General features: G+C 50.6%; 6 protein-coding genes across 10 annotated transcripts; 2 read left to right on the top strand and 4 right to left on the bottom strand.

The window, feature by feature from the left end:
• Positions 1–50,439: 50,439 nt before the first annotated feature.
• Positions 50,440–80,767, top strand: FIBCD1 (fibrinogen C domain containing 1). The gene is made up of 7 exons (XM_012754510.3): positions 50,440–50,511; positions 58,829–59,308; positions 62,961–63,120; positions 63,537–63,673; positions 72,650–72,746; positions 76,456–76,635; positions 77,176–80,767. The coding sequence occupies exons 1-7, from the start codon at positions 50,440–50,442 to the stop codon at positions 77,433–77,435; spliced, it is 1,386 nt and encodes a 461-aa protein (XP_012609964.1). The 3' UTR covers positions 77,436–80,767.
• A 6,140-nt stretch (positions 80,768–86,907) lies between these two features.
• QRFP (pyroglutamylated RFamide peptide) lies at positions 86,908–88,975 on the top strand. The gene is given in 4 exon segments (XM_076008439.1): positions 86,908–87,058; positions 87,061–87,111; positions 87,114–87,287; positions 88,833–88,975. Coding segments are annotated over 4 exon segments (519 nt in total).
• Positions 88,976–91,544: 2,569 nt separating this feature from the next.
• Positions 91,545–222,940, bottom strand: ABL1 (ABL proto-oncogene 1, non-receptor tyrosine kinase). 5 transcript variants are annotated; one of them, XM_076009130.1, is made up of 12 exons: positions 222,803–222,940; positions 121,479–121,652; positions 120,614–120,909; positions 114,168–114,440; positions 106,045–106,129; positions 105,239–105,416; positions 103,235–103,419; positions 101,004–101,156; positions 99,370–99,459; positions 98,845–99,009; positions 93,055–93,145; positions 91,545–91,942 (listed from the first exon to the last, which is right to left on the bottom strand). In XM_076009130.1, exons 1-11 carry the CDS (start codon positions 222,936–222,938, stop codon positions 93,078–93,080), a joined length of 1,803 nt encoding a protein of 600 aa, XP_075865245.1. In that variant the 5' UTR covers positions 222,939–222,940; the 3' UTR covers positions 91,545–91,942; positions 93,055–93,077. The 5 variants fall into 5 exon arrangements, with proteins under 5 accessions (XP_075865245.1, XP_012609965.1, XP_075865244.1 ...); XM_012754511.2 differs by lacking the exon at positions 91,545–91,942 and having other exon boundaries at positions 92,803–96,423; XM_076009129.1 differs by lacking the exon at positions 91,545–91,942 and having other exon boundaries at positions 92,803–93,145.
• A 591-nt stretch (positions 222,941–223,531) lies between these two features.
• On the bottom strand, positions 223,532–223,630 carry LOC142874326 (uncharacterized). The gene has a single exon (XM_076009131.1). It carries the CDS (start codon positions 223,628–223,630, stop codon positions 223,532–223,534), a length of 99 nt encoding a protein of 32 aa, XP_075865246.1.
• A 4,650-nt stretch (positions 223,631–228,280) lies between these two features.
• On the bottom strand, positions 228,281–236,841 carry EXOSC2 (exosome component 2). The gene is made up of 9 exons (XM_012754514.3): positions 236,691–236,841; positions 235,295–235,396; positions 233,272–233,317; positions 232,952–233,041; positions 231,856–231,921; positions 231,298–231,366; positions 229,954–230,130; positions 229,406–229,534; positions 228,281–228,887 (listed from the first exon to the last, which is right to left on the bottom strand). Exons 1-9 carry the CDS (start codon positions 236,810–236,812, stop codon positions 228,807–228,809), a joined length of 882 nt encoding a protein of 293 aa, XP_012609968.1. The 5' UTR covers positions 236,813–236,841; the 3' UTR covers positions 228,281–228,806.
• Positions 236,842–246,148: 9,307 nt separating this feature from the next.
• On the bottom strand, positions 246,149–259,233 carry PRDM12 (PR/SET domain 12). The gene is made up of 5 exons (XM_012754509.3): positions 259,011–259,233; positions 257,187–257,377; positions 255,526–255,681; positions 247,832–247,943; positions 246,149–246,555 (listed from the first exon to the last, which is right to left on the bottom strand). Exons 1-5 carry the CDS (start codon positions 259,231–259,233, stop codon positions 246,149–246,151), a joined length of 1,089 nt encoding a protein of 362 aa, XP_012609963.2.
• Between the last annotated feature and the right edge of the window lie 4,954 nt (positions 259,234–264,187).

Here is a 264,187-nt window from a genome sequence, read left to right as displayed (position 1 = left end):
AGATCCATGGAGCAGCGTTCCAGAAATGGACCCAAGTACAGTTAGTTAGTCCATGATATAACCACTGGTGTTTAATATTATTTTGGAAGTTCTAGCTAATGTAATAAAAGATTTAAATACTTCTAGTTATCTGAAGATACATCTAGAAATATCTAAAAGATTCTACTGAAGACTATTAGAATTAATAAGAGCTTCGGTAAGATGGCTGACTGTAGGGTGAAGTACAAAAACTAATGCCGGCAATAATTCAGAAAACGTAGTAGAGAAAAGGTTCCCATTCACAAGGGTGATACAAATGATACCTCATAATAGATCTAGCATGAAATATGCAACATATAAATGAAGGAAATTATGAAACTCTGCTGACAGACATAAAACGTGAAGAAAGAGACCAGCATCTGTATTCATGGGTTTCCAACTATTTAACTATATAAATGCTCCCCAAGTTAAAATATCAATTTAATGTAATTCCAAATTGTTTGTTTTTTTTCTAATTTTCATTTTTTAGAAACAAGAGTCTCACTCTGTCCCCCAGGCTGGAGTGCAGTGGTGCGGTGACAGCTCACTGTAATCCAGCTCCTGGCCTCCGGTGATCCTCTGCCTCTGCCTCTCAAAGCCCTGGGATCACAGCGAGCCACTGCACCTGGCCCCACATTGTGTTTTGATGATGTTGCAGAGGATTATTCAGTAACGTTTCCTTTTATGGTCAGGACTGTGATTGCAGCGGACTGTTGGTGCCCCACCCAGGTGCCCTGTGCTGGGCTGTGCACCCACCCAAAGCCAATTCATCCACTAGGCACAGGAGACGTGGTGGCCCACAATACTTTTAGGAGCCCACAAAAATATTCTAATTTCTTTTCAAAGTCATAAGGGAAAAAAATGAACTTTTAGGTTGAAGAAAATGTTTTAATATATGATTTTAATACATTTGTCTTTATATCAATGCAGTTGTCAAATGTAACTTTTAAAATATTTCATTGTTCAATACACGTAACATAAAATTTACCATCTTAACCACTTTTAAGTTACAGTTCAGTAATATTAAGTACATTCACGATGTCGTGCAACCATCACCACCATCCATCTCCAGAACATTTTTATCTTGCAAAACCAAAACTCTATACCCATTAAATGATAATTCTCCATACCCTCTTCCCTCTAGTAAAATATAATTTTTAAATATTTTTTAATGAATAAAGGAATTCACTAAGGCAAAAATGCCTAGGGTCCAGGAAGTCATAATGCTACCGTGACACCAGCCAGCTGGTATCACTGAAGCTGGGTGGGGTACTGATAGTCTCCAGCATGCGGTGACAGTGCAGTGGATAAGACTGTCACCTACGGTGAACGTGGCCGGGTACAGGTGGGAGGCAGTGACTGGTTCATGTGATCTCTGGTGTTTGAGAACAGGGACTAGAGGTTACGGGACTGTGGAATTGGGTGGCTCTTGCTGGGCATCACTGGTGCTTTGAAGAGAGAAAATGGCCAGCTCCGGTAATCAGTCACCAGTGCAAAGCAAAGTTGGAAATGCAGAGGCCCTTTTGGCAACAGTTAAAGGAACCATCGACCCTAGCCCCAGGGAGGAACCTGCTGAAAACTAGGCTCAGGATCTGATGGTAAGATTAGCAGGACTTCAGAGATGATTGCTCTCTCACCCCTGAAAGGTGTCCTAAACCACAGGGTCGGGAAGGAGTGGGGGCTTGAGACTCAGGGTGTGGTGTCTGGGTACATATGCTGAGAACCTTGAATCTCCAGATTCCAGAAAATGCTCTGGGCCTGCAAAAGGGGTCTCCCATCCCCAGCGGCTAGTGCTCACCGGGCCTCCACCATCGTTTGGAGAGTACGCAGGAGCCTCACATGCGGCAGGTTCCCTAAGACATGATTCCCGCCCTCCTCGGGAATCTGCCCCACCTCCCCTCCCGGCCAGAATCCAGGGACTAGGGTTAAAGCCAGCACGGCCTGATGGAGCAGCTTCTGGGCCTGCTAAGGAAGGAGTTTGCAGGGATTGGCTAATGGTGCTAACTTTAAACACACAGTCCTATGCCACATCATGATGTTTTGGTCAACGACCTACTGCCTGTACAAGAGTGGTCCCATTAAAATCATAATTCAGAGCTGAAAAATTCCTATTCCCCACTGACAGCATAGCTGTTTTAACTTTGTAGTGCAATTATTTTTAAAATAAATATTTTTAAAATAAAAGTGTACAGTGTTGATAAAGTCTAATGTACAGCAATGTCCTAGGCCTTCACAGTCACTCCCCGCTCACTCCCTGACTCACCCGGAGCAACTTCCAGTCCTGCAAGCTCCATTCATACCCTGTACATGTATACCATTTTTTTAATCTTTTATACCATATTTTTTTCTGTGTTTAGATACACAAATACCAGTGTGTTATACTTGCCTAGAGTATTCAGTACAGTAATGTGCTGTGCAGGTCTGTTGCCTGGAGCAACAGGCTGTCCCATATAGCCTAGGTGTGCAGTAGGCTATACCACCTAGGTGTGTAAGTACACTTGGTGATGTTCGCGTGATGACAAAATCACCTAACCATGCATTTCTCAGAATGTATCCCTGCAAGATCACACAGAGAGAGAGAGAGAGAGAGAGAAAATAATCAATTAAAATAGAGAGGTTTAATAAATTGGCTCACCTGGTTATGGGGGCTGCAAGTCCAAACTCTGCAGGACAGGCTGGCAGGCTGGAGACCCAAGGAAGAGTTAAAGTTCAGGTCCAAAGGCAGTCTGCTGGCAGAATTCTCTTTTCTTCAAGATCAGTCTTTTTTTCTATAAATACCTTCAACTGATTAGGTGAGGCCCACCCACATTGTATATCTGCTTCGTTAAAAAAGTACTTCTTTAAATTAATATCATCTAAAAAATACCTCCACGGAAACATCTTGAATAGTGTTAGGCCAAATACCTGGGTACCGTGGCCTACCAAGCAACCACATAACGTGAGCCATCACACCCTCCAAAAAAAAAGGACAAGTTGTCTCTCTGTCACTAAGAAGCACAATGCTTGGTGGGCCTCTTTAGGTTCTAGAAGCAGCATGTTCTGCACTTAGGAACACTTCTCTGGCCCACTTAGTGGGGGCGGGAAAGGCTGCTGGCTCTGAGCAGTGCCCAGAGTAGGAAAGGACCAAGCGGCAGCTCCAGGCTTCAAATGGGCAGCGCCGCCTCCTAGGCCATGTGGCCCAGCGGATCCCACGGGGCTGGGGGTGTCTGTGGTGGGAAAAGAGCCATGTTATGATGCTCCCCTAAAAAAATATCATGATGTCGACCTCCAGGGTTCTGGAGCAAGGCATGCCAGCCCAGCAGAGAGCTCTACACCGTGCAAAGGGCAGATCCCGGTCTGATACTGGGCTCTTGCAGAGACTGAGTGATGGGGGGAATCCAATGACCATGTGGTCAGACCCACTAAGTCACAGGGTGGAGCAGGGCCCAGCAGCCACCATACACGGACTGGGCATGGTACATCCGGGTTGGGCACAGGCAGTCCAGGGCACAAGTGAGCTGGGTGAGCCAGTGAAACAGACCCCTCGTCACACCTACTCTGATGCTTCCTCCTCAGCTCCCACCTATAGCCTGGGGGGGGTCCCTATGACCAGGTGGTGGAGGGGGAAAAGTCCAAGGTCGCTCCCAGGTGCGTCAGCTCAGTGTGCTGCTATCCATTTGCTTGCAGTGAGCAGACGGAACTTGTGCTGTGGGAGCAAAGCCCCGCAGAAGACCTCAGTCACATCACATGCTGGCCCATGTCAGGCCTGAGCCGTCTCCACCCCCTGCGTGACAGTGGAGTGACAGCCTCTGTCCCACCCTCCTTCTCTGGGGCCACCCTGTTCCCCCAAGGCTGGCGTGCTAAGAGCTCCTTTTCCAGGCTGCTTTTGAAGCTGCGGTTCTGGAAGCGAATGAGTCCTGCCGGTCGCTTGTCCTCGCTTGAGACTTAGGAGGTGGACCAGAGCAGAGGCCGTCTTCTGCCCCTCTGGTGGGTTTTTCTGGTGGCAAGTGAGGCCCCGGAGAAGGGAGGTTCCCTGCGCCGGCACGCTTCCCCTTCTCCAGCCCTGCGGGTGCTGAGACGCCTCTGGGCGGTGCCTGGCAGCAGCCCTGGGGGGACCCCCTTCAAGGTCTGCGGGGGTAGGGGGACAGGGGTCCCCTCCCAGGCTCCCGGCCCTCCTACCTTCCCGGTTTCTCCTCCTGGGGCTCCGCGTCCAGCGGCTCCTGCTCACCATGGCCAGCCGCCAGGTGGCGACATTGGCCACGACACCGGGACGCCCCTCTCGCCCCCTGGTGGCCGAGGCCGCGCCGCTGTGGGAGCCGCCCCGCGCCGGGCAGGTGGGGCCGCGCTGCCCTCGCACCTGCGACAGCGACAGCGCAGGGCCGGCTCTGTCCCCACTGCCCCCAGCCGTGCCCGCGCCGCTGGGGCGAGTGCTGGGCGCAGAGCGGCCAGGCTGATGGGGAGCCCCGGGGGGACTCTGAGCCGGGGTGCCTCCCAGGCGCAGGGGGGCCCAGGCCACACTGCCCAGCCTCAGACCTCTCCACCTCCACTGAGAGGCCAAAGGGCCCTGGCCTCTCAGACTCTTTGTTATTATTATTTGATTTTTACATAAAATTTTCGAGACACGGTTTCACTCTGTGGCTCAGACTAGAGTGCAGTGGCACGATCAAAGCCCACTGCAGCCTCCAACTCCTGGGTTCGGGTGATTCTCCTGCCTCAGCCTCCTGAGTAGCTGGGACTACAAGTGCCACCATGCCTGGCTAATTTTTTTCATGGTTTAAGGGATGAGGTCTCGCTACATTGCCCAGGCTGGTTTTGGACTCCTGGCCTCAGGTGATCCTCCCACTTCGGCCTCCCAAAGTGCTGGTATTACAGGCGCGAGCCTGTCTTAGTGACTGCTGTGTTCTGACAGCCTAAACAGAAGGGATGGCCCTGGGTGGAGGGGGCGCTGGGGCAGCTCTTATCCTTGCCCCCATGTCCCTGTGGCTTGGGATATGAGAAGACGGGCCTAGAAAGGTCACGGGGTCCAGGGTGGAGGTCATACCAATGGGGACATAGGCCTAGAGGGGGGAAGCCCTTTTCTGGGCACATGTTCAGGGCAGGATGTGACCGAGTCTTCTCCCATCCTTGTGGTTGGTCCAGGGAGGGGCTGGGGCCACAGATTCCAGGAAGCAAAGTGTGCCACAAAGCCCCCGGGTAGCTCCCCAAATCTGGGTGACAAAGGGCCAACGAACACTTCTGTAGCTGCTGGAAAGCGCTCGAGCAGGCGAGCGGAAGAGCTGCGCAGCCGGCAGTAGGCATGCCAGCTCTCCATCAAGAGAAGGCCCGGGGTGGCACCTTGCAGTAGGCCCACCACCTGGCAAGGCATCTGTCCCCTGACGCTGGGGGCCCCTCTACACACATGACCTGAAACCCACAGAGGCCACGGCCACCACCGTCCAGCCCCTCCGACCTGGGTGGCAGTCCCTGTAACCGTACCCCTGGGCAGATCACATGCCCATCGATGGCCCGGCTGGTACTGGTTCACGTGGGCCTTGGCCCACTGGCGGGAGTTCCTGGACCTACAGCCTTGGTCCTGTGCCCCCCCCCCAGGAGACCTCTGTCTGGGATCAGAGGTCCCTGAATATTCCCTTCAGGGCTCAGTGAGCTGCACAGGACGGGGGTCTGCCCATTGTCCTAGTGGTGGCAGGGAGCCAGGGAAGGCTCTTGAGCAGCGGAGTGCCGGGCCTGTTTCCTCCTTAGGAAGATGAGTGGAGGTGGAGCCCAGGGGGCCAGCATGGAGGTGGTGTGTGGGGAGGAGCCAGTCTGTGTGGCCATGAGGGAGGTGCCTGCGCTGGGGCCCTGGGGAGCCCCCGCAGAGGCCTGGCCGTCTGCTCCTGCTGGCAGCATAGGTAGCGGGCTCCCTCCCGAAGCCCACCTACCAAGGGTTAAAACCTTCCAGGGCAAGAAAGGAGGGAGAAAAACCCTGTTGTTCTGATTTGCTTAATGAGCGTTAATTAAGAAGACAGAAGATAGCTGATCCCTCCAGGACAGAGATGAAAGGCCTGTTAATTAAATCCGGGGAGACAGGCCTGATCCCTCCTGACAGCTCTGCAACCTCGCTGGAGCCCAGAGTTGGGGGCACGCAGGAGGGAAAAAGCGGGTCCCTGCCCAGCTTTGGGGCCCAGCCTCGCTGTGGTGTCTGGGGCACCTCAGTTTCCCCATACGGACAGCGAGAATGCCAGTCTGGGCAGTTTCTGCGGACGCCCCGTCTGGCTCTGAGGCTCTGTAGGTCTGTGCTGTCTGGCCTGGGCCTGGGCCTCAGCCTTCCTTCTGTCTGGAGGGGAGATGTCACCCACTCTGCAGATGGGCTTCAAGCGCAGTAAGTGAAACCCAGTTCTGCCAAGGGTGCGTGGGAGACCATGGAAGAGAGAAGTTAGTTGCAGGCCACAGCCAGCCCCCCCACCCCCACCCGGACCCTGCGGCCAGGCCCGAGCCCGCTTGTCTGCATTGTGGTCACCCTCTGGGTTGCTGTCCCGTGCCTCTGAACAAGGGCAAGGCCGCCACCAGAGAGCCTTCGTGGGGGCCAGACCTGGGCTGAGCACACCACCTGTTTAGGTAAGTAGTGGTATTTCCCCATATTGCAGACAGGGAAACTGAGGCTCAGCCAGAGGCGGCCCTTGCCCAGGACCACTCTGCTAGTCAGCAAGAGCCTGGATTCAAACCCCTGTGCCTGGCCCCAGAGCTTCTTTCAGGGGGCATTTGCTATGTGCCACCCTGGGCTGGAGACTAGGGCTGCCATGGTGCGGGGGGTGGTCTGTGACCTCATGGGGCTCCCCAGAGAATCAGGGAGACAGGCAGTGACCCAGGAAACAAACTGATGAACTAGACAGTGACAGATCGCAGTGAGAGCCACAGAAGGAACAGACGGGGGCCAGGATGAACTGCAGGAGGGAGTGGGCAAGCAGGGAGGCTTCTCGGAGGAGGTGACAGCTCATGGAGACCTGCACGTTTAGATGGAAGGCAGGCGGGAGAGGGAGCTGATGGGAGCTGACAAGGGGCTCCTCAGCTGTCGCCCTGACATAGCATCTCCTCCCCAGGAGTTAACAAGCTTAGACAGGCCAAGGGACACGGCACGGCTGGCCTCAGGCACATGGCCACTCAGCCCAGCAACTGTCCCAGCCTCCCTGCTGTGCTCAGCCCGGGCTGGCCTTGGGCCCTGGGGTGGGTAAGCCCTGGGTGGCCCTCCAAATTGAGGGGGTCCCAAAGAATAAAGAATGTCCCCCGTCTGGGTGGTGCAGGGGCCCAGTCTGGACTGGGAAGGAGGCAATCCAGGGGCCCAGCCCAGGCTGGATGTTCATTCATTCATTCATTCATTCAGCCACTGGACATTTACGAGCCTACACTTTGGGCCCTGGGCTGGGCACAGGGGACAAGAGTGATGAGTGAAGATGAAATTGTCCCTTCACTAGGGAGCCCAGTGAATAAACCAATGATTAAGGCACAGTCTGACACGGGGTGATCAGAGTAGGCACCGGGCAGAGAGAGTGGGGCGGGGTGCCTAGCCCGGCCTGGAGAGGTCAGGGAAGGCTTCCTGGAGGAGGCGGGTCTCAGCTGAGCCCTGCAGGAGGATGGGGTAGCGGGGACAAGTGGGTGGGGAAGAGCATCCCTGGCAGAGAGCTGCAGGAGAACAACTCAGAGGCAAAAGCGTGAAGGACCGAGGGAAGCCTCGTGGCTGCCGACGGCAGTGTGAGGGGTGGGGGTGAGGGCTGCTGGCAGGTAGGCAGGGGCCAACCGAGGCAGGCCCGGCGTGTCCTGCCGAAGAGGCTGGACTCACCAGGGGCCATGGGAGCTGCAGGAAGGCCTAGCAGAGGCGGGCTGGGAGCAGGCTCTGTTTGGGGAAGGCCTCCCAGGAGACAGGGTGCTGGGGATGTCATGGAAGCCACTGCAGGAGCCTGGGGAGAGGGCGGGGCCTGCATGGGAACAGGGAGGGGCTGGGGCCCCCAGGGCCCCTGGGGGGGCAGAGCATGGCCCTCTGCGCAGGGGTGGCTGTGCCCAGTTGTTGGGCGGGCACATCTCCAGTCTGACTGCAAGGACTAAGCTGAGGGTGGCTTCTGGGACTGTGGCCGGCCATCTGGGCCGGGAGCCGTCCTGAGATGGGGCCCAGGGTGAGGAGCAGGCCCGGGAAGACAGCAACATCCGTTCCGGGTTCTGGGAAGGTGTGTCCAGAGGTCACTGGGAGAAGTGGCCGGGAGGCCAGACTCTCCTCCTGGCTTGGCTGTGTGTCCTGGGGCAAGTCCCCTCCCCTCTCTGGGCCTCAGAATTCCCATCTGTACGAGAAAGGGGTGCAAGGATGCCTCTGCCACTGTCTAGAGCAGCTTCTTTCCCAAACCTCTCCCAGGGGTCGGGTGGCCCCCTGCCCAGCCCCAGCTTGTGCCTGCTGGTCCCCACGCCACTTCCTCCCAGCACCCGGGGCCCCGAGTGGCTCCCTGGGCCCGGCACTTCCTGAGAAAACGCTGGGGGCCGGGTCCACACGGACACAGCCCCACTCTGCGCAGACATGGTGCCACAGGCTGCCACGGACAGACCCAGCCACCGAACCCACCTCAGCTCCCCACGGTGGCCTTCCTCGTCTCTCTGACCCCACCCGGACTCGGGGCCCCGCGGGGCAGGCAGAGAGGGGGCGCTCACAAAGCGCAGAGTGAACGACGAAGGCAAAACGGCGACTCGGAACAAATGTGACAGTGATGAATGAACGCACGCCTAGGGTGGGCCTTTCCTTACTGGGCTCTCCCCTGCCCCAGCTCTGTGGCCCTCACCTCCTGTCCCCATTTCTCCGCCACACCTGCCACCTCTCTGCTCGTGCTCCCAGACTCTCAGAGCACCTCCAGGCCTTTGCACTTGCCGTTCCTGGAGCCTGGGGCGCTCCTGCCACACCCAGTCTGCCCGGTCGTCCCTGCAGGGAGAGGGCACTCACCCCGGCTGTCCCCACCATGTCGTTTTGCTCCCTGACCTCGTAATTCTGCTTGTTTGTCCATCGGGCTGAGAGCTCCGTGGGGGGCCGGTCAGCTTCATTGGCAGCTTGGAGGGGACTCGGGTCTGCACCAGGAGTTCCCACCGCAGGGAAGCGAGCCTGAAACGGTAATTTCGTTTCTGAGCTCTTTCTGCTGAGGACAAGGAAATGGCAATTATAAGTCACCAGCAGAAAGCGGCGAAGGAAGGCCACCACCGCGTACCTGCTGCCCAAGCATTTTGCCATCCGAGCACCTTGAGCACCTGGGGGACTGTGTTGGGACCCCAAGCCTGCACCTGGGGCCGGGCATGACCCTGCAGGGGCCCATTGCCCTCGGGCAAAGGCAACCTCTTGCTCCTGGACTCCAGAACTCCTGCCGCACTGGCCTCTTCCGGCCCTTCAGGCCCCACCTACCCCAGGACCTTTGCACGGGCTGGTCCCTTGGTCTAAAATGCTCTTTGCCTCTGCTCATAGGGCCACTCCTGCTCCTCCTCCAGGCCTCAGGGTAATGTCACCTCCTCAGGGAAGCTCTCCCTGAGAACCCACTCCCTGTGACACCCCCCCTGACTCCACCTTTGTGACACTTCTAATCCTTATCATTAAGTGCTCATTTCCTGTTCCTCTTTCCCACCAGACTGTCAGTTCCAGGGAACAAGAGTCCTGGGACTTCCTGCCGTGTCCTTGTCACACATCCCAGGAAGCATATGCACCAGGTGCTTAATAGTGGGGGAAGAGGGACCGAGTGAATGAATGCTCACGGGGAGGCAGGGAGGAGGGAGGACGGGGAGCAGCAGGAGGCTGGGAGAAGGGCCCTAGGGGGCTTCCAGGACTTCTGCCCTTTGAGGGGGGCGGGCCAAGGTCAGGGAAGGAGCTGGCACCCGGTGACAGGGAAGTGATCTACGAGTGCCAGTGCGCCTTGCACGTGGCTTTGTTTTGAAAACGTGAACTTTACAAATGTCAGGGAGAGGCGGGATTCTCGGCCTGGGACCAGGAGGAGCCTATTATCGTCCCCCCCACCCCCTCCAGCCGCACTCATGGGGCCCTGCAGAGGCCTCGGGAAATTTATGCCACCGCTGGGGCCCATGCCGGGCCAGGCGCGGTGCCTGCCTGGGAGGGGCAGCCAAGGAGGCACCTGGAGGACGGGCTGGACCGTGCAGCCCTGCAGGTGGCAGTGGAAGTGGGGGCCCCAGGGACACCCCCTTGGCAGCACAGACTCCCACAACAGACTTGGGGAGGGGACCCCCTTCCGGCTCCCTTGGGCTAGGCCGTGTCCCCAGCCACCTGATGTGTGAAATCACCCCGATTCAAGAGGACAGTATTAGTATTAGGGAGAGAGCGCCATGCTACAGATGAGGAAACTGAGGCTCAGGGAAGCAGAATGACTCGCCCAAAGTCACCGACCCCAAGAGGGTCGGGCAGGTCTTAAATCCAGGTCTCCGACTCTCTTAGCAGCCTCCGTGGCCTGTTCTCCCCCACCTGGCCAGTTTCCAGGACAAACCAGCCGGGACAGTCCACCGCGCCCGGCTAGAACTCCCTGGGCTCGGGGAGCCTCTGCACACGCTGTTCCCTGTGCCTGGAACGCTGTCCTCACTGTGACCCCGCCTTCCTGCCTGGTCTCCGCTGAGACCAGCCCTCTCCCTAGTTAATTGTCTGTCCCCAGCCCCCGGGGGGATTCTGTCTCTACTATGAGGACAGTCCCTGCAAATCACTTTCTGTGCAGGATGTGCCTTCAGGCCGTGTTGGGAGCTGTCAGGCTCCATGTGGACCTGTGGGGGGAGGGGTGGGGGACACAGGCATGTCATGTATGTGTCTATGTGGTGATGTGTGTGCATGTGGCAGAACCGGGGCTGGGGTGGATGCAGAGCTGGCCCGAAGGCTGCGGAGCCCTGAGAGGGACCAGCCTGGCAGCAGGAGGCCTCCGAGTAAGCCAGAGGACAAGGTGGCTGCGACTGGTGGCAGAGTGGGGCCACGATGGACCCTGTGAGCTGGCCGTAGGCCCCATGCGTGGCCCGGCCTGGGCTGGGGACAGGCAAGGTCAGGGTCTGTTCTGAGATGGGGGACACACGGGGTGAGCATGCCTGGGCAGGGGGCACTCCAGGCCAGAGGCTGGCATCTCTGGGACAGTGCCCAGGGGGCACAGGAGCGTCTCTGCAGGCCACTCAAATTTCGGGGCCAGGAGTCCCCATGAGATGGGGGATGGGGAGTGGCTGTGGAGGGTGGCCTGGCAGCCAAAGGGCTATCCAGCCCCATCCTCCCACAGGCTGGAGTCCTGGAGTTCAGGGATGACCCTAGGCACAGCCACTGACTCTTTCTGTCACCCCAGGACAGGGCCCTGCTAAGGGCTGGGACACAGTCTGCAGGAACTATCCTGCGGCCCCAGCGCCTGGCACAGTAAGTGCCGGTCATTGTCCATGTGCAGTGGGTGTCCTGTGCCCGAGCTTCGTCCTCCCAGCAGCCCCAGGTGATGAGCAAGCAAGGCTTGGGGACGGGTGACTTACCCAGGGTCCTGGGGCTCAGAGGCGCTTGCTTTTGAAGACGTGGTTGGACTCCAGAGCAGAACTGCTGGCCTGGCTGCTCGGCCTGGAAGCAGGGAGGTGCCAGCTGGTTCCCACGGGAGAGCCGGGCAGGGGGCAGATGCTGTGAGTCCGCGGGGCTCGGCGCCCACAGTAGAGCTGGGACAAGCCCCTCCCGAGCCTCGGGCGGAGGGAGGCCACAGGGATTCTGCGAGCGAGTGGCAGAGTGGCGCAGGCTTGGGTCCCAAGTAGGGACGGCACGGCCCAGTGGCAGGCAGAGGGCAGGCGGGGCAGCCAGCCAGCAGAGGCTCCTAAATAATGGGGGGTGACTGGCACGTCTGCTGCTCATCCCAGCCGGGGGACCGGCTCCGGCTTCATAACGTGTGATCGATGGGCCTAATATGGGACTGGAGACGGCCGGCTGGCAGCCCCGGCCTGGCCTGCCGGCTGCCGTTTGCCCACATATTTATTTATTTATGCATTCTCCTCCATGGCAAAAGCCCAAAAACAATAAAAGAAATTGAATTGCATATCAGATGGGACATCAGAGGGAGATACGGCCATAAATCGCACCATATTCATTCCATAAATATCACACCTCCCGAATAGCCAGCGCCCGTTACGAAGTTATAATCAGGAATCTGGTCCCGTGATGCTCGCCGCCAGCCCCTCCCTCTAGACAAGCAGCCGGGTCCCCAAAGTGCACAGCCACTTCCTCAGGCCACCTGCCCTCACCGAGGCATCTGCTCACCCCAGCTGCCCCACCCAGACTGAGGGACGGGCCCCGGGAAGGGCAGAAGGTGGCTGCTGTTACAGGTGTCTTAGGCTGGACAGCAAGCCCAGGGACGGCGTGGGGTCCTCCAGACCCGTCCCCTCCTGCCCACCACCCCCCTGCGACCTGGTTGGAGCCACCATGCTCTCTCTGCACCACTGTTGTGGTGGGGGGAGGGTACAATTTACATTCGGAAAAGTGCATAGATTATAACTATATAGCTCGATGAGTTTTTACACGCTTGCACACGTAAAAACCCCACAGAGAACACGTCCACCCCAGGAAGGTCCCTTTTGCAGCCCCCGCCCAGGACCTCTGTCTTCCACCACCAGAACTCACTCAGCAGGTTCTAGAGCCTTAGATAATCGGAATCCAATGGCGTGCACCGTTTTGTGTCAGTTTTCCTGTTTGTTCGTCATTAATATGTGAGGTCCATTCATGTCATTGCGAGTGTCTGGTTCGTGCTTTTTCATTGCTGCATAGTATTCCACAGTGTGACCACAGCACAGCTGTCCACTCATTCTCCTGCAGATGGACAATGGATTGTTTCTCATTTGGGGCTGTTATGAATAAAGGTGCTCCATGCCTCCTGGGAGTCTTTTTTTTGTGAACATTAGCACTCGTTGTACGCCTGGGGGTGGCACTGTTGGGTCACCGGGGAGATGTATGTTTGTCAGAAACTGCCACGTTCTTCTCCCTCAGCATGGCCGGGCCGTTTCATGCCCCACGGCAGCTCAGCAGGGTTCTGCCTGCGTCCTCCCCTAGGCCCTGCTTGCTGTCACCTTGTCCAGCCTCCGACCCTGCTTCCCCTTTCTGCCACATGCATTGTTTATTGTCATCTGCGTCCGGCTCTGATGTCACTCCCCGAGGGCAGGCGTCTTTGTTGTGGTCACTGCTACATCCCAGGGGCCGCTCTATGCCTGGCGAGGAAGAGGCTCGATCAATATTGGTGGAACCATTGAAGTCAGCCGGTGGCAGGTAACAGCATTTTAACAAGAGCCGCTTTTTCCTAAATGGAGGTGAAATTCACATAACATGAAATTAACCATTTTAAAGTGTGCAATTTGTCGCCATCTGATCCTTCCCCACTGTTATGCAACTGCCACCCCGATCACTGCAAATGACAGGGCCATTTTGCCATGGCCTTACCCACCTCCGATGTGACCTTAATATTCTCTCCACTCTCCTTTTTTTTTTAACAACTACATATCTCCCCACCCCGAATCCTGCCGTATCCACGAGCTTCTCTCCCACCGTGTGGCGATGACAGTCACGACGTCCCACCTGGAGGCTGGCGATGGGGGCGTGCTGGCCGGGGGCTCCCGCCAGCCTGGGGCCCAGACCCCGTCCCCACATGGCTGTCCCGGGCCTGACTGGGAGACTGGGGGATGGGCAGTGTCGGGGGACTCTCTCCCCACCGCCCCCGCCCCCATTCCGCTTCCACCCACGAGAATCTTCCCTTCCCTTGGGCTACAGGCTGGGGGAGGGGAGGACAACCCAATTTATTTGGCAACAAATAAAGAGCGGGCCGTGATTAAGAGAGGGGGAGAAAGTTTAAAGGAGGAAAAATACCTTGGGTAATGCCATCTCCTGCGTCTTTATATTCTGAAACGGATCGTTCTGGACGCGGGCAGAAGGCCTGATTTAATATCCTCATGGAAAATACTGCACCTGATCCAATTACCACGGGAATTTTGATACAGTCAGCAGTCAAGATGAAAGATTCAGAGGCGCTCACCGCGGGAGTAAACACAGAGACCGAATTACCCGGACTCCTCGGGGAGGAGTTAAGCGGTTCAGGTCGCTGGGAGGGCACCTCGGGCCAGGCCGGGGGGTGCCGGGGGCCAGCCAGCCCCGTCAGCCGCATTCCCCACTCCACGCAGCCGCACCCAAGGGTGGGGGGAGGCCCTGGGGCTGGGCTGCGGGGTGCAGGCTGGGCTGCGGGGTGCAGGCTGGGCTGTGCGCAGAGAGGTGTCCCTGCTCATGGCCCCGCACGGCCCTGGGGTCCTCCTGGGCGCCCAGTCCCTCCCCTGCCCCCACACCCACTCTGTCCATGTCGCCTCCCAAACCACCCTCCACGTGCCCACCTTGCTCAGGCCCTGTGCCGCCAGGCCGGCCCAGGCTCCAGCCACTCACCTGGTGCCTGTCCTAATCCTCTGTGTCATCCTGCAGCCCTCCTGGGACGGGGGGCTGACAAACACGCAGCTGACCAGGCCCTTCCCACACCCAAAGCCCTTCGGTCACCTCCAGCTGTTCTTAGGAGAATGTCCACAGTCAGGATAGACCTTCCAGGTGCCACCCAGCCTGGCCCTCTCCAGCCTGCCACCCTCTCCCCAGCACCCACCAGTGCTGCCTGGACACCCTCAGCCAGGTGCGGGCACACACGTGCCTGCTTCCCCGGGCATGCCTCCCTGTCCCCAGGCCAGGCCAGGCCTTCTCCCGCTACAGCACGCTGAGCCCCTGCCCCGAGCCTGCAGAACATCGGCCGTGACTATAATTTAAAAACCACCGAGCACTAGCTCTTGAAACTCCATCTCTCCCACTGGATTTGGGCTGCACAGAAGCTGTGCGTGCTGGCTGTGAGGCCTTGGGTGAGGTTCCAGACTCCCAGAGCCTCAGTTGACGGGTCTGAAGAATGGGACAATAAGGTCTAGCTTGCAGAGGTCGCGGGAGGATGGAGCAAGATGCCGAAGGGCAGGAGCATGAGGAGGAGCTTCGGTTCTGCAGCCGGACTCCCTGGAGCCAAGTCTGGGCTCTGCCACTCACCTGCTGTGTCTCAGTTTCCTCATCTGTGAAATGGGTGGCGACAACGAGAGTTAGTATCTAGGAAGCTTCATCATCAGTCCTGGCATGTGACAAGCACCAAGGAATCGTCCCCCCCTCGAATGGGAGGCTAACTAAAGGCCTCCAGGAAGCCCCTCCATTCCCTCCATTAGACACCTGTGGCCAAGGTCAAAGACACAGGTATGTCCTGTAGACGCCAGACATTAGCCCATTAACCTAAAACCTGTGACTGTGACTGCGGCCGGGACTGTCACCTGGGGGAAGGGATGCGGCAGGTGTGGAACACAGGAGGGGTGAGTTTGAATGGGGACAGGGACGCATGTCTGTCAGTGGTGTGCCGTTCCTTGGGGTAGCTCTTGTGCACAGAAAAGATTGTTCAGACAATGACTTTGATTTTACACACCAACATTTGATTCATGAATGTTACACATTCAAATGCTGTTCTTTTTTTTTCTTTTTGAGACATAGTCTCACTTTATTACCCAAACTAGAGTGCCGTGGCATCAGCCTAGCTCACAGCAACCTCAAACTCCTGGGCTCAAGGAATCCTCCTGCCTCGGCCTCCCGGGTAGCTGGGACTATAGGCATGCGCCACCAGGCCCAGCTAATTTTTTCTATTTTTGATAGAGACAGGGTCTCTCTCTTGCTCAGGCTGGTCTCGAACTCCTGAGCTCAAACGATCCACCTGCCTTGGCCTCCCAGAATAAAAATGCTGTCCTCTCTTAAGCTTTTAAGTTCCCTTTACCCATGTTATCATTCTATTTACAAATCCAGCACATTTGAACAATCCCTTCTAAGGGCCATTTGATTACTGTTTGGTCTCATTTACAAAACCAGTCAATCAAGCTCCTTTAAAAATTTAAAACTGCATAAATAAACGTCATATGCTCCGTTTTCATTTTAAGTACTTCCATGGCCTGGCTGAGAAAGCAGCTCTCTCCAGATTTACGTGCATCTTTTATGCGTCTGACACACTGAATTTACAAACGTGGTGAACTCCAGCCCTGTTTACAAACTTCCTAAGAGCGCGACTTAACATCCCCAGTCTAGACCCTGTGCTCAGTTTCACGGGTTAGGTCAGAATCACAAGGCTGACCTTGTCCTTTCACCAGCAAAATTCTCCCAAACCGAAGCTGAAACCACCCAACATGCACCTGCTGAGACAGAAATATTGATATTATTGTTTCCATTCTCCTATGCACGTCTGTACTTATTCTGAACTTCCGGCTGAACGAGGGCCGCTGTGGAGACGGTTCTGCCATGCATACCTGGCCGTCAGGGCTCCCTCTTTGGGGGGCCGAGGGCCTTGCCGGCCAGGATGCCCATACTCCGACCAGCCACCTTGCAGGGCGTGGAGCCCCGTCTGCAGGAGACTCGGGGCCCCTCATTCTCCTCCTGCTCACGCCGGTCTGAAGCCCCCAGCCAGGGCCGCCCCGCCTGATTGGATTCAGCTAATCAGTTTACTGCCTCCTCCTGCTCCTGGTTAGGGCGCACGCTGCCGGGGACACTTAATGACCGGTGATTGGATTCTGTGTGTGTCCCAGGGCTGCTGTGACGGGTCCGAGGTCATCCCAAGGACAGGACTGGGTAGGAAACCATGGCCACCGGCCAGGAAGAGGCCCAGAGAGGAGGGCCGAGGGGCAGCGGGGATGCCCCAGGCTTCCTGCCCGTGCCAGTCTTGGGCCGTGCACCCAGCCACCACCAGAAACCAAGCAAAGTCCCAAAGAAGGCGGCTACTCAGAGACCTTGGCCTTCAGGACCACGTGGGCCCACGGGGGACACAGCCGCCTCACTGCACTTGCCGAGCGCTGTTGGCGGAGGTCATGCCTCCCTCCCAGCCTCACCTGCTAAATGAGCCAGCCGGGAGCTGGCCTCCCGGGCAGCGCAGGTGTGAGCGCTGGGCAGCGCCTGGGCCCAGCGAGCGCTGCTTAAATGTCGGCCCCTTCTCCGTGGCAGCCTCCCGCTGAGCCCGCGCAGGGGAGGCTGGGGACCCTGGCAGTCACAGCACCACCTTTGCCTGACGGAGCGCTGAGCAGGTGCCAGCCTCATGAGGGGCTGCCGCGCACTCTCTTATCTGATTGTCCAAACCCACCCACCCATTCAGTACTGGGACTCAGAGGGGTTAAGCAACTTGCCCAAAGTCACACAGCTCACAAACAGTGGAGCTGGGATTGGTACCAGGCTGATCTGACGCCTCAGCCCCCTTGTCTTGGCCCCTGTGCTGCCCTTCTGCAGGCCCTGGCCCACCTGCGCGGCGGGCGGGAGGCGGCGGCAGGGTGGAGCCTTCTGCACAGCGGAGCGATTCCGTTCCATGCCTCGTCTCTCCCTCCTCAATAGTCTTGCCGCCCGGAACCTCAGAGACCCGAATCTCCTTGGAGGGCAGCATCTCCCAGATGAAAGCCCCAGCCTGCCGCCCAGGCAGACCGACAGCCCCCTGGCCCTCGGCCCCCCCAGCCTGGGCCTCTCCCCAGGAGGGTGGGGGTGGGGGGGAGCGGGGGAGGGCGGCAGGAGAAGTTGTCTTGGCAACTCGGGCAGCGCTGACGTTGGGCCTCCTGGGATTGTCTTCCCTGCGATGAAAGGTGCTGCGAGGCGCGGAGGGCGGGAGCCCACCCAGCCCCTGCTCCGCGGGCTGCTGGCTGGACAGGGACCAACGGCAGCTTCGAGGGTCCTTTTCTGCAGGAAACCTCAGCCCCAGGCTTGAGACTCGGCTGGGGCGGTGGGGGCGTCCCTCACACCTGTACCCTGCGGGGAAGGTCCTCAGGTCCGGACCTCACCGCAGCCGTGGACAGAGGCTGGCAGGGACCCCGTGTGCGTCAGTGTCTCGGGGGGAAGGGCCCAGTGGCCCCGTGGTTAGAGCCCAGCCCGGGCAGGGCCTTGAGTCGCTGCCTACCGGGCGGTCACCGCACTTTCCTCATCAGAAACCGGCTGACGGCCACCTGGCGGGCTGGTCAAATGAGATGTTGCTGCGAAGCCCTTAGCTCTGGAGGACGGGCTGGTGTCGTCCATACCGTGGAGGGGCGGTGGCCTTGTCCCTGCCTAACCGAGACACCCACCCAGGGAGCTGTGGGCGGGGGCTGGAGGAGGGGCAGACCAGCTTCCTTTTTTTTTTTTTTTTCCTTTTTCCTTTTCTTACCCAGCTCACAGAATTGCAAAATCATCTCCCTTGGACTCAGAAGGATACAGAAGAGAAGCTCACCCTGCCCCGCTCCCAGGCAAGAGCACGTTCCTGCATTGATCCATTATTCATTCCAGTTGCTTCTCTTTCAAGGATGTGGCTGCAGAGGGCCACGGAGGCGGGTGGCCCAGGGTGGGCTCGTGGATCCGGGCGCCTCTGCCCCTCGCTGTTTCCTCTGTCGCCCGTCGGTTCTGCCTTCCCTGTGAAGAGACCCCCTCTGCGCACCCCACATGAGGGCGTGGCTTCGCAGGGAAACGTCCACGCCCTCTAACCTGAGCCCCCGTGACCTAGGCCACGGCACCAGGAAGTGACCACGTGAGGGGCCAACCCTGGTCTCGTAACTGACCCCGAAGACACCAACCCATGGTCTGACCATCAAAGGAATGTGCTGGAAGCCCAAAGCCAAGGACGAGAACTTCTCTGATGATAGGGGCGACAGAGGTTTTCCGAGCTGCTGCTTCCTTCCTTACCCCTGGGCAGGAGACCCGGCCGCCCCCGCTACCCCGGGGCAGTGCTTCAGTCCTCAGCGCTGTGTGCTCCACACTGATCAGAGGAGGTTCATTCCCTGAGCACTCAGCGAGTGCCAGGCCCATGCCGAGGCCCCCTTGTGCCAACCGAGTGCTGGAGGGGAATGTTGTGCCCACTTTACAGATGATGTAAGCGAGGCCCCGAGAGGCAAAGTCACTTGCTATCTTAGGGGTGCGTTTCCAGGGGCAGACCCGAGTCTAGGATGTCAGGACAAGTGATTCCAGGAAGGAGGAGCTTGCAGGAGAAGCCGGTAAGGAAAGGGTGGGTTTCGGGTGAAGGCCCAGCCCAGCCCAATCCACGAGGAGCTCTGGAGCAGAGATCACACCCTCAGCTTGTCCCTTCCCAGGGCTGGACGCTTGCACCCGCATGCTGTATACTGCTAGCAGCAAAGCTTGAGACTCGGGCCGAGGGATGGCAGTGCTCGTACAGGTGCTCAGGGGGACCTGGCCGGGACGCCTAGGGTCCCCCCCATTTGCTGTGAGTCACAGCCCCACAAGTGCTGGAGCCAGCGCCCGTACCCACCCTGCCCACCGCTCTGTCCTCACGCCCAGTCCACCCCTCTCCCCTCCTGCTCTCTGCCTGGAGGCCAGGAGGCATGCTGCAGGCACCAAGTGACACACGTGTGTATCGCCCGCGTTTATTATACCCTGTGTCGTATCATGCTCTAATACACGGTCTCGCCATAGAAAATAAAGCACAGAGCGCCTCATGCATTATTTACGCAATGGGACTCTGGGCTGGAGCAGCGTGGGGACAGCCTTAGATATACACACTCGTGGCTCTGCAAACTCTGAGACGGCCCCGCCAGCAGAGGAACAGCGAGACTCTCCTGAGTTAGGGCTCCGCTCCTTGGGTGGTACAACAAACAAACAGAGAGAGCGTTGATTTAAAGAAAACAGCGCTGTAACTGGTACTGCGGTTGGCGGTGGATCTGGCAGGTGACAGAGGTTCAGATCAAACCCCCCTTTTGAGGGATGAGGGGCCAGGGGACCAGGAGGGGCCAGGGGACCAGGAGGGGCCCTGGGATGACCTTCCCTGTCCTTTATTGAGCGGCGGCCACACCATCAGCTGCACCCCAGCACCCTGGGCACTGCACCCCCAGCAGCCTGTGACCTGGGGTCATGGAACCTCCCGTGACAGGTGCTTGGAAGTGAGCGTGGCCCTGAGACCTGCTCTGGCCAATGGAACGGAGGGGGAGGACCGTGGCCACATGTAAGCGTAGGACCCTCGGCTCTGCGTCCCTCTGCGCGGTGGGGCCCCTGGTAGTGGCTCCCAGGCCCGGGGGTGGCCGCGAGGCTGAGTGAAGAACAGACCTCTGTGCTGTTGGGCGCCTGCGAGTCTGTCTGGGTTGGTACCTGTCCCGCCCCCCGTGCTGATGGGGCGTTTGGGAGATGAGCAAGCCGTGAGCGCTGGAGCGAGCAAGTTCGCTAAGGCCACGCTGCTTGGGAGTGGGGCCCCCGACTCAGAGCCAGTCTCTTAACTGCAGCCCCACTCGGCCCTGGACTGGATCCAGTCCCTTCTCCCCTCCCCATACCACTCCCTCCCACCCCTGGGGCCAATCTGTCAACACCCTCAGCCTCTCCCAACCCCTGCCCTTCCCTCTGCTCAGCCTGGCACCTCCACCTGGGGGTGGTGGCCCTCAACTCTCCCAGGCCTCCTCCTTCCTCCCTTGCTCCCTGCAAATCCACCCGGAGCCAGGCCATCCTCCCAGCACTCGAGTCTGCTTGTGCCACCCACCGTCCAGCCCCAGGGACGGAGCCCTTACTCGGTGACCCGGCCCACCTGCTCTGGCCCCCCGGCCTTTCCGCCCCACTCCGTCACGTTCCGTTTGGGGCAGATGCTCCGGCCAGGCTGGCTTCTTCCAGTCCTCACACACACCACGCTCGTGCTACTGCAGGCCTTGCACAGGCTGTTCCTGCCGCCTGGAAGGCTTTTCCCTGCGATTTTGGTCTGGCTCATTTCCCGCACCTCCTGCAGGCCTCGGCTCGGACACTGAGAGGCCACTGCAGTCGGGCCCACAACAAACCGTGTGCGTGCACATGTGTGCCCGGGCGTGGGCCGTGCCTCCCCTCACACCTGCCCCGATGATGCTCTGGCCTCCGCCCAGCCTCCCTCGGGGCCCAGCCTCCCTCAGGGCCCAGCCTCGCTGCTGCGGGTGCTTGTTCAGGGTCCACCCCTCCAGCAGGGCGAGCTCTGCGCAGGGGGGACTGTGCCTCATTACTGGGTGTCCCTGGGGTCTAGCCCCGGGCCTGGCACAAAGGAGTGCTTAGTGACGACGGGTGGCTCTCAGTATCTGCGGGCTCCGCGTTTGTGGGCTCAACCCATCCCAGATCAAAAACATTGAAAGAAGAAAAAGGATGATTGCATCTGCACTGAACATGTACAGACTTTCTTCCTTGTCGTTATTCCCTAAACAACACCCTGCGACAGCTACGCTCATAGCATTTACACGGTGTTAGGTGTTAGAAGTAATCTAGAGATAATTTAAAGTATATGGGGAGATTTGCATAGGTTATATGCAAATACTACACCATCTCATACAAAGGACTTGAGCATCTGAAGATTTTGGTATCTGTAGGGGGTCCCGGAACCGATTCCCTACGGATTCTGAGTGACAATGATGTGGAAGGAAGGAAGGAAGGAAGGAAGGAAGGAAGGAAGGAAGGAAGGAAGGAAGGAAGGAAGGAAGGAAGGAAGGAAGGAAGGAAGGAAGGAAGGAAGGCAGGCTGGCTGGCTTTGCACTGGTTGGCACCATGGATGGCCATGAATTGGAATTTCTCTGTACAGCCAGGACACAGACCAGCCCCCCAGGGTCCACACTCATCATACCTGTCATGGCTGAGCCGCTGCCCTTTGTAGGGCGACACCATGTGTGGACTCGTTGCCCTCCCTATGCCAGCCGTCTGCCCCTGGGTGCCCTGTGCTCAGGGTCGGGGCTCTCTGGGGTCCCCTTTCCAGGAGTCAGGCCTTGCGCCTTTAAGCACGTGCCCCACACTGGTGCCTGTTGCCCGTGGCAAAGACCTTGGGCTTTGGAGCCAGAGAGACCCCAGCTTCAGTCCCTCTTGCCAGGTGTGTGACCTTGAAGAGTCACTGGACATCTTGGTGGAAACCTCAGTTTTCTCTTCTGCAAAATGGGTATAAAACAGTACCCACCTCCAAGAGCCGTCATGAGGATCTGGAAGGCAATGTCCAGAGCCTCCAGCTGTTACAGTTGTGATCTTGGCCGATATTCCACTGACGGGAGAGAAGAGGAGAGAGAGACCCCGAGGAACCTAGGAAGACCCAGAGAAATCCAGAGACAAACAGAGATAAAAATGGAGGGAGATGGAAGGACTCTCCTACACATGGGGACGCAGCACTAGAGACAGCACCGAGCCGGAGGGGCAGAGATGCAGGCAGGGGAAGCGGAGAGACAGTCCCAGGGACCAGTGGTCATAGCTCAGCAATGCAGAGACGCAGAGCTCGCCCCACACAGAGACAGAGACAGAGAGACAGGGAGACACAGGGGCCGCCCAGAGCATGGGACAGCACCAGGCGTCAGGGGAGGGGACCGAGGGGCCCCGAGCTCCTGCTCGGAGCAGCTGCTACAGAGCTCGGCCCACCTCCCCTCCAGCTCACCGCGGTCTCGTCCTTGGTCCTCAGGCCCCTCGGGAGCATGAGGGGCCCAGGCACAGCAGCCACCCTTTCCGGAAGCTTCCGACGTGCCACGTCCATCCGACAACCCCGTGATCTCAGTGCGTCAGGGAAAGAGAATCCCACCTCGGGACTAGAGAGCGGGTGACACAGGCGAAGGGACTTTCCCGAGGTCACGCAGTGTCCTGCCCTGGGGAGGGTTGGATGCTGGCCTTTTTTGCTTTTTCAGCTTTTAAGCGCGCATTGCTACCACCCAAACCAACGCTCTTTACACTCACAGGCAGCCCGAGCCTTTCGTGAGGGATGGCAAATGTCCACACCGAGAGAGAGCACCCCTCCCGCCCGCCCTCTCTCCCTCCCCCTTCCCTCCTGGACCTTGTGTAAATTGTCTGGTACAGCGTCTGGCTAGCCCAGATTATTAGTAAACAAAATTTTAAAGATTAGGCATCTCCAGCTCCTTCTGCGGTTCTTTCCAGACCCGTTCTGCGTGTTCTCGGCCACCGGCGGGTGGCCGGACCTCAGGTATCCTTCTCCGAGCTCAGGACGCGCACGCCGTCTGTGCTGGGCGCCAGCTCCCGGGCTGAGGGGCCTCGAAGTGGGTGCCCAAGGCTGGGCCCGGAGGCTTGGGTGCTCACCCTGCCACCCCCCCCCCAAACGGGGACCTGCCTGGCCCAGCAGGTCAGCCCGTGCCCGGACACTACCTGGGCTGGCCGCTCTTCCTGCCACACCGGGCAGCAGTCACCGGACACCCCCTGCAGGCTGGGCCCATGTGCCATCTATCTTCTTCCGCCATCACCGCCCGGGAGGAAGAGCCTCTTACGGGCTCAGGAGAACAGAGGGCTCTAGATAGCGGGCCCCTCTCTGTCCAGCTCGGCCCCCACGAGCCTCCCGTCAGGAGGTGCCTCCCTGAGGTTGGCTCCCTCCGGGGGGCTGCCACCAGCCTGGCGGGGTGTCCAACACTGGCCGTCCCCCAGAGGCACGGAGGAAGATTTGCAAGTCCAGGTTCTTAGGTCTCTCACAACGGATTCTGATTCCATGAGCCTGGGCACGGTATTTTATTACTTTATCTTATGAAATAATATCTTATGTTATATAGAATTTTATGTCTAGAGTATTTTATTTGTATTATTGTGAAAAAAATACACAGGACATAACCTTTACGACTTTAATCATTTTAAAGTACAGTTGAGCAGCGTTTAGAATATTCGCAATGTTGCACAACCATCACCCTGTCTAGTTCCAGAACTTTTCCATCACCCCGAATGGAGACCAATTAAGCAGTCCGTCCCCCTTCCTCCCTTGCCCCCAGCAGAAACCCCTAATCTCATTTTTGTCTGTGGCTTTGCCGATTCTGGACATTTCATATAAACAGGGCTCTGCAGCATGTGGCCTTTTGTGTCTGGCTGCTCTCGTTGTAGTGTGCACCGATACCCCATTCTTTCTTCTTGCTGAGCAACATTCCACTGTGTGGATGTACCCCATTTCTTCATTCATCTGTGGGCGGGCCTTGGGTTTTCCCCACATTTCGGGGCTTGGGAGCCACGCGGCCATCATCATCCTGCACACGCGCCCCTGGGAGAAGTTGCAGGCTCGGATCCAGACCATGGCAATAAAGCGACTGTCACAGTAAAGACAGCCACACAAGCTTTTTATTTTCCCAGTGTATACACAGAAGCTATGCTTACACTATATGTCGTCTATTAAGTGTACAATAGCGTTACATCTTAAAATCAAAGTACCTGCCTTTGTTAAGAAGTACTTTATAGGCCGGGCGCGGTGGCTCACGCCTGTAATCCTAGCACTCTGGGAGGCCGAGGCGGGCGGATTGCTCAAGGTCAGGAGTTCGAAACCAGCCTGAACAAGATTGAGACCCCGTCTCTACTATAAATAGAAAGAAATTAATTGGCCAACTAATATATAGAAAAAATTAGCCGAGCATGGTGGCGCGTGCCTATAGTCCCAGCTACTCGGGAGGCTGAGGCAGGAGGATCGCTTGAGCCCAGGAGTTTGAGGTTGCTGTGAGCTAGGCTGACGCCACGGCACTCTAGCCCGGGCAACAGAGTGAGACTCTGTCTCAAAAAATATATATACTTTATTGCTAAAAAATGCTAACAATCATCTCAGCCTGCAGCGAGCTGTAATCCTTTTGCTGGTGGAGGGTCTTGTCTCAATGCTAATACCGCTGACGGGTCATGGCGGTGGTTGCTGAAGGTTAGGGTGGCCGTGGTGACTTCTTAAAATAAGACAATGGTGCAGTTCGCCACATCAACTGACTCTTCCTTTCATGACGGATTTCTCTGTAGCATGTGATACTGTTTGATTGACAGGGTTTTACCCACGGTAGAATTTCTTTCAAAATTGAAGTCAATCCTCTCAAACCATGATGCTGCTTTATCAACTAAGATGATGGAATATTCTAAATCCTTTGCTGTCATTTCAACACTGTTCACAGCATCGTCACCAGGAGTGGATTCCATCTCAAGCAAACGCTTTCTTCGCTCGTCCATGGAGGCAACTGCTCACCTGTTCACGTGTGATCATGAGACTGTAGCAGTGCAGCGCCATCTTGGAGCCTCACCTCTGTTAATCATTCTAGTTCTCTTGCAGTTTCCACGCCATCCCCAGTGACTTCCTCCACTGAAGTCTTGCGCTCCTCAAAGTCATCCGTGAGAGTTGGAATCAACGTCTTCCAGACTCCTGTTCATGTTGATATTTTGACCTCCTCCCATGAATCACAAATGTTCACATAGTGGCATGCAGAATGGTGGGTCCTTCCCAGAAGGTTTTCAATTTCCTTTGCCCAGATCCATCAGAAGAATCGCTATCTACGGCAGTGATAGCCTCACAAAATGTGTTTCTTAAATAATAAGACTTGAAGACCAAAATTACTCCTTGATCCATGGGCTGCAGAGTGGATGTGTGTTAGCAGGCAAGAAGACAGTATTAATCTTGTACTTCTCCATCAGAGCTCCTGGGAGACTAGGTGCATTGTCAGTGAGCAGCGGTATTTGGAAAGCTTATTTTCCTGAGCAGTAGGACTCAACAGTGAGCTTAAAATGTCCAGTAAATCACTCCATAAACAGATGTGCTGTCACCCAGCTTTGTTGTTCCATTTATAGAGCACAGGCAGAGTAGACTCAGCATCATTCTTAAAGGCCCCGGGGTTTTCAGACTGGTGAGTGAGCAACGGCTTCAACTTAAAGTCACCAGCTGCATTAACCCCAAGTAAGAGAGTCAGCCTGTCCTTTGAAGATGCGAGCTTTGAAGTCCAGGCATTGACTTCTCCTCTCTAGCTATGGAAGTCCTAGATGGCATCTTCTTCCAACAGAGCCTGTTTTGTCCATACGGAAAATCTGTTACCCAGTGTAGGCACCTTCATCAAAGATCTCAGCTAGGTCTTCTGGGTGACTTGCTGCACTTCCCCGTCAGCACTTGCCGCTTCACCTCACACTCTCATGCATGGAGACGGCTTCTTTCCTGTAACCTCATGAACCAACCTCTGCTGGCCTCCAACTTTCCTTCCGCAGCTCTCTGTTCTCCTGTGGCCTTCACAGAATCCAGGAGAGCTGGGGCCGTGCATGGATTGGGCTTTGGCTTAGGGGAACGTTGTGGCTGGTTTGATCTTCTATCCAGATCGCTACAGCTTTGTCCATATCAGCACCAAGGCTGTTTCACTTTCTTACTATTCATGTGTTCGCTGGAGTAGCACTTTTAATTTCCTTCAGAAATCTTTCCTTTGCATTCACAATCTGCCTTTTTGGAGCGAGAGGTCCAGCTTTCGGCCCATCTCAGCTTTTGATGTGCCTCCTTCACTAAACCTGAGCATTCCTAGCTTTCAATTTAAAGCGAGAGACATATGACTCTTCCTTTCACTTGAACACCCAGAGGCCGTTGTGGGGTTATTAACTGGCCTAATGTCAATACTGTTGTGCTCAGGGATTAGGGAGGCCGGAGGAGAGGGAGGGAGATGGGGGAACGGCCAGTCTGTGGCGTGGTCAGAACACACACACCTATCAATTCAGTCTGCAGCTCCCCAAAAACAATTACAGTTAATCTCAAAGATCACTGATCACAGATCCCCACAACAGATACAATGAGAAGGATAACTTTGTCTGCAATGTTTGCAAGAATTACCAAGGTGTGACGCAGAGTGAGCACCTGTCACTGGGAAAATGGAGCCCGTGGTCTCGTGGACGCAGGGTCGCCACAGACCTTCCATTTGTGGGAAACGCAGTGTCTGTACAGCACGAGAAGTGACGTGCAATAAAACGAGCGCGCTTGTGTACGGGTTCAGGCGGATCATGCTCTCCTTCCTCCTGGACCGATACCCAGGAGTGTGCTTGCTGAGTCTAATGGAGACTCTGTCCGACGCTTTGAGGAGCCACCGGGCCGGTTTTCCCAGGGAATGCGCAGTACTAGCTTGCGTTCCCACCGGCAATGCACGCGGGCTCCAATTTCTCCACATCCCTGCCAACACGTGTTATTTTCCTTTTTAAAAAAAAAAAAAAAATGCTGGCCACTGTAACTGGTGGGAGCTCACTGGTTTTGGCTACGGTATTGTTAAGGCGCTGGGAAGACGGCAGCTCAAGGCCTGGACCCGGGGCCTGCTCTGCCAGGTGTCACGAGTCATCTCGTTTCACGCTCACAACTGTGTTCCGAGGCCCCGTGTGTGTTTCTCTGTTGCAGAGCGAAAACGAAACGGATGCCCGCAGAGGCGAGGTTCCCCACGTGACTGCCACAAGCAGCAAAGCCAGGAGGGCCGGCAGGGTCAGAGCTCTGTGGTCCTGCTGACACCCGACACCTGTTCCCAACAAGTGGAAGCCAGAGGTACACAGCTGCGGACATCCTAGAGGCACCTCTCCCGGCCCAGGTCTGCTGGACCCCAAAGCCCCGCTTGGCCACACTGTACTCAGGCTTCTGAACCTTCTCCTAGAACCTTCTGTGCACATCCTTGCAAAATCCAGTTTGGGCAAAGAACCTGCTAGGTCAGTTTAGCCGGAAGCCCCCACTCTGCCCATGTGCTCACCCTCCCCGTCTGGTCAGACCCCTCGCCCCCCACCTTCCCCAGGTGATCTGGCCACCCTGGCCCGTCCTCAGCGAGAGAGAATCCTGCTTGGTTGCTTTAGGCAGAATGTCCCCCACCCTGATGTGCCCTCTTCGTCATTTTACACCCCCTGCCCCCACCCTGCGCCCCGCTGTGGAGTCCCGCTGCTGCCTGTGCTGTGTTCGGACTGCGCCAACCTCTCTGTCCCCAGCTGTGGTCCTTCCTTATGTGCGTCTGACGTCCCGACTGAAGTCTTCTTGCCGCGCTTTAACAGGTGTCACTGAATAATATTTTCCTTAATACGGAGAGCTGAGAATGGCGTTCGCATTGTAAAGGGTTGTAAGAAGCACTGAGAGACGCAGACGCGGAGTCCAGACCTCTGCAGCCGGCTCCCGACCGTTGCAGGGCCCAGAGCAGCAGCCCTGACGGCCAGAGCCCCCAGCCCCGGCTGGCTGGGTCCCCAGTGCCAGGCATCAGCTCTCCAGGCTTAACTCTCCCTGCTCCCGGGAGGAGGTGAAAAATGTGACACCTCAAAGTGGGACATTAAAGTTTAAAGGAGGCCATGCATATTTAATGGGGCTTAACAAAGCATCCTTAAAGATGTCCCAGACAGCCCCCCAGAGGCGGGGGCGGGGCAGGCTGCGGAGAACCGCCCCCCTCCCCTGTCTGCCAGGCTCCCCGGGAAAACTTGGCATTCCCAGCTCCTGCCAGAGCCAAGCGCGGCCTGCGGTCTCCCAGAGAGCTGCCCTTTCATTATTAATATTATGAGGACGTCTGACGAGTGACGTGAGTCCTAGCAAGGCGCTCGGGCTGCCTGGCCCTGCTCCAAGAAGCCCTGGCACTGCAGGACAGAGCGGGAAGTCCTGCCTGGGTCCTCCCTTTTCCTTCCATCCCTCTGATCCCTGACCTTGTCAGGGACCACAGTTGGGGGTGGAAGGTCAGCTAGAGACCTCCAAGGTGGGGAGGGGCACAAGGACGGTCCCCCAGAGGCTTTGCAATAAGATGGGTCCCCATCCTTGACTTGAGATCACTGTCTGACAATCAGAGATTGTAAATTCTTAGACTCCTGGCCTCCTGGAAGGGCTGTCACTGCCCCTCTTGAGCCCCGAGAGCCCAGGCCTGCCAGCTGCGAGCTCTGACAAGGTCACTGTAGCCACGGGACCATCATTCCACTGCCCCCCACCCCCATCGACACAACTCTGGGCCCACGCCCAGACTTGTGCCTACGCTCAAACTCTCCTGGATAGTGCTGGGGTCTCCCGGGGTTTCTCACACGCTGTGCGCCAGCCTCAGTGATGTCCTCTTGGCAGGTGAGGCTGCTTCCTGCTGCACTGCACCCGGGATAGCCACCTGGGATTCTCAGGTGGCAGGTCCCTGAGACTCAGCCCCCAGCCCTGCCCTGGTCTCAGCACCAATTCATCATGCTCAGTGACCCAGTGGGTGTGTGGAGATGACGCCCCACCTGTACCTGCAGCGCCACCTGCACCTGCCACACCACCTGTACCTGCCGCACCACCTGCACCTGCGGCACCACCTGCACCTGCGGCACCACATGCACCTGCCGCACCACCTGTACCTGCAGGCCAGCTGTGCCATATCCCACACCAGACCTCTCACTGCCTCCTCACTCCCCACATGGGGTGTTTCAAGGCTCCCCCACCCAGCCCACTGTGTGCGATCTGCAGCTTCGATTCTACCCCCCAAGTCTGGTCCTCCCCGAGGGTGCCCACCGAGGTAAGGAGCACCCCACTGCCAAGATGCCAGAGCAGACACAGCGGAGGGGTCATCCTCGATGCTCGCCTCTCCCAAACCTGCTTCCAGCGCTGTGCCCCTTGGGCCCTGCTGACTCCATCGTCCTCCTCCGCACCCTGCTCCAAGCTGCCATCACCACTCCTGGCCCCTGTGCAGCCCCGCACACCCCGCAGGCCACCTCCCTTCACAGTCAGGGTGACCTTCCAAGTGCCATCGGACCACATGGAGCCCCTGTTTAAAACATGCCCGTGGGTTCCCGGTTCCCTCTGAAGGGAGACCTCCCCCACAACCCAACCCGGATGTGAGTCCAGCTGACACTCCAGAGCCCAGGGACGCCGGCACGCCCCCAACCCACCCTGACCTCGGGACTCCCTGCACCACCCAGGGGTGCGGGTCCAGGGACAGACACACGAGACTGGCCACCCCAACTTAGTGCCGTTTATCTGATTGCTTTTTTTTATCTTTAAATACAGAGTCTTGTTCTGTCACCTGGGCTGGAGTGCAGTGGTGTCATCATAGCTCACAGCTGCCTCAAACTCCCGGGCTCAAGTGATCCTCCTGCCTCAGCCTCCCGAGTAGCTGGGACTACAGGTGTGTACCACCGAGCCTGGCTAATTTTTCTACTTTTTGTAGAGACGGGGTCTCGCTCTTGCTCAGGCTGGTCTCAAACTCCTGACCTCAAGCAATCCTCCTGCCTCGTGCTAGGACTGCAGGCGTGAGCCACGTCACCCGGCTATCTAATTGCTCTTGATTGTGTACCTTCTCTGGGTCAGGGCCTGGACCCCTGGCCCCTGGAATGGCACTGTGTAGCCCCAGGTGGCCCAAGGGCCACCCTCAGAAGAGCCCCTTCCTCTGAGCAGACATACACCCCCTCCCCTAGCTGCCTCCACCCACTCACGTCTGGGGCCCCGCCCAGCCGTCCTAGACACAGGTGGAGTCACCCTCCAGGCTGGCCGGGAGCCCCGGGCCAGTCCATTGTGTTAGAACTGATGCTTCTCCCATGTGCGGAAGTTGGGGCCCTCCCACGTGCGGAAGTTGGGGCCGTCGCATCCAGAGCACTTCCATCTGGGCCTGGGATTCAAAGATGTGTCCTGACATCTCGGGTCCTGTGGACCGACTCTGCGGGGGGAAGAAGGCAGGAGGGGCTGGGGGAGGGGACTGGGAGGCCCGCAGGGGAGGGGGGGGCCCTGTGGCCCTCAATAATCACCCCCACCCCAGAACCCCTCTGATATTAGCCTGGGGGGTTCGGCAGGAGATCTCCTTTGAACAGCGCCCGCAGCTGACATGGAATCCAGGCACCTCATTGGACAGATGGGGGGAGTGTAGCTGGGGGGTTCCCCCGTCCCAGCAGAGCCCCAGGCTAGCGGGGACCCAGCACGGGATGGGAGTTGGCGGGAGAAGGCGGAGGAGGGCGGAGGGAGCTTGGCGACATCTGGAGTAGCAAGTCACGTCTCTGGGTTCTTGCTCAAGAAGGAGCAGGTGTCCTGGCAGCCTCCCGAAGTCTCTCCCCTTCGCTTTCCACCCCTACCAGACACCCCACACCCACCCTCCAACACAGCAGAAAGGAATCCGCGTCCTCACATTTGGGAAGCGTTTTCTAATCTTTTGCCATTTGTTATCTCTCTTCTTTAAAAAAAAGAAAACAAAAAAGCGTCCTCCCAAACATCCTGGGAGATTTGTGATTTCACGACTCTCAGATTCCCTGGTCCTGAGATTCTGTGGTTCGAAGATTCTAGGGGTTGGAGATTCCCACTCAGTGTCGGGAGGGACAGGCGGGGGTCGGGTCCAAGGGCACCTGTGAGCCATCCTGCCCTCGGGCCACCTGCTCCTCCCGCTCCAGCATGGGTCCCTCCCCCCAGTCATGGGAGCTGACAGAAAGTTCCAGGGCAAGATGCCGGCTTGTCAGGGGAGGAGTTCAAAGACCCTCCACTGTCACCTCCACTGTCACCATCAAGGGCTGGGAGGAGGCCTGACCAGCAGGTCTGGACGGATCCCAGGCCCTGGGTGGGGCCCCCTCGACTGAGGGCAGAGCCACCGTGCACTGAACTGCCAGAGCCCTCGCCACCGCTTGCACTCTCTGCCTTCCAGGTGCGGGAGTGCCCTACCCCCATCAAGGCCTGGGGCCGCCCAGGGGCTGGCCTCAAGCAGGAGGGCAAAGCTGACCTACCTGGGCATCTCAGACCCCCTTCCTGTGGGCCTGTGGGGCCCGTGGGGAGAAGTGACTCCATTTCCCAGTGGAGACACAGAGGGGGCACCAAGGAGATCAGATGAGCCACCTCATGGGCCGCGTTAGTCGGGGCGGTTCAGATGTGAGTTGTTCAGGACTAGACAGAACTCTACCTGGAACCTTCCAGAATTGGACACAGTCAAGCCCTACTTCACTTCCCATTTGCTGTCATCATCCCTGGAACCAGTGTCCCTTGGGGACCTCAAGGGGTGGGGTGCCAAGGTCCTGGGGCAGGATCCAGGTCCTTGGCCAAGTGTAGCCAGCAGCCCCCAGTCTCAGCCCCTTTGCTTTGGCTCCACCTTGGCACCGTTGGGGCTGAGCTGACCACAGCCAGCTCCTTTGTAAGCCCTTTTGCTTCTGATGTCAATAATTTATGGGGAAAGTATCGGGAACGGAGTGGCAGGAGGGGGGTACCAGCGGCAAATCTGAACCCCAAATAGGCTTCATAATCAGGCCCCACAGCGTGGGCCTGAGGCAGATGGCTTTGGAGCCTGGTAATCAAGGAATTAATGCTGGCCTGGCGATCGGGTGGGGAGTTTGGGGAGTTCTGAGTGATGGTGGTGGTGATGGTGATGGTAATGATGGTGGTGGTGGTGGTAATGATGATGGTGGTAGTGGTGCTGGTGGTGGTGGTGATGGTAATAATGGTGGTAGTGGTGGTGGTATTGATGGTGATGATAGTGGCAGTGGTGATGGTGGTGGTGATGGTGGTGGTGATGGTGGTGGTGGTGATGGTGATGGTGGTGGTGATGGTGATGGTGGTGGTGGTGGTGGTGGTGGTGATGGTGGTGGTGGTGATGATGATAGTGGTGGTGGTGGTGGTGGTGATGATAGTGGTGGTGGTTATGGTGCTGGTGGTATTGATGGTGGTGATAGTGGTGATGGTGGTGGTGGTGGCAGTGATGGTGGTGATGGTAGTTGTGGTGATAGTGATAGTGGTGGTGATGGTGGTCATGGTGGTAATGATGGTGGTAGTAGTGGTCATGATGATGGTGGTGGTGCTGGTGGTATTCATGGTGATGATAGTGGTGGTGGTGGTGGTGATGGTGGTGGTGATGGTGGTAGTGATAGTGGTGGTGGTTGTGGTGGTGGTGATATTGATGGTGATGATAGTGGTGATGGTGGTGGTGGTGATGATGGTGGTGATGGTGGTGGTGGTTGTGGTGGTGGTTGTGGTGCTGGTAGTGGTGATGGTAGCGGTGGTGGTGATGGTGGTGGTGGTGGTGGTTGTGGTGATGGTGGTATTGATGGTGATGGTAGTGGTGATGGTAATGGTAGTAGTAATGGTAGTGGTGGTGGTGGTGATAGTGGTGGTGGTGGTGATTGTGGTGGTGGTGGTATTGATGGTGATGGTAGTGGTGATGGTGATGGTAGTAGTAATGGTAGTGATGGTGGTGGTGGTGGTGATAGTGGTGGTGGTGGTGGTGGTGGTGGTGGTGGTGGTGGTGGTGGTGGTGGTGATATTGATAGTGATGATAGTGGTGATGGTGGTGGTGGTGATGATGGTGGTGATGGTGGTGGTGATGGTGGTGGTGGTTGTGGTGGTGGTTGTGGTGCTGGTAGTGGTGATGGTAGCAGTGGTGGTGATGGTGATGGTGGTGGTGGTGGTGATTGTGGTGGTGGTGGTATTGATGGTGATGGTAGTGGTGGTGGTGATGGTAGTAGTGATGGTAGTGATGGTGGTGGTGGTGGTGGTGGTGGTGGTTGTGGTGGTAGTGGTTGTGGTGGTGGTGGTGGTTGTGGTGGTGGTGGTTGTGGTGGTGGTGGTAGTTGTGGTGGTGGTGGTTGTGGTGGTGGTGGTGGTGGTTGTGGTGGTGGTGGTTGTGGTGGTGGTGGTGGTTGTGGTGGTGGTGGTTGTGGTGGTGGTGGTGGTTGTGGTGGTGGTGGTTGTGGTGGTGGTGGTGGTTGTGGTGGTGGTGGTGGTTGTGGTGGTGGTGGTTGTGGTGGTGGTGGTAGTTGTGGTGGTGGTGGTTGTGGTGGTGGTGGTGGTTGTGGTGGTGGTGGTTGTGGTGGTGGTGGTATTGATGGTGATGGTAGTGGTGATGGTGATGGTAGTAGTAATGGTAGTGATGGTGGTGGTGGTGGTGATAGTGGTGGTGGTGGTGGTGGTGGTTGTGGTGGTGGTGATATTGATGGTGATGATAGTGGTGATGGTGGTGGTGGTGGTGATGATGGTGGTGATGGTGGTGGTGATGGTGGTGGTGGTGGTGGTTGTGGTGGTGGTGGTATTGATGGTGATGGTAGTGGTGGTGGTGATAGTAGTAGTGATGGTAGTGATGGTGGTGGTGGTGGTGGTGGTGGTGGTGGTGGTATTGATGGTGATGGTAGTGGTGGTGGTGATGGTAGTAGTGATGGTAGTGATGGTGGTGGTGGTGGTGGTGGTTGTGGTGGTGGTGGTATTGATGGTGATGGTAGTGGTGGTGGTGATGGTAGTAGTGATGGTAGTGATGGTGGTGGTGGTGGTGGTGGTGGTTGTGGTGGTGGTGGTGGTTGTGGTGGTGGTGGTAGTTGTGGTGGTGATGGTATTGATGGTGATGGTAGTGGTGATGGTGCTGTGGGGGTGGTGACGGTGGTAGTGATGGTAACAATGATAACAACAACAGCAGTCAACGTTGACTGAGCCACTGCTAGGTGCCGAGCCCTGTGCTATGGAGTTGCTGTGCCTTATCTCATTGCATCTTCATGGCCACCCAAGGAGGTTTGCCTTATTGCATTATTATTATCATCCCCATTTACAGATGAAGAAACTGAGGCTGAGAGAGGTGAAATCACTTGCCCAAGGTTAATTAGTAAGTGGCAAGGCCGGGATCAGAGCCCATGTCTGCTTGCATGGCACTGTGCTAAGCCCTCGCATCGGCCCTGCTGCAGGGACTCAGAGTGGCCAGAGGGACCTGGTGCACCCCGTGGCCTCAGCTGTCTCACACACCCGCCTGCCCCATCATCATCTGAGCCTGGGGCTCTTCGCTGACCCTCTGCAGTGACCCTCATGTCACTATCTTCTTGACCTCACAAGGGCTCTGAGAGGTAGACTGGATTAGCAGATGGGGAAACGGAGGCCAGAGAGGGGACATGACTTGACAGAGGTCATGGAGTGCAATTGAGGAAGCGATTGGCCAAGAACCCAGGTTCTACCCACCAGCCTCCCAGGGCCATCAGAGCTGCAGACTGGACCCAGTGAGGGCCACAATGGGGGCAGCACGAGGCAGTGATGAGGACAGCTCCAGGCTGTGCAACCTTAGGTGAGCATCTCAACCTCTCTGAGCCTCAGTCAGGACCCAGTGCAGGGCTGGCACATGAGAAAATTTTAGTCCATGGGAGTTGAGGAGAGGCCATGCTGGACACAGGTGTGGCAGCCCAGAGCTTTAGCATCCGTGGAGGAGACCTCCCGTGCTGCTCCTGTCTCTCCAGGGTGACAGTTCTAACATCCCTCGCCCTGGAGGCGGGGATCCCATTAATGCACCCCACTGGGCTGGGGACCGCTTGGAGACCACACAGACCTCCCTTCCTGCCAGTCTAGGACTCGTCTCTCGGAGGTGAGGCTACTTTCCCGAGCCTCATCGGTGACCTGCAGCCATGCCACCGGGACCTGGCATCACAGGGCTTTGCCTAGGGGAGGAGGAGGGGATTCCCATCCCCACCCACTGTCACTGTGGTGGCAAGGCCTCCTGGCAGGGGGACAGCTGGGCTGGGCTGTGCCCCCATCCACAGCACAGGCGGTTGGATAATGAGAGAAATTTTTGAAAAACAAAACCAGATGCTTTTTTGAACATTTCTGGGACTTAAAAGGCTAGGGGTTTCATCCCAATGCAGCTAACTTCCTCTCCTCCGTCACCTCCCGGCCACTGCCCGAGGCTTCTGTGCCCTTCAGGCCCAGCCCCGGATGACAGGGCTCCACGCCTGCCTGTGGGGCTCTGCCAAGGCCGACGCTGCAGCCCTCGCCCCACCCTGGATCCAGGCCTCGGCCTCCCCCGGGGACCCATGCTCTTGGCCATGGGATCCGACCACCTCCCACCTGCCCTCCTCCTCTCCTGAGAGGCCATGGCCTTTGCCAGCCCCTGGGGACAGAGGAAATGAGCCACGCTGTGCTCTGGAGCAAGGTGACTCATGACAGGGGCCAGCAGAGCAGCAGGGAAGGCGCTGGCTCTTGGGGCTGCAGCTGGCCTGACACCAGCTTGGAGGAAAGTTGTGCCACCTGCCCACTAGCCGGGGACAAAGACCGGGCTCCAGGCCCCCAAGGCCCCCTCCACCGCCCCCATAGGCCTCAGCTGGACACCTGCTCTGCTCCAGGGTTGAGTCGGGGAAGGAGCGCAGGAAGGGGGCGATGCTGGGCACCCTGAGGGCCCCTGTGGGCCTCAGTTTCCCATCTGGACATCAAGAGGGTGGAACTGGATGGCCTCTAGCAGCTCAGCCAGTTCCCATCTTGCAGGATTCTAGAATAGCCCACCCCCCACAACCCCATCTCCATCACTAAGGGAAAATAAAAGGAAAAAAATAACACCCACCCCATCTAATCCTTTCCCGGCTTATACCACGCAGCTCAGCTCTCTCGCCGGCTCCTCTGGGGGATGATGGAAATGTGAATTTAAATAGAGTTATGTTGAAAGAACATTACCCAGCACGGTCCCAGCAGGGAGAAGTCCTGCCGAGGCGCAGAGGCAGGGCCGCAGTCGGCATGTTTACGAGAGAGGCCAGCACCTTCGGACAATTACAATCAGGACAGCTTGATTAGCCTTCCTCCCGCCTGGCCCCTTCCCATGAATCTCCGTAATAGCTAGCTGCCTTCTTTCGGGGAGCCGGGGTCGGTCGCTGGGGACTATCCGCGTGTGGATAATCTCCCCGTGCCACCACGCCGCCCTCCACAGCAGACAGGGACTCCAAACCAGCTTTCTGGGCGGCTCGCTCCCCCTCCCCAGCGGGGGCGGCCACCAGCCCGGGACAGGATTAGCATGGCTGTCTGCTCCAAGCCAAGGGCTCAGACACGGGGCTCCAGGCAGAACAGAGCTGGTGCCATGAGCTGGGGACATCCAGGAGACCCCTGGCTCCCCCCGGCTCCTCCTGGCTCCCCCTGCACAGCCCTGAGCCAGCCCTCACGCCCCCACATGCACTCTTTCTCATTCGCATGAGCACCCTTGAGGGGAGTGCCAGTCTGCTGTGGTCGCCGCTGGGCACGGAGTGGGTGCCAGGCAGGGCTGTCTGTAACACATAACTCAGCAGGGGTGCTGCCAGAGGTGGGCGGGCTGGCAGGGTGGGGGGTTCTTAGCAGTACACTCCCTGGGGGCTCCTGACACCCCTCAGCTCAGGCCAGGGGCCATGGCGAGTCCTCAAGGGGAAAGCCAGGAGCTGGGCCCTCGTCAAGTTGTGCCCCAGGTAGACAGGACGATTGTCGCTGGGCCTCGGGTGGCTACAGAAACGGGCACAGGAAGAGACCAGATGAGCCAAGAGGGCAAAGGTCCTAGTGTCAGGGCAAGGGGTCCTCTGACCCATGCGGGTGGAGACCAGCAGGGTTCTCTTGGGTGAAGGCCAGGACCTCCCGTGGGCCTACCAGGCACTGCAGGGCCTGATGGGAATGAATGGAGCCTGCTCTGGGGTACAGTTCCAGAAGCTGATATAGCCCCCCAGAATGGCACTGAAGATGGTGGTGGTGATGATGGTAGTGCTGGTGATGATGATGGTGATTATGGTGGTGATGGTGATGATGATGATGATGGTGATGGTGATGATGATGGTGGTGATGGTGATGATGATAGTGGTGATGGTGATGATGATGGTGGTGATGGTGACAATTGTGATGATGGCAGTGATGGTGATGGTGTTGGTGATGGTGATGCTGATAACAGTTGTGATGATGATGATGGTGATGTGATGGTGATGACAGTTGTGGTGATGGTGATGATGATGGTGGTGATGGTGACAGTTGTGATGGTGGTGATGATGATGGTGATGATGGTGATGGTGATGATGATGGTGATGACAGTTGTGATGATGGTGGTGGTGATGGTGACAGTTATGATGATGGTGGTGGTGATGATGGTAGTGATGATGATGGTGGTGATGGTGACAGTTGTGATGATGGTGGTGATGATGATGGTGGTGGTGATGATGGTGGTGATGGTGACAGTTGTGATGATGGTGGTGATGGGGGTGTTAGCCTTGGCCACAGACACTCACTTCTGCAAGGGTTTCCTGTACACCCACTGAGAACTCCATGCCACACCAGGACTCCCAGAAATACCAAAAATGACGCTGGTCTTTGAGGGACACGACTGTCAGCTCCTTGAAGACAGGCCGAGGTGTCTTCCGCATTCCTCCCTGGGCTCAGACACAGCGGCTCAGAGCATCAGACAAGAAAGAGGTGCAGTCTTGGGCAGGAGGCAGGATGACAGGGTGAGCCAGTGAGTGACAGAGGAGCCCAGACCGTGACGGCTGTGGAAATGGCGTAGCGCTGTGAGAATCCAGGGATGGGGGGATACTGAGGAAAGGGGGCTGACGGGCTTCACAGTGAAGGTGGGGCCCGCCATGGGGCAGTTCTTGGTGGGTAACATCCTGGCTGAGAGTGGGGGAGGGAGCAGCCGGCACAGAGGAACAGCAGAGAACGGAACGATTGGTTTGGATGGGGTGGGGGTGGGGGGCCTGAGCTTGAAGGTCTTAATTGCCAAGCAAACAGGTCTGGGCTTTCTCCTGTTGGAAGTGGGGACCTGCTGGCTGCCTGAGAGCAAGGGCTGAAATGAGGGAGGGAGGACTTGGTGGTGCCATTGGGGTAGACTGGGTGCTGGGTGCTTGGTGCTGGGGAATGGTGATAACACAACAAAACCTACCAGTGACGGGGCGCCTGCGGGTGCCCAGCACTGGGCTCAGCACTTGGCACACCCGTCCCTGTGAGTCCTCGTTGTACCCCTGGGAGGCAGCTGTGGTGGTTTTTAAAAACTATCTTGGCCGGGCGTGGTGGCTCACGCCTATAATCCTAGCATCCTGGGAGGCTGAGGCAGGAGGATTTCTTGAGCTCAGGAGTTTGAGACCAGCCTGAGCAAGAACAAGAAAAATGAGCTGAGCTTGGTGGCACATGCCTGTAGTCCCAGCTACTGGGGAGGCTGAGGCAGGAGGATGGCTTGAGCCCAGGAGTTGGAGGCTGCAATGAGCTATGATGATGCCACTGCACTCTGCCCAGGGTGACAGAGCGAGACTCTGTCTCAAACAAACAAACCAAACAAACAAAAATGACCCACCCCTTAGGACAAGCCTAGATCCCCTCCCCGAGTGTGGCTGTAGGTGGAGCTCACTTCCGATGAACAGAATGTGGCGGAAACATGGAGCGTGACTCCCAAGGGCAAGTCATACAGACTGTGGCTTCCACCTTGCTTTCTCCTGGGTTGCGTGCTCTGGGGGACGCCAGCGGCCGTGTTGTGAGGACACGCAAGCCACTCCATGGAGGAGTCCACGGGGCAGGAGAGAGAGGCCTCCAGCCAAGTGGCCCTGGGAGGATGCGGCTTGAGCGTGGACCCTCCCGGCCCAGTCAAGCCGTCAGATGGTGCAGCCCCGCCGACTGCTGACTGCTGACTGCCGCCCGGCGGGGGCCGGAGCGAGAACCGCCCAGCCAAGCTGCCCGATTCCCCGACTCCCATCACCTGGCTGGGATAATAAACGTCTGTTGTTTGAGCTGCTCAGTTTGGGCTAATTTGTTCTGCAGCCATCGATAGCCAACACAGTGGGTATTTTTTTTCTTTTTTTTTTTTGAGACAGAGTCTCGCTCTGTTGCCCAGGCTAGAGTGAGTGCCGTGGCGTCAGCCTAGCTCACAGCAACCTCAAACTCCTGGGCTCAAGCGATCCTCCTGCCTCAGCCTCCCGAGTAGCTGGGACTACAGGCATACGCCACCATGCCCGGCTAATTTTTTCTATATATATTAGTTGGCCAATTAATTTCTTTCTATTTATAGTAGAGACGGGTCTCACTCTTGCTCAGGCTGGTCTCGAACTCCTGAGCTCAAACGATCAGCCTGGCTCGGCCTCCCAGAGAGCTAGGATTACAGGTGTGAGCCACCCGCCCAGCCCAGTGGGTATTTTTGTTCTGCTCTTTGTTCAGACTAGAAACCCACGCAGGGGGGCATTCCGGGCGCGGTGCCTGGCCTGCGCAAAGCTGCCTTGGCTGGAGCTGTTGTCTGGGCAAGGACGGCATTGTCAGGACCAAACGGGCTTTGGTGGCAGACTGAGGGGTCACAGTCTGTGTCCCGCCTCCCCTTCTGCCCCCAGCACTGAGGAGCCACCCTCTCAGCTTGGGGGCTGCCCCTGTGGGCCCTGCAGTGGCCAGGCTGCTCCGCAAAGCTGCTCTGCCGTGGGAAGCCGAGCCAGGCGGCCGGGAGGCTCATTCCTGCACGCGCTCATTCCTTCACTCACAACCGAGCCCCCGCTGCCGGCCAGGAGCAACCGCAGCCCCCTCCTTAAGAACCTCCCTGCTGGGACACAGGACAGGACCCAGCGGGCGTTGGGCTGGAGATCACCCCTGCAGCCCCAAGCAGGCAGGGCAGGGCAGAGGGAGACCAAGGCCGCGCACTTCCTGTCGGCGCCTGGCTTGAGGCAGCACGGGGAGGAAGCAGGAGGGAGCAAGGCCGGAGCCGGCAAAGGGGACGGGAGTCTTAGAGAGGAGCCTGCCCTCTGCCCTCCCTCTGCCCTCCGTAATTCTCTGCCTGGGAATCTGCCCCAGGGAAACAATTAGCAAGGCCTGAGTAATTAAGGGCAATACTGTTCACTCTGCATTGTTCACAACGGCTGGAAATCAGAAATAAATGTCCAAAAATAGAGGAGGTTTACACACCATGCCCCTCCACTTCCCACCCTGGAGTCAGACCACCTTGGTGTCTACAGTCTACAGCTGTGTGGCCTTTCTGTGCCTCAGTTTCCTCATGGGGATAATCGTGGGACTTGGCTATGGGTCTCTGTAAGGATTGGATGAGTTAGTGGCCGTAGCACGCTAAGCTCAGCTCCTGGCACGTGGAACATCTTCTGTACATATTAGCTAATGTCATTATTACATAGGCTTAAGTTTAAAAATGAGCACCTTTTTTTTTTTTTTAGAGACAAGGTCTCCCTCTGTCACCCAGGCTAGAGTCCAGTGACACGGTTATAGCTCACTTTGACCTCAAACTGCTGGGTTCAAACTGCTGGGTTCAAGCGATCCTCCTGCCTCAACCTCCTGAGTAGCTGGGACTTCAGGCACCACCACGCCTGGCTAATTTTTTACATTTTTAAAATAGAGATGGGGTCGTGCTCTGTTGCCCAGGCTGGTCTTGAACTCTTAGGCTCAAGCAATCCTCCCACCTCGGCCTCCCGAAAAGCACTGGGAATACAGGTGTGAGGCACTGTATCCAGCCTAAAAGTGAGCTTTTGGATTTTTTAGGAACATGGGGAAATTCTCACACTCACACGACGCAATGGCGGTGTGTATCGTATACCTCAATCTGGCAAACCCCAGCGTGCTCCAGAAACGGCCATCTCTGCTTTAGCCCGGGGCCCTTCCCTGGGTCTAGGGCAAGGCCCGGTCTCGGAGGCACAGGCACTCACACCTGCCCAGGTCGGGGTGTGGCACGCGGCAGCAGCAGGTGCCGCAGAAGCACGGGTCGGCTCGGGACTTGCCGACTGGTGGTGGGGAGGGCTGGGAGGGACCCCGAGCCTGCACACAGCGCACGGGTGCCTCACGGCAGCTCCCCCGGAAGCAGCAGCGTGAATACCAGAGGTTTATTTGGAAGTGACCCAGGGAGCGGGAAGGGGCGTGGGGGCGAGGGCAGGCCGCGGCGACTGGGTGTGGCGGGTGGCGGGTGTCAGAGCGCAGCGTTGGTCACCTGGGGCCGGAGCACCTGGGACTCCGGGAAGCTCATGGAACGCGCCCGTCGCCAAGGGCCGGGGAGCTGGGCGTTGATCCTCCGGCTCCTCCGACTTCCCTCTGTCGCTGGCCAAGGGCCGTCCTGGGGGCAGAGCGTGCGATTGCTGGTCTTGGAATGTTCTGGAAGGTTGACTACCGCGGGCCCATGTGTGCAGAGATCTGACAGCTGGAGCTGCGCTGGCACGGGGCGAACGTTGAGCAAGTGCCGCTGCTGTTGTCCCATCCCAACGCCGCGCGCCGTGCACAGAAACGCCGCGAGGACTTCCCCTGCCCACGCTGCCCAGCCATCCAGGCTCCCGAGGAGCGACCGGTGCTGCCGGCCCGGCGTGTGCGCTGTCTCTGGCAGCTACCGAGAACGCAGGCTAGACGGGAGGACCCAAAACGGTAACCAGCTTGTCTCTGGGTGGTGACGATAGGTGATTTTTATAATTGGGAAAAAAAATTGTGAAATTTAAAAAAGAAGCACAGATGGAAGCAGAGGCATGTGGCAGGGGCCACCGTGAGGGGGACACAGAGGGAGCGTCTCTGTGCGGGGCTCACAATTAATGCACGTTAGTGAGCCTGATTCGTGTCTTCTGAGCACGTGCTGTGGGCGAGACCCCTGTCAAACCCTCCAGGGCACAATTTCACTTCCTCCTACCCCTGCCCTGAGTGGGCGGAGAGGGCCTGGCCTCTGCCGGTGTATCAGCCAGCTTTGGCTGCAGGCACGCTGTGTAACAGCCACACCCAACGCCCAGTGGCTTCCAGCAACGGCTGTTTCTCTGGCTCATGGCTTTGCTGGGGTCAGGCTTGTGCCACATGTCACTCAAGCTTCTGGGACCAGTGGCTTCCCTGGGAGTGTTCTTCTCACGGCCACGAGAGAAGCCTGGAAGGGCACCTCTTAGGGTCTGTGCTCAGAACGCCACCCTGTGCTTCTGCCCACGTGCCATCAGCCAAAGCAGGTCACACGGCCAAGCCCAAAGCCACCAGAGGCACAGCAGAGGCTGCGGCCCAGCGGGCAGAGGGCAAGGTGTGTAACTCCCTAGCAGGGAGGAGGATCAGAAGCAAGAGTTTCATCTGCCCTAGACCCCCACCCCAACCTCTTAGAGGACTTGACGGGACTGGCGTCACCACCTCACGGTGGATGACTCCAGCCTGGGTCTCTCTCCCAGCTCCAGACTTTGAGCCCCATGCCCACTCCACGCACTTCCTGGAGTCTAACAGGCATCTCAGACATAACGAGGCCGGGACAGAGCTCAGTGGCAGCCCCGTTCCTCCTCCGGGTTTCCCCGCCTCAGCAGGAGGTGCCACCACCCACCTGCATCTGGGGCCAGACCTCGGCCCTCTCCCGAGCTCCCACCTCTGCTCCATCCATCGAGCTCCTGGCCTGGTCTCCACAACTTCCTGGTCTGACACTTTGGCTTCTGACACAGTTACACATAGTCCCCCCTGTGGTCCACCAATGCCACTCCCAGGCACATGTCCAGAGCACGGGTACGTACGTGCACCAGGACACACGTGCAAATGATCACGGCAACACCGCCCGCCACAGCCCCCGCAGAAACAGGCGCATGTCCCTCCACGGGGAAAGGGTCAAACGCCCGGTGGCAGAGCTGTAGATGAAATGCTACCGGCAACGGGAAGGGGCGAGAGGCCGACAGACCAGCGTAAGGGCCAAGCTCGTCCCCTGGCCTGCGTCCTGCGTCCCTCCTTCCCCCTCCAACCTCCTCTCCCCAGCACCCGTCACTGTGCTCCAAGCATGGGCTCTGTCAGGTCTGACACACGCCGGGCCTGCTGCTGTCCCAGGGCCTTTGCCCCACTCCCTGTGCCTGACAGTGCTCCCACGGAGCCTCCCAGGTGGGCCGCTCCTCGTCCGTCAAGTGCCACCTCCTCTGCAGCCCCCTCCCACCCACTCCGTGTGGCAGCGCCCTGCTTTACTTTCTGACGGCATGTTTCACCGGTCGAACGTGTCTTATGTGTTTGTGAGACCTAGACTCCAGGAGCAGTGCTCGGCGGGCACTTGCCGAGAGAACTGGACTGGACGTGGGAGGGGAGGGGAGGGGCGAGAGCTCCCCTGGGTGCTCAGGTGGCCGGGAGGCTTTCAGGTGGGTGTCCAGAGGGGGCCTGGATTCCGTGGGAGCGGCAGCTCTGGAGCCCTGGGCCCGCCGGGGGGGGGGGCAGTCAACCCCCACTGCGGCTCGGAGGTTGCCCCGCCCCAGGAGCAGCACAGCAGGGTGCTGACCGAGGCCTGTCTCCCCCCCTTCTCTGGGCCCGGCACCTGCTTCTCCAGGCGGGGGGCTCTGAGTGAGCCCCAGGGTATGAGATTCGGGGCACTGGAACCCCAACCCCCACGTTCCCCCACCCCAAGAGCCCGGACTGGACCAGCGCAAGGCAGGATGGGCCGGGCCTGCAGAGGAGGTGCTGGGTGAATGTTTGTGGAATGACTGAGTGAACGAACGCGCAGACTGGGCGAGCTCAAGGGCAGACACGCCACAATCGCCCCGTCCCACCGCAGCACTCAGAGGGACGCTGGCATAAAGTCGGGCACCAGCCCCCCACACACTGCTAGTGGGGGTGTCAAGCAGCACAGCCACGTTGCAAAGCAGTGTGGGGGCTTCTGACACAGTTACACAAAGTCTCCCCTGTGGTCCAGCAATGCCACTCCCAGGCACGTGTCCAAAGCACGAGTACGTACGTGCACCAGGACACACGTGCAAATGCTACCGGCAACGGGAAGGGGCGAGCGGCCGACAGACACACGACGTCACAGGGGGCTAACGTGGGGTGAAAGGAGCCAGAAAGAGGACACGCCGAGTGACGCCATTTACACGATGTTTGAGAAAAGGCAGAGCGAAGCTGCCACTCTAGAAACCAGGACACTGGTTCCCGCTGTGGGTCGGGTCGGGGGTGACTGGGAAGGGGCCCAGGGAATTTTCCAGGGTGACAGAAATGTCCTATGTCTGATTGGCATGGTAGTCAAAACTTCCCACCTGTGCCCTCAAGATTTGTCCATTTTGCTATGTGTAAGTTTGACTTTAAAGTCTAAAAAAAAAAAGGAAAAACAGGGATTTGCAAAGAAGGGACTTTCGTTTTCTATGATATGGAAGACCAGACACCTGCAACGAGAGCAGATACAATATGACAAACACCCTTCAAATGCACGGCCAAACTGCCCCAAAATGAGGGGACTCGGGTGCCGGCTGGGGCTGTGTCGCCTACAGTCGGTGCCAACTAGGGGAACCGTGTCCTTGGGTTTCATGGCCCAGCACGCATGCCTGGGCTCCAGGGAGGCAGGGAGCTGGGCCCAACGTGAAGCCAGGCCACACCCTCCGTGGATGGGCAGACTCAGGAAGATTCCCTCTGCAGGGAAAAAGGAATATGGCAAGGAAAACTTTCCCTTATAAATTAATAACCACAGGCCTGTTCTCACGAATATTGTGGATCTGAATGTATTCTACTTGCAAGATGGGAACTTAAAGTGGTCCTGGGTTTGGAGTGTCCTCAGGTGCCCAGTGGAAACAAAAGGCACCTCCTCCAGGGAGGGACAGACTCTTGGCCCCGAACACGAACACGCTGGATTCCCACAGATAAACCTTTGACAAAGATGGAACTCACAATCCACAATTACAAAACACACAAGAAAAACAAGAGAACAAGCCACCCTGAGTGAGAGCTGGAAGCAATGCCAACCAACAGGATCCGCACCCCAGGGCTTCCTATGGTGCAATCACGGTATATGGAATACAAAAGAAGGGTGAAAAGAGGCCACTTGTGGGTTGGGATGTGGCCACCGGCTGCATTCAGATGTCCAAGTAAGAGTTTCCTACGCCCAGTTCCTTTCAACACCAAGCATTTGAAAGCCAAGTGTCAGCTGCCCAGGGGTCTCCTAATTCTCTGCAGCTGTGTGTTTAGAATGTGCCTCGACAATGCAAATGAAAGCGACTCAAGCTTTCTTGAGTGCTCCTTCCTCAACTCCTGGTTGGATTTCCTGCCCAGTCTGAATTCTGGACCTTTCTAGTACCCCTCCCCTCTTATAGCTGGACCATTGGTTCTGCCCTTCCCTGACTTTGGTGGGGGCAGGGCCTGCCCTTTTCATTTCCCCAAACCGTCAGGAACTCAAGGCCATTGCCCAGGGCAGACTCTGTACCGAGTTTGGGTTGGGGTGGCGGAGGGACGGGACCCTGCAGCACAACACTGCAGATCACTTCGAATGCAGGAGCAAACATCCCCTGTGCCCGCAAACTTACCTGAGCTATGGTTCTCCCGGCCCAGCCTTCTCCCAGACCGCCTGCCTGGATCCGGCCCCTCCTACTCCTTCCCTGGCCCGCGCTTCCTCCCCCAACCTGCGCCAGCTGTGGGCTCCTGCCGGGCTCCCTGCCTGTGTCTCTTGCCTTCCGCCCTCCCCTCCCTGCTCAGCCTTGAGCCTCCAATTTTCACGGCCATCTAGGACACTCTGCTGGGAAAAGCCAGTTTTCCCCCTAAGAAGAATCCCATTTAAAATAGCATTTCCCCTTCCTGCTCTGCATTTACGGGGCACTGACTGTTGGGGTGCCGACCGGTAGGAAGGGCTCAGGACGCACAGACGAACAGGCAGGCAGCCTGCTGGCCTGCAGTGCCCACGTCGCCCAGCTCCTGGGCTCCGGACTCAGCCTCGACAGCCGGGACTCAGTGCGGGGTTCTCCGGTTACATCTGACGGACGCACTGCAAGATGCCACACATGGCGTCTGTCCCTGGGCTCGGGCAGGGACCCACTGCCCCGGCCCCGCGCGTGCACGCGAAGGCCCGCATACTCGCACACGCGTTCCCTCCTCGCTAATCCTTGCCTTTGATCACGGCCTCTCGTCTGTCATCTCCACTCGGTGTTGACAAAGCAAAATTTAGCAAAAGGAAAGAAAGAAAGAAATCCACCCTGTCACTTGGACCACCCCCCCCCGCTCCCCCCCGCCCCCGCCTTTGTATTATGGGTTTGTGTCAAGGTATGTTGGATTCTAAATTAAATGTCAGCCCACTGTACGTTTCTGGCTCCAGCTGCAGAAAATGAGGAGCCGGCGTTGGAGACCATCCAGTTGTTCAGCTCCGCACGCCCAACCGTGAGGGGTGACAAGCCCATTGAATCACCGCACGGTGGCTTTCCATGCCACGGGAAGCCAAGACACATTTATTTTTAATGATAAATGTGACTGTCAGAGTTAAGTTGAAACAGCTTTATGGTGAGAGCTGAGTGCCCTTGGCAGTGCGGGGCAGAGGTGGGGGGGACAAGGGCCAGAGGTCCCGACCCTCCGGCCGGCCCGGCCCGCGGGCCCCGAGCAGCGAGCACGTTTGGTATTCTGCCCACGTCCACTGAGCCTCTGCTGCCAGCTCAGCAGTGCTCGCCGGGCGTCTCAGGCCCGGCTCCGGCAGACCCACAGGGCCGAGGCATTTGAGAAAGAGCGACGGGCTCCGGCAGGGCACTGCCCAGGGCTCCAACTCCAGCCCCACCGAGTGCTGTGTGATCTTGGTCAACTTCCTTAACTTCTCTGAGTTCCAGTCGCCTCAGCTACAAAATGGAGATATTAAAAACACCCACAGGTCTTGGGTGAGGATTACATGAAATTAGATGCTACTGCTGATGGACCGTATCCAGCACATGGGAAATGGCAATTCACTGTATATCATATCCTTTTACTAATAGCACGATTACCCAAGCTGTGTAACTTACCCTTCTGAATCAGTTTCTTCATCCATAAAATGGGCACCATAGCTCCCATGTATTAAGGTGGCTGGGAGGATGTTCGGTGCCCGGCACAGGGCTGAGCAGCTGGGCAGGGACTGGCACCCTGCATGATGTCACCCTCCATCCCCGCTGCTCCTTGTCCTCTCATTGGCTGTCTTCCTTTCCGAGCCTCCGGTGTTGGCGTGCCCTGCGGCCCGCCTTACACCTGCTCCCCGCTAAGCGAGCTGCCCTTCACCTGGATGCGGCAGCCATGCCCCCAGTGGACCACGGTGGGCACCGAGCTGATGCCTGTGACTAGTGTGTCCTGGTGCGATCCCAGGCAGGGGATGTCCGTCAGTGGGGCCATAATACAAGGTGGCTTCGGAAAGGCAAAGTGGGAACATGCAGAATTGGCGAGCCAGAGAGGAGGGTGGGTGGATACACAGGGAGTGAACACGGGCACCAGGTGGCCTGGGGTCAAATCCCCTGCAGCCTGCAGGTCCTGGGTTCTGGCGCCCCTGTGTCCTAGCTGGTCCCTGACATGGAATGCCCAGTCTTAGGCTGGTCCTGCCCTGGTGCTCTGTGACCATCAGCCTTGTCAAAGGGAAATCAGAGGGTGGGGGGGACTGCCTGCTCTGCAGGGTCAGCTGCTCTTTCTCCTGCACAGATGTCAGGGTGGGGGTTGGGGCCACACCCTGAAGGGCCAATGAACAGGTGGCGGCCATCTCCTCTCCCAGGACAATGCCCTCGGTGAGCCTGGAATGCGAAGTGTGGAGAAGACGCCTGTGGGCTCGTGCCACACCTGCATCATGGCTGGCGCTTCTTCTGGGGTGCGAGCAGAGGCATCATCACAGAGGGGGTGATAGGGGAGGCCCGCCCCCCAAGACACACACTGGCCGGAAATTGGGGAACCAGTTGCTGAGCAGGTGAGGTGACTCCACAGCAAACACTGCCAGGAGGAGCCGCTAGGTGGCCCCCACTCACCTGTCTAATCGCCCTTCTGCAGGCTGGGAACAGGTCGCCCAAAGTGTTCTCTGTTTGCACCTGCCTGGGAACACTGTGGTCACCCGGCTCTCTGCCATTGCTTCTGCAGCCCCAGCCCTGGATTCCAGCCTTTCCCCCCCGCACCCAGCCATGTGGTCACTGCCCTCATGTGCCTTCGAGGTCCAGGGCACATCTCTCCTTCTCAGGGTGCCTCCCCCAACCACCGGGAGCACACACCCAGGACCCCCTCCGTCGGCCCCTGGCACCCCTCCCTCCGAGTCTCAGTCCAGGGCCTCCCTGTGCACGGGCGAGCTTCGTCTGTGCCCGGACGAATTTACATCTTCTCCCCAGACTGTAGGGTCAAGGCTTACCGTCCCCACCACGTGCCTGCTTCCTGCCAGGTACGGTGCAGGGGCCTGCAAACCTCACAACTCCCCACCAAGGGGAGAGTCCTTGTTCATGAGGAAACTGAGGCTCGGGGAGGACAGCCAGTGTGCCCAAGGCCACAGCAGGAAAGTTTGAGCCTGTGCCCTGCTCAGAGCTTTAATGCACTGTCCCCCAGAGCCCTTCTCAGGAGGGTGCTCTTAACCCTTTGGTATACACGGGGCTCAGAGAGGTGCAGTTGCTTGCCCTAGGCCACACAGCCAGGGCTCTCTGGGTCACCTGCTGGCACCCCTAATCAATAGAAAAGAAGCCCTCCTGTCCAGGGGGACAGGTGCCATCCAGGAAGGGCCAGGGGCCAGAGCCGGACCCCAGTCTCCTGACTCCCTCCACTACTGCACCATCAGTTGGGGTGGGGCTGCAGGTGACCCCGAGATCCTGGAAGGAAAAAGAGGCTGTAAACAACTGGCGGGTTGTGAACTCAGCTTCTGGTGGGTGACGGTCTCCTCAGCTGGCATGGGGCCACGGGTCCCCTGCTCCAGCTCTGGAGCCCAAGGAGCGCCCCTGCCCAGGCTGGACACGGCCCCCACCCCCAGCCGGCCTGCCCCGCCCGTCCGGTCGCGCAGAGGGATCGGGAGAGGGACGAGGATGGGGCGACAGACGGCAGCCAGTGGGGAGAGACGGAGACGGTGCCAGGGAACAGCGCGGCGGGCCAAGGCGCCCCAGGAGCCGGAAAACAGCTTTGGGGAGAAGCGAGGGCGGAGAGCGGGGGTGTCTATCTGGAGCTGGGGGACCAGGAGAAGGTGGGGCCGCAGAAAGCGGAGGGGCCGGCGGGCAGGGAGGGGTTGGGCCGGCGGGGAGCTCCGCGGGCCGCGTGGGCGCCTCGGTCGGAAGCCACAATAGCAGCTCGTTCCGGCGCAGATTAAGGACTTTGTCAATTACCTCCGAAGGCCGCTCCGCGCGGATTAAATGCTTTAAAAAGTGCTGCCGGTGGGAAGGGGCGACTAAGAAGCCCCCTCCCGGCACAAAGCCCTCCTCTCACGCGGCGGAGGAGGCGGCGGGGGCTGAGCCTGCGCGGGGCGCGCCTGGGGAGCGCGGGCGACCGGCCGGGAGCGCGGGCTGAGCGCGGAGCGGCTCGTCCTCGCGACCGCGGCGCCGGCGGCTGTCGCGGCGGCGGGGACCCCATTCCGCCCGCGGGCCGCCCGAGCAGGCCGGCGTCGGGGCGGCTCTCTGCCCGCGAGCGCCGGGCACGTGTCTGCGCACCAGGGCCGGGGAGCCCCCAGGACCAGGCTCGCGGGTCGGGGTCCAGAGCGGGGAGGTCCCAGGGGTTGGAGACGCCGGGCTGGGCGCTCTGGTCGGAGATCTCGGAGATCGCAGGCGCACCCCCGCCGGCCCCCACCCCTGCCCGGCCTGGGTCAGGGGCAAGCCCAGTGCCCCGAGCCGGGAGGGAGCCGAGAGGAGCGCGGCGCCGCTCCCCGGAGACGCCCGACGGCCCGGTGGGGGCGCCCACGCTGCCCGCCCGGCGCCGCGCCCCCCGCGCACGGTGAGTTGGTGTGAGTCGCGCCGGGGAGGAAGTTTGTGCAGAGGCGCCACCGGGGGCTCCCGGCCCCTCCGGGTGCGGGCGGCTGTTGGCTGCCCTCCGGCCGGCCCGCAGTGTTGGGCCGGGTCTGCCTCCTTTAGCTTGGCCTCTCTGGAGGTGGCGTTAGCTATGGAAGTCCGCGGGCGTGTGCGTGTGTGCGTGCGTGTGTGTGTCGGGGGAGGCCGAGGGGAGCAATAAAAGGCAAAGAGAGTCCGAGACAAAAAAGACGCGGAGATTGAGGAGGGAGGAGGCATAGGGGAGGAGGGAGCGGAGCGCGCGGGGAGCGCGGGAGCGGGAGCCGGGCGGCGCGCGGCGGGCGGCGGGCAGGCGGCTCTCGCGCTCCCGCTCCTGCCCTCTCCGCTCTCGCCCGCACACGCCCGCACACCCCGGCGCGCACACACCGCACACGCCCGCCCGCCCGCTCGCACCGAGGCGGGGACCGGCGGGCAGAGCGCGCCCCGCGCCCGCGCCCACCTCGCCGCCTTTGCGCTCCGCAGCGGCGCGCCTCGCCCGGCGCCCCCGCCGGTCCTGCCGGAAGATGGTCAACGACCGCTGGAAGACCATGGGCGGCGCTTCCCAACTTGAGGACCGGCCGCGCGACAAGCCGCAGGTACGCGCGGGCGCGGGGACGGGGGCTCGGGCGGCTGGCGAGGCGGTGGCCTCTCGGCCCGGCAGGGTGGGCACCCAGTGCGGGGGCTGGAGTTTGGAGCGCACCGAGGCGGGGGGCGGGCGGGCACCCTCCTCTCCTCTTGCCCCAGCGCGGCTCCAACTCGGGGTTCGATGGGGGCGGCACCCCTGCAGGAGCCGCACGCGTCGCCGGCAGAGCCCCCGGTGCGCGCGGGTGCAGAGCAAGCGGGGACCTGTAGTTCGCTGTGTGACCACAGACAGGTCGCTCCCCCGCTGGGTCTCCATTTCCTCACCTGTGCAAATGGGCATCCGGCCACTTGCAAGTCCCGCTCTGGGCGCCACCCTGTGCCAGGCACTTGGCACACTAACCTGAGCTTTGGGACCGGGACCTGAGCCCCTGGGTCTCCTCTGCATCCTCCCCCTTTAGCCAGGGCCCTGCATTCAGTAGGGGATCAATAAATACTCATCTGCTGTCAGAACGCTGGGCTGGGATTCTCTGACTGAGAGACAAGGAGAGCAAGACTCTGAGAGGGCCGCTCCTGCCTGAGGCCATGGGCTCCAGGGGACTTGAACCCGCCTGTGTCTGTGCGCCCCAGGGCTGGCTCATTCCTCCCCCCCCTTCAGGGGCAGGGAGGTGGGGCGGGGAGGGTGCCCAGGGCTGTGCGCTGGAAGGGGTGAGGACAGAGCCCGGCTGGCCAGCGCGGGGCTGGAGTCGCAGCCCTGGCGGAGGGGCTGCCCGGGGGCTGCCCGGGGCTGGGCTGCCAAGGGACCGGGGCAGGCAGGCTGGAGCGAGGCCCGCTCACTGAGGAGAAGAAATAATGGGGCTGCGCGTTTTAAATTTTAAATTTCTCCCAGACAGATGTCATTAGGGAAGGAACAGTTTGAGTTTGCAGCTGCAGGAGGGGGTGGCAGGGGCGGGCCTGGGCCGCCCCTCACTCTCAGGAGCTGCAACCTGCTCATTCCTGCCCGAGTGACATTGGCACGGCACAGGGGCCCAGCCCTCTGCAGTTTGCAAAGCCCTCGCCATTCACCCCACAACCTCACTTCCTGAAGCAAGTCAGGGTTGCTCATTCCAGTGTCACAGACCAGAGATCAGAGAGGTTCAGGAACATGCCTGTGTCACACAGCGTGTTAACAGCAGAGGGAGGATGCAAAGCCTGGTCTAGTCTCACTCCTCTTCCATTGCCTTCCAGGGGTGGTCTTGTCCCCCTTTTGGGTCAGGTCTTCACCCAAGCCAGGCTGCCCATTTCCAGACCTTTGCTGTCCATCTCGTTGGCTTCCCAGGCTCCCCAGTGCACGTGTGTGCGCGCGCACGCACACGCACGTACACACACACACCTTCATTCAGAGAGACCCTCCGTGTACTCCACAACCCAGCTCAAGTGCTGCCACCTCCTCCGGGAAGCCTTCCCGGATGCCTAGTGGCTGTCTCTCTAAGTGCTAGCAGTATCAGCCTATACCTCTCAGCCGCCCTTATCTCACTGCCTTGTCCCCTTGTCCTGAGTCCTCCTGCACCAGGAGATCCCTGGGGACACACACTTCTTCTGGACCCCAGCTCTGGGTCTCCCCTGGGCACGGGCTCCAGCCCTTCCCGGCGCTCCGGTTGGGAGCCAGGAGTGTTTGATGAATTGAACTGCGGGCGGCTTCGGCCAGGAGGGGCCTCAGGAGAGCAGCCAGCAGGCCTGCTCCGGCTCCGGGGAGAAGGCTTCTGGGGAATCTGTTTGAAACTGGCTTCGAGGCCTCCCAGGCCAGGCCCAGCCTCCCTCACTGCTCCCTGGGGCCAGAGCCCAGCTGTCTGCCCCTTGGCTACCGGAGGCATCTGAGGGCTGTGGCTTTAGGGCCTGGGCCGAGAGCAAACACCTGCCTCCCCTTTGGTGACCCGGCACGTGGCCGAGTGGTCCCCTGTGCCAGCTCCAGGCTGGTTTGAAGCTTCAGACAAGAGGCAAGGCCTTTCCTGCACCTGCTGTCAGGAGAGAGCGAGCCTGGCCCGGCCTGGCTCCTGGGGCCGGCCTTCTCTCCTCCCTGGCTCCTCGGCTCGGCTTGCCCACGGGCGTGCGGTGAGACTCCGGGGAGTCACTCCTCCTCTCTGGGCCTGGGTTTTACCATCTGTAAAATGGGAACAGCAATCCCTGCTTCCTCCTCCTTCACAGGGCTGTGAGGAGGGTCAAGTGAAGTGCTGGTATGTCTTGCAAACCGTAAAGCACTGTGCACCGTGAGAAGGACGGCTCGCAAAGCAGCTTCGTCCCCTTTCACGGGCCGCCGGTGTCCTGACGTCCCCTCCACGCAGCAGGGAAAGCCGTCCCAACAGCCAGCTCCTACCGCAGGGGCCTGGCCAGGGTCCTTTGATGGGTCACTTCCGCCAGGAGGACACAGCCAGCGCCACACTCCCGACACCAGCTGGGCTGGTGCCACGTCGCTCGTTTCGTAGCCACGACCACCCTGGGAGGCTGGCGGCAGGCATGATTAGCCCATCTGACAGATGAGAAAACTGAGGCTAAGAGAGCCGGGGCTGGGACCAAACCTGAGTTTGGGCGGCGGGTGGGGGCCTCTGCAGGAGATGAAGGGGACAGGGGCTGGCCGTCCCTTCGTGGCTCGGCTCGCTCAGCCGGGGCAGGGCTGCCAGCTGGGCTGGGTGGTTCCACAGCACGGCCGTCAGTGAAGGCCTGTGTCCACCTGTTGCCCTTTCTGGGGACCCCCTGGGCCCCGCTCTCTCCCAGCTCCGTCCAGCCTCAGCGCATCTGCTGGGCGAGCCTGGACAACTGCAGACTTGGACTCCTTAGCGCACCCCTGCTCCCCAGGGAGGGAAGGGGGCTCTCACGCCCTTGGGGCAGGGTGACTGGCACGTGCCAGGAGTTTGGAGTTGCTCAGATGAGAGGGTCTAGACATAGATATTCTCCTAGTCCTGGCGTGTGGGGCAGGAAGTCACACTGTACCCACCTCTATTTGGGGGGGGGGCTTATTCTTGAGCAGTCCCCAAGCCACCCTACAGGGAGGTCCACCTCCAACCCATCCCGGGCAGTATCTCTTGATGCTCTCAAAATGTCTGCAAACATTCCAGAAAGAAAAAAAAAAGAAAGGAAGAACTTTGGGAAGTTCTTCCTGATGTCTAACCTAAATCCCTGCTGCATTAAATTTACTCGGGGACTATGGAGTCCCTACTTCATGTTAGAGATACAGCCTGGTGGGTACGGCCTGTGCCTCACGGTGCTTAGAGTCTCTCTGGGGCACGAGCTCACAAGGCAGGCAAGGATCGCAAAGCACCTCTCTCTTCCCGTTCCCGGGGCTCAGGTTGAGGTTCCTGTGCTGGGCTTGGGGTTCCCGAGCCCCTCCTCCACTGAGCTCTCTGTGCAGCCCGGTGGCGTGGCTGTGACCTGGGAGGACAGGGGCCGGGAGGACAGAGGAGGCTGCTGGCCCAGCCCGAGGCAGGTGGCGATGCTCCGGGCAGAGGTGCCGTGGGAGCTGAGTCAGTGGGGTGGCAGGTGCCTGCGGGGGGAACAGCGTGTGCTGAGTCTGTGCTCCTGGCCCTGGCAGGGGTCGGGAGGGCCCCGCTCCTGAGGCCTGGGTGCCCCTGGGAGTCCAAGTGGGACAGTGTCCTGGTCTGCCTGGCTGCCGAGTGGGGGGTGCGAGCAGGGCTGGGAGCCCAGCGGGAGGTGGCTGTGGTGACTAGAGGCAGGTGCTGGGCCATTGCCCAGGGCAGGAGCTGGAGGTGGGGACAGGGTGAAGGGCGTGAGAGGTGGAGTACACAGAGCGGGGGCTGGCTGGTGTGGGGCTAGGGAGGGGAGCCAGCCAGGCACCAGCCTTGCAGGGGCCAGCTGGTGGGGCTGGTGCCACACCCAGGGTGGGACACTCGGGAGGGCTCAGGTTTGGGTCCGAGGCCTGGGCGGGCCATCTGGGAGGCCAGGAGCTGCGGCGGGGGAGGGTGGGCAGACAGGAAACATCTGGGGACCCCGCCATGCACCCAGAGCTGAGCGCTGCCCGGGCAGTGGGGGAGCTTGGGGGTTCCAGGAAGGGTGGGGGCTGGCAGCGTCCCTGGCCCCCTTGTCCCCCTGGACCCCTTTAGCTCCTCTTCCCCAGGCCCTCCCTGAGGCCCAGGTGGCCCTCGCCTGGGCTTCGTTGACAAGGCCGCAGCAGGACAGGGGCTCTTGCTCAGATCTCATAGAACTAGCCTGCAGCCCCTCTTCTAGGTCTCTGGGACCCCAGAATTGTGAGCAGAGCCACCAGCCCCTCACGCCCAGGGGGCTCCAGGACCCTCCCTCTGCCAGGGCCGGGGGCTCGGGGCCAGGACCCTCCCTCTGCCAGGGCCGGGGGCTCGGGGCTCAGCCCAGGCGGAGCCAGTCAGGTGCAGACGGGAGGGACTCCCTGGGGGTCTGGGCTGGGCAGCGCCTGGGCTCCCCCTCTTTAGAGCCTGCCAGCCCCCCACCCACAGGGCCCAGCGCTCTGAGGGGGCCGCTGCCGGCCCAGAGCGCACGTCACCCACCCTTGGTTTTCCGGACGCAAAGCCCCACGGCGGGTTTCTGTCGTGGTGAGCAGCCGCCCTGCCTCTGTCTGGGGTGCTCCCAGGAGCCGGGGCAGGGCACCGGAGGGGCTCACATCTGGACCTGACCTCGCCTGGCCTCCCGCTGGGGGGAGACTTTCTTCTTCCTGCTTTCATCCAGGGAGCGCGGGCTCAGGGGACCCAGGGGACCACTGCCGGCCAGCTCCCTCAGAACACGGGGCGGGGGGGCATCGCTGGGCAGGACGGCTCAGCCAGCACCTTGGCGTTGAACCCCTCCCTGCTGAGCCCCCTTCCCCCTGCAGCCCGCCTGAGGCTGGGGCCCCAGGGGAGGAGCCTGGACAGAGGTCACCCCACCTCTGGGGGCTTCGTGCCTCCCCCTGGCAGGAGCCCACCTTGTCCTCCCCTTGCCCAGGCCTCGCGAGGCAGCCACCAACCCTGGGCCGGCGTGGGGGGTGGTGGGGTCATGCGGGGGAGGAAGCCGCGTCCCTCCAGCTGGAAGCTCGCACAGGTGGTTGGTGGCAGAAGTGGGCCTCGAACCCGGGCCCCCCAGCTCAGGCTCCGAGCTCCGGTGCCTCCTGCCTGGGACGCCTTGCTTGCCCGGGGAGCTGGGGGCTGTGTGCGTCCTCCCCGAGGCCCCTCGTCGTCCGGCGGATTTCTTTGCGAGGCACGTAAACGGCAGCCCATAAAAGCGAGCAGTCCTTCGTCTTTAAGGTGATCTCTGCAGACTGATTCTCCTCTGCCAAGCGCCCGTTTCATTATCCCGCTGCCTCCCGGGGACCCCTGCCGCTTCCCCAGCCCCTCCCCGTGTGCCCTCTGCCTTCCCACCGGGGAGGGGCTCGGTGGGAGGAGGGCCCCACGGGCAGGGATGCCAGAGACGCAGGGGAGACGCTGGCCTCGGCCAAGCCGCCCGGCCCCGCCAGCTGGGGACCTGGACGCACACAGTCTGACGTGGCCACTCGGTCTGACGCGGCTGCTCGGGGCAAGGTGCCTCCCGATGGGCTCCGGAGCGGCGTGACAGGGACTTTCTTGCTGACACAGGGCTCTGCGTGTCAGGCCCCAGCCATGCTGTAGGCAGAGGAAAGGAACCGCAGGCTGGGGCAGGCAGGCCTGGTGTGGCTGCGGTTCCTGACACCCCAGCCCCGGGCCGGGGGCGGCCGCTCTGCCGCTTGCCGGGGACCCTGGCTGGGGTCTCCGTGCTCTGCACCCAGCTTTCCTGGCCGCACGACGAGTTTGGCTGTAGCACCCACCGCCTGGGCTTGTCTGGAGATTTCGGTGGTGGACCGTGGTAGGGGCCCGAGGAGTGGCGGTGACATGCCATGCTCACCTGTCCAAGCTGCCGGCCGGCAGGTGGCCGGGCCTTGGCGTGGCCTGGGGTCGCCCTCGCTCTGAGCCACACTGTCATGGCGGCCACAGACTCAGAGGCTGCTGTGCCTTGGGTGTAGCTGGGAGGTCAGGGCCTCGGCCCGGCCGCGCTTTGTCGGTCCCAGGAACGCCTTCGCCTCTGCCCGTGCCGCCGCCTCCTTCCCCTCCTCCTCCGTCTCTACCCCCAGCTGTCTGCCCATGTCCATCCAGCCCCAGGGCTGCTCCGTGCGGGCGCTGAGCGGGCCCCTGCCCCGGAAGGGCTCACGGTCCAGGGCAAGGTTGCTGGGCCTGGGACTCGCCAGCCCCGGAGTCCCCAGAAATTGAGTCTGCAGCTTTCATGAGATTCCCAGAGGTGTCAGTGCCCCAGACAAAGCTGGCAACGCCAGTCCTTGGGACAGGAGCTCCCCCAGGGCAGGGCTGGGGGATACACTGATGCCTCCTCGGGACTGGCCCACAGCCTGGCTCGTGGGGAGCTTTAGCGAATAGATGTTGGAATGACTGAGTGAATGAGTGAATGAATGAAGTCAAAGGCGATGACTGTCTTGATAAGCACCCTCGTGAGGGAGGAGAGGAGGAGGCCCTCCAAGCCAGGGGTGAAGAAACAGTCAAGGAGGGCTTCCTGGAGGAGGTGACAGCTAGCCGAGCCCTGGAGGAAGCGAATCAGGCCGTGGGAGGGCAGCAGGGAAGCGGATGCTCCCAGCTGAGGGTGCGTCCCTGCACGGCCAGGGCGGGAGGGTCTGGCTGGAGCCTGGACTGGGTGTGTCCCCCAGGGGCCCGGGCAGGTGTGGAGCATGAGTGCCGGCAGCGTCACGATGACGGGGACAGGCCAGGAGCTGTCTCCCTGATCGTGACAACAGGACAGATCCCTTCCCAGGGCCTGCTTCCCTCCCACACGTCACCCCCACCGCCCTCCCCGGGCGCCGAGCGGGACATTCGGGACTTACCTGTAGAGTGTGGGTTTCCGGAAAGGACTCGCCTGCGTTTCCTCAGTGGGGACATGCGGAGACGGAAGAGGCGTCACTGCCTAGCGTGTCCCCACGCCAGCGAGGTGGCAGTTACGGGTGCAAGGCGCCCTCCGACGTCAGCCATTAGCGCGTGGGGACACGACGGGTGGCCCAGCAGCGACGGCACACCGCAGACACTCTGGGTGGAGACTTGCCGCCCCAGACGGCGTGCGCACACCGGCCGCGGACAGCAAGGCCGCTGACGCTGGCCGCACAAGCTCCGCGCCGTGCACGCGTCCGGGTGCCTCAACACGCCATTCAGTCGCAGGAGCACCTCAGGTCCAGAAGGCTGAGGACGTGGGGAGGATGCGGGTCTTAGAGTTGAGGAAACTCGGTCGCCGGCAGTGCCTGGCCCCAGGAGAAAGGCAGTCGGCTCCGGGCCCTGTCCACACTCTGCTGTGTGACTCTGGGCAAGGCTCTTGCCCTCTCTGGGCCTCAGTTTCCCCATGTATGAGGTGCTCAGTGGCTGTGAGTGGTCCGTCCAGTGGATCTGGCCCCAGAGCACCGGCCCCCACTGTGCTGCCCAGGCCCCGGACACGGTGTTTATGGCGCCTGCCCGGTGTTGGGATGTCGCTGTCGCCCCGGCCCTGGCCGCCTTAGAGGGCAGCACTCCGTCTCCGCTGGTCGGCGTCTGTTCCGCCGGGGGCTGCCCTGCGAAGAGAGAGGAGGCGTGAGGGCCGGGGAGGGGGTGTTCAGAGCCCCCGTGTGCCCTGGGGACCAGAGACCAGCACGAGCAGAGGGCGGGCGCGGCGCTCCACGTGGGGGGACCGTCGGTGGCCTTCGGTGACAACCAGCTTGGAGCACTGGTTCCCCTGACAGCACGGCTGTTCCAGCGCCAGAGCTGTCACCGGCTTTCTCCTCCCGAGTCTGCGCAGTTACCCGCCTGTAGGGACAGGGGTGGCGCCAGCCCATTTTACAGGTGAGGAGACCGAGGCTTAGAGAGGTGCGGGCCATCGCCCAAGGCCACACCGTGGGGGTGGCAGCGCAGGGACCCGAGCCCATCTGGCCACAGAGGGGGCGTCTCTACCTCCAGCCCCCGAGGGACAGGGAGGCTCCGCAGGTGACGGGCGCTCTCCGCAGGGCATGCGGGCAGGGCAGGGGCAGCGGACGAAAGGCACGGTGCTCTCTTCCATCTCCCTGCCTCAGTTTCCCTTTTCTGTGGTCTCCGTCTCTGTCTCTGGCATCTCCTCTGGGCCTCTGTCTCTCCCCACCTTCCTCCCAGAGTCTCTCGATGTATCTCTGTGTGTCCGTCTCTCTGTCTCCCCTCTGGGACTGTCTCTCGTGTCCGTCTCTGTGTGACACCCTCCCCCGGTCCCCAAGAAGGGGGTCCCCGAGCCTTGTCCCAACCTCCCAAGTGCTCACTGGGCCACGCGGGAGCCGGGGTCTAACCCCCGCCCTTCTCTCTCCGTTCCTGCGCCCGCGTGTCCGGCGGCCCACAGCGGCCGAGCTGCGGCTACGTGCTGTGCTCCGTGCTGCTGTCCCTGGCCGTGCTGCTGGCCGTGGCCGTCACCGGTGCCGTGCTCTTCCTGAACCACGCCCACGCGCCGGGCACGGCGCCCCCGCCGGTCGTCAGCACCGGGCCGGCTGGCGCCAACAGCGCCCTGGTCACCGTGGAGAGGGCCGACAGCTCGCGCCTCAGCATCCTCATCGACCCGCGCTGCCCGGACCCGGCCGACGGCTTCGCCCGCCTGGAGGCCGCCCAGGCCTCCGTGCTGCAGGCGCTGGCCGCGCACCAGGCCCAGGCGCGGCGGCCGGGCGAGCAGGAGCAGGAGCTGCTGGACACGCTGGCCGACCAGCTGCCCCAGCTGCTGGCCCGGGCCTCGGAGCTGCAGGCGGAGTGCGCCGGGCTGCGGAAGGGACACAGCTCGCTGGGCCAGGGGCTGAGCGCCCTGCAGAGTGAGCAGGGCCGCCTCCTCCAGGTAGGCGGGTCTTGCTGGGGGTGTGGGGCTGCTGCCACTGCATGCGGCCCGGTGCTGGCACCTGACGTCCACGGCCTCACTCACCCCCAGGTGCCCCGGACCATGGCCTATTGCTATCCCCATCTGCAGACGAGCCCACGAGGCTCAGAGAGGGGCAGTCGCTTTCTCATAGCCACACAGCTACGGGGAGCCAGGATTCACACCCAGCTTCTCCCCTGGGTCGGGTCAAATCTGGGGCTTGAGGGGTGTCCCCAGGTGCTCCACGATGCAGGTGAGGCAGGACACTGTGACTTGCTCAGGGTCATGTGGTCACTGCTCTAGGCCAGAGGGAGCTGCACCCGTCCCCAGTCCCCCTCCCAGTTCACTGCCATGTGACGCCCGCAGCTCTCCGGGGATGGACAGGCCCTTCCAGGGAGCCCAGCCAGACCCTGGCCTGTCCCAAGCCACCTCCGCCCGACCCCCAGACCCCTAGCCACGCCAGGTTCCGCCAGCCCCAGGTGGGCCTGGGTGGAAGGTTTCCAACCCTGGCCGAGACCGAGCCTGAAGGGCCAGCACAACGCTCCCCTGCGCAGGGTCTGGGACCAGAGTCTCCCCCCTCTGCCTCCACCGTTTTCCGGAACAGAACATTGATGCCGGGATGGGGCGGTGATTTGTCCTGGGTGCCATGGCCAGGTCAGGCCTGGAATCCAGCCCCCTGGTCCCCTGCCCGGCCTCCAGCCTGTGCCACACGGCCTTGTGACTCAGATCCTTAGGGCTGGCGCCAAGCCACGGCCCTGCCCCTCCCGCCCACCCTGTCCGGACGCGGGGTCACCCGGCGTATGCTCACCCGACAGCTCGTGAGGCCTTTTCCCGCCCTCTGAAGCTGCAGCTGTGGCAGCCTCAGCCCTCATCACCCTGTCCGGGCGCCTGGCGGGAGGGTGGCTTCCTCCTCCTGGGCGTGTCCAGTCCTCCCCCGCACCCCCTTCTCAGGCATCCCAGGCAGGGCGCGGGGAGAGCTCCTGACCTTTGAGTGACCCGGGCCCCACCTCGCTCTCCAAATCGCTTGGCCCCGGCCCCAGCTCGGGCTCCCAAAGGCCCAGCGTGTAGGAGGCGGGGCCGTGGGTCCCACCACCCACTCCGCACCAGCGCGGCCCGGCTGCTCCTGCGGACCGATAGCTGGGGCCAGGAGGGGTGGCTCACCTGACATATTTACTTCTCAAAAAATGCTTGGTTTGACTCATTTCCCGCAGACTGGGGTGATTCCAGAGACCTCGTGTCTCACTCTTGGTCGGAGGCGGCCGCCGCGGCCCCATCTCCTCTCCCAGCCCCTCAGCCCAGGCCCCGGTTTCCCAAAGCCGCGCCCGTGGGCACCTGGGTGGGAATCGCCAGAGGTGCTTACTGAAAGGCAGGTTCCTGGGCCTCACCCCAGTCCCCCAGATCCCCAGGGGGGCGTGTGGGAACCCGCAGCTCAGCAAGTGCCCTGTGACTCTGCACCGTCCCCTGCGGCTGCACGTCAGGCCTGAGCCACGCAGCTCTGCCCTGAGGGTTTGGGTCGGCGGAGCCAGGATCCGGCCCGGGCCCCACCTGCCCGGCCCTGGGACCTCGGGCAGCTCCTATCTGTGCTGGGGCTGCGCACCTGGCAAGTGGGGCCACCACAGCCCATGCCCAGGGGACGCGGGGGTGGCCAGTGTCTGGCACGTGGGGGACACCCACCGTCTGCGCATCAGTATCCCCTAAGTGCTGTGGTAGAAACTGTGAAAACCTGGGCGAGCCACCACTGAAAATCCCTTTCCCAGTAGGAACTAGGGCCCCGCCGGGTGCCTGGCTCTGTGCGGATAAGCCCCTGCCAGCCGGAGCGGGTACCTTTGTCACCCCACTCTCCGGAGGGGCAGACTGAGGCGCAGGGTGGCGGAGTGCCCTGCGGGGCTTGGCCACGCCACTGAGAAGCGCCAGGAACGGGAACCCTGATGTCACCGCCTCTAAGACCTGCCAAGTCCCCCTGACGCCTCCGTGCGGCTCGGCGAGCAGGGACCGGCTTCCCCGCTAACTCGGCGTGTCTGTGTGTGCACGCTCCACGTCAGTCCTCCGCGGGGTCGAGCGCGGTCTTCCCTGCCCGTTTGCAAGAGGGAGGGGCCGCGCCTGAGTCCTCCAGTGTGTCCTGGACTCAGAAAGGTGGCCGTGCCTGCGTGGCTTAACCAAGTGTTCTCTGCCGCCCCACCCCTGTCCCTCCTGGGGCTGCCTGTGGCCCCACCCGGTGGGGCCAGTGGATGGGACGCCGCAGTGAGGCCCAGACGCTCTGCCCGCCCGGCCGCAGCCCTCCCCGCATCCCTGCTCAGCAGAGGGGAAACTAACTGACAGGGAGACTAAAAAGCCTGGCAGGGCCCGGCCTCCGGAGCAGCCGGGAATTGTATTTTGTAAACTGCCGGCGGGCGCCGTGTATTTCTATTTTCCTTCCACGAATGGGCTATTACCTGGCAAGTGACAGGTTCCTGTGTGAAGACCTGGCTGGCTCCCCGCCCGCTGCCTGCCTGCCGGCTGCAGTCTGTCCATGAGCCCCTCCCGCCACGTGGGCCTGCCGCCTCCTGAAGGCCGCAGAGAGGCCCGGGCTGCCCCTGAGGTCCAGCCCCGGGGACAGGTGAGAGTCGTAAAAGCAGATGCCACCGTCTGGGCTCCCAAACACAGGTTGTCCTGAAGCCCTGGCCCTGGAAAGCAGGTCTCATCCCCTGTTTGTGGAGGAAGCTGAGCTGTCACCTCCCAGGGTCGCACACATAGTGAGTGGGGGAGGGGAGAGGAGTCAAGACGCCAGACCACGGCCTGCCCCGCCCTGGTCTCACTGCAGCCCTGGGCTCCCTTCCTGCCAGCCAGCCCTGGGAGAGTGGCCTGAGTCCTGGTCCCCACGCTGTCGTTTGCTCTTAGGGACCTCTCCTTCTGAGCCTCAGTTTCTCCATTTGTAACAAATAGATGAGAACTTCACCTCCCGCTTTGCAGCACCGTGGGGGGCCTGGTGAGGTCGTGGATGTCAGAAAGCCACAGAGACTCAAAGCGATGCTCACGGCGGGATGAGGGGTGGGATGGGGGTATCCTTGCTCCTGTGCAGATCACCCCTACCTAGGCAACATCACCTGGGGGTCGGCAGAGGCAGCCGTGGGCACGTTAGTAGCCTGGGAGGTGCCGCATGGGTTCAGTGGGCTGAGTTCCCCACCGGGCCCCACACTGAGGGGCTCCCTGGGTGGTTTCTCTGGTCCCCCAGCAGTTTGGGCATCGCGGTGATGTGGAAGGGGAGGCTCAGGGCGCTCACCCTCGGTCCTGCAGCTGGCATGTGGGCGAGCTGGGGTGAAGCCAGGTCTGCCTGGCACCAGGGGCTGCCTCTGCCTGCACAGCACCCCCTACCCCAAGTTCCCCCTGCCCTGGGCTGAGCACCCAGAGGCAGCCTGAGAACAGGGCCCGGGGAAGGCAGGTGCCTCTGGAGCCGCCCCGCCCCTCCACCTGCACCCAGCCCTCTGAGCCCTGGACGTCCCAGAGCACAGGCTGCGCCATGGTGCGGCTGACCCCTCAGACCACACTAGACAGGGACCCGGGGCCAGAGCAGGGTGAGGGCTGCCACCGAGCCGGGAGCCCAGCTTGGGGAAGGCACGCCAGGGCCCGGCCCTCTGCTCACCCCTGTGTTCCGCAGCTTCTCTCCGAGAGCCAAGGCCACATGGCTCACCTGGTGAACTCCGTCAGTGACGTCCTGGACGCCCTGCAGAGGGACCGGGGGCTGGGCCGGCCCCGAGTCAAGGCTGACCTCCAGAGGGCACCTGCCCGGGGAGCCCGGCCCCGGGGCTGTGCCAGCGGTGAGTGGGGCAGGGGCGGGAGCGGGGAAGCTTGGGAGAGGGTCGCCTGCCAGGAGTCGCCCAGGGCCCAGCGCTGCTTCCACACGGCCTGGCTTTGTCCCTTCACTGCCCTCCCCACGCCCTCCCGACCCTCCAGCTCAGGAGGGAGTCCCGGCTGGCTGCCCTTAGGGGAGGCTTCCTGCAGGCCAGTGACACCTTCCCCGCACCCTCCACGGAGCCCTCCCTCAGCCCATTTTCCAGATGGGGAAGTGAGGCTCGGAGCGGAGGCTTCACTCACCCAAACTCACCCGGGGAGGGGCAGAGCCAAGGCCTGACTCTTGACCCCGGGACCACACACGTGGACAGGCCAGCGGGGGGTCTTGGGGCAGTGGGGGGGTCTGCAGGAACACAGGGCTGACGGGCCTCGCCTGTCTCAGGCGCGCGGCCCCGGGACTGCCTGGACGTCCTCCTGAGCGGACAGCAAGAGGACGGCGTGTACTCCGTCTTCCCCACCCACTACCCCGCCGGCTTCCAGGTCTACTGTGACATGCGCACGGACGGTGGCGGCTGGACGGTGAGTGCCCCGGGCTGTGTGGCCCGGCAAGGCAGGCCTGCGGTGACCCAGGACGCCTCCCGTCTCCCGCTGAGCCTGTGGCCCGGCCCTGGTTCTGCCCGGCCTGACCCCGCCCCTACAGAAACCCGACCTGGGAACGACCCATTGGGGCCCACTCGGACGGACGGACGGACGGACGGACGGATGGACAGGGAGCCACCTTGTGCGCCCTGATTCTCTGGGGGAGGGGTGCTGGGCACGTTGGGGTTGGGTCCGATGGGGGTTGGCTGAGATGACAGGCGGCACTGGGAACCTGTTGCCAGCAGGAGTTCTAGGGCCCGCTTGTCGAGTAATCCAACACCCGGCGCGTGCGCAGAACACAGAGGGCAGCTGCCGGGGGCAGAGACCCCCACGGCCTCCCACCTCCTGGCTCCTGCCTGGTGGGAACAGGCAGCGGTGAGAAGTCCCAGCTGCCAATCACAGGCAGGGGCCATGGCTGCAGGTGCGGGGGAGGGGACTGAAGACCCCAAGGCACCTCCAGATCCTGTTCTGCGGACCAGGGTCTGCTGACTTCTCTGCAGAGCGCCTCCTGGGAAGTGTTTTAGGCTTGTGGTCCCCTGGTCTGCTGTCCCCAGCAGGCTCAGTGGCAGCAACTCAACTCTGCAGGGGAACGGCCACCGAGAACGGCCACCGAGAAAGCGAGAAGGCACGGTGTGGCCTTGCTCCAGTCACGCCTTACTTGTAGACTCCGGAATTTGAATTTCATACAGCGTTCCCGATTCCTCCTTAAATATTATTCAAAGGATATTTACATTTTTTTTTCTTTTGATTTTTTTTTTTTTTTTTAGCCATTCGAGAAAGCAGGAATTTTCTTTTGATTTTTAAAAACCACTTAAAACGCTCACACCATTCTTAGCTCACACGCCGCGTTGAAACAGGCAGCAGGCAGGTTCGCTGACCCCATCCCGGGGCTGGGGATTCCTGACTTTTCTGACGGTGGGACCTGAGCTTGCTGCCCCCGTCCCCAAATTGCTGGGCTTCTGACCCGCTCCTAAGGCTCAGGCTCGGCCCCGGGCTTTTAGCAGGGCCACCACTGGCCTGTGGGTGATTTTGTGTGAATTTAACAAATGCACGTCCGTTCCTTTGTGCTTACTGGGGTGCTGGGCTTGGCGAGGGCAGATGTGAGCCCTGCCTTGTTGGCCAGGTGCCCTTGAGCAGTGAACAACCTGCACCACTGTCCCTGGAGGTCTGTGTGCCACCCCGAAAGCAGCACAGCCTGGCTGTGGTGGGGACACAGAGTGACAGTGGAAAGCAGGACAGCAGAACTGGCTCTGTAAGGACTCTCAGCTTCCCATTTAATTTCAGTGGGACAGACATTTGGTCCTACTGAACACGGGTCCTGGGGAAGGACCGAGATGGGAAGCCCCGTCCCAGTCCTCCCGGGGAACTTAGTAGAGTCTTTGGGGACTGGGGTGGCAGAGCTGAGGGAGGCCCTCCTGCGAGCCGCACGGGGTGGGGAGGACTCGGGAGCCTGTGCGGGACAGAAGGTACCCCGGGAAGGGGCAGCAACCTGACAAGGGGCCCGCGGCACGTTCAGGGGACAGTCGGCAGGACGTGTGGCACGTGACGCGATGGGGCTAGCGTGGCCAGAATGCCGGGCTGCGGGTTCGAGACGGGCACGGGGGAGCTGTGGAGGGCGAGGAAGAGGGGAAGCCCGGATAAGGGCTGTGCTTCAGGAGCCGTAAGTCCTGCCGGGAGCCTCGTCTTTGTGCACTCGGTGACAGGTGTGGGGGGCCCTCTGCCAGACAGGCCGGGGAGCCTGGGCTTGGGCGCCGTCATCCCAAGCCAGCCCTGGGCGTGGCTCTCAATCCTGCTGTGTGACCTTGGGCAAGTTACTTAGGTTCTCTGAGCCCATTTCCTCAGCTGTGACATGGGGGCACCACCTTTATGGCTCAGAGCTCTTGACCACAAGCAACAGAAAGGGGGCAACTGAAGCAGAGAAGGAAGGGACCGGGGGACGCTGGGAGGCCCAAGAAACTCGCTCAGGGCCACTCACCAGGCGCAGAGCCCCCAGACCAGGCCGGGGCTCCCTGGTGAAAACCTGCCCCCAGGGCTGCCACCACCGAACTTCTGTCCTGCCACTGGGCCCCCAGCTACTGATTCCGGCTCAGCGTGAGCCTCTGACCCGTGGTGTCTGGGTCATGCACCTACAGTCGTCCCTGCAAGCAGCTGGCATCTTTAGCAGCTATGGTGAGAGTCGTCCGTGCCTCTCCCCAACCGCAGAAGATGAGGAAGGACAGAAAATAGACACGTGCCCACTGCAGCACTTCCGGGCCCGCCTGGCTTCTGTGACCACACACATGCACGGAGCATTTGCTCGCTCTGCGTGACAACGAGCCCTGCCCCATGCAAGGCACTGGCCACCCCACAGCGACCCACTCCTCACTGAGACCCACCAGGAGGGACTCCACAGTGGCCCAGGGGCCAGGAGCCTGAAGCCGCAGGAGGTGGGAGTCCAGCTGCTGGGAGGGGGGGTCCAGGTAGAAGCTGCCCTGGCCTCTGACCTAGGACTCGGGGCACAAGGAGAGGCTGGCGGGATCCTTGGTCCTTGCCAACGAGCTGGGTCTTGACCATTCTCAGTGCATCGATGTCCAGGCTGACAAACGTGGGGGGGGGCAGGGGAGTTTGACATCAGATAAAGCCAGTGACTGAGAGACGGGGTGAGGGCGAGGGCAGCCCAGGAGGGGAGTGGGGGAAGTGAGGGTGCAGCAACCTGGTGCTTTGGAAAGGGGTCGGCGCCTGCAGCGGGGGGGGGGGGGTGGCAGAGCCAGGGAGCAGCCCCATCCGGCCAGTGCGGAGACTGGCATCCCTAGCCCTGCAAAGACCTGCCCCCAGCTCGGAGGAGAGCTTTTAAATGCACCGGACCCGCGTCTGGGGGCTAAAAGCACTTTTGTTTTCCTAACTGCCAGCGCCTGAGTTATGGCGCGCGCCTCTGGGAAGCCCCGGCGCGGGATAGTGCGAGGCGCCGGCCGGACGCAGAAATCAGAGTTAAGGGTTTGGACGGGGGTAATGAAAGACCCAGACGCCCCCCACTCGGGCCGACCGGAAGCCCGTCTCCCGGGCGACTGCAGGGGTGCAGGAGGGACAGCACCCGCGCAGCCCTGGCGCTCAGACACCGTCCGGGGCTCCGGGAGGGAGGCCGGTCTGCCCGAGAAGTGCTTGCGTGACCCGTGAACGTTCGCATCCATTTGGGCTTTCAGCAAAAGCATCTTCTCCCGTGCACCGCCAGACATCTGTCAGGATCACCTCCCTGCCACGCGGAATCTCTCCGGAACTCCATTTTTGTCTGGGTGGGAGCCGCCGCCGCCTCTCCAGAGCCGGATGCCATCCATCCTCGTCAGGCCCCATGTCCAACGAGCCAGCCTCACGCACGAGCGCCGGCAGCCCCCGCGGGGACGGGGCACCCGGGCTGCTCCCCAGAGAGACCAGAGTGTGCAGGACGGGGCTCAGCAGCCCTGCCCGTCCCAGCGCACTTTACAGTTTACGTGCCCCTGCCCCACATGGCACCGCACTGGGCCCTTCAACCTCCAGAGGCCACCGGGCAGCCTCAGAGAGGGCCAGAGATTTGTGTCAGGGCTGGGAGGCCACAGGGGCCCAGAGGAGAGGCCCCTAACCCGTTCTGAGGCCACCAAGAGCCAGATGGGAGATCTAAGGGCTGGGGGTTGGAGCAAGTGACAGGCAGGGAGATGGCAGGGCTTGTTCTGGGGCCAGGGTGGCTCCCTGCTTCTGGCATATCTGGTATGGGGGGTCTGGGTGAAGGACAGGCAGGGGGAGATGGCAGGGCTGGGTCGTGTGGGGTGATCCTCCTGCCCTTCCGTGACACCTGTCACAGGTCCATCCTTTGGCAGTGTAACTTCACCTCTCTAAGCCTCACTTTTCTCATCTGCTAAGTGGGTATAATGTAGAGCTACCTTACAGACGTGGGGGTCCTTCATAGACTGTTGGCCTACAAGGAGGGAGGCAGGGGTGGGGTAGGGTGAGCCTGGGGGCTCCCTGTGAACAGAGGAACTGGGCCCCTCCTCTCTGGCCAGTGGGACAGCCCCCTGCCCCGTTGCAGGGCCCGGGGAGTGTGGTGGCCATGCCCAGAGCCTGTGCAGGTTTTCGGTTCTCTGAAGGAGGCTCTTCCCTCTGCCGCCCAGCCTCCCCGCCCTGCAGTGCAGCCTCGCCCCTCCCCGAGGTCTGTGGAGGGGTGGGGAAGGTGGGGTGCTGCCACCCAGCTAATTGTCAACCCTCCGTCTCTGCATAATCACTGGCCGAGGTCACACACATTGGGCCCCGCCAAGCACCTCCTACAGCAGGGACCTGGACTAGACTCAGCGTGGCTCCGTGCCACCTACTCTGATCCACGGCACTGCCAGCATCCCTCAATACCAGGAGCGCCAAGGGGCCCAAACCCTGTTCTGCCAGCAGCCCACGGCCAGGCGCTCTCCTGCCTGCAGGGGCAGCAGGTTCACAGGTGCCTCTAATTGGCCCCGCGGGGGCGGCCCTCCCTCCCCAGCCCTTCCTGGGCCTGGGCTCTGGTGGGCAGGAAAGCCCGCCCTGCCCTGCCTGAGAACATCGAAGCCCTGCGGGGGTGGGGGGACCAGGCTCAGGGAGGGGTGAGGAGCTCGGCAGGGGATTCAGGGGGTGCCCCTGGGATGGGGGCTGCAGCCCCGCCGGGGAGGGCCCGTCTCGGGGACGTTGGCTCCTTCCTGCCCCTCTGTGGCCAGCTCTCCCTGCCCCCGGGCCCGCTGTGATGTCAGTGTGCCGGTGTCCCCACACCGCCCGGGCCACGCCCTGCCCTGGGGAGCGGCCCCCCAAGCACACACGCAGATAATGGGCAGGTGACCGGCCACCGTGCCCAACCTGCGCGCTGAGGCTTGTAACGTTCGCGGCCCGTGCACGTGGATCGTCCGCGGACGCCGCGCCGGTAAATGGCAGCCCCGGCAGCGTTCTGCCAGGAGCCCGGCGCCGACTGCCAAGCCTGGGAGCTGAGGCAGGGCGCCAAGCCCGGGGGTACCATTTTCAGTCAAAAACAAGGAGTGGGCCCGATTTCCGTCTGGGCCCAGCAGCTGGTTCTGCAGGGAGGGGCGGGGACGCCGGGCAGACCTACCGGGGCCGCCTGGTTTACGACGTTTGCGCGCCGTGTCTTTGCCGGGGCACTGCAGGGCCTTACGGAGAGGGAAACTGAGGCTCAGAAAGGTTCCATGACTTTTCCGAGGTCACGTGGCCTGCGAGAGGCAGAGGCAGAATTTGAACTCAGCTCTGCCTCCTTCTAGAACCTGTGCTCTTGCCAGCAAGCCCAGAGGCCTCCCTGGGGACGCCGCCAGAGGTGCGCAGGAAGGGTTTGAGGACGCACGGCCTCCTGGGAGTCGGCGGGGGCTCCCCGGGGCTGCTTTGAAGCGCTGCTTTCGCTCACACGGCCCCGGGTTCTTTGTTCCTCAAAAACAAGAATCTGCCTCTGCTACGGCCCCTCCGCCTCCCTCCCCGAATCACCTGCTCGGGAGGCCTGGGAGGCTGGTGGGTGCCACGGCTACGCAACCGCCACGGTCCTGCCGCAACCGGTTCCTGCAGCGGCTTCATGCTAGTCTGCGAAAACCCCAGGTGCTGCCTCCTGAGGACCCGTCAAAGGCACCCCCCGATCTTACAGGGTTTGGACGCACCTGTGTCCCCCGTCCCTTTGGTCTCAGCTCCTCTGGCCACCCAGCCAGGCCCTGCTCAATCTGTAGCTCAGCCAAACATCCCCCCTCCAGGAAGCCCCCCAGACTACCTCTAGCCGCCCCCGCAGAGGGGCTCACTCCTTCCCTGCGCTCCCAGCAGGCCCTTTTGTTACGGTTAGTGAACACTGTGCACCGGCTCCTTCAGTCTTCCTCAAAGCCTGTGGGCTGAGGCTGTTACGATCCTCGGTTTACTGATGAGGAAACTGAGGCATGGGATTTGGAAGAATGTGCCAGGTTGGGGGCTGCTCTGCCCTTTGTCGGCTTGTGTGTCCCTCTCTCCTGGGGCCGTGAGCTTTGAGGGCGGAGTCGTCCCTGTGCACCCGAGCACACGCCGGGCCCCCGCAGTAGGCTCGCTTTGCAGGCCAGAAGCCACACAGCCTGTGGCCAGAGTCTGGGTGGAACTCGGGTCTCCTGGGCGCCAGCCAAGAGGGACAGATGGCTTGTGGGTACGGAGGATCAATGTCACCATCAAGCCATGGGCGCCCCCCAGCCTTTGCACTGCGCACTGCCATCCCTCTCTCTGGCCTGGGGGCAGCTGGGCGCTACAGAGGTTGCCCAGGCCTCCAAGCCTTAGTCTTCTCATCTGCCAAGTGGGAGCACAAATGCCCCCTCCAGGGGTGTGGGGAGGGCTGGGGCCACCCCCTACGGCACTGGCCGGGTGCTGGGGTGACACCACAAGACACCAGCTCGGTTGTTCGGGACGCCCACTCCATGCTCTTGGCACCCCGGCAAATGAGAAGCAGGTGGGACAGGGTCTGGGGGCCCCGGCTGGGCCAGGACCTGCGGAGCAATGGGCCCAGGAAGCCGGGGGCACCTCTGCATCCTGCGGCCCCCGCGGCGGCGGCTGCTCTCTCCCTTCCGCCGCCCTGAGTGCCGACTCCTTCCTTTGAACCCACCCAGCTCCATCTGCAGGGCCGTGTGGGCCGAGCGCTCCCTTGGCAGAGCCCCGAGCGGCACTTCCAAGATGTGCCGGCGGCTGGCGGCCGGCTCTTGAGACTGCACCAAGAAAACACGCTCCGACTGTCTCCCACTCGTGGCGCCCGCCCAAGGGGCCGCGGCGGCGCTGAGCGCTTCCACATCAATCACTTCCCGGCCAGGGCCCAAGAGAGATGCCCCGGGAGCCGGACCGATTCATATTTGAGCCTCAAAATTAACAGGCAATTAATTTGTTCCCCGCCCTTTTGCCTAAGGGGGGATTCAGGGTAGGTGGGCCGGAGCGGGACGTGGCCACATCGACCCTCTACTCGCTTCCCTCCCGGTACCCTCCTGCCCGGCCGGCCCTTGCTCTGTAATTAAAGGCCTCTTTGCCTGGTGACATCCAGGCGTCCAGCTGGCTCCCAGAAACACGAAGCCACAGCTGCAGGTCTCGCGGGGTCTCGGGGCCAGACAAAACACAGCACCGCACCCGGCCCCGGGAGAGCCTGCCGCCGGGCTGAGGCCACTCTTGGCACGTGGAACAACAGCCATTGCGCTGTCATCGGCTCGAGGACGGGCACAGGGTTTCCCAGATGGCAGCACGGTGCCGGTGCGCTTGGTCACCCGTTTGAGCCGGTGGACAAGGACAGCCACAGCGAAGGCCGGCGTCAGGCAGGTGTCTCCAACCGCAGACTGTGGTCCTCGGCCGGCGGCGACGTCCCCTGGATGGGCTGTGATCGGCTGTGATCGGCATTATCTTTTAAATCGGTTGGGCTGGCCTAGAACACAGGAGAAATTAGAGCTCATCTTTCTTCAGGAGGGCGAGTGTCACTTCGGGGAGCCTTAGTTCCAGATAAACGTGTGTGTGACGGCGCAGACTGCATTTCCCCGGTCGGGTCTAAAAGCCTCAAAGTGTCTTGGCCCCTCGGGGGTGGGGCACAACCCGTCACCTCTCAAGTGAGGGTGCCCGCATTGGCCAGCGACTGCTGCGGTTTCTAAGCTGGTGTCGACTCACAATCTCCATGTCCCTTCCCGGGAGGAGGAGACAGGCAGGGGCCAGGGGCTCCCCCCAAACGCGGTCAGTGGCAGCGCTGGGGCTCCAGCACCCAGATCTGTGACCGCCGGGCTCCCCGCCTGGCATGGAGCCTCCTTCAGCGCCGGTGTGCTCAGGGCGCGGTCCCCAGGCCAGACTCCCGGCCGGGCTGGGCCTGCTGCGGGCAGACCTCGCGGTCACGCGAGTGTCTAAGCTCCTCCCGCCCCAGCTCCTGCCGGATAGGCCCTTCTCAGGCGCGTGCTCGGGTCCCAATCTGCAGCCGCCAATACCGCCTCCCCCCAGCCGGGAACTTCCTTGCACGCCTGGTTCCACGACGCTGAGGTGGAGGAGCAGGGAAAGACAGGTGTCATCTCCCTGCAGCCCCTGACGTCAGAGCCGCCCAGGCGCCGCGACTGACACGTCCCCACGGGCTCCCCGAGCAGAGCAGACGCCGCCGGCCAGGCCGCCACGCGGCAGTTCCCAGCCACTGGACCGGCTGCTTAGTAATGAAGCTGCGAGCCAGCCGCGTCCCCGTCCCCGGCAGGGCAGAGGCTGGCAGGAGCAGGTGGCGGCCGGGAGCTGCTCTTGAGTGAGCCGGGAAAGGCTTGTTAGACAGAAAGGGCCGGGCGGCCGGGCCGGCGCGTCAGCGGATCCTGTAAACGCTCAGGGCAGCTCCGCCTGGGCCGGCGGGCACTGATTTCAAAGCAATTTAACCGCTGGGACTCCCGACTCCCAGACCGAGAGTGTTATTAGAACGAGGGACGGAGGCAGCGCCGCGGCTCGTTGGCACCCGGGTCACACCCAGCCTGGCCGTGGACTCCCGTCCTCCCCGCTGGGGCTCGGCGCTGCCTTCCCAAGGCCCCCTGCCCGGGCGGGAGCTTGCCGAGCGCCGGGCTGCCGGGCCACGCCTAAGGGGGCCGTTCTTGGCCCGTAAGGCACTGGAGAATGCGGTCTTGTTTTGACCTGGACACAGGTGTCAGGACCCTTGCCCACCCCTTATGTGGCCAGTGGGGGACCAGGCCAGAGCAGAGACCGGCCCAGGGTCCCGAAGTGAGGGGCACAGGTGGCCTGGAAGCTGGGTTTCCTCCCCCACCCGGGCCACGAGAGAACTTGAGGGGCATTTCGGGGACGGTGGCATCCAGCCAGCCTCCTCACAAAGCTGCACGAGGCTCCTGTGTTGAGGGCCGGAAACGGCCAGGTGGGGAGCAGGGAGGGGAGTACCTGTGGACACGCGGGGGCCGGGGGTCCTGGGGTGGCTGCCCCGCTCTCCACCCTCTCTTCCCGTTGCAGGTGTTCCAGCGCCGGGAGGACGGCTCCGTGAACTTCTTCCGGGGCTGGGAGGCGTACCGCGACGGCTTCGGCAAGCTCACGGGGGAGCACTGGCTAGGTGAGAGCCACGACCGCCGCCCGGCAGCCTTCTCCCCGTGCCTTCCAGATGCTGCGGGCTCCCAGCCCTCCCCGGGCGGATCTGGCCTGGGTCCCGGCCTCAGCACACCTGCGCCAGCGCACAGGTGCTGCCCGGCACGGCGGCCCAGCCATTCAGGACGCACGAGGCCAATGAGGACGGGGCCGAGGGAGGGGTGGCGGTGGGGGTGGGGAGGGCTCTGCAGAACTGGGATCATAAAGGCCGAGGGTCCCACAGCCCCCGGAATCAGGTGGGGAGCCGTGGGGTGACCGGGGGGCCCTTCCCGTCGCCCTGGGACCTGCTCGCCGTCCTGCAGGCGGGAGCCGGGGCAGGGGCAGGTGCAGGGCTCGCTCCCAGGCACCAGGAGGACCAAGGACGACCCCGGCACTGGCCTGCCCCACGGTCGGCCGTGCCCCGTGGCTGTGCTGGGGTCACCAGGCCTGTGACCCCCATCGAGCGGCTGGCCGGGGCTCCCAGCCGTGGTCCTGCCTCAGTCCCAAGGTGCCCGCAGGCTGCCCACAGCTGGGACGCAGACTGTGCCTGGCACGAAATAAGGGCTCAAAAAGGTTCTGTTGATATTGTTATTATTAGGTATTTACTGTTTACCTTTAAAATCACTCAGTATTTAAAAATTTTTGAATATCTAATTTTGTTCTACACAGTAATACCCTCAAAACCCTCAAGTTTGAGGTCACATATACATATTTGGGAAGTGGTTGTGGCTCAAGGTAAGGTTTTTATTGGGTTTTCTTTTTTTAGATACAATTTCCATACAACAAAACCCGCCACTGTAAAGTGTGGGTTCCAGTGGTTTGGGCATGTCCACAGAGCGGTACAGTACTCACTGCTCGCTCCAGGACATTTCTTCACCCCAGAAAGGAACCTGTGCCCCATGAGCGCCCGTCCCGTGGTTCTTAGATGCGCGTGGGCGGCGGGCTGTGTGCACCTGAGCCGCCCCGGCTGCTCCTCTGGCACCTTAATGTCCCGGCGTGGCTGCCAGCCAAGTCCCCAGGGCCAAGTCCCCAGCGTGGCCCAGAGCAGGCGGGCGGGCAGGGCCACAAAGGACACCAAAGGTGTGGGTGGGCGGCTGAGGGCTGGGAGCCCAGGCCTGGGCACCAGGGGGCCGGAGGGTCCCCGGTCTGCAAGGAGACAGTGGAGCTGCTGGCAGGCGGGGGTGGTGGCCGCAAGGCAGGCTCCAGGCGGCGGGGTGGTGCCCACCCGCTGTGCGCACAGAGGCACCGGGTGACAGTCACCATGTCCATCTCCCCGGCCTGGGGCCCGGATGGTCCCTGACCACAGGGGCGGCCACACGTCCTGGTGGACGTCACAGCCACAGTCCTGCATGCTGCACACCTCCTGTGCGCCCGACACCTCGCCCTCACCTAGGAGGGGGCACTGCTGTCGCCCCCCTTAGAGATGAGGAAACTGAGGCTCAGAAACGTAAGGTCCCTTGTCACAGTGAGTGAGTGTGGGGGGCCGCCCCAGCCCCAGCCCCTGAGCTGTGTGGTGGGAAGGAGGGCAGGACGGGGAGACCCTCGGTCCCTCCCCACCCAGGTGGGCGCAGCGATAAGCAGCCGGCGGCGGGCGGGGGCTGCCCCCGCGTGGCCACGCATCCCCGAGGAGGCGCGGCGGTGCGCCGTATCTTAATTGAAATCTATCACAGCCGCGCAAGGTGCAGGAAGAAGCGTGTAATCCGGCCTTGATTAGCGCGTCCTGCAGACACCAGCCCTGACGGGAATGTCAACGCGGGGCGCCCCAGCCCTGCGCGGCCCCTCCCCTGCCCCTCCACACTCCCGGCCACCTCCTCACTGCGCGTTTTGTCTTTTCCTATTGAGTTATGGGAGCTCTTTATATATTAAGGTTATTGATCCTTTGTCCAGTACACATGACGGATACTCACTCCCAGCCATTTGTCTTTCGGCTTGCTTTTGCTTTTGCTTTTTTTTCTTTTTTGCTTGTTATTGCTTATTTCCTAGAAATTTAAAATTTTTATGTAGTCTATTCTTCCAGTCTTTTCCTTCACATCTCCTGGGTTTTAGGCCCTGCTTTTCCCTCTGGTTGTATTAAAAATGTCTCCGGTATTGTTTTCTGGGGTTTTTCAGTGTTGTAGGTTCAGATCTTTAATCCATCGGGAAGTCCGAGGGGGTGACCATGTGAGGTGTGCGTTTCCCCTAAGCCTCCCGTGCTCTGGTCTGAACGTGGGGGCGGCGGGGTTGGATTGGGCTCAGCACGCAGGGGCCAGGGCATCCGGGAGCTGTGAAGGTCCGGGAGCGATCCTGGAAGGAGGAGGGGGCAGGAAAGGTAGGAGGAACCAGGCCCCAGGTCCCCCGCCCTCAGGGCACCCCTTAGGAGCATGGCTTAGCCCAAAGGAATGGGTGCCGGCGCCCATTTAGTGGTGGGACAGAAATCTCTCAACACCCCCCGTGCCACGTGGTCTCCCTCTTGCCCTGTTCCCGGGCCGCGTGACTTGTCCTGGGTAAGACCTGAACAAGAGCAAGGGGCTCAATCCCAGCTGTGCCGCTCACCAGCTGTGTGACGGGGCCAGACACCTAACCTCCCTGGGCCTCATGTTCCTCAGCCGTGGGGCGGGGACAGTCACAGCCTCCTCTGCTGGTCTCCTGGGAGCAGAGCACACACCTGGATAAGGCGTGCGGCTGGCCAGGCCCCGCGTGCAGAGCTGCGCGGGGATTCTGTAATCAAACTGGGCTCATTCTGATGCATTTGATTCGTGGATCTGTGTGAAGCGCTCAGAACAATGCCTGGCCCTCGTGAGTGCGTCCAGGTGGTGGCTGTTGTCACACTGACCCGCGGGGGGCTCGGAGCCCGGGAGAGGCAGGCAGGAGGGACAGGCTGATGAAATGTCACTCGCTGCTGCTAACTTGTAAGGCGTCTAATTAAATGCCCTGTTAATCAAGAGTAATCACACGGGCAGGAGGCGCCTGAGTGTGCGAGTGGGGGCTGGCGTGGACCTCAGGATGGCGCGGGAGAGCCGAGGACGGGCGGAGAAAGTGGGGCAGGCCGTGGCAGGGGCACAGAGCCAGGCCCTGGGCACGGGTGGGGGCGCCGCCTCCCCCCCCCCCCCGCGGAGCCGCGCCTAGCGAGCGGCCTCCACGCTGGTGGGGAGACCGACAGGGAAACAGCAGCCGCGACCCCCAGTGATAAACCCTGGTGGCAGGGCACAGGCGTTGGCAGGAGGCCAGGCAGCCTTCCCGAGGTGAGGCCTGAGAATGAACAGAAGGTGACCAGGTGAGGAGCAGGGACCATTGTCCCAGGCAGAGGAACAGCCTGTGCAGAGGCTCAGAGGCCAGGAGCAGGGAAGTGCAGGTACCAGATCCCGTCTGGCTCTGGCTGGAGCCCACAGCCTGAGGGAGGCTAAGGGTGCTGTCACCCCCAGACCCCGCCTCCCGCAATCTTTCTCCCAGCCGTCAGCTCAGAACCCCTCGTCTGGAAAGCAGAGCCCGACTTGAAACAAACAGAGAAAACCACACGTGAAAACTGTCAGTGCTCAATTTCTTGCCAGATACAGGCCCGCAGGAAGAAGGAAGTAGCCCAGGGCTGATAGCACGTACTTGGTGGTAGTTGTCCCTTTCTGTCACCAATCATAGGAACTCAGCTGTCATTTCTCCTCAGTTCTTTCTGGGGGTCACTCCTAAGCCCCTCAGCTTCTCCCACCACTTTCTCCCCACTTCAGGACTGAAGAGGATCCACGCGCTGACCACGCAGGCCGCCTACGAGCTACATGTGGACCTGGAGGACTTTGACAACGGCACGGCCTATGCCCGCTACGGGAGCTTTGGCGTGGGCTTGTTCTCCGTGGACCCGGAGGAAGACGGGTACCCGCTCACAGTGGCTGACTACTCGGGCACTGCAGGTAAGGCCCCAGGCTGCGGGGGTGGGGTGGGGAAGGGGGCCATGGTCAAGGCCACTCCCCTCCACCTCCAAGTCCCCCCAGGCCTCACTCCTGCAATGCGAAGCCAGCATAACCCGCTTCGCTTGCCCATTTTGCAGATGAGTAAGCTGAGCCCAGAGCCAGAAATTGAGAGACCTGGGGTTTGGGTCTGCTCTAAAGCGTGCTGGCCGAACCCCCCAGGGCTGGGTTCTCCTCTCAGGCCGAGGCAGGGAAGGGGGGAGAAGGAAGGAAAAGCTGAGAGGAGGCACAGAGACTGCCTAGACCAGGGGCAGCCCTGGGGACCACCAGGGAGGCATCACGTATGTGTGCGCTGCATGGACACCTCCTGGTGTGGACCGGCAGGTGCGTGTGCAAGCGTGCACACCAGTGCGTAAGAGCGGGGAGCATCCGTGTCCATGTGTGTGCACACTCACATCCCGGTCTGTGCGCAGCGTGTCAGTGCCTGTGCTCACACATGCGACACACATGGGTGTACCTGTGCCCCGTGTCCACACCGCACAGGTGACTCCCTCCTGAAGCACAGTGGCATGAGGTTCACCACCAAGGACCGTGACAGCGACCACTCGGAGAACAACTGCGCCGCCTTCTACCGTGGAGCCTGGTGGTACCGCAACTGCCACACGTCAAACCTCAACGGGCAATACCTGCGAGGTGCACACGCCTCCTATGCCGACGGCGTGGAGTGGTCCTCCTGGACCGGCTGGCAGTACTCACTCAAGTTCTCTGAGATGAAGATCCGGCCGGTCCGGGAGGACCACTAGGCCGGCGCCTCGCCCAGCTGCTTGCTGTCTGGCCCCGCCCCTGCCCCATGCCTCCATGCCCGTCCCCAGCCCCTCCCGAGAGAACAGTCTCTGCCCCCTGTGCCTGGCAGACTGCTCTCCGGTGGGGATGGGCCAGGACGGCCCAGACACCAGTGTCGCTGGGCAAGTGAGGTCACACACCACCTTCTCATTGTCCCCACCCCTCCATTTGGCAGCGAACGTCTCCTCCTGCCTCTGCTGATGGCGTCTGGCAAATTCTGGGACCCCAAATTCTACCTGCCCAGACTGGCTCCTCTGCTAAGCGTCTGCCGCCTCCTGGCCAGGACGGTGGGGTCTGCCCCGCCCTGGCTCTGGAAGGTGCCAAAGGTCGCCCCTCTGCTTTGCCAGCCCAGGCACCTGCCATCACGGGGACGCCGAGAGCCGGGTTCAGGGGGACGCTCTCGCGTTCCTGATGCCAGGTCTGAGGCCAGTGCCCTCCAGCCCTGCTGCTGCCAGCCCCCACCGCGAGTCCTGGGTGCCCGGAGGACGCACCTCTCCCCAAAGGGCCTCACCGTGCTGCTCTCCACCCGTGGCGGTGGCCTGGGGGTCCCCAGCCCCCTTTGCTGCTGTGCCCACCCGCTGTCTCCAATAAGGTCTCGCTCTGCTCCTGCCCAGCCTCCTGCCTTCCGCCTCCGGGGAGCCGGAGCCCCGCACCATGCCCCCCGCCATGCCCCCCGCCTCTGGGAGGTGGCGGCAGACCCTGCACCGCTGGGCCGGGCCAGGCCAACGAGGACCTCTTGGTTTTCTGGGATCCTGGGTGGAGGCGGCTGGGGGTTTGGTGGCTGTCACCGGATCCTCCCAGAGGCTGCTGTGTCCGCGAGGAGCCCGCCCCCTGCTGGCGGGTGTGGGCACCACCACCTGGACCGATTTCGCCCGGTGGGGCACTGAGGCACCAGGCCAAGCACCCCCCAGACAGACCGCCTAACACGCGGTTATCCCACCCCCCACCCCTACCCCCTTGCACACACAGCTGGGAACCGCAGGCGCCAGAACCTGGAACCCCAGCCCTCAGTGACCTGTCCGGCAGCCTTGGGCCCTCGTGCGCTCTTGGGACCAGGGCAGGCCTGTTTTCCCAAGTTCCCGCCTGTGGGGGCCTCTGAGAGGCCGGGAGTCAGCCTGGGGAGCTGTGGACGGGACAGGTTGGCCCCCACCTGCCTCCAGGCAGTAGGGCGGGCACGTCTTGATGGGGGTTCAGTCCTCTCTTCCCATCCCACCAAAGTTTGTGCTTAAAAAATAATAAATCAGAGTTGCCAGGGGCGGTAGGAAGGGCCAAGTGCCTCTGGCTGGCCGTGTGACCTGGCTGTCCCCGCTGGCGTCACCTGCTCCTCGGCATCCAGCAGGTGTTTGCAGCACTCCGGTCTGCCAAGGCCAAGTCGGCCCTGGGCGCTGGACAAGACGGCCGCTGCCGCTTAGTAGCCAGCCACAAGCAGAGCCGGCCAAGAAACGGCGATTACAGCCCAGCGTGACCAGGGCGGTGACAGGGAGCAGTCCAGGTGCAGGCAGGGCGGGAGGTGTGGATGCCATGAGCCCACGAGATTTGAGGGGAGTCCCCTCCCCTGGCCCCTCTTCCCACCCCCCGCAGCCCAGGGAGCTGGCCCAGGGGCGCCCCGAGCTTGTCCCAGGGAGGCCCGCTGGCCCCAGGCTGGAGCTGCCAGCCTGGCGTGCCAGCCGCTGTTTAGAAAGTGCCAGGCGCCTTCTGATGTGTCATCAAACAGACTCCGGTGAGTGTGATGTTAATGGGTTCGCAGATGTGCGCGTGCGGCAGGAAGTGGAGCCCTGGTGCCAGGGCCTGGCTGCCGCCCAACGCGGAGCAGCTTGGGCTGGCGCGGGGCCGGGGACAGGTGAGGGCGGCCCCAGGAGCCTCTGGTCCAGGTCCAGGCAGCACGTGTCCCCAGCAGCTGGCCCCGTGGGAGACACTGTCCCTTATAGAGCCCCAGTTACTGCCCTCGAGCCTCTTGCAGGCCCTGCCAGGCGCTGGCCCAGTGGGCACCACGCCGACACAGGGACAGCCCGGCCAGTGCGCCCGCCCCGCCGTCCGGATGGACGTGCTTTGAGGGCTGGCACTGAGCAGGAACGGTCCCTGCACACCCCCTCACAGCCCATGGTCTGACGTCACCGAGATGGGAGTGACCACAGGAAGAGGAGCAGAGGGCTGAGCCCGTGTGGGGGAGGGGCGGCTCCACTGAGGCTTGAGGGAAGAGTGACCAGGCCGAGGGTCACTCGTGTGACAGGGTCACACAGGACCCACAGTCACTGCACTCAGACCCTGCCCCGCCGGGCCTGCCTGTGGCCCTGTCCCACGTGTCACCTGCCCAACCCCCTCTCCCTGTTCCCTTGACGAGGACAGCGGGGTGGGGAGGGGTCTGCGGGTGGCGTCCTCCAGCAGCCGCCTGGCCACACGCACAGGCGGGCAGGTTCCGTGTCAGCCGTGGCCGCGTTTCCCGCCCCTCGCACCATGCATATGTCTCCCCATTAAACCAGAGGCCACCAGCCGGTTTCCTGAGCCCCGAGTCCAGAAGGTGGAGGGACCCTCGGTTTCTCCCCTAGTGGCCTCAGCACACTCGGCCGGGGGCCGGGAGCCGAGCGCAGCTCGCAGAGGGCGTTTCCCTGCGGCCGCGTGTTACAGGTTTTATAGCGTTTGTCTTCGGGGCAGAAGTGACATCGCCGGTGCCCACCTACTCCTGGTCTCCAACCCTTGCTGCCACCTGCCCAAGGCCAGAGCCGCAGAGGCCCTGTCACCCAAGAGCGCAGATGTGGGGGGTCGGTGGGATGTGTCAGCACGAACTGCACCTGCTAAACCAAGGGCGCTGGCCCCACGCAGGGGAGGGGCAGGGGGAGCCGTATGTGTGACATGGGACGTGAGCAAGGCCCTGGGCCAGCTGCAGGTCCCTGTCCTGTGGCTTCAGGAACAACACACCAGCAGGAGGACCCAGCAGGGGACTTGCAGAGCCCAGAACAAGGAGACAAGTGACCGGGCCTTCCCAGGGCTCTGTTTCTTCTGCTTGCAAGAGCAGCTTGTCCTTAAACTCTGACTGGCCCGGGCAGCTGGCAGGACTCGGCAAACCCAGAGGGCTGCGTCGTTGCCAGGGGCGTCCTCGGGATCTGGGGGGACGTGGGGAGGGAGCTGTATGGGCCAGCACAGCTGCCACGGGTGAGGCGTGGCGTAGGACAGTCGCTAGGCAAGGTGTGTGCACTTGGCGTCATGTGTGTTCTGTCTCCAATAAAGTCTCGTGGTGACCCAGCTCCGCCTCTGCCTCTAACCTAGCTGCGTGCCCCCCCCAGCCCCCGTCTCAGGGCACGAGTGGGTCGGACCCCCGACGTGCCAGGACCACATCTCACCATCTCCCCGGAACTGCCCCATCCTTTTAGTCAGAGCAGCCGAATTCCTAGGCAGCCTGGGAGCCCTGGAGACGGCACGGCCCCAGCCGTCGAGAAGAGGGGGGGCCTGGCCGGGGCCTGGCCGGGGCCTGGCCGGCAGCCGGGGGATCCTCTCGGCCTTGGGTTCGGGATGGATCTGGGGTTCCCCAGCCGTGCTGCCCCCAGGACCCCGATGATAAACCGCCCGTGCCGGGCTCTCTTGCGGCTGCGGCTGGAGTGCCGAGGAATCGAGACTCTTTATTAAGAACTAACAGTCCCCAACGGCTATTTATTCTTAAAACCAATTTGAGGCTTACGGATAAAACAATCCCTTGAGTTTATTTAATAAAATCCAGTATTTATCTAGTGTCTGCGGGCTGGTGGAAGAGCCCGCGGTGGCTGTGCTCTGCACTTGGCCTGTCCCGCAGCCGCGGGGGCGGCTGGAGAGGGGCTCGCACTCGCGTGGGGCAGAGGCCGCCGAGTCGGCCGGGAGTCGGCCGGCGGAGCACGGAGCCCACTGTCCCGCCCCCTCGCCCGGGCACGGAGCCCTGCCCACCCGCACAGCTTGTGTGAGACCACAGGGTTGGAGGGGCAGATGGCTGGGATGGGACCTCAGGCACGATAGTCACCAAGGTGATCTCGGCCACCTGCCTCTCCAGGTGGGGCCTTGCCCAATTAACCTCCCCACCCCACTACCCCTCCCCCCCACCGTCGGTCCCCTCAGCAGCAAGTGGCTCTGGCTGCAGCTCGAAGGGTCAGCTGGACCAGAGGTCCTTACAGATGACCAGGGCTGCTCAAGTTTAGCCACAGACAGGGCCCAGGGCGCCCTGGCAGGGCCAGGTCTGGGCGTCGGGAAGGTGGACGGGCCTGGCCGGGACCCCGGGAACAGTTTCCCACCGCAGGGCCTCAGCTCACAGCTGGGCTCCGAGAGGGACGGCAGGTGCCAGCAGACCCGGGAAGCCTGTGCTGAGGGTGCCGAGGGCTCCACCGTCTGGGCTCTCCCTGACAGCTGTTGCCAACACGATGGCGGCTACTGTGCTGACCCCCGACAGCCCCCACCCCAGGATGTGGGCACTGTTGTCCCCAGCCAGTGACGAAATGGGGGCTCAGACAGGCACGGGACTGACTACCAAGGTCGCAACTGGCCCGTGGCCGAGCTGGGCATGGAACCCAGTTCTGAGGGCTCACGTGTGGCTGAAGTGGGTGGCAGGGGAGGGTCCATGCCCCGAGTCAGGGGCCTGGGCTCAGCACGGCCAGGCTGCCACCCAAATCCCGCCCTTCCCGAGCCTCAGCTTCCCCATCTTGAGAACCAAGGGCAGGGGTTGCTGGTCATCTGGGACACCGCCCACCACGGGCAGCTTCCCAGGGAAGCTCACAGCCCGTGCGACTGCTGCCCGCCAGCCCCGCCCCAAAGCCGCTTGGGCTCTGCGGTGCCCCCGGCCTCTGTGTGGGCAGCAGACCCTGGTGGGCCCCGCCGCCCTGACGCACCTGCACCTCCAGGCAGCCCGGACCCTGCCCGACAGCTGCCGGCGGAGCCCCCTCACCCCAGCTCAGCTGGTGGCAGCAGGTATCGTAGCACCGTTGTCCCCCTAACTGCTCAAGAGTTAGGGGGACCCAGAAACTTAGAGGCACACAGGAAGTGCATCTGAAAGCGACCTCTCAGTCCCGGTGGCAGTCAGGGCACCCGGCCAAGCCTTGGAGTCAGGACAGTTGGCGCCAAGTCCAACACCTGACTCGGCTCCAGGCACCCCTGGCCTGAGGGGTGGAATGGGGTAGGGGGGGACCTGGAGCTGGGCTGGGGGACAGGTGGGCCACATGGAGCCTCCTCATACTCAGCCCTGCCCCAAACCAGCACCCAACACTCAGGACCTTATGTGGCCACTTCCCAGAGCCACGGGTCTCAGTCCTGAAAGGCGACCCCGGCGGTTTTCACGGCAGAACCTTTTCTTGGAGCCCAGTATGTCAAACCCAGCAAAGTGGAGCTTTTCTCATGGGGGAAGGGGGTGGCCTATACGGCTGGACCCCATACTGCTCTCTCCCCACCCCCACGGCTGTCCCTAAGCAGTTCTGCAGAGCACAGCCCAGGAACCAGACCTCTCGCTTTATACCCAAGGGGCCCTGCGAGGGCAAGCTCTGCAGCCAGGCCTCCAGCGTGACAAGGACCCGCTGTGGGCTGCCTGCGCCTCAGTAGCCAGCACCCAGTGCCACAATCAGCCAGCACTGACTAGGGACACAGAGGACACCACGCCTCTCAGCTCACGTGTGCACACACACATACGCATGCAGACACGGGGTGGAGGGCACCCAGGCCCCTCAGGGCCAGCCCCGGCCTTGGGGACGGAAGCTGTTCTGGCTAGTGCACCTCTGGTCAGAAGACCTCTGCCACGAGGCGCTCTCTGCCCTGCGGGGTGACTTCTGGGCCCCACACTGCACAGATGCAGGTGACAGGTCAGCCGGGCGAGGGCCCTGGAGACTGGGGAAGCAGCCTGTGCTCAGTTCCGGCCTGGCTGGCGCAGCCTCACCCAGCACCTGGCTGTCGGTGGTGGGAGAATCTGGGCCAGGTGAGGGGCAGAGGCTGGGGTCCCTGCTGGGGCACGGGAGAGGGGGCCTGGGGGCCGCTGGCAAATGCTTCACCCCTGTGCTGGGCAGCCGCCTTCCCCCCACGCTCAGTTCCTGGGGAGCAGGCCGCCGGGGCTCCACCCGGCTGAGCCGCGCGGCCCGTGTCTACGGCAGTCCTGAGAGCGCTGTCACGGTCACGCACAGGGCAGCAGAGGGCCACGCCCACTCCGCGTTGAGTGATCACGGGGTGAGTGCCCTGCAGTGTCGCTGGCCGTGCTCTGGCCAGAGCCGGTCCCACAGGCAGCTTCCTGAGCTGGTCCCCAGCGAAGGGGCCATGTGGGGCCCACCACGCAGACCCCCACCCACAGTCACCGTGCAGATGCGGAGTGGGGAGAACAGCTTCCTCCCCGCCCTGGCTCGTGAACTCACCTGGAGAGAAGCCACCTGGGGCGAGAGGGCAGGGAGTGGCAGGTGCTGGCGTCTTCTGCCGTGGGCGCCGGCGTGGGAAGAGCCTGGATCGAGGAGCCCTTGCCAAGGTCCGCACTGGGGCGGTGACTGCCTCACCTCGGGGACCCACCACCGCAGCCCAGGGGTGGTGTGATCACCCACCAACGTTCAGAAACACGAGGCATCCACGCCAGCGGAGCTTGGGAAGCATTGCCCGGGGGCATGCGGCGCTGAGCCAAGCGGGCTGCCAGGCTGGGAAAGACGGAGCCTGCCTCGCAAGGAACAAACGGGCCGTGGCGCCGGGGCCAGGGCTTGAGAAGGCTTGCCCGGCCGTGTGGCTCCGTGCCCCTCCTGGGCACCCCCCAGGAAGGCGCGGGTCCCACTGCCTGGCTCGCCTCTCGCAGGCTCCAGAGCAGAACTTCTCAGCTCTCCAGGAAGGGCGAGAGAGAGTAAGTGCTGGCTTCACAGGCACCTGCGGCTCCTGCCCGCGACGGCGTCCCGCTAGCCCGGCAGGTGTGCACAGTGTGGACATCACCCCCCTCATCCTCTCCAGAAGCCGGCGCCGCAAAGCAGGGCCGTCAGGGCAGTGAGGGTGGGCAGCGACACCTCCGCCAAGGGACTCTCGAGTCCAGGCCCACAGTTCCCAGTTAACGACGCTGCCACTCTCCCCGAAGGGCAGCCTGGCTGTCCTCTTACCAGGCCACATCCGGCTCGTGTTGGCTCCTTCATCACTGCAGTAAGCGCCACCCCTTCTTCACCACCAGCCTCCCCAATGGAATCCCAGGGTCAGGGGTGTGTGGCCATCAGGCGCGAGGGGGCAAGGACATGGGCGGGGCTATATGAAGCAGGGAGAACCCACCGGCCACACCTCCTGGACGAGGGCCCACAGAGGCTCGCCCAGCCCCGGAGCCCAGGGACCCAGCAGCCCTCCTGGGAGCAGCCCCAGCCACACGGTGAGCACAGCCGCCCTGTCCCCGGTAGGAGCCCCAGCTCAGGCCCTTGTCTGGTCAAGCTGGGCACAGGCAGGCAGAGGGTACCTGGAACTATGGGCAGGGAGGGCCCAGAGAGGTGGAGACAAACACTTTGTCTTGCCGACAGCCCTAGCAGCAGAGATCGGCCACGGGTGCCCTGCCAGGGCCACTGCCTTCTGCCCTGGCGTGTCCTGCTGTTTCCTGGACATTGGGGCCTGAAGCCCTGACTGGTGCTGCAGCCCCATTTTCAGTGGCAAATGCTCCCAGTTTCTACCAGATTCTTGAAGGGGTCCACGGCCCCCCAAAAGAGAAGGGCCACTACCTGCTCTGCACCAAGATGTCACCTTTCTAGAGACCCAGAGGCGCCCCCAGGCGGACTTAGCCCCCAAATGGGAAGGTCCCTGTCCACACTCACTCTGGGGATAAGTGGAGGGGCTCACTCCTGGAGAAAACTGCCTCGTGGAAGCCCCCACTCGGCCCAGGTCCTGATGGACAGGCTTCCCTGGCAGCAGGTGGGAGGCACTGCAGCCCCTGAGGACCTAGAGAAGCTTAGGAGAATTGGATTTGGGTAGAATGGGGGTATTTTCCTTTTTTTTTTTTTTTTTTTGAGACAGAGTCTTGCTGTTGCCTGGGCTAGAGTGCAGTGGCATCATCATAGCTCACTGCAAACTCAAATTCCTGGGCTCAAGGGACCCTCCTGCCTCAGACTCCCAAGCAGCTGGGACTATAGGCACGTGCCACCACGCTTGGCTAATTTTTACATTTTTTGTACAGATGGAGTCTCACTCTTGCTCAGGCTGGTCCCAAATTCCTGGGCTCAAGCAATCCTCCTGCCTCAGCCTCCCAGAGTGCTGGGATTACATGCGTGAGCCACGGCGCACAGCCTCATTATTTTTTTTTTAAAGCTTTCTGGCTAAGCTCACTTCTTTGAAATGTTTTCGAAGGAGCCTTTTCTGGAAAGGGCTCTGGGGACTTCTGTACTGTCTTGTGCAGAGCTGGCGCTCCCCAATCTATCCTCAGTTCAGAACGAGCCAGCTCCAACTCATCACTGGTCATTACCAAAAAGGCTTCCTTTGCGAGGGAAGGGAGCAACGGCTGCTAGGGCAGGGCATTCCGGGAAGTCGTTTCAGACCTCCCCGACTGTCGCGTGTGGTATAGGGCGGCAGGTCAGGGCTTGCGTTCCACCTGGGCTTGACCCCCAGCTCTGTCACCGTAAGCCATGCGATCTTGGGCAAGTCGCCCCACCTGTTGTGATGCTGCCTCTTGGAAATGGGGCTGAACGCCCTCCCGTGGGGGGCTGAGAGGCCCGCCTCATACGCGTGAAAGGCATGTCCCCCGGGCTTGGCGCATCAGGAAGCCATCTGGCTATCAGAATGGTGAACCCATCCGCTTTCTAGCTGTGTGGCCTGGGCACAATCTCAGCTTTTCCAACAGTTTTTTTGCCTGAAAAAGTGGGACTAACAGTACCTACGAAGCAGGTTTACTGTGAAGATGAAATACAACCGTGTGTGCGTAAAGCTCTTAACTCAGAGCCTGGCACATCGCCAGCACTCCCCAGGCTCCCCGACATTTCCACGCTCCTCCCCAGGTTGGGGTCCAAGTGGGGCCAGGACCACCAAATCCGTTTCCTGCCTTCAGGAGCAATTAACTTCCATGTTAGAGACAGTAGCAGGGTGTCCCAGCTAAACAGCTTAGCTAAACCATTTATTATCAAGTTGAAAACCAAGGGAGATTGATGCTTTTACTTTTCTACCCTATGGCTGAGATGATACGGCCCAAGGAGCAATAATTATAAATGAACACTGAACCCCAAATCGCTTGGCTCTCCCGGGGCCACCTGGGCACGGCCCTGCCATCCAGCAGTGGTGGCATCGCAGTGCTCAGCTGCCTTGGCATCAGATCCAGGGAACTGCAGGACAGTGAGAACCAGCCTAATTGGTTCAATCAGCTCCTGAGTCTGCTAATAAAATACAGGCCTGGTCCCTGCCACCGTGTGGAAGCCGGGCTCACGACTGCCGCGCAGGCCTGGGGAGTCCTGCTGACGAGCTGTCCTGCGTGCCGTGTGCAGACTTTAACTTCTTCCTCTTTCCTTGGGTCAGATGCTGAGCCCTCACTCCCTGGCCTACCTCCTTCTCCTGCCGCTGGGCCCCTGCTTTCCTCCGCGGGACACAGGAGGACCCTCAGACGCCCTGGGTATGATCGGAGCCAGAGCGAGCTGGGCCAGCCTGGCCGAGGGGCCCCGACCCGCTTCATGTGGGGCTCCTCTCGGTGGTCGAGAGCTCCACGGCCACAGGCCCTGCTTGTCGAGCCCAAGGGGCTGCGGCTTCGGGCAGAGAGCATGCTGGCTTCAGGTTCCGCTTTGGGAGGCAGGACGAAGGCAGAGAGGCCACCAGCTTCTGGGCCAGCGTCCTGTTAGGGAACCTGGCTGAGGAGCTCAATGGCTACAGCAGGAAGAAAGCGGCTTCCGCTTCGGCCGGCGGTAGGGCCAGGGCGTCTTGGAAGTGTTTCTTTGTGGACTCTCCCTCCGTCTGTCTTCATTCCCATCTTCGCCTCCAGCCTCAAAGACCAAGACACCGAGAAGATGCAGGCATCATAATGCACAACCAGCGGGAGCACTGGTTAGGTGTTTGCTTACTTTTGATTTCCAACTTTGCCAAAGCAAAAAACTACGTGGTGTCAAAAAGGAGGTGGCCAAAGGCAAGCTGCGTCGTGCTTATGAAGGCAACGCTGTAGTTGTTCCAGCTCACCCAGACCCGTCGTCTCAGCCTGCCCCCTCCCCTGGACGTCAGGTTCTGAGCAGCCCCGTGACCCCAGTGGCGTGGACACCAGGCTGCAGTTGGGCCGTGAATATGAACAGGCAGAGAGCAAGGCAGCAGACTCACTACAGTGGTCATCAAAGCTTGGCAGCCTCCACAGGGACGTCAGTAGCTGACATCCAAAGTACATCTGTGAATATTCCCTGAGTGCAGAGTATGGTTCTGAAAGTTAAAAAGAAAAAAATAGCTCGTTCTCCATCCTATTAACACACGACCCCTCTGGCAAGAGCCCTCTGCTGTGGCCCGGAGAGCCCCTTCCGACAGCTGTCCTTCTCTGTGGTGCAGTGTCTGTCACCCCAGGAGTCTCCAGACAGATGAACCAGGAAGGAATACACTGTTGCTGTAGCAAGGTTGCAATTCAAATGTTCAAATATCGATGTGCTATGCCTCTTTTGAAATAAAACTTGTAACAACTGCAAAACCATAATGGAATGCTGGCCTCGTCCCTACAGGTTCTCTGTGCCCTGGAACTGGGTTTCCGGAGCTCTGAGCGCCTTCCCTTTGGGGAGGCACAAGTCCTACCGCACGTCCACACACACCTCTCTCCGAGAGCCCCTCGACTGACAGTGTCAGGGTACAGGGAGACGCAGCACGGGGTGCTTTCCTCCACTCCACTGCTCCTTCCCTGGTTTTCTCAGAACAAGGGGCATTCAGGAAACAACCTCTCCGCCCCAGGAAGAGCCCATGCTCAGCCGGAGCGGCCGCGGCCCCGGGTCCAGGCAGAGCGTCATTTCAAAGGCCGCCTCGGTGTCTCCGCATCACCCCGTGTCGGGCGCGGCGGCGGGCGCTGCTCACTGCCAGGCTGCTCCCACCGCTGCGATGGGAGCGCACGTTGACGTTGCTATGGCGACCGCTCCCCTCCTCCTTCCGAGCTGCAGCTTGCCCCTGTTCACAATTGAATAATTTTCCATTGAGCTGTCACAATTAATTGGTGGATTTTTATTAGCCTTTTAGAACCACACTGGGCTGGGCCCAGCTTGGCACCTTGGAGCATTTCACAGTGTTTCCCTTCTATTAGCGACTCACATTCCCCAGAAGCAGCTCTCAATCCTCCGTAGCCAGAAAGCCACTTCATTAGGGGGTGACAGAACTAAGCCACAAAAGAACCAGCCTGACTGGGGAGCAGAGACGGTGGCGTGACGGGAAAGGAGCCTGGGTGTCGGAGCGGCACCCGGGGTCCCCACACTGCCTTCTCCGGGCTCTCGCAGGTGCCCTGCATCTTGGCTGCTGTGGCAGGGAGAAGATGACAGCACCTGAGCGTGGGCCACGCCACTCTTCCTGGCTCCACCGCTGTCCAGTGAAGAGGAGAGTCACGGTGCCTCCTGCACAGGATGTTGTCACCAGCAGCTAACGTGACACTGACAGGAAGGGACACATCCCCAGGGTCCTTGCTGTAAGGACGGCGCTGGCAGTCACAGGATGGACACACAGATCCTCTTGGGGGCGGGGGTGCCCGTTCCGCGTGGCTGTTAAAGGTGGGAGGTGGTAACCTGGGTCCCTCCCTCCCCCAGCTCAGCCACGAACATAAAGCAGCCAGAAAACATGCCCAGCCAAGACCAGGTGACACACAACAGACCGAGGGCCAAGGGCAGAGCAACCCCCTGGAGCAAGGTCCCAATTTCTACCTGCTCTGATAAAGGACCCCACAGAGACAGCTTGAGATCCTGGAGGACAGCAGGGCTGAGCTATCCTGAGTGTCTTTACACACGCCTCAGGTACGCACCAGCCGGTTTTTGATTCAGCAGGATTGGATTAACCTTGATGGAGAAACATGGGATAATGGAAACGGGTGAGGACTCCACATGAGTGGGTGTACTGTCATCATGCTTTTACCATTGAAAAAAAATCAACAAGCTACTCTTTCCAGTTTGCTTGTACATTCGCACTCAATAACCCTGAAAACCACAACCACCCAGCAGCTAAGGGCACTGACCTGTCCACTCGACTCCCACTGGACCCAGCCAACTTCCTCTGTCACCCCTGCCCTGCTGCCACCCCACAGCTGCAGCCAAGGTCTTTGGGTCCTCTCATGCCACCCAGCATCCCCTTGGCCCGGCTCTCTTCTCAATTGGCAAGAGTACTCCTCTCCAGGTGAGACTCCAGAAACATCCGTCATGGAAGCACAGAGACCGAGCTCCCTGAGTGCTGGCAGTGGCTCCACCTGGCCCAGAGCACCCAAGCCGTTTGCATCTATTTGTTGTATTTATTGAAGATAAAAGTTTTCATCTTGGTGTGTAGATGTAAAGGTATTTGGGGCCGGGTGCGGTGGCTCACGCCTGTAATCCTAGCACTCCGGGAGGCCGAGGCGGGCGGATAGCTCGAGGTCAGAGTTCGAAACCAGCCTGAGCAAGAGCGAGACCCCGTCTCTACTATAAATAGAAAGAAATTAATTGGCCAACTAATATATAGAGAGAAAAAATGAGCTGGGCATGGTGGCGCATGTCTGTAGTCACAGCTACTCAGGAGGCTGAGGCAGGAGGATTGCTTGAGTCCAGGAGTTTGAGGTTGCTGTGAGCTAGGCTGACGCCACGGCACTCACTCTAGCCTGGGCAACAAAGTGAGACTCTGTCTCAAAAAAAAAAAAGGTATTTGGCATCAAAATGGATGGGAAATATTTGTAATTTCCCGTATGTTGGAAATATTAATACAAATCTTCAAGGAAAACACCAGTACAGGATCCTGGGAGCAGCCAGCTATAAAGCAGCTGCTGTAGTGAACAAGAGGGACATCACCTCGTCCTAGCTTTGCTCCAGTGCCAAACATGCTGCATGACAGATTTCATTAAAGACCCCAAACTCAGCACGGTACTTTTTACCCCCCTGGGTAAGGAGCTGCTGCAATCCACAGTGCCCCCGGCCCTCGGGGATGCCTGCCGGACCATGCCTCGGAGCCTTCCCCGATTGCAGGAGTGACTTCAGCTGGAGCTGGGGGACCTGCCCAAGATGTCAAGTGACCACCAGTGCTGACAGGGGGACACTGTGGACAGTCTGATCCTGCCCCATGTCTTCTGTACGAGACATTTAGGAATCGGTTCCCCAGAGCGCTCAATGGAGGAATGCTGCCCATAGATTTACCTCTGACACCTGAGAAGCTGGGCCAGTGTGCAGGAGCAGCCCGGCCCTGGGGCACAGCTCTCTGCTGGTTGCGCTGCGGCCACCTATACAAAGGCATCAGCTGGCACGTACTGCGTGACCTTGGCCAAGCTGAGCCTCCACTTCTTTACCTGACAAAGGAAGACAGTGACAGAAACTCCCTCATAAAAAAAAAAATAAAAGTATGAGGGTTTCAGGTGGTGCCTCGGAGAGCATCTGCAGAACAGCCGAGACGCTGTAATTTTAGGGAAACTTTCACTGAAGTATTAATACAACATGCGCCAGAACGCGCATCGGTTCTGAGCATAGTTTGAAGCAGCTTCATGGAGAGACACACCCACCAGTCCGCATCACCCGGACCAAGACATGGACCAGCCCCCGGCCCCGCCTCCCCCGCCAACATCTCCCTCGGCCGGACGGCCCGACGGCCAACGCCCACGCCCTGGCAGCAGCTCGGGCCCTGCTGCTGTCTGGCCTCTTTGGTCCACGCACACCGTGCTGTTTGGCAATTCTCATTGTGCTGTTGTGTGATCCTTTTTTTCTGTTGACGGACATCTGGATTGTTTTCAGTTTTTTTGTTTGATTTGAAAGGAAATTTACGATACATTAGGCTTGTGTTTTGTGATGGTAACAATGGTAGCTGCCTGTCCCTTTGTTGGGCTCGGCCCCTGGGTACTCCTTGGTTCAGGACAAGGGCAGGACTCAAGATTATTTGAAAATGGTTCTGTGTGTGCAAACATGTGCATTTTCTGGGCCTGGGATCCATGGTTTCCATTAGAATTTCAAGAGTTTCTGTGACCTAAAAAAAGATTAAGAAACCACTGTCTTCGAATGGCTAAACCAAATTAAGTTTTATAAGCTTGAGTGACATACACAAAAGACCCTTCTTTAGGAGACAAGCAGTGTCGTACTCCACACGGCCACGTCTGCTGGGTGACTGGTCACGTGACCTCGCTGCTCAGCACCGGGACACGGGATGATGACATGCCTGCCCGAGAGGCTGCTGCAGGGCTCGCAGGAACCCATGAATGGCCCGTACCTGACACATGGGTGCAGTGCCAGTTGTGGCTGTCACCAGAATCGTTCTACATCTTCTTTCAGACTTGGGAACAGTTACCCAAGGATGACGCTGTTGGCCACCGAAAAGCCCCAGACTCAGGACATCTGGTGTCCAGTTATGGTCCAACTGGTAAGCACTTCTGTGGACCCAGCCTCAGTTTCTGTCTCTGTGAAATGGGAGGAGGAGAAGCTGGTGCCCTGCACTGCTGCAGCCACTTGCTGCGAGCACGCTACAGTGGGTGTCACCAGCCTTGGACCCTGCCGCCTGCCGCTCAGCACGTCTCGCTGCTGAGGTCTCCCTAGAAGAGCTCCACGGAGCCGTGCGCTTCAGCACGCTCTGCTGAGCAGGACACGCAGCCCCTGACAAGCCTGCTGGCTTAATAAGTATCATTAGCAGAGGGCGCTGCTCACTTCCCCACTTCCCCTTCCAAGCCGTCAGCGCGGCAGAGACAGTCAGCACTCCCCACCTGACCGTCCCCTGGGGGGGCCGCTGCACGACCTCGAAGGCCAGCATACCTCCCCTCCTCGTCCACGAGAAGGAGTAAGACACCAGGATGTGGAACACAAGGAAGTGAGGAGTGCCTTGGGGCTGAGGGCAGTGGTTCAAAGGTAAAGAGAGAAAAGGCGCACTGCCAGGGGACAGGGATGCAGCCAGCAAGGAACTCAGGACGTCACCTCCTCACCACTCTCCAGGGATGCTGTGACGGCCTGACGCCGCCAGTGAGACGTGGCCTGTGTGGTGGCACAGCCCACTCTCAGTGATGCGGCAAGAGCTGGGCTGCTGCCAAACAAGTGCCAAGGGCACAGGAAGGGCCCGAGCAGAGCAGGGAAAGCCCTGCAAAACGGCGCGTGAGCACATCAGCCGCAGGAGCCCTGGCCCCGGGGTGGCAGCCCTGCCACTGTTCTGTAGGGCCCGGCTGGGGGGGGGGGGTGTCCATTCAGGGAATCAGAGCCCACCGCATCCCTGTCCACACATACAGCGGCTCACAACAGGGAAGGGTTGCAGACCAAAGCCATCTGCCAAGGATTCTAAAGTTGTAAACACTGATTTATTTAAAAAATACTACAGAGATTTGGATTCAAAAAACAGAGTCATATACAGAAACAAAATGTACTGGACCCAGAAAAAAAAGGAGGGACCCCATAGGCATTCCAGAAGAGAGTGGAAAACTATTTACATGTCATTTATAAAAGAGCGAGTCTATAAAAGAGTGTAATACCAAGGTATAAATGTAAAATATAGTGGCACATCATGTTAACAAAAAGAAGAGACCAGTACCTCGTGGAAACAGGCAGTCGGGGCTACCCGGTGGGTCTGCAAGGCCGCTGTCGGTGTCTAGCGCCTCCCGCAGGCTGCACGACACAGCCATCTGGGGGCAAAGAGGTGATGCACTGTGAGAACCGCGTAAAATGATCCAGAGGAAACCATTTCTACCAGAAAAATAAAATATAAGTTTAGGTGACGAGTGTAAAAATAGGGGCTGTGAGGTCACGGCCTGAGGCGGCACAGGAGTGGGCAGGTAGTCTCCCCTGGGCCCAGCTGAGGCCGGGCGGGTGCCTGCCTGCTCCTCCTAGAGTTAGCTGCTCTAGGTCAAGGTCCGGTAGACTGGGGCCCCTGCCCCGAGAGTCACAGTCTCTGTCCCTCAGCTCTGCTCCTGGGCAACCTGGGGGAAGAGACACCAAGGCCTGCTCTTTAAATACTTCCTGGGGCTTCATTTGTGGTTTTCATAACACTCCCTGATGACCCTACAGAAACATGAGGCCAAGTGTTGCGCATTAAATAAAAGACATTAGCCCGATTCAAGAGTGCAGCCAACAGTGGTCAGGCCTTTGGTGCCAACAGTCCTTTTCCTGTGTGCTGGCGCCCCGTGGCAGTGTCCTTCTGTATCCAAATGGCTGTGCAGAGGGTAGAGCTTTGAAATGCTTCAAGAACTCCAGAAAACTGAAGACTGTCTTGTCACAAAGGGAAGGGCCAGGGAGGGAAGGAGATGGGTCAGAAATAAAGATCTTTTCAGGACACCTGGATGTGTGAAAGGGAAGTTCACTCTGGGCCACCGCGTCCTACCTAGGTGCAGTCCAGGGCTAGCCTGGCACAGGCCATCCACTCAACTAACCGCTGCCACCCCTGCCCTGCCTCTGCTCGGGGGTCGGCAGTGACAGTGACCTGCTACTCTTAAGACTCGAGCTTCCTTGTTGGGACTTGGCAGTGCATGTCAAAGACAGCAAGAACAGGGCTGGGGGATGTGGACAGGACAGATGACAACTCTCACCTGTCCAGGACACAAAGGCTAGTTGGCTTCAGCACCCTGTTTCCCACCCAAATCAGAAGCTGTCCTGAACATGAGGGAATGGCAAGCGCACCGGCCCTGGGCAGCAGAGGAGGGCAGAGTGACCAGCTGGTGGCACTGGTTGGGCCTGTCACTCCCAGAATGTGGTTCTTGAGACACATCTTCAACGCAGGAGGTGTAGGGACGAGTAGTGGGGAGGGGACAAGGCTCATGGCCTTGGTTCAGGCTTCCGTTCTTGGGACAAATGGAAGGAGAAGGCACAGCCAGAGGAGGGTCTCCAGTGAGAAAAATGAAAAGGACACTCCTTTTTGGCCGTTCCCACCTGACCTGGAGAGCTCAGGCCAAAGCACTGGGTGGCAACCGGCCTGATGGGCCCTGGTGTGCCAACCGCAGTCCACAGAGCGAGCGGGGACTCCACAGATAAAACTTGAGGACAGAGCTGGCTCAGGGAGCCCAGGCTGGGGAGGGCGACGGTGCAGGAGGACAGTTGGTGCACACATAGGTAGTAGGGCTGGACTTCGCGGGGGTCCTCGGCTGTGCCTGGCGCGGAGCTCCTGGGCCAAGGTGCCGACTCACCGGTCCTTTGTCAGACGCTGTCATGGCACAGGCAAGCCCTCCTCACGTGCTGCAGGCAGCTCTAGCTGGCTTGACTCCTGGCTTCTGCTACCTCTGTACGATGTCACTGATTTCCTTCACGGAACTGAGGAGCTTGCTGAAGTCCTGAGTGGCTGCTGGGCCACTGCCTGCTGTTGCCGGGCAGATCTGGAGCTCCCGGAGGTTGTTCTCCAGTTTGTTGATGGCCTCCCGGAAGGCAAACTTGTTCCTCATTTGCTGGATGGAATCCACGTAGCTCACGCAGAACGTGTAGAGGTTTTTGCCGGCTTCTAGCACCGCACTGTGGCTGGCCATCTGTTCAGAGTTCCTAGAGATGGCGAGGCACAGGGCCTCGGTGCTGTCCAGAACCACACCCTTGGTGATGGCGCCACTGGCAATCCGCTCAGGAGGCTGGCGGGTTTTCCGAAGAGACACGCGGGTCGATATGAGAGGGATGAAGGCGGTGGAAGATGGCTGGTCCCCTGCCAGGCCTGATGGCAACATGGAGGGAGCAGGGGCTGGGCTGGTAGGAGTCCCCGATGGCTTGGTGGACGACTGTGGCTTTGGTACGGACGGGAGCACAGGCTTTTTGACGCCCTCTCCTAGCTGGCTGGGTTTGGCAGCATCACTGTTCACAGCATCAACAGCCAGACTCGTGGATTTTGTTTTCACGCCGGTGCCTGCCTCCCCGGCTGCCTCCTGGCTCGGGCTCTGCGCGGGCTTTCCAGCCTTCCCTGCGGAAGCTGGTGGGGGTGGCGGGGCAGGTTTGAGCTTGGACAGTTTCCCCTTGTCTCTTCCAGGAGACTCAGAGGAGTGCTTGTGCCGCCTCACTCTGGGTTCCTCCGCAGGGGCCTTGCCGGTGCCTGCGGGCGCGCCAGACCCCGCTCTGCTGGTGGGGGGCACGGGCTCAGATGCAACTGAGGTCCCTATGGCACCTCCCTTCCCAGCCTCTTCCTTGTGGGGGAGGCCCGAGGAAGGAGCCACCATGACGTGCCGACGGAGGGGTTTTGGAGTCAGACTGGGAGGGCTGGAGCCAGGGCTAGACTCCGTGGCGTCTCTGAAGACCTCATCAGCAGCTTCCTCGTTCTTTTTCACCAGCCTGGGTGGGGGAGTCACAGTGCCTCTGGTCACCTGGTTCTCACTTGCCCGCTTCCGAGGCAGAGCCGGCTTTTCACTTTTGTGCCCTCCAAACGTGGAAGAGTCAAACTGCCTTCCGGTGGACTGCAAGTCCCGAGGCAGTGTGACTGACCTCCACTCTGTGTCCTTGGCCCCGTGGGGCACGCAGGAGGCAGAGCAGGAGCGCAGGAAGCGCTTGCTGGAGCCGCCACCGCCCTCTTCCTCGCCTGCTGCCACGCGGCTGCTGGTCAGGGTGCTGGACTTTTTCCACAGGTGGGGAGACCGGAAGCCTGCGCTCCCTGACTCCCGGAGGGCTCCATTGGGGACACCAGCCCCATTGCTGGGCTTTGGGGACTTAGCTGGCTCGGCTGCATCCAGAGGGGTGCAAGTCAGTGCCCCGTTGCTGATGTCCCGGCCCTCTTCCTCGCCGGCCACCCTGCGCTCCGGCTGGCCGTCCATCTCGCGGAAGGAGCTGCTGCGCTTGGGAGGGGCTGGGGCTGTTTTCTTCTTCTTCTTGATCAAGGCGCTGAACAGGTTGGTCTTTTTGTCTTTGGGGAGAAGGCGCTCATCTTCATTCAGGCCGCCATCTGGGGGACCTCGCTCTTTTCGAGGGAGCAATGGAGACACAGTAGGCTCCTGGTCCAGAGGATCTGAAACACATTGGGAAGAGTTGAACTCCAGACCAACGGCTCTTGCATGGCGAGCTTGGGGCTGGCCACCCCACGCTCTCCAGAGGAGCGGCAGGGAGTCTGGGCTCTGACAGGCCTGGGTCTGATGACAGCTCTGCCACCCACTCTCCACGAGGCCCAGACAAATGACCTCTCTGCTCATCATTGGCTTTCTCACTCACGAAATAGACTACAGTGTGGTGAGAATGTCAACGGCATGATGAATGTGGAGCACACGTCCCAGCTCCCGCACATCGACTCTCAATAAACGCCATTGTTGCTGTCAGTGTTATCATTAGGAAAGGCTTAGGTCTCTCTCCTTGAAGACGGGGGAGCAAAGCGCTGGATGGCCCTGGCCTCTTCATCCCAGCACTGGCTTACTTTGAAGCAGCGAGGTCCCCCCAACGTCATTCTCTGGTAAGTCAGAACGACAGGGCTGAGCAAGGGTCAGAACCTGCGGCTCTCACACCAGCCGGCCAGTCAAGGTGCCTGCGAGGTATGACCTGGAGGGAAGGGGCTGCGCGCTACAGCGGGGAAGGGACAAGGGGCCACTCTGTGTGGGAAATAAGAAGAAATGAATTTTGACAATTTTTAAATGGGCGTTCTTTAAATACGAATACTAGTTTATAAGAAATCTTTTTGGTGTTGCCAAGCTCCTGTGTGTGACAGAATTCTCCCTCAGAGGTCAGCTGCAAGAGAGGTTTCTGTCAGCACCCGTAACTCAGAACAGAGGTACAGGTGTGCGTTTATCAGAACCCAAGGCCACATGCAGGACATCTGAATCCAGGAACACCAAGGACTCACAAGACTCTAACCCAGCGGCAGAAGGCTGAGGGAGTGGAATGCTGAAACCACACTCAGCTCTACTTCAGTGATGGGCAGCTCACTCATCCTCGGCTCGCCGCGAGATCGCGTATCAAAAGACCCCTCAGCTGAGGCCTGACGGCACAGACAGACACGAGTGCTTATCACTGGGCTGCACCAAGCACAGCATTCCCACGGTGGCCTGTCCTCCACCTTCAGACAGTTGAGTGCTCAACTCTCTGAAATCGTGAAAGCTAACGGAAGGGTGAAGGGTCAAAGGTTCTGGAGAGTCTAGGTGCCGCAATCTCCCAACTAGGTGAACAGATGATCAAGTGCGATGCAGAAAGAAAGTACCATAATTAGAATTTATGTCAACCTTTTAAGTGTATGTTTTTGGTATATTTTATAGTATATATATCATTTTCCTACAGTAGCGTGCGTGTGTATATATACATACTTTACTTACTATATACATAGGCTGTACGTTCAACTTTTTTTTTATTTACCAATTTTTAAAAATATGGGTACACGATAAACAAAACTGGGGTCTATAGATTCTGCTGTAAGTAGACGTCCCATCATAAATCTCCATCAAAACATGGTTTTGGGCTGGGTGTGGTGGCTCATGCCTGTAATCCTCGCACTCTGGGAAGCCAAGGTGGGAGGATTGCTCAGGAGTTCAAGACCAGCCCGAGCAAGAGTGAGACCCTGTCTCTACTAAAAATAGAAAAATTAGCCAGGTGTCATGGCATGTGCCTGTAGTTCCAGCTACTCGGGAGGCTGAGGCAGGAGGATCCCTTGAGCTCAGGAAATGAAGGCTGCAGTGAGCTACGATGACACCACTGCACTCTAGCTGGGCCAATGAAGCAAGACTCTGTCTCCAAAAAACAAAAACAAAAACAAAACAAAACAAAAAAATCTTGGCTTTGTCCTGTCCCTTCCCACAGGCACATTCAGTGGTCCACTAGAGTCCAGGCCACTGTCAACGAGTCCCGGAAGCCTGGACAAACCCAGAGCTTGGCACACAGGAACCACTAGATAAATGTTGCTAATATTTTTGATAATATCTTGAGACCCCCCTCTTGAACCGACCCCATCTCTTTTCACTCCCTCACTTGCCTAGGCAACAGTACCAGAAAGACATTCCTCCCAGAAACCATGAGGACACTAGCTCTGCACATGGTGTCTCCTGGTTCCACTTAACTCCTGAGAGCTTTTCGTGTCAGTGCTTTCACAGCAAGCTGCCCTGTCACTTGGCTCAACGCTTACTGCTGTTGCCACTGCCCTGAGAGTGCAGCTGCAAATGCCGCAACAGCAGGCAAGAGGCAGGCGTGCTGCTCGGCAGGCTCTGTAAGCACCTCTGCTCAACTGCACTGAACTGACTGAAGCCAACAGCTCCTAAGTGACTCCCAGAGGTAGGAGATGGGGCGCTGTGGGGAGAGGACCTTCCTCTGTCCGAAGCTTGTCCACTGAGGAAGGATATGCCTGTGTGGGCTCCATGCCCAGCTTCCCATTCACCTATGTGGGCCCAAAGGCTGGTGACTCCCCCTCGGCACTATTCTGGCAGAGTGGAGAATAGTGACAGGGGTGGGGACATACCGCTCTCTCCCTGGCCCTTGGGGTGGGGCGCCTCAGGCACATCGGTGGCATCTTTGTGCTCCACAGCTCTCCTGGAGGTCCTGGTCTTGGTGGGCAGCTCTGGGGCCTGAAGCAAGGCGCTCGTGGCCCCTCGGACGCCTTGTTTCCCCAGCTCCTTTTCCACTTCTAAGAATCGCACATGCACACAAACAAAAACCCAGCACCATCAGTTTCAGAGTTGGCTTAGCATGAGGGTTCTCTTTCTTTTTAAGATAACAATGGGCATCTATACATGGCTAGAGAAAAGGGACACAGATGCTGGAGAAACAGCACTTAGTATTTCTCAGAAATCTCTACAGGGCTGCAGAAGGCAGAGTGTCCAACACTCAACACCTCTGCCCAGCTTTCTGGTCTCAGATGCTTTGTTGGCCTGTGTGCTCTTCCCTCAGGCAGTGAACTGAAGGACCCAGGCTGGAGTCCCACATGGTCAGCCCCAATGCAACCTTTCACCCCTCTTTGCAGACACCCTGGGGACAGATACTTTACCATCTGAGATACTGGATTCCTGGAACATTGTTTCAAAGGCTTGGTGGATTTCAGCAAAGGAGGGCCGGTCAGAGGGATTCCACTGCCAACCTGGACAGATGAGACCCAAGTCAGACCACCCATGAGGCCTTGCTAACAATGTGGAGCTAGTAGTTCTCAAAGAAAAGTCTGGAAATGAAAGAAGTGTGTCAATCCTGCTAACCATCTTTTGCTGTGACAAGTTAAAATGACAAGTGCCACTGTGTCCTATTACAGATATTAAGAATTCGAAAAGACAGTAGATGCTGGCAGGAATATGGATTGTAGACGTTGACAGCAAGAACTGCATTTATAAATATATTTCCTCAGCCCCACTCCAGCAGGTATAGGAAATTACTAACCCAAAGAGCTCGATTCTATCTCATCCTCACTTCATGGTTACCAAAGTCTGAAATCATCAATAAAAAAAACGCTAATGAAAATAAGACTAAAATGAGGATTAAACAGACTGATAAAACCCAGCTCTGGGGAGCATGTGCAGTCACTCTCATACACTTCTGACAAGAGTATAAATTGGCACAACCATTTAGGAAGACAATTTGGTAAAATTTATCAAAATTTAAAATCCACATAGTCCTTTGAACTCACAGTTCAATGTTTAGAAATACTAGCATAAGTGCCCAGAGACATGCATGTACAAGGATGTTCATTCCTGCCTTGTTATAATAGCAAAACCCAAACAAACATATAAAACAACCAAATGCTCATCAAAAGAAGGCTGGATAAATGAATGCATTAAATCATTTAATGGAATGCTGGGTGGCTATATAAAAATAAAAGGTGGAGAAAAGGAGAGAGAGATCTGAACATACGGACACAGAAAGGCGTGCCTGTCATACTGCTGAGGGGGAAAAACACGGAGGAAATAATCATATAAATATCTTATAAAACATACGATAAAAAAGCAGATAAGGACACAGCATAAATAGATATATGTAAATAATATAAGACTAACAGGATAAATACCATCTCGAGTGTTTAGCAATTATAGCAGAATGTCTGAAGGCAGGGCCCAGGAATCTGTATTTACTAATATGAAACTCAAGTTTGGTATCCATCAATTCCATTTTTGCTTAAAAAAATGTAAACAAGGCCAGGTGTGGTGGCTCACACCTGTAATCCTAGCACTCTGGGAGGCTAAGGCAGGAGGATTGCTTGAGCTCAGGAGTTTGAGACCAGCCTGAGCAAGACCGAGACCCCATCTTTACAAAAATAGAAAAATTAGCCAGGTGTGGTAGTATGCCTGCTGTCCCAGCTACTCAGGAGGCTGAGGCAGGAGGATTGCTTAAGCCCAGGAGTGTGAAGTTGAAGTGAGCTATGATGATGCCACTGTACTCTATCCGGGGTGACAGAGCAAGATTGTCTCAAAACCAACCAACCAACCAACCGAAAAAAACCTCACAAAACCAACTCACATATACTACCTGTAAAGTCTGAAAAAATTTGTATCAAACTGCTACATTAGTTGCTTCCAAAGAATTGAAACAGAGAGAACAAATGGAAAGACTTTAATTTTTCACTTTATATACTCCTGCATTGGTAGAACTTCTTACAGTGCCCACATATACTTTTAGAACAGGCTGAGGAAGGCTCACATGCTCGCATGAGTTCGTAGACCTTCTCTGGACAGCCTTCTGGGCGCTCCATGCGGTAGTCTTTCTCCAGCAGCTCATATACCTGGGACAGGTCAATTCCCGGGTATGGTGACATGCCATAAGTAGCAATTTCCCAAAGCAATACTCCAAATGCTAAAAGAAAAAAGAAAGAGAAAAGCTGTTCAAGATGTGTAGATTTAACCACATTGCATTTAAAATTGGTCACCTGTGCAGCAGACATCAGAAGTTACGACCTCAGACACAGCCCAGGCACTGACATTTTACCAGGCTCTTAGTCATAAACAGCCCAAGACAACACAGGACAGAATGAGACTTTCAGTTTACTCGCAACACAGACTGAAACATGCTAAAGGAGAGGAAACAACTGGGTTATAAGCCCCTTGGGGTCTTTTAAGTAATGTGGCCATCTTGATGGGATATGTGGTAGAAGGAACCTAGGGCTGGAAATCAGGTGACCAACTAGCTATGTGCCTGAGACTGGCCACCACTCCTTTTCAGGTGTGTGAGATTATCTCCAAGGCTTCTTCCAACTAAAAAGCTCATAAAAATCTTAGGAGGTCTTTGAAAATTCTGAAATCTCAGATTATGGCCTTGAAATTCCATTTCCCATTAAAGGAACCAGGACTTCTTAGAGAAACTGTCTGGGGCAGGGAATGAACCTAAACTATATTGTCATTTCAGAGAGCTTGGATGTCATGGAAGACTGTAAGGATAATGTCAAAAGGCCTAAGAGGAGCTAATTTGAAGTTTCCACTGGAAGATGAGACAATCTGATATCAAAAGGGAAAATAACTGCAGTGGAAGGAAACACATGAAATATATTTAAATCCAAGAGTTCATAATAATACTACAAAAGACAAACAAAAACAAAAAAACCTAATTGGTCACCATTCAAAAGTATTAAGAAACCAACTTGTTATTTCAAAAACTGGTAAATAAAGGCAAAGGAGCAGAAATTTAACCTGCTTTTCCTGTATGAACTGACCATTGTATAACCAAACAGATGAAGGGCAGTTTCTTCTTGCAGAAGTATTCCACTAATAAATGAATCAGGAATGACAGAATTAGAGAATTACCCCTAGTAAACTATCAGATCTAGGTTCTGGGTATCAATAACTGCTAAAAAATTACAAAAAGGGAGAAGATCAAGTATTATGTAACTACTGATGGAAGAGCACGCCACTTCCTATGAGATACTCTTACTAAAAGAAAAAAAAAGTCAAACCTGAATGTGATCAAACTGTCGTGATCTAACTACCCATTTAACTAGGAGTACTGAAGCCAGAGGAGCAGATTAAATCGCACTGTGGATATCGTGAGCAAAACCCAGATGTGGGAAACTCTCAGGGACACGTGATGGGCTTTCTTCAATAAACACATGGCAAGGGAGATAAAGACACGGAGAGGGAGCTCACAGATTAGAAAAGACTGAAGGGACAGAACAACTAATGCACTGTTAACCGTAATTGGATCTCAGTTCAAACACTATAAAAACAAAAAAGTGTGATTTTTATGGTTCAGTTGAAAATGTGAACACTGACTGGATAATTTCAAAATATCAGAAGTAACCGCCAATGTTGGGGGCAGCAATGTTACCATGCTAATAAAAATGTCATCTTTAAGAGATGCATATTGAAATACTTCTGTGCAAAATAATATGATATCTGAAATTTGCTTCAAAGTAGTAAGGGTGGGGCCCAGAGGAAGCAAGCGAACCATGAGGGGTCACCAGAGTGGGGTGATGGGCTTGGGGTTGGCAGGTGTCACTGTACAACTCTATGATCTTCAGTGTAGGCTTACAATTTGTCATAATAAAAAATTTTTTAAAAAATTGTCACATGAGACTTCTAAACAGCATACCCTACATTGGGGATGATCCTAGGTGCCTGCAAGGTCAGCTAGCTGCCCAAGCAAATCCAAAATCCAAGCAGCAAACTTGGAATGAATACATAAAGATGGTAAGGGGGGAAAAAAGGGAAAGAAAAATATTCTAGATTATTTAGGAAAAAAAAGTTCACTTTTACTCCATTTTGAAAAGAAAACAAGAGAACGGATTTTAAATTGAGAGAAGAACACACAAAATAAGGAGAATTAAGTAAGGAAGAGAAGAAAAAGAAAGGGAAGAGCCAGAAAAAGGCAGTAAAAACACCAGGAGAAAGGAAAGCACGCCTCCCGCAGCAGGCGCGGACGCCCCGTGCAGCAGCCCTTACCCCAGACGTCAGACTTGATAGAGAACTTGTTGTAGGCCAGGCTTTCAGGCGCCGTCCATTTGATCGGGAACTTGGCTCCAGCGTGGGCTGTGTAAGTATCCCCTGTCATTAACCTGCTTAGGCCGAAATCAGCCACCTTCACCAAGTGGTTCTCACCTACCAGGCAGTTTCGGGCAGCAAGATCTCTGAGAAAGAAAAAAGTTCACCCATGAGAGCTCCTGGCCAATTTGCTAACTTCACAAATCTAGTACTGCTGAACAAAGGTGCTACACTGACAATGGCAAGATACAGTCTGGTCCCCTAGAAGCTTGTGCTAACACCCCACTGGGACGCAGCGCCAGTCCCTCAGCAAACACACCATGATCTGCCACCACGGGGAGAGGCAGCAGAGGCACTGGGAGTGGGCTCCCGGGCCCGTGACCTGCAGCAAGTTAATTACCTTGGGACTCTGTTACCTCATCCGTAAAATGAAGATGATAATAACAGTGCCTACCTCTTTGGGTTGCTGTGAGGGTAATGAATTAATATGCAAAGTGTTTAGACCCAGGCCTGGAGAACAGTAAGCGTTACTGCTACTCTATGCCAGGCATGGGGAACAAACACTTAGCCTAGTCCTTGATCTTGGGAAGCTTGTCTAAGAGTGAGTTCCCACATGTCCTATCCACACTTGACAGGAAAAAATAAAATAAAGCCCATGGCATTCTCTACCCGAATTGTGTTTCCCACTCTTCTTTCTTCCTGATGCTTACCCAAATGTATCCTAAAAACTCTCCTGCATGATCTGCCTCCTCTCACAACTCCTGATTCTCCCAGGGAGGCAGGAGCCTAATCTTTGCTTTGTGAATGTTAACCACAAAACCACAAGGGCAAACTGGAAGAGAGGAACGGGAAGAGGCAGCAGCTTATGGTGATGGCTGCGTGAGATAGCTTGATCGGCAGCAGTGAGAGAGAAATTAAATACAGAAGAGTTGTGCTCATAGGATTTTGGTAAAGCATCTTAAGCTTGCCTGAGTGAGGAAGGAACCGACCTAGCCATGCAAGGCAAACCAGAAGTCAAGGCATCTCAATTTGCAGCATCAGAGGGTTCACTTTCCTGACTGCCAGGAGCATCCGGATCAGGCTATCGTGGAGCATAGAAAATCTGTCTTGCTAGGAGCCGCCAGCATTTCACACATGCTACTCTTATTCCTCGCTATGAAATTTCATGTAGAGGTTTCATACTTGAGTTAATTGGGTAGGAAAGGTCACAATGGTGGCGTGGAGAACATCTTGTATGAAAGACTCCGGCAAAGCCCATCAGGCTCTGTCTTGCATAGGCTGTCATTTCGCTAGGAAGCCATTTCCACCAGCAAAGAATGTGAAGACCAAGATAATTGTGGCACACTTGAAGGTCAAAACACTCCAGGGTTTACAACAGCAAAGACACTTAATTCCGGCCTACATATATACAATTCTGACAATCATGGAAACATCCCTGAACCAGATGACAGCAAGTTAAGTGGAGAATGAAATGATAATAAAGAGAAAGGAGGAAAAAACCCACACACTAAAAAACAAAATCCATGCACTGGCCATTATCACGAGTTTGTGTAAAAGCAACGCCAGCTGCTCCCAGGAAGAGGTCATTACTGATGAACACTGGCCTCGCAGAACAATGAGCGCTCCATTTCAGAGGTAGCTGTGATTATTAGGAAGGACACCTTCTATGAACTTCATTTAATATTCTACTTAGCCCGAAATGGTTCACAAATGAAATATTTTTATCCCGGGGATGAACTGCTCCGTTAGCCCAGGGTCTAGGCCTGGCTGAATGTAGTCCTGCATGCGGGCCTGAAGCTGGCTGTGTCAGGGACATGGCGTTTGCCTTTGTTCCAAGGCGCACAGTGTTGCCAGCACTGAGGCCAGAAGCTGAGCCCTAGGACCTTGCAGGCTGGGCCTTCGTACAGGCTGCCTGACTCCACACTCCGCAGCTCTGCAGCTTGGGCTGCTTTGCCAGGCCCCTACCTGTGGATGAAGTTTTTCTTCTCCAGGTACTCCATGGCTGACGAGATCTGAGTAGCCATGTACAGCAGCACCACGGCATTCACCTCCTGCCGGTTACACTCTCTCAGATAATCCAGCAGGTTCCCATAGGTCATGAATTCGGTGATTATATAGAATGGGGGCTCCCGGGTGCAGACCCCTGCCAAGGAGACACTGAGGACTTTAGCATGCAGCTCTACTCCTCACTGAACAAACATCTTTCTAAAGAAAAAGGCTTCTGAAATGGATTCCAACTCTGCCCCTAAGCCCTGGGCCCAACTTCTACTGTGGTTTCAACCACCTGTGCGTTGAGACTGTGCTTCTATGGGAGGGACATGGCCATGCTCTTTTTTTCCTCTCAAGCCAATGAACTTGAATTTACACAGGGAGAGGCTGCCATGAGTTCGGAAGCAAAGACCAGACCCCACACTAAATGACCTAAACCATTGTGAGTTTACCCCCAAATCGCTATGTCTGATGACCATGTCTACTTCCAGAATCACTTCAGTGAAAAAACTCTTGAAATTCTTAAGTTTCAGAAGCCAATTTCAGATTTGCATTTGACTGCTTTTAGGTATCCATTTAAAGTAATCACATATTCACAAACACACACACATCATTCCACAAAGGGGATGCTCTTTTAGCAGCAGCTAAATGTTGGCAGAGCACAGACGTCCGCATCAGAACTGGTAATGCAGGGAGCTGCCCCTCACTTCTTTCTCAGCACCTGTGTCGCCCCAGAGCATTTGAGCATAAGCCCCTCTCTGCAGAGTGCCACGCTTACTCACCCAGTAGCTGCACTAGGTTAGGGTGCTTGATCTCTTTCATTACTGCAGCTTCTTTCAAGAACTCTTCCACCTCCATGGTGTCCTCCTACAGAAGAAAAAAAATCAGTGGTGAAATAATTTCAGCAAATTAAGCGGAAAGTACAACTTGAATGGTTAATATAAACTGGAGTTTCAACGTACTTGTCCTCAGCCACCTTTTGTGGCTCCCACATTGCTCCAGACAGGTTCCATGACAGCTGATCATCACCCCAATGGCACAAAGAATTTTCCCCTTGGTGCCGAACTTCTGAATTCTCACCCAAGGCAACAGGTCAAAGTTGGCTTGCACGTGCCAACGGCTTGCTTCTGCTGGATGCTGTGCAGACCATGTTTGTTTCCCCACCTTTTGGAGTTTGGTGGCGGGGCAGGGAGGAGGTGTGCAGAGGCAAACACTACAAACATGGGTCTACTTTCCTAAGGAACATCTGGTTTCCAAGGGGTCCAAACACTACATAAGAAAACATCACTTGAAGGATCTGAAATGTACTTGATTTAAGGGAAGAGACGCTGATGACAGAAAGCGAAAGTACATCACCAAAGAAGAGCGATGCTTCAAAACATGGCAGCAACAGAGGATACAGAACTGCTTAAGCATGTGGTGTCATGGGGCTCTTAATGAAGCAATCACCACTATCTGTCAGGCCAATTACTCAGATCCTAAAATAATCCTCACCAGCAGCTCCCTTAACAGCGAATTCACGAGTATCACCAGTACACATCACATTTCAACAAGTCCACAGTATCTAAATGCCAAGAGGGAGAAACCGATATTAGCAAGTGCCCAGCACAAATGGAATGCTATTTCTACATTTCCTCCCGTACTTTTGGTCAAGGGTCACGTCCAAAGTGCTGCGGTGCCTGCCCCGTGAGAGGCCCCATCACACAGAGCCTTGGCCTATGTCGGTAAGCCTCTTTCTGACTTCAAGCCACTGTCTTCTGAACCCATCATTGAAACAAGAAACAGGTCGATGTTAAATAATATGATCTGTTCTGCTGTAAGAACTTGGCTATGAAGGCCAAGGAAGGAAGTGAGACACCTCCAAGTGGAGGTCTGAGTGTGGAGTCTGAGTGTGCCTGAAGACAAAGATTGGGGGGGGGGGCAGCGCAAGCGAGTGGATGTCTTGAAAATTGGGCTCCCCAAAGAGGAAAGCTTTATCAGCTTTCTGTTAAATGTGGATCCTTATACATTGTTCTTGCCCCTTCGGGAGACAAACACCAAAGTATCCTTGCTGTACTCCATTTCTCCTCCTGACGTGGGGAGGCGTCCAGAGGACAGGTCAGCCTTTACTTAGAGGCTTCTTGCTTTGGTTAATCCTGCTATGAGCACAGCACGACCAACGAGGCTGAATGTCAGCCATCACCTCTCAGCTTGGGGCTCACGGAGACTGAAACTTAGAAACAATTTATTGCTCTTTAAAAATGGTGAGCTGGTCCTAATGTCAATTAAACATTGTTGGTAGTCACTGTATCAAGCCATACTGGGGGAGTGGGGGGCGGTGAGGGGGACTCGTCCCTGCTGTTGCCCATTGGCTGTTTGATTCTTTCGAGTCCTTTCTGCTCCTTAACATGTTCAGCAGACCATGCTGCTCTTGGCATGGAGTAATCTGATGTACCAGGGTGACACGCTAATGTCAAAGGCTGGAGCGAGAACGCCTGCCAGAATCGGCCCTTTGATGCTGCTCACGTAGAGGACTGGGGCGTTAAGAATCTTGCTTGGCCAACAATATGTTCAAAAAGTAGCTCTCAAATAAAGCTTTCTAGACGAGTGGAGTTTTTCTTTTGTAAAGCACCCCATAATAAACCATGCACAGTGAAATCATTTCGGAAATATCATTTGCTTTTATAGCCACTGACCCTTTTCTCAAAGACCCATGTTATAGATCTTGAGAAGCATCAACATGCAAAAGGGACAGCACGGATTTCAGAGGCAACCCTCTCTCAACTGTCTCCTTTCTCTCTCTCTCTCTCTCTCTCTCTCTCACGTGAGTAAAGTATAATTCCTTATTTTTCTTTCAGAAAAATCAGTGTGGATTTGTCTCCCCCTGCTGGAATCAGACCTAGGTCAATTTATAATTTATTAATATTAACAGCAAACTACATTTGTAGTTGTGTTAAACTGGAAATATTCCAGATGAAATCCTGCGACACTCCTTTACTTTTATTTTAAAATTTCCTAACATTCTTTTGAAAAGAATTCATTTATATAGTAAACTAATACTAACTCAGATGAATTGGGGTGAAGGAAACGCTTTGAAAAAAAGCTATGAATTTCCAGCCTTGTCTGTTCTGTGCCCGTTAGGGAGAGAGATGGGACAACTGGGCTCTCTTCACCAGGACTGACTGGCCCAGCCCAGACGCAAATGAACATTTTGGATGGTACGGTGGAGTGGTCAAGAGGATGTTATACCAACCTAGCTCTGCTGCTGTGGGACCATGGTACGTGGTCCTATTATCCTCTCTGAGCCTGTTTTCTCATCTGCACAACAGAAGCAGTATCGGGATCTACCTCACACACACACAGTGCCTAGAGCAATGCCTAGAACGTACCTGGCGCTCGATCAGTGGTACTCACTTTTGTTACTACGAAGACAGTTGATCTCTATTCCTGAGAAGTAGACTAAACATACTGCTTGTGTGCAGGAAAGGCACAAGTTTGGTAGTGATTTGGTAGTGAATACTTTTGTCTTCTCACAGATACTTTCTCCCAGACTTGACATCTCACAGATATTTTCTAATCAGCTTCCTCCTTTTTGCTCACCCCCACGTGTAGGTTTTCTACAGCATGACGAGGAGCACTGTTTCAGAAATGGCTGGGCCTTCTGGAAGTTTCTGCACAGCTTTAAGTTCGCTATGCCTCCATCTCAGCAGGAAGGCAAACAGCTCTTATCTACAGATAGATCAGTTTCCACACCTGTTCCTGGTTTAACTAATGCTGGTGAGCAAGGTTACAAGCACAGGGAAGTGCTGTCCTTCACCTGGCAGACGGACCAGACGCAACACGATTAAAAGCACAGCGGAGAGATGGCGCAGAGCTTCCCTGCCAGACTGAGGAAGGCAGATCAGACACCAGATGTGGGACCTGAAGGTCAGGTGAAACGCCCAAGAGAAAGCCCAGAGGAAGCCCCGGAACTCTCATCCCCGATAGCGTGACTGCATCCAGCCCCACGGCCAGAGGAGACCCCACTGTGAGAAGTGATTCTCTTGCGAGAGCAAGTACAACACGGCAACAGCGGGCTCCGAGTCGTGCGGCCTCTCTCCCTGACACGTGGCCCTCCTCATAGAGGTGGAGAGCCACTGCATGTACGACTGCCAGGCAAGAATGCTGTCATAGAGCCCTTCCTTCTCTGATTGTTTCTGGAGCTCCCCAATAAAACCAATTTCTTAGGAGAAAAGAAAAAACCAAACACACTGTGCTGAGTGAAGTAAACAGGCGCTTTCTCAACCTCATTCATGGAGTGAAAACGGTCAGGGCTCCTTGGAAGGCACTTTGGCAGTACAATCAAAATCATACGTGCACATGGCCCTGATCCAGTAGTTCGGAGGAGCTGACCCAGCAGGACAGTTTCACATATGTGTAAACGAGGACAATCCTTGTGGCACTGTTCACAATACCAAAATACTGGGAATAACACAAAGGCCCACTGAGAACTGGTACACACTGAAAATACATCCACATAGAGACAAGACAACTTTCCATGTCCTGCTAAGGACAACTGCCAAGATACGTCACGTGGATGACAGAAGGTACAGAGCAGTGTCTACAGGATACTGCCAAATGGTTAAAAAAGGATTCACACATGTGGACTCAGGAAAGACATAAAATCAAGAGTGGGAGTGTACTATGTGCACATATTACCTATCTGAAAGATATATGCTGTGTTATTTTCCACTGTTTTAACAGTAAATCTGATACCTAGCTCATGAGTCAATCTGAGTGCCACAGCTAGATCAATAGTAGTCTTTTCCAAATTCTGTTGCTTAGAGAACTGTTTCATAGGAAGAAAAAAAAAAGACAAACTTTTGGAATATAGCTCATTTTAAGATTGGGACTTCTTGGCTGGGAGCAGTGGCACATGCCTATTGTCTCAGCTACTTGGGAGGCTGAGGCAGGAGGATCACGTGAGTCCAGCAATTTGAGACCAACCTGGGCAACACAGTGAGACCCCGACTCAAAAAAAAAATTAGAGCTTCTTGTACTTGATGGTTGGTTCTCTTAAGCACATTCTGCCTTTAACACAGATCACAAGCACAAAGGTACAGCAAAGCATTATGTCCTGCCAAATACTATCCGCATTCAAAGGAGCAGTGGGGTCAGCCCGGTGCTCTCCTCTTTTCAGATGCTCTCTGCTAGGGAGGGGACCGCTGTCAGAAGCAGGGCCTTGCTCCCCCTGCTGATCACAAAGGATTCTTCTGGCTCTGCCCTCAGAGGGGCCGACTACTGGATACTAAGAGACGTGTTACGGGAATGAAGATTCGGCTAGAGTTGCAAGTGTTTTTCAAGGTGCTTTGAAGAGAAGATAGATTTTAGCCATAGCCCGTGAGGGAAATAAATGTGAGAGATGAGAAAAAGTGATTTTTTAAAAAAGGTATAACTGTGGTTAATGTTTATTTTTCATGGTGTTTGAGGAATAAGAACCCGAGTTACAATTTAAAAAAAAAAGAATTAGGCTTTAGAGTTGGCTGCCTGGGTTCGAATCCTGGCTCTGCCATTCCTAGTTGTGTGAGGCCAAGCCAGTCACATAACTTCTCTCTGCTTCAGTTTCCTCAACCTTAAAATATTGACACAGGGTGAATGTCCCTTAGGCGAAATGCTTGGGACCAGAAGTCTTCTGGAATTTGAATTTGTTTTGGATTTTTTTCATATTTGCATTATTTGAAATCTGAAATGTTCCTATGTGCATTTCCTTTGAGCATCATGTCAGTGCTCAAAAACCTTTGGATTGGCCGAGTGCGGTAGCTCACGCCTGTAATCCTAGCACTCTGGGAGGCCGGCGGGTGGATTGCTCGAGGTCAGGAGTTCGAAACCAGCCTGAGCAAGAGCAAGATCCCGTCTCTACTATAAATAGAAATTAATTGGCCAACAAATATATGTAGAAAAAATGTGCTGGGCATGGTGGCGCATGCCTGTAGTCCCAGCTACTCGGGAGGCTGAGGCAGAAGGATTGCTTGAGCCCAGGAGTTTGAGGTTACTGTGAGCTAGGCTGATGCCATGGCACTCACTCTAGGCTGGGCAAGACTCTGTCTCAAAAAAAACAAAAACAAAAAAAAAAAAAAACCTTCGGATCCTGGACCATTTCAGGTTTTGGATTTTCAAATTTGGGTTGCTCAACATGTAACATTAACACCCTTCTCTTAAGGCTGTGAGGATTAAATGAGATGCAATATGTAATAAGCACTCAAGAACTCTGCCAGGCACATGATAAGAGCTTGATAAACACGAGTTATTACTGTAATTTAGAACCCAAAGTTCTCAACTTCTGTAGTGGAAATAAATGCCCACAATATTGATACTAATCTTATCTGACAAATAGGCAACATACTGTAGGGATGGTTTTTTTGTGCAGGGGCAGGCAGAAGGATGGATAATTTATTTAGCAATTGCTTAGTACCATATTTTGAGTTAGCATACCTCTAGAAAGGGATATATTGTCTTTCCCATAATTAGATACCACTTGGGGTGACTATTCAAAGCAATCTATGCAACTAGGACTCTGTAATTCTTTACCTACTGTTAATTAGGCTCTTGGGGAAAATCATTAAAAGTATAGTAAAAACTCTAATAATACATTATTAGTAAAGCATATTCTGAAAGGCACCCACTTCCAGACGATCCTGCTTCACTGGGTAAGAGCCGCCGCCACACAGCTCCAGCGGCCCCTCCAGAAGCCGCTCCTTCAGCTGCTCAGAAAATAGTGCCGCAGCATTATCTACTGAGGTGGGTTTCTCCACATTTCGAATTATGCAAACTCTTATCTCTTTTTAAAGTTTTCAGACAAGCCATTACTGGTTGAAACCCAATGTATTCTGTGCTTTCAGTCTTCCTTGTTTCGTTTTTGCAAATCCTGTTGTTTGTGTGGGTGTTATCCGGGCCTTTCCCAGTTTCTCCAGCTGATCAAGTCCCCGTTTCTCTGGGCCTGGTCTTCAACCCTGTGTCAAACTGAGCAACTGCATGTCCCTCTCCCTGTACTTGTGTGGTCTGTGGAATGGGGGGGCGATGGTTGTTTTGTTCTTTCTGTTCTTTATTTAAGGGTAGTGAACTAAAGTGCACGTGTTTAAAAAGATAGGGGTTGATTACAAAACTTGGCTTACTGGTATAAAAATCTGTTACCTCAAAACCCCAGGCAATCAACATCCATGAGGGTGGCCATATCCACAATACACCAGCCACTGAACACTGGCGCTCTCCAACATGAAGGCCTTGAGAGCTCACGTCAAGTTCAGCTATTCCTGTGTACCAAACCTCTCACTGGCTCCCCACTGCCTTCAGGATAAAATCCCAGCTCCTTAGCTGAGGCTCATGGCCTCTGTGGCTTACCACGCCCCTTCCTGACCCCAGCCTTTCTCCCTTGGCCAAGTCCCACTCCTTCACCACAGCCCTGGCTTGCAATTCCCTAAATGCTTCCTCTGGCCACACACAGCTCACCTGTCTGTCCTCTGCTCATCCCTGCATGGAGCTGCAGCTCTGTGCGTGGGCCTCCCTGCTGCGCTGCAACCCGTGTTACTCTGCCTGTTCCTCCCACTGCTCAGACCGCCCCTTGCCCAAAGGGAAGGACTGTGTCCAATTCATTTTCTAATACTGGTGTTGAGCCCAGGGTCCAGCAAATAGAAGTGAAGAACTCAATAATAACATTTGCTTAATTAAGAAAAAGTTCCATCTGGGAAATATCCAGGAGTCCTCAAGGTGACCCCAAACCATGCCACCCTCAAGTGCCAGCCCTGCCCCAGAGACAGGGGCACATGCTGAACATGAGTATCAGGAAGCCACCTTTGGTTTCTAGGAACAAAGAATGTGATCTTTTCTCTAAAGCAGCCCAAACTGTAAACCAGCCAGAAACTGTATTTCCCATTTTACTGTGCCTTTGAGGGAAGGCACCAGGTAAGTCAGAGTCCCTGGGAGGTAGCATTTGGCTGCACCAGTCTCAACATGTGCACCTGACTTTTGAGACACACACAGACAAACTTGAGTCAATTTTTCCCAGCAGTGGATGTCTCTGTTCTTTTTCTTTTCTCATAGCTACAAAAAGGGGCTCTCTCACTCCATTTCTGTGCACAGATCAATGTAATCAAAACTCATTTAAAACAACTGAAAATAAAGCAAGTCAACACTAGGGGGCACCCTCACCACAGGGAAGGTTCAGATCACATTCTGAAGAAGGCAGAGAGTTGAAAGTAAAAATCTCCTTCCCTTGGCATCCTAAGGATTTCAAAGAACTTCAAAAGAAAAAAAAAACGCCCTGGAAACTACAAACACTATTCATTAGTCAAGAGGGTGAAAGTCACAGTTAACAAGAGAGATTGGGCCGTATCTGAGTTGGTAAAAAGTGAGTTTCCTGCCGCCATTCTGTCGGAAGCACTTCCACCTCTGTTGGCGTAAGTCTGGGCACACAACACAGAGAACCAGAACCTGCTGGGAACACCCAGTGCATCTGTCTTTCAAATCTGCCAACAAAAACCAACAGAAGAGTCAATCGCATTTGGTTAAATCTCCTTCTTTCAAAACCCAGAGGTTTTTCTCTCCCTCCTCTTAACTCTCAGTAGGAAGTGATCTCCATGACACACAAACAGAATGGAAACCCATAGCTTTAAAAGGATCTTGCCATAGAATGAGAAAACTTCTCCAAATGACTAATCTTTTTTAAACCCCAAACCCTCAGCACTTGCCAGCTCTCACCATATGTGGAAACACACTGAGGTTATGAGAATGATTCAAAGAAACAGACAACGTAAGACTGAAGAGTCAATTACTCAGCACCAACGAAGCCCTGGGACCATGTGTGGGGGGCAGGCCTCGTGGAAGGAACATCACTGCACGCCAGCAGACGTGGTTAACCGAGGTTCGGCAGCAGTGGTTCTAGCTGGCCTACCTTCAAGGTCTTCACGGCCACCGTCAGGCTGTACTTCTTCCACACGCCCTCGTACACCTCCCCGTACTGGCCCCCGCCCAGCTTGTGCTTCATGGTGATGTCTGTGCGCTCCATCTCCCACTTGTCGTAGTTGGGGGACACACCGTAGACAGTGGGCTTGTTGCGCTTGGGGGCTGGATAATGGAGAGTGGTGATGAGCCCGTCGGCCACAGTCGAATGATGATGAACCAACTCGGCCAGGGTGTTGAAGCGGCTCTCTGAGGAGACGTAGAGCTGAGGAAAACAGGGAGCGGCGATTAGGCCACAGAGCAAGCAGACGCAACTTCAAACAACTCAAATAAACCCATTTGAGCCTTAATTTAGTGCATAGCAAAACTCAGATAAACAGCTATCCACACAGGACGGAGGCGTTTAGAAAATCACTTATAGTGGCTTTCTCTACACAAGCTACAGCTTATTTGCCAAAGCAGAAAGACACAGTAAAAGGCCGAAGGGACTTTCAACCGCCACTGCTCCCTCTGCCTGAAATCCTCTAGCCCCTAATCTCCACATGCCCAGTTCTCTCTCACCGTTCCCAGGCCAGGTTAAATGTCTGTGGAGTTGTCCCTGTCCTACTACTCAATCTAAACTCGCCACCCATCGCAAGTCGTATCACCTGTCTTCTGTGCACTGGACTTGACCATCAGCTGACAATTTTCCTGTTTATTTGCTTCATTACTGTCTGTCCCTACTTAACAGCATTTGAGCTTCACGAGGGCAGAGCCCTACCTGTCTTTTGTTATCCTGTATCCCAATGTGGAGAGCAGGAAATGAGCACATAATGAGCACACAATCAATAGTTGTTGATGGGAAAAGAAAATTATTTATATAATTTATAACTAAAAATGGATAAGTGTAGAATGGACAGTGATCAGAAGACGAACATCATTACACACAGTGTAAATCTCCTTTGCATTCCTACCCCCTCACTTTGGCCTGAGTAGGAAGCATCATTGGCCATGACTTGCAAATTCCAGTGGTCTGCCCAGGTGAGATGCCTCTCTCAGAACTCTCCAGGAACAGAGCAGGGGCTCCAAGGGTCCCTGAAGGAGATACACAGCCTTTTCCAAGATGGGGAAGTAAATAGAAGGAATTTATGACACAAGAGTACTTGAGTCCCTGTCTGAAACCTGCAGTGGCTGAGGACATGTGTGGCGAACATGTCTGTGCAGAGTTCTCGTCTGGACCACTGAGACAGAATGGAAGGGAAGGAGCAGGCTGGCACAAAGCAACAATGTGGGGGGCAGTGGCCACTGTTTGTCTTTGTTTCACTGGTGTGGAGAGGGACTACTTCCTCACCAAAAAACAATTCTACATTAAAATCCACACAGGACATCTGGGCTCCAGGCACATAACTGAATCTACAGGCTTGCTTGGGGCAGCCAACCATTACTGAAGGTGGATAGAATAGTTAAATCACAACCACTCAGCAGACTTGCCCAAACTGCAAAGACATGGGAAGGAGGAACACAGATTTCGGACAGCGGTGATGTCTGGGGTGAGAGGGAGAAAACAGAACAGGTCCAAGCTTCAGCTATAGCTGTAAGACCTTATTACTTAAAAAAAAAAAAAAGGGAAGAGAAAGTCTGAAATACACACAGCAGGGCCAGGGCCTCTGCCTGTTGGTTATGTCAGGTACCATTACTTTAATATTTTGAAAAGAAGGAAAAAACAAAATACAAAGTTGATCTCATCTATAACCTTCAAGAGGGTAAACAGGATTTATTAACAAGATTTTTCTCTTTTTTTCCTTTGTTTTTTTGTTTGGGGTGATGGCATAAGTAAATTTCTAAGACTCAGGCAAGCCAATGGCAAACTTTGGGTTTATAATGTTTTGGTAATAATTTTACTAAAATAAAATTCTAAGAAACCCAAGATCTCAGCTCTGGGAAACCTGCTCCTCACATGATGGCTGTGGGTGGCCCGCCGACGCTGGCTTGTCCCTCTGCAAGACGGTGCCTCTGATTTGCAGGACTTTTCAGGCTGAGGAGGCCTCCGCTTTTTATACTTGAGAGTTCCCAAGAAAACCTCGGAGGGAACTGCTCTAGGGGCATGCTATAAGTCAGACCCGTGAACGTGCACACAAGAATGTGGGGTGGGGGACAGAAGTTGGCACTGCTGAGGCCTGCTGTTAGCTTAATACCCACACAGTGATGTCCACGGCACTCTCCTCGGTTTAGTCACAGATACAAGTGCCACTCACAAGAAAACTGAGGAGGACAGGGGATGGCTCCTAATCCCTGCCCCCACTGCACAAGTCTGCCAGCTTGTCCAATCTCTTCACCGCATTCAGGTTGCAAGTGCTCCAACCCTTCTTCTCTTGGGTTAGCTCAGCTAATGGTGTTTTCCCTACCAAGGAGTGTAGAGAATCAAGAGAGGCCATTCCAAGAAGACATCCCTGGAATCAGAGCACCCTCCCACCTTGGAAATCACTGGCACACTGTGGGGATAAAGAGCCTGTGTGGCTTGCGGGGCTCTGGGGCAGAGGACCTGGGAGCAAGGCTCATTACCCATTTCTTCCAGCAGAGTCATCAGCCTGAAAGGAGCACTCCTCAACCAGAAGGTCAAGTTCCTTCAATCCCACACAGAATGCTAATGGCTTCCCCTAAGCCTGGTTTATGCAGAATTTGTTCTTGGTCTCATGTGATTCCCTCACAGCCTACTCCATTAGAGATTTCAGAGTTACAAGAGGTTTCACTGAATGGGCAAACTTTATCCTCTTCAGTAATTAAATTTACAGACCTTGTGACTTAGTTCATCTTCAACATAAAACTTACATACCAACACTGATGAAATATTAAACCATCTCTCTCAGATGCACTGTGTGTTGGATTCACAGCCATCTTCCCCATGTCTCCCTAACAGTCAAGTCTGGTGGCTTCCTTCTGATTAATTCTAGTTTTTGAGCAACATTTTGCTGGTGAACTGGGTAATCATCAGGAATTCGTGGCATGCCCAGGGAAGAAAGTAAAGTTAGCTTCATGAATGGCATGCCATTAAGCTATGCGCCTGGTTCCATAAACATTCAGGGTGCTCAGCCAGGGCTGCTGCCTCTTCCTAATTATCCCTGATCCTGAAAGATAGGACTTGTCAAAGAAACTCCCAGAAACAGCTTTCCTCCTGACAGCCACACTACGGGCTTAACAGATCTTCAACTTGGCAACCTCTGGCTGCCTCAGACCCTGGTGACCCACTTTGGACGCACTGTTTACAGGCTGCTTCCCAAGAGCCGCTCACATTCCAGCAGGAGGGTAGAAGCCCAGTGGTACACAGTCATGTTCCAAAGCTCCTCCTCAAGGGCAGGTGAGCTGTGAGTAGCAAGCGTTTAACCAGGAGGTGCAGCTGTTAAGCCACTGTCAGGGTGGGTAGACCTTAAAAATCTAAGAGGCTCCAAGTGGTCCCTTCCTGCCACTCTGCTAAACCTTAAGCCCAAATTCCACTCTTGTAACCTTGAACCTGTCACTTCAGCAGACCATGAAAATAAATGTCAACTGGGCATATCTTTCAAGAAAAGGAAAGACTCTATCCAGGGCTATGAGGAACCAAAGAACCTGACAGTGGCATCTCACAGAAATGAGGTGTAGATACAAATATTCAGAACTAACAATGACTTAGGCAGAGGGTAGTGAAGAAAAATCAGTCTTTAAATCTGCTATGTCGACAGAAGATTATACACTTTGGTAAAGTATCAGAAGAATGACAAGCAAACAAACCCCTGAGTATCTGAAGATTTTTAAGACTGTTGACATTCTAGGAAACAGCCATGGCTCAGCCTTTCAAGAGTCCAACTCAAAACTCCCAGGGCCGTCAGGCCTGGGGTGGACTGACTGGCCACACCTGCAGCTGAAAAGCACAGAATGGAGAGAGATCCTGGAGCCCTATGGAAGAATCTTCTAAATTCAGTTGTTTTCTGAAGATTAGCTAATTTAAAAATAAGAATTATACTTTATTCAACCCCGGCCTGTCTCTCCTAGTAATCTTAAAGTTTCCCCTTCGAAACCGGAAAAGGATTGTATCAAAATTCTGCTATGTGAGAAGCATTTTCAACGCTGAGCCATACTGTCTCCCGCAGAGCTGTAGTATCTCCCCACCCTAACACTATTCACTCATCCCAGACCATCCCCCTCCAGCAAGGCTCTCATGGAAAGGAACCATGCAGAAGGTCTGTGGGCTGAGAAGTCTCCAGGTGCTCAGGCAGTTGATGGAAGAGTCTTTCCTAGGGAGGGAGGGAGGAGGCCTAGAAAAGTCTGAAGAGTTGCCCAGTAGTGAATACTGACTGATCAAATTAATTCCCTATGCTCTGCCTGGAATGAAAGGAACCCACCTGGCACATACCAGCTTTTAGACAGAGGGGTTGGCTTCCTCTTTGGATAAATCTAAAATTCTGCAAATCAGGTATCCCCTATGCAGGCCTTTCTCTGCCCTTTTGAACAGTATTTTAGATCAGCCCCTAGCTAATGAGTTGTCAAACTAGATCACGCCTGCCTGCATCTGTTCCAAGGCTGCTGATTAAACAACTCTAGGGAAAAGAAACCATTATCCTGTTCAGTGGAAACCTCAAGTGATTATCTTGGTACAGCATGCCTGCCTTGGATAAACAGCACAGATGGGAAGCAAGCTGTCCACTCCAGAAAATCACCTCCCATGGGCAGTGCACCGTGGTGTTCTGATTCACGAGAAAGGTACTCTGGTGGTCTGAAGGCTCTTTCAAAGGGCCCACCACCCTGGAGCACAGCCCACAGAATGGAAAAGCCTAGCTCCACATCTGGGATAAGAACAAAGACACAAAAAGCCAGCTGATAAGGCCCATCTCTAGTCACACATTGACAGGAGGCTCTGCTGTCTGTCATACAAACCACAGTGCTGGCACTAAAGACATCTGCAATGATGGAAAGCATCAGACACTGGCAAAAGGACTTTAACCAGAAGACTTTGAGACATGTAAAGAAAACATTTTAAAAAGAAGTATATGTATGTTCATATGGTACAAATGAATGTGTGAGGATAGCCAGGAAAATGGTGAAAAGATAAGATGGGCAACAGGCATGGTGGTGTACACCTATAGTTCCAGCTACTAAGGAGGCTGAGATGTGAGGACTGCTTGAGCCCAGGAGTTTGAGTCCAGCCTGGGCAACATAGCGTGACTCTGTCTCTAAAAAAAAAGAAGAAAAAAAAAACAGTAAAGGGACTAGGCCTACCAGATATTAAAACATAGTATAAAGCTATAGCAATCAAAAGTTTGGTATTGGCATGTGGCTAGACCAAGGAAGAGAACAGAGAACCTATAGGCCTAAATTCGTATGTAAACTTGATATATTTCTAATATGTAGGAAAAAGATGAATTTAATAAATGGCATAAGGATAACTCAAAATATGACACAGGCATATTAAAAATGAGATACCATTTTTACCAATCAGAGTGACAAAGATGTTTCTACAAGTCTAATAATAAACTGTTGATGAGGGTGAGGGCAAATAGGCAGAACAAATTTGTATAATTTCTATATGGGGTGATTTAGCAATACCTACATAAATTTTCAAAGCACATAATCTTCAGTCAGTTGTAGCAACTTATCTGCATACACTTACACTGCACACAAACACTGTGCAGTGCATTTTCAAACTGCTGGTCACAATCCACTAGTGGGTCTATGAAATAAGTTTAGTAAATTTCAACCAAAATTTACATAATATCAGAGTGCCTCACATGCAGTAATGGTAAACAAGGTTTCATGAAACTTCTGTTACTAGTCTGAGTACTGGGACATGATGTAAATGTGTGTTTTTATTACAATGGGCCCAGATTTAAAAGGAGGTTTGAGGCAGGGCATTCACACTTGTAATTCCAGACTCTGCAAGGCCGAGGCCAGAAGATTGTTTGAGGCCAGGAGTTCAACACCAGCTTGAGCAAGAGAGATATCCTGTCTCTACTAAAAATAGAAAGAAATTAGCCAAGCAACTAAAAATATAAAAAAAAGAAAAACAAAGAGAGAAAGAGAAAGGGGGAGGAGAAGGGGGAGGGAAAGGGGGAAGGGAAGGGGAAGAAGGAGGGGAAGGGGAAGGGGAAGGAAAGGAAGGAAAGGAAGGAAAGAAAGGAAGGAAAGGAAGGAAAAAGAAACTGCCAACAACAAAATACCAGCAGGACAATGAGAAAATCAAACCATGCCTAGGGACTTGCAACATTAAGTGACTGATCCTCAATAAAGGGTCTTTATAAGGCTAATGGAATGATTCCTACTATTTACTTGAAAGAGCCCTTAAATATCTTCTTGGCTGAACCTGTTGCAATAATAACTTATCACCCTAACAGTAAGACCTCTGGGTTCTCCTGGCCAAGGACTAACTTACACCACCCCACCCCGGCCCATCAGCTCCCCTGACAAAGGTCCCTTGTCTGGGTTCCCTACCTTGCCATCAGAAGCAGTGTTAATCCGGTAGTGATACACCCTCCCTTCATATCTCAGCGAGATGGACCTCTGGCCAGGACTGCTCTCGCTCTCCCGCACCAAGAAGCTGCCATTGATCCCACTGCTCAGCAGATACTCAGCGGCATTGCGGGACACCGGCCCATGGTACCAGGAGTGCTTTTCCAGACTGTTGACTGGTGTGATGTAGTTGCTTGGGACCCAGCCCTGGCCATTTTTGGTTTGGGCTTCGCACCATTCCCCATTGTGATTGTAGCCTAAAACTCGGAGCTTTTCACCTTAGGAAAGAACCGAATCAGATAGATTAGCTTTAAAAACCAGCTTTGTTCTTTTTCATTCATTCTTGTATGATTACTAAAAATCTGCAAATCGTAAATACTGGTTTCACTTTTAAAAGTCCACATAAAAACATGCATTTATAAGAGTATAAGAACACATTTATATATATGAAGCTTCCTGTTTGTACTTAATAAATGGGTAAATATATAGCCTCAGTTTGCATAAATCTATTATGTTTGCTCAAGTGTTCTGTTCCTAACATAAGGAAACTTTGGGGGGAAGAATGTCTTTAGGGGAAAAATGTGTTTTCAGTATTTAGACTAGCTATTCTTTTCAACATAAAAAAATAGAGCAAGTTCTGTTTTTGTTAAAGATGTCTGTGCAGTAATTCTCTTTAAGGAGAGGTGACTGCCTTACAAAGATGCTGTCATTGTTTTGGATGTCTCTGCATTTCAATCTTAAAGCTTTAAAAGCTGCTCTTTGACAAGCAGAGGGGGTAGCAAGTCAAGCCACAATTCCCCGATTTCTGTCTCTTGAAATCACCACTTGCTGCCCTCAGTCCTTTTACCTTTAGTTATGCTTAGGGTGTTGTCCCCACTGGCCACAAAGTCATACAGTGCAACAAAAAGGTTGGGGTCATTTTCGCTGGGTCCAGCAAGAAGGTTTTCTTTGGAGTTCCAACGAGCAGCTTCACTCAGACCTTGGGGCTCAAAGTCAGATGCTACTGGCCTCTGAAGGGCTTCTGGAAGAGAAAGAGGAGAACAGGGGAAAAAAAAAACAGGAAGAGGAAGAATTAGAAGAAAAACTTAGTTTTACTTTCTGGAGCAAAAAAGTCTGTGTATCTAACATTTTATATTCCTAATTTATTTCATTTTTTAATATCTGTATACAGTATTAATAACAAAGATGGTTTTAAAAAACAAAAACTCTTCCTTAACCAAATCTTGTGAAAAACACCAAGTATTTTCATTCCAAGGAGGTAATTACTATTCCCAAATAGTTTAAGCTTTTAAAATGCATTAATTCAACATGAATTTAGTCAGAAAGGGAAATAGTCCATCCTCACGTCTTTGCCTTTGTTTAAGATATAGAGCAAAAGTTTCTTGCTTTAAGACATTTTTACATTTCAAAGTTAATATATGCACATAACTTAAAATCATAAATAGTACAGAGGGGCTTAAAATGAAAGGCAAACATTTGCTATCATGTTGCCTCTGTACCCTTGGAGGCTACAGCTGTTTTTATGGTGATCACCTCTACCTCTCAAAATATCAGCTCCATCACAGCCCCTGACCCCATCTCTCCCAGGTGCCACCCCAACTGGTACCTTCCTATTCTCAGTGACAGACTTACACTTTTCCTGTCTATTCTCCCAGCCAGAGATAGTAGCTCTCAAGGACTTACCGCACAAGATAAGGACATTAACATCTCACTCTTCCCCCACCATGCCCACTCTTCCCAGCTTCCCCCACCATGCCCACTCTCAACTGTGGTCTTCTTTACTTTTTTGTTTTTAAAAAGAGTCTTGCTCTGTCAACCCTGGCTAGAGTACAGTGACGTGATCATAGCTTACTTCAACCTCAAACTCCTGGGTTCGGCTGGGCACGATGGCTTATACCAGTAAATCCTAGCACTCTGGGAGGCTGAGACAGGAAGATCACTTGAGCTCAGGAATTCGAGGCCAACCTGAGCAAGAGTGAGACCCTCGTCTCTACTAAAAATAGAAAAAATTACCCAGGCATGGTGGTGCGTGCTGTAGTCCCAGCTACTCAGGAGGCTGAGGCAGGAGGATTTTTTTTTTGTCTTGCTCTGTTGCTCAGGCTAGAGACCCCTGGTGTCAGCCTTAGCTCACAGCAACCTCAAACTCCTGAGCTTAAGTGATCCTCCTGCCTCAGCCTCCCAGAGTGCTAGGATTACAGGCACCTAGCTGTTCTTGACAGTTTTTAAATCGCCTTGTGAAAACTACTAACAGTTTCTACCCTAATAATAAAGTCTTCCATGTTTTGTCTATAAGAGATTCAAAGTTGGAAACCAATCAACAGCTCTTATATTAGAAAATGTATGACTATTGTTCACTACAGGGCTAAATAGTTTATTATTTTTTCCTTAAGTTTCTTCATTTCTTTCTTTTTCTTGAAGTGTGCTCTAGAATTTCTTTTTTTTTTTTTTTTTTTTGAGACAGAGTCTCGCTTTGTTGCCCAGGCTAGAGTGAGTGCCATGGCGTCAGCCTAGCTCACAGCAACCTCAAACTCCTGGGCTCAAGCAATCCTGCTGCCTCAGCCTCCCAAGTAGCTGGGACTACAGTCATTCGCCACCATGCCCGGCTAATTTTTTGTATATATATTTTTAGTTGGCCAATTAATTTCTTTTTATTTATAGTAGAGACGGGGTCTCGCTCTTGCTCAGGCTGGTTTCGAACTCCTGACCTCGAGCAATCCGCCCGCCTCGGCCTCCCAGAGAGCTAGGATTACAGGCGTGAGCCACCGCGCCCGGCCTAGAATTTCTTTATGATAATGACAATACACAGAAGGTTTCTTCCGAACCAGCAAATCCACTCAAGTAGATCTTAACAGTTGAGGAACATTATGGAGTGAAATCTGAAATACTCATTTATGGAAACTACAATAAGAAATCAAACTTAAGGGAAAAAAGGAAGGGTGGAATTCTAGTTTAAAAATAATACAAGGATCTACCAAGTCTTGAGCCAAACACAAATGGTAACAAAACAATGTGTTTTAGTTTTTCCCTTCTATGGATTTAGAGGATCCTCAAATGTCTTTTCTTGGACAATAATATCCCTTTCAGTGATGAGCCTGATTCTGCATTTACTTCAAAAAATCCCCACTGGATGCACTAGTACATTTATTGCAGCATAATTCACAACTGCAAAGATATGGAATCAACCTAAGGGCCCATGAACTGATAAGTGGATTAAGAAAATGTGATGTATGTGTATATATACCATGGAGCACATTCAGCGCTAAGAATGAAATAATGTCCTTTGCAGCAACTTGGACGAAACTGGAGGCCGCTGTCCTAAGTCAGGGGTCCCCAACCTATAGTGAGTTGTATAATTATTATTTCATTATATATTACAATGTATAATAATAATAATGATAGAAATAAAGTACACAATAAATGTAATGTACTTGAATCATCCCAAAACCAACACCCTGCCCCAGTCCATGGAAGAACTGACTTCCATAAAAACAGTCCCTGGTGCCAAAAAAGTTGGGGACCAACTGTCCTAAGTGAAGTAACTCAGGAACATAAAAATAAATGCCACGTGTTCTCACAAGTGGGAGCTACACTATGGCTACATAGGGGCACACAGACTGGGATGATGGACATTGGACACTCACCAGGGGGAGGCTCGGGTGGGGGAGGGATGAAAGTTACCTATGGGGTACAATGTACACTACCCATGTGTTGGGTACGTCCAAAGCCCATACTCCACCACTATATGAGATGTACGTGTAACAGAATTCAATGTGTACCCCCTAAATCTACTTAAACAAAACAAAACACTGGAGACACCTAAGACACCTGAGGGACTAAGCTAACCTTCCAGAAATATGACTAGACAATTTTCAGAAATGGACATTTCTCTAAAAGAGTTCATTGGAATAAACTAATAGAACATAAATAATAAAAGTCTGCCAATTCTAGCTTTTGTACTACTAACTAAAGTAAACCTTCAGGAATTGTTTTCCTAAAAGAGTATATCCCAAATGACGTTATTACAAACACTTGGTAATTTCATTTTATGAATTGTGAGGGCAAAGATAATTTCAAGGAAGAGGGTCTTATAACACTGCCATCTCCTAGAATGTGAAAGAAGCTCGGTAATGTGTTAGGGTCCCTGTTCTCTGAGTATTTATTTACCCTGGCTCTAAAAGTATACCTAGTGCCAGAGATTGATCAGTTAACCCAAAAAAGCTGGTTAAAGCAGGGGAATTGTTTTTTATTAAAATATGTGATTCCCCCACTCCCACCTAGTGCATGGTGGATTGCTAGGGCCAAGGACTGTCCTTTAGAGTGTGAGTATATGATTAGAGCCTGAGGTTGTCTTCTGTAAGTCCTACGCATAACGCATCACCTCACTTCTGGCTTCAATTCCCTGCAGGTGGAGGGAGAACTTAGAGCCATTCACTATGCATTCCCACTGCAGAATCTTTCTAGATTTCTACAATCCACTCTGATCATTTATAGTTGGCCTTACGCCTAATTCTACAGCAATTTTTTAAAGTTGCCGTCCTCTACTGAGTCTTTCCAAAGCATTCATCTTAATTTTCATAGAAACAATTCTCTTTTCACACTTGTATTTCGTTGGTTTGGTATTAACCAAGTAATTACAACAACAGACATATCTAAAATAAACAGGGCTTGGAAACAAACACAACTGGCTCTTGGCTGACAGGAGCAGTGAGTGGCAGCCGGCAGAGGCAGGGTAGCTGCTCTCTCTCCTGTGTGCCATGGGGACTAGGGAAGCATGTTTTATAAGGAAGTGGACAGTGCTGGTCAATTTAGCAAGTCAGTCAGGTGGAAGCCAGTCAAGAGCTTCTATTGTCATTATATTAAGTAAAACTGTCAGGTAAAGGATTCTTAACATAAAAGGATTTTTATGTACCAGCAAGAAAAAGATAAATCTCTCTGCTATGGAAAAAATAGATAAGAACCATGAATAAGCAATTCACAGAAAATTAAAATTACCATTAAGCATGGAAAATGTGTGAACCCTTTTTAATAATTAAAGAAATGCAATGGCTGGGCACAGTGGCTTACACCTATAATCCCAGCACTTTGGGAGGCAAAGGTAGGAGGATCACTTGAGCCCAGAAGTTTGAGACCAGACTGGGAAACACAGCAAGATCCTGTCTTTACAAAAAAAAATTTTTTTTAAAGTAGCCAGGTGTGGTGGTGCCTGCCTGTAGTCCCTGCTACTCAAGAGCCTGAGGCAGGAAGACTGCCTGAGCCCAGGAATTCGAGGCTGTAGTAAGCTATGATAATGCCACTGCGCTCTAGCCTGAGTGACAGAGCAAGAGCCTGTCTCAAAAAAAAAAAAAAAAGTAAATTCTTGGTCAAATTCTCAGATACATTTTATTTTATTTTGACACTGACAGCCAGTGTGAGTAAGACTTTAATGAAATGGGCACTCTCATACAGTGTCCGTAGTAGGTATAAAAATTGCTGTAACATTTTAGAAGGGCAACTTGAATGTGCACCAAGAGCCTTTAAAGGATTTTATACTCTTTGATTCGCCACTAGGAATTTATCCTAAGAGATCTACACAATGATTTGTATACACTGATTTTAAATAACTGCACAGAAAGGAAAAGTACAAAATATCTATCAGTATAAGATAAGTGAATATATGCTCCATCTACAAAACAGAATATATTCACAAAGTCACTCAAAATATTTTTGGAAAAAATACCTAATGGCTTGGGAATATACTTATAATAATATATTAAATGTTTATATTATAATCTAGTATATACAGGATGATCCCAATTTTACAAAAATTGAAAAAACAGAAGGAACTTCACCAAAATGTGAATTGTAGTTAACTCAGGATTGTGGGACTATAAGTGTTTAAGTTTCCTTTATACTTTTATATATTATTGCATATTTCTCACAATGAATGTGAATTATTTTTATTATCAGAAAACAAGTATAGTAGCTGAGCTCAGTAGCTCACGCCTGTAGTTCCAGCTACTCCAGAGGCTGAGGGGAGAGGACTACTTGAGGCCAAAAGTTCGAGACCAGCCTGGGTGATATACCAAGACACCATCTCAAAAAAAAACAGAAGAAAAGTAAAAAAAATTATCATAAATAGAAGCCAACTAATGCTTATTTAACTGATAAATAAACATGGAAAAAGCACGCTAAGGAAGGGGGGAATCTCAAGCTGTCCTGAAAAAGTACTTGTGCGTTTCTCTCTCGTGTCTCAACCTCGAGGCTGTGAGCATACAACTTTGGCAGACCAGGCCCACACAGGAAATTAAACCAAAGTCATGAATACAGAAATGCTTTTCTTCTCAAATGCCATTTGACCTCTTCTATCAAACATTCTGCAGCATCTGGATTTGATCAAAGTTACATAATCAGGGAAGTGGCCTGGAAAACACCTGGAATAAGCAGAATACAGATACCCACCAAGAGGTGACTATGAACTTCAAGTGTGGGTTAGAGTGGGACTGTCCCTAACATGTAGACAGATGCTGGGAAGTTTATGCAAGAGGATGAGGCCTTAGTTAGGAAGGAAAGGGCCTCCCACTGCTTCTCAGCTCAACAGGACGTCAGGCAGTCCAAGGCAGCCTCTGATTCTCCTCTCTAGTTCTTCCTCTATTCCACAAATTAATGACCAAAGGCCAAAGGGAAGTATTGCTCATGCATGCCTCTGGACCGAGACACTGAAATGCAGCCACAGTCCAACACCAAAACCTTCCAGTCAATTCCCAATCCAGGCTGATGTCAAAATTGACTCACAGTGAACAAATGCCAAGTTACTTGCTTCATTTCATAGTGAACTATGCTCGTCAACTTTAAAAACGATCACAGCTTACAAGGCCAAAGTTGCAGAATGTAGTTAAATCTTTCTTGCTTAACAGGAACTTTCTGCCAGCCCCATTGTCAGGAAGTTAGACCCCCAAAAGAAGCCTAACGGCTTCATTCAAAAAAAGTCCCAAATACTCCCCTCTCTTGTTCTTCCAGCAGATCTTTTGGCTGTTGTTAAGTTTTGGGGAATAAATTTTACCATCTGCTATTCTTAAAATTTTTTAGTGAACATTTTCTGCAGCATCTTTTCTGAGTCATATTTTAAATTTAAGATTTGGATCTTCAAAAGTACCTCTCACCCCATTTAAAACCCTTTTGTTATTTCAACATAATGTTAACAAAAAGGTTTCTACCCACCAAGTAAACTCAGGAGGCATCTATCCACTAAGTCAAGTCATTAATTAGCCAGTTGAGCACCAAGAATGGTGATATGTAAAAATGCCTCCAAACCACTAAAAAGATATGATGCTGGCTATAAGAGTGTATCTAATTGTTTGAAAATTCAGTAAACCAGGCCACAAAATTCACTGGATCTGTGCATGATTAACTTGTTTGGAGAAGTATTCTAAGAAATGGTTTGAGTCTTTAAAGCACAATTTAAAGATTGTTTTATATACAAATTAATTCTCTCTCAAAGTTGTGAGTCACTGATCAAAAATGTTTACGAATGATTCTCTGATACTGCGTATCTGGTCTAGACTTCCAGGGGCTACTGCTGCTGAACCGGACACTAGGAAACAGAAAGGGAAGAAAGATGCTCGTCCACTGCAGTGGCTGGCTACTTCACAGTCCCAAAGGGCAGACTTCATCTCCAGGAAAAACATCCAGGGAAGCTTCTCATCTTCCTGTTGGCACTTGTGCCCAAGGTCATAGTTCCCTCTAGAGCACAGAGAAGCCAGCTCCACGGCACTCATTACTGTCCACACTGTGGGCTCTCCGGAAGAATGTCTGAGACATTTCAGTGTGGGGAGGGGCAAGAGGGCAGGGATGTGTTAGACGTGACAAACATTCCCCTTAACTTTTGCTCACATTCAATTATTAAACCCTTGCTGCTTTATTCTTATTTCCTTTGTGGGTACTTCAGTACCGTCCTCCAGTTCAAGGAATCTATGTAATTTAAAAATCTATAAAACAGATCCCTCTAAAAAGAGGGGCAGCTTCGTGTTTTATTTCATACTCTGTTCCAACTGATGAGATCATGCTCAGACTGTTCTCAAGTCAGTTTATAACAGTCTCATACAACTTTTCATAATACGAGCTTAGGGGAAAAGTATTACTTCCCACAATTTGAACTTGATGAAAGTCATCTACTTCTACACGGTCCTTTATTTTGTAATTTACACCTTCACACAGAGTAGTTAAAATTATTTTTTTAAAAAAACACAGCCTTTGCATTATCTTCACACACTGAACAAAATTTTCGCAGCACCCTAAAACCCTGTGTCCACCAATGGGGAACAAGCACAGGGCAGGGTGGTGATGATGCAAAGATCATCATGCACCTCTGGTCCTTGTGGGAGAAACACAACTAATGAAAACTTACACACACTCAGGTCTAATAGAAGACAAGTGCTGTCTCATGGATGAATTTATAAACTGAAGAACACAGACACTGAGGGCCAAGAGTTCTGAGGGGGCAAGCTCACTTGGGTGAGGAATGGGGTGGACCCTGAACAAGACAATGTACTGCAAGAGAAGGAGGACTAAGCAAGAATCCAAGGCCAGCCTGCCACACCAAGGCCACTAAGGCTAGGCTCCATACGTATGCTATGCCATGGACCCCTCTGGTGGCAGGTGATAGCTGGGGGCTCTTGCTCAGAATGAAGCTTGTAAATGCATAAAATAAAATACAGAGGACTGCAAAGGAAAACAATCATACTAAAAAAACAGGTCTCAAAAAGCCAGCCATGGTGGCTCAAATCTATAATCCCAGCAATTCTGGAGACCAAGACAGGAGGATTGCTTGAGGCCAGGAGTTCGAGATCAGCCTGGGCAACACAGGGAGATCCCATCTCCAAAAAATTTTTTTTAAATAGCCAGGTGTGGTAGCTCATGCCTGTAGTTCTAGCTAGTCAGGAGGCTAGGGTGGGAGGATCACTTGGCAGTTCAAGGCTGCATTTAGCTATGATTGCACCACTGCACTCCAGCCTGGGTGAGCTCCTGCCTGAGCAAGATTTGTCTCAAAATAAATAAATAAATTTTTAAAAAGAAATAGTCATGAAGATATTTTAAAAATTAATTTATGATACAGTGCTTATTAATGCATAAAATATGTATTTATTAACACATTAAATAACAAATCTAATAGTAACTACTGTCATTTCAAAGTAATGATGAGTATAAATAATCACAGCTGTTACGTGATATGAAAATCTCTGATTTCTACTGGACAAACAGTCACAAATACTGCTAATATTACTGTGGTTTGTGACCTATATTCTTAAAAAGTGAAATGCCAAATTTTAGTTAGAGGTTAATGAAACGAAGTTTCATTTTTGCCATCCAAGGACATGGAGCCCCTGAATTCGATCCTAGACTCCAAGGGCCAGGTGAGCAACTCCTCCAGCACTAGGGAATTAGTTCAGTAAACACCAGTCATCTGACAGGGAGAAGAGCCCAAAAAAGAAGGCTGGTATAAATTAGTGATAAATTTAAATTATGCAATTTTCTTTAAAAATAAATGCAGTTTTATTACTTTCCACTTATGGGCATTATAGGCAGTAGATTAAATAGGTTTCTAGAGAAAGCTCCTTTAAAAAATAAAGTTATTTAAACAAGTACAAGGTCTAAATATTTCCCCTGGAATCTTTTTATATTACAATGTTCTAAGCCAGTCAATTTTAAATTCTGTCCCTATCAACAGTCCAAATATTAACCTTTCTGAAGATATACGGTCCCCATGCCCCTTCCTCAACCAAAAAGAAAAAAAAGGGAATTTTGTATCACCTTCTAAGAAGCTATTGTCAAAAAGTTTCCAATTATTAGAAGTAGGGTAATAAAGCCCCTCATAAGTGGAGACCCCACCATCTCCAAAACCATGCTGCACCAGCACTCATGCCTGTGCCAGGACTGGGGCTGGGAGTCGGCTCCAGTCTGTTCCCACCCCACATCTTGGCACTGCTCCTCCTAAATCGCTCATCGTTCCTGTCCTCTCCATGCCCCACCACACCCTTGGCTGGTTTCCCCCCTTTGACCATTCCACCTCCACTCCCTACTATCAGAGCCATCTTTCTAGAATGCAGAGCTAACAAGGTCACTCTCCTGCTTATAATCCCCTGGAGATGGCTGTCAGCCAAGGGCAGAGGTGAGCACAGGCTTGGGAGGCAGCCTGCCTGTCGATGGTCAGTTACCACTGACCAGCAGTGTCACCTGGGCAATGTTTGGAACATCATGTGCCTTGAGGGGTAGTTGGCAGTTTGCAGCTAACATGGGACACACTGCTACTAAGCATGCATCGGCCCTCAAATTTTGGTTGGGGTTGTCATTCCTACCACCACTTTAGGTCTGAGCTCCTGTAGCAGGCACATGAAGCCCTTCAGGATCTAGGCTGGAAGCTTCTGCCCCATTTCCTTTTCCATTCCAGCCTCTCCAGACTCGGTGCAGTTCCCCTGACCCCCCCCCCTTTGCTGCCTCTCCTGACTGCACCTTGACAAGTGCCATTTACTCTCCCTGCCATGCCCTTCTCAGCTACTCCTCTCCTCCTGGCCTCCCCACTTCTAGGAAACCTCTGGCTGGCCCTTCCTCCTCCCTGCCACCTCATTACTTCTCCTTCATCCCATTTGGGTACTTGTTATCTGTCTCTATTACCACCCTATATCCATCACACAGTAAGGATTCTGTATAGTAAGTGTTGGCTCAGGGCGGGGCGTGGGATGGGTAGGTCTTATTCAAATCTCAGCACCACCATGTGTTGAAGATGTTAATTTCTGAGCCTGTTTCTTGACTGTGTAATAGGGCAACAATGGCATCAGCCTAGCTGCACTGTCAGGAAGAACTTCTGCTCTTATTGTTGTCACCACAATAATGGAAACTCCTTTGGGGCAGAGACCAAGTCTTCTTATCTCAGAGTCCTCAGCACCTGCTCAGTGCAATGCAGCACACACAGCACTGATCGGGGAGCACCCTGCACTTGCTTGTCTTTAGCGGCAAGGTAAAATACTAAGTCATAACTGAAAAAGTTCAGCTTAATAATCTGTTAACACCTGATAAGAACAGCAGCAATGACAGTAAGGACGAAAAACAAATGCAACCTGACCAGGAAAGCCTTTATAAAGGCCTGGGGAATGCAATGATTTGTTCTGAATGAAATATAAACCAAGGCCAAGATCCTCAAACAAGGTGAAACTAAAAATTTCTCTGTACTTTCAAAAGAAACAGGATTTGATACAGACTCCTAACAGGGAGACAGCATGGTCAGATCCCCGATGTCTCCACAAAAGGTTCCAGGAATCCCTGCACTGGCCACAGATCCCAACTGTCCACAGTGAGCCTGCTAACCACACCAGCATTTTTATTGTCACAGGCTATTTGCAACAGCCTGAAAAGCCTCCCCGTCTGCTGCCAGCCACAGGTGGTTTAAACATACTCATTTCACATTGCTTCTTCATGAATGTATCTTCATGGACTCCTGGGTCAGTTCAGATCAGAGTCTCTGAACTTAATGGGCTCGCCAATGGCAAGCAAATTTCCCCAGACTGTCTTGTTAGCCATTAGTATTTTTACTGCTAATCTGGTAAAGTGAACATGCCCCCCCCCCACATATACCAAAATGGTATTTTGACTCCAAAAGCAATGCCAAATTCTATTCATGGCCCACCTTTAAATATAATTTTAAGGCATTCAATGTGTAATGCTTATTAGCTAAATTTGAGGACTAGTAAGATAGATCAGGATTAGGCCTCCACAGAGAATTTAAGCATAATGAGGTTAAAGTTTATACAACCTTGAGCTATCCTCCCACCTGGGCCCCCCAGAGTGCTAGGATTACAGGCGTGAGCCACCACGCCCGGCCTGTACAACTTTATATGATAGAATAATAGCTAATACTTACTGATCCTCTACAGAGTGCCAGTACTTTATCTGCACTGAATCCCTATAACCCTATTAGGTAGACTCTAGGCATTCAGGAGGGAAGGAAATGGAAGCAGAGAGGTTACTGGTGGGTCTTCCCTCTAGTTATCCATCTATCAGCTGCCTGTACATCCGTCTATGTCTCTCTCACAGTCTCCTGCATTACCCCCAATCTCACCTTGCTCTTTCTCCTCCTCTGGATGTCTTTCTCTGCCTCCTCCTTGACCCTCCACTTCTGTCCCTCTTCTCTTCCTTCTCTCTCAACCCTTCTCTCTTTGTGTCCCAGTCCCTGCTTGTATCTGCCTCTCCTGTTTCTGTCTCCCCTCCTCCTTCTCTTCCTCTCATTCCCATCTGTTTCTTGGCCTCTCCCTATCAGTATTCCCATCACCACCACACAACACACAAATATAACAAAGTTATCTATGGTGTGTATTAAGAAAAAAGGATTTGAAAACCAATTTCTAGAGATTAACAACTCTCCTCTCATCTGAGGACAGAATTATACACTCAAAAGTAAAATAATTTGGCCTGGCAGTGGCTCACATCCATAATCCCAGCCTTTGGGAGGCCTAGGCAGGAGGAACCTTTAGGAGTTCAAGAACACCTGGGCAACATAATGAGACTCCTATCTCTATATAATAATAAAAAAATTTTTTAAGTAACTAGCAAGCTATTCTTCCTAATGGCTTTAGAACTGTAACTCCACTATGGAAGCAAATAACAAGACTGACCATAAACTGATAATTGTTAAAGCTGGATAATAAGTACAAGGGAGCTCATTATGCTGTCTGCTTTTGAGATAGGGTTAAAATTTTCCGTTTTGTTTGTTTTTCCAAAGAAAAAACAAACTTAAGAATTTATTTTATAAATTGTTCTTCCATATGTTTAATTATGATCCACTCTTATGGAGGCAAAATTAAATTCTCTCAATGTCTCATTTGATCTTTAGATCTTATTATAGTTGTTGTTTGGGGTTTTTTTGTGTTTTTTTCCCCGCTTTGTTTTTGACACAAGGTCTTACTGTCACCCACGTATCATCACAGCTCATTGCAACCTCAAACTCCTGGGCTCAAGTGGATTCTCCTGCCTCAGCTTCCCAAGTAGCTGGGACTTAGGCATACATCACCACACCTGGCTAATTTTTTTTACTTTTTGTAGAGACAGGGTCTCACTATTGCCCAGACCTGAAGCAATTCTCCCACCGTGGCCTCTCAAAGTGATAGGATTAACAAGAATGAACCACTGTACTTGGCCTATTTAAAAACCTACTCACTGATATTTTTTCCTGCTTCTATTTTAAATCAGCAATTATACTAGCAAAATTATAATGACTTGGATTTACAAGGTAACAAGTAGAAAGATATTTACACTTTTCACTTGTTTGGAGCTGTGGAAATACTGCCTCTGGGGAGGAGAAATAAAATGCCAACCATAAGCCAATGGGAAATTTTCTTGCACAATAAAAATATTCACTATGGGAATAAGAGAGGATCAGAAGGAGGGAAGATACTTGTCAGCTAAAAACCAAGGACAGGAAGTATTAATTATATTCATCAAAAACAAACTTGGAAACAAACTGTTTCATTAACAACAAGAAAAACTATAGGTGGGTTCAGCTCAATTCCATTATCACTTCAGCCATTACAGAGATTGGTAAAGCCGCCATTTTAGACTGCTAAATATTTATTTAAAACAACAACAGCTTACATATACTGGGCTCTCTGCTAAACAATTTACATGAAATCTCTCGACAACTCAATGAGGTAGGGAGGGACTGCTGTAGGCCTTATTCTAGAAGTGAGAACACCGAGGCTTAGTCAGTGCCCAGGGTCAGCGAAAAGCACCAGCTGGCAGACAGGTCTAGGGCGGCTGGCTCCAGAGCTGCCCACCTACATCAGAGAATGGGACCCTAGGAACACTTGTGGAGGACATAAAACTGCCTAGACTCAAGGGCATCTTAGGGGAGGCTCGTGTCAAAATAAATACATACATTTCAAAGCTTTCCTTCAACCATCTCACAGGTCCTCAAACAATCCCCTAAGGTGTGCTGCACAGAGGACAGTCTCTCTGTCTCAGAGGTACGGAATTAGAAGCTCAGAGAGGTCAGACGAAAACTGGGATGCCTAGACTCCAAATGCAAAAGCACTGCCACCCAAAGTGACACAGGGTCCTTCCTCCTCCTCTTCTCTAGAAACCTCAGGGTGCTGGTGTGAGCAGTAAGTGAGGCTGTACATGATGTGCTAAGCGCCAGGGCCAGCCACATCATAAATGCTCCACAACGTTAGGCATTGTTAAGTAACCCAAATGAAAAGAACAGACTGGCCTTCCATCAGGTCACAGAGAGAGCCTCAGATTTTCTTTGTTACTAAACAAGGGAAGTATGATGACCTCAGGAGAGAGTATTTAGAAAGAAAGCATCAGCTTCTCCAAAGCACAAGTTCTAAAAGTGTATCTGTGTGGCTGGCACCACATAAAGCATTCACAGAGCCAACTGCTGAAAAGAAGCATTTAGAAGTGGGCCCTTAAAATAAATTTTGAAAGTTCAAGAAGAGTTCACTTCACAGACATTAGTCTTTGATTCCACAGTACAGAACTATCATGTCCACGTACACTATCCATGCACAATGTACGTAAATACAAACACATGAACAAATAAAAATAAAAAAAAAAAACAAGCAAAACCTGATTCAAAAGGTTACTGTCTATGTTTTTTTTCACATCTCCAGGGGGAAGGAATAATTAGAAAATTCACTATTCAAAGTAGACCAAAGATTATTAAACTAAATGTGGTCATGGGGAATAGATACTGCTGTAAACACACATTTTGACAAAGTTGGAGAGCAAAATTCAAATATTATAAATGCTTGTATAGCCATACACTATTCCTAGAGGGACACACATGAAACTCCTGAGTAACTGACTGCCTGTAGGTGGAGAAGCTACAGGTATTTTCACTAAATACCCTTTTATTTTATTTATTTTTTCTTTTTTTCACCTCTATAGCCAAGTGGATAAATACCCTTTTAGAATTTCTTATGTACAAGTACTTTTAAATACATTTTTAAAAAATTAATCCTACTGCTAAATGTAATCATTTTGCCACTGTCAGGTTTCTAGAAGAGAAAGACTACCCTTATTTTAGCAATAGTTGGGAAGTTTCTGAAAATATCATTTAAAAACTCACAGTGGGTTCCAAAGGAGACAAATAGTCACAGTCAGTAGAGCACAGAGTAGCCAGGAATGGGCTCTCCAGAGCAGACAGTATGAGTTCAAATCCCAGGGCACCCACTCACTAGCTCTGAGACCTTAGACAAGTTACCTAACCTTGTGATACCTCAGTTTCCTCATTTATAAAATAGAAATAATCATAAGGCTATCATGAGAAATAAGTATATGAGATCACAGAGAGTGCTGAAACAGTTACTTGGTACACAGTAAGCATTTAATAATCATTAGCGGCTGGGCACAGTGGCTCACGACTGTAATCCTAGCACTCTGGGAGGCTGAGGCGGGTGGATCGTTTGAACTCTCGAGTTTGAGACCACTCTAAGCAAGAGCGAGACCCTGTCTCTACTAAAAATAGAAGGAAATTAGCTGGACAACTAAAAATATATAGAAAATATTAGCCGGGCATGGTGGCGCATGATTATGCCTGTAGTCCAAGCTACTCAGGAGGCTGAGGAAGGAGGATCACTTGAGCCCAGGAGTTTGAGGTTGCTGTGAGCTAGACTGATGCCACAGCATCCTAGCCCGGGCAACAGAGTAATAATAATAGTTATTATTATTATTAGCTATCTTTATGTTTATCATTGTTTTTTTGACACCTAGGCCTGAGTAGCAGGTAGCATATATGATCAAAATACTTTTATGACGGAACCTTCTTTGAGAGAAAATGGAAAACTAGATCTTATTCAATTTTCTCCCTGACCTGGGATGCCTAGGACCCTGAGTGGGTGTCGATAAACACTGAGTTAGGATGTTAGTAAAAACGGAAAGCCTGGATTACTTATCTATTATATGTTGGCAACTGCTTTTCCCAAAAGATAAACAGCACTTCCAATCTTTAAGAAATGATCACTGAGGTTTATTAAATTCCCTCAACTACAAAACAATAATTCCATTTACTTTCTCTAATTAAATATAACAACAAAATAAGGAAAACTCATTAATAAGAAAGAATTCCTAGAATGATACCTTCCCAGATGAATCCTTAACCCAAGGCAGTCTGCTATACCAAAACATTTTGACACTTAAAAGCTTAAAAGTCAACATTATAATTCATTTCAAGACATGCTACACTAAGACCCTTTAGCTTTTTTTCCCAAAACAAAAATTAAACAAGCCAGGTATATACTAAATATCCAGTTTACTCCTAGGCCAAGCTGTGACCTAAACTTTCTTCCAGCTCTTACAAAAGTCTATTCATCTCTGTATTAGGCATCCATCCGCAAAATGGAGATGATAATGCCTAACACTAACTCGTTACAGATGTAAATGAGAATGTGTTCAGCATTTTTGAGCAACTTGGAAAAAATAAGTGATGTATTAACTTAAGATGATTTTAGCTGCTCAGATGCCAACTTTCAGGGACAAATAAACTATCTCCTCCCTCCAAATGTTGGACTTTGTGAGTCCACTCCATCTGGACAAGGCTTCTCTGAGCATCGAGCCCCCTGAAATCCCAGAGACGAAGGAGGATGATGTACACAACTTGCCAGGACAAATAGGTTTCGCCTATAGCACTGGCATATATGGTTTAAGCTGCATATGTGACTCCAGGCAGGCTTAGAGTTGGAAAAAAAATTAGGTTGGAAAATTAATGAAGCCTCTGTTTATTTCTTCATTTCTAAAAAGAAAAACAGTAGAACTTACAGCACTATAAAAGAAATCCCACTTGTTCTAAAGTGAGCTTTACATTTCTACTATTTTAAGTCCTACATGAAAACTACGGAAAAATCCAAGTATCATCACATCTCTTAAGTACAAACAGCCTTTCTGTTGAAGTTTAGGATGACCAGTCTTAGATCAATTTCATACCCTTCTGGAAGTGACAAAAATGACCACCACTCATTATCCTCAATTTTCCCTCCTCCCTTGTCATCTTATAACAGAAAACTAAAGACAAGCAACAGGAAAGAAAAGAAATTAAAATAAATGGAATTGAAAAGCATAGTGTTAGAAACAAGGCAAAACAAAAAGCTCCCTGCTTTAAGCTTTATTGAAGGAACCTAACATGAGGCCCCCCCCAGCCCCTACCCCAAGTAAGTACTCTCTGCTGGACTCATTCAAAATGCCTTCTTAAAATTCGGTGTAATTTCTCTTTCCTCCCTTGAAAAGAGACAGAATTCTTAAAACCTCTTCATGGTCTGTAGATAAGAATGGGGGTGGGGGAAGAAATCACTTGAAATTCTGTATCCATAAATGGTAGAGCCGTGTTCCCTTTGTACACGATACTTAATGGAAATCGTATGTTTTCACAAACACGGGTCGACCTTTTGGACACACAATTGCCAATTAATGGTGAAAATGCCACAACGTGGGCTCTCAAGGATGTTAAGGCCTGTCGAGTTCGCTTTTTCAAACTTTCTCGGGCAGTGTCCGCAGGTCGGGGCGGGTGCCACCGCCATCGCCACCAGCCACGCGGGCCTCCCAGGGTCAGCGCGCAAGGCCTGGGGACCCGCACCCGCCAGACTCGGCCGGCAGTGCCCAGGGGCCGTCGAGAGAAAGAGAAAGAAAGCAAGAGGGAGGAGGAAGGAGCCCGAGCCGAGGCCGCGGGAGGGCCAGAGGGCGAGAGCGCGCTGCGGGCGAGGCCTAGGGAGGGCCCGGCGGCGGGCGGGCGCACAAGGCTCGGGACCCGTCCCCGCGCCGGCCCCGGGCTTACCTTCCAAGTAACAGCTGGAGGACGAGGAGAGCCCCTTCTTGGATTTGCAGCCCACCAACTTCAAGCAGATCTCCAACATTTTCCCGCGCCAGTGGCGTCGGGGTCCGGCGCCCCACTCTCGGCTCAGGCCCGGCTCGGCCCGCGCGCCCCCCCCCGGGCGCCCCCGGCCCCGCCAGGCCACGCTCACCGCCGCCCCGCACGCCCGCGCCCGCCCTCGGCCGGGACGCGCCCGTTAACAAAGGGCCCGAGCCGGGCGCCCGCCAGGCCCGCCCCCGCCCCGCCGCCGCCTTCGCCTTCGCCTTCGCCTTAACCCCCTCCTGGCCGCGCCGGCGCTCCCCAGGCCCAGCCCGCAGCCTCGGCCGCCTGCAAAACCAAGCCGCGGCCAATGGCTATTTTAACAGGGCACGTCCGAGCGCGGCCTCGGGAGGCTCTGTCTCAGCGAAGGAAGCGCAGTCCTAACACGCGGCGGCGAGGAGCCTGGCGCCTCCCCGGCAGCCCAGGCCTGCTCGGCACCACTTTTGAAACTGCGCGCATCTCCACTGTGGCAAGGGACGTCCCCAGCCTACACCGCTTCTGGCGAGTTGCTCTGTGCGCAGTGCCAGGCAAACCCTAGGCCCCGAGAATACTGGAGAAAATGCAAATTCCTCTGGAATTACCAACACTGGTCTCATTTATGTTCAGCAAGCTTACTGTGATTAAGGCTGAGGCAGTGGGTGTCTGAGGAATGAACAGTCAGAGCTAGAAGCCACATGACAGCTACACAAATGCCAGACACATTGGTCAAATCACACATCCAGGCAATCCAGGCTATTCAGTTGAGAATAGAAGTGTGAGTTCAAAAGAACAGGAATTTAGTCTCCACAGTGAATGCTGGAGAGGAAGGGACAGCATCCTTTCTTTGCAGAGAACTTCTTCCTCTCCTTTGGTGAATGTCATGCGGTACCGTTTTTTAAAATCCATTTCATTGCTGTGTTGGGCTCAACTCTTTTATAACTCTGGCTAGGACTGATCATAGACAATATTGTAACATATTATAAAGTAGCAGTAATCACAATAATGTGTTACTGGCACAGACCCAGAAATCTAGATAGTGGGAAACACGGAACCCAACTACACGAAGTTAAAAATCAGGTAAGTTCTAACAGCAATAGTAAAAGGAAAATGCCACAACGTGGGCTCTCAAGGACGTTAAGGCCTGTCGAGTTCGCTTTTTCAAACTTTCTCGGGCAGTGCAAGCAGCTCGGGCGGGTGCCACAGCCTGATCGCCACCAGCCACCCGGGCCTCCTGGCATGGGATAATATTAAATATTATCTATTTAATAAATAGTATCAGATAACTAAATTACAACCGGGAGAAAATTTTAGTCTGCATCTTACAGCCATGAATAATAAGAGCTGACATGTATTGAGATCTTACTATGTGCCAGACTTTTGTGAGAAGCATGTTACATTCATTACTGAATTGCATTTACACAATGATCCTGTGAAGAAAATAGAATTATTATCCCAATTCTTCTGGTAAAAACTGATGCTCAGAGAAGTCAAGCACCTTGCTCTTGGTCCTACAGCTGGAAACAGGCAGAGATAGATTCAAACCAGGGCTGTATGGCTCCAAGGATCAGGCTCCTGACCAGTGGATTAGGAGCCACTTCACACCAAGAATAAATTCCACGTAGATTAAAGGATTGCATATCTATATCTTTGGTCCAATAAGTAAGGTTGTCATTACACGTTTCAGAGAAAGCCTTGGTTAAGAGACCCTGGCTAGTCTCTAGCCTACTCTATAATGACAAAAACCTGGGTATCTTCAGTATACCAGGAATGGTTAAATAAGATCTTTACTTAGGTATGCCAAAAATAGCTCATAAAAATTCAAGATTGGACTGGATGTGACTGGTGTATATCACAGGAATTCTCAGAGGATGTCATTAACTTTTCAGAGATGTCCAGCCAAATTCTGATCAGTGTACAAGATATATTTTTACTGCAACTGAGTGGACCTACTGTTAGTGTTGTAGTATCAGATCAGCCCTTATGAACCCCTAAGAAGGCACTGCCAGGGAAGTACCCTGTCATCTGGACACAGTGCTACAAGGCCACCAGGTGACAAGTGCAGTGACTCTGAAAGCTTTCTAGATTCTGGGCACACCGTCATTCTGCTGGACAGTCTTCATGTAGTTACTGCTAACTTGTTTAGTGTTGTCTTGAACCTTTCAACCTCTACATATAATGCCAAAAACAACATTTTAAAGGGTGTCACCAATACAAACAAGGCTAAAAAAATTACAGTATCTGTTTTGCTACCATATTAGAAAGTTTAAAGGTCTTGGATCAGACTATAATAAAGTCTTATTATAAAGCATTCAGATTAAAAGGCTACATTCAAATTGGCAGCTGAATGCCAAGAATTACATATTAATAGGCATTTTTGAAATTCTAACCATATCCTTGAATACCATCTATTAATATCGGCCCAGATATTTGTTCACATGTCCTGTACTTTACATTGGAATATAAGTTTATTTTAAAAAGCTAATGACTACTACTAACATTCTGCTCTTGAGTCTAAAATGACCTTATCCTCTTAAATCTTAAAATGAGTAATGCTTATAAACTGTGTCCAGATCTTTTTAAATTTAGTTATAAAACCATACATCAACAGGTCTAAGCAAAACACTGAATTAGTGACAATAAGTATTGAAAATATTGCCAAACTGTACACTAGCATATCAAACCTGACCTATTCTTTCCAGATCCAGCTTTTGATGCTTTTGAAACTCACTTGCAAGATATGAAATCATTCTGTTACAAGCAAAGGAGAACCTCAGTCTTTTCACCAGAGAGAAGTATGGCCCAAGGATTCCCTCTAATCAATCTAAAACATGAAACCCATTCATTAAAAAAATAAAAGAAAAAGAAAAAAAATAAAGAAATTAAAAAGGCTGTGAACTTGTTTGCTGATATATTACACTAGTTTAAGAAAGCAATAGGCTTTTAATGTGTACCTAGTATGTGCTAGAAGCTCTTACGCCTTACAACAATCTTATGAATTTTGTATAGTTTAATTCCATTTCACAGGTAAGGAAACTGAGGAGGGAAAAGGGGGAGACAAAGGGGAAGTACTCTGCTCAAGTTCACACAGCTATGAGACAGTAAGGTAGAAAGGCCTTGTACTTTGCAAAATGGCAGAAATTTTCCAACTTAAGTGAAAGGTAGATAATACAAGTAAGATCAGAGGTAGAAATAAAAATAAATAACTGTTGGGAAAACATATGTTAGAAGAAAATAATTCAAGGGCTTAGAGCTATTTAAGAATATTTAAAAATATTAAGAATAGGCCGGGCGCTGTGGCTCACGCCTGTAATCCTAGCTCTTGGGAGGCCGAGGCGGGCGGATTGCTCAAGGTCAGGAGTTCAAAACCAGCCTGAGCAAGAGCGAGACCCCGTCTCTACTATAAATAGAAAGAAATCAATTGGCCAACTGATATATATATAAAAAATTAGCCGGGCATGGTGGCACATGCCTGTAGTCCCAGCTACCAGGGAGGCTGAGGCAGAAGGATCGCTCGAGCCCAGGAGTTTGAGGTTGCTGTGAGCTAGGCTGACGCCACGGCACTCACTCTAGCCTGGGCAACAAAGCGAGACTCTGTCTCAAAAAAAAAAAAAAAATATTAAGAATATTAAGAAAAAAAGAATAAAATCCTTAATTACATTAAAACATGTGATCTGAGCACTGTTTCTAAAAGTAAGGCCCATGGACAACCTGTTTTGAATAACCTGGAGTGCTTGCTTAAAATGCAGACTCTTGGTCTCTGCTCTAGACCTACAGAATCAAAGCATGTGGGACAGACTGTCTTCAAGCTCTCACACGACCATGTGCGTAAGTTAGAAAACCACTGTTTCAGAAAAGGGAAGAATTGCTTCTTATTTTTGCTGGGAATAGGATAAACAGGAAGGGATATTTCTAATATTTATTCATTTGAAAGCAATTTCCAAATTTAAGAAATGTGTAACTCTAGAACAAGTCACCAAAAGAGGACACTTCTCTGGAGAGTTTAGGAGACTGAATTTTTTTAAAAAATTCAGAGTTATCGCCCAGGGGTGGTGGCTCAGGCCTGTAATCCTAGCACTCTGGGAGGCCAAGGCAGGAGGATTGTTTGATCTCAGGAGTTCGTGACCAGCCTGAGCAAGAGTGAGACGGGCCTCTACTAAAACGACAGAAAGAAATTAGTTGGATAACTAAAAATATATAGAAAAAATTAGCCAGGCATGGGGGTGCATGCTTGTAGTCCCAGCTACTCGGGAGGCTGAGGCAGGAGGATTGCTTGAGCCCAGGAGTTTGAGGTTGCTGTGAGTTAGACTGACTCATGGCACTCTAGCCTGGGTAACAAGAGTGAGACTCTATCTCAAAAAAACAAAAACAAAATTCAGAGTTGTATTTTTTTCAAAAATGGGGCAGGTGCCCACCACAGAAATGAGTCACAGGAAAGAAGCAGGATTCTGGACTTGGAAGCTCTCCCTCAGAAAGCAAGACTGTGAGCCAGGTGTGGTGACTCATGCCTGTAATCCTAGCACTCTGGGAGGCTGAGGTGGGAGGATCGCTCAAGGTCAGGAGTTTGAAACCAGCCTGAATAGAAACAAATTAATTGGCCAACTAAAAATATATAGAAAAAATTAGCCAGACATGGTAGCACATGCCTGTAGTCCCAGCTACTTGGGAGGCTGAGGCAGAAGGATTGCTTGAGCCCAGGAGTTTGAGGTTGCTGTGAGCTAGGCTGATGCCACGCCACTCTAGCCGGGGTAACAGAGTGAGACTCTGTCTCAAGAAAAAAAAAAAGAAAGAAAGAAAGCAAAACTGTGGTAGGAGTGCAGGTGGAAGGGAGACAGGTGAATCTGGCAAGAGGTCTTGTTTGGGACCCCCAGGACCAGGTGATCCCAGGTCTGACTAACCCCTTCACTTTTTCTAGCCCAGCCAATAAAGCTAGGGGGGAACCACAAGGATTCTAAGGCACGTGCTTGCTGTTTCACGTACACATGCCAATAAGCCCACTTCTTCTGCTTCTGCACTTCTGCCTCTCAACACTGTCCAGTGAGAACCTGCCAGGTTTTCTAGCTCTGTGGGTCCAGCATGTGTCCAACTAAAGAATAAGATAGCTTAAAAGATCCTATCAGCCATATCCATTTTTGCCACTGTATAAGGGCACACATGTATCCCTTTAAGTCTAACAATTTTTCAATCAGCGCTATTTATTGGTCACAAGTTACATGTCACAAAGGCCTAGTGACTCTGGCCTGGGCAAACCAGGCAGCAGGGGAAGGCAATGCAATGAAGGTTAAACGAGCTGTGACATCACATAAGCCTAAGTGCTGAGTCTCAGATTTGCCTCCCTGTGGTGGCCTGGGCAAGAGACTTCACTTCTTAGAGCCTCTATTTTCTCATCTGTAAAATGGGAAGTGGTCATAAGAGTAGTTACCTCACAGGATTATAAAGATCAGAAATAACATATGGACAGTGCCCAAGGCACAGAACATGCTCTACAAACCATAGCTATTGTTACTTACAAGAGGACTCCTGCCATGTCAGGCGGTGGGTATTTCCACCACCTAAAAGCACAGTCTGGGGCTTTTCCAAGGGACAAGGAAATCCATTTATTTGATTAAGGGACAGAAATACTAGCTTTGAGGCAGGAGTAGCAACTAAGGTTTATGTGTCACAGACAGCCTTACCTTTAATCCTAAAGCCAAGGTTTGCAACCACAGCTTTGGCAAAAGACAAACCCCACACTTTAATGCGGCCCAGGATGTGGTGTGCACACTGCACATGTGACTCTCCTTCAGATGACACTGATTCTTCTGTAACCCTTAGTACTTCCAATGCTAAAATTCTCAGTAACGGGCCAAATCTGAACTGCTTTGGAGTAAATCTGCTTTCTAGAAAATCTCATTATAGTATGACTTTACCAGATTTTGACAATTAACAAGTCTAAAAATAGCTGTTAAACATAATCATTTTTCTCCCGAAGGAGAAAACTAATATTACTAGTATCCCATTTTATTTTCATTAATTTTTATTTTTAATCAAAGTAATATACACACATGGTTAAAAATGAAACAGTACTACAAGTCTTGTAAAAAAGTCTAAAAATAGTCTCTGAAAAATCTTATAATAAAAAACAGCAGTCCCATTCCCATTTCCTCAGAGGCAGCCTCCTTCAGATTTCTAACTAATAATCCTCATCTTGCCATTTCTGGATTCATTAGCTTTACACATTATCTATTAACTTATTACAGTAGTGTTAATATTATACCATCATCATCCATAACCTCCCAAAAGAGTAAAATCACAATTTGGGGGTAAATCATAGTCAGTGTTTACATAACTATGATAATGCAAATATTGTTCACTGCTTAGCCAATAACATCCTATGAATGTTTTCTTTATTATACAACTTTGTTTATCCTGGAGATAATACCTTGATTTTTTTCATTTGATTAGTCTTCTATGTACCTATTACTATTTTCCCCCCCAAATACTTCAAAGATCTGTCAAACAACTAGTGGTATTATTTTCCAAACACTAAAACACTTCAAATATTCTCAGTTCCATTTACTGACTTCCCCATTTTGCTAGAATTCATCATCCATTAGCTTAGGGGGAATAAAAGGTGCATGTCTAAAAAGTACCTTCTTTTACCTTGATAGTTTGGCTGGGTATAGAATTCTGGGTTGAAAATAATCTTCCCAACTGAATTTTTTTTTTTTTTTTTTTTTTGAGACAGAGTCTCACTCTGTTGCCTAGGCTAGAGTGCCGTGGGATCGTGGGATCAGCCTAGCTCACAGCAACCTCAAACTCCTGGGCTCAAGCGATCCTTCTGCCTCAGCCTCCCGAGTAGCTGGAACTATAGGCATGTGCCACCATGCCTGGCTAATTTTTTATATATATATTTTTAGTTGTCCAGCTAATTTCTTTCTATTTATCTTAGTAGAAACGGAGTCTCGCTCTTGCTCAGGCTGGTCTCTAACTCCTGAGCTCAAACGATCCTCCCACCTCGGCCTCCCAGAGTGCTAGGATTACAGGCGTGAGCCACCATGCCTGGTCCCCAACTGAATTTTGAAGGTATTTTTGTCTCTGTCACTTCTGGTTTCCAGTATGTACTGCTGTTTAGAAATGCAATCCCATTCTGATTCCTAACCATTTATAAAGGATTTGCTTTTTTTTCTCTTTGGAAGCTTTTAAGATCTTCTAATGGTCTTGGTGCTCTGAAGTTTCACAATGGAATAAGTCTTTTTTATATTTTATTTATGCTGGACACTTGAGGGCCTGTCCAATCCAGAGATTTAAGCCATTCAGCACTGGAAAATACTCACTTCACCATGCTCTGAAATTTTTCCTTATACTTATTGTCTCTTCTTTTTTCCTTATACTTATTGTCACTTCTCTTCCTATTTTGTTAGTTCTCTTTTTCTGGAATTCCTACCAGCTAGATATTAAAGCCCTGGGATTGAGCTTCTAATGTTATCTATTCTCTCTTATTGTCCGCGTCTTTATCTTTATGTTCTATATTCTGAGGTGGACTATTTTCCAAGTCTTTTGTTGAATTTTAAATTTTGGCTATGATGTTTTTAATATGAAAGAACTCATTCTTATTCTGACTGTTATTGTTTTTAATAGCATCCTGTTGTTTGAGGTTTGCAATCTCTCTTTCAGAGTATAGCAGAGTTCTTTTGAACTCTTCCGTTTCCTGCATGGTCATTATTTCCACCTAGTTCCTGTTTTCTGTGAATTTGTTTTACTCTTTATCTATTATGTCAGAAACCTTCCTCTAATGTCTAGGGAAATTTGGCTGTCCATTCGTCATATATAAGTAAGGAACTAAAAAGATGACTGGAAAAGTTCTGTATGCATGGAAGGGACACAATGACTAGGGGGCTTCAAATAAAGGAGATAGTGAGCTCACTTTTCCAATAGCATCTCCAAATGCTGGTACCTATAGGACTTTTCTCTAGGGTCATTATATTTATTTTTCCCAGAAAAGAATATTTCAATATCTTCTCTGTTCGGGCCCTAGCTAACAGGTACTGAAAGAGGGGTAACAATCTCACTATTCAGCATGCAAACTTAAAAAAAAAATATGTGTTCTTCCGTGTCCCATTATTTTCATATAATGGCTTACCCAGACCCATACTATGGGTAGGGCTCCTGAGTCCAGAACCTTTATAGGGCATTTTTCAATATGTTACCTCTAGTCTTCTGTGGCTGGAGAGCTGATCCTCTGGCTATACATGGTTACAGAGGAGCCTGAGGAATTTAAACATTCCTTTTACATACTTTCAACTGATCCCTCTGATATCGCCTTGCGCCCTGATTTCTGTGGTACTGATGCCACCAATTTCTGAGCTTCTCAGGTTCTTACAAGCAAACTGGCTCACTTCTTACCAATGTCTCTCTTAGAAGAGGTTAGGCTTCAGCATCCTTGATTCCATTAAGTCTAACACTTCTCTTCTCAAGAGACACTTCTCAAATCTAACACTGCCTCCATTTTCCAAAAATGTGTTGACCTTTCTTATCCACTACAATCTCCTTTGAGTTCCTTTTGTCCTTATATATATTTACTTTTTAAAAAAACCTTTTTATTGTTACTTAATGAGGTTTGGGAAGAGAATGATATAAATACAGATCTTCTACTTTTAGCCATTTTTAATAAATATCTATTTTCCCTATTTTACAGATGAGACAACTATGGCACGGGAGAGGTTATACAACTTGCACTAGGGTCACATAGCAAGTTAGTGGCACAAAAAAAGAACCCAGATCTTCAAACTCCCCTGTTAGATGTTTTCCCCATTACATGATACCCACTAGGTACCCAAAATTAAGAGGTAATAAATTTTAAGAAACCAGGCTGAAAAACTATTTAAAATTTGCTGCAAACTATAGGTTTCAAATCTTAATTTGCTGGTAGTAAAGAAACAACCAACCAACACCCAAAACTTGAATTCTTAAATCTAGTCGTAACACTGTGCCTTAAGGTCTAATTATAAACAGCAATAATATTAAACAAAAATAGTATGGGATATTCTTACTAAACTCTAAGTGCTTGACTTTAACTTAAAGAGGTTTTACATGTTTTCATGAAATGTCCTTGTCCCTTTAACTTTTGAAATAAATGCCAAAGAATTTTATTTTAAAATCACTAAAAGTCTTGTTTGCTTTTAATCTGAATATTGAATAAAGATTAAGATATCTACAAAACAAATCAAAACATAGCAATATTACAAGTTTGTTGCAAGCAAAAACAGCAATGCTACAAAAATCCTAAAGGCTTCAAACTATTTATTATCTGTGTAATAAGAATATATAATGTAAACTTAAATACACCAAGTAAAAACAATTGATAAAAGGAAAGCCCAAGGTCTGGTTATTAACAAGCAATACTTTAGTTTTCAAACACCAGCATTGTGTTTTGCTTTTAAAATTTTGTTCACTTTGAGTCCGTAAACCAATGGTTAATTTCTTTTCCTCTCTTTCTCTAAGACTAAAAGAATCTGTGAAAGCAGCAGACCAGGCCTAGGAGATCACATTACGTTTGGGGGTGGGGGAAGAAGGCAGCTGGAGGGGAGTGTAGAGAGAAGGGCTAAAGGGAAAGAAAACAAGTTGTCTAAACCTCCCCACAGTGTAAAACCCAGCAGGGATTAGGAGGTTCGTAGAGGAGCCCTATGTTTATCCAAGTTATCTCTGGGCAGTTGAAATGGGCTGTAAAAGTATAGGCTCCCCTGGCACTTAGATCCTCACAGCAGCTAGAGAGCTATCCTGGGCCATAGCTCTTGGTAATTGTTACCAAGGCTTGAAACCCAAGAAATGAAATACGCAAGGAGAGTTCATGTTTATTTCTTCAAAACATTCAATACCAATTTGTTTTGCTGTCAAGGTTTTAAACACACACACAAGGACAAATGGAATTAGAAGATTTCTTCCCTACACTTGTTAGAAATTATTATTGTCCTTAGAGAAGCGATGGCATCTCTAAATGAAACTGTACTGCTCTTTTGCTTCCTTAAAGTGACAGATTTGGCATATTAATCCAGAACTACATACTAACTGACAACAGCTACAGTTAACCCTGGAAAAGCTGCACACTAAGTGACACTGTGGTGACCATAAAAGAAAAGGGCCAGGTCAGTGGTCAAGCAGCCACTTGAAAAGAAAACGACAAAACAGACTTTTGCTTCCAAAGTCAACCTGGTAAAAGCTGTCCTCTTCTTTGCCACCCTTCCTACCAGCTGGTATTTAAGATCTACGTTCAGTACAGCAACTCCAACACCAAATTTAATTTCTAAGTTAGTTTCACATTCCCTAAGTGTGATGGTTAATTTTACATGTCAACTTGACTGGGCCACAGGATGCCCAGATATCTGTGAAACATTATTGTTGGGTGTGTCTGTGAGGGTGTTTCTAGAGGAGATCAGTATTGCATTGGTGGACAGCCAAAGCAGATGGCCCTCCCCAAGGTAGGTGGCACCATCCAACCCATTGAGGACTTGAATAGAACAAAAGGGCAGAGGAAGGATATTAGATATGCCCTCCCTCTGCCTGACTGCTTGAGCTGGGTCATGGATCTTCTGTCCTCAGTGCTCCTGGTTTCTCAAGCCTCCAGACTCAGACTGGAACCCACACCAGTGGCCCTTTGCTTTCAGGCCCTTGAGGTAGACCACCAGATGTCCCGGGTCTCCATCTTGCAGACAGCAGATTATGGGACTTCTCAGCCTCAATAGTCTTATGAGCCAATACCTGATAATAAATCTCTTCATGAGATACATATATAAGACATATATTTAGATAGATAGGTGGATCCTATTGGTTCTATTTCTCTGGAGAACTCCAATACACTAGCAATAATAATTCATATTTATGATTATTTCATATGACAAACATTCTGGTATAATTCAAAAACGATAGTAAAATTAACTCCTCAATAACATTTATGCCAACAACTGAGTAACAACTAGACTTTATTTGATGAAAATTGAACAGGAACCCCACATAGATTAGTTAGAGGAACCCCCAACCACAACAATGGCCATCTATTCTCCTCTCTTGCCCTCAACCCCTATTTTATTTTATTTATTATTTTTTTATTTTATATTTTATTTTTTATTTTATTTATTTTATTTTTTATTATTTTATTTTATTATTTTATTTTTTTTTTGAGACAGAGTCTCACTCTGTTGCCCAGGCTAGAGTGAGTGCCATGGCATCAGCCTAGCTCACAGCAACCTCAAACTCCTAGGCTCAAGCAATCCTACTGCCTCAGCCTCCCGAGTAGCTGGGACTACAGGCATGCGCCACCGTGCCCGGCTAATTTTTTCTATATATATTAGTTGGCCAATTAATTTCTTTCTATTTATAGTAGAGACGGGGTGTCTTTCTTGCTAGGCTGGTTTTGAACTCCTGACCTTGAGCAATTCGCCCGCCTCAGCCTCCCAGAGTGCTAGGATTACAGGCGTGAGCCACCGCGCCCGGCCTTCCCAGCCTCTCTTGTAGCTAGGCACTGCCACATGACTAAGTTCTAACTAATGGCATGTAAGCAAAAGTGATGTGTGCAACATCTGGGTCAGGTTCCTAAGAGAAATGGGCACATGTTCCCTGTCCTCTTTCCCATGTGCACTACCAGAAAGGGGACATGACAGCAGAGTGGCCATTTTGGATCCTAGGGTAGAAGCTGTGTCTCAACGAGTAACAAGATAGACAGTGTCTGACCCTGGGGAGCCACCATCATACCCACCCAGGACTGCTAACATCAGCCTGTTACAGGAGCGAGAAACAGACACCTAGCTTGTTTAAACTGCTGCTATTTTGGTTCTGTTATAACATCCATTTAGTCCGTATGGTAATAATACTAAAAGATCAGTTTTAACTTGCATAAATCTAAGACTATCCCAAATCGACAGTTTATTTCCTTCCTCTATTAAGAACTGTCACTAGGAGGGTCTGAAACAGTCCTATAACCTTTAGAAAATAATTGTTACCTAAATAATTGTTACCTAAATAATCCCTGTGAAACATGTAGCCCACTATTCAGCTCCTAACACACTCAAATATTAAATATTAATTATTGTTACTATTAACTGTCCCTTTTCCTTTCCATAAATGAGTAATGGTGTGAGAAAGACAAAATTTCACGTGTTCTATCATATATCTAATAAAGAGCTTGTATCCAGAATACAGAGAACTCTTACCACTAGATAATAAGACAATACACAAACCTATTAAAAAGTAGGCAAAAGATCTGAATTGATATGTCACCAAAGAAGAAATACATACGGCTAATAAGCACATGAAAAGATACTCAGTATCATTAGTCATTCAAGAAATACAAACTAAAAATCCCAATCATATACCACTTCACACCCACTCCAATGGCCATAATCAAAAAGACAGACAAAGCTGGGTGTGGTGGCACGTGCCTATAGTCCTAGCTACTCCGGAGGATAAAGGTAGAGGGTCCCTTGAGCCCAGGAGTTCATGGCCAGTCTGGGCAACACAGTGAGACCCTGTCTTCTAAAAAAAAAAAAAAAAAAGACAAAACCAAGTATTGGCAAGGATGTGGAGAAACCAGAACACTCATACACTGGTGGTAAGAATATAAAATGGTAAACTCACTTTAGGAAATAGTTTTGCAATTTCTTAAAATGTTAAACATAAGCTTACCATAAGACCCAGCAACTCCACTCCTAGAAATCTACCCTAGAGAAATGACAACATATATCCACATGAAGACCTGTATGTGAATATTCATAGCAGCATTATTCATAATGCCCAAAAACTGGAAATAATCCAAATATCCATCAACCAGTGAATGAATAAACAAAATGTATATCCGAACAATGGAATAATCTTCAACAACAAAAGGAACAAAGTACTGATATGTGCTACCTAAAAAGATGCTAAGAGAAAGAAGCTAGTCACAAAAGACCACATACTGTATAAAATTCCATTTATATGAAACGTGCAGAAAAGACAAATCTATCTAAAGAAAGCATATTAGTGGTTGCCTGGGGCTGGGGATGGGAGCAAGATTGACTGCAGAGGGATGGAAGGATCTTCTGGGGATGATGGAAATGTTGCAAAACTGGATTGTGGTTATGAAACACACTCTACAAATTTAGTAGAAATCACTGGATTGTACATTAAAGTGGTAAGTTTTATGGCACATAAATTATAACTCTGTAAATAACTGTTAATAAAAAAGGGGAAAAAAGAAATAAGTTGTTTTCTAATTGGATGTCATACAAAGGATGAGACAAAAGATTAGGAATGTACCATGTGAGGGCTGCTCAATTCCATGCTGTGAGCATAAAAACACCATGTCGTATGTGTTTCTGGTACTAGGCTTATTTAGAGATGCTTTTAATGAGCTTCATGTTCCGGAGTCAACATGCAACTAACTACTCCACCCAAGTATGGCATCTCCCCCAACATGCAGCAAACAGAACTTCTGCAAAGGGCGGTGTGTGTCGGGGGCAGAGGGGCTGTACATAAACAAATAAGATGATCAAGATTGGGTGGGAGGCCGGGCGCGGTGGCTTATGCCTGTAATCTTAGTACTATGGGAAGCAAAGGCAGGCAGATCATTTGAGCTCAGGAGTTCGAGACCAGCCAGAGCAAGACCCCATCTCTACTAAAAATAGAAAGAAATTAATTGGCCAACTAAAAATATACATAGAAAAAATTATTCTGTCATTTTAGTGGTCTGAAAGAAATAATAAAAAAAAAAAAAAAAAAATTAGCTGGGCATGGTGGCGCATGCCGGTAGTCCCAGCTACTTGGGAGGCTGAGGCAGAAGGATTGCTTGAGCCCAGGAGTTTGAGGTTGCTGTGAGCTAGGCTGATGCCATGGCACTCTAGCCCAGGCAACAGAGTGAGACTTTGTCTCAAAAAAAAAGACTGGGTGGGAGCAGGGAGCTGGAGCTCTGGTTGATTAAAATAAAGACATATGAGAAAGCCAGCAATCTGGCATGGCAAAGACTGAGTGGCACAGACACGCATCCCCCATTCATAGGAAGCACTTGGATACTCTCAAAAGTAACTGCAGCTTTCCAACCTGCAGCCTTCACGGAGGCAGGAAGGGCTGCCACTTGGAGAGTTCATATACTGTGTTTCCCCGAAAATAAGACAGGGTCGTATATTTATTTTTCCTCAAGAAGACACACTAGGGCTTTATTTTCAGGGGATGTGTTATTTTTTTTAAGTACAGCACAACAATCTACATTTATTCAAATACAGTTAAGTTGTCTTCTTCTTGAATATCATCATAACTCTCCAAACCCCGAATTTCATCCTGAATTTCTTGCAACTCTATTTCCTTTAGAGCCATGGGCCCCAATCTCTCATGTCTAGCAAAAGAGCTCTCATGGGGCAGATGAGAAGGCCTGCTTGTCTTTTTTTTGAGACAGAGTTTCACTTTGTTGCCCAGGCTACAGTGCCGTGGCATCAGCCTAGCTCAAAGCAACCTCAAACTCCTAGGCTCAAGCAATCCTTCTGCCTCAGCCTCCGGAGTAGCTGGGACTACAGGCATGCGCCACCATGCCTGGCTAATTTTTTCTATATATTTTTAGTTGGCCAATTAATTTCTTTCTATTTGTAGTAGAGATGGGGTCTTACTCTTGCTCAGGCTGGTTTCAAACTCCTGACCTTGAGTGATCCACCCGCCTCGGCCTCCCAGAGTGCTGGGATTGCAGGCCTGAGCTCCTCAACGAAATGCTTGGGTTGTGTAGATATGCTGTGTAGCCACGCCCATCACTAGGTCTTATTTTCGGCTTAGGGCTTATATTGTGCAAATGCTTAGAAATCCTGCTAGAGCTTATTTTATGAGTAGGTCTTATTTTGGGGGGAAACACAGTATATGCACCACAGCCCCACCCACATCTTACAGATAAAGAGTCCCCACTGCTAAACCTTTCATGGAAACCAAGTATCACAGTGAATTAGTTGAGATCAAAATGTTAAGAATATTCAAGATCTATTATAGGAAAATTTCTAGGTAGCAAATATTATGTTTCCAAAATGCTGAGTAGAAACAATCAATTAATTAAATATTGGAATGAATTGACAATAAATATTTCATGAGTCTCAAGCTTATGATAAACAAATACAGAAGCCAATCAATTAATACTTCTTAATATCATGCAGCCTTTGCCCTTCCATTTTCTTATTCGATCTCCGAAACCACCCATGGGAAGCAGGGAAGAATGACTCTTATTCCTAATAAAGCTCCAGTGACTAAAGCCCAACAAGCACGAGTCATAAAAGACAGGGTCGAGAGAAGTCAGGTGTCCTCTGAAGCTGAGATCCCACCAATGACCAAAATGTACCCAGTATAGTTGCAGCAATGTGTACAGCTAGTGTTACAGCTCTTGACCGGGGAAAGAACCAGTGGCACACGAAGAGTCGGAGAACAGCCTTTATTCCTCCCCAGCAGGCTCAGCACACCTAGTGTTACAGCTCTCTTCCTGTCTTCCGATCTTCTGACCCTTCCTGCCCCCTTCCTTGTTCTCCTCCTGCTTTTATACTCTTGGTAGGGCTCAAAAAGCATCCAATCAACTACAGGCTTTAACATCCAATCATCATCAAGTTTTAACATCCAATCAAAAACAGTGGGATTCAAGCCGGGCGCGGTGGCTCACACCTATAATCCTAGCACTCTGGGAGGCTGAGGCGGGCGAATTGCTCGAGGTCAGGAGTTCGAAACCAGCCTGAGCAAGAGTAAGACCCCGTCTCTACTATAAATAGAAAGAAATTAATTGGCCAACTAATATATATATAAATTAGCCGGGCATGGTGGCACATGCCTGTAGTCCCAGCTACTCGGGAGGCTGAGGCAGAAGGATTGCTTGAGCCCAGGAGATTGAGGTTGCTGTGAGCTAGGCTGACGCCATGGCACTCACTCTAGCCTGGTCAACAAGCGAGACTCTGTCTCAAAAACAAACAAACAAAAAAAAACAGTGGGATTCAAAAATTACCCAATCAGGATCACGCAATCAACGTGGCCAGAAACAGGCAGCGGCACATGGGCCTGGGGGCATTCCACCACTGGGACCCAGGCGGCTGTCTGCCTCAGGCCAGCCCCAGCAGCGTGCCCTCCAACTGGCCACTCACAGCGCTGGCCCGCAGAGATGAGGAGCAACGGGGAGGCGGCAAGAGGCTGCCTACGGGCACCCGACATTCTCAGTATCAGTATAACATGCCTATATGCCTAGAAAACAGAAGTCACACCAAAGTAGAATTAGAAATAGTCCTGCTAAAGAAGTGGGTCTTTTTCTTCACTTCTTGATCTCATTTGACTGGTATAGCTCTCATAAAATGCTGGACTTGTCATCAGAGATTTGGGAATGGTCCATTCATTCAACAAACATTACAGAGCCAGCTATGATGAAGATGATAAAAAGGAAGGAGACGGTTCCTGGACTCTAGAGATGCTCAGTCTTAAGAAAGCAGGTAGGGGAGAGGGAGAATCAGACACTGAAAGAATTACAAAGGTGAGAAAACATCAATAATAAATGTAAGCACAATAGCTACAGGAACCCGGAAGAAGTGGCTAATTCTGCCTACAGATGTCAGGAAAGGCTTCCTGGGGGAGAAACCAGAAATGAAGAAATAGTGGAAGAATCTTCCTTTCTACCATTTTCCTTTCACAATTTAGAAATCAATTAAAAGCACATGAGTGACCCACACACATGTGCGGAACTGGTTTTCCACAAAAGTGCAAAGGCAATTCAATGAAAAAAGGACAGTCTGGTCATTGTACATTCATATACAAAATGATGGTTTTCAATCAATACCTTGTACGACTAGAAAATTTAACACAAAATGGATTATAAGCCTAAAAGCTACATAAAAACTTACAAAAATTCTAGAAGAAAACAGATGAAAAACATTGTGAACGTGGGGTAGGCACAGATTTCTTAGGAGCACTATTAAAAGTATGAGCCTATTAAATTGGACTTCATCAAAATTAAAAACTTCTGTTCTCCTAAAGATAGGAGAATGAAAAAACAAGTCACACAATGGGAGAAAACACCAAGTGCTGGCCAGAATGCGGAATGACTGGTGAGAGTGTAAATTGGTGTGAATTGCTGGTGGGAATGAGAAACAGTACACTCCCTTGGTAAAACAGTGTCAGTTATGTTAAACATACACTTACCAAATGACCCAGCAATTTCTCTCATAATTATTTGCCCAAGAGAATGAAAACTTATGTCTACACAAAAACCTGTACGTGAATGCTTACAGTGGCTTTATTCATAATCACACATACATAAAACAAAAAGAAAAAAAACCTAGAAACACCTCAAACATCCTTCAATGGATGAATGGATAAATACACTATGGCACATCCATATAATGGAACACTACTCAGCAACAGAAAGGAATGAATCACTGATTACATGTGACAACACAGATGAATCTTTTATTTTTTTGAGACAGAGTCTCACTCTATGATCATGCCACTGAACTCCAAGCCTGGGCAATAGAGTGAGACCTCATCTCTAAAAAGCTAAACTAAACTAACACTAAAATACTTACAGATTACTGAATATGCAAATTTCTCTAAAGGTGTTATATCCATTTTTATTTTGCCACTGTAAAATTTGTTGAAATGACATAAAATGTATGCTCATGGAAAAAAATGCTAGATAATTTTTGGTTTTCTCTTATGCCTAAAAACTTTTAAAGTTGGTAAATATAAATGGTTACAGAGAAATAGGAATATGTATATAAAATAACAAATGTGGTTTGTTTCTTTCCTTAAGGAAAACCAATATAATATTATACATTGTTTTATTTAATGTGCTGATAGAATTATATTTTAAAAATAGTTAAAAGCTTTAATCTATCATCTATTCACAGATTTATATATTTTTATATACTTAAATACATACCTAAAAAGATATATTAAGATTAATTCAAAGGTTTCTTAAATGATAATAGATAACAAAAGACAAATCTGAAAGTAAATTACTAATGGAACAGGACTGAGGAAAATCAACTCTGCTTGTCTGGATTTATAATGTCTACAGTTGATAAATCTGAGGAAAATAATTATCTTCAAAAATTTTGGCAATGTTGGCTCTATGTTAATAAGTTTATTCAAGAAGAAAAGGACACATAAATCTTTTATTACAAATTGTTAAATGGAAGGTATACAAAAAGTAAAATTAGAATGAGTTTCCTTTCTGTAAAGTGACCAAGTTATTCCACCCCCAATAACAGATTCCTTTCCTTTTTATCATCAAAATATTTTGTAAACTATCTGAATTTTCTGGCATATTCAGGAATTATTTTAACAAAACATTCCATTTAAAAAAAAAAATGTTAAGTCCCTGTCACCATTTTATTTATTGTTGTATGTTTTCAAAGTACTGCCTTTAGCAGTTTTGTGTCTTTGGATACTAAGACTTATGTCGTACACAGACATGGCAGAAACATGCACAGAAAAACTCCCAGCCTTTCTAGCTTGGTGAATTAGAAAAGGGAAGCCAAGTAACTATGAATGCTAAAGAGAGTGCAGTAATCTTAGACGGGCCTACATATGGGCTATAGTTTACATGAAACCCCACACAGGATAAACCCAAAGAAATTCACACCAACACATATGATAGTCAAACTTCTAAAAACTAAAGACCAAAAAAATCTTGAAAAAAGGGAGAGAAATGACATCTTATCTATATGGGTAAAACAATCAGAAAAATAGTGGATTTCTCATCAGAAGCCACAAAGGCCAGAAAGAATTGGAACAACTTTTTCAAGTGCTGAAAGAAAATAACTGTCAACCCAGAATCTTACACATAGCAAAAATATCTTTAGGAATAAAGAAAAAACTAAGTCATTCTCAGATGAAGAAAACTAAGGGAATTAGTCACCAGCAGATGTAAATTAAAAGAATGGGTAGGCCAGGCACGGTGGCTCACACCTGTTTTCCTAGCACTCTGGGAGGCTGAGGCGGGTGCATCACTCAAGGTCAGGAGTTCAAGACCAGCCTAAACAAGAGTGAGACCCCATCTCTACTAAAAATAGAAAGAAATTAATTGACCAACTAAAAATATATAGAAAAAATTAACTGGGCATGCTGGAGCATGCCTGTAGTCCCAGCTACCTGGGAGGCTGAGGTAGAAGGATTGCTTGAGCCCAGGAGTTTGAGGTTGATGTGAGTTAGGCTGACGCCATGGCTCTCTAATCCAGGCAACAGAGTGAGACTCTGTCTCCAAAAAAAAAAAAAACAAGTTATGTTTATGCTATACTGTAGTCTAAAAGTATACAATAGCATTATGTCTAAAAACAGTACATACCTTAATATACTTTATTGCTTAAAAAAAATGCTGACCATCATTTGAGCCTCAAAAAAATAAAAAGAAAAAAAGAAAGGGTAAAGAAAGCTCCTAAACAAAGGAAACAACAAAAGAAGGGATCTTGGAATATCAGGAAGGAAAAAAATGATATGGTATAAAAAGCTATGAGTTGGCTCACGCCTGTAATCCAAGCACTTTGGGAGGCCGAGGTGGGCGGATTGCTCAAGGTCAGGAGTTTGAAACCAGCCTGAGTGAGACCCCGTCTCTACCAAAAATAGAAATAAATTAATTGACCAACTAAAAATATATATACAAAAAATTAGCCAGGCATGGTGGCGCATGCCTGTAGTCCCAGCTACTCGGGAGGCTGAGGCAGTAGGATCGCTGAGCCCCGGAGATTGAGGTTGCTGTGAGCCAGGCTGACGCCACGGCACTCACTCTAGCCTGGGCAACAAAGTGAGACTCTGTCTCAAAAAAAAAAAAAAAAAAAAAAAAAGCTATGAGTAAAAACAATAGACTTTTCTTCTCTTGAGTTTTTTAAAGTCTGCATGATAGATTAAGAAAAATTATAACATTGTCTCATGTAGTTTTAAATGCAGATGAAATATTTAAGACAATTATAAATGGAGGAAGGTAAAAAGATGTAAAGGAAGGTAATGTTTCTATTCTTCACTGAAAATGATGACAACAATAGACTGTAATAAGTTATGTACATAAAATGTAATACCCGGAGTAACCACTAAAAAAGCTATAAAAATAGATACATTAAAAAAACGCAATACAGAAGAGGGAGAGGATGGTAAAGGGTACAAAATCTCAGGAGAAATATGGGGGGATTTTTTTTAGATGAATTGCACAGCATGGTGAATATAGTTAATAATTGAGTACTGTATATTCCAAAATTGCTGAGAGTAAATTTCAAATGTTCTCACCACAAATAATGTGAAGTATTTGAGGTAATGGATGTGTTAACTAGCCTGATTTAATAATTGTACATTGTATTCGTCATTTATAACATCACTGTGTACCCCATAAATATATATAATCATAAATTGTCAATTTACAATAAAAATAATTTTAAAAACCCACTATAGATAAATAAAAATAAGAGTTCTAAAATAATGTTCAAATAACTGAAAGGCAGGAAAAAGGAAACAAAGATATATAAAACAGAGAGGAAGAGAGAACAAACAGAACCAAAAATTAAATGGCAGACTCAAACCTTAATATAGCAATAATTACATAGATGTAAATGGACTAAATATACCAATTAAAAGACAGAGACTGAGAGTGGCTTTTATAAATGACTCAACTATATGCTACCTATAAGAAACTCACTTCAAATATAACAATATATATAGGTTGAAAGTCAAAGGATGGAAAAAGATATATCATGCAAACTTTAATCAAAAGAATGCAGGAATGACTATATTAATAGCAGATATAGTAGACTTCAGAGCAAACAAAATGACCAGAGACAGAGAGAGAGGTTATATACTGACATAAGTATATATCCATCAAGAAGACATAGCAATCCTAAATGTGTAGGTACTAAACAACATATTTGCAAAATAGGTAAAGCAAAAACTGGGGCAGGGGGTGGGGGGGAGGGGGAAGAAAGAAAGGGAAAATAGACAATTTCACAATTATACATGGAGACTTCAATAACCCTTTCTCAACAATTTATAAAATAACTATCAATTGGCCGGGCGCGGTGGCTCAAGCCTGTAATCCTAGCACTCTGGGAGGCCGAGGCGGGCGGATTGCTCGAGGTCAGGAGTTCGAAACCAGCCTGAGCAAGAGTGAGACCCCGTCTCTACTATAAATAGAAAGAAATTAATTGGCCAACTAATATATATATATAAAATTAGCCGGGCGTGGTGGGGCATGCCTGTAGTCCCAGCTACTCAGGAGGCTGAGGCAGAAGGATTGCTTGAGCCCAGGAGTTTGAGGTTGCTGTGAGCTAGGCTGACGCCACGGCACTCACTCTAGCCTGTGCAACAAAGCGAGACTCTGTCTCAAAAAAAAAAAAAAATAACTATCAATTGTTAGAACTCAACAATACCATCAACCAACAAGGTCTAATTGACATTTATAGAACAGTCCATTCAACAACAGAATAAACATTCTTTCTAAGTGCACATGGAACATGTAATAAGGTGGAGCAGAAATCTCAATCTTTTTAAATAACTAAAATTATACAGAACGTGTTCTTTGACCACGATGGAATCAAACTAGAAATCAATAATAGAAAGATAACAGAATAATTTTCAAATACTTGGAACCTAAAAAATGTACTTTTAAATAACCCATGGATCCGAGAGAAAGTTTCAAGGGAAATTTTTAAAAAATGAACTGAATGAAAGCGAATATACAAAATATTGAAATCCAACTACTTTAGAAAATAATATGGTATTTATCTTACAAACATATATTTGTCCTATGACCCAGAAACGCCACTCCTAGATATTAACCCAACAGAAATAAAAGCATATATTCATACAATGATGAGTATACAAATGTTCACAGCAACAGTATTCATAGTAGCCCCAAACTGGAAGCAATCTAATGTTTTCCACTGGTAAATGGATAAACAAATTTTGAGATATCCATATAATGCAATATTATTCAGCAAGAAAAAGAGAGGAAATACAAGTACACACAACATGAATGATTCTAAAGAAAATTATTCTAAGCAAAAGAAGTCAAATATAAAAGTCTATGTGTTTTTTTTTAGAGACGAGGACTCACTCTGTTGCCCAGGCTGGAGTACAGTGTCACAATAGTAGCTCATGGCTCACCACAGCCTCAAACTCCTGGGCTCAAGTCACCCAGCCCACACCCTAAACTTCTGTAAAAATTCTACAAATATCTATAAAAATAGATAAATTTTATTAAGTATCCTAAAAATTCTATAATTATTCTCAAAGACTCTGTCAAGGTAGAATTCAGTGTTCTCCATTACTACACAACGATTGACATTCTTGATTGACAGGTTTTCCTAAAAAGTCTTTTTTTTTTCTTTTTTTATGCACCAGGGCAAGCATATTTACTTTATTTATTTATTTATTTATTTATTTATTTATTTTTATCCTGAAAAGTCTTGATTGACAGGTTTTGCTGAAAAGTCTTTGAGGAGTTACTATTAGCAAATTTCAATTATATTGTACTTATAAAAACCATTAAATTACACACTTTATTATCATGGTATTAGTAATGGTCAACACCTACTATGTCTCAAGCACTGCCTATGCTATATCCCAGTGAAATGCCATCAAACCAGTTAGGGAGATGCCATTATTATCCAAATTTTTTTGCAAGAGGAAACTGAGGCTGTAAGAACAAAGTTACTTGTCCAGGGTCGCAGCTAACAAGTAGTAGAACCTAGATTAGAACCTAGACTTAGGTACCTAGACTCTTTGGAAGTACACAAAGCCTTAAGTTAGAGGACATGGATTACTTTAAGGAAATAAACTACCAGGCCTCAACTCCACTGTGTGCTCTTTCCTGCAGCTCATCTGCCTGAGACAATGCACCTGCAAGGCCTCAGTAATTCTTTCCTACTGCCCTCTCGTGGTCATCCTTCACTCACTTTACAAAAGCAAAGCTCACCTGTCCACTTACCCTAAATTTCATTATGGAACACTGCCTATGGGTGCAAACACCTCTGGGAAGCCAAACACGCCTCCAAATATTGGCATAAGTGAAGCCTCCTCCCCCATGGTAACTTAAACCCACAGCTCTATGACTTCCCTAACTTTACAGATATTTAAGGGTAAAACATAGTGCTAGCACTTGGGGCTGTTCTGAATGCATTTTTGTTTATCCACCTTGCTTCTTCCATCCCCTCCTATCCTTTTATTTTTTTTTTTTTTGAGACTGAGTCTCACTCTAGCCCAGGCTAGAGTGTCATGGCATCACATCCAGCTCACAGCAACCTCAAACTCCTAGGCTCAAGCGATCCTCCTGCCTCAGCCTCCCAAGTAGCTGGGACTACAGGCACGTGCCACCATGCCCAGCTAATTTTTTTCTATATATTTTTAGTTGGCCAATTAATTTATTTCCATTTTTAGTAGAGACAGGGTCTCACTCTTGCTCAGGCTGGTCTCGAACTCCTGAGCTCAAACTATCTGCCTGCCTCAGCCTCCCAGAGTGCTAGGATTACAGGAGTGAGCCACCGCTCCCGGCCGCCACCCCCTCCTATTCTTGAAGAGTCTATCGTTCCCGTGGGAAGAGGCATGGAGAACAAAGCCAAGAAAGGTGTAGTAGGAAATACTGAAGGTTCAGGTGACTCATTTCATCAAGATGACAAACCATGACAAAGTGCTACAGAACTTTCAAGAAACCGAAAAGGCAGGCTGGGAAATACACTCAACCTCACAGCAGGAGTACTCTGCATTTTTACCATTCGCAGTGTTGAGGAGGTTGGTGACCACTCTCAATTTGCCAAAAGATTCTTAGATATTATAAACCCACATTTATTTTTCACTTGGGCACAAGTCTCCTGCTCCTCTCACTTGTTTACCTTTTCTGCTTATTCCAGTTATATACTGAGCAATTTAGATTAACTTCATAGTATATGTTACAGATTCTACTGCAAGAGGCACTTAATATAATAACAATCAGCAACGTACATTTTTTTTTTTTTTTTGAGACAGAGTCTCCACTGTGTTGCCTGGGCTAGAGTGCCATGGCATCAGCCTAGCTCACAGCAACCTCAAATTCCTGGGCTCTAGCAATCTTCCTGCCTCAGCCTCCCGAGTAGCTAGGACTACAGGCATGCACCACCATGCCAGGCTAATATTTATGTGTATATATATATATATTTTTTTTTTTTTTAGTTGTCCAGCTAATTTCTTTCTATTTTTTTAGTAGAGACAGGGTCTCGCTCTTGCTCAGGCTGGTCAGAACTCCTGAGCTCAAACGATCTGCCTGCCTTGGCTTCCCAAGTAGCTGGGACTACAGGCGCGTGCCACGACGCGCAGCTAATTTTTTTCTATTTTTAGTTGCCCAGCTAATTTTTTCAGTAGAGACGGGGTATCGCTCTTGCTCAGGCTGGTCTTGCACTCCCGAGCTCAGACGATCTGTGCGCCTCGGCCTCCCAGAGTGCTAGGATTACAGGTATGAGCCACTCACTGCACCCGGCCTAACAATCTTAACAGTGGTTATGTGTGAGGTGAGTGATCAAAAGAAAGACATTTTTACTTATTTTAATTTGTTTTTAAATAAGGAAATACTATCTTATAATAAAAAGAATTTCAACTAAAAACATTCAATAGAATAAGAATTAAAAACTAATCTTTTGGCCGGGCGCTGTGGCTCACGCCTGTAATCCTAGCTCTTGGGAGGCCGAGGCGGGCGGATTGCTCAAGGTCAGGAGTTCAAAACCAGCCTGAGCAAGAGCGAGACCCCGTCTCTACTATAAATAGAAAGAAATTAATTGGCCAACTGATATATATATAAAAAATTAGCCGGGCATGGTGGCGCATGCCTGTAGTCCCAGCTACTCGGGAGGCTGAGGCAGAAGGATCACTCGAGCCCAGGAGTTTGAGGTTGCTGTGAGCTAGGCTGACGCCACAGCACTCACTCTAGCCTGGACAACAAAGCGAGACTCTGTCTCAAAAAAAAAAAAAAAAAAAAAAAAAAAACTAATCTTTTGTCTATTACTATTACTTCTTCTGGAAGCTGTATCAAATTCTGACCTGCTGAAGAAATTAAATCAAGGTGGGGAAAAAGGAAGAGAGAGAAAGGAAGAGGGAAAAAATGAAAAGGTATGTGGTGTAATCTCCTGATGCAGTGTTTGAACTTGAGAACAGGTCCGTGTTCCTGGCAACAGAGATTTGCACCTGGAATCACAAATGCACTAGCCCCAGGAGCATAAGAATATCCGGTGTTCTTCTATTTGGCAAAGTACTCCTATATGGAAAATGCCTGGAATAACTGTCAAACACAGACAATAAAAGTCTTGGCAACAAAGATTTAAACGTCAACCAGCAAGCTGTTGAATGTTTGTATGTAGTCCCAATCCAATACTTAATAAACATGGAGTTAATGTGTGTAAAGCACTCAGAACAGTGCCTGACATAGCTCAGTGTGATGTGTTTGTTGGTATCATCACTATTACTCACTCTAGGTGAAAAACATACCATTCATTCATTCAATAAGTTCTACTAAATGTCTGCTATATGCTACGAAATGTGATATGTGCTGGGATTTGATAAAGCATGAGATGGGCATGGTCCTGCACTAAGGAACCTATAGTCTGAGGAGAGAGGTACTGAACAAAGCATCATATTATAATGTATAATTATAAACTCAGATAAGTTCTCCAAAGACAAGAATAAATTCTATGAGAGAATTTAATAAAACAAAAGTTTATACAAAAAGTCCTTAGTGAGTTGCATATATTTTATAAATACCTATTTATTTATTTTTTAAGACACAAGGTCTCGCTCTGTTGCCTAGGCTGGAGTGCAGTGACACGATCATAGCTCATCGCAGTTTCCAACTCCTGGGCTCAAGCTCACCCAGCCCTGTAAATCCCTACTTTTAAAAGGTTCTCTCATAAAAAATTTTCAAATAGGCCGGTGCAGTAGCTCATGTCTATAATCCTAGCACTCTGGGAGGACGAGGAGGGGGGAATCACTTGAGGTCAGGAGTTTGAGACCAACCTGAACAAGAGCTAGACCCTGTCTTTACTAAAAATAGAAAAATAAAAATCAGCCAGGTGTCAGGGCACGTGCCTGTAGTCTCAGCTACTCAGGAGGCTGAGGCAGGAGGATCATTTGAGCCCAGGAGTTTGAGGCTTCAGTGAGCTATGATGATGCCTCTGCACTCTACCCAGGGCAGCAGAGTGAGATCTTATTTCAAAACAAATTCAAATGAAGTAATACAAACTTGTTTTAGAGAAAAGTCAAAGTAGAGACTATTAATATCTTATTTTATATTAATATTTTCGTCCAGTCTTTTTTAAAATTTAAATATTCTAGGATCCTACCTAAAATAGAAATTTGTATCTAAAATCTAAATTTATTTTAAAATATATTGATTAATTAATATTCCAGCGCTGGCTTTTTTGTTAAGAAACTTTCTTGTTTACAAAGTGAAAAATATCCATTCCCTAATTTATCTCTTTTATTCATTGAGACTTCTAGATATTAGAATCCCTTCAAGAGGGATATATACCTAAGCAACAAAAGAATTTGGTCAATTTTGCAAAACAAAGGTATTATTTAAACCTTTAAGCTACTGAATATGATAATACATCATCATATCTGTACACAACACAATTCATAAGTGCAATGACTTCAAGCAGAATTTTCTAACCTGTCATGCTCACTCATTTATGATATTGTTGGGAAAATACTCTTAAAAATAAGAGCAAATGAAAAGCTACAAGGAACAGACTATTCTGAAACCATTTCCAGGAACAGGGTTTGTTTAAACAATACGCCTTAAGTGAAACCAGCTGTATTAAGGGTCAATGCCATCTGAAGTGGAGTTCTAAAACCACCCACTTCATAATATCAGGGGAATGAGTCCTTCCTGTTGCTATAAAGAAAATAGTGACAGACCAGCTAGAGGACCTCAAGACAAGGAGCAGTTCACCAGTGGACGAAGGGCACAATTATAGCACAAGAAACCACTTGGGTCACACTAACCAGGCCAAGCAGCTCTATGCTTCCCTACTACTCATCAAAGTGCTAAAGAGCCATGAAAGCAGTTAAGGGCAGTGAAAGTAAGGTTAATTCACTATTTGCAGTGTACTTTGGAGGGTAACAGAAAAGAGGGCCCTGCAGTCAGGAATAATCAGCATATTCTGCTAGAAAGTCAACTGAATATATTGTTCAGTTGGGAAGAACAACTCTAAAATGCACACCTTTTTCATATCGAAGACTAACACAAATCTCAAGGAAAGTGGATCCTAAATTATTAAGGGTTCATTATTTAAAATCATTTTCCTTGATTTTACAACAAAAGCACAAGGAAGAGCTCACTTCTCTGAAGACTTGCTAGTGGCAATATATCTGGGTAAGCCTTTGTGAAGTCATATTACCCAGTCAACAATGATCACCAGTTATGAAAGTATTTCCCAATGTATCACCAGTTCAGCCAGTAAGACTGTAATCAAAACAATGCAGTTGAGAAACGCAGCTACTAATCATTTTATTTTGGACACCAATTAGGGGATGATGAAGGAAGGAAAAACAGTGATTCATTTGTTTTGATGAAATCTGGCCTTCAAATGATAGAACAGGCCAGGAAATACACATATTTCTATGTTCTAAGGTATCTAAAACTTGGCCTTAAAATTCTTCCAAAGGATGTGAGCAAATACAATGAACAAAATAAATCAGCTACCATAGTTCATAAAGCAATGTCTCTTTGACTATGACATATTCTGCTAGCTTTATGGAATGTGAGCTCACAGGTTAAAAAAAAAATATATATATATATATACTCATGTATATGAACCAGAAGCAGTTACAAACTTTGTAGTTTGCAGCATTTCATCAACAAGACAGCAATGTGCCATGATCCAATGTCATCTATAGGATAATGGTGGCTTAGGTTTAAAACTGCACTCAATAACTGGGTTTACCTGTGTCTTCAAAAAGCAAAGTTTAGTACTAAAATTGCAGTCAAAATATGTAATACAGCTTACACAGACTCCAGAAGAAATAGTCTGGAACCCCTAAAATACATGGAGAGGATAATATCAGCAAATATCAAAGGCATAAGGAAAAGTCCAATTATACAAAATACAGATTAGTATGGATACCACCAATTAAAAATTCATGATAAATTCAGGCCCAGGTTAGAAGTCACAATATTTATAGGGAAAAAAGGGGGTAGGTATTGGAGGAGTTGGGGAAGTGGGGAACAAAATAAATCTATGGAAAAAATTTTTAAAGAAATGCATCATTACTGACAGGAATACTAAAAATATACAAATTCCACATGCTTCTTACTGGTTGATTAAAAAGTGTTGCTCTTTAGTAACATTTGTAAGCCATTATTATGTAGAGGCAAGTTGGTATTGGTGGAAATAGCACTTGATTAGAAACCAGACAGAATCCACGAGGTATAGTCCTGGGGCTCTACCACTTTGTGATCACAGGCAAGACACTTAACCTCTCTGAGACCCACAACAGGGATAATACCGTGTTTCTCCAAAAATAAGACAGGGTCTTATATTTATTTTTCCTCAATAAGACACCCTAGGGCTTTATTTTCAGGGGATATGTTATTTTTTTAAGTATGGTACAACAATCTACATTTATTCAAATATAGTTAAGTTGTCTTCTTCTGGAACATCATCATAACTCTCCAAACCCCGAATTTCATCCTGAATTTCTTGCGACTCTATTTACTTTAGAACCACTGGCCCCAATCTGTCGTGTCGAGCGATAGAGCTCTCCTGGGGCAGATGAGAAGGGCTGCTCATCTTCTTTACCGCTCCTCGACCAAATGCATGGGTTGTGCAGATATGCTGCGTAACCACGCCCATCACTGGCTCTTATTTTCGGGGAAGGGCTTATATTGCGCAAACGCTTAGAAATCCTGCTAGGGCTTATTTTATGGGTAGGTCTTATTTTCAGGGAAATACGATGTCTACCATCTCATATGACATCAAATGAGATAATGTCACATGACCAAATTTGCCAAGTACAACAATATAAACAAAATTATCTCTTAAAATATCCTACTCAGCATTTTTCACACATCTTAAACCCTCTTATACTTCCTTTCCTGTGTCATCCAGGATCCCAGGTCAGAAGTCACATCTGGCAAAGCTACTGGTGTGTTAAGGAGAAAGGGGCAGAACTGAAAGACTGGGAGGACCAACAGGGGCAAGAATTGGCTGATGGAAACTAGAAAGGAAAAAGAAAAGTATCAAGAAGTCAATGAGTGAAATTAAAGTCATCTGGGCAACACTGCAGAGGTTTTGGGTTACTTGTGGCCTCTTGAGGGCAAACAGTAAAGTTCTCCATTTGAGCAACCAACTCAGTGGCAGGAGAAAGGAAAAATGACACATTAGCAATGGGAAGCTTAGAGCCCCAGAGACCACAAGACTCAATGAGCAAGTGGAGGTGGGTTCCAGCAAAAATGTAAGGCTTACCCCAAAAGTGATCCTGGCTGGGTGGAAGAAAGCTGATTTGGGTTCAAGTTCAAGGCTCACTTCTGAACCAAGTGTGGTCTTTAGGCAAGTTAATGCATCTATCTTGATCTATTTAATATCTTCTTAAATTTTAAACCACCTTTCTTGGGGTTATTTCCCTTCTTGAGAATATTCTTTAGTGATAATTTCTCAGTGGTTATTCCTTTTGTTTTTATTTATCTAATGTCTTTATTTTGCTCTCATTCTTGAAAGACAGTTTCATGGCTACACAATTCTAGGTTAAGATTTATTTTCTCTGCTTACTTTGAAAATACTATTCTATTGTTTCAAAGCTTTTACTCTTGCTGTAGAAAAGCCAGCTGCCATTCTAATTATCATTCCTTTGTAGGTAATCTTTTTTTTTAGCTTTTTAAAAGAATTTTTCTGTTTTTTATGTTCTTTAGGTTCATTATGATACATTTGGACATGGATTTCTTTCCTTTACTGTTTTTACTGCTTTGGAATTTGATGGGCTTCATGATCTGAGAATTTTTGTCCCTCACTACCACCCTTAGAACCTAAATTCTAATAATAATAAATTCCATAATTTAAGACTCCACCTTTCCCCACAGAGCCAGGGAGCTAAAAGTCCCAGGAGTTATGCCCACTCAGAGCCTGACTACCATATTCTAGGTACCCAGAACCCTGGAATTCCCAACTTAATCAAATCCAAGCCCACAGGCAGGGCTTGCATGGCCCTTTTCCCCAGGTCTATCATGAAAGTAGAATACTTTCAAAGTAGAATACCAGCAGTGTGGGCACAGGCCACAGGTGTCACCTAGAGGTATGCTTGTGAGGAATGTGAATAGCACTTAGATATGCACGCTGAAGTGTCTACACATGTGTACATGGGGCCCCTCACAGTGTACGATAAAGCTGGGGGAAGAAAGATAAGATGGCTGGGCTACGGGCAAGGGTCTGGTTCACCCTGTGCTGCTACATACAAGTGTAGAACTATATGGAGTTCAAGAACTCGGAATTTATACCTGGGCTTCTATACTATTGTGAAGGTCTATTTGTCAAGGTAGAAGTACAGACATTTTATTTCACAGTTTGTTACATTTGCAACTTAAATATTTAGACATATGGCTTGTGGGCCTCCATTTAAACTGTTGTGCACGCCTCCACAAATGACAGAGAAAAGCCTGTTGTTCATTAATTATGAAGATTCTCACCCATTATTTGTTTCAATATTGTCTCTTTGCCATTCCCTGTAGTGTCTTCTTCTGGAACTCCAATTAGACATAAGTTGGATCTTCTCACTATGTCTCCTAACCTCTCATATTTTTCATCTTTTGTTTCTGTAAGCTGCAGCCTGTGTTATTTCTTCAGATTTATTTTCCAGTTCACTAATTCTCTTTTCTGCTATATCTACTCTAATATTTAACCATTCCTTAAATTTTTTTATTTCAATAATTATGCTTGTTACTTCTGGACATTATATTTGGTTTTTTTTTTTTTTTTTTTTTTTTTTTTATTTTTTTTGAGACAGAGTCTCGCTTTCTTGCCTAGGCTAGAGTGAGTGCCGTGGCGTCAGCCTAGCTCACAGCAACCTCAAACTCCTGGGCTCAAGCGATCCTCCTGCCTCAGCCTCCCGAGTAGCTGGGACTACAGGCACGAGCCACCATGCCCGGCTGATTTTTATATTATATATATTAGTTGGCCAATTAATTTCTTTCTATTTTTATGGTAGAGACGGGGTCTCGCTCAGGCTGGTTTTGAACTCCTGACCTTGAGCAATCCGCCCGCCTCGGCCTCCCAGAGTGCTGGGATTACAGGCATGAGCCACCGCGCCCGGCCTATATTTGGTTTTTAAAATGAATTTGCCTAAGTGTTTTTGATGGTATTTTTTGTCTTTACTCATATTTCAATTCCTTCTTTTCCTTCCTCATAAGTACTAAAATAATTTATTTTATAGTTTATATTCGATAGTTCCAATATCTGAAATCTTTAGAGGTCAGGGTTTACTATTGTTTCTACTGACTCTTGCTCATGATATCTTGTTTCTCTGTGTGTGTGTGTGTGTGTCCTTTTTTGTGGTATTCACATTGGTTGGAATGATTTATGAAAACTCTGAGTCCAAGGAGACTTCAGTTTGCTTCTGTCAAGTACCTGAGGACACTAAAAACCTATGTCCACTTTGAATCAAGATTTCCAACTTGAAGCTATTGGGGGTCACACAGATAGTATAAAATCAGTTTCCAAACCCATGTGGGAGCAGCTGGTCAGTAGCCACAAGTTCTCATGTGATCTTTTTTTTCTTTGCCCTCCACCCAAATACAAAGCTGAGACAGACAATTTTCCATGCTGATTAACACTATGCAAAGTGCTTCTTCCCAACATACCTTTTCTCTGAGAGCGTAGCTTCTCTGAAGTCTTGGCTATACAAGAAATGGTTTTGGATACCTGATCCCTTTCTCTACCCCTAAGAGAACTCAAGGCTTTTCACAGGTATACCACCTCTCCCACCTTCACCAAAGTTCTGGCTCATTAGGATCTATACACTCAGCTTATTGTCAATGGATGCTTAATCTAGGGGGTACAAATTATCTACATAGTCACAAAATGTCTCCCCACAGATTGCTTTCTAGTTGCAAGAGGAAAACTAGCAACTATCCAATGGAGGAACCAGATAATACCTTGACTAGATAACCAAAATTAATATTACTAATGACAGGCAGAAGGACAAGGTATGCACTTGAATGTAATACCATGAGAAAGAAACATTACTTCTGTAATATTCTAAACAGAAATGTGTGACTTGAATCTAATAATAAGGAACCATCAAACAAAGCTTAAAAACATTCTATAAGCTGGGCGCGGTGGCTCACGCCTGTAATCCTAGCACTCTGGAAGGCCAAGGCGGGCGGATTGCTCGAGATCAGGAGTTTGAAACCAGCCTGAGCAAGAGCGAGACCCAGTCTCTACTATAAATAGAAAGAAACTAATTGGCCAACTAATATATATATATAGAAAAAAAAAATTAGCTGGGCATGGTGGCACATACTTGTAGTCTCAGCTACTTGGGAGGCTGAGGCAGGAGGATTGCTTGAACTCAGGAGTTTGAGGTTGCTGTGAGCTAGGCTGATGCCACAGCACTCACTCTAGCCTGGGCAACAAAGTGAGACTGTCTTAAAAAATATATATATATAAACTAAGTGGCCCATATTCTTGAAAAATATAATGCCATGAAAGACAAAAAGACAGAGGAATTGTTCCGTATTATAAGAGATTAAAGAACATGACAAATTAATGCAATCCATGATCCTGGATTGGATCCTATACTTGAAGTGGGGAAATGCTAGAAAGAACATTCCTGGGACAATTAAGAAAATTGGAATATAGACTGTACATTAAATAAAAATATAGTATCAAAGTTAAATTTCCCAAAATTGCTAATTATACTGTAGTTAAAAAAGCGAATATCTTTGTTCTTATAAAATATACTTGGCCGGGCGTGGTGGCTCACGCCTGTAATCCTAGCACTTTGGGAGGCCGAGGCGGGCGGATCGCTCAAGGTCAGGAGTTCGAAACCAGCCTGAGCGAGACCCTGTCTCTACCAAAAATAGAAATAAATTAATTGACCAACTAAAAATATATATACAAAAAAAAAATTAGCCGGGCATGGTGGTGCATGCCTGTAGTCCCAGCTATTCGGGAGGCTGAGGCAGTAGGATCGCTGAGCCCCGGAGATTGAGGTTGCTGTGAGCCAGGCTGACGCCACGGCACTCACTCTAGCCTGGGCAACAAAGTGAGACTCTGTCTCAAAAAAAAAAAAAAAAAAAAAAAAAAAAAATATATATATATATATATATATACTTGAAGTATTAAGGAGTAAAAGGGTAACAACATGTTGTAACCTACTCCCAAGTGATTCAGAAAAACAAATTTTATACCTATACACACATACAGAGAAAGAGAGGGAAAATGCAAATGCAAATGTAATGTAGCAAAATGGTAAAAAATTGTTGAATCTAAGTAAAGGGCATGCAGGAATTCTATTATTATATTCTAATATTCTATTATGCAGGAATATCTATCTGTACTATTCTTGTAAACTTTCTGTAAGTTTGAAATTATTTCAAAATACAAAGTAAAAAAAAGGTGGTCAAACTTAAACCAATGCTAGACATGGAAAACAGAATAAACATAGATATAATGTCTGCAGTAGTAAACTGCAATGACCTGTGAGGAACCTAAATTCTATTTATTCATATAATTCTGCTGAGAGATAGGCAAAGAAATAATATAAATAGAGTTCTACTCTTGCTTGAGCTATAGAAAGCCTAAGTGAACATCACTCCCATCCTAACAAGAAAAAGTCAGATAATTGACAAAATCATAACTTCTCTTGAGCTAATCAAAAAGCTGAGGCCACAAGGCAACCAGGCAAACTGAATTCAAATGAGTGACAAATCCCTCCACGGAGAAACAAGACATGCAAACTATGTGACCTTTCACAGAACACAGGAAGAAGAGATGGCTGCTCTGTAAACAGCTGAGATGAAACTGGCTTCAATTTTAATAAATTCTTATAAAGCTGAGTGTGGGCTAGTGTAACACTACTGAATTCCTGTCTTAACTCACTTGAAAGCCCTTTTCCATGGGGCGCTATCAGGTGCTCCTAAGACTGGGTGGGGGGGACTGGAGAGAGCACTCCTCAATACTGGACTGGGATACAATTTTGTCCCCTTCCTGATCCCTTCTCTCAGATAATGTAAAAGCCTTAATCCACTGGTGGAAGGGCAAGAAACCCTCCCTGTCCCTGAGACCCAGGCAAATATCTATTGCTCCTGGGGGTTAGGTACAAGCAAAAGTTACCATCTGCTAGATCCTACACTGATACAAAGCAAAAGTCAGCTATGGCTGGAGGAGGAGGGACATGTGGGAAATTCTAGCCCATCCAAGATCCCCCTCTCTCCAGACATATAGACACACACATGGAAGGCCAAGTCTGTGTGCCACCAAGGGTGGAAGTGCAAAATGCTAAGAAAGCTCTGTGTCTGAAGTCTGGGCACATGTGACCTGCCTGAGACTGAGTCAGGACTAAGAAGGTCTCTTCCCTTACCATGAGCCTGGCTCCAAGTAAAGAACAACAGCAGTTTACCACTGGGGCAATGATACAGGCAGGCTTGAAAAAGATACACTGTTTAAGCAAGATCAAGGGAAAGCTGAAGTGGTTGTCAGACAAAGTAGACCAGAAGGCAGAACAACTCTAAACGTATATGTGCCTAATAACAGAACTTCAACATATACGAAGAAATAATATAAATGAAAGTAGTAATTTAGCCCTTTTTAAAAATTCTGACTGGTTATTTCTTCACTTTTCTCCTATTGTTATTGGTCCAAGTTAGCTTTCTAACTTATTAAATTACTATATGATAATAAACTTTTTAAATGAATGACTAATTTCAAAATATGGCATATTTTCATTGCAGCACTGTTTGTGTTGGCACAATAACTTAACTGCTCTTCTGTGACAAGCTGACAGAGACGTTTACTGCACTGGGAGAGGAGGAGGAAATGACGCAAGAGGAGCTTCATCCAGACAGAAAGACATGGAAGGCCCAGCCCTTCCCTCACACCAGAGTGTGAAAAGAAAGAAGAGTGAGAGAGAGAAGTTAGACACGTGTGTTGTCACTTCCCCTCCCTGCGAATTCAAAGGAAGAGATGATGTGCCAGTCACAGTTCTGTCAGAAGACAGAAACCACACCAGTCATTTCAACAGCGAAAATTTAATATAAAGGAGTGTCAATTAACAAAGAGTGATTACTGGTAAGAGGATGCTCTGTGTTTTCTTAGATTCTGCATTTGTCTATTTGTCATCCATTAGTCATGGGGCCAAACAGCCGAAGTGGTTTTGCATCTCCCCAGCAATCCAGAGCCCATACTCAGAACCACCTCTTTAACCCGTTAATCTAACTCTCACACACAAAGCCAGTATTTCCCCTGCCCTAAATCACCCAGGGCCAGGTACCAGACAACTAGGGACAGCCCCTCTTCCCCAAGGCCTACCAGAATTATCCAAATTGACCAATCCTGAGCTGTTCCCCTGCACTGCTGGGCCTTTCGCACAGAAAGCCCAGCAAAGGCTCTGGCCTCAGGGCTCCCCTTGCTCCCTTCTGCTCTTGTGGTTGGTGCTGCCCCACATGGCCCCGCATGACATGGCAAGCCTCCCTCTCAAAAAGGTAAGTAATAAAAATCTTTCAATGGTACTGACCTCTCTGTGTCAACACTCAGTCACCTCCATAAATTAAAATCCCACTGGAGCCACTTACACAGGATTTAGTGTTTCTGTTTAAGGTCTTTGCATACAGACAGTGCTTTCCTTTAAGCATCAAAATGCTAGTATTTTGGCATGCTTGGCATTTTGAACCAGGATACTTAGACAGGTTTGGGATGTTGAGTGAAGGTTTGTTTACATAGAAAAGTTCACATGTGCAAAAGAACAGCAAAACACAAATTTGTAGGATGATACATGGTGAACTGAGGTAGCTAGTAGAGGTTTGGGGTATGCACATGTGTGCGTTTTGTATATTTCCACTCATCTTGGTTCAGCTGGATGTAGTTTTTCTACGTTCACCTAGCATCTTGTACAGACAAAATTATGCATTAGCAAATGTGAAATCTGAGTTATGCTCAATTGTTTCAATTACGTTGGAATAAATTTGTGTTCTCAAAAGAAGTGTTATAGCAGAACTGACCATAGTACAGCAAACACATTTATAGTAAGACATGATCAGAAGAGAAGAGAAGAGAAGAGAAGAGAAGAGAAGAGAAGAGAAGAGAAGAGAAGAGAAGAGAAGAGAAGAGAAGAGAAGAGAAGAGAAGAGAAGAAGATATCTATTATAAACAAATGCCTGGAAGGATCTACATCTCAAAGACAGAAAAACATGTCCCAAGATTTAAGGCTATGAAAGATCACTTGACTATGGAGTTTGCTGTCAATACCAAATAAAGAACAATAAGCATTACCCATCCACATCTGGTGTTACAACTTTCTGCTGATTTCAGACAAACTTTCCTTCCACCACTATACAATAACCCACAAGATGCAACCCTTCTAATACCCACTTTCATAAGTCAACAACAGCTTTTTATTCGAGACAGTGCCATTTCTTGTGTTATTCATCTATTTCTAAACCATTTAACATGGATACAACTGTGCTAACGTTTTTATTAGGTTTCTATCTTTTTTTTTTCTTTGTAACCAAAAACATTTGTAGTTTTCTATCTTATTTTTATGTGTCAATGGCAAAGTATTTTTGAGTGCTGTCTCCAAATCCCATTTTGCCATAAGAACTATGGCATTTATTGGATTAATTTTGCATAACATGGAGATTTTTAGAAGTGGGTATGTCACATTGTCACAGAACTGACTATACTTCTAGCACTCAACAAGATCTTAAAGGAATGAAATAAACAACAGAAAAATCTCAAAGGGGAAGAGGGCAAAAAATAATCTTAAGGGTCAGCTGTGATATTTTGACTCCTTCTCAAAATGTGTATGATGTACAATAGAAACAGAGTACACATAAATGCTAAGCAATGATCTCTGAGTAATGGATGGAAAGAGTAACTCATTTTTTTAATTCTTTGTTGACTAGTCCAGATTTTCTGAAATTAGCATCTACTACTTTTTTTTTTTTTTTTTGCAATCACACAAGAGGAGGTTTATTTTCTGGCTAGCCAGGGTCCAAGCCCCAGAGCACCAACGCAGTGGCCACTCTCGCAGGCAAGGACCAGCATCTACTACTTTTATATTCACGAATAAATACATATATTGCTGGCAAAAAAAAAAAAAATCCCCCTGGAGATTTTTAACAAATGAGACAGAGGAGTAAAAGAGGACCCTAAGAGGTACAGAAGTGGCAAATGCGGAGAATATCTATTGCTTAGAGCTGAAGGAGAGTGAATAGGAAGGAGCTAAGAACTTGGGAGAGCCTACCGCCACCCCAAGGCTGAGATTCCGACCTCTTTAGAGAGGACACAGCTCCACAGGAAACATAGCCTGCTAGTGGCAAAGATGCTTGCCAGAGGGTGTAATCCAGAGCTGGTCCACAGGAGTGGCTGCCACAGAGTGGAGAAACCTGTCGGAGGATGTGAATCGGTTGACATAGGTCCACAGCATCACCCCGGGTTGTCTGGGATGGCTGCTGAGTGTTACGGGGCATCTTGCATACCAGTCCACTGAAAACCATACCCCATTTAAAAATCAGCATACAGGAAATAGGAAAGGAAGCCCCTCCTCTCACTATGGCCTCACAGTGTCCCTTCAGCACCCTGCTGACAAAGCCTAACACTGAGCCAGCTGGCAGAGGAAAACATTTAGAGTCCAGTTTCAATGTCACAAAACTTGGCAAAAAAAGAGTGGATTTGGAGATGACAGGCAATAAACAGATAACTGGCACAGATGGAGAGAGGGTGGACTGGTAGTTAGACTGGTGAAAGCAATGGGGCTTCTGCCCCACTTCCTAATCGAAACTCCGGGAGAAAACCACCTTGCAGGATACAACTTCCCACCCATACCAACATGGATGGCTACACGATAAACATGGTGGTGTAGCCTGGCCTGGTAAGGCAGAGAAAGAATCTAAATTTTAGTACTGTGAGCTTCCTTTGGTTTGTGTGGTAAGAAAGAAACCCTGAAGTTTGAGTTGAGAACAATATCAGCCACAGGATGAAGGTACAGAACAGCAAGTAAGGAAAATTCCCTGGGCCTGATGGAGACAAAAGAAAAAATACGTTAGGTCACCAACCACACCTCAGGGGACATCTGTAAAGGGCCCAGGGACCAGATCAGACTAGATCAGCAAAGGCCAGCAAGCACAGGCATCCCCACAAGATTTCACAAGCCCCCAAGATACCCAGATGCTGTTTCTAGCAGGGGACAGTAGGGGGAAGGGAAGAAAACACGAAAGACCCAGAATTTACCCAAAAGATACTGTTTAAACAGAAAGAAGATGAGACCTTGTTAATTGGCTAAAACACCTCCCTTTCCTCCTCCCCATTACAAGATATCAACTTATCAGGAAGACAGATTGGTGACTTTTTTTTTTTTGAAACAGAGTCTCGCTTTTGTTGCCCAGGCTAGAGTGAGTGCTGTGGCATCAGCCTAGCTCACCGCAACCTCAAACTCCTGGGCTCAAGCAATCCTACTGCCTCAGCCTCCCAAGTAGCTGAGACTACAGGCATGCGCCTCCATGCCTGGCTCATTTTTTCTATATATATTAGTTGGCCAATTAATTTCTTTCTATTTATAGTAGAGACAGGGTCTCGCTCTTGCTCAGGCTGGTTTCGAACTCCTGACCTCGAGCAATCCGCCTGCCTCAGCCTCCCAGAGTGCTAGGATTACAGGCGTGAGCCACCGTGCCCGGCTGGATTGGTGACTTTTTAAAATATGCTATAATTTCTCTGCACAGCTGGGCAGTAGTATATAAATTTTCAACTCCACTACATTACCACATGACTTAAAAAGGGATAAAAAAAAAACCAAAAAGAACACACAAACTTGTATATTTATAGAATATTATACTTCATCAAATCTAAGACACTATTGTTAGACACATCTTCACTTTATGTACCAGTAACCATTTGCAATTAAATGATGGCATTCTACTGATTATAAAATGCACCCTAATTTTTGAGATGCTTTTAAAATGTGAAATAAGATACATTTTAGAATTAATTAAAGCCAGCCAGGTGCAGTAGCTCATGCTGGTAATTGCAGCACTTTGGGAGGCAGGGGCAAGAGAATCACTTGAGGCCAGGAGTTCAATACCAGCCTAAGCAACACAGTGAAACTCCATCTCTACAAAAAAAAAAAAAAATTTAAATTAGCCAGGCATGGTGGCACACACTTGTAGTCCCAGCTACTTAGGATGCTAAGGCAAGTAGATCCCTTAAGCCTAGGAGTTTGAGGTTGCAGTGAACTATGGTGACACCACTGCACTCTAACCCAGGCAACAGAGTGAGACATTGTTTCACAAAAAAAAGAAAAAGAAAAAGAAAAAAGAAGCTCTGAAAAAATAACACAAGAAACTGGAAAGGCAGGACTTAACTTTTTACTGAATGCCTTTTTTTGTTGAATTTTCTTACCATGTGTATGTTTACTAAAAACACACATGCACAAACTTCCATAGTGTTCATCTTAAGTTTTCTCCTTCGAAGACATCCTTGGCAAGCTCAGTTTGAGGGGAGAACCTAAATTCCTACCTAAGACACATTCTAACTCCAACAAATACTTCCAATTCACAGCCATTTAAATTCAAATTCAAATGTAACCAACTGCTCTACTACTTTGCATTTCAAAGTAGTATCCTTTTGGTTCCCCTCATTATATTATTAGTACACATGGGGGGAAAACAAAGAACACATCTGTGTGAACATTAAGGATGCGATCCCTAAAGCAGTTGTGATTACCACCAAGCTAACTGTCCCACACAGTGTAGACCAGTGGTCCCCAACCTTTCTGGCATCAGAGACAGGTTTCATGAAAGACGGTTTTTCCACGGACAGAAGGTGGGGGGCGGTAGGGGGTGAGGTGGCGTGGTGGCAGAACTCTGTGGCTCCATCCCTAACCGGCCACTGACCGGAACCAGTCCGCAGCCCAGGGGTTGGGGACCACAGGTGTAGGCAACCACAACCTCCATTTCATCAGCTCTCTGGAGCTCACATAAATGAGGCCAGAAAGACACATAAGCGATTTAAGATTCCACATGAGAGTCACACTTAACACTGGGTGGTAATTTTTGACTTCATAGGAGTTTTCAGCTCCATGAGGAACTCCACAGGCCATCTAATCCATCTTAAATTCATATCTACAATGTTACTTTCACTAGGAGAATTTTGAATGTGGACTGTATGTTGAATTGTGTTATTGGATTAATGTTGATTTTAAGTGTGGTAATGGTGTTGCAGTAGAGAGTGTTGTCCTTGGCTATCATGAGTCTACAGCCAACTTCCAAGTGGTTTGGTAAAAGAGAAATGTTTGTATGTAATGAGAGACATAGAGAGGGTGTAGCAAGTGTGAAGAGTTGACAAATCTAGGTGAGGGAGATATAGGTTGTTCTTTGCACCGTTCTTTCAACTTTTTATATGATAGGTTTGACAATTTTCATTAAAATTTTTAAGAAAATAAAAATAACAGTAAATGCTCTTGATAAGTACAATCTATATTTTTCAACGTCTTGAGGGAAGGGAATTCCATACCTTCCCAAGAAGCCAATCCAGGTGCAGTATCTTAGGAAGGACAGTCACCATCGCCACAGCAGCGTTAACAGTTGCCAGGGCTCTGTGCAGGCACTGCTAAGGGCTTTAGTGCATTGTATCTTGGCATCCTCTCAATAATCCCATGAGGTGGGTGTGTGTTATCGACATTTGCAATTTACAGGAGTGAGAGCCAGAGATTTATGAGGGTGACTTGATAGCTGTGTGAACCCACCCAAGTTAGGGGAAACCAGGATTTAAAATTGGGCAGACAAACTTGGGAGCCCATGATCTTTACCACTACCAGTCTTCTCCAACTTGGGTCGGGACCCATTCTTGGTCATGAAATCCACTAGTGAGTTATAGCTACCATTTTTCAAAATGAAATACAACTGAAAATATCACTGTACTCCACTAAAAGGGAAAGTATTAATTCTCAGACTATCTTCAGATATATATAGGTATATATGTATATACATGTTTATGTATATTCATATGTATGTGATATGTGTATATGTATGTGAGTACTAAGTCATAATATTAATAGAATATGCATTCCTAATGCAGGTCGCAATGTTTGAAAGCCACTGCATTATTCTATATTGCCTCCTCCTCCTCTTTCATTTCCTACCCAGAAGCAGTCTCACTGTTTCGGAGACTAAAGGAAAAAAGAGGCCAGGTGTGGTGGTTCAGGCCTGTAATCCTAGCACTCTAGGAGGCCAAGGCGGGTGGATTGCTCAAGGTCAGGAGTTCGAAACCAGCCTGAGCAAGAGATCCACCCCCAACTATAAACAGAAAGAAATTAATTGGCCAACTAATATATATAGAAAAAATTAGCCGGGCATGGTGGGTACATGCCTGTAGTCCCAGCTACTCGGGAGGCTGAGGCAGCAGGATTGCTTGAGCCCAGGAGTTTGAGGTTGCTATGAGCTAGGCTGACACCACGGCACTCACTCTAGGTTGGGCAACAAAGTGAGACTCTGTCTCAAAAAAAAAAAACAAACAAACAAAAAAAAAAACCAGGAAAAAAGGCAATACAGATTTAGACGGTTAAGGGAAAAATTCCATTGGGAATTCTCTAATCTCAAAATAAGCCAAAATAATATACTTTTAGTACACATTAATAGATAATGATGCAACTGGCAAATCTGCTAATATAAAAGACATATTTTCAAGTAGGAATTTGGATAATCCTCGTGGTATTTGTTATAATAAGATGTTATCTGCAATTCTATTAAAAGATATCAATTTAAAATTCAGGCTGAAACTGTATATATAAATATGGTCAATAGTTACATGAAGATTCTTCTCTGGCAATTCTCCACTGAAAATCCAAATGCATGTCAACATGACTGAGGGTCAAGAACGACCAAAGAAAACTATTTGATGCTGCCGGAGAGGTCCAAAGGCAGCTACGGAGTATACGTGTGCGTGGGAGGGGGATGGAGAACTCAAGAAGGCAAGTGAGAGGTGGAGAACTATTCTAATACTGCCCTCCCAAACCAAGCACTCTACTGTACATCCTGTTTTAAAAAGTTAAATGGGAAAAGTGAAAGAAAAAAATCATTCCACATGTGTCTAAGGTCCACCATTAAAGAAGGGTTTTCTATGAATTAATTTTAGCATTACCAAATGAAGTCACAGGAAGAAAGTACTATATCTTTAAATCCATGGCTATTTTTTATTCCAAGTTTCTGTTTGGGGCCAGTACTGCTCCCTTGGGACTGCACTGACTCACTGCATCTTCAGAATGACGCAAGTAAGGTTCTCTGTACAACTTCAAAACAGACTGTGAATATATCCAGGCAAAGGCTGGCTTCAGAGCCAATAGATCAATCAGCCAGCCATTTGCACAGTTGCTAGGACCAGGCAGGAGATGAGAACATTCTCCTCATCTTCAATTTCATGAAAGTTTGATCACCTTTTTCAACGGGTGAAACAGTTTGACCAATTTTTAAAAAGCTTTCTTTAACTCACCCGTCCTCTCTGGGACGTCATCTCCATCTTCACTGCCCACTCAGATTCCAACCTACTTTCTTGGACTGACTTGGTCTTGTGGTAAGAAAAGAAAGGAAACAAGAAATCCAGTGCTGGGTATCCCAAGAATCTGGAATTCCCTCCCCTAATAGCCCCACTATCAGCACCAATATGACAAAGGCAAACAAGGCTACATCCGCATGGCCTGGAACCAGGTAACTTCAGCATCACCTGGTTCACCCTATGGCTTCCTTCCTAAAACAGATAACCAAAAGCCAGAGGATGAGCCAACATAAAATATGTTTGCTTTTTTTGAAGTGGTTTGCATTTAGAGCCGATCACTTGCACACAGTGTTCTCTTTAGAACACTTACATTATAAAAGGCATCCATGGTGCCTGAAGGCAGAGTGGCTCTATTAATATAAGCACAGGGCAGCTGTAAATAATCAAACCTCTAGTAGCCAAGCTGTCAGCCTTTGTCAGCAGTCTCCCTCAATATCAAATGCAATTTCACCATATTTCCGTTTTATCCTTACTAAGACATTAGCCACCTAATAGCATCAAGAGTATAAATTCCCCACATAATAGATTACTTATATGCTATATATCTTTGATGTTTTTTGTTTTTTCCTAGAGCAGCCTTGTTTGTTTAGTCAAGACATTTCAAAAAAAAAAAAAAAAAAGACATTTCACCATCAAATGTGCCACAGCAAATCAATTTCTCTCTATAAATTTATAAGTTCCCTCCCCCAAGCATAAAAGGCTAAATGTATAAGGGGCTGAGCAGCATGAGGTCCTTTCATGTTTTACTGTTGGGGACTAAAGACTTTAATATATCTCAATTTTACAGACTTCGTTTCAGAGGGAAATATACTGCATCATGCCATACATCAGCAAGTTCCACCACCAAGTAAAAAATAGGGGGGCAGCAAAGAGGCAAAGGAGAATGGAATTTTTACAGTAAACAACTTTGCCATTGTGAATGATGGCTGTTACTAAAACATGCTGCCACTTTTCCAGTATCTTTCTTTCTCCCTCTGTTGATCTTTGTTGCCATAACTACCATTTGACTCATCTTAAAAAATTGCACACACATCTCCAGCGCAGTCGTTGCCACTCTGTGACTCCAGATCGGCTTTCACTCACCTGGCAGCAGTGGCGTGGACCAGAGGCTGTTAATCACCTCAGGGCAGTGGGACTATCTGGGGGACAAGTAATTAGAAATTGACGCTAAGATATCTTTTTTTTTAAAGTCATAGTTCTCATCAATATCTGATAATATTTAAATGTCGCTTAATCATAATTCTCAATTAGAAAGATTTTTCTTCCCTATTTATCACAAATTTTCTAAAATTTTCATGAAGAAAATGAAAAAATTGCAAAATACAAGTGACTTTTAAGCAATTCTTAACAACTTCTAGATAATTCCCTAGAGGTCAATCTATGTTTGGCTTGAGGGCTTGTGTTTTCTCTGTCTGTAGGAATCCCTAATTATCACAGGTACTGAAATGACAGCTCTGGGATTCTGGGTAAGATGGGGGACTGAGTGCAGGCACTCATCCCTCTCCTGTGTGTTACCCCTTTAAATTACAATAAAAGGATTAAAAAGGATTATAAACTACAATAATGATGAGAATAGAAAGGGGTAGTCTCATGCAAGAGACTTCTAAAAATCTGGGGGATCTGAAAGAGGATGAGTAAGCACTGGTTGGCAAAGGAGAACACGGTAACAGAGGGCACCCATCTGCCTGGAAGGACCCCAAATGTGAAGATGGCAAGTGGAGTGGAGGATGAGAGCGAGACACGGGGTGAAAACTGGGGATTGTAAATGTGCATGGGAAACAGGCGACGGCCAAAACACACACCGGACCTGCCTCTCCACACCCAGACATCATCCCCAGTGAGGAGGGATCTTCCTTAAAGAACTTACAGGGAAGTCTGGAAAGTACTGGTGCGGTGTGTCAGTGTCCCAACATAAAGCCTCCAGGAGGGTTCCTTGAGTCCCCTACTCAGTAATCCAAATGGAACCGGCCAACTGGCAATCCCACTCACATACATAGGACTCCCAATCAACCTGCCTATTCCCATGTTCTTAAATGGGAATGGACAACCAGCATCACCAGACTTTTGAGGAAAGCCTAGAACATCACAGAAAAAGACCAAGACAAACAGATTATCTAACCCTGAAGAAAACAGATAATTCAGGAAACTGGAGAGAACTCAACAAACAAAAAACATCTCATGTCCTCATGAAGATGCATAAAGATTATTATGCCCAGAAATCAAGAATCTGATGCTATGAAAAAGATTCTTAAAATAAGAAAGAGCTTTGGTAGTTGAAAATTATGGCTGCCAAAATAAAAAATCGATACAAAATGAATGAAAATTTGTCAAGGAAATCTCCCAAAACCCTGAAAGAAAGATCCAGGAGAAGCAATATGAAGTTAATAAGAATAAAGAACTCCTTCTAAGGAACACACCTGTGTCATCCCATCTGTAGCGGTTTGCGCCATCCCAGCAACTCCTTCCGGCTTCTCCAGAGCCGTCTACTCCACACCAGCCTCCAAAGACCTCAAGAAACTAGTTGCCACAGCGTCTTAACTTAGGTTAACTTGAAGCCCAATTGAACTTTCACAGAGACACCTCGGACTGACAGGACAGAATGTTAACCAGCCTCTAAGGTTCAACTCCATTATCTCAGACAGCCAGCTTTGCCATTTCTGAGCTAGCTACTGTGTGATACACATGACTAATTCTCTACACAACCCACTGTGTGTGTGTGTGTGTGTGTGTGTGTGTGTGTGTGTGTGTGTGTGTGTGTGCGTGCGCTCATTCCTTCACGCATGGCTGACATTCTTTTTAGGTCATTTTCTCTTTTTTCAAAAGTATAAAAGTTCCTTTGTGAGTATGTTGGAGGTAAAAACTGTTTTTGTTTATCTAAAAATGTCATTAGCATGCCCTCATTACTAAATCGTATTTTAGTTGAGTTTAAAATTCTAAGTTGATAATTTTTCTCTCAGCACTTTTAAGGTACTATTCCACTGCCTTCTGGTTTCCATTGTTGCTGTAAAGAAGTTTCCTTTCAGTCTAATAGGGTTCCTTGGGAGGTAATAAGCTTCTCTCTGATTGCTTTTGAAATCTTTGTTTTGTCTTAGGTGCTCTATTACCTTCCAATTTAAATAAGGCTTCTTTATACACACACACACACACACACACACACACACACAAAACACACACACACCCCTGGGATTTGCTCTGATTCCTGAATCTAAAGATTCTTGTTTTTCAATAGTCTTGGAAATTTTTTAGCAGTATCTCCTAAAATACTGCCTCTCACCTATTATCTTCTTTTGTGCCTCCTTGTAGGCCTAAACTTTTATCTTTTCATTCTGTACTTCATTTCTTTAGATTTGACTTTCATATTTTTCATTTTTGTCTATGCTGCATTTATGTAATTTCTTCAACTTTATCCATCAATTTCCTAAATCTTTCTTCAGCTGTGTCTAACCTGTTATTTAACCCATCATTGAGGTTTTAATTTCCCTGATTGTATTTTTCACTTTTTTAGTTCTTTTTAAATTCCTTCTGATTTTTCTTCATAGAATTTTAGTCCCTGGTCAGGCAAGTTGGCTCATGCCTGTAATCCTAGCACTCTGGAAGGCTGAGGCAGGAGGATCACTTGAGCTCAGGAGTTCGAAACCAGCCTGAACAAGAGCAAGACCCCATCTCTACTAAAAATAGAAAGAAATTATCTGGACAACTAAAAATATATAGAAAAAATTAGCTGCTCATGGTGGTGCATGCCAGTAGTCCCAGCTACTCAGGAAGCTGAGGCAAGAGGATCGCTTGAGCCCAAGAGTTTGAGGCTGCTGTGAGCTAGGCTGACGCCACAGCACTCTATCTCCAAAACAAAACATTTTTAGTCCTTACATGTTTTCTATTTTACATTTTATTTTTTAAAAGATTTTTAAATTATTATTTTGTATTCTGAATCTGATTATTTTATTTTGAGACAGGTTCTCACTCCATCACCCAGGCTAGAGTGCAGTGGCATGATCATAGCTGACTCCAGCCTCCAATTCCTTGGCTTAAGTGATCCTCCTGCCTCAGCCTCCTGACTTGCTAGGACTACAGTCATATACCACCATGCCTAGCTGATTTTTTTTTTTTTAGAGATGGTGTCTCATTATGTTGCCCAGGCTGCTCTTGAATTCCTGACCTCAACTGATCCTCCTGCCTTGGCTTCTCAGAATGCTGGGATTATAGGTATGAGCCACCATACCCAGCCTGAATCTGATAATTTTAATATCTAAAGCTATACAGTGCTCTAGTTCTGTTCATTTTCCTGCTCTGTTATGCATGGTTGTTTTTTTCCTCATGTATTTAAGTTTTGGATTGTGAGTTCATATTTGGAGAGGCTTTATTTGTGGGAATCCTATGCTAAGGCTGAGATAAATAAAGCTAGATATAGTCCAAAAGGATAGGTATTGACTTTTGCCAACTAACTAGTAACTCTAGCAACCTAGGATCTCTTTAAGATAATTTGTCTTCTTGGAATTTCCCAAACTACATAGGTCAGGTAAATTCAAACAAAGTTTAAACAAAGGTATGCCTAGAATAAAAATTATCCAGGGAGCTTTTTTACCTCCCAAAGTGCAGACCAAATAAGACAAGTTGTTTGTTTGTTTGTTTGTTTTTTAATATTCTGCCAATGGGCTTATTCTTTTTACTCTACCATTGTGCTAGAGGTATAGCCCTTTGATGATACCAGCTTTATATGGTGGTCTCAGTTTCAATTCCACATTTACCATAGGCCCAAGAGTCTGCTCTTGTTCCCAAACAGCTTTACAATGCAAGTCTCATAGACACCTAACACATGAGCTGGGGCCATTCTGCTCTGATTTAACGCAGGCAAATGAAAGCAAGTGTCCAAAGTTCATAAATGTTTTAACAGCTTTATTTGTAATAGTCCCAAAAGGGAAAAAACTCAAATGCCCATCAACAAGTGATTAGAGGCCGGTTAAGGTGGCTCATGCCTGTAATTCTAACACTCTGGGAGGCTGAGGCAGGAGGATCACTTGAGGTCAGGAGTTTGAGACCAGCCTGGGCAAGAGAGAGACCCCGTCTCTACTAAAACTAGAAAAATTAGGTGGGTGTCGTGGCACATGCCTATAATCTCAGCTACTCAGGAGGCCAAGGCAGGAGGATTGCTTGAACCCAGGAGTTTGAGGTTGCTGTGAGCTAGGCTGACACCAGGGCACTCTAGCTCAGGTGAAAGAGTGAGACTCCATCTCAAAAATAAATAAATAAATAAAAGTGAAGAGATAAATAAATTATTGTATATCTATACAATGGAACAGTACTCAGCAATAAAAAGGAATAAACTACTGATACATATAGCATGGATGAATCTCAAAATAGCTATATCAGACAAAGAACAGTACATAGTAAATGACTGTATTTTCTAGATTTTCAATAAATGAAAACTAATTTATGGAGACAAAAAACAGGTAAATGTTTGAGAATGGAGGGAGGTAAACCAGAGAAAAATTATAAAGAGTCATAAGGAAAATTCTGAGGATGGTGGGTATTTGTCACCATCTTAATTGTGGTAATGATTTGACAGGTTTATAGCTATGCTATAATTTATCAAATTATACACTTTAAATATGTATAGATTGCTTCATGTCAATTATACCTCAATACAACTATTTTTGGGGATAAAAGCTTCTTGGTCACTGAAATCAGCAAATGACTCCAAGACATTTGTAATTTTAGCTTATCCTTCTTATTTTTGGCTCATCCTTTATTTTTTAGGCTTTGGGAATTTCCCTCTTTTCCTGAAAGTTCAGCTATTCATTAAAAAGATGATTGTATTTTTAGGGTTCATGTGTAAGTGTTTTTATCAGGTAGATTATTATTAGGATAGCTGATCTGTCCTGTCACTAGCAAAAGTCTCCCTTGTATCTGTATTTGAAGAAAATGCTAAATTTCTTGAAAGTTCATCTATCATGTTGTCCCCATCTCACTCAAAAGCTTTCAGTTATGCCTCCAGGGTGGGCACAGAGAGTTGGATCCTCCGCCCACATTCTGTGCCTACACCTTTCCTCCCTTCAACAGTCAGATCTGGGGTGAGGTGAAAGTCTTCATATGCCCAGATCTCCTCTCTCCTCATCTTCTCCCAACAAAACCACTCTCATCTTTTTCCCTAACCAATCACCCTAATGAGGAGCTGTCTCTTTCCTTTCAGCCACTATAATTCTTCCTGCCCATATTACTAATGTAAACCAAATAATGCCTAGTGTTTGAATTCCAATATTCAGATGTTTCCTCTTCTCTATTTGATTCCTGAAAATCAGGAACATCTTTGAACCTACAAGCACATTAGCACCACGCTTTGTACTCATGTGAACAAGCAATAAATACTTGGCAAATGAATCAATGACCATATGCAGGAATGAAAATCCTTAAGGGAATTTAGTATGTTTGGGAGATATCTTCTCTATCAAAGATGCAGGAGGCTAAGGGCCGACCAGCCTGGCCTTCTGATGTAAATGACTGAAATCCAGCCAGTCACAATAACTGCTTAGAAATGTCCACTTCAAATTCAAAAGGCAAGTACACTTTGCTTCAAGAAAATAACAACTAAAATGCTAAACCTGTTGACCCTACAGTGGTTACTAAGCCGCATTTTTTAAAACACCAATTTCTGAAGGAGAAATATCTATGATGTTTTCTTTACAGATGTATTTTTTTTCTGCTAAGCATACAAACTGAGTGAAGATATTTGAAACATTCAAAAAGCATAGCATCAAGGCCGGGTGCCGGGCGCGGTGGCTCATGCCCCTAATCCTAGCACTCTGGGAGGCTAAGGCGGGCGGATTGCTCAAGGTCAGGAGTTTGAAACCAGCCTGAGCAAGAGCGAGACCCCATCTCTACTATAAATAGAAAGAAATTAATTGGCCAACTAATATATATAGAAAAAATTAGCCGGGCATGGTGGCGCATGCCTGTAGTCCCAGCTACTTGGGAGGCTGAGGCAGTAGGATTGCTAGAGTCCAGGAGATTGAGGTTGCTGTGATCTAGGCTGATGCCACGACACTCACTGTAGCCTGGGCAACAAAGCGAGACTCTGTCTCAAAAAAAAAAAAGCACAGCATCAGTTAATATACATGAATATGTCATAGTACCTAAGAAAGAACAAATGTTCCTACATTCTGACATTTGTATAACTTATTAAGCCAACAAAATGACAAGACCCTATTTCCCTATTCCCCTCCCCTCAAAAAATCCTTAAAGCATGAATGTACAGAACACAAACTGGCATTCCAGCTGCCTCTAATCAATTCCATTCCTAATACTCAATGCTGACCTATCATTTTCAAGTTTGGTTTTTTTAAGGGAGCGCCACCATGTGGTAAACGTTTTTAGTGCATTTTTAATAGAGATCCCAATAGGATGTTACATACTTGGAAACTGGAAGGAACAAATTATCCAGGCCCAATACACTATAAACAGATATAGCCACACTTCATAGAATATTTTATAGGTTATTTTTATAATGATCAAACTTTAGAGTTCTCTTCAAGAGGATTCAGATTATGAACCTCATTTCATATGTTAGTGAGATCCAGAGTCAAATCATTACCCAAGGGACCAAAGCCTGTAACTAGGGACAGAGGTAGACTAGAGAGGTGACATTACTAGGGCCTACAACTCTAATCTCCTGCCTCTTTGAATTACCCCACAGCTCCTACTGAATTGTATTCCTGTATGAAATACAAATTATTTGGAGACTTTTAAATTTTTATTTATCTAACAAACATGTACCTAGCACTTACTATGTGCTTGCAACTGTTCTCAGCACATGATAAATATTTGTAAAGCAATATTTAGAACAGTATTTAGAAGCAATATTTAGAACACAGCAAGCACTATATGTGGCAAATCAATAAAATTTTAAGACCTCCAAATAATTTGAATTTAATACAGCTTTCATATGAGGATTTTGAAATAACAGACTATATCACAAATCTTAATAACCTTCTAAGGTTTAAAAAAGGGGGGAAGGGGACAATTGTAGAAACAGAGATAACAGCAAAAGCCAGAAGCCTGTCTGTGCTCTAAAAGCCTGGGGCGCTGTCCTTCAGCTAACAAATGGATAAACAAACTGTGGTACGTCCACACAAGGGAACACTGCTCAGAGATCCAGAGCAAGAAACTGCTGATAACCTGACTCTCAACCCACTAGGATGAGTGAAAGAAGCCAGACTAAAAGGACACATACTGTTTCTGAACTTTCTTCAAAAGAAAAATCAAAACAAAACAAAAAAAGGCCACATACCGTATGATTCCACTGATAGGACATTCTGGAAAAGGCAACACCACAGGGACAGAAAACAGATCCATGGTTGCCAGGACTAGGAGTGGAGGGAAGAGGTGACAACAAAGAGGCTGCACAAGGGAATTCTGGGGATGATAGAATCATTCTGTGTCTTGAAAGTGATGGTAATTTCACAACTATATGCATTTGTCAAAGAAGGTGAGTTTTATGATATGTAAATTATACCTCAAAAAACCTGACTAAAAAAATAATAAAATTTAACACAATAAAAGACTAGGGCCACAGTTTGGCTCTCCAAATTACAGACTGGTTAAACAGAAGGTAAGGAAGTTGCATTCTATAAAAGTTAAAGAACAACTCACTAGACTGGTTTTCTCTACTGCCGACCTACTCTAGTTGGACCTTTGGCCTTTACTAACTTTATAACTACCCTTTATAACAGTTACGATTTATTGATCTAACTATATAACAAGCACTCTTCTACTTCTTTAGGTTTACTGCTTAATTTTCTGTGCCAGTTACTGATATATGTAAAAATGAAGAGTGAAAAATGCCCCCTCACATCTCTACACCATAGCACGCCATTCCACTCCCAAGAGATAACCACTATCAACAGACTTTTTTCAAAACATTTCCAGACCTAGTTTTTCTCTGTAGTATGAATGGAATTGTATTACCCTTGCTTTTCCATACCCACTTAGAACATCTCTGCATGTCAATCCACATAAGGCTGGCTCAATCTCTTTAACAGTGGCATAGTGTTTCACAGAATGATAGCCACAATTTACTTAGCCATCCCAATGAATAAACACCTAAGTTACTTGCAATTGTTCCTATTTAGGTTTCTCACAGAGGTTCTAATTTAATTCTCACAAGGACCCTATAGAGTGGGCCTATTATAGATAAGTCCTCCAAGGTTTGGAAAGATGCACCAATCCCATCCTTCAGCAAAGACAGACCAGGAACACCACAGTGCACAGGGTCAGATGGTCTTAGCCGTCACGTAACTTACTAGCTGTCTTCACTGGCTGCAACAAGAAACAGCCCCCTTGACCAGCGCAAGTCAGGGATTGAAGGGAGGGCTCTGGGGAATACAAGGAGGTCTCAGACCAGACTGGGGGCAGGGTGGTCACTGGGTGGGAGCTTCCCACCCAGTGGGGTGGGAGGAGGGAGGAGGGAGGAAGCTGCCTCCCTTCCACCCCCATCAGATGAAGGACACACAGTGAGTCATCATTGGCTCTACCTTGGGGGGACTTTGCTCTTGCCAATGAAAGCCTTCCATAAGCTCCGTGTTGCTGCTAATGCCAGTTCACACCAAGCCTCCCATGAAGTTGTGTGCTTGGCAAAGCATGAATTATTTTACACATTCACAAAAAGTGCCATGTGAGCGGGGGCCTTCATGGATCTGAAAGAGCCAGCACCAGCAGATCTGGTGTGAGCACACCCCAGCTGAGTTGAAGGGCAGGTCCCGGACTGCACTGACAGGGGAAAGCACTGGCAGTGAACAAAGGAAGTGACAGGAGGCCCTGCCCACGCAGGCCCCCAGACCATGGAGGGGAGCTGGGATTCTACTCTGACAGGGGTACCTACTGTGGGATAGAAGACTGGGTAGTGAAAAGACCTGATGTAAGTTTCCACAGTAGGGTCTCTCTGCTGGTGGAGGGAGAGCAGATCCAGATGGCGACAGGAGGCTGGGAAGTCTTCCAGGACAGAGCCAGGGGCAGGGTGGGGCCAGGGCGGTAGCAGCGGTGGGCAGGTGTGAGATTTATTCTGGGGCACTTGCTGCTGCATTAGATAGGGGAGTGAGGGAAAGGGAAGGGTCAAGGATGACACACCTGGGAGTGGCATCCGGGGAGATGACGCCATGGTCACAGGCTGTCACTTTCTCCCCAGGTCCTAAGACATTAAAAATGCAAGAGGAGGCCGGGTGCAGTGGCTCACACCTGTAATCCTGGCACTCTGGGAGGCCGAGGCGGGCGGATTGCTCGAGATTAGGAGTTTGAAACCAGCCTGAGCAAGAGTGAGACCCCCTCTCTACTATAAATATAAAGAAATTAATTGGCCAGATAATATATATATAGAAAAAATTAGCTGGGCATGGTGGCACATGCCTGTAGTCCCAACTACTTGGGAGGCTGAGGCAGGAGGATTGCTTGAGCCCAGGAGTTTGAGGTTGCTGTGAGCTAGGCTGACACCACGGCACTCATTCTAGCCTGGGCAACAAGGTGAGACTCTGTCTTAAAAAAAAAAAAACCTCAAGAGGACTAGAATGTGAAGAGCAGGTTTGGTGGGAACCATTAACTCAAAAGAACAAGACCCTGTAAGCGCCTGCACTTCTTCATCTTCACAGTCGTGGGGCACGCCCATTTGCATCCTGATCTGCCACATCCCACATAGCCACCAGCGGCTACCTACACAGCTCTCCAGCTTCCTGCCTGAAGCCAGCTACCCTGGGCCGGGCTGGGTTCACTGCATTCCATTCTTCTCTCAGGATCATACTCAGAAGTCTGTCTACAATCATCGGTTCTCTCCTGAGCCAACAGTAAGGCATCTGTCCTGCCGAGCAAGCCCCACTTTCCATGCCGCAGTCACATGGGCCGCTCCGGTTATTCAGCATCCCCGTGAGCAGGCTGATTGGGGGTGGGGTAGGGGTTGCTGGGGGTCAAGTGTGCTTGGTATGTATCTGTGAATGCCACGGCCACATTCTTCAGAGCGCACCAACGCATGCCACAGCCTGAGGCCCTTGAATCTCAAGCTCCTGAGTAGCACTTTCCCTGCAACCCTGGGAAACCGGTTGTGGGCGATGACCTGCACCCACTTGGTCTCCATTCTGCCAAATTCATCTGACGAATTCACCCAATTCTTTATCTTTTCTCTCCTCAGGGAAGCACTCAAAAATGAGACCAACACCTTGTCCTCGTGACTGTTTTCTTAACAAATTCTGCTAACAGTCTTTCTACCAAGCCACCAGAGATGAGTGGTTAGTTTGGTCAGTGTCAGGTTTGGGAAAACCTACCACACTAGTATGCCCCACTAGAATCACTGTAACATTCAAAATATTTAGTATTTGTTCCAACATTAAACTTGTGGCATAAAGAAGAAAGCAGAAAAGGGGCTTAGGGGGCCTATGGGACAGATGAGAAACACAGGGGCTAACTGTGACTCCATGCCACCAAATGACTTTAATTTCCTCCCTTATGAAGAGAAATGAATACTGATCTGTCACTGTTAACAAACGGGTACACTGACACACCTGACACACCTTCCAGAGGGGCAGCTGGCAATATGTATCAAAAAATCTTTAAGAGAATCTTTTTCTTTTGATGCAGAAATTCTATTCCTAAGAAGTTCTCCTAATAAAAATGTACAAAAATGGATCATGAAGATTCTGGGAGAAAACCCAAATGTCCATCAATGGAGGATTAGGAGAATAAATCACAGCCTATCCACACACTATGTGGATTTCCACACAGATCTCATTTCTATCCTGCTACTCTTTCCTATAGCACTCCCTCCTCCTTCAAGAACTCTGCAGGGAAGTGAGAAAGCAGCACCCAAGTGTCCCCCAGGTTGCTGTCCACAGCACTGTCATAATGAGCCAAAGCCTCCCCTTGCACCTCTAACAAGCCCCCTTGAGAAGCCAATAAAGGCTATGGACCTCCTTGTCAAAAAATAATAAACTCCAAAACCAATAACCAAACATGTGAATGTACAAATATTTGCATATAGTTTCAGGAAAGCCTAAAAATAAAAAGTCCAGAGAAAAGCACATCACCCATATTTAACAATAAAAAATCATCTTGACAAGATAAAAAATTCTGAAAATGGGTCCGGGCGCAGTGGCTTACACCTGTAATCCTAGCACTTTGGGAGACCAAGGCAGGAGGATGGCTTGAGCCTAGGAGTTCAAGACCAGCCTAGGCAACATAGTGAGACCCCCATCTCTACAAAAAATTTTTAAAAAATTAGCCAGGTATGCTTGTGTGCGCCTGTAGTCTCAGCTACTTAGGAGGCTGAGGGAGGAGGATAGCTTAAGCCCAGGAATTTGAGGTTGCAGTGAGCTATGATGACACCCCTGCACTCGTAGCCAGGGTGACAGAGCAAGACACTATTTCAAAACAAATAAACAAACAAAAAGTGTAATTCTGGCCCAAAGGGAAAGGGTGGAGGAACTTGTCTTTGGAGTGACTGGTTAATGAGGCAGATGAGCAACTCAGCACACTACTGATCCTCCTTGTATCCTTTTTTTTTTTTTTTTTTTGAGACAGAGTCTCACTTTGTTGCCCAGGCTACAGTGAGTGCTGTGGCATCAGCCTAGCTCACAGCAACCTCAAACTCCTGGGCTCAAGCTATCCTCCTGCCTCAGCCTCCCAAGTAGCTGGGACTACAGGCATGCACCACCATGCCCGGCTAATTTTTTCTATATATATTAGTTGGCCAATTAATTTCTTTCTATTTATAGTAGAGAGGGGGTCTCGCTCTTGCTCAGGCTAGTTTCGAACTCCTGACCTTGAGCAATCCACCCACCTCGGCCTCCCAAAGTGTTAGGATTACAGGCGTGAGCCACCATGCCCAGCCCCTTGTATCCTCTTAAATGATAAAATTCATCTCAACCCAAGGTGTCAGGAACACAAAACACAATATACTTGACCTTGCACATAACAAACAAAAGGAAACAAGATGCTACCAGGAACAAGAAATCTGTACAGATTTCCAAGTTTATTGGATGTGTTCGTCAGAACAAGAATCTGATCCTGTTAAATAAACTAAATATATTGTTACAATAGGAAAAGTAAAGCATGGTTGCCCCCTTAATGGAATAGGGAACTTTTTTTGGGGGGGTAAGAGATGGAATCTTGCTCTATTGCCCAGGCTGGAGTCCAGTGCCATGATCACTGCAGCCTCCAATACCTGGGCTCAAGTGGTCCTCTTGCCTCAGCCTCCTGAGAAGCTAGGCCTACAGATACATGCTACCATGCCCAGCTAAATTTTTTATTTTTTTATAGAGACAGGGTCTTGCTATGTTGCCTGGGCTGGTCTCAAACTCCTGGCCTCAAGCGATCCTCCTCCCTCAGCCTCCCAAAGTGCTGGGGTTACAGGTGTGAGCCACCATGCCCAGCTGAAAAGCACATGTGAAGTAATTGTTAGAATGAGGTGCCATAACTTTAGTTTTCTCATAATCTTCATCAACCTCCTGCATGCTTTTAGATGAAATTTAGATTTTCAACAGGAATGTGGAGCTGGTATGGCTCCTCCAGGAGTCGGATGAGCCCTTCCCAAGTGGGTTGATGGGCTGATCTCAACACCCACTCAGAACACCTTTCCCACTGAGTTCTGAGAATGTGAACACACCTGGCCTCATATTCTTAACTTACAAAGCAAACTTTTAAAAGGGTCCCAAATGGCCTTCTCACAGAGGGCCAGAAGAGAACTCTGCAAAATGAAACAACAACCCTGTCTCTCTTTCTATCTGGCATGAGTACCCCATACTCCCTCCCTGCTCTGGACTACAACTGTGTACTGAAGACAGCAGGCAGCACCCTAGGGCAGCCCAGCTCTGCCCAGGCTGAGGTCTTAGAGGGTTCCAAATTCCCAAATGCCAAACCATGAGCGCAAGGGAAGAAGGAGCTTCGTTTTCAGTTTCTTTTAAAACACCCTCAGACATAAATACTCCAAAGCCTTCCTAGAGCTAAGTCTAAGTGGATACAGGTCAGGTATGCCGTATCAGAGCACATTTGACCAATGCTAACCTGGCAAAGGCCAGCTGCAGGCTGGCACCACACGTACAAGTTTCTTTTAAACATCCAAAGATTATTCAGCAGAGAGCAACAACAGAATCACCTCCTTCCCCTCAACTCCCACAAACCCTAGCTGCTTCTCCTTTTTGGCAAAATGCTATCTGGCTGCTTTAAACACTGTTAGGATAATCCTAAAGATTAAGAGAAAATGTCAGAGCAAAATGTATTTATTTCAATGGCTTGAAATATAAAAACTTTCTTTATGGCAATGCTGAAAAACAGCTGGAAAAGGCACCAGTTTTGTTGTGTTCAAAGATGTAAAATGCTTTAAAAGTTGTGAAGAATTACATGACCCACTGTATTAGCTAATTTGAAATCTAAAGATTGTTGCAATAGTGTATGGGAAATCTGAGGTAAATGGCTTTCATTTGATAAAAAAATTACTTAAAACATCCATACAGGTCTGGCACAGTGGCTCACACCTGTAATCCTAGCACTCTGGGAGGCTGAGGCGGGTGGATCGCTCAAGGACAGGAGTTAGAAATCAGCCTGAGCAAGAGCAAGACCCCGTCTCTACTACAAATAGAAAGAAATTAATTGGCCAACTAACATATATAGAAAAAATTAGCCGGGCATGGTGGCACATGCCTGTAGTCCCAGCTACTCGGGAGGCTGAGGCAGGAGGATAGCTTGAGCCCAGGAGTTTGAGGTTGCTGTGAGCTAGGCTGATGCCATGGCACTCTAGCTGGGGCAACAGAGTGAGAATCTGTCTCAAAAATAAAATAAAATAAAATAAAATAAAATAAAATCCATACAAATGCAGAAAGCTCAGGAGGAGAACTGAATGAGAAAGCCTCCCTGCTAACCAGGTGTGTCAAGGAGAAAGGGAAGTGAAAAAACACAAAACCTTCCACACTTAGCTGCTTTTCTATATCAGCATAAATTTGGAAGCAGGCTAAGGTGAGGAATCAACTTGTACCTGTTGATCTTTTCATTTGTTCTTCTCTATAAGTGGTTGCCCCTTTTCTCATAGACACTTGTTTCCTTTGAAAAAATACTAAATGGCTTACACAACAAGCCATCTACTGTGCTTACAAGTTGTTTTTCAATAAATAAGAAGAGTAATCAACTCTTCTCTATATTTTGACAGAAACTCACCCATGAGACCATAGAATGTTACCGCTGCACAGTAAAGCTCTTGAAAGACACACAGGTCCTGGACAGTGTCCTTGTCCTCCTTGGTCACCACCGGCACAGCGGGAACTGGCATCTGCAGAGGGAATGCTGCAGCCCCACGGCTGGAGGCCAAGGACAGCAGCGTTCCAGCAGAGGCCCTCATGCTGTGGTCTGTGCAGACTGATTCAACCTCACCCCACAGATTTAAGAAAAGGAGTTTCAGGGCCTGGGGCAAAGTTGTCTACTTAAGAAAACAGAGTTTTGATTTTTCCAAGACGGAAAATGGAGGAAAAAGAGTCTCAATTCTCACACTATTATAGCCTTATGAATGAACAGGAACACCATGTGAGGGGGTGTATCTTGATGAACCCAAAGGAAATAAATCCTACCAAGCAATTATTCTGATCATTATGGTTGGGTCTCTCTAGAGAACTAGACTTCCAAGTCATGGTGAGAACCATGAACAACACGCAGATGAGAGATGAGTGAACAGCACATACTTATGTATAAACCCCTGGGAGAAGAATGCACCAAGACTGTTCAGCCAACCCTACTACTGAAGCAGGTCCACAACCAAAAGCCTCGCCTTCTTCTGCATAAAGGGAAACCACAGGGAACGACCCTGTGCAGTGAATGTCACTTCTATTTCCAGTCACCAGGCTCACATCCATGGAACTGACGTTACCCCTCTCCCATCTGGCCAGGGCAGTCGATCCCATAACCAAGATGTCTACTGGTGTCGTCTCCCTTTCTTCTGGCTCTCCTTACTAACTACTGCAGTGTCCTCCTTTCCATCCCAACCTAAACTCAGGTTACAGAATTTTCCTAAATCATAGATCTGGTCTTTTTTTTTTTTTTGGTGAGACAGAGTCTCACTTTGTTGCCCAGCCTAGAGTGAGTGCCGTGGCATCAGCCTAGCTCACAGCAACCTCAAACTCCTAGGCTCAAGCGATCCTCCTGCCTCAGCCTCCCGAGTAGCTGGGACTACAGGCATGCGCCACCATGCCCAGCTAATTTTTTCTATATATATTTTTAGTTGTCCAGATAATTTCTTTCTATTTTTAGTAGAGATGGGGTCTTGCAGTTTCGAACTCCTGACCTTGAGCAATCTGCCCGCCTTGGCCTCCCAGAGTGCTAGGGTCTTTTAAAAATCCCTTCAACAATTACTACTGAATGAACATCTACTCTGTGCCAAGCACTGTTCTAGGTGCTGAGGACACTTTTAAAGAGTTTTTGTGGTGCTAACATCCTATTGGGAACTACCTATAATTTCCATTGCCCACCAAATATCTCCAAAATCTTTGGCTTTGCACTCAAAGTCATCTCTGAAGTAGTCCAAACACGCCTTTCCTGCCTTACTCTATACACTCCCCTGATGATCCCAGCCAAACTGTTCCTAACACCCTTCACCCTTTCCCATCTGAATATATCTTCTCTCCCTGAGCAAATAAAAACCTCCCTGAGAGCAGAGGCTTTATCCTTAATATTCCCTAGTCCCCTTGGTAAAAGCGCTGAGAGGAAGAGTCGTCAGGAGCCCCAGTGAGTGCTCTAGCCCCATCTATAGCTTCTTGTCTTGCCTCTTCTTTAATACTTCTAATTATACCAATTGTACCAACAATATCGTGACTGAGAAGGGTCAATCACGGGCCTCCAAGGCCCCACTCCCATTACTTGACCACTCTCTGTGTCTAAATGCTTTTTTCACACACAGCCAAAATGTGCCTTATTACATGACTTCTGTCCGCTACTCCCAATGCTGCCTTCCAAAGCCATACAGAATAAGACCAACCCCCCTTTACATGACAGCCCTTTAAACATTTCAGACAGCTAACACATCTTCCCTCAGTCTTCCCTTCTCTAAGCTAAAAACATCACCCAATTTCTTTAACCATTCATTATTTATTCATGCATTTAACAAACATTTACTGAAAATCTACTATATGTGATAGGCATTATACTAGATGCTAAAGATATAACACAATCTCTGCTCTAAAGACATGTAAGAGGGAGTGACAGAGGCAAGCATAAAACAGCAGATACCACTGTGATAAGGGCCACAGCAGTAAGTACAGGATGCAGTGGGAGCAGAGAAAGTGACAGTTAAGTTCAGTTCTGCAATACAAGCAGGAAGGTGCCTGGTGGCATTCTTAACAGAAGCAGCAGGCCGGGCATGGTGGCTCGCACCTGTAATCCTAGCATTCTGGGAGGCTGAGGTGGGCGGATTGCTCAAGGTCAGGAGTTCGAAACCGCAAGATCCCGTCTCTACTAAAAACAGAAAGAAATTATCTGGACAACTAAAAATATATATAGAAAAAATTAGCTGGGCATGGTGGCACATGCCTGTAGTCCCAGCTACTCGGGAGGCTGAGGCAGAAGGATTGCTTGAGCCCAGGAGTGTGAGGTTGCTGTGAGCTAGGCTGATGCCATGGCACTCACTCTAGCCTGGGCAACAAAGTAGACTCTGTCTCAAAAAAAAAAAAAAGGCAGCAGCAGCACAGCATAATTTTCATGTTGGCCATGTTCTTCTGAAGAGTGAATGAATAAACATGTACATACATACAACTACTAGCTTGGGGAAGAGAAGACTAGTTATTAGTTGTTTTGTCTGGGCCAGGTACTATACTAGGCATTTACCATACATGCACTCTATACTTTACCCTCATAACCCTAGGAAATATGTACTAATGCTCCCATTTTAAAGATAAGAAAAGTAAAGCTTAGAGAAGCAAAATAACATGCTGAAGATCTCACATCAAGTAAGTAGCAGAGACAGGATTCAAACCTAGGTCGGCCTGACTTCGGGATCTGGGTGCTCAATCATTTAACTGTCTGGTTAATGGTGCTTAGCCTTTGTTGGGTCGTCATCCCTTGAGACTCTAATGAAAGCACAGGCTCCTTTCAAAGGAAAATATTCTTGTGCACATTCACTGAAGTGTGTATAAAATTCCAGGCATCAAAGACTCCCCAAATTCTATCCCTACACCTTAATATCAACTTGGGGTGAATATGGTGGCCTGGTGCTCAGGATCCCTTCCATCCTCCTCCCAGTGTCCCTTCTTACACTGCAAAGACAGGAAAGCTATAAACCCTATGTCACTGGTTTCCCTGCAGCTAGGATTTCAATGTGATTTGGGGCTTATAAACCAGATACAATCACATGAGATTCAGAAAGCAGATGAGAGGCACAGCAAACTTCTGCTGCTTCTGCTGCGGCTGTGGGTGAGCCCAGCTGCAGAAGCATTTGGTTTTCTGAGGCAGAATTAGGGGTCCCGTGTCCAGGCATCAGGTTCATGGGTGTTGAGTAGCAAAGTACGTGACATCAATTTTGCTGGCTGACCACAGCCTGGCTCTGGAGCCAGGAGCAGAACGGTCTTGATTATTGCAGAGGTCCTGTAGCTGACACCCTCCCCATTACTGAAGAGACTGCCACTGCCTTGGTGGTCCAGGTCTGTGAGGAGGCTTTGGGAATCATTCATGAAGCTCAACCAAGAACCTGCTTTTGCAGCCCTCCCAGCGACTGTTAGCTATATAATACTCTAAAATAAATCCCTTCCTATTAAAAATAGTGGGTTCATTTCTTTGTAATTGAACCCACAGCAGCAGAAAATCCCTGTTCTAGATTTTTTAAAATAACTGGTAGTTGTATTGAATTACAAATCCCAAGACAAAAGATTCTCCACCTTCTGCTTTATTAATTTTTTTAAGTCTGTAATCCACAATAAATTGTAATTTAAGACTAAAGGGCTCCCAAATTCAAACATTTTAAATTAACTAATTTGGGAAAGAACTGATTGCTCCTCTGTTTGGGGTCTTGATGAGCAGTAGCAAACACAGTACTAAGTAGTGCAGGGCAGCACTTTTAGGTGTCTACTTTTGGTGGCCAGCACTAGTACTCACAAATTACTGGTGATCCTTCCCTTTCCTGAACACCCAGACAGGTCAGCCAGTTTACAGTTCTCCTTGCTTGCTTGCCTTACCTTGGTATCAAGGTGGCAAGGTGACGTTCCAGTTCAAACTGATGGAGATCCCACTGTCCCTGAGAGGGTTTGAGGTTTGTTTATTACCACAAGAAAGCCTATCCTATCCTGCCTAATCCACCACCCTGGAGAAACTCCCACACATGCAACAAGGAGACACAGAGAGGGACATCTGTAGAGGGACATACTGCAGCACTGCTTGTCAGAGTGGAAAAATGGACACAACCTTACCAGTTATAAATGGGAGAATGGATAAATTCTAGTTTCATCATGTAATGAAATACTATATAGTAATTAAAATGAGGACCTAGGTCTACTTGCATCAACATAGGTAAATCTTAAAAACAATGTTGAATGAAAAAAGTAAGTCTCAAAAGGACATGTACAGAATGATATCACATTTTTTTTTAAGAGACAAGGTTTCTGTCATCCAGGCTGGAGGGATGAAGTGGCACAACCATAGCTCTCAAACTCCTGGGCTCAAGTGATCCTCCCACCTCAGCCTCCCACCTCCCTAGTAGCTGGGACTACAGGCATCAGTCACCATGCCCAGCTAATTTTTTTTTTTCATTTTTTTGCCCAGGTTGGTCACAAATTTCTGGCCTCAAGTGATCCTCCTGCCTCAGCCTTCTGAGTTGCTGGGATTTCAGGTATGAACCACCACACCCAGCCATATGATTCTTAAACATTATCCTAGTGTTCTGCATGTTTCTAAACATGGTTTTTCAACAACAACAACAACAAAAAAAACCTCTTCACTATCCTACCAACACTCTCTGTCCCTACCAAAAAAGTAGCTGAATAGAAAAAGAAACATGTTACGGATAAGATTTTTCCCCCCTCTTTAAGGTATCCCTACTGTTCAATTGTCAAAACTTCAAGGAGATAAATTAAAAAGTCAGTAATGAAAAAGCCTTTACCAGCCTACTTCTAAGTATCTAATTTTAGTTAGCAATATTTTAAAAGTGAGAAGATCCTCCATAAGTGTTAGCGTTACAATAGAGATCGTGTATCTCAAATTACAAAGATGAATCAATAATTTCATGAAATAATAATAATTTCATCCATTCCTAAAGCATTTTACAGTTTCCAAAGCTCTTTCACAGACATCAGTTCATCCCAATCTCCCAGCACCCTGGAAGGGAGCAGGGAAAGAGTGTATCATCATCCCCATTTGGCAGATGGGGAAATCGGGGCTCAATTTTACCCTATCAACTAAGTGACTTCTCCAAGATCATACTGCTTTTAGTATTAGGACAACAGCAAGCAAATATTTACAAACAGTAAATATTATCAGCATACTCTAAAGCCCATAATACTGACAGCAACTTAGTGGACCAGAAAAGTAAAGCCCTATAATCTTTGGAGGCAGTAAGCTCTGGTGGGTTAGCAAGGAAATGCCACGTAATTCCATTTTCTGAGCCATGACCATTTTTTTTTTTTTTTTTTTTTGAGATAGAGTCTCACTTTGTTGCCCAGGCTAGAGTGAGTGCCGTGGCATTAGCCTAGCTCACAGCAACCTCAAACTCTTGGGCTCAAGCAATCCTGCTGCCTCAGCCTCCCAAGTAGCTGGGACTACAGGCATGCGCCACTACGCCCAGCTAATTTTTTCTATATATATTAGTTGGCCAATTAATTTCTTTCTATTTATAATAGAGAGGGTCTTGCTCTTGCTCAGGGTGGTTTTGAATTCCTGACCTTGAGCAATCCGCCCGCCTTGGCCTCCCAGAGAGCTAGGATTACAGGTGTGAGCCACCACGCCCGGCCAGCCATGACCATTTTTAGGTTAAGCAATGGGCTTTTCAAAATTCCCAGGGATTGAAACCTGGTACTATTTATTTATATTAAACCCAATGTCATATTTAGTTGAACATAATTAGAATAAAATAATACTGTAAAGATATGTCATTTATTTTCTATCAGTTCATTATTCTACTCTGCCTTGCCTTTCTGAACAGAGGTTTTTAACCCTCAAATAATGTTCACCAGCATTCATTTATTTCCCCCTCAAAATCCTACAAAAACTCAAGTAACAGAAGCTACTGTTAGACTTGATAAAGAACAACAAAAAAAATTTTAGCACAAGTTATTACTATAAACTACTGCTTCAAGAGAAAATAAATGGCTAGTGCTCAAAATCTAGTATAAAAGATGACTAAATATCCCTAAAAGTGATCTACAGCAACATTAAACCAGTGTGAACTACAGCCTGATAGGAGCAAAAAGATAAGACAATTTCCTGCTTGAGGTAATGGTGTTGGGGGGAGAATAAAAGATTTTTCATTTAAAAACATAATTGGGTAGAGAATAATCATGACTTAGAGTCTTTATTATTCATTGAAAATCTATAACAGTCACCTCTTATATTAGAATCAAGCATATTATCAACTCAGACAAACTTACAAAGAAATCTGACATGATAAAGTAGAATAAAAGAGACTATAATATGTTATCGCACTATAGCACATAACAACACTGATAGGCAAGGAACAGTAGTGTTCTTTCCTTTAGTTATGATTCAGTTCACACTTTTCTTCCTCATATTTATGAAGGTAATGAAAAAGGAAAATTAAAAGGTATGAGGTTTTCACACAAAAAGATGCTCAACCTCATTAGCTGTCAGGGAAAAGCAAATTAAAACCATGATGAGAATCCCACTAGAATGGCTAAAAAAATACTGACAATAGCAAGTTCTGCCAAGGATGCCAGAAATTCTGGCATGTGAGGGTGCTGGTAGAAACATAAAATGACTGCCACTCTGCCGAACAGTTTGTCAATGTCTTATGAAAGTAAACATACACTTACCATAGGACCCAGTGATACTCATGCCTAGGTCTTTACCGAAGTATAGTAGGCTGAAAAATGGATGTCCAAAAGACATACATGTCCCAATCCCTGGCCTCTGTGAATGTTACCCCACATGACAGAACAAGGTCTTTGCAGATGTAAGAATTCTGAGATGGGGAAATTATCCTGCATTATGCTAGTGGGCCCTAAATGTAGTCACAAGCGCCCCCACAGGAGGGAGGCTGAGGGAGATGGAGGGGAAGGCTGGAGCAATGCGAGCCAAGAAATGCAGGTAGCCTTTAGAAGCTGCAAGAGGTGAGGAAGTGATTCTCCCCTAGAGTCTTTGGAGGAAGTGAGACTCTGCTGGCACCGTGATTTTGGCCCAATGATACTAATTTCAGACTTCTGGCTTCCAGAACAGGGGGAGAATACATTTATTCTTTTAAGCCACCCAGTTTGTGGTAACTTGTTACAGCAGCCATAGGAAATGTATATGCTGGATGAATTGAAAATTTATATTCACACAAAAAACTGTACACAAAGATTCACAGTAACTGTTCATTATCATCAATGTCCCACCAATCAACAGTCCAAATCTCCTTCAACAGATGAATGAATATACAAACTATGGTATATTCTTTAAATGGAATACTACTCAGCAATGAAAAGGAACAAACTACTGTTATATGCAACATTTAGGTGGACCTCAAAGGCATTATGCTCAGTGAAAGAAGCCAATCTCAAAAGGTTATATATACTGTATGGTTCCATTTATATGACATTCTCAAAAATACAAAACTATAGTGATGAAAACAGATCAGTGGATACCAGGAGGTAGGAGTAGTGGAGGGTGAAGAAGGTTATTAGGATCATGGAAATATTTTGTGTCCTATGGTGATCGTGATTATACAAATCCATAGGTGTGTTAAAATTCATAAAACTGTATATCAAAAAAAGTCAAATTTACTGTTTACTAATTTAAAATTTTTTTTTGGCCAGGTACAGTGGCTCCTACCTGTAATCCTAGCACTTTGGGAGGCCAGGGTGGGAGAGTTGCTTGAGGCCAGGAGTTTGAGACCAGCCTAGGCAAGAGCAAGACCCTATCTCTACAAAAAATTTAAAAACTTGGCCAGGTCTGGTGACTCACACCTGTAATCCTAGCACTCTGGGAGGCCGAGGTGGGAAAATTGCTTGAAGTCAGGAGTTTGTGACCAGCCTGAGCAAGAATAGGACCTTGTGTCTACAAAAAATAGAAAAATTAGCCAGGCACTGTGGCGCATGCCTGTAGTCCTAGCTACTCAGGAGGCCGAGGCAGGAGAATCACTTGAGCCCATGAGTCTGAGGCTGCAGTGAGCTATGATGATGCCACTGCCCTCTACCTGAGGTGATGGAGCAAGACTCTGTCTCAAAAAAAAAAAAAAAAAAAATTAGGCAGGTGTGATAGTGGCACCTGAAGTCCCAGCAACTCAGGAGATTGAGGCAGGAGGATCACTGGAGCCCAGTAATTTGAGGCTGCAGTGCACTATGACACCACTGCACTCTAGCCTGAGTGAGAGAGCAAGACCTTGTCTCAAAAAAATAACAAAATAAAAAACAATCAAAATAATTTTTAAAAAAGCTAAATTAGGAAAACTTACCCCCCAAAAAATGCATTAAGTTCTCCAAACTTTAAATTTGCGAACAAGAAAGAAGAGTTTGTCCTGAACAGAAGACCTCTGAGAAGGGCTGGGAGATGTACTGCAACACAAAGTGCTCATCAAAAGACAAGTTCCAAGGCCAGGCACGGTGGCTCATGCCTGTAATCCCAGCACTCTGGGAGGCCGAGGCGGGCGGATTGCTCCAGGTCAGGAGTTCGAAATCAGCCTGAGCAAGAGCGACACCCCGTCTCTGCTATGAATAGAAATAAATTAATTGGCCAACTAATATATAGAAAAAATTAGCCAGGCATGATGGCACATGTCTGTAGTCCCAGCTACTCGGGAGGCTGAGGCAGGAAGATCGCTTGAGCCCAGGAGTTTGAGGTTGCTGGGAGCTAGGCTGACGCCATGACACTCACTCTAGCCTGGGCAACAAAGTGAGACTCTGTCTCAAAAAAAAAAAGACAAGTCCAGGCCGGGCATGATGGCTCATGCCTGTAATCCTAGCACTCTGGGAGGCCGAGGCAGGTGGACTGCCCAAGGTCAGGAGTTCAAAACCAGCTCTGAGCAAGAGCAAGACCCTATCTCTACTATAAATAGAAAGAAATTAATTGGCCAACTAATATATATAGAAAAAATTAGCCGGGCATGGTGGTGCATGCCTGTAGTCCCAGCTACTCGGGAGGCTGAGGCAGAAGGATTGCTTGAGCTCAGGAGTTTGAGGTTGCTGTGAGCTAAGCTGACGCCACAGCACTCTAGCCCAGGCAACAAAAGTGAGACTCTGTCTCTAAAAAAAAAAAAAAAAAAAGACAAGTTCCAGGCTCTCTCTCCAACTGGAAAATCTCTACCAAAAATCAAGAATCACACCATATTTATAACTTTATATTAAACATCTTAAAACTCAGGACCCAACTCTGGGCTTTTTAACCAATTTCTGGGACAGCTCACTCTTGCTCCTCCACTGTAACGAGCATGAGGGACAGCACAGAAAAATGCAACCCAGGCTCAGTTTACCCTCTCTTATTAAGTCAGAGCTCGCAGTAACAAGGGACAATGAGCCAAGAGAATTCTCCAAAGACCTTCGGGTCATCCCAAACATCTTTCACTTCATAATCAAATACACACTTAAGAACTGTGGACTCAAAAAATACTCCTATATGCAAATAATCTCAAAGAAATTCACCTGTTCTCTCTATCCTATGGCTAGTAAAGATGCCAGGGAAAAATAACATGGCTAAGAAGGGCAAAGTCAGAAAGCAAGAGCCTGGAAAACCCACCTCTAAGTAACCAGCACAGAACATAAGATGTTCTTAAATTCCTTTAAATTCCTTTAAATTGATAGATTCCCAGAAAGTCGTGAGGAAAATTGTCCATCATTACAACATAAAGAGAAAACACAAATACTCTGGTAGACCTATAAATTTGTAAAGCTTTTGTCCACACAATAAATTCTTCTGGCGGGGGAAAATTAAGAGGTAGCTTTACTGTATAATTCTAGGTTGGGCTGACGGCCACACACACTTACAAACCCCAGAGCTTACCTCCTCCAGCAAACTACCCACAGAATAAACTGTGCTTCACAAAGCCATCTTCCACACAGGTTCATAAATAAAACCTGCAGAGACTCTGGGAAAAGAGCTGGAAAAAATGAAATATGCTAAACAAGAAATGGCAGATTTAAGGACCAGAAAAGGATTTGTCATGAAGAAGTAATCAATTACTTGAGCGAAGGAAGAAAGCTCTGTGGTTGGAGGATGCCGCCTCTGACAGCAAGAGTGGCCCAAAGCCCCAGTCGACAGGGAAATCCTCAGGGGAAGTCACGCAATTGCTGATTTCATGCACCAGAGATAGAAAGATCTCCACAGTCACATCCTCCAATCACTCCACAGGAAGTGCTAAAAAGTGTTTACAGCTGACTTTTCTCTCTAGAATTTTCTTGAAGAGCTGTATTCCAGTGTCACCATGTGTTCAGCTATAAGCTTTGGGTTTTATAGATAATCCTCTAATTACCAACATTGTACAGCCTTGTCTCAGGCAAACTGCTCACCACAGTGTTATTAGTAATAGGATTTATTTCTTAATCTTCTCTGGTCCTTTTTACCCTACTCCTCATTACTGACAGAATTATAAACAATAACAGCAACAATATTTACTATTTCTTAGGGATTAACCAAGTGCCAGGCACAGTTAGATATTTTTTATTCATTATCTCATTTAATTCTCTCCTCACCAGTATAGTCAAGGTAAACTCTATGACTGCCAATATGCAAATCAGGAGCTGGAAACTCACAGAGGTTGAAAGGACTTGCTGTCTTCCCAGTGTCTAGCAGAGCACACAGCACAGAGGCTGTGCTCAGCTAACATCTGCTAAGTGAATGCTAGTACCTGGCAGTCACACTGCTGGTAAGTGGTCCACTGGGATGTGAATTCAGATAAAACCATGATTTTAATGTCACCCTTGTCTCCCCACTTGGCCAGGAGATAGACACAGAAGTATGAATTGGCAAGGGACAATAAAGCTCCCATACATCCTAGTGTCTGTACTTGGGTCTGCGTCCTGAGTCTGTAAGAACGAAGCCCACGATGGGAGGGTTCGCTTCACATGTACTGTCGCTGTCAAGCCTTACTTTTCCAGGTCCACTTTATTTCTTTGATCTTCAATTTGCTGGAAGTACATCCTAATATTTTAAAAGGAGAATTTTAGCTAAGTCAAAATAAACAGGGATTTAATAATATGACAATTCTGGAGTTTCATAAGATAAAAATGTCCAATTTCCACATTGGTAAACATTTTTCCACATGCATTTCAAAGAACAAGAGCTGAAGGCTGTCATCAAACGAACTCAGGCTGAAATCTGGAGGAAAGAACTTTAGAATAAGAAACCTAAATGTGAAAGTTATTTTCCCCCTCGTGGTGGGAGCTTCTATTTCCTATTAAAGACCAGAATACGCAGGCAGAACAGAGGAAGAGAGAAACAAGGAGTTACCATGCACTTTGCTATTGTTGCTTTGGGTTTTTTTATTTCTTCCACAGAAACCTGCAAATCAAAGCAGCAGGTATGATGACGCCACTGCACTTTAGCAGGCAATGCAGTGAGACTGTTTCAAAAAGAAGGCAGCAGAGTGCTGTGTTAGGCAGGCCAGCATGAAACTACCTACACACTAGACAATTAAAAGGTTTCAAGGCAGGGAAAATACCTTTCTCACCTTCCTACCTTTATTCCTTGCCCATTCTGTGGTGGATAAAAGCAAACAGGTAAAAAACATTCAACCCCAAAATTTCAAACAAAACTTTAGCAGTTATGGCCACATCAATCTAACATTAATTTCTTGGAAAGGTACAGCAAAGAAACGAGGAAGATAAGACAGTTTTATCCTTCTAAGTTTAGAGCAAATTCTGGTTTATAAAAACAAACTTTGAGTGCTGCCCTCTCCTCTCTGGGATCTATAAATAATAAAAATGCTTCTAGGAAGGCAGAAAGAGTGGTGGTGACTCATGCCTGTAATCCTTGCATTCTGGGACGCCAAAGCTGGAGGATTGCTTGAGGTCAGGAGTTTGAGACCAGCCTGAGCAAGAGCGAGACCCTGTCTCTACAAAAAAACAGAAGAATTAACCAGGTGTGGTGGCACAAGCCTGTAGTCATGGCTACTTGGGAGGGCTAAGGCCAGAGGACCTCTTGAGCCCAGGAGCTTGTGGCTTCAAGGAACTATGATGATGCCACTGCACTGTAGCCCCTGGCAACAGAGTGAGACTCTGTCTCAAAAAAAAAAAAAAAGCTGCTGTCATTTCCTGCATTTTGTTATGCTGCCTCCTCTGTGTCTCACCTGACCAACACATCTGACCTAACTTCTTTACCAGTCAGGGCTAGAATTTATAGCCACTCTTTTTTTTTTTTTTTTTTTTTTTTTTTTTGAGACAGAGTCTCACTTTGTTGTCCAGGCTAGAGTGAGTGCCATGGCGTCAGCCTAGCTCACAGCAACCTCAAACTCCTGGGCTCAAGCGATCCTCCTGCCTCAGCCTCCCGAGTAGCTGGGACTACAGGCATGCACCACCATGCCCGGCTAATTTTTTTTTTATATATATATCAGTTGGCCAATTAATTTCTTTCTATTTATAGTAGAGACGGGGTCTCGCTCTTGCTCAGGCTGGTTTTGAACTCCTGACCTTGAGCAATCCGCCCGCCTCGGCCTCCCAAGAGCTAGGATTACAGGCGTGAGCCACAGCGCCCGGCCTATAGCCACTCTTAAAAGAGAGATCTCGGCCGGGCGCAGTGGCTCACGCCTGTAATCCTAGCACTTTGGGAGGCCGAGGCGGGCGGATCGCTCAAGGTCAGGAGTTCGAAACCAGCCTGAGCGAGACCCCGTCTCTACCAAAAATAGAAAGAAACTAATTGACCAACTAAAAATATATATACAAAAAATTAGCCGGGCATGGTGGCGCATGCCTGTAGTCCCAGCTACTTGGGAGGCTGAGGCAGTAGGATCGCTGAGCCCAGGAGTTTGAGGTTGCTGTGAGCCAGGCTGACGCCACGGCACTCACTCTAGCCTGGGCAACAAAGTGAGACTCTGTCTCAAAAAAAAAAAAAAAAAAAGAGAGATCTCAAGACCAAATTAGAAAGAACTGACATTTACAAAACGGCCAGAAACACCAAGAGGTGGGACTCTCTGAGGACCATATTAGAGGCCACCTACCACAAGCACTGAAAAACTTAGTATCAAAAGAACAAACAGTGTAAGATGATAAAACAGCAGGATAGATGTTAAACCGAGATTTTAAAAATAATGAAGTACATTCAGTCATATTGAACTCATTAATAACAATTTTTACTCATTATTTAACATGTTAACAGTATAATTTTATTTTATGGATACTTTTATGGATGTATAATATACAATACTTTAATAGCACATAATGCTAATTACACATACATGTATGATCCATATAAACATATATATGATACCACATATTATATATATGATTTGCTTGCTCAAAAAAAATTTCAGGATAAAGGAGCATGATTTTTTTAAAAAAAACAGGGATTGTGGCGGGGCGCGGTGGCTCACGCCTGTAATCCTAGCACTCTGGGAGGCCGAGGCGGGCGGATTGCTTCAGGTCAGGAGTTCGAAACCAGCCTGAGCAAGAGCAAGACCCGTCTCTACTAAAAATAGAAAGAAATTAATTGGCCAACTAATATATATAGAAAAAACTAGCCAGGCATGGTGGCGCATGCCTGTAGTCCCAGCTACTCAGGAGGCTGAGGCAGGAGGATCACTTGAGCCCAGGAGTTTGAGGTTGCTGTGAGCTAGGCTGACGCCACGGCACTCACTCTGTCTCAAAAACAAAACAAAACAAAAAAAAAAACACAGGGATTGTTACTCCACTAATGGGAATGACCAGAGGGCTTTTTGTTTTGTTTTGGGACAGAGTCTCACTTTGTTCCCCAGGCTAGAGTGAGTGTCGTGGTGTCAGCCTAGCTCACAGCAACCTCAAACTCCTGGGCTCAATCAATCCTACTGCCTCAGCCTCCCGAGTGGCTGGGACTACAGGCATGCGCCACCATGCCCGGCTAATTTTTTCTATATATATTAGTTGGCCAATTAATTTCTTTCTATTTTTAGTAGAGACAGGGTCTCACTCTTGCTCAGGCTGGTTTCGAACTCCTGACCTCGAGCGATCTGCCTGCCTCGGCCTCCCAGAGTGCTAGGATTACAGGCGTGAGCCACCTCGCCCGGCCCGACCAGAGGGTTTTAAGCTATCTATTTAGTAACTTTTAAAAATGTCAAGAGTTAGGACAAATTAGGGTGAATATAAAAAAAGAGCTCTGCCACTGCCTCACTGCCTAGCACAGAGAAAGCACTCAAATGGCAGCTATACCAGGTAAGGAAAATATAACAATACCTGGTATCTGTGTAAGACGGGTTATTTATGCACAGCTTATAACCTGTGAATCAAGTGATGACCTCCAGTTTTCCCAATGCACTTCAGAAGAGATGGAAGTGCTTTTGTTGAAATGGGTCTCAATTTCCAGCCAGTGGGGAAAAAGTTTTAAACATAGTCATCAGTCTCGGAAGCATGTCAGTAAGGGCACTGTACTGGATTAATAACTGAAAGCCAAGTGTGCATCTCATGTGACTCACTGCTGAGCGTACATTCTCAAAATGACATTCACTGCACCTGGAGCATGCAAGTTAAGTTTGTTTTTAAAAAGTACCATTTCTGCTGTAGCATATGGCCTAAAAAAAATAAAAAAAAAATAAAAATAAAAAGTACCATGCTCCTCACCATCCTTTGAGTTCAGCCCAAACCAGGGGCAACCAAAGAACATACAGGATACTGTAACATTGGTGAGCCTAAGAATGAGTTCTGCACCACAACAAAAAACTAGGGCTAGGGGCCAAATGGTCAATGGCCAGGTTCCTCCCTCTTTACAACTGGTCTGTAAAGGGTATAGAGTCTCCTGCCTGAGAGGGTCTGGGCCAGATGTGTCACAGCCACCACAGCACTAATGGTGTTCAGTGGCAGGAAGCTGTGGCACTCATAATGCCAACCAACCAACTTTATCCCTTTTCCCAGGTTCACGTCCAATTTCCTTTTCACTACATTGTTCTTAATTCGCTCATGTTTTTCTCTATACTGTGCTGTAAATGCCTGAGGACAGGCGTGGTCTTGCCCCCTTCTGTACAACAGAAAGGTCTTGGTCAAAACATGCACTCTGGCATGGTAACCGGTATTCCTGCTCTTCTCCCTCTACCGTGGGTCTGCTGTGGCATCTGCGGGTGCCAGGCAGCCAGCCCCACGGCAAGCACTCACGTGTGACAAGGCAGCCAATCCCTTGGCCTAGGAACTCTGTATCTAAATACAGAGAAGCAGCAAATCTCCAGGACCCTTCCAGCCCTGCGATTAAAGGATTTTCCCAGGTGCAAGGATGTTGCACCGTAAGTCTGTGTATTTGTGGCCATTCATTATGTAATTCATTATAAATTTGCTGATAACTCCTCTACAAGCCAATTTAAAGAAAAAACTTCATTTCAATTAAAGGATCATAATTTATCAACTCTTCTGACTCACCAATGACTTGAGGATTACAAATTCTTACAAAGCAATAATGTGGACTGACCAGCACCCATAGAAAGAAAGTCATACCAGGGTTTGATCAACTTATAAAACAGATCCAGTAATTATGACTTCCTGATTTGGAACCAAAGTAAGCTAAATGTACCCTGAAAAATGCTCTTAGAAACCTGCATTTCCTACAATTTGACTAGGAGATGATTAATTTTCATTTGAATAGGAGGTAAAGTATCACTGATCATGCTGATTGAACTTCAAATGACTTTCTGAATCAAATATTCCTTGATTGAATATGTATGTTGTTTTTATTTAAAAAAATCTTCTACTGTTCAAGATAAAAAGGAAAAAAAATAAAAGTTATTACATAAAATTAAAAAAAAAACAATATATTATCCTAAGTGAAGTGTCTTAGGAATGGAAAAACAAACGCCATGTATACTCTCTAATAATTGGGAGCTAAATGATGGGCACAAAAAGATGAAAAGGACATTGGAAAACAAGGAGGAAGGGTGGGAGGGAGTGAGGGGTAAAAACTTAACTATTGGGTACAATGAACATTATTCTGGTGATAGACAAAGTAAAAGCTCCAATTTATGGCTTATACAAGGTATCCATGTAACTAAAACATCTGAACCCCTTTAATTTTTAGAAATTTTTAAAAATAGCTATTTTTTATAAAATAAATTTCTTTTATTTATATTTCCCAAAGACTCTTCTCCATTGCACCTCTCATTCAACTTTAAAAAAAAAAAAAAGCCAACTGGACATAGTGGCACACACCTATAGTACCAGCTACTTGGGAGGCTGAGACAGGAGGACCACTTGAGCCCAGGAGTTTGAGTCTTGCCTGGGAAACCTGGTGACACTTCCATCTCTTTAAAAAAAAAAAAAAAAAACACTCCAGAAAAAATCAGAAACACTAATGCATTTAGTTTGACAATGGCCAATGGCATGGCCATAAATAAGACGATGCTGAGGAGGATGCTATTAAGTACACATCACATGTCATGTCCCAGACAAAGTAATATGAAGCTACGAAGGCAGCTTATCATCAACAAACAACATGAGCAATATGCTTTTCTGTATTTTAAGAGCTCCGTTTTCACGGCTAGACTGAAAAGACTCACATACCACACATAAAAAGACATGTTTATCTGAGGGGAAAAGTTTTTTCCCGTCACATATCCACTAAGCAATAATTTTGTTTTGAATGGGGTGGGTAACTATTACCATTGCTCATATCATGTTTCAACATGGCTCTGTGTCTTGTTCATCCACACAAACTATCTCATTCCAGCAACTACTTCAAATGTGCTTCTCAGCCAGGCGTGCTGGTGCACGCCTGTAATCTCAGTGCTTTGGGGAGGCTGAGGCAGGAGGATCACTTGAGCCCAGGAGCTTGAGGCTACAGTGAGCTGTGATCGTGCCACTGCACTCCAGCCTGGACAACAGAGTGAGATCCAGTCTCAAAGAACAAAACAAAACAAGACAAAAAACCCAATGTGTTTCTCAAGACAAACCCTCCAGATGTGCTAATAATGGTTAAAAAAAATTAGTTTTTTTCCTTCTTCTTGTGAATATTAAATAACAATATAATAAAAGTGATTAGACATAAATATAGTAAGCACTCAACAGAGTTACCTGTTATTATTAGCCTAGGAAAGGAAAGGCAGTTGAAATATAAACACTATATTATGACATTTCTTTCCCCCATAGACAGTATTCTGACTATATCCTAATAGGCCATGAGGTTCTTTGCACTGAGACTTATCTTTCCTCCCAATAGACCCACCATTTCTCAAGAAAGGATGCTGTTCCAAGGTAGAGGCTGTTTTATTTATAACACATAGGCAAAGAAGGCAAACAGTGGTCACAAGCAGGCTTCAAGGAAGACACTGGAACTGAACGGTAATGCCTCGATCTGACTTTCCCACCAGTCTCTGCCCCTGGGGCAAGAAGAACCAGCTTGGTGCTCAGCAGGCTTTAAATTCAGCCCATGGCTTCTCTATGATGTAGTATGGACCAAATATAAAAGCTCCATAAGCCTGAGGTCCCGTGTTCTTTAAACATGGCCAGGAGCTTAGCACAGCAGCCTGCAGTGCCTACTCCAGGAACAAGCCAAGCGGTGGGAGCTGTGGGCGGGTTGCGACTGGTTGAGAAGCAGCAGCAGCCAGGACTTATTTGCCACCCCAGGACTGGGTTTGAAGGCAGTACCAGCAACACATCTCTAACAGAGCGATGTTATCACAAAGTGGTTCCCACCATATACTTTTGGGGATAGACTTATTAATAGTACTGTGATGTAGGGAGAATTAAGGATATGGCAATAAAACAGAACTTTGCCAATTTTATAAAACAGAAACAAGTGTGAAAGTGGTATGTTAAACTAATGAGAGCTCAACAAATATAAGGGATTATAATATCATTTGTCAATGGGATCTACCTTTTTTCTTTTTCAAAAATAGAAAAAAGATAAAACTGATCAGGTTTAAATATATTTCTTTTTCAGTTAGAACACTAGTGCTGCAAATAAGAGTGAATCTAGTTCAAAACGGCTTAAACAATATAGAAATTAATTTTACCACATAATTCAAAGTCCAGAAGTGAGGTGGATTCAGAGGCTCCACACAGTCCCCATTCTCCCTCCACAGAGTTTCAGCTCCATTCTGAGGCTGGCTGGCCTCATGGGTTTACACTGGCTACCAGCTGCAAAAAACACCTCACCCCCAACACCAGGAAATAAAAGGCCTTGCTTTTCAGACAGATTGGGTCAATTTAGGATGCATACCCACTTTAACCAAAGAAAAATTCCCAGGGAAAAGGGATTACTATGATTGGTTTAGACCAACGCTTCCCAACCCCAGCTACCTGTCACAATCACATGGAGAGTTAAAAACAAAAAACGAGGAGATGCTTGCAGTCCTGACTGTCAGAGCATCTCCCTATTATAATAGTCCCTTCCCCCCTTGCAAAATTCCTTTTGAATAAATCCCTTCTCACGAAAAAACAAACAAAAAACTGATACACAAGCCTCTCCCCAGAGCCCAGACCAATTAAATCAATTCCTGAGGGTGGGACCTGGACACAAGTCTTTTTAAGCTCGCGAGGAGATTCTAATGTACAGCCAGGGCTGGAACGCACCTACTCAGGAACCCCTTTGCAGCTTGGGATAGGGTAGTTCCTTGTGAGACATGTGGGCAGCGACAGAGCACAGGCTACTGGATTCAACATAGGCAACTACCTACATATTTCAATAACTGCCACACAAAGAACCTGGTGAGATGGTTCACAGAAAAGTAAGTATATATGTCCCCCAAACATGTTAAAAATGTTCAGCCTCACTCACAGGAGAGCTACTAATTAAAACCATACTAAGATACTATTTCTTACTGACCAGACTGATAAAAGTCCCAAAGTTTGACAACGAATTCTCTTTGCTAGGCTTTGGGGATACAGGCATTACAAGCGATGGGAGTGTAAACTAGAGCAACTCTTATGGAAGGGAATTTGGGAATATCTACCAATAAAGTATCTATATTAATATCTACCTATCTATTTACAAATTAGATATCTACTATGTAGTATCCACCTACTAACAGAAATGACAAATGTATGTATGTATCCTTTAGCCCAGCATCCTACTTTTAGGAATCCCTCCCACAGCTACAGCTACATAAGTATGAAATATAAGGTTATTCTTGCAGCACTGTTTGTAACAGCTAAATACTGAAAACTGGCCAGGCATGGTGGCTCACACCTGTAATCCTAGCACCCTCGGAGGCCAAGGCAGGAGGATCGTTTGAGCTTAGGAGTTTGAGACTAGCCTGAGCAAGAGAGAGACCCCGTCTCAACCAAAAAAATAGAAAGAAATTAGCTAGACAACTAAAAATATATAGAAAAAATTAGCTGGGCATGGTGGCGCATGCCTGTAGTCCCAGCTACTTAGGAGGCTGAGGCAGAAGGATTGCTTGAGCCCAGGAGTTTGAGGTTGCTGTGAGCTAGGCTGATGCCACAGCACTCTAGCCTAGGCAACAGAGTGAGATTTTGTCTCAAAAAAAGACTGGAAACAACTCAAATGTCCAGAAATTGGGGAATGGTTGGAAAACCAATGATACTTCCAAGAAAGTGGAATACAGTGCAGCCATAAAAGGAAGACATTTGTTCAAATACACAGAGATGCTAAGGATCTATTAAGTGAAAAATAAAAAAGGTACAAAAGAGTATATACTATATGCTGTCTCTTGTGTAATAAATATGTATTTGCTTGTATTTGCAGAAAAGTAACAACACTGGAATGATATAAATTATAAAAATAGCTTTCCAGGCCGGGTGCCCTGGCTCACGTCTATAATCCTAGCACTCTGGGAGGCTGAGGCGGGCCAATTACTCAAGGTCAGGAGTTCAAAACCAGCCTGAGCAAGAGCGAGATCCTGTCTCTACTATAAATAGAAAGAAATTAATTGGCTAACTAATATATATAGGAAAAATTAGCTAGGGATGGTGGCGCATGCCTGTAGTCCCAGCTACTTAGGAGGCTGAGGCAGAAGGATTGCTTGAGCCCAGGAGTTTGAGGTTGCTGTGAGCTAGGCTGACACCACGGCACTCACTCTAGCTTGGACAACAGAGTGAGACTGTTTCAAAAAAAAAAAAAATGGCTTTCCAGAGAAGTGGTAGAATGAAAAGGATACGGGGAAGGGGAACAAGCAAGCTTCTCAGAATATACATTTGTAATATAGCTTTGTAGTTTAAATCAAAATTATCTATTTAAAATTATTCAATTTAATTTTTTTTTTTTTTGAGACAGATTCTCACTCTGTTGCCCAGGCTAGAGTGCCATGGTGTCAGCCTAGCTCACAGCAACCTCCAACTCCTGGGCTTAAGAGATCCTCCTGCCTCAGCCTCCCGAGCAGCTGGGACTACAGGCATGCGCCACCATGCCCAGCTAATTTTTTTTTTCTATATATTTTTAGTTGGCCAATTAATTTCTTTCTATTTTTAGTAGAGACATGGTCTCACTCTTGCTCAGGCTTGTCTCAAACTCCTGAACTCAAAGGATGCACTAGCCTCGGCCTCCCAGGGTGCTAGGATTACAGGTGTGAGCTACCGTGCCCAGCCTATTCAATATAATTTTAAAATAAATTTTTAAAACTGCCACAAAGCTTGGACAATGTATACATGTTTTCAAAAGGCATTAGTCAATCTTCAAAAACCAATACTCAAGCTATGAAGAGACATTTGATTTCAACTGCAGCTATATAACTAATCAGCAATCAATGTAACTTTTTTTTTTTGAGACAGAGTCTTGCTCTATCACCCAGGCTATAGTGCAGTACAGTGGCGTGATCATAGTTCACAGCAACCTCAAACTCCTGGGCTTAAGCGATCCTCCCGCCTCAGCCTTCCAAGTAGATGGGACTGCAGGCTGCCCTACCACCCTCCCCCTTCCCCTCAGCTAATTTTTTTTCTATTTTTAATAGAGACAGGGTCTCATTCTTGCTCAGGCTGGTCTCAAACTCCTGACCTCAAATAATCCTCCCACCTCAGCTTCCCAGAGTGCTAGGATTACAGGCATGAGACACCACACATTCCTGGCCAGCAATATAACTCTTCAAAAACACTACTTTACCACCCTGCACCACAGTGTTCCTACTGGGAAAAAAGGAATAATATTTATCCTACCTAGACTATAGACTTCCCTCCCAAAAGTACATTAAGGTACATTACAGCTGGGCAGGGTGCCTTGTGGCTATAGTACCTTCCACTTGGGAGGCTTGCTTGAGCCCAGGAGTTCAAGACTAGCCTTGGGTGACACAGTGAGTCCCTCATCTCAAAAATAAATTCTTTTTAAGCTTTATACATTCACGAGACACTCTGCAATTCAGGATGCTGCAAATCACCAATAAAACAATAAATTACTAGGGGGGAGATGGGGCAAGGGCAATATACGTAATCTTAACATTTGTACCCCCATAATATGATGAAATAAAAAAATAATAAAATAATAAAATAAAAAAACAATAAATTACTATATGATACTGCAGAAGTGGAAAGTACAGAAGTTTATGTTGAATATATCCTATGCCAGGGCAAACCTGAGAATTGTTTATTTTGACTAAACTTTTTTTTTTTTGAGACAGTCTCACTTTGTTGCTCAGGCTAGAGTGAGTGCCGTGGCATCAGTCTAGCTCACAGCAACCTCAAACTCCTGGGCTCAAGCAATCCTGCTGCCTCAGCCTCCCAAGTAGCTGGGACTACAGGCATGCGCCACCATGCCCGGCTAATTTTTTCTATATATATTAGTTAGCCAATTAATTTCTTTCTATTTAGAGTAGAGGCGGGGTGTCGCTCTTGCTCAGGCTAGTTTTGAACTCCTGACCTCGAGCAATCTGCCCACCTCGACCTCCCAGAGTGCTAGGATTACAGGCGTGAGCCACCACGCCCAGCCTTGACTAAACTCTTGATACTCTCTTCCTTTCTTATAAAAGTGAATGTGCCAATAATAAATTCTATGTAAGTGAAGGTTCTAATTAGTTTAGGTATTACTATAAAATAAATGCAGCCCCTAGTAACTCACAATTTGTACAGGAAGTAAACCAATTACCCAAGACTCAACAAAGCCAAAGAGGAACTAAGACAATCATCCTCAGAATCTTACCCTATGATCTTATTCTTATACGAACATCTCTATTAAAAAACATTCCCTTTTTCTATTTAGAAATGCTATTTCCTATTTTCTACCTCTCAAAAATAAAATATTAAGGAATGCTCTACTTTTTAAAATTTCCCAATTTAATCCCTACCAATGTTAATATCAATTAATTTAGCAACACTTTAAGTGTCACACTCCTGGCAGAAATTCAGAACTTTGAAGGAGGAGTTTACAGATCACAAAAGCCTTTGCTCCTCTAAAGGACAGAGGGATACAGTAAATACTTTGCCTGTAACATCAGCTTCACTTACACATCCTAAAATGACTGTGATCTGCCAGACCCCTAGGATTTTAGCACAGCTGGGGAAAAGGTTTCATAACCTGAACATGTTAACAAGGACAATATTCCCACTAAAGGCCAGGCGCGGTGGCTCACACCTGTAATCCTAGCACTTTGGGAGGCCGAGGGGGGCAGATTGCTCGAGGTCAGGAGTTCAAAACCAGCCTGAGCAAGAGCAAGACCCCGTCTCTACTATAAATAGAAAGAAATTAATTGTCCAACTAATATATATATAGAAAAAAGTAGCCGAGCATGGTGGTGCATGCCTGTAGTCCCAGCTACTCAGGAGGCTGAGGCAGCAAGATTGCTTGAGCCCAGGAGTTGGAGGTTGCTGTGTGCTAGGCTGACGCCACGGCACTCCTCTAGTCTGGGCAACAAAGTGAGACTCTGTCTCAAAAAAAAAAAAATATTCCCACTAAAGCAATATCCTAAATGGACAGAACAAAAGCAATATAGGAAACCTGGTGAAAGGAATGAGGGCTTAAGAAGCAGTTGTTAGTCATTTCCAGGGGAAAATTTAAATACACAAAGAAAATAGGTCCACCAGATTCAGTGAGAGGCCGGAAGCAGCCACTGATATAAAAAAGATGAGAACCAAGATAAAGGGCACTTCAGGCTCCACCAGGGGTCTCACCATGACTTAAAAAGATGATGGGCCAGGTGGGGTGGCTCGCACCTATAATCCCAGCACTCTGGGAGGCCGAGGCAGGCGGATGGTTTGAGCTCAGGAGTTTGAAACCAGCCTGAGCAAGAGCAAGACCCCATCTCTACCAAAAATAGAAAAAGTTAGCCAGGTGAGGTGTTGCGCACCTGTAGTCCCAGCTACTTGGGAGACTGAAACAGTAGTATCATTTGAGCCTAAGAGCTGGAGGTTGCAGTGAGCTCTGATGACACCACTGTACTCTAGCCTCAGCAAAAGAATGAGACTCTGCCTCAAAAAAAAAAAGCATGGGTAAATAAATTCTTAAGTATTTATATAACAGAGCACTAAACAATGAAATGAACAAACTACCCATAACTGCAGCAACATGGATGAATCTTCACTGATTTATGTAGATCTACCAAATAAATTTCAAGATATTAAAATATCACATCTGTAAATATTACCACTGATCTCTATATCACAGTGGCCTCCAAAAATTCTCCAAAATACTAATTTTTGCTGCAAAGGAAAATATTTATCATTGGCAATAAATATTATCCGTTGTTTTCCTTGAAAGGAAGGACTCCTTCATATATTTTTTTAGTCTGAATAACCAGTTTGTCAGTCATTGTTTCAAGTGAAAAAACTGGCTAGTTCAGTTTGCAACTCAAACAACTGCCCAGGTGCTTTTCCTAGAGATAACCATCATACTTCAGTACACAGTAGAATTGCTTTACTCGTAATTCCCTTCTTTTTTTTTTTTTTTTTTTTTTTGAGACAGAGTCTCGCTTTGTTGTCCAGGCTAGAGTGAGTGCCGTGGCGTCAGGCTAGCTCACAGCAACCTCAAACTCCTGGGCTCGAGCGATCCTTCTGCCTCAGTCTCCTGAGTAGCTGAGACTACAGGCATGCGCCACCATGCCCGGCTAATTTTTTATATACATATCAGTTGGCCAATTAATTTCTTTCTATTTATAGTAGAGACGGGGTCTCGCTCTTGCTCAGGCTGGTTTTGAACTCCTGACCTTGAGCAATCCGCCCGCCTCGGCCTCCCAGAGAGCTAGGATTACAGGCGTGAGTCACCACGCCCGGCCTCGTAATTCCCTTCTTATCCCACAAAATATTAAAAAGACATATACACAAGGATCAAGATTTAATAAAATTATTAGTTTTTGTGGCTTCATCAAACACATTCTTTAGTGAAAACTAGGGTTTTGTTTTTGTTTTTTTTTTTTTACTGTGAGAGCTTGGCATAAAGAATATAGTGGTAACTTAGTACCGTTAGGTGCCACGGCCTTGATTCATGCTAAGATGCCTGCTTTACTTTTGCACCGTTCGTGCAAATAACAACACAGGCAAATAGATCTTCATACTGTATAAATATGAAAATAGTTTTAACCTCTCAGCCCCAGAAGGGGTGTCAGGGACACCTTGGGAACTACACTGTTCTATCACAGTTTCCTAGAAACAGGATTACTAGGTCATTGGCCAGCACATTCCAAATTCTACACCAAAGCTCTCCAAAAAGTCTGTACCAATTTTTCCTGTCTAAAGCTGCATGATCACCACTAGTTAAAAAGTAAATAATTCGGCCAGCCAGGCGTGGTGGCTCTCGCCTGTAATCCTAGCACTCTGGGAGGCTGAGGCGGGCGGATTGCTCAAGGTCAGGAGTTCGAAACCAGCCTGAGCAAGAGTGAGACCTCGTCTCTACTATAAATAAAAAGAAATTAATTGGCCAACTAATATATATAGAAAAAATTAGCTGGGTATGGTGGTGCATGCCTGTAGTCCCAGCTACTCGGGAGGCTGAGGCAGGAGGATCACTTGAGCCCAGGAGTTTGAGGTTGCTGTTAGCTATGCTGATGCCATGGCACTCACTCTAGCCTGGGCAACAAAGTGAGACTCTGTCTCAAAAAAAAAATCAAAAAAAAAAAAAGTAAATAATTCACTTTTTAAATCCTGAATTTGGGAAGTATCATAACATGTTATCATATTTGCCTGCCTAAAACCAATGCTAAAGACAGAACTAATGTTTCAAAGCAAAGTAAAATCCAGTTACCCGTATTTATTGAGATGAGGTAAGTATTTTTCTGTAGGAAAGTAAAACTTCACCTGTCAAATGGAAGTTCATCAAACAGAGGCCTTTGTCTATTGCAGTCACCCATACTTTAGAGGTTATTTGTGATTAAATTTCAAAGTATATGCCACTTGCACATATCATACATTTGCTTATAAGGTGGGTGGGCTCAATTGATATTTACAGCGGTTCCCAACCTTTTTGGCATCAGGGACCGGTTTCATGGAAGATAATTTTTCCATGGACGGGGAGTGAGGGTGTGGGGGAACTGGGGAAAGGTGGAGCTCAGGTGGTGATGCATGGCCTGAGTCCTAGAGTCCTAACAGGCCACAGACTGGTACTGGGCCATAGCCTAGGCGTTGGGGACTGCAGTTTTAATAGAAAGGATGCAGTCTGAAATATGTCATACTGCAACAGTACAAACAGACCCTAATTAATTGGTTATAGACATCAGTCTAAGCTGACCCTTAGCTTTAATTTCACCTAGAACTACTGAAAGTGAACAATATAATATGTACTGTCAGCACTCAGATGCCAAACATGTTCATAAAAATGTCAAAGACAACCTTTAATGCCCCAAATGTCATTCTAAACAGGGAGAGAGGAGGAAAGCTGCACCAATGAGGAAAGGATTAATCGTTATGGAAGGTAAAATATCTACAAGTTGTATATCCTCAACTCATGAGGAATGCTGCTTCCCCACCTGATTTTTCCCACAGAGCTCCAGAGTATCTTCAAGTACTACTTATGATCGAAAAGGTCAAGAATATTAGTGTCAACCAGAATATGTAGCTCTTAACCTTTTGGGGAGCACAAACCACTTCGAAAATATGATAACAGCTCTGTGTAGACAAAGTAGTAAACGATCCATGCAGGTTAGGAAAAGAGCCCATGACTTCAGTTAGAGGAGAATCATAGAATGATGGATTGTAAGAAAGCACTTATGTCCATCTGCCTCAGGAAACTAGGCCCTGGACAGTAAAATGGCTTGTCCAAGGTCAATAGTGACTTAGAAGCGGAATCAGACTAGAAATGAGCAACTTGGACAGATTCTGAATAAAGTCATACAGAGTCACAAAGTAACTTTTTCTTATATCAAGTTCCACCAGAAACTAAGAGATAACTACAGTAATAAAAGTCTTAAGTAGAATTGGAAGTAACTGACACAAGTACTGTTTCTCAAAAGTTCCTTGATGGCCTAAGCTGCAGGCATAAGGAAAAACACAACTAGAAACCCTGAAAAGCACTCACCATGTTCCACAAAAACATTGCAGTGTGGACCCCCATGCCTCGATGATTCCTTCTTCCCTGCTCCTTTGATAAAATGCAGGGCAGGCAAACTTGGCCTTCTTTGGTCCCCAAGAACTTTTCCAGGCTGCTGCCCCATAAAGTAACGATAGACACCCCTTTCCAGAAGAGGGTTCAAGATCTTCCAGAAGGTCAGTTAGCTTAGAAGGAAAACAGTATGTGGGATTTCACATTCACTGCATCTCCACAACTCAGTAATTGAGGTCAATCACAAAAAGATATCTTCCACAATAAAAGCAGTTTTTTTTTTTTTAGGTTGACACATGTAAACAGGAGTTCCAATTATTTTCCCAGTATATCAACTTGAAGCAATATAATTGCAATGCTACCCCAAAAAGTTTCCTGGTTTGGCTGAATAACAATTCCTTTTCAAGAAGAAAATCTTAAACAGAAATATTCACAGGGACGCTGCAAAGTGTCCACAACACTAAAGTCATTTCGATCCCACGCATAAAGGAAACGTCAATCGTCTTTGGATGCTCCTCCAGAACTTTTCCTGTGGAAGTCACCAACCCCCTATCTTAGTTTCTTCATCTTCCGACAAATTTCCTGCTGAACTAGCTGCCGCTCTGGCTTCTCTACTCTGCTCTCCGGAAAAGGACACGGGTCACCCAGATTTCAGCGAGGGCTTGCCCTCGACTCTGACGAAAAGGAATGCATTGCCAGCAACTTTTAAGTCCGCTTTTTAAAAGGCCTGTGAAACCAATCCAGACTTTTCCTTTGCATTGAAGTTTTTGGCTGAGCTGAGACTAAAGGCGCCGTAGGTGACATTGGAAAAAGTCAGGGCATTAGAGGCTCGGCAGGAGCAACCTGGGGGAGGGGGAGGCCACCTGACAGCAGGGAGGGAATTTGAATGGGGGGCTCCGTGGCCAAACTTGGGGCCGGGATCCCGGACAAGGGGTAGCTCTGAGCTAAGAGGAAGGCTTCCGGAAGGGGCACGGGCGGCTTACTCGGGGGGCGACGCTCCCCCACGCCTCAGGAAACGGAGGTGTCCCAGGTCTGGGGGAAACGGAGACTACCCCCAGTGTCCCAGAGCCGGCGGTGCCGTAAGGGACGAAAGAGTCTCGTGGGCCCGAAGGCGGAAGGCGGGCGCAGGGGAGGAGGCCCGGTCGCCTCAGCTGCCCCGAGCCCCAGGGTCTCTGCCCGAGACACCCCCTCCCCCGGCCCCGGACGCTGCCACCACCACCGCCGCCAAGCAGTCACATCCCCCGGGCTCCGCCGAGTGACCAAGACTGCCCTCGCTGGTAGGGGCCGTGGACAACGGAAGGGCTCCTCAGCTGCAGGACCCGGGAACCGGCTCTGGCTCCAGCGCTGCTCAGGGACAGACACCGACCCCCGCAGCCGCCATGATGGATTACGAGCCGCTCCACAACGAGGCCAGGCCCCGCCCTCGGCCCCGCCCCCGGCGACGTCCGGAGCCGGCCTCGCGGGTACCGGGATGGCCCTGGCGTCGATTTCCCGGGGCCCCTCCGCACCTCCTGGCCCTGCTCTCGCTGCCTGCGAGGACCCGGCCCGGCACGACCTTTTAAATGTGGCTTCTCTGAGAGCAAGGTGAGTGGTAAGGAAGCACCCGCCTCCACTGTACTGCCATTGGTCTCTGAGGATCCGGGTCAGGCTGCTCTCCTCCGTCCCATTGGCCGGTGAGCAGATTGGCTAGAGCTCCCAGCCAACCGGTTTCGGCGCAGCCCGCGGGACGCGCCGGGAGATGTGGTCCCACGGCGCCCGCGCGGAACAGCGCGCGTGCAGACTTCTTGCCCCTGCTCCGACCCCTGCGCCCCGGCCCCGCCCCCCGGAGCCGGTGGACTCTCCTCGGCCTCTAGTCCGGCTGGCCCGCGTCTCCCTGCGCCAGTAGTAAGACGGGGGAAGAGCCAAAGCAAGGGACAAACTGCGGATTGGATTTTCCTCGAACCGGAGCTGGATTCGTTCCTTAAGTCTCTGAGGACGTGCATTGAAGTTTTCGGCTGATCTGAGACTGAGGGCGCCGTAGGTGACATTGGAAAAAGCCAGGGCTTCAGAGGCTCGGCAGGAGCAACCTGGGAAAAGGGGAGGCCCGCTCCTGGAAACCGCGGTATTTGGTGCCTTTCACTCCCTTCAACCTCCAAAAAGCACAAATATTAGAACTAGCGAAGAAATATGCAGATGGGAAGCATCCGACGTATAGCTAATGAAGTCCATTGCTTGTTTCTTTGAGGTATCAGGAGGCTTACTCATCAAATAAACAGCATTTGGAGAGAGGCTGCGCCAGACACAATCATAGATGTTTGCGCTGGAATGAACCTTCAAGATTAAACATTCCACCGGTGAACACGTATTCACACAAAAACATTCTCTGTTAGCTGAGAAAATGCCCAAGTAGTTGGGTTTAGCAGGCCTGCAGAGCTAGCTAATGACCCGGACAGGCCAAACCCACACCTCTCATTAACTCTTCTTTTGCAACTAAAAAGCACCGTGGCCCCCTCTTCTTCACTGTCCACGTCTCCCCAGAGCGGTGCACCTGACCGGGATATGCCCGTTTCTAAGGGGATCCACTCTTCACCAAGCACTGTTTGCATTTTTCACAAACTGCATTATCTCATTTAATCCTCACTCTAGCCCAATGAGGTACGTAATATTATTCCCCACTATACAGATGGGGAAACATTCAGAGACGTGACTTACTCAAGGTCACTTGGCTAATATGTGACAAAGTCACAATTTCAACCCAGATTGGCCTTACTCCAAAACCCATGGTTTTCCCACTGTCCATAGAGTATCAAATAACTGTTGACCTAATGTTAGATAACTGATTTTTCAGAAGTTGCTGCTGCTATCATGGGAACCACAGCTGCATTATATATTGTACATTCAGCTATTATATTAAGTGTTTTATAAATAGTTTGGCTGGATTGAGATGGCGCTTATTTGCGATATTGGCTTCAAGGGAAGTTGTCACTTGGAGGTACTGAATATGAAGCATATGAAAATTTGTGCCCAGATTTAGAACTGGAATTTATAAATTCGGATGTTAATTGGTTTAGGTTTGTTCGCTATCACAAAATAAGCTAGCTGACAATCTCAATCCTGATCGGTAGTGTCATTCTTCAAACTTCAATGCCCTTATTCCCCTTTGATTATTACCCTGATTTTTCTTTTTATCTCCCTAATACACATTTCTTGAACTAACAATTCATTTAACAAGCATTTATTGAGCACCTGTGCCAAGCACTGTTCTAGGTACAGAGATACAGCAGTGAAGAAACTCATGCTTATTCTCATGGAGCATCCATGGAGGGACAGGCAGTAGCAAAATAAGCAACAATCCAAACAAAGATCAGTCTCAATGCTGGAAATTAGATTTCTGGATCCACACCTTTCACATCAGTCCAACCCATCCTCTAAAGCAGGAGCCCCCAACCCTTTTGGCATGACGGACCGGCTTTGTGGAAGACAAATTTTCCACGGACTGGGGGTGGGGGGCCATGGTCCCAAGATGACCCAAGCGCACCACATTTATGGTGCAGTCAAACCTCTCTGCCAATGACAATCTTCATTGCAGCCACTCCCCAGCCCCAACTTCACCCGGGATCATCAGGCACCACTCTTGCAAGGAGCGAACACCTAGATCCTGCATGCAGTGTCCGTGGTAGGCTGATCTGACAGGAGGCAGAGCTCAGGTGGTGATGCCAGTGATGGGGCAGCTGCAAACACAGATAAAGCCTCCTGCAAGGGCAGGGGGAGTGGGGGGACAGCAACAAGCCACGGTGCGGTCCTGTCCAGTCCAGGGACTGGGGACCACAGCTCTAAAGGACTGCTTTATGACAACTCTCTAGAGCTATTCCTGTTTCAAGGATAACCAAGTCACATTAATTCTTTGATTTCTTCACCTAGAAGTGCATGAGGTGTGAAGGTTACCATGAGGACCAAACTAGATCCTGGTTGGTGTCCCCAAAGCTTGAGACTGTGCTCCACGGTAGTCCCTACGGAGGTCAACTGCTTGTCTCTAATCTCCGCTTTCCACTTCCACCGTTTTCTAGTTTTAAGTGAGCCCCACATTGAGACTGAGACTGTAAAATTTTTTCTAGAGATGCACTATATTTTTTTTACTCCCTGTATAACACTGTAGAATGATACTTTTAGGACTTAAAAATTAGAATCCAAAGCCCAGCAAATGCCTGAGTCTTAAATAAATATTGCCAGATATTGAATAAGTCCCTTTAAGCTCATATAGTTTCATTAAAAGTGATTCAGTTCCAGTCTAAGTTTGTCCTAACTTTTATAAAGCAAAGCAATCCACCAAGTTGCTAAAGGGATTCAGTGTAAAAATTTCAGCTATTAATACATTTTTAAAAACATCTTTTAGAATTACACTTAACAAGGGCGCCCTCTAGTGGGCCGCTGAAAGTAGACAATCAAACGGTGCTTCCAGACCTTTAAATTATTCCACTTGGTAGGTAATCACCATTCAGCAGATGCTGAAAGAACAGCATAGGCTGGACCAATGAGAAGGACCAATAAACAAGCTTTCATACATATGGCCCTGGTTAAAACCAAACCTAGGACTCAGACTCCCATTCTTCCCAACATTCTCTTTTCTCAAGAGGCAAACAGGCTGGAAAATTTTCTCAAAAGTATGACAAGTGAACCAATCTATAGCTGCATCATAGCCCATCGAATATTCAATTGTTTGCAGACTTCTCAAAACACGTGTTACAACTTGAGATAGAAAAAGAAAATTCCTCAAAACAGGTGCTACAACTTTAGAAAAAAAGATTAAAAAGCTGGCTACTAAGTAATTTTATAAAAAGAAATAGCATTTAATGAAAAAAAGTCAAGATGTATTTCAGAACTTCAAATGCAGTGTTCGGTTACTACTACTGAAACTGTCCTAGGTTTAAATTTTACTAGGTGACTCAAGTAGTTAGGACCACTGTCAGAGGCATTTGTATCTCCTGAGCCCTCCTCCAACTGTACTCAGCTCCCAGAACACAAGAACAGAAACTAATCATGTTAACCCATTTATATATATCAAAAAATAGTGCACCACATATGTGAAATAAAATAGCACTTGCATGCAGTGCCCTTACAAAAGAATGTTTCCCAAAACCTAAATCAAGACACCACTTTTAGATAGTCAATGCAATGCACAGGAATTCTAATATTCCTCAGTGAGAGCTTCAGTATCTTTTTATGTTTTAACCCTGAATTATTCAATAGTTAATGCATTACTACTTCAGTGATAGGAGGAAAATAGCTTTGCTTTTCCCATCTCCATTTTCTGTTTTCACTCTTGTTTATCAGAGCATCCAAAAGTACATGGACCCAGAACATTCATTCAATTATTGATAATTCAGCTTCTTACAAGTCCCACTCCATGGCAGGACAGATAAAGGCAGCCTGGTGTGGACATATACCTATTGCTAAAAGGAATATGCAGTGAGAAACTGGATTCCAGCCAAGCAAAAGGCTGCTTGGCTAACTTTATTCTTCCATTTGACTGCTGGGCTAACTTTACCACCTGTATTCTTCACTGTCATACTTGTGCTTTGAGTGAGGTGGGGAATGGAGGCCAAAGCAGACCATCTGCAGGCCAGGGATGCTGTGCTTTCTACTGGGGCAATTTCATGGGGCACTGTGCCTTGTGAATGATGGTGAGGGGAAGACAAAAGCTTCTCCATATTATTCCAGGATGGGAGTCCATTCGGCTGCAACACTGTGCACTCTGAAAGACCTGAAACTACCCCCTTGTGCTGGGATCAGCCGGCAAGCCCAGGGGCTGGGGGCACTGTTCACCTTCCACTCAGGCTTTGTCTTAGGACAGGAGAAAGCAGGCCTGTGGGCTGGCAGCAGCCACAGCTGTCGATGCAGATGAAGTAATGACTTCTCAGGTCTTCACTGAGCACACATGGGGACCACACATTAGATTCTTTACTCCAGTGAGGTACGCCCAGTCCTGTCCAGGAGTATCTCCTTATCCTTCCTGTTCTAAAAGCCTCTGGCGTGTTTCCATCACAATTTCTTCCATTATTTCTGGCTTTAAGATGTCTTTGATCTGAAAAAGGAAAAAGGTATTTGTTCAAAAAAGAAACCAACGATAAGCAGACCACCAAGCCAACCCAAATGTAGAAACCAAGTGTTTTCAACATAAGCCTTTTGTATTCCTTTCATGTATCAGAAGCTAAGCGCTGCAAGACAGGATCTGCTAAACCCAGCTTAATACATCAGCAAGATTCTCTGGGATACAGCTGACAAGAACAAAGATATCACTCTGACATTCATCAAAAAGACAGCTGAAATTTGGGATGGGTAAGATGAAGACCAGAAGATCACATCATAAACTTGTGCCATCTGACTCCTCCAGCCCCCACCAAATCCTGAGATTGACACTAGACATTGAGAATACCGCAAGTATTTTGGGGAGAGCTCCACCAGACACTGATGAAGGCCGCCTTGCAGGCCAGTTCATACTAAAGGGCATGGTAATGAAAGCACCTGGGTGACATGCTTGCTGTCTCTAAGGAAACAGCAGCTCACAGATCAGTGAGGGAAGGGAAGCCTTGGTTTGAGTACCTGGTGTGGAAGGGATGCTTCATAGCAATACAGGATACTGGTATCATACAGCATCATCCTCTGGGTTACCAGTGAGACGATGCAGTTCCGAAGCCGGGATATCACCTCTCGATCGGCAAGGGAGACAGGCTAGGAGGGGGAGCAAAGCAGGAGGGAAGACATATAAAAGCAGGACCAAAATAGGTGACTGGTCACAGTAAATCACTGAAAGGAAATCATTTATGACTCATACAATATCCCTCTGGGACTCCAAACCAACCGAACAGCTGACTCCAAGGGAGATTACAAAGGATGGCCGCTGCAGCGGCTCTGTGGCTACTACCTTGCCACTTTGTTTCTGCAACAAAACTCAGACCAGTCACTGAGTTCATCTCTTTAGAGGAGAGAAGGCAATACAGTGTTCAAGAACATACCTCCATGGAAATTCAAACTAACTCAGACTACAGCAATAACATAGTTAAAAAACAGTGAACTCCACCTGCCACAAAAACACAGCAGAGACCGAGTGCCGCTCCATCCCACCGACAGTGGCATCGGTGTTTACGCACCTCCAGGTTTGCAGTGAAGCCCCCTGCATCCTCTTCTTTGTGTTCAGGCGTTGGGTAGATCCATATGAAGCCGTTGTTACCCAGGATCACTGAGGCGCCACATGGCAAGTCATGGAAGTGCGTCTTCTGCCGTTTCACCAGGGAGGGAGAAACCTGGACCAAAACACCCTGCCCTAGCTAAAGAAACACATAAATTAGGTCACTGTGAGATCATCAGTGAGAGGAATGAAACGTAGACTATACCTACAGTCCACTCCCTGCTGGGGGAGGGTCTGCAGCACGGAGGCCCGTGAAGGCCAGCAGCAGCAGGGCGTCCCTCTACTTCACGCACGTGAATGTGGTGGCTGCTGCCATGCCATCAAGGGAAGAGGTTTTTGTTCCATTCAGAAAACGAAGAGGGGCCGGGTGCGGTGGCTCACGCCTGTAACCCTAGCACTCTGGGAGGCTGAGGCGGGCAGATTGCTCGAGGTCAGGAATTTGAAACCAGCCTGAGCAAGAGTGAGACTCTGTCTCTACTATAAGTAGAAAGAAATTAATTGGCCAACTAAAAATATATAGAAAAAAATCAGCCGAGCATGGTGCCACAAGCCTGTAGTCCTAGCCACTCGGGAGGCTGAGGCAGGAGGACCACTTGAGCCCAGGAGTTTGAGGTTGCTGTGAGCTAGGCTGACACGGCACTCACTCTAGCCTGGGCAACAAAGCGAGACTCTGTCTCAAAAAAAAAAAAAAAAAAAAAAAAAAGAAAGAAAGAAAGAAAGAAAATGAAAAGGTTCACCCTGGTAAAGCTATGAGGTAAAGCTAGTGAATCCTAATTTGTTTTAGAAAGTGTGCCGTCCTTTAAAAAAATAGCCTCTGTTATGTAACCTCACAAGCAAAGCAGTGAAATTACATTTAGAATCTCACAGGACAAAGCAATCTTTGCCAGCAGTGACAGCCATTTAATTGAGTGGACGTTCATCCAAGGGCTGTTTCATCAGGCCGGGGGCTCCCTAGGTTCCAAGGATGACCTCTCGGCTGTGGCCCCAGTGCTGAGCTGCAGCGCCCCCTGGAGGGGACAGAGACAGCAGCACCTCAGAGCCCAGGGTCAGAGGGGCTCTCCTGCCACAAGTCGCCCCAGGAGAAAAAGGATAAAAGCTGTCCTTTACAGTGCTACTGACCCATGACCCTGTGAATCCCAACCTTCCTTCTGTGAAGTTCAGAGAACACGATCAGTTGGTGTGATGCCAGCCATCATTAGCGCCTAACTACTGGGGTTCTTTAGGTCAGAATTCCAGAGAACTCTAGGGATTTAGAAATGGACTTGATGTCTCGGTCAGCAAACAGGAACATCAAGAGCCAACTTACTTTTCCATACTTCAGGCTCCTCGTGTGCAGAGAGACGGCTCCGTCAGAGAACACTGCCTGGACCTCAGCCTGGCCAGGGTGGTAAAGGCACAAACGGCAGCCTGGGCCACCCACTCTCATGTTCCTGTGTCCCCCGGCCCCTGACCCCACGCCTCCGTCTTTTCCTCCCATCTCCCAACAGTCCAGCTCAACGACCTCAGACAGTTAAACAGACTCAGAGGACACCACTGTGGCCTCACCTCTCCCCTTCGTTGTCAGGAGTATCTCAATATGAACAACACCTTTTCTACTCCCTAGTATAAAAGTTAGCATCATTAGGAAAACTTGAGTCTGAACTAAAGCACAGGCCACCATAAGTTACAAGACCCAAAGAAATGACTTAGCAGCAGGTCTGAACAAGAGCTGAAGAATAAATCTGAGTTAAGGGCACAGAGAAAGGCTGCAGCAGAGCCCATGACACTTGATCAAGACTCAGATCCCTGCAAAGACTCCCCTGTCAGGCCCATTTCCCAGCCCTACTGAAAAGCCTCAAAGGCTGGAATGCAAAGTGCAGGATACACTGATAAGGTCCCCTTCCTGTAAGAAGCCTCTCATTGCAAGCTCATCTTCTGCAGATCTTCTCCTCTGAAATACACAAAGAAATAACCACATTACTTAAGTCAGAGCCTCAGAAAGACCTCTTCCGTTGCTTCTTTCCCTTTCACCTCCTTTGAGATCTTTGAAGCCAACCACAATACTCAAGCACTAAGAACCATGGGAAGAGTAGGCAGATCACAACTCTCCGTCTGGGGGGCCTTTCCACAGCTCCCTTTCTCCGTCCTCTTTCCCTCCCTCCTCTGGGTAACTTTCAAACTCTCCCAGTCTCCTCCAGCCAACTTTTCTACACTCACCTTCCGTGACAGCTGTGTGTCCCAGCAGGACCAGACTACCTCCTGCTTGGAATGTCTCTGCTCACACATCTCTCTACAGCTCAAACTCCCTGAATTTGTCATTTAAATTCTCTCCATCCTTCCAGGATCAACTCCAATGCCAGTTTTTCCTATGAGCTTCTCTGAAATCAATCATTCCTTTTGTACAACCACACACTTGTTTATTCTCCTACCAACAGGTTTTGGATCCGTTATCTCATATCCCCTGCAAGGGAACTCAGTCGTGCTTGGCATTCTCCAAAGAACCAGCACAGTGAGCCTCTCTGTAAATATATGCTGGCCTGAAAATAAAGGTGAACCATGGTATTCTACAGAAGGCTGGAGCTTAGTTGCTGCAGTTGTCTGGAATAACCAGATGCCTTTCAAGTCATGAAAAACTGGTATAAAGACATTTTTCAAGGAGTATCTTTACTGTGCAAAGCTGATGCATCCAGAAAAGGAAAATTTTTAGCACCAAGCATCTAAGAGTTTCTCTGCCCAATTTTCTTCTGGGATCCCATCCCATGGATGTTTCTGATCTTAATGTATGCCAATTGCTGCCTATCTGGGGACACCTGGGCCAGGTGAAAAATCTACGTACACATCCAGATAGTACACTTCCCGGCAAACAAACAGGAGTAAAAGGGGCAACCTTAGTGTGAAGCAAAGTTCTCTCATAGAGCAAAGGACCCCACAGGTCCCCTTAGCCAACTGGCCCTAATCCAGGGCCCAGCTGGAGCCCTTACCAGCTCTCCTCCAGGGAGGTTCATGGACGAGAGAAGCAAGACTGAATCCAGCCTGGAGTTGGTCTCCACCTTCCACCTCTTTTGTTGAACCTACAAACCAAAGAAGTTCCACACCTGGACACATGCTCCAGGGACAAAAGCTCACATCGTAAGTGACCAGTAATCCCAAATGTAACAAGCCAAATATTAACATCTGAGGTCACACAATAGCCAAATGCAATGAATGCCTTTTCCTTGTAACTACATATAGAATGACTACCCCATTCATTAAATCACCAGCTTGCCTTACTTTGTAAACACCCATCTGATACCAACTTTACCTCTGTGATTCTCCCCACTACAATGTCTCCCACTTCACCATTATATCTGAAAGATAAAACGAAAGGTCATCCATCAGTGAACGGACTTTCTTACGAGACCAAGCACGTCTGAGATTTCAGTTAAACAGGATAAGGGCCTTGATTAGGCACCACATTTAGCAAATTCATATAACTATACTATTTGGACTTATTTTTAGAAATTGTTAACTTCAAACATTCCTCCGTGTATAAAGTCTCCATGAATTATCCTTAAACAAATCATTATTCCAAGTAGTTTGTTTTGGCCAAAATTCCTATTTTGTTTGATTACATGACAATGAGAAGCATGGAGTGTTTTCCTGGATGAGTTCTGCACCAGCCAAAGGAGAAGGGAAATAGTTTGGAGACCCAAACCAGTCTACTTGCTATCTGTCTCCCCACCCACTGCCTGCCCATCTCAAGCCCCTCTGCGAGTTCCTCATCCCCGATTCTAGCGACGAAGCATTCGATACTGAGGCTCAGTACTCAGACCTTTTCGCTTTTTCACCCACACTCACCTCTTGGTGAGCTCATCCAATCTAATGGCTTTAAAAACCACCGATGACTGCATCACTCCCTTGAATTCCAGATTCAGCTGCTAGCTACCCAACATCACCACTCAGATGACTAATAAGCATTTTCAAATGTAACAAGCCCAAAACTAAACTTTTCAGCAGCCCCTTCCCCTCCTGGATAGCATACTGAGATAAGGGACAACTCATCCTCTCAGTAAATGGTGACTCTATCCCCCCTTGGAGCTACCCTTGGTTTCTCTCTCTCTCTTTCTCTCTCTCATGCTCCAGGACAAGTCCAGCAGCAAATCCTGCTGGCTCTACCCTTAAAATATATGCAGGACATAAAAGGCATCCTAATTGGAAAGGAAGAAGTAAAACTATCTCAGGTGACAGGGTCCTAAACATAGAAAAACCCAAAGAATACAAAATCCAACATCCTTTCATGATGAAAACACTCAGAAAACAAAATCTATGCAGAATCTAATCACTCCTCCCCACTTTCACTGCTGCCACCTTAATCCAAGTGACCATCACTTCAGATGATGAATATGGTCCCTAATACAACTCCCTAAGCCTGCCCCCAAACCCCTTCAATCTTCCCACAGCAGCCAGAGTGATTTTATTAAAACCTAAGTCAGATCATGTCCCTCCTCTGCTCCACCTCTTCCAAGTGGCTTCCCAGATTACACAAAGTAGAATCTAAAATGTTTATCATAGCTGCAAGGCAGGCCAACTATCCGCCCAACTCAGCTCTCTGCCTGTATCTGCTCTTTCCCCCTCACACATTGTGTTCCAACCCCACTGGCTTCCTTTCTGGGACCAACCTTTATTGAACATTTCTAGGTATCAGGCCCCGTATGAAGTGCTCTACGTGCACCATCTCACTGTTTTCTTTTCTTTCTTTTCTTTCTTTTTTTTTTTTTTTTTGAGACAGAGTCTCGCTTTGTTGCCCAGGCTAGAGTGAGTGCCGTGGTATCAGCCTAGCTCACAGCAACCTCAAACTCCTGGGCTCAAGCGATCCTTCTGCCACAGCCTCCTGAGTAGCTGGTACTACAGGCATGCGCCACCATGCCCAGCTAATTTTTTCTACTTTGGGTAGAGATGGGGTCTCGCTCTTGCTCAGGCTAGTCTAGAACTCCTGAACTCAAACAATCCGCCTGCCTCGGCCTCCCACAGTGCTAGGATTACAGGCATGAGCTACCAAGCCCAGCCATCTCATTGAATTCTAATGAAAATCCTATGAGATAGGCTATGCTATTATTCTTACTTGCAGAGGTGGTAACCAAGGCTTGGAGAGGTCAGGTAACATGGGGAAACCTTTGAGGCCCACACTGATCTATACCACCCTTCCTACAGTCATGTTCAAAATCACAGACCTACAGCAAGCTTGGGCAAGCAGGGGTGAGGATGGGAGGTAAAAGGAGGCAGAAAAAAACCTGGTTGTACAGCATGGAGGCTGCAAGAAAGAGAACACACATCTTTGTTCTCACCTTGTTTTCAAAGCTTTCACACAGATCAACTTGTTTACTCTCTCCACAGAGCCAGCCACCGATGCAATGAGCTTCTCTTCCCCCATATATGTTCCGTGGCCTCTGTTGCAAGATGAAGATACAAAGAAAAGATACCAGTGTAACACTTGAGGTGACCTCTCCTGTCAAGAACAATGTGTTCCTCAAACCTAAGGGGCTCCTCCTGCCATAAATCCTGGCTTTTGTGCTTGCTGGTCTCTCTGCCTGGACCATTCCTTCTCCAGAGAGCTACATGGATATCTCTCATGTTACTCAAGTCTGCTCAGGTGTCACATTCTCCAGCGGGCCTATCTAGACTATCCTACTTCAAAACAGTATCCCACCCCACTGCCAACACTCCCACCATATTCCCAACCACATTCCACTTACCTTGCTCCACTTTTTTTTCCCATTGCATTTACTGCCTAACATTTGGCATAACTTATCTCTTGCATTTATTGTTTATTATCTGTCTCTCCCTGTTAGAACTCCACCGGGACAGAGATTTTCACTTTGTTCACTGTTATACCTCAATTGCACAGAATATATGTTGAAAGCATGAATGAATCTTAAGATTTCCTAGGATCCAATAATCTTTAAGGAGATTAAAGGGCAATGCTGTAAATGCTGTACCCCATATATGTACATATGTACCCACCCCCCCAAAAAAGGCTGAAATACCACTAGCATTTATCTATGATGGTGAATATAATGGAGAACTCTGCTTCTTTTCTTATATTATTATCTCATTTACTCAATACCCTATCAAATATTATCATCACTATCTTTCAGATGAGGAAACTGACCTTAGAGAGGGACCCCGAATGCCTGACTCAGAGCCTGTCCTCTTAACTGCAAAACACCGTACTGTCCTTAGGTTTAAAGTTTGTATAATTCGGTGCATGTAACACAATACATGTTTGCCCTAAGCCCAATCAGTTACTGCTTCCAAAACCCAGCCCCTAGCTGGAAGATGACACTGAGGGAGAATCTGGAAGCCAGGTCAGGAACGCCCACTGTCCCCTTAGCTGAAAACTGGAAAGAGCCCTACTCCTAACCCTCCCGTTGTCCAGGTTTTCCACAAGGAAGGCTCAAAGATCTGGGCTTCAGGCAGAGGACCCCCAAATCACGGCCACCAGAGGTCAAGAGAGGAGGGCTTTAGGGGGTTGAGACAAACGCAGACGGGAACACAAGATGCAGAGAGTAAGAAGCACGATGCTCAGAAACGAGGCGACTGGGATGCTCAAGGGATGAGCCCTGGGTCCCGCCAGGAGTTAAAAGCAAGGGGCCAAAGTTCGGGTTTCGTGCAAACAGACCACGTGCACAGGGCCCTGCAGCCGCTCTCTGCGGCCCTGCGGCCCCCCAAGTCCCCACGTACCGCATGAAACCTGTGTCCGTAGTGATCGTGTCGCCCGGCACCACCAAGTGTTTCTTAGACTCGCGGCCCAGGCTCTCGCTAAGAGGCTTTCGAGCAACTGGAAGCCTCATCTCCATCGCCATCTTGGCGCCAATGACTTGCGCAGGCGCAGCTAGCCGCGATACTGGGCTCCGCAACTCCCAGCCGCGCTCGGAGGGGCGGGGCTTCAGAGCAGCAGCCAACAGGAACGCACGGTGTGGTGGCCATGTTGACTATTGGCAACCATTAGGTTAACCTGAAGGGAAGGAGGGAACCCAGTTGCCATGTTTACTATTGGCAAGGAAAAATCTGTGCAATAAAAACACCTTACATTGTGTATGTAGTGTGTGACTTTTTACTAAAACTATCTCGTACTCATCATCCCAATTATTGTTTACCAGAGTTAGAAATCATTGAGGAATGGACCTCTGAGTTTCTATCCAACTCTAAGCAGCTAAAATCTGATACTTTGTATGGGAGAGTTCAGGAGGATCAGCAGATGAGATCTACAGAAAATACTAGAACAGAAAGAAGAGCCCCTTTTCATACCGTTCCTAGTAGCCCCAGTATTCTACATCGTGCCACTCTGTGGGTGCTGGTTCATCACCTACCCATAAACAGTGTTCCAGATACTACTCACTTGGTTCTGTTCTTTAGTAAAGACCTCTTTTGGCTGAGCTGATTTACTCTTTCTTTGGAAAAAATTAGAAACCACCTAAGAAAACAGATTAAACCTTGCAAGACAGATATATTTTGTGGGGAGGCAAATGCACACATAATACAAAAATCTTCTCTTATGTTTACTCATACTGCCAATTGAGTGCTCTCTGTGTGCCAGGCGCTGTTTTAAAGACTCAGAGCACCAGGCGCCTGTAATCCTAGCACTCTGGGAGGCCGAGGCGGGCGGATTGTTCGAGGTCAGGAGTTCGAAACCAGCCTGAGCAAGAGCGACACCCCATCTCTACTATAAATAGAAAGAAATTAATTGGCCAACTAATATATATAGAAAAAATTAGCCGGGCATGGTGGCACATGCCAGTAGTCCCAGCCACTTGGGAGGCTGAGGCAGCAGAATTGCTTGAGCCCAGGAGTTTGAGGTTGCTGTGAGCAAGGCTGACACCACGGCACTCACTCTAGCCTGGGCAACAAAGCGAGACTCTGTCTCAAAAAAATAAATGAATAAAATAAATAAATTAATTAAAATATATAGAAAAAAAATTAGCCAGGCATGGTGGCACATGCCTGTAGTCCCAGCTTCTTGGGAGGCTGAGGCAGGAGGATCGCTTGAGCCCAGGAGATTGAGGTTGCTGTGAGCTAGGCTGATACCACGGCACTCTAGCCAGCAGGGGCAACAGAGTGAGACTCTGTCTCAAAAAAAAAAAAAAAAAAGACTCAGTGGTTGATACATAGATGTCTATGTGGCTTTTTCTGCAGCTCTGTTTAATAGGAGTGTTTCTCTTGTTCCTTTTCCCTGCTCCTACTACCCTCTCCCTCCCCTGGCCCTGCGTGGTTTACAGCATTCACAACAAACTCCATTTCAACCCCAGGGAATTGGAGATGATAATTTGCCACTCACAGGGCCTCTGAGCTTAAATGAAATAACCTGCATCATCCACCCATGTTGTGGCCAATAAATCAAGTCCGCTGCCTTCTGAAGATCCATCAGGCCAATAGTTTTATTCTTTTTTTTTTTTTTTTTTTGGAGACAGAGTTGTGCTTTGTTTCTCAGGCTAGAGTGAGTGCCATAGCATCAGCCTAGCTCACAGCAACCTCAAATTTCTGGGCTCAGCGATCCTGCTGCCTCAGCCTCCCGAGTAGCTGGGACTACAGGCATGCGCCACCATGCCCGGCTAATTTTTTCTATATATATTAGTTGGCCAATTAATTTCTTTCTATTTATAGTAGAGACAGGGTCTTGCTCTTGCTCAGGCTGGTTTCGAACTCCTGACCTCGAGCAATCCGCCCACCTCGGCCTCCCAGAGTGCTAGGATTACAGGCGTGAGCCACAGCGCCCGGCCCAATCGTTTTATAAATCTTCAAAAAGACAGCATTTCTTTCACTTAAGGCTCATGACTACGCTTGTCAGGAAAGCCAACCCTGCCAGACAGTCAATGACATAAATGCTGGTGCCCCACAGGTCATGGATAAGTGAGGGAGCCAGACCCTCGGCCTCCTCCTGGCCTGCCTGGCTAGAGCCAAGAAAGTGCAGCAGCACAGCTGTTGAGTCGGGCTGTGGCCATAAGAGGGCGATGATGTCCTTTGAGCCAGCATAGTGCAAGGCCCAGGGAGGGGCCCTAGACCAAGGGGGATAGTCCTGATCACCCAGTTTCATCCCAGGAGGGATGGACACAACTTTAACCCCACCCATTGCCACAGCCCTTACTTTCATGGAGCCTCTCACAAGGTTGGCATTGCCAATACCTATTTATAGAAGAGGAAACTGAGGCTCAAAAAGGACTAGAATTCACATAGTAAAAGGCTGCAAGGCCAGTGTTTGTTCCAACTGCATGTGCTTTACCCCAGAGCCTGCACCATTCACCAAACATTTCCTGAGTGCTTTGCTGGGTGCTTTACAAGCGTTATGTTATTTATCCCTTCTTTTTTCTTTTCTCTCTCTTTTTTTTTTTTTTTTTTTTTTTTGAGACAGAGTCTCACTCTGTTGCCTGGGCTAGAGTGCTGTGGCATCAGCCTAGCTCACAGCAACCTCAAACTCCTGGGCTCAAGTGATCCTCCTGTCTCAGCCTCCCGAGTAGCTGGGACTACAGGCATGCACCACCATGCCCGGCTAATTTTTTCTATACATTTTTAGTTGGCCAATTAATTTCTTTCTACTTTTAGTTTATTTCTTTCTACTTTTAGAGATGAGGTCTTGCTCTTGCTCAGGCTGGTCTGGAACTCCTGAGTTCAAAGGATGCGCTCGCCTCGGCCTCCCACAGTGCTAGGATTACAGGCATGAGCCACCTCACCCAGCCTTTATTCCTTTCTTTTAGCCCATCTTGGAGGTAGGCATTGCTGTCTCTGACAGTCATTTGGGACCACTGAGTCCCCAGAAGAGACCTGCCTCTGGGACTAGGCTCGAAGCCTGCAGACTGCCGGCCGCTGTTCCTTTCTGCATCACACTGGCCTCTTCGCCACACCCACACACGTGGGCACCTGGAAACAGAGCTGCACATCCCGTGGGGCTTGTTAAAAATATAAATTCCTGAGCTCAGATATAGGCAGTGAGGTTCTGCAAAGGGAGGGTGAAAGTGTGTTTTAATTCCCTGTGTGATTTCAGTGGCCAATCAGGTCTAACGTTTGCTGATTCCCCCCACATCTGTGCATCTCTACAACCACCACCCCAGGCTGATCAATGCCATTTCTACTAGGGTGACTGTAATAACCTCCTGGCTTGTCTCCCTAATTCTGTATTTGCCCCTCCTACCATCCAGTGTCCACATAGCAGCCAGAGGGAGCTTCTCAAAACAGATCAGATCAAATCACTTCCTTCCTTAAACACTTTTGGCAGCTTCTCTTTACACTGAGAATAAAATCCAAATTGATTTATCATGAGCCCTGCCTATCTCTGACCACACTCTCTTCCTAACCCACCGTGTTAGCCATTACACTGCAGCCAGACCCACTGGCCTCGCCTTGGTTTCACAGACACCAAGCTCATCACCAGCCCAGATGGTTTGCTTTGGGACCTTTCTATCTGGAATTCTCTTCTGCCAGGTCTTTGTGTGGCCAGCTCCTTCTCCTCGCTCATGTCCTGCACAAATATCACCTCCTCAGAGAAGACTTCCCTGGTTACCTTATCTGGAACAACCCTCCAGTCCCTTTTTTTTTCTTTTTTGTGACAGGGTCTCGCTCTGTCACCTGGGCTAGAATGCCATAGTGTTAGCCCAGCTCACAGCAACCTCAAACTCCTGGGCTTGAGCGATCCTTTTGCCTCAGCCTCCCAAGTAGCTTGGACTACAGGCACACACCACCAAGCCTGGCTAATTGTTTTTAATTTTTTTAAAATACTTTTAGTAGATACAGGGTCTTGCTTTTGCTCAGGCTGGTCTTGAACTCCTTATCTCAAGCGATCCTCCTGCCTCGGCCTCCCAGAGTGCTAGGATTACAGGTGTGAGCCACCGTGCCTGGTCCCCAGTCCCTTTTTCAATCACTTGATCCTGTTTTATTTCTTATTACTGAATGTTCCCTTTGTTTATTGCAGACTTCCCCAACGAAGACATGAGTGTTCTGAGACAGGGACTTTATCTGTTCTGTTCAATGTGCTTCAGTGCTTAGAACCAGGTCTAGCACATAAAAGGCAGCCATAATATGTTAGTTGAAAAATAAGATCTGTTTACAAAATATCCGTTTGCTCATCATCTGTGTTCCCCAGAGGATTTGAGCCCCACAAATACCCAAACTCTATTTTGTTCTAAACCTGTGCTTGTTACATGGTAGGCCCTTGTATCAACCATGTCTTTGATATTCTGAACCATGTCTTTGATATTCTGAACTCCGATGTGTTGACATCTGGGGCCCTGCTCACCCTGGAGGGACTGCCCAACCCAGGGTTGGGTTAACCAATTCTAGACATAGTGAACAACTCACCCAGGAGCTGCGCCTTTCAAATGCAAACCACTAATCCTGAACACACACACCCCAAACACCTCCTTTGCTAGGCTCTGCCACTCAGGGCCACTATCCACCTGCCCCGGTCTCCCAGGGCCAGATACCAGACAACTAGGTACAGCCCCTTTGCCCCAGAGCACACTGAACTTATCCAAGCTAAGCAATCTCAAACTGCTTACCCTGCCTCCCCCTTCCTGTCCCCTGGAAACCACAATAAAGGATCCTGCCCAGTTCTCCCCTCACTCCTTCCACCTCTGACCCACCCCAGAGCCTCCCTGTGTGCCCTGCCTCTTTCTTCGAGGAAACTGCGATTATAACAAAGTTCTCTCTTTACGAGAGTCATTTCCGTGTCAGCATGTCTTACAATACCTGATTAAAACAAATCCTAGTACCCTTAAAACAGTTCTCACTAAGGAACTGTTGAATTAATGAATGAACTTACTCAACGTGCATTGTCTGGGCACCAAGTGTGTGCTGTGGGTTCACAGAGCTGGGCCATTTGCTGCCCAGTCAGTCCTCAAGGTGCTACGGTGTTCAAAGATGGGGGGGGGTGAGGGAGGGGAGACAGAAAAGCCTGCGTGACAGGTGGCATTTGAGTGAGCCTTAAAGTAAGGGAACCATGGGCCCTTGGGAGTCGGGGTGGTGGACAGGGGAACTTCAAGTGAAAGTAACTGACAAGGAAATCTTGGAAAACATGAAAATAGAGGCAGCAGGGACTCCCTAGTCTGGAACTCTTGGCCTAATCCTCATCTACCCACTGGCTTCACCTTGTGTTCCATAAAAATGATAAAAGTAGCTGCATAAACTTTCTAAGCAGAGATGTGCACAAAGAGTTCTGCCTTAAGGATGCCCATCAAAGTACTGCTTCTCCTAAAAACATTAGAAATAGTCTTAACATCTATGGTCATTTTTAAGCATGTTCACAAATACTTTCATATTTCTCCAATTGAGAAGTAGGGTCTGTGCACCCCCCCACCCCCACCCCCACCCCGCACACACACACACCCTCCCCCGCCCTTGCATCCGGACAGGCTCGGGACTGCTTGGATGGACAGCATATGTCAGAAGCGCCTCTATGTGACTTCCAACGCTAGGTCAGAATAGACCATGCAAGTTCCACCTGGTTCTCTTGAAACACTTGCCTTTGAATCCCTGAGCTGACATGTAAGAAGTCTGACTGCCCCGAGGCAGCCATGTCGTGAGGAAGCAGTTGAGCATGACAACTAACCAGCCACTGTCCTTAACTTTCCCCACCTACACACAGACACACATCTCAGCCGGCCAGCTCCGAGGCAGGAAGGAAGCTGAAAGCTCAGGATATCTGCTTCTCTAGTTCAAGACATCCAAGGAAGTGGGTTTCAGAAAAGGTTGGGGGAATAGGGGTTAAACAGCTGCCTCAGGTGCCCCCTGGGGGAGGCCCAGTGGGCTGGGCGCTAGGAACATTTACAATCCTTCTAGTCCACCAAAGTCATCCATATATCAACCCATTTATTGAGCATTTATATGTGCCAGGCACTGAGCCAAGTGCTTTATTCATTTGTGTACATTATCCCATGTAATCATTATGACATCCTTAGGAACTTACCGTGCCACTTTCCATGTGAGGAATCTGGGGCACCAAGATGTTGATTGACTTGCTCAAGGTCACACAGCCAATGAATGGCAAAGTGGAGTTTCAAACCTAGACCATTGGCCGCTATCTAGAATCCTCTATTGCTGAAGGTCCTGGATGATGGAATAAGGCAAGGAAGAAACAAAACATCCCAGTCGGAATGGAAGAAGCAAAAGTATCTTTATTCACAGACAACGTGATCGTGTACACAGAAAGGCCTAAGGAATATGCAAAACGATACCGGAATGAGTAAGTAAGCTTTGCAAGGTTGAAGACCACAAAGGCAATGCACAGTGCCGGGCTGCACCTTGTCCCTGTGGGACATGCAGAAAGCCCTTTGGACGGACTCTGCAGGCTGCCCGGGAGGCGGTGATGCCTGTGGTCATGAACGTGGCTTCTGAGGTCAGACGCCTGAGGGGGAACCCAACCCCGCTCTGCCACTCACTGGTTGAGTGACACGGACAAATGATTTACTCTTTCTATGCCTCAGTTTTCTCCTACTTCAAATGGATATTAATTAAAAGAGCATGGGTGGGGGAGTATCAGCTTGTGGGTTTGTGGGGAGGGTTCCTGGAATGCATGTGTCTAAATCCCTAAGCCCAGGCCTGGCGCACAGAAACTGCTGAGGCAGCGTCTGCATGCCTTTGTCTTGGTGGGGGCTTCACTCCCAGGAAAGGGGCCCGAGGCCTCTGCTGGGAATGCAAGCAACGTAAGAGGTTGGGCTCTTCAGCCTCAGGCCTCCCTCCAACGTGCAAATTCCTTGGGACCATGATTCACATCTGCTCATCCTGCGACCCAGTGCAGCGCTGGCACATGCGGGGCAGCACCGCTTCTACGAAAGCAGGTCAGTGGGCAAATCAACGGCACCGCGCCTGCAGTTACAGATGGCTGCCACCAGGTGGGTTCTGGAGCCTGGGTTGTGACCCGCTAGCTGGGACTTCACAGAACAGAATGACCTATGGAGAGCAATTTAGATTTTTATTCAAAGGCCCCACTGACCTCTGAAGTCTGACTCCTGCAGGCTCTTCGTCAGAAAGCCAGCAGCCCTTGCTGCGAGGCTCGACACGTGGGCCACTGCACCCACTGGCATCTGGAGGGAAGGGGGCTCAAGACAGATTAGCTGTGGTCACAGGAACCAGAGGCCTGGGTGGTGGCTGCCATGGGAGGAGGGTAATGCAGGGACCACCAAAAGCACGGTGACCCTGACGGTGAGCTATCAAAGGGAAGGCAAGGGCCGGCGGGGGTGGTGGGGGCCTAGAACCGGGGGTGACTTTCCCCATTGGCCCCAGGGAGCAAACCACAGATTGGACCTGCAGGTGAACTCATCAGATGTACATCTCTGCTGTGCCCCCATCTGCCAGGACGCCAGATGGATCCCCCAAAGTATGGGGGTCCTTGGGAGTACACACCTGCCAGGAACATGCCCACCCAGGGCTTGGAAGAGCGACGCTGTCGTGGCTGGAATACACTGGAGCACAGGTATAAACTCACGCTCTGCGGCGTGCACACCTCTTCCTGGCCAGGAGGTCCTGGAGAGGAGAGCCGGGCCGGGCTCTGTGCAGACCGGGAAGCTCCCTGGCTGTGCCTTGATGGCCTTCCTGCTCCTTGGTCGGCTGTGAGGAGGGCATGGAAATGGGCGCCCAGACGACTTGGAAATTCTAGGTGTTGGGAGGGCACTTGGTGATCATCTTGGCCTGCCCTCGCTGGCTGCTTGAACCCTTCAAGAAGGCCATGAAAATGGAAAAAAGCAAAGATATTGGGGAAGTAACACAGTAGTCGGCTGACAACCAGGAGAAGTCTGCCCAGCCCTTTTTAAGATGTGCACTTGCTTTGCACACCAGCCCACCTCTTTGGGATCTGACATCCCATCCAGAGTCTCGGCACTTTCCATACCTCCTTGTCACGCAGACAAAAGTGTCCACCCGTTCAGATGCTAAATGATAAATGTTCCAAGTAATTTTTATTTTAGAATACAAGAGAGGTACAAATGTATTTACAGTTATACATATACAATGAAATAATATATATCGCAGTTTCGTAAATATCATTTTAGATAAATATTTACAAAGTTAAAGTGACCATCTCATGGAAGTAGAACACAGTTTCTTGAAAACTCTATACATTTTATACTTTTCATTAATATTATTATAGTTTCCTTATTTTACAAAAACGCCCTACAGGAATTCTGGTAAATGACTGCAAGGTGTGAGAGGCGACACCAGAGGGCGCGCACGGCCGCAGTTTGGGGAACTTGGGCAGGGACGAGGGTAAGTGGTTAAGTGTGGGCAGGCGCCACGGAACCCAGGATTGGGCACAGCTCGGAAGTCCTTTCCGGGCTGAGAAGCCAGCCTGGCCTCCCGGGCAGCGGCTCCAGTCTTGCCCTCCTCTTGCTGGGGGGTATGGGTTGGGAGCGGTTGGGGGAACCCGCTCCTTCCCAAACATGATGTCAGAGCTGAAGGAGAGGGGCCACTAGTCCAACTCCTTCATTTTACAAACGGGGAAACTGAGGCCCACAGAGGGGCAGGGTCTTGCCCCGGGTCCTACATTGGATTTCCGTCGTGCCTCCACTCTCAGCCTGCCTGGCACACCGCAAAGTACTCGTGCCTCATCCATGCCCAGGAGCCGGGCTGGGAGCACGGTGGCCGGAAGGGGAGAAGGGCCCGGGAAGCGCAGGGCTCTTCAGGACGCTTACCGCTGCCCCTGGGCCTCAGTGGTTCCCAAGTGTCCATGTCGCGTCCTTGACCCGGGACGCTTCAGGACACCAGTCCCAGCAGGCAGGGGGCGGCAGAGAAGGCGTCTCCTCCCCGCGCCCAGGCCACACTAGCACCGGGAGGTGTGCGCTCTCCATTCCGAACCACGGAGCTCTCCGCGGGGCACGTGGGGCTCTCCTCCCCCCGCTGAGGGCCCTCGGAGACCCTCAGACCTTTTTCTCCTGTCACCCCCGCGAGGGATGCCAGCCTGGGGGGCCGGCTCTTTAGAAGGATGGGGACTCCGGGGCGAGGCCGGACATGGGGACCCCCCAAGGGAGGCGGCTGAGCAGCCGCACCAACTGGCTGTCCTGTGGAAGGGACGTCACCGTCCGTGTCCTCCTCCGCGAAACGGGGCGGAGAGCGTTTGCCTGGGGGTCACTTCTGGGGCGCTCGCCGGCGCCGGGGCCGCGTGGGCCGGCAGGCAGAGGCCGGACGCCGGGGGCGCGCGCGGGGCCGGGCGCGGCGCGCGCTCACAGCACCATGGCCGGCAGGTGGTGCGCGGCGGCGGCGGCGGCGGCGAGCGCGGGCGCGTGCGGGTGCGGCGCGGGCAGCGCGGGCGAGTGCGCCTGCAGCGCGGCGCTGGGCGGCCGGTGGCGCGCGCTCTTCTGGTGGGCGCGCAGGCCGGCCAGCTGCGAGTAGGCGCTCTGGCACACCTGGCACTTGTAGGGGCGCTCGCCCGTGTGCAGGCGCACGTGGTTGCGCAGCGTGGACGACTGGCTGAAGCGGCGGTTGCAGAAGCGGCACACGAAGGGCTTGTCCAGCGTGTGGATGCGCATGTGCGAGCGCAGGTTGCTGCGCGAGTTGAAGCCGCGGTGGCAGATGACGCAGCGCATGCGGCCCGCGGTGCCCGCCGCCGAGTCCGCGGGGTGGAAGTCCTCTGGGCGCGGGCGAGGCCGAGGGGCAGGCGGGGAGGGGGAGAGAGGGCAGCCGCGTTAAAACCCGCGCCCCGCGGCCGGGCACCTGCGCCCCCCACGCGCCCCTCCCAGGGCCCGGCCGCCTCCGATCCCTGGGTGGCTCTGGGCGGACTGCCTGGGGGCGCGGGCAGACGGACCCCAGGGCCGCGAAGGGCCCCGGTCACTTAGGAGCTGGACTGCTCCCGATCGTGCCGTGAGACCTGGGGACTCGGCGACTCAGCCTCGCTGACCCTCAGCTTTCTCATCTGTAACGTGGAACCTAGTCCTACCTCACGGGCTGTACCCGATTGCCCGAGAAGATCAAACTGTCGTCTGTTTAAGGTTTACACTTCGCCTGCCTTAGCCCGTGTGCGAGCAGCAGCGCCTGGCTCACAGAAGCCTTCCATAAAGGGTGGGAACTATAATACCCCCCCCCCGCAAAGAAACCCGTTCCATTTATTCATACCACACGTTTACTGAGTGCCTACTCCGTACCAGGGACCTGCACCTCCATGTTCTCGTTTCTGAAATGGAGGTGACAATAGCATTGCCCCTATAATTCTGTTGCAAGGATCAGAGAAATTAAGGCTTGTAAAACAGCCGCAGAGCAAGGGTTCAATAAACTAGTTCAGGAGCCTCAGGTTAATCCTCTAAAAATAAGGATCATCAAATTTCATAGGGGGTTTATGAGGACCCAGTGGTCCATGATACCTGTCCAAGGTTTAGCCCAATTCTTGGCACAAAATAGGTCTTAAGCAAATGTTCCCTATCATGATGGGCAGTGTCACTCCAACACACGCTTATACTGAGCATCTACCCTGAGCCAGGCCCTGCACCAGGAGCCAGGGACAGGGCAAGAAAATGTACAAGTTGTCAGGGCTGAAAGGGAACTTAGAGATCATCTTGCATCACACCTTTCCTTTACAGATGAGGAAACTGAGGCACAGAGCTGTTCCCGAGATTGCACAGAACTCAGTCCAGGCTCTTGCTGTCCAGCCCCTATCTGCTCCCACCACACCACATTGCTTCTCTGGGTCTCCCCCTAAGACAGCCTATTAGGCCCCAAAATCAGGAGAACCGTCTTCCACCCATGCTTGGCCCAAGGGGGTGGCTCCAGGGTCATTGGCCTCCTTGGACCAGTAGGTCCCATCAGCTCAATGCTGCCAGAGGTTGAGCCAGGGTCCCCCATGTTCTCACTTTCTCCCCCCTCCCTGGGCTTCCCCCTCCGTGGGTCCCCGTGGCCCCATGGGGACCACCTACCATGCTTGTTCTTTTTCTGCTCCTCTTCTAGCCCTGGCACGCCAGGGATCCCTAGGAAGGTGTTGTGCGAGTTCCCATACCACACCAGCAGCTCCTGGTCAGGAGGGATCATCTGCAGGGAACAGGCAGGAGGAGGTCAGGGAGGCGGCAGCTGGGGGCAAGTCAGAGGTGCCTGCACGTCCCTTCACAGCCAGGAGACATGGGTCCAGTGTCAGCCCTGAGAAAGCCACACTTGGGCCGGTGTCCACGGAGCCGGCCCAGAGGCTGCACAGACACGGAAGGGAGTGTGTGGTGCCCTCCGCTGCCCAGGCCTTCTCGCCTTCTCTGTCCGAGCTCCGGCCACGCGAGAGCCCTCCGAGCCGGGGGCAACGGCACAGGAGGCTCGCAGCAAGCAGAGGCCACGGCAGACAGAAAGACTGAAAACCTTCCGTTTCTCACCCAGGGGGCCAGAGTCGGCCAGGCCTCAGCTGCAGGGCTGAGCCAGGTGCTTCTCAGGGGCGTGGGCTGTGGTACCTAGTTCCATCCTGCAGGGTAAGCTCTGGAAACATCTCTTCTCCAAAGCCCCCACAGGCGGCTCCACGCCCACGGGCTCCCCTGCCCGGCGCGAGGCTCTGCGTGACTCCGTGCGCGCGGCAGACGCCCGGTCTGACTGGCGTCTCCACCTCAGGAGATACCAGCCTTACACCCACGTCACCACGGCCTAGGTCTGTGACAAAGAACCCCAGAAGTGATGCTGGGGTTCCTCACTCTCAGGGGAGGACCTGCCCCAGGGAAATGGCGATGGCTGTGGCTCAGAGGGTTTTGCAGTGACCCTGCAGGCAGGGGGGAGGCCTGCCCTGGTCGGCACTGACCACAAACCCCACACACCCCAGGATATCCCCAGGGGCCCCCCAGGCCTTTAGTGAAAGCCAGTCACCCCTCCCCAGTGGGGGACCTTCAGGCCCTGGCCAGGCAGGGCAAACGAGAGAAGGGACAGCCCCGCACTCCCCCGAGGCCTGGCCCCCCCCCACCTGCTGGCTTTGGCACCTGCCCCTGGGGTGCCTCTCCAGCATGCCCAGAGAGTGGGCACCTGGACACCCCGAGGAACAGCTGCTTGGCTTTCCTGGTGGTCCTTTTTTAGTTGAAGCACCAAAGATCACGTGGGATTCCATTTAGGGGTGTCGAAGCCACCCCAGGGTAGGATCTCCCCATGACCTCCGTTTGGTTCTGGCCAGCAGGGGCCCGTGTCCACCACACCTCCCTTCCTCTGGTCAGAGCCGGGAAGGCCCTCTGACCACGGCAGCAAGCTCTGCTCGACCCTGAAAACAGGGAAGTTGGGAGAGAAGGAGTGGCAACAGGAAGGTGTGAGGGCACTTAGGGGACCGCCATCATCCTAAGCTCTGCCTGGAGCCACCACGTCCTTTCCAGCTGACCCCACGGCCCATGGGCATCACGGTGAGCCTCAGGGTCAGCAAGTGACGAGCAGCCAGCAGATAGTGCCACACCAACCTGCACTCACGGCGTATGTGCATACAATAACCAAGTGCAGCCCCTGAACCTGGGAAAATTGGGTGGTGCCTCAGAGAAAGTGGGCAGATTGGAATCTGGCACCACAGGAAAAGTCTGTGGCTTCTCGGGGGTCATTCACAGTCACGGCCGCTGCCCAGGAGGCCAGTGGGTCAGAGGTGGAGGCCCCCGCTGGAAAAGGGACAGAAAAGAAAGAGGTTTTGTGAACCCCTCAGAAAGTCAGATGATGGAACTAAAATATTTTTGATGAATTAATTATGAAGGAAGCTGCTCTACAAGATGGTGTAGCTGGGCCGTTGGTCACCAAGACCCTGCGTGACCTCAGGCAAGTCACTTTGCCGCTCCTCAAATGAAGGGCTTGGGGAACATGATCCCTGAGCTGTAAGTCACCTCTGGCATTGTCTTGCCCTGTGGCTGCAAGTCTCAAATGAAACCATTTATTTATTTTAAACTATTGAGTTATAAATTTCATTTATTTACTAGTTAATGGGACAGAGTTTCACTCCGTTGCACAGGGTAGGGTGCCGTGCCATCATCACAGCTCACTGCAATCTCCAACTCCTGGGCTCAAGAGATCCTCCTGCCTCAGCCTCCCGAGTAGCTGGGATTACAGGCATGTGCCACCATGCCCGGCTAATTTTTCTATTTTTAGTAGAGACGGGATCTCGCTCTTGCTCAGGCTGGTCTCAAATTCCCGAGCTCAAGCAATCCTCCCGCCTCGGCCTCCCAGAGTGCTGGGATGACCAGACAACATTCATATATCAAGGCAGTTCCACCTCGATCAGTGCCCACCCCCACCGACTGTCTGAACACGCCCCTCCAAGAGTTGGTACTGCAGAGGGCTCTGGCTCAGCCCTGGGGTCAGATGTGTCGGGGTCCACCTGGGCACCCCACCTGCTGAGCAAATGACCTTGGGCAAGTTGCCTCATGTCACAGGGCCCCAGTCTCCTCTGGCCTGAGTGATTGTCAAGGTTCAGCGGGGCCACGTGCATAAAGCGCTTGCATAATGGAGATGTGGAAGTGCTGGTTATTACCCCCCACCCCCAGCTCGCCAACCTCTCAGAGAAGCTGGCAGCGCTCCCTAGCGCATTGAGTCCCTGCGGGAGTCCCCAGCGAGCCTGAGCCTGCGGTGTGGCAGAGGCCGCTGGCACCGCTGCAGCCCAGGAGCTTTGCTTTTGGTGCTCAACGAGAGCGCAGGCTAGACCCAGGTGAATGCCCAAGGACACCAGCCCCACACCAGTGCCACTGCTTCCTGGCTCCGTGTCCCCCGGGAGAGGAGCCCACTCCTCCAGCACAGATGTGGGGACAGGAGGCTCTGCAGTCCCCCACCTGACGTGCCCTGAGCCTCATCTTCACCTCCAGACTCGAGGCCTGGGAATCTTATCCTAAGCCAACACCAGCCTTTTAATTTTGATTGCAAATAACAACTATCATTAAATATACACAAATAAATATAACAATAATAATAATAAAGTGATGCTGGTGAATGAGGATTGGAGCCAGATCATTTTTGATTATACAAATCTTGAATATTATTATCCAAAATGATTATTTGCAATATTATTTTTCAAATAAGAGCTTTGATGGTAACTGCTTCAGCATGAGAGAGTCATATATTTATTAACACATCTTTTAAATGTACTAAAATTAAGTTTTCTAATAATTTAAAAATTAAAACAGCAATGCAGCCACCTGGACAAAGGTGGGAACCTGTATGAAGGGGCATAATGAGAATAACTCTCCCACTCTGGGTGCTAGCTACTGCCGCTGGTTTTCTGTAGGTCTTTCCCTACGAGGGTTTGTCATTTTGAGATGATTAAAAACTGCTGACTCAAGGCTTGTGGACAGCAGCACGATGGGGTCTACATGATGCTTCTGGTTTTAAAAAATAATAATAATGAGCACATATTACTTCCATACACACACAAAACAAAGCAAAATTTTTAAGCAAGAAAATCTATTAAGAAGAACATCCCGAGATTGAGAATCACACACCATCCCCAGAAGCCACCAGCGCAGGGGAAGCAGCCTCTCCTGCCCGGAGCTGAGGCGGGGAACTGGTGTCTCCCGGCCCTTCAGAGCCCAGGCTGGCCTCTGCCTGCTGCCAGGCACCCTTCATCCAATGAACTCCTACGATCACACACAGGAAACCCAGGAACCTGCAGCTTCCTCCCTGAGATGCTGGAATTATAAGGCAGAGGCTCCTGGGGCCCCAGCCGGCCTGCCTGGGTGCGAAGGCCACAGCCACTGGCCTCTGCGGGAGCTCCAAGCCCCAGCTGGGGCTCGCCACCAGGGCTGCACAACCAGAATCAGCCCAGCCAGTCACTCACTTTTCCGGGGAGCACAGGCTGGCTCAGGACACACAACAACAAAGCAATTTCCCAAAGGAACGGAGTCCCAGTACCATAGAATCCATATCACCAAGACTCTGCCCCAGTCTGGCTGACACATTACAACGTGTGCCTCTTAACCGCCCCTGCCAGCCCAGCAGCTTTGTCCTGCCCCACTTGCTGAATTTTTACTATAAATTGGAACTGAGGTTTGGGGGTTGTTTTTCCCAATATAAATTCATGCTCCACCATTGAACACGCTCCCAGGAGGCTCCCAGTCCCTCCCCCTCCCCTCATGTGCTGAAGCCCTGGTGTAGAAGGATCCGGTGTCATCTGGACAGACATCAATTGCCATTGTACCACAGATGTCCCGACACACCAATTAATAGAGTTCCAGCAAATAGATATTGGCCAGGGAGGCCACAAGGCATGGTGACCCAGCGCTCCAGCTCTGGGACCAGACGGGCCTGGGTTCAAGTCACAGCTCACCAACCCTCACCTCCTCCAAACTCAGTCTCATTGTCATTAAAATAGGGACGTAACAGAAGGCACCTCTCAGGACCCAGCAGACTCTATTTTTTTAAGGTGCTAAGACCCTTTAAAAAATCCTTTTAAGGCCAGGCACCATGGCTCACGCCTGTAATCCTAGCACTCTGGGAGGCCGAGGCAGGCGGATTGTTCCAGGTCAGGAGTTCGAAACCAGCCTGAGCAAGAGCGAGACCCCGTCTCTACTATAAATAGAAAGAAATTAGTTGGCCAACTAATATATATAGAAAAAATTAGCCAGGCATGGTGGTGCATGCCTGTAGTCCCAGCTACTCGGGAGGCTGAGGCAGGAGGATAGCTTGAGCCTAGGAGTTTGAGGTTGCTGTGAGCTAGGCTGATGCCACGGCACTCTAGCCTGGGCAACAAAGTGAGACTCCGTCTCAAAAAAACCCTTTTATTCCTTCAACACTAGTGCCCACATGCTATGTGCTAGGCACTTTCTAGAAATGTCATTTTAGGCACCTGAGGGTATAGTAAATTCCGTGACTAAGTAAGGCAGGAGACTGCCCAGGGATAAGATGTCAGGAGGTCCACCAGCCCCAAATCCTGCCTGGGGGTTCTGCACTGACCGCCAGGCCCTGGAACCCCATTGTCTTCCTCTCTGTTATTTCGTATTTGTGGAAAAGCTTAGAGCAGCAATAGTATATTATGTTTATTGAATAAAGATGTTTCTTCCCAGTTTTTGGCAAGTAATGAGTTACTGTTGTGAAATATAAATAGCAGTTCTGAGTGGCAGGAAGATTAAGAAAACAGATCACGGTGAAGGTCCCTCTCCTTGGCTAACTCACACACATGCACAGAACAAGCAGCCGATTTATTCCAGAGACATCCAGGGAGTGGCCGGGGTGGGCAACAATGGGCTCTGGTCTAGCCCAGGAGGGCTGTTCGGGCCCTGGGCTTCGGCCTTGCCTAGGTGACAGCCACGGACACCCAGATGAATGAATGACCCGGTAAGTAGAATCCAACACTGGGACAAAATGGTTTGAGAAAATTGCCACCGTAAAAAAATGAGTCCAGCTTTACTTGTTAAAAGTAACATGATGGTATTTTGTGTTTGTCATTCACTCAAACTGTCCCTTCTTAGTAGGCTTGCTAACTCTATAAAAGCATTAACAGCCACATCGGTGGATCTATCTATCTGATATATATGACAGGATGTGTGTATATACACACATACTCCCACACGTCCACATGGCTCCTGGTCCTCTTTTATCAGCTTGTAGCAAATGTACATGACCCTTTTTTTTTTTGAGACAGAGTCTCTCTTTGTTGCCCAGACTAGAGTGAGTGCCGTGGCGTCAGCCTACCGCACAGCAACCTCAAACTCCTGGGCTCAAGCGATCCTCCTGCCTCAGCCTCCCGAGTAGCTGGGACTACAGGCATGCGCCACCATGCCCGGCTGATTTTTTTTATATATATTAGTTGGCCAATTAATTTCTTTCTATTTATAGTAGAGACGGGGTCTTGCTCTTGCTCGGGCTGGTTTCAAACTCCTGACCTCAAGCAATCCGCCTGCCTCGGCCTCCCAGAGTGCTAGGATTATAGGCGTGAGCCCCCGCGCCGGCCTGACCCTTTTTTCCTAATCACATAGACTCAGAGCCCTCTCTGGAGACACCCTCTGCCGCCTCGCCCTCCAACTCTGAATTTCTGCGTAAACATCTATCGAAATTTCCCGACTCTGCCTTTCAGCCAGCGTGACCCGCACAGCAAGATGAAACTCAGGCCCCCTAGTCAGCCCCAGCCAGGAGCCCTCCTGCCAAAGCGACGTAGGCACTCCTGGCCTGTCTCCTATGCCCTGTGCCTGTGTGGGAGGGACAGGATCTGTGTCAGGGTGGCCGCAAGGGTGTATGAATGTAAGGATGTGTGCAAGGCGAGGCGGTGAGGGTGCGGGAGCATGCTCTCTGCTAGAAGTGGGGGTCACCTGTACCGGAAGCTGATTCTAGGATGGGGTGGTCCAGCCACATGGTCACAGGAGCCACCTCTGTCCCCAGCCTGGGCTGCCTTCAGCCCTGCTCCCTGCCCCACCGCTGTCTCACCTCGCTGGAACCCTCGTCAAGGAACCGCTCAGCTCTGCCTTACCCTCCACCCGCTCGCTGGTCCTCCAAGGACCACGCCAGCTGGGACCCAGGCAAGGCGTCCTGTGGTCAGCCCTGTGGCAGGTTATTCAGAGACAACCCGAGCTGGGTCCCTGGAGGTCTTAGAAAGGCCTGGAGGCTCTGAGCCCCAGGGAGAAAGAGGAGCATGGACTAATGCCAGGGGTTCTCTGTCTCTGCGGGGCTCCTCCAGATCCCCCCAAAACACTCAGCCAGGCCTCAGCCCCAGCCCTAGAGCCTGTGCTTCTCCCCACACGGGAGTGGGGAAGTTTGGTGGGAACAACTTCTCTCCCCCCCCCACCTGTGTGCGGGGGTCCGGGGCAGCTTCCCTTACTCCTGGGCCAGATTTCCTGCCAAGGGACACTGTCCAGGGAGGGCCCCGACAGTGTGGCCTCAGCAACCTCTGCTCAGCTTGCTTGGCACTGTTGGCCCTGCCCAGACACCTGCAGCTTTTCCGCCTCTGCCAAGCTCCTCGCCACCAGTGGCACCTGCGCTGCCCCTCCCTGGGCACCTTCCCTGGCTCAGCCCTCAGCCCCTTCCAAGGCCGCACCCCGCACCCCCAGGACACACCAATACGCCATGGGAAGTGACATTTACCTGTCTGCCAACTGCCCTTTCTCTCTCCTCTGAGGAGGCTCACCCCCCCCCCAAAAAAGTGCCCTGCCCGAGCTCCTGAGCCTGCCTGCCACCAGGGGAGACCCCGTTTTCTTGTCTGCCAACTATAAATAATCACGAATCCTTCTGTTCATGACGATTTAGTATAATTCATAGCCAGCGTCAGGGAGAGCCTGGCACAGAGGGAACTGCTGCTGAGACTAGAGCCATGACCCCAAGTCACTGGGGCCCATACATGCAGAATGAGGGGCGCCCTAGCCGGAGCAGACACATGCCCTCCCTCCCGCCCAGCGCACTCCCTGCGCCGCCTTCCTCACCTTGCTTTCTGTATCTTTACGACCCCAGGACACCCCCAGCCAATATCCAGGGACCTCCCCAGTGAGGTGCATACACTTTGAAGTGCTGTTCTTTCTGACTGCCACAGAAAGCTTCCATGGACCGCATGTTCCCAGAGACCATGCCGAGTGGGCCTCGGCCACGGCCCGTGTCAATTCCCCTCTGTCCGCCGTGGTCCCGGGACACAGCTGCCCTGCACACTCCCCGCCCCTGGATGCCCTGCTGGCTCCTACACAGCACACACACACACACACACACACACACGCACCTCGATGGCCTTGTAGAAGATGCTGGTGCCAATCTGGACCACCTCCAGGTTCTGCTCCTGCTCGTTGCGGGCGCACTTGATGTAGGTCATCCAGCTTCGGTGGTCCTCCTGGCTGGCGTCGATGAAGTAGCGCACCGTGCCGTCCTCATTGAACACCTGTGCGCAGGTGGAGCAAGCACCAGGTGAGGCAGGGCTGTGCCACGTGTGCGGTCTGCCGGCCGCCTCCGCACACTCTGTCTCCTTCCCCACGACAGCCCCAGCAAGTGGATAAAGCTATTCCCAGCTGTTTTCCAGCTGAGGAGAGGGAGGCTCAGGGAGGCTCAGCGACTTGCCTGAGGCTAGCCAGCTAGAAGTGGCCAACAGGGAGTCAGCCTCCAGGACCCTGGGATGACCATGATGTGCTCCTGCTGCCATGTGCTCCCCACCCCCAAGAAGTGTCTCCTAGGGTCCCTGACCAAAGTGGCCTCCAGCCCTCTTGGAGGAGGCATCCATGCTCCCCAGGCAGGCAGGAGCACCAGCAGGGACCTCAGACGGAAACAGGAGTCTGGAGAGGGAACGCTGGCTCGCTGGTGGCACCCCAACCTGGCCTAAGCTCCTTCATGGGAGCTGTCACGGGCACTTAGAGGTCAAACTTCCCAACCAACTTCCTGATCCACCAAGGACTAGAGGTGGTAACCAACCCCTGGCCCAGGCGTCCAGAGGAGGGAGCCGGTGAGGTGAGGAGAGGCCTCTGGGCCACCCCGTTCCCTGCCTCCTGCTCTTGTGACCAGCTGCAGGGTTTGTTTCTCGCTTTGGCCCCTCCAGGGTCTGCCAGTTGAGGGGAAGCAGGAGCAGGAAAGAGATTAGGAAGGAGAGGGCGCACCCGTCTGGCCTCAGTGGGTTTCCAGTTCTGCAGGTGAGAGCTGCAGGAGGAGGAAGCTCTGCAGGAGTGGCTTTGACCCAAGGGCAGCCCTCCCTGGCACCTGGCACTGGGGGTGGGGATTGGGGTCAGAAGGCCTGAGATAGAAGCCTCTGAGCTTCAGTTTCCTTCTGTGAACTGGGAACATAACTCCCAGGCTGCTGAGATCAGCCTGGAGCTGACTAAATGCGAGTTCAGAGTTCAGCGATGGATGACCGCTTTGCATGCCATTCTGCCTGGAGCGAGAGCTGTTGCTGAGAAGCCGGGGTCTCCACCGCTCTCCACTGCCCCCACACCTCACTGCAGGCTAGTATGGCCTTGGGGGTTCCCCTTGCTGCTTCCAGGGGAGGGGGGAGATGTAGGTGGCTGGGAGTTCGCTCCCAGGGATGGCTCTCTAGCTCTGGTGGAGACCCTGGGCAAGTGAGGACCCTGGGCAAGTGACGTGGCTGCTCTGGGTCTCAGTCCCCTCATCTGCCAAGTGAAGCCAACAGCAACCCAGCTGTCTACGGTTGTCTGGAGGAAGGAGGGTCACGTTCCTCCTGAGGACAGTTTTCACAGCCCAGTTTGGGGAAGAGCCTCCAGGCAAGGTGAGCCCCAGGGATGGGGCAGCTTAGAGTCTCGCCACTGGGTGCGTCTGGGCCGGAGCACCAGCAGCTCCCAGCGAGAACAGAAGCGGCAGCAGCCGGGGTGCCCGTGCCACCCGTCGCCTGTAGCCCGCGCCCCTAGCCAGCCCCTGCGCCCCTTGCCCGCAGCCCTCGTGTACCTCCCACATGAGATTGTTGTTCTTGCAGATGTCCACGTGCTCCGGGGCGATTACCCGGCCAGTGAAGGGGCCCATCTCAGTGCCCGCCTTGATCCACGTCTTGGAGAAGATGCCGAGGCCCTCGCCGGGGATGGAACTCTGCGCGATGATCACCTCCGCCGGCAGCACCAGGCTGGATAGCTTCTGCACCTCTGCGCGTGGGGACAGAGGAACCGGTCAGAGCCGGAGGCAGAGGAGGCCTTGCCCTTCCCCACCAGGCAGGGACTCCGGCCCGGGTCCTGGCCAGCCTGGAGAACTCAAGCCGGCCCATCTCAGAGAAGTCATGGGGTGGAGGTGGGTGCGGGGGGACAAGTGCGGAGTCCCAGAGATCAGCACTGGGGCTCATTTTTAGGACCAGGTTTTAGTTCCTCCAGTAATTCTCTTTCGCCTTCCGCGCTGAAAAAGTTTAAGAACTAGGGAGCCATCTGCAGCGCCTGGTTTTACAGATGGGGAAACTGAGGCCGCGTTCAATCCGGGCCTCGTTCGCATAGTGCTGTTCTAGGCGCTGGGGCCGGTCACTCGGCGCGCGCTGTGCGTCCGGCACAGGGCGCCTGTGGAGGAGTCCGGGCGCGGCCAGCGCGCGGCGGCGGACGTGCTAAAGAAACACTCGCAGCAGCGGGCCGGCTCCGCTCACCCTGTGACCCCCGGTGGGCCCGGGGCCCTTTCTGCTCCCCAGGCTCCGGGGTGCCAGGGAGGGTGGCGCCCGGGATCACAGGAGCCCTGAAGTCGCCTCTCTGGGCGGCGAAGAGCCCCGGCGGCCCCCAGCCCCGAGGGTCCCCCGGCCGGGCCTCCGCGCCGCGGTGGGAGCAGCCAGGCGCACAGGGGCGGCCTCCGTGTCTTACAAGGTTCCCCTCTAAGCTACCTGGGAAAATACCCGGCGAGCGGGCCGGCTGAAAGGGGGGGTTAAACGGTGTCCATTGCGGCGCAGCCGGCAATTTGTCACGCTGTTAAAGTGATCGCATTCATTCGGCTCCATTCGAAAGAAATTGCTAATTCTAAATTCATTAGCCCTGGAAGAATGCTGTAGCAGTAAATTGTAGCTCAATGCGGAGGGGACTTGTTTAAAAGGGGCCGAGGAATTCCCCTTACAAAAAGGGGGGATTAGATGGTTGACATAGCGTGAATGGAGTGGAATTAGTCTTCACGGTAAATTAAGAGAGGAACAGAAACCGTGAAGGGGAAGAGAGGGCGACGCGCAGAGATGCCAGCGCCGGGGAAAGATATTGTTTGCGGGTTGATGAATGAGGAATAAGAACTTGAGACATCTTAAAGAAAAGAAACTTTTCTCGCTCTCTCTTTCTGTCCCTCGCTCTCTCCGCGGCTTTCTCTCCCGGCCCGCCTCCCGCCCCCACCCCAACCCCCGCTGCCTTTTAAAGTTCTTGGTTTAAGTGGGAACTTTCGCGGGTCAAGCCCAAGTTAACTAAATGAATTTAAAACCCCTTCTTTTTGAGTCAACTGCTATTACACGCCTAGTAAGGCTTTAAAACGCCGGGAACCCGCCAGCTCCAAGGGGGGAGAAGAAGGCAGGGGATGGCGGGGGCGGCGGGGCCCGACGGCCGGGTCGCCGGGATCCGGTCCTCCAGCCGCGTGGGGTGTGGAGCTGCCCCGCGCCCCACCTCGGCTTGGGTGCTCGGGGAAACTGAGGCGCGCGGAGCTTCGGGAGCGCCCGGGTTGGCAGGAGCAGCAGCGAGGCCCAGGAATCCCCGCCGCTTGCAGTGCGTCGCTGGGCCGGGAATTGGGGGTCGCCGGGAGGAGGGGACAGGCCCGCCCGACGGCGCGACTCACCGCCGGAGAAGGACTGCGCCAGCACCTCGGCAGTGAAGGCCGTCTTGGGGCTGGCGTGGTGGCTCTTGTCCTCGAAGAGCTGCTCGCCCAACACGTTGCGCCAGCGGCCGTACAGGAAGCTGTGCAGGATGTCGGAGGTGATGACCTCGGCCAACGCCAGCCCCGGAGCCTTCAGCCCCGTCTTGAGCACCAGGGCCTCAGCCGGGAGCACGGAGCCCATCATGGGCGGCCCGGGGCTCGCCGGCGCTGGAGGACGGCCGGCCGGGCGACTGGGGAGGTGGGCGGGCGAGAGGGAGCCGAGGAACGAGAAGAGACGACTGCGATGGAGGAGAAAAAGGAAGAGGAGCAGGGGGAGGACGGAGAGGAGGCAGCCGCAGGAGGGAGCGGGAGGAGGGGGGTGACTGGGAGGAAGATGAACGAGGGGGAGCGAGGCCGAGAGGAAAGAGATGGAGAAATCTGCAGAGATGGCAGAGGCGGCGCGGAGGGTGGAGAGACGCGGGTGGAGGCAGAGGCGGTGCAGGGGTGCGGGGTGGGTGGGAGGCGGGCGGCTGCGGAGAAACCGTGGCGAAGGCCTCTCAGACGCGCGTTCGCCTCTCGCACACCCGGTCGGGACCGTCTTCCCCTTGGCAAAAATCTCAGCGCCTTTATAGGAGCCGCAGTGACCCTCCTAATTGGTTATTAATGACCCCCTGACGTCGGAGGACAGACTTGTTGTACCCGGCCGGCTCGAGGAGCCTCCGCCGCGAGAGCGAGGGGCGGGGGCGCGCGGACCGCTCGGAACAGTCCCCCTCCGCTCCTCCCTCCCTCCCGGGCCCTTCCTTCCCCCTCCTCTCCCCGCTTCTCTCCCCGTGGGAAGCGCCGGGCAGGGAGGGAGGCTCAGCCGGCTGTGAGGAGAGGAGGGGACGGAGCAGGGGAGGGGGCGCGGCGAGGCACGCCGGGACTCCAGGGACCGGACTGGGCAAGAGGGGACGCCTGGTTTCGGGCCCGCGGGCCTCGCGCTCACCTCCGATCCCAGGCCTGCTCCACACTCACCATCTTGGCCCGGCCCGATGTTCACCTTCCCGCCGCTGGCCTCCCAGACCAGGGCCCGCGCTCCCTGCCCTCCCTGCCCTGCGCTCCTCCGGCTGCGGTAGTCGCCCGGGAGGCCGCGCTCCCGCTCCAGCTCCCGCCCTGCCGATCCCCGGCGTAGACGGCGCCGCGGAAGCCGGCGCTTCGCTTCAAACGGGCCTCGCCAACCTGCTCGCTGTGCGCGGCCGCCTGCCAAACTCGTCCTGGTGCGGAGAGGGCTGCGGAGGCCGGGCCGCCGTCGGGGCTGGGCCAGGCGGGGGACAGCTTCGTGGGCGGCCAGCCTACGGGCTCTGCCCGGGCTAGGGCCCGGGTCAGAACGGCGGACTGGAATCCACACTGGCAGCCAGTCTCCCCGCAAAGGTTTCCTGCGGGATGCAAGGGGGTCGAAAGGGGTCCTCGGCCCCCGCCTGGATGGGAGCGGGCGTGCCCAAGAGCGAACTCCCTCGGAAACTGCAGACAGTCCGCGACAGGCAGGCCACGGGGCAGGCTCGGCTTGCCGCTTGGGCCTCCGGCTCTTCGCGGAGCTGCAACCTAGGAAAGCGCACTGCGCTGCGCTCGGGCACTCCTTCCTTCTTGCCTCTCAGCTCTCTTTTTTTCTCTTCCGACCTCCCTTCTCTCCCTTCCTTCCTCTCCCCTCCTCCCCCAACTCACCCTACCAGCAGACTTTCTGCGCGGTGTTCCGAGGCACCTCGCGGCAGCCCAGCGCGGTCCCTTTCCGGAAACCGGGAGCTGCTGAGCCGGGCGGGAAGGCCACCGACTGCTTCCTGCAGGCTTTGCCGCCTCCCAGGGTTAGTCACAAGCCTCCTGCTCCAGCCCCAACACAACCGGTGAGGGGGCATGGAACACCTGCCCCGCTTGCTGAAGTTCTGGCCCCCACTCCTGCAATTTCGGATGGCGGGTGGAGGTGTCCTGGACCCTCCGGGCATGGGTCGGGCTCACATGTGAGGTCTCCGCTGGACGGTGGAAACGCCCCAGTCCTTTTCCACAATGTCAGGAATTGAGTGGGAGAACAGAGACCTGTCCAAAGGCCCCTTGGCCAACAGCCCCCTCCACTGCCCTCACACCTGGCAGCTGTGGGCCCCAGGCCACTGCAATGGTCTCCAGCGTCCCTCGGTCTACTTTCGGATGGAAAGGGAGGAAGGCAGGCATAGCAGGCCTTCAGACCCGAGCTCCAGTGGCCTGGAGCAGGAGCCAGGGAAGGATGCACCCGGCAAAAGGCAGAAGCGCTGGGCACCTCGCCAGCAGAGGGCAGCGCTGGGGAAGGGGAGTGCAGACGGTGGGTTAGGGTCTCAGAACCTCCACTCCCTTCCCGAGGCTGCCAGAGGGTCAGAGTGTGCACGGCTCAGGACAGGGGAGTCTCACCGTGCTTAGTTAGGCCTTGGCTTCTAGGAAGACTAGACCATGGAGAGGAGAATGTGGCGGCGTGGAACAGACGAGTTGGGGAGCGCTGCCAGAGGGCTCGAGTTCAGCTTCTGAGCCCCCAAAGCTAACTCAGCTCCTCCAGGAAACCAAAGGGGGATGAGGACTGCTGAGAGTCCTTGGGATGCCCAGCTTCTCTCTGGGCCTCAGTGTCCCCATCTGTACAACGGTTTGGCTTGGGCTTGGTCTCTCTTTGGGTCAGGTCACTTCCCCTCCAAACCCGGAGGATTTTGCCCATTCCTGGGCTGCACCCCACTGAGAGAAGCTCTCGGGTGCGTGCGTGCCTCCGTCCTGGCGCTCAGGGTTTGCGTCCTGGACCTCAGCTTGGGGTCAGAGCGTGCAAGGACAGAGCGCTCAAACCGCAGCCGGGGAGCCCCATTCTTTCCCTGGGGACCCGCAAACCCCGGGAGGAATGCTGAAGGTGGAGCCCTAAACAGCCTCCCAGCTGGTGAGCCCACGGCCCCCAGGCGTCTCCACCGGGCGCTGGCTCGCACTTTGTGCTTCTGGCCTAGCCACACACCCACCTGGACGCGCACCGGGAAAGGGGGCCCTGCAGGTAGCGCACAGCCTCAGTGCCCACTGGAGAGCAACACCCTGCGCCCGCATCTCCCCGCGTGGAGATTTCGAGGGGAAACATTCCGGGGTTTCCTGGCGGATGAACCGTGTCATTTTCCGCGGGGCCCGGGAGCGGAGTGTGCCCGCGCCGAAGCCCCCTCCCCTCTGCCCGGCCGGCCCGAGCTCGCGGGCGCCGCCCCCCTCGCGCCCGCTGGCCGCCGCTCCGCGATCTCTTTAATATTCATGGGCGTTAATAGAGAGGCCCCCAGTATATCGGCCCATTGTGGGCGGCTCGTAGGGCTTGAATAGGCCCCGGCCCCCTTTCTTCGCGCGGCTTCCCGAGGGGCCGGGCCAGGAGTGAATGGCCCCGCTTCCCGCTCCGCGCCCCCTCCCCCTTTCAGGGAGAACATCTTTATCCCCGCCGCCGCCGCCGCCGCCGCCCGGGCCCCATTCACGCGGCCCCGGCTCCGAGCGGAACGAATCAATCGGCCGCGGCTCTTCGGAGGTCATCCTCGCCGCCCGGGTTCCTCCTTCCCTCTGAGTCCACGGGAGTGGAGAGAGGGAGGCAGTGACAGGCGGCGGACCCACGGACTGTGGGACATTGAAGGCGGGCTGGAGGACAAGGGCAGGGGACGACCTGGAGGGGCGGCCGGGCCAGGGAGCGCCGAGAGAGGGGCTCAGGGCCCCGCCACTGCCCTGGGCCGGCTGATTTCTGCTTGTCCGGCTCGGAGGGGAGCACCGAGGGGGCGGGGGCCACGTCCCAAGCCCAGGGGTCTGTCCTGCCTCCGCTCAAGGCACTAACGCGCTCCCCTTGGGCCGGGAGGTGGCAGCCGCTAGACCCCAGGCCTCTCTGGCCCCGCGGCCCAGCCCGCAGGGCGCTTTCGTTCCGGTCCTCCGTGCGCGGGGCTCAGCTCGCCGACGGCCGGGCCGGGCCGCGCGCCTCAGCGGAGCGCTGGAGGGGAGGCCGGGTTCGCAGCGCCCGCGCCCTCGCTCGGCCGCCCGGGCCCGGGCGCAGGGGGCGTGAGTCGGTCAGGCGGGGCCACGGCGCGCGGGTCCCCGCCCCGCCCGCCGCGCCGGCCCTCGGAGGCGCAGAAAGAAGCCCATTGTCCGCCGAAAAATACATTTTTTGGGGCCCAGTGAAAGCCCGTCTTTCTTTTGAACTTTAGAAGAAAGTCTCCTGCTCTCGCCCCTCGGAGGGAGAGATTTGTCCCTCCTCCCGGGGGCTCCGCGCGCCTCCTCCTCCCGAAACATCTGCCGAGGGAAAATCCACCCTGGAGGGCAGATCGCGCTCGCTTTAAGCCTGGCGAACTCATTAAAAAGATATTAGCGGCGGGGGCAGTTCCCGCGCAGGTATCGATCGGCCGGGATGAGCCCGAGGAAGAAAAGGCGAAGAATGTGGCCGCGCGGCGCCCGGGACCCCCACCCCAGTCCCCAGCCCCTGCCCCTGCGCCCAGCCCCGCGGTGGGAGCGGGGCCCGCGCCGCCTGGCGCTGCCCGCGCGCCCCGGCCCTCCCACGTCCGGGCACAGCCCTCCCGCGCCTCCGCCCTGCCCGCCGCGCCGCGGCCGGGCGTCCCCCGCGCCGGTTGCGTCTGCTCCCTGCGCGGCCCTCGCCGGCCCGCCGCCGTCGCGCTCGCCCCGCCGCGGCGCTCTCCTGCCCCGCGCCCTCCGCCGGCGCTGCGGCCCCTCTGCCTTTCCCACACCCTCTCCGCTTACTCCTCCCACGCCTCTCCCGCTCTCTGAGTCTCAATCTTTCTTGTCCCCATTCCCGCCGTGGCCCAGGAAATTTCTTCCTCGCGTGGGGCCCATGTGTCGGTTCAGGGGCGAGGGCGGCCGCGCCGGCACGTACAAAGGCGCGACGGGCTGCCCAGGCGGCATGGAGGGCGCGGCCGCAGAAATGGTTTCAATAGACCTGACTCGGGGCCGGGCCTGCCCAGCGCAGCGGCGGCTGCGGTGCGGTGAATAGGGACAGCGGCCCCCTCTCTCGCCCCCACCCCTGCCCAATCTAATTAGCCTCCAAAGCTCTGGAGAGACAAAGGCGCGCCCCGGGGCGCCCACGTCGAGCGTTTCAGCGCGGAGCCGGCGCCTAGGCCGGCAGGTGACTGGCACGCGAGTCTCCCTGGGCGCCCCGTGGGGTG

Source organism: Microcebus murinus, chromosome 12, assembly GCF_040939455.1.
Source record: "Microcebus murinus isolate Inina chromosome 12, M.murinus_Inina_mat1.0, whole genome shotgun sequence".
Classification (NCBI taxonomy): domain Eukaryota; kingdom Metazoa; phylum Chordata; class Mammalia; order Primates; family Cheirogaleidae; genus Microcebus; species Microcebus murinus.
Note: the sequence above shows the minus strand (reverse complement) of the source record. Positions and strands in the feature narration are given on the sequence as shown.

What these genes read in the sequence shown, in the direction of transcription:
- LOC142874326 (XM_076009131.1), bottom strand. Translation starts at nt 223,630, where the DNA reads ATGTCACCTACGGCGCCTTTAGTCTCAGCTCAGCCAAAAACTTCAATG.
- ABL1 (XM_012754511.2), bottom strand. Translation starts at nt 222,938, where the DNA reads ATGGGGCAGCAGCCTGGAAAAGTTCTTGGGGACCAAAGAAGGCCAAGT. An exon ending in TGGCCGTGAAGACCTTGAAG is followed by an intron (nt 106,130 to 114,167) that starts GTAGGCCAGCTA and finishes TTTCTTCTGTAG; the next exon opens with GAGGACACCATGGAGGTGGA. An exon ending in TATCAAGTCTGACGTCTGGG is followed by an intron (nt 101,157 to 103,234) that starts GTAAGGGCTGCT and finishes TTTTTCTTTTAG; the next exon opens with CATTTGGAGTATTGCTTTGG.
- PRDM12 (XM_012754509.3), bottom strand. Translation starts at nt 259,233, where the DNA reads ATGATGGGCTCCGTGCTCCCGGCTGAGGCCCTGGTGCTCAAGACGGGG. An exon ending in ACAACAATCTCATGTGGGAG is followed by an intron (nt 255,682 to 257,186) that starts GTACACGAGGGC and finishes ACCTGCGCACAG; the next exon opens with GTGTTCAATGAGGACGGCAC. An exon ending in TCTTCTACAAGGCCATCGAG is followed by an intron (nt 247,944 to 255,525) that starts GTGCGTGTGTGT and finishes TGTTCCCTGCAG; the next exon opens with ATGATCCCTCCTGACCAGGA.
- EXOSC2 (XM_012754514.3), bottom strand. Translation starts at nt 236,812, where the DNA reads ATGGCGATGGAGATGAGGCTTCCAGTTGCTCGAAAGCCTCTTAGCGAG. An exon ending in GTGAAAGCTTTGAAAACAAG is followed by an intron (nt 233,318 to 235,294) that starts GTGAGAACAAAG and finishes TTTATCTTTCAG; the next exon opens with ATATAATGGTGAAGTGGGAG. An exon ending in AGGAAGGGGACCTTATCAGT is followed by an intron (nt 231,367 to 231,855) that starts GTATCCTGCACT and finishes CACCCTGGCCAG; the next exon opens with GCTGAGGTCCAGGCAGTGTT.
- FIBCD1 (XM_012754510.3), top strand. Translation starts at nt 50,440, where the DNA reads ATGGTCAACGACCGCTGGAAGACCATGGGCGGCGCTTCCCAACTTGAG. An exon ending in AGCAGGGCCGCCTCCTCCAG is followed by an intron (nt 59,309 to 62,960) that starts GTAGGCGGGTCT and finishes TGTGTTCCGCAG; the next exon opens with CTTCTCTCCGAGAGCCAAGG. An exon ending in GCCCCGGGGCTGTGCCAGCG is followed by an intron (nt 63,121 to 63,536) that starts GTGAGTGGGGCA and finishes CGCCTGTCTCAG; the next exon opens with GCGCGCGGCCCCGGGACTGC.